This window comes from Bos grunniens, chromosome 5, assembly GCF_055505025.1.
Source record: "Bos grunniens cultivar Pamir isolate PY7600 chromosome 5, Bosgru_T2T1.0, whole genome shotgun sequence".
NCBI lineage: Eukaryota > Metazoa > Chordata > Mammalia > Artiodactyla > Bovidae > Bos > Bos grunniens.
In genome coordinates, this window is record NC_141169.1 from 92,002,167 (window position 1) to 92,266,916 (window position 264,750).

Sequence of the window (264,750 nt, forward strand, 5' to 3'; positions counted from 1 at the left end):
TCTCTATTCAGGATCACCCTAAGAAACAATGAAAAGTGGCCTTGTGGCCAGGGAGAATAATAATCCAAGGAAACTTGATATTTACTCTGTTTTTTGATTAATTATTACTCTAAAATAAAACATGCAGTGATGGTTTCCATCTAAGTTTTGTTTTCCTCCCCACCCTGCCTTGAACATTTCCCTGTCTGGTGCTGCTGGTATCATTTTATGGGAGGCTTCTCTCAGTATCAGTTTTTCCTGTGAGCTGAAATTTAAGTCTTTATTTACAGAGAAGAAAGCAATCAACTTAATGCAACACCCTGTAAATGGAAATTTTACTGGATGTAAGTGAAGTTGGTAAATAGTTTCATGCCCCTTTTATTGTTAGATACTTAAAAAAATGTTTTGGTTCAGACTTTGGAAATCTTTTCTTTCTTCTACTCAAAGGGAGACTCAATAGGTGGAGAAACAAAAGCCTTGCAGGTGGCTCCGTGAGAGCCAAGCCAAATGGAGATCAACAGGCAGAAATCAGACAAAAGCAGTGGAAATGACAGTGATCTGAGAGCAAGGGGGTGTCCTGGAAGGTCAGGTGAAAGGAGGCAGGTGTTTCCTAGTCAGGTATTTGGTTCCCTTCTATCTTATTCTTCTAAAAAAAAAAAAAAAAAGAGGAGAGAGACTGCAACATGTATATGTAAGATGAAAAGTTCATGCATATTACAAAAATTCATTACTTTCCCTCAGAATCAGAACAATGTCACCATGTAGAATAAATTTTTCCTTTCACTCTTGTAAAAGAAAATAATTATTACCATCAAATGCGTATGTACTGCATGCCTGGTGCAATGCTGGGCATAGTGTGTGCATTGTCTGATTTAATCACCATCATTAATATTAGTCCAATTTTCTTTTTATTTTTTCCAATCTAGTACTTTGATTTTTGTGTACTTTGATTTTTGTCCATGCTAAGTTGCGTCCAACTTTTTGCATTCTGTGGACTGTAGCCCACCAGGCTTCTCTATCCATGGGATTCTCCAGGCAAGAATATTGGAGTGGGTTGCCATGCCCTCCTCCAGATACCTCGAATGCAGCTCTGTGTTGCCATTATTACACATGCTTCCTCTTTCCCAGACACTAAAGTCAGGTACATGGTAAATGCCTTGTACACAAAATAAAAAGTTCTGAACTAAAGAGACTTCATCAGTGTTATGGGCTTCCCTGGTGGCTCAGTGGTAAAGAATCTGCCTAACAATGCAAGAGACTCAGGTTCAATCCCTGAGTTGGGAAGATTCCCTGAAGTAGGATATGGCAACCCACTGAAGTATATTTGCCTGAAAAATCCCATGGACAGAGAAGTGTGACAGGCTACAGTTCATGGGATCACAAAAGAGTTGGACAGGACTTAGCAACTCAACAACAACATCAGTGTTATATATAATCTGCAGGCCTGAGAGAATAATTTTCACCAGGTAAAGGAGATAAAGCAACACTGGACTTAACTGAAGATGACCATGTTCCTGCACTTATTTGGAGATGACCCTATTCTTCATAGCAGAGGATCTCATGCCCTGTGTGTACATTGAAAATAGAGTAAAGACATGTTGTGCGTCGTGGATCCTGCTTAAACTGCTGGACGTTATTGACCTGATGCATAGGGTACCAAAGCAACGGTCCCAGCAATGGTCCCAACCTTTTTGGCAGCAGGGACGGATCTCCTGGAAGACAATTTTTTCAGGGACCTGAGGTGAAGGAAATGGTTTACAAGATGACTCAAGTGCATTTCATTTATTGTGCACTTTACTTTATTTCTTCTCTAATGCTGCCCCTGATCTGGTAGGAGGTACTGAGATGCAGCTCCGAGAGTGGGGATCCCTGCAGTAGAGAATTCCTAGCATACATTTTACATCAGAGATTCAACTCAAGTGATCATGGATCTTGGCCTTCTGACCATCACCGCATGTTTTAGTGGCATTGAGACCTGTGGCCTGACTTTGATTCAGCAGCAGCGTTCCTTGACAATTGTGTAATAGTCATCCAATTTATCCCACAGGGTTTCATGATCAGGTCTCCGAATGTTAAAGCTTTCAAGAGGTTCATAGAATGCATCATGTGAGCTGGCCACTTCAAATTGTTGACTCTAATCATGTGTCGCAGGCTAAACTAGAGAAATTTTCAAAACTGAACGTTTGGTTAAGGCTCTTCACCCCAAGACTTTCCAACTCACTTCAGCTAGGAGCCTCGCCTTGGCGCTATCAATTCCATCAGGCAAGCTCCAACCCTGGCCTTCCCTGGTGGCTCTAGTTTTAAAGAATCTGCGGACGCTAGAGATGCGGGTTCTCTCCCTGGGTCAGGAAGATCCCCTAGAGGAGGAGATGGCAACCCACTCTAGTATTCTTAGCTGGAGAATCACATGGACAGAGGAGACTGACGGGCTACAGTCCTCTGACCACAGAGTCTGCAGGCCAGAGCGCGCACGCACACACAAGCTCCGCCCTGGCCAGCCCACCTCTGCCAACCCCGCCCTCTGCAGGCCCCACCCCCAAGCGGCAGTGCTGAGAGACGCCCCTACCGGAAATTATCGTGAGGGCTAGCTGCGGCCTGCTGAGCATCCGGGAAGACAGTGATTCTGAGAGGTAAGAAAACTTGTCCAATGGTTGCAGATGATTAGAAGTGTTCACATCCCACTGACGTATTTGTAGGGACTCAGTAATTTAAAAATCAATTTTGTATCCACTTTTTTTTGGAGAATCAGTTGTTTAAAAGAGCAGGTATTTTAAACCAAGGAATATATGCAAGCTTTGTTACAGGTCAACCATCCTTTCAATTCAGTAATTGTTCGTTGAGTATCTACTACGTCATGTTCTCTTAGACAACTGCCGGAGAAAATACTGTTTAACAGTAGCCGAACAATTGTACAGTTTTGTCACATAGACTCACAAAATTATTATTTTTTGAACAACACATACAGAGGAACTTCCAACTGTCCTCGACTCAGTTGCATGTCTTATTACATACCGAATCCACAGTATTTAAGAAAGGACCTGGAACATCTGAGAAAAACGTTGGAATATGTCTAACTCAGGTTATGTCATTTCCACAAGATTTCTTCTTGTGGACTTTAGCATTATCCCCTCAAAGTAAGAACATGGGAAATCGGTTTGTTTTAAAAAGTAAAAGCATGTATCAGTATAATAATTACCTTGTAGGAACTGCTTTTGTTAATCTTCTTTGTAAAGGATTTTCAAAAGCAGAAGAGTACTTATTTATCAGCAAATTTAGTCTAATGACAGGTACATTTCTGTTTTGCTTTGTAATGATAGGTAAGGTTTTAAGCTTAAACGAAAAAGAAAAAAGTTGCAGTGAATTCTTTAGGGCTTAGTGCTCTTCTTCTCCTTTGTTGGTACTACTATACAAAAAAGATGACCTTTTATCTTTTCTTGCATCAGCGAGAAACACCAAGGCTTCTGAAAGTGAGATTGTTTTTAATATGTAAAAAATTGTTGAATTACTTCAAAGTTAAAGGCCCGGAGCAGAGAGAAGTTCTTAATTGATAATGTCCCCAGTGGGGAGCTTATGCATTTAAGTAGAACTTTTCAGAAGCCACTAGGGAAGAGGTGATTTGGGAGAGGAAAGAATGCTTTTGAAACTCTGAGTACTTAGGTGAAAAATGATAACATAAATTTGGCTGTATGTCTCATGTCTCTTCTTGGACCTTTTTAAAAAGGGAAAGAATGGACAGTAAAGATTTGGAATAATTTCACAATGTATTAAGATTGCACACAAAATACAGAGGAGATGCAGGAAATTAAAACCATAAAGGCTCATTTTTCGCTAGGATAGGTAACTTCTCCAAAATGTATTTGGAAATCATTAAGAACTCAACTGAGACAGTGAATTCAATGATCCAGTGAATCAAAGAGCTTGCAGTGATTATTCTTAACCAGTTCTTTATTTAGATTAAGTTGAACAAACAACCTTCCTAGGCAGTTTTGATGTTGGACTACTCTTTCACTAGAGGAACCTAGACTAATCAATAACTCTTATTTATGTTATTAAGCCTGTTTGAGAAATTTAAATAAGAAAGGAAAGACCTTTGGAATTTGAGGAGCTGTTCCACTAACAGCAGGCATACATGTAATTGTTCAGTTAGCAAGGCATATCACGTGTCTGCTCCCTTTGGGAACAACCTTTAACAGGTACCTTACTATGTCTGACATAGAGTAGTATATGGTTAATCGTGATTAGTTTGTTCTTTTAAACACTCTTGGTCAAACTTCGGTATCTTCCCACGTCTACATTTCCAATAAAGGAGTGTATTACTGACTTAAAGGCCATTTGAATCAAATGGTAGAACATTATGTCATTTTAAGCTGCTTTCAAAAAGCCCCACAATACCACAAAAACTCATATTGACATATATTATTTAGTCCAAAATAAGTGTGTCTTTTGTAATGTTCCATTGCTATGTGAATGGAAAGTTTTTTTGTTCATTTCAGGAACTGAAACAGAATTCTTTTCCTGTATGACATAGAAAAAGAAGAGTAAAATTGAGCATTTGATGCTTCTGGCGTTCATAGATTAATGAGAATATGAATACTGGCAAGGGAGCTCTGTGTTTAATATTAACTCTCATATTTGAAGATGATGCTTACAGGGTGCCTGTGATGTCAAAAACACAAAAATTTCTTGTTTGCAGGGATTGTTTTTATTCATGAGAGTACTGGCAAAGTGGCTGTAAGTAGGAGACTTGAAAATAAAACATGGCAAACTAGAAGGAAGCTTATTTCTCTCTTTCTTGGTAGTCTAAAAGTAGGTGAGCTGACCAGGGCAAGTCGACAGCTTTGTTCCATAAAACCATGCAGGCACCCAGGTTCCTCCCATCTCAGGTTATACCCTCCCTGAGGGTGACTCGTCACCACCAAATTGCAGCTCCAACCCCTAACAGGCCAAAGAGGAAGTACAGATTCCTCTTAAGATTATGACCGTGCCAAACTTTACCAGAGCCCTGGGATTCTGGAAACCAGTGATGGTTAAATAAATCCCTCCTTCTCTTTCTGTTCTGAGAAACAGCTTACTGCAAAGAACCCCCCTTACCCATGGTTTAGGTAAGGACTCAAGGAGGCCCCTCTTGTTTGTGTATTACAGGACCAGACACTGACTCTCCACATTCCCATTCTTTGCTTCCTAACTGATTCACTGAACTGTTTTGTCTCCACTGATCACTAGGAGCAAAATATTTATTAACCAAGCTTTGGTTAAGATTTTCTCTTTCCCTTGTGCCCCTTGAAATTTGATCTGCCTTCAATCTGAACTCGGGTACAGTCCCTCCTTAAATGTCTCCCAAAAAACAAGCTGGACTCAGAGTGAAACATTCTTTGATCTACTCTCTGACTTTGCCACCGTTCCATCCACTATCCTATGCCTGGTTCTTTTTAGCCTAGATTTCCTCCTCTTGGTGGAAGAAACCTGTTTTGCCTGACACGTGCAGTTCGTGCAGTCAGAATGCTCTCCCTGTTGTAGTAGTTCTCTTTCCTCCCATTGCGGTCATCCCTCCCCAGCACTTTCATAATAATCCTTTTGACTAAAATCCAGATTTGTTTTTAATTTGACAGATGTCAACTGAAAATTCAACCGAAAATTCCATTGTTTGGAAGCTAGCTGTCAAGGAGGCTGGGAAAGTATCTAGCCAAACAGCCAAACCTAGCTAAAACTAGGGGGAGTTTGAGTTTGAGTGTCAGTTGCTCAGTCGTGTCTGACTCTTTGCGACCCCATGGACTGTAGCCCGCCAGGCTTCTCTGTCCATGGGATTGTACTGGCACAAATTCTGGAGTGTGTAGCCATTCCCTTCTCCAGGGGATCTACCCAACCCAGAGATTAAACCTGGGTCTCCTGCATTGCAGGCAGATTCTTTACTGTCTGAGTCAACAAGGAAGTCCCTAAACTATGGGGTTCTGTTGCTAAAAGAAAGAAGTCCCTGAGCTATGGGGTTCTGTTCCTAAGAGAAAGAAGTGATGGATATTAGAGGACCATTGATGGCATCTGGCACACTCTTCATAAAGCCAGCCACCATGTGTAGTTCTGCAGCCTCTTCTCTTTGTCTGGTCCTTTTGCTCAAAATAGATCACCCAAGGCTTCCCTCGTGGCTCAGTGGTATATAATCTCTTTGACAATGTAGGAGACACGGGTTCAGTCCCTGATCCAGGAAGATCCCACATGTGGCAAAGCAACTAAACTCATGTGCCTGAGCCATAACTATTGAGCCTGTCCTCTACAGCCCAGGAACCACAACTGCTGAGCCCATGTGCCCTAGAGCCCGTGCTCCACAAGAGAAGCCGCAGCAGTGAGAAACCCACTACAACTACCTCACAACTATGTTGCAGAAACACTGCCACTACGTAGCAGCCCCCCATTCACCGCAAATAGAGAAAAGTCTGAACAGCAATGAAGACCCAGCACAGCCAAAATACATAAGTAAATAAAAATTAAAAAAATATATATATATCACCCAGAATTTAGAATATTTATATATATATATTTAAATCTATATTTTAAAAATATTTAAAAAATAAATATATTTAAATATATTTTAAATTCCAGGGAGTCACCTTGGTCTCCCTGTCAAGGTTTCCCTGAACTACTCTGCCATATTTCTGAAAATGTGTCAGTATGGTTTTCCTTCCATGAAAATGCTTGCTTCTTGTCAAATTCACCTTAGGACTACAGCTTTGAGCTTAGGGCTCAGTGTTTAAAATTTAATCAAAGTCTTACCTGGTGGCTCAGTGATAAAAGAGTCCACCTGCCGGTGTAGGAGACACAGGTTCGATCCCTGATCCAGGAAGATCCCATATGCCATGGAGCAACTGACCTGTGCTCCACCACTGCTGAGCCTGTGCTCTAGAGCCAGGGAGCTGCACTGAAGGTGGTGTGCCCTACAGCTTGCGTTCCACCACAAGAGAAGCCACCAGAACGGGAGCCTGAGCACTGCAATGGAGAGTAGCCCCTACTTGCCGTAAGTAGATAAATGCCTTCACAGCACCGAAGACCCAGCACAGCCAAAAATAAAAAAATAAAATTATTAAGAAAAACTTAAACTTTTTGCAGAAAGAGTTGGGCTTTAACCAGGCCATTGTATACAGCTGTGTAGGTTGAACAACCCTATCAGGCAGCCAGAGGGATAGGTGTAATATCAAATCCTAGCACTGCAGGATTGTTAAGTAAAAGTGTTAGTTCCTGAGTTAAGTTAGTCCCTTAACTCCCTGGGATTTAAAAAATATTTAAATATATTAAAAGAAGCATTCTCCAGGCAAGAATACTGGAGTGGGTAGCCATTCTCTTCTCTGGGGGATCTTTCCAACCCAGGGATTCTTTACTATCGGAGCCACCAGGGAAACCCTTATAGGAATGTTAAGCCTGGTGTATAACCTTCTGAAGATTTGATTCCTTATCAAAAATGGGAGACCTGCTTTGTAGCATTACTGCAAGAATTAGAGATAAGATTATGAAGTGTCTAGTTCAGTGCCTGGCCCTTGGCATGTGCTCGATAACTGGTGGATGCCATTTTAATTATTAGATAAAACTTTTTCTCTGGAATTCTGGAATTCTCCCATTCCATCTTCTCTTCAAATGCTTCATCATTCTGTGTTGCTGCCCTTAGTCTGGTTCCACACCCACATCTCATCTTTCCAGACAACACACTGTGCTTTCTTCAGTGTTTTTATTTTCTCTTCTCTGCTATCAAAATTGCCTAATCTGGGTTGAATTACTTTAAGGCTCAGTTTTCTGATTTTAGATATAAAAATTTTTTTAAAAAGATAATTCTGGGACTAAAACAGATAGTATGAATTGTCTCTTTGGTTGTTCCAAACTGCAACCTGCTGAGCTACGGGACAGTGAAATGACCCTGTGATATTTTCTCAAGTATCCTCCTATTAAGGGCTTTCCAGATGGCACCAATGGTAAAGAATCCACCTACCAATGCAGGAGATGCAAGAGATGCGGGTTTGATCCCTGGGTTGGAAAGATCCCTGTTTGGGAAAGATCCCTGGAGAAGGAAATTGCAACCCACTCTAGTGTTCTTGCCTGGAAAATTCCAAGGACAGAGGAGCCTGGTGGGCTACACTCCATTGTGCGGCAAAAAGTTGGGTATGACTGAGTACGCACAGAGCACATCCTTCTGTTCACTGTTTTCTGGACATAGTAGGAGGAGTAGAATTGCCTTGCTCCCACTTGTTGAGAAAAATCTCATTCAATTCAGTTTAGTTCAGTCTCTCAGTCATGTCCGACTCTTTGTGACCCCATGGACTGCAGCACACCAGGCCTCCCTGTCCATGGCCAACTCCCGGAGTTTACTCCAACTCATGTCCATTGAGTCAGTGATACCATCCAACCATCTCATCCTCTGTCGTCCCCTTCTTATCCTGCCTTCAATATTTCCCAATGTCAGGGTCTTTTCAAATGAGTCAGCTCTTTGCATCAGGTGGCTAAAGTATTGGAGTTTCCAGCTTCAGCATCAGTCCTTCCAATGAATATTCAGGACTGATTTCCTTTAGGATGGACTAGGTGGATCTCCTTGCAGTCCAAGAGACTCAAGAGTCTTCTCCAGCACCACAGTTCAAAAGCATCACCACAGTTAAAAATCCCATTAGGATATTTAAATAGCCAGAACATGTTACATAACTTGTCGGCCTGCATTTTGATGGAATATACATCAAATGGTGATTGAAATTAGTTTCATAATCGAATCCCTGACAGGCAGAAGGATGAAGTCACTCACCTCTTTTATGGCGTCAAGATAGTATTTGTGGGTGAGCGTACACGGGTTCTTATTTCAGGTGTATATGGTTTTAAACTCAGATCTGCAAGTCACTTGGGGTGCTTCCTTAGGTGTTCTTTTGATATAAATTATTAAATGCTTTACAGTCCTGGCAGTGGATTGCTTGTTTTGCTAAGAATAACTTTAATCTTTGAGTTCTCACCAAATTCAGGCTTAATTATTCTGCAACCAAATATTCCATACCATCTGTTGGTGTTGTTTACAAGGGAATGAAAGTAGGCATGTATAAATTTGAAGCAAATTAAGTCATGTAGAGAATCCTTAAAGCTTCCAGGTAAAGGAAAAAACAAATTTCATATAAGGGAGGCTCAGTAATTTTTCTTGCATTAGATGATATGAAAACAAGACTTCACGGATTACTAGCATCTGAGCTTGGTGCTGTAAAGTTTTCATGATGATGAAGCATTTTTACTCTTTCCTAGTTTTACTGCAGGATTTGGGGAGTACTGATGTAAATGGGAAAATGTGTTGAGTAGTCTTTTGACGAGATTGTTAGAGAATAACCGAATAATTATAAGAAAATATTTAATGTGAACATCTAAAATTATTATTCTGCAGCCCCTTCTTTTGGGAGCCTAAAGCCTGGCTGGTGATAGTTACAGGACTAAAACAAGAAGAAATTAAAGTCAGCCACAACACTTCCCTCCTCCACTCAATATCATGGTGAGATTTGATTTTACTGGCACCTTGGTGCCTTAGGCACCTAAGCCTAAGTCACCATCATCTCCTTCCTGGACTATTCCAACAGCTTCCTAACTTGTCCCCATCCACTTCTTTTGCGTTTTTCCATATGATCACATGATAACCAGAGTAATTTCCTAAAAGCAGAAATCAGATCATGCCACTCTCCTCCTTAAAACTTCTCAGTGGTTGTTCACTTGCCAACTCTTGGCAACCCCATGAACTGTAGCTCGCCAGGCTCCTCTCTCTGTAGGATTTCCCAGGTAAGAATACTGGAGTGGATTGCCATTTCCTTCTCCAGGGCATCTTCCCAACCCAGAGACTGAGCCTGTGTCTCCTGCATTGGCAGGCGGATTTCTTACAGCTTAGCCACCCAGAAAGCCCTGTGGTTCAGTGGTTAAAAATCTGTCTTGCAATGGAGGGGATGTTATTTTGATCCCTGGTCAGGGAACTAAGATCCCACATGCCACAGAGCAACTAAGCCTGCTTGCACAACTACTGAGCCCATGGGCAGCAGCTAGAGAGTCCGTGTGCTGTTACAAACAATCCTGAGTGACCCAGTGAAGATCTCACGTGCTACAACTAAGATCCAGTGCAGCTAAATAAATAATAAAAATAAAATTAAACTTTCTGTATTAAGTTAAAAAAAAAAACCCTTCTCAATGTTCCCACTGAACTTAGAGTAAAAGCCAAATTTCTTCTCATGTCCTACAAGATTCTGCATTTTCTGGCGTCTGAAAATCTTTCAGTCTGGTCAGCACTTCTTAATAAAGCTTGAGACCCACAGTCTACTTAATAATGCCTTCCCACTCAGCCTCTGTCTTCTGCCTTTTCCCACTCTTCACTGGGTATTTTCCTCATCTTTCAGGTCACAGTTTAATGATAACGTTACCCAGGAAGCCCTTCCCGATTACCCCCTCCTTCTTTCTCTGGTGTCCTCTATTACAGCACCTGTTTTCCTCTCAGGCCTTTGTTGTTTGTATTGAATAATTAGATACTTATTTGTTTATTGTGCTTCTCTCCCACTAAGGTGTAAGCTGCATAGGGTACAAAGACCATGTCTCTTTTATTCACCACTCATTACTTAACCTTTGGAGGATGCCACGAACATAGTAAGTGCTCAGAAAATAGTTGATGAGTGAATGAAATGAACAGTGATTACAAAAACAAACATCTCTTAGACCCTTCTTTCGTGTTAGATAGCTGTCCTGCCATGAGCCTAACAAGAAACATTTAAGATAGATACTAACATCTATGGTTTATGGATGAAGAACACAAGGTTTAGAGAGTCTAAATAGCTTGTCCAAAGTTTGACAGCTAATAGATCTTGAAGCTAGGACTCTGACTTAATTCAAACTTAAAGATCATGCTGTTAACCACTGTGCTATATTGATGTCTATCCATTTATCCTGCACATGTTCAGTAAGGATGTACAGTGAATAGAACTACTAGGAAGCAAGGAGCAATAGCAGTAGTGGTGCTTCGTTTTGAATTTATAAACGACTGGCATTTGAAGCATATTTATGGGTGAAATTACCAGATGATATTTGTAAGGCAGACTGGAATCTGCCTTACAATATTGAAGTTTCCTGTCCAGAGGGATTACAGGGCAGAGATAATTGAGAGTGAGCAGTGATTGATGGGAGTTGGCTCTGCCGTGAGGAACGTGATGGGCGAGACTGGGAGAAGCCTCTGGTTGAGCTTGTTCTGCTACTAGAGAGGAGACCATGGAGATGGTAACAAATGACGAGGCTGTGTCTAGGGTGATAGGAGCAGAGCCAAAATCAGGTTTTCAGTCATCTTTTGAGGAAACAAACGGTAGTGTTTACTTTATAAATGTTTGTTGCCTCCATGGAGAAAATGCCCCTTCAAGCCATTTGAAAATGTTCCATAGTTTTGTGTTGTTATGGTGATGTGATAGAGCTGCTGTAGAATGAGATTTGTAAAGGAAAAAAAGAACCTTAAGCCTCAATGCTTACAGCCTGTCTTATCAGTCGACTTTATTTCTCTTTGAAAACATGGAGGGGCTCTTGGGGCATTAGAAAGTGTGCAGCCATCGAGAGATTGTTCCAGCTTTTGGATATCCAGCAGGTTGAGTGTTCTAATACACAATTACATTAAAGCACAAAAGTCCCTTCTAGGTTTATCGGTATTAAAGTAGCAACTTTAGAGGTTGTCTTTAAAAAGGAATCATGAACTAATTAAACAGGAGGAAGTTTTATTTGAGCAAAAGGTCAAGATGCTTAAAATTATACTTTCCCATATATCTTGAAAAATCTCAGAAAAAAATTATTATTGTTTTGTCAATCATTTGGTTATTTGCTTTTAAATTCCAGTTATTACATTTAGGCTGAGAAGTACTTTGTACAAAAGCGCATTTCAATGAAATATTTTAATACCTCCAGTTAGGTGTTTATTTGTAGACAGAAATATGACATTTCAGACACTGATTGGACTGATTAATGGTGCTCATCAGGAAGAACCAAGGGATCATAATTAAACACCAAACCTGCATGGTCTGTTGGTTTTATGTTATATAAATTATGTATGAGTTTGGCATTTATATTTCATGGAAAAATTACAGTGCTGTTTCCTCAATGCATTTTCTACATAAAGAATATTATATGTGTGTGAATGTGAATACGAATTTTCAGAACCTGATGTATTACCTTTTTTTTAATAAGCAAAAATTTCAAACAAAGATTCATGAGTTTCTGCTTGAGGATGCAGGAGGCTCTACTTCTGGTTGTTCTATACTATTGCCTCTTACAAAATAGTCAATTGTTTAAGGTAAAAAGCAATTTAGATACTGCTGCCTTTTAAGTCAGTTGTTCCTAGACTTGTATATTTCACAGACCACAAGAAGATACCCCAAAGTCAGATGAAAGTAGTTTTTGGGGTGCAATAGAGTTGCTCCCTTTTGATTTTTCTGGGTAAAGACATTGAAAATAAAATTGACTATCATCACTATTATTTCACAAAAAACTAATAAGGACACAATTATAAAATTCAAAATCGAATGAATTTATTAAAGTTCTCTACATTGTCCTGTTTTTCTTGCCGCATCTCCAGGCACTAAAATTTATTATTCATGGCATGGCACAAACCTGTGGACCACATTTTGGAAATTATTTGCTTCATATGTCATTAATTTCTATTTCCTAGGTAGTATTTGTACATTGTTGGCAATTGGTAACAGCATGGCTATAGTAATGTATGCCTAGCCTCTCAGGATAGGTGTTCTATGCTAGCTATTATGAAAAAGGCATATATCTTAATCTCTTATTATATGCCACACCTGCTTGCTGAGTAGACCACAGCAGCCTTCTTTCAGCTCTAAGAATGTACAAGTCTTCTCCTCCTTCAGTCTCATATTGCTTTTCCTCCATCCATAACAATCTGTTGAGCATTCTTCACCTGCCTAATACCTCCTTATTATCTTTTTTGGACTCACTTTAAATGTTTATTAGGGAAACTCTCCCTGACTATGCATTTCAATGAGGTTTCCTTGATAGACCTGCATATTAAACTTGTGGGCTTCTCTAGTGGCTTAGATGGTAAAGAATCTGCCTGCAATGCAGGAGACCCAGGTTCTCTATCTGGGTGGAGAAGATCCCCTGGAGAAGGGAATGGCAACCGACTCCAGTATTCTTGCCTGGAGAATCCCATGAACAGAGGATCCTGGCTGGTTACAGTCCATGGGATTGCAAAGAGTCAGACACGACTGAGCAACTAACACTTTCACTAAACTTGTGGCTTTCCTCTGATGAATTTAATGCAGTTAATAGACTATAAGATCTCAGAAAGTACAGAGTAGGGATATGCTTATCTTTGTATCCTTGCCACCCATCATATGCTTGTCACATAGTTGATGCTCCAAAAACAGTTGAATGATTACTAATTATACAAAATGGTAACAACAGTATTACCATTTGTTTGTTGAGTGCAGACTTTGTTTCCAGTACTTTATGTGTAGTAGTTGTCTTCACAATAAACTTGGGAGGTAGTTCTTTTAATGCTTGCTGTGTGAAAGAAGAAACTTAAGTTCACAGATTGGTTTTTTGGTCTATGATTATCTAGTTAGTAAATGACAGAGTCAGAGTTTTAACACAAATGTGGCCTGTTTCAGAGCTTGTGATCTTGGCTCTGTAATGCTTAGGTTTTTTTTTTGTTTTTGTTTTTTTTTTTTACTAAAGAACATGGAAATTACTAATACACAAAATAATTTCTTACTTTTAATTTTTCAGCTACCTCCCATACAAAAGCATTTATTGTTTCAATTATCACTCCAAATCCTTAGTGTCTTAAAACAACAAGAGTCATTTTGTTTGCTTATAACTCTGAAATATGAACAGGACCTGATGGGACAGTTCCTTTCTGTTTCACATGACATCAGTTCTGGCAGCTTAATTATGGCTAAAAGACCCAGTTCCAAGAATCCTCATTCGTATGCTGGCAAATTGATGCTTGCTAGGAACTCACTTGGAGCTATCAGCCAAGGTCTTGATGGCCCTCCACATGGCCTCTCTACAAGGCTAGGTTGGGCTTCTCACCACATGGTCACTGGGTTATGTGAGAGAGTCTCCTGAGGGCAAACACTCCACATGGACAGACTCCATGTGCCAACATCTGTTTTCATCATGCCCATTAGTGTGCATGCGTGCTCAGTCATATCCAACTCTTTGCGACCCCATGGACTGTAGCCTGCAGGCGCCTCTGTCCATGGGATTTCCCAGGCAAGAATACTGGAGTGGGTTGCCATTTTCTACTCCAGGGGTCTTCCCAAGCCAGGCATCAAACCCGCGCTCTTGCGTCTCCTGCATTGGCAGGCAGATTTTTTAACATTAAGGCACCTGGAAGCCATCTGTTAGTGTACTGTTGGCCAAAGCCAGTCAAACAGTGAATTCCCAAAGTCAGGGTTGAAGTGGTCTACGCCAGGTCTACCCAAGGGGGCATGGTTCTTTGGAGGCCACCAAAGATATCATCTGCTGACTTGCTGTTCAATGCAGAGTCGTAGGAGTAAGATTCTTGGTTTCATTTGCTTTTAGCCTTTTTTTCCTTAAAACTGTGAAGTGATGGCTGACTCATAGGTACTTATTTTTCTGATCACTACTCTTCTGAGAAAAAGTACAGTCATCTCTGTATTGGTCAGGATAAGCTAGGTTTCTAGCAGGAATAACAGACAACCCCCACATTTAATGAACTCAGTGCAATAAAGCTTCCTTTTTTTTTTTTTTGCCTTTTTAAAAATTTATTTTTTATTGGAGGATAATTGCTTTATGATGTTGTTTACAACAAAGTGAATCAGCCATAAATATACATATGTTGCCTCACTCTTGAACCTCCCTCTCACCGCCCCCAACCCCACCCCTAGGTTGTAAAGAGCTTTCTCCCGAGGGCAAAAACTTACTTCTTGTTCTTGCTTCATTCCCAATGCCAGTCAGAAGGGAGGTTCTGCTTGTCACAGTTCTTCAGTGACATTGACTGATGGAGGATTGATCTTGACATGTACCTTGACATGACCTGAGCAGAGGGGAGAGAATGCCCTGAATCACACACTGGCCTTTAAAACTTCACCTGGAAATGGTACACATCACTTTCATTCACATTTTATTGGCCAAACACGGCATATGGCCACACATAACTTCACAGAGGCTGAAGAAATACAATTCTACGTGGACTCAGAAGGGAAATGACTGGAAGTATTTGGTGAGCAGCACTCTTATGAGTTGAATTATTCACGTGTCAAAGTCTTAACTCCTGCTATCTCAGAAAATGACCTTATTTGGAAGCAGGGTCATTACCAAGATAATTAGTTTAGATGAGGCCATAGGGTGAACCCCCTCCTCCCACTTGACTGGTTTTCTTATGAAAATGGAGAATGTGGACATAGCCATGCACAGAGGGAGAACTCCATATGAAGATAAAGACAGAGATTGGCATGATGCAGCAGAAGCCAAAAGGAACACTGAAGGTTGCTGGTAAACCACTAGAAGCTGAGACAGAGGCATGGAACAGATGGCCGCTTACAGCCTGCAAGGAACCAACCCTGTGGACACTTTGAACTCAAACTGGTAGCCTTCATATCTGTGAGACGAAGCTTCTGTGTTGTTCTAAGCCCCCCCCCCCCCCCCCGCCCTTTTCTGATACTTATGACCGCTTTAGCAAACTAATACAAGCACTAACGACCACCACCATCTCTAACCCTCTCCTATTTTCCCTTTAAAATACTAACTTTCTCTTCTTAGATTTCCTTTCTGTTCTCCTTCTTCACATATTGTGCACTTGGGTGTTAGTATTAAAGAATAACCCATTTTTCCAATTTAAGACTTTGAAGTTATGTGCAACTCTTTTTGTTGTTGTTGTTTGTTTTTTGTATCTAATTGGAGTCAGTTTCTGATCCACAATACTTCTTGTATGTTCTTATCTTTTAGCCTAAACCTTATTGCCTCTTGCATGTCAAGGTGATAGGTTTCTCCCTCACTTCTTTGTCTCAAGTCATGCACTACTTCTATCCACTTCATGTATAGTTTTCAAAATTGCCTACTTTCAGCACTAAATCTCTGTATGATTTCTCTAGTTGGTGTAATGTGTCCTGTTGTTTCCTAGTTGAGTTTTTACATCTCTGGACTTATTACATCTCACTCTTTCTTCCTCCATAGCTTCTTTCTCAATTTTCATTATGAATAGGTATCGCCTGTCTAACCCAGCAGAATATACCTGATGGTTACCCATTACTATATTCATCTTGGTAATTTTACCTCAGTGCTTTTGTCTGACATTTTTCTGTATGGAATGTTCCTCCCAATAACTCATGTCTTTCTTTAATGGTTTTCTCAGAAATCACCTCCCCAGGGAAACTTAATGGATAATACCATCGATACTACTCTTAACCTTCTCAGCAGTTATTTAGGGTACATTATTATTATTACTTTGATCTGGGCATTGTGCTAAATGGTCTGTATGAATTATTTAATATAATTTTCTTGCCAGTACAGTAGATAGTATCATTCATATCTTCTAGACAAAGTTTCAATGAGGTTGAAACCCACTGAATCTTTCATAATAGTGAAAATGGTCATGATGAAAAAAAATTACTTCAGGTCTAGTTTATATAAAATAAAATGCACAGATTTTAACAGTACAATTTGATGAGCTTCAACATGTATATGCATATATTCTCTATAATCATCACTCCAGAGAAGATATGAAATATTTTCATACCCCAAATGCTTTTCTCATGCTGCTTAGCAGCCAGTTCTCCATCTCCAGGCTCAGGTCTGATTTCTATCACTATTGGTTAGTTTTGCTTTTTCTGGAACAGCGTGTAAATGGAAGCATACTGTGTATTCACTTTGGTTTTTGGCTTTTTTTGCTCAGCATTATGATGTTAAGATTCATCCATGTTGTATGTGTATTAGTAGTTCTTTTCTTTTAATGCTGAGTAACATTCCATTATGGGCTTCACTGGTGGCTCAGTGATAAAGAATCCACTTGCCAATGCAGAAAGCATGGGTTTGACCCTTGGGTCGGGAAGATACCCTGGAGAAAGAAATGGTAACCCACTCTAGTATTCTTTTCTGGGAAATCCCATGGACAGAGGAGCCTGGTGGGCTGTAGTCCATGGACTCGCTACGACTAAACAATAACATTCCATTATACCACATGCCACAATTTCTTTACCCATTCATCAGTTGATAGGCTTTGGTTTCCATTTTTGACTATTTTGAACATAGTTGCTATGAAAATTTTTGTTGAAGGTTTTGTGTTCACATATATTTTTCTTTTGGGGAAATATCTTTGAGTAGAAATGCTGGATCGTATGATCAGTATACATTTAACTTGAGAAACTACCAAAGTCCTTTCAAAGTGGTTATAGCATTTCACATTCCCTCCAGTATCAGAGTTGTAGTTGTTTTACATCCTGGTCAACACTTGGTATTGCCAGTCTTTTAAATGTTCACCTTCATGTAGTGAGTAGGTAGTCATATCTCATTATAGTTTTATTTCTCATTTCTCTGCTGTCTAATGATGTAGGGAATATCTTTATATGCTTCTTGACCATTTATCTTGTTTTGAGAAATTCCTGTTTAAATATTTGGCCTGTTAAAAACTAAGTTATTTGACTTCAAATAGTTGGGAGAGTTCTTTATATATTGTGGGTACAAGTGCTTTGTAAGCCATATCAATTATGAATATTTTCTCCCAGCCTGTGACTTACCTTTTCATATTCTCAATATTTTTGAAAGAGCAAAAGCTTTAGTTTTGTTCAAGTCTAATTTAATTATTGTCCTCTTATAGGTGGTATTTTCAGTGTCCTGCCTAAGAAAAATTTGCCTTCCCCAGTGTCATGAAGAGGTCTGGTAAGTTGTGTCTTTCAAGAAATTTGTTGATTTCATCCAAGTTTATTGGCATAAGTTTGCTGAAAATACATCCTTAATATTTTTAAGAACTGTGAAAAGCTAAGATTTTACTCTATCTGTAAGTTATTGAGTTGCCAGCTGCAGTTTCATGGATGCTGGTAGAAGACACAAGAGTCTTGGGTCAGAGTTGAAGGATAGTTTATTACTCATAGCAATAACAGTAATTAGAGTGTTACTGTTTTTTAAATCAGTTCCCAAAATCTAGTTCCCATAGGGTGGCATAAGGAAGGCCAGATGACACTTGCACATGCAGTGGGTTGTATTATAGGGATTGCACACAAAGTTTAGGAAATCCAAAAACTTTTTCTTGAGTGGTAATCATACCTGCCCTTTGTTATAGAGGGAATCACTCTGTCTTCCAAAGCTATAAGCAAGTCCTAACCCTTAAGCTAACCCTTCATTAGAAAGTTCATTAATTAACCTAAAGATGCCAATTTAATATATTTAACAAGTATTCATCTGACTCTTATTATTTGACAGTCATTGATCTTAGCACTTTGGAAACATCAACACATTTAATTCTCTTAATGACCCTACAAGGTAGGCATAATTAGCACTCCTATTTTACAGACAAAGGATAAGAGGTACAGAGAACTTAAATAACTTGCTCAAGGTTATGTGGCTAGTAAGTGGCAGAGCCAGATTTGAAACCAGGCAGTCTGTCTCCAGAGCCTGCATCCTCTAAGATTATACTGTGCTACCTGTTGGAAATAATTTTTTCTTGGTGAAATAAGTGGTATTTTAAGATATCATTTGTTGACCAGAAGTAATATTCAGATACCTCTGTAAATGTTACATAATGATAATATATCATAATATGCATTAATTAGAATTAGGGAGCCCATCAGCCTAAAACTCTTTGAAAAAGGACTCAGTACATTTAGTTCAGCACTCCACCACTTAATGGAAAATTCTGTTGTCTGCTCTAAGTAGAGGATTCGTTGATTCTGTTGCTAAAATATTTTTATGTCTGCCATGCTTGTGAGATACATGTTTGAGTGTCTAAAGGACTTCCCCCAGGCCCTGAGATTGTGTGGCATTTTTAGTGCCTGCCTGCTAATATGTATTGTACGTGTCACAGTATTTGGCCTAGGGTTTGCTTTCTTGATGGCTCAGACGGTTACGTATCTGCCTGCAATGCAGGACACCTGGGTTTGATCCCTGAATCAGAAAGATCCCCTGGAGTAGGAAATGGCAACCCAATCCAGTATTCTTGCCTGGACAATCCCATGGACAGAGGACCCTGCTGGGCTACAATCCATGGGTTCACAAAGAGTCAGACACAACTGAGAGACTAACACTTGCTTTCATTATAATATCCTACTTGTTCATAAGACTGTAGGTAGAGTTCTCTATTCGAAAAAGACCTTGACACTGGGAAAGATTGAGGGCAGGGGAAGGGGGTGACAGAGGATGAGATGGTTGGATGGCATCAGTGATTCAATGGACATGAGTTTGGGCAAACTCTGGGAGTTGGTGATGGACAGGGAGGCCTGGCGTGCTGCAGTCCATGGGGTCTCAAAGAGTCGGACATGACTGAGCAACTGAACTGACCTAAACTGGAGATAGTGAAGGACAGGGAAGCCTGGCATGCTGTAGCCATGGGGGCCATGAAGAGTTGGACATGGCTTAGTGACTGAACAGCAATAACAGGATTCTCATCTACTATTAATTTCTAGAGATTGTAGACATCTACCAAGAAGAACCAGATAATTTGGCAAGTCTTTTTGGCTTAGATCTGTTAGCAATGCCAGGTTTGTCTGAGTCCAAAATGTTTTTGTACAGATTATAGCTAGCTTATAACCCTTCATTCTGTACTGCCTTTAGAAAAAGACAACTCATTTATTTTGTTTTTGAAAGGGTAATACAAACACATGGCAAAAAAAGTCAAAGTGTATAAATAACTGAGAGTGAAGTGAAGCTGTCCCCTCGTGGCTATCTTTCATTCCTCTTCTGTAGAGGAGACCACTGTGTGTGTGTATTGTCCAGAAGTATTCTATGTGCATGTTAGAATATATTCTTGATTGCTTCTTAATTGTTCTTTATGTGTCATTTCATACCCCCACATATCTTTCGTGTTCATTAATGGAAGACTATTTGTTAAAAAATTTTTTTCCACACTGCTCAATGTAGTTTCTTAAAAGAAAAAAAAAAAAAAAACAACTCTCAATAAATACATATTTTTGTTTTCTATTTGGGTAAAATGAATAATCAAGAGAAAGGAGAGTTGGATTAAGTTAAGGGGTATATTCTGGTGTCCAAATAGCTTGAAAACTTCAGACTCATAAGTGAACTAATACACACACACACACACACATGCGCCTACTAGAATGGTTAACTTTTTCTTTTGGCCTATCAGTTCAGGTAAAGAAAATCCTCTTTCTGTCTTATATTCCTCATACCCGGGAGGGTCCATGGATGCTGTGGGATACCACTTTCTGTCCTTCTATAAACAAGCACAAAATGGTTAACTTTGAATAAGAAGAATATCAATTTACTCATTATGACTGTAGACCTCATATCCCCAAACTTCAGTGGTTTTGGTTCCAAATGAGGCTGTGTTTGCTTGTGTATTTATTTTGTTAGCCAGTTGACTCCCACCTGTAAAACCTCTGAAACTCCCCAGTCGTTCTCATATTCCCATGTGTGCCTAGCACCCCTCTGGTGCTCTTCCATCTAACTCTTCGTGTTGAGAGCTGCTGGCTGCAGGCTGCTTTGCAGCAGCCTCTGGGAAGGCTGCTTCTCTACCCACCATACTTTCCCACAGAGCTCCCAAAGCTGCAGCTTCTCTAAACTGCCAAATGCGACTGAATTCCTCTCCAATTTCAGGGCCACATCAGAGCCATGCTGTGTTATTTACAAGAATGATAAAATGTCCTTTGCTCAGCTCTGCCTGGGACATTGTTAACCTGGCACCAAGCTCATGACATGCCCTCTGCAGACAGCCACTTTAACTTTTCTCTTCAGCCCTGTTCTCTAGGATAGCTCAGACTGAGTCTTGGGGGACAGGCTGTCAAAAGGACTAGATGTTATCCCTTGTCTTTGTTCCTCTCTGGACCCAAGAATCCACATATAAAACCATTCTTCTCTATCCCCATATTCCATCTGGCTCCCGCAAATGGAAGCTGAAGCTGGGAGGCGTAGGGATGGGTGTTGCCAACCAGACACATCCGATCTCAGCTATGTTAACATTTATTCTAGTTATTCAGTGGAAATATGGAACATGGTTTACCAAAATGTCTGTTGGCTTCACGTCCTATTTAATGACATTTAGAATTCTCTATTTTGGGGTATCTCTCTAACATCAGTGTTTTTTCTTATTTTTAAGTGAAGGATCTTTGCACACTGGATTGTAAATAATGTGTTTGTATAGTTCACATTTTAACTGTTGTGCTGAAATCAGTGGAGACATACTCTGAATACTGATTTGATAGAAATGCTTCACTGATTTTACTAGCACTGGGCCAAATTCATTAACAGCCTGGATTCATTAGGAAGGCACCATTAATTCAAGGAAAATTAAGAAAAAAGGATTACATTCTTCATTATATTTTATAAAGCATTACACATTAATCAGAATTTAGTATGTTTGGTTTTAAGACTACTTCCATTTCATCTATGAATCTTTACAGAGAACACATTTATTAGTTTGCTTACCAAATATTTATTTGTGCTGGTCTCTATGTTGAGTTTTGTTGAGCTATCTGAATTGCAGGATAGGGTTTTAAAATCCTCATTCTTTCATAGGTTAAGGTCTTAATGTCCCCTCCTGGGGGTTCTGGCTTATGCTAAATGAGAATAATATGACTTGGTAAAAATGGGAAAAAAGACAGAAATTCTTTAGAATCAGAGCTATGCAGTGAGATGAAGATGCTTCCTCTGGTTCTTAGAGAGAGGTAGTTTCCCTTTGTTCCTTGTCTCTGCACATAAGACCAGGCTCAGGGGATGGAGTGAAGTTAGAAAAGAGGTGGGTAAGTAATCATGGGAGAAAGAAAGGAGGGGAGAAGGAGGCAAGTAAGAGAGACTTTCTGACATTCTTCTGAGCTGAACTCAGTAGGGACTGGCTCTTACTCCAGGGAAATGCAGATGTCTCATTTCTCCATCTCTATTAGCTGGGTTTATTCCTCCTCTTTCCTTATTATAGGGCTTCCCTTGTGGCTCAGCTGGTAAGGAATCTGCCTGCATTGTGGGTGACCTGGGTTTGATCCTAGAGTTGGGAAGATCCCCTGGAGAAGGGAAAGGCTACCCACTCCAGTATTCTGGCCTGGAGAATTCCATGGACTGTGTAGTCCGTGGGGTCGCAAAGAGTCGGACGCGACTGCCCAGCTTGCACTGCACTGCACTATACTTCCTTAGTACGGTTTATCTGGGGGCAATGTGCTTATCAGCTGAGGCAGTGCAAAGGGATTTTAGGGGTCTTTAGAGCCATCAACATCTCCATCAGAATCCCAAAGCCTGCTAAGCAGCCCCTAGTTTGCTAACCAAGCAAATGCCTGTTTCAGCCAAGTCTCCCATGTCCTCCCTGCCTCCACAGCCAGATTTCTAAACTCCTTCTTGATAGGAATTCTGGAGCCTACTGATTCTTGTCCTTCCAACATTTAATGGCACAGCTAAAGGATTCTTTTGTGTGAATAAAGCACAGCCCCTTCCTTTCGAGAACAATTTAGACAAATAAAGTAATGACGTTATATCAACAGCTGAAGTAAAATCAGAGAATAACCAGTGCTAACTTCTGTTATGTCCTTCCCAGGTGGCACAGTGGTAGAGAGTCCGCCTGCCAGTGCAGGAGACACAGAGACACGGGTTTGACCCCTGGGTCAGGAAGATCCCTTGGAGAAGGAAATGGCATCCCATTCCAGTATTCTTACCTGGAAAATTCTGTGGACAGAGGAGCCTGGCAGGCAGCAGTCCATGGGGTCGCAGAGAGTTGGACATGACTAAGCACAGTGCATGTGCCTAACTTTTGTTACATGCTAGGAAGGGTGTTGAAAAAAAGGTAGAGGTTTGAAAGATTTGAGCGTGACTGATTTGAAGTATGGATCAAGGGGAAGCAAGGATGAAAGCAACTTTAAAGTTTTGTGTCAGGTTGATCTGAATGTTACTGATGTTGTTCACAGTGAGTTGTCTCAGGGGGGGATAAGAGGATCTCCAGTAGAGAAATGTTGAATTGAAGGAATGAAGGGATAGATTGGAGGAGATATAGGAGGTCATCTAATGTTTGATTCTGGAGACCAAAAGAGTGTTCTGAACTAGAGGCATGGATTTGGTCACTGAATGTGGTGAAACCTGAACTCCAAATAGGATAAAGTGGATGCTGTTCCTGCAGAGAAGGGGCTGACCATTAAAGCGCATGTTTAGTAGCTGTTAGAGGAGGAAGACAGAGAAGGCAGTGGCACCCCACTCCAGTACTCTTGCCTAGAAAATCCCATGGATGGAGGAGCCTGGTAGGCTGCATTCCATGGGGTTGCTAAGAGTCAGACACGACTGAGCGACTTCACTTTCACTTTTTACTTTTGTGCATTGGAGAAGGAAATGGCAACCCACTCCAGTGTTCTTGCATTGAGAATCCCAGGGATCGGGGAGCCTGGTGGGCTGCTGTCTGTGGGGTCGCACAGAGTCGGACTCGACTGAAGTGACTTAGCAGCAGCAGCAGAGGAGGAAGAAAAGACAGAAATGAAACACAAAAGAACAAGTAACATTTTCCCAAATGCAAATGAGAAAAGAGAAAGAAGAGGGGGAAGAATCCATTGTGTGAACAGATGAGAAATTAAAAGGGATGAGGGTTGAGGAAACTCCAGTAGACTTGATGACAGAGAGGTTATTGGTTTGGAAGAGTTGGTGGGAGAATGGAACCAGACTGGATTGGAATAAGGAATGATGAGTAGAGAGGAAATAGGAGTGAGTGCAGATTTCACCACCACTGCCACCTCTGATGAGTACATGCAGAATATTTTTTAAAAAATGAGGCAGTGGTGTCTTGATTCTGTATGTGCCTTATCTGAATTGCTCTGAGATCTCAAATGTATGTATTATATTTTTAGGGGAAAGCAATCTTATATTATTTTATAACAGGAATAAAAAGGTAGTTTTGATCTCCAGTTCCTTAATCCCAAATCAGCTAACTAAATTATTCATTTTCCAGTATCATATTATAGAGAGTAGGTTTCCAAGGTCTTAACACTTATTAAGAAATAGATTTTGGTATAAATGAGATTTTTTTTTTCCAGCTACCTTAGATTTCTAGAAACAATTAGAAGACTAATGTAAAAGAAACTTAATTAGGAAAAAAGTCCTAAATGTTTAGCTGCTCTTCTGGGTCTTCCAGTTGAATTGCAAATATAACTTGATGAGAAGAATCTAATTTTTCATAATTAGTTATAGGACACTTAACATAGCTTTAGGAAGAATATAAACTAATTTAAAAAGTAAGAAAACCTATCAGCCTCATGTATAGGGAATCTTGATTTTAGTGAACTAGTTTTGGTGTCTTTAAAATCCTCCTTGTGAGTTCTGATACTTCAGTTAGGAACATGTCAAGAGTTGCAGGGACAAGACTCCTTTTTTTTTAGACTGACATCACATGGAGTGAGAACCTAGCTGGAAACAGTCTGAGAATTCTTTAAGAACAAATTTAAAGCAAAAATAGTATCACCCTTGAACTTTGTTTAGCATGAAAGAAAGCTATAGTACTCATCTTAATCTTTTCTTATCTCTAAGGAGTAATTCAGAGTACTAAACAGATATGAAAAGTGTCATTCTCCATGAATTTACAGTCTAAAATCTACAGGATTTCTGAGTATACTGAATTCAGAAACATTTGCATTGCTCTGTCACACATAGATGACAGATACCTTGAAATATCAATCAATCACTTACTTATTTTTACAGGGAGGCAAGGATTGGGTTTCTCCTCCAGTATACTACTCAGGGGCAGGAAATTGTCTGTGAAGTCACCAGGTGCCCTCTTTACTACTGTGTGACCTGGCAAGATTCTTCTTCGACCATGAGTTTCTACCTGTAAAAAAAATGAGAAAGTATGCTGAGAAAGTATGCCTCTCACAGGATTGTTGTGAAGAGTAAATGAGACAACAGATGTGTGAGTCGTTACTCAAAGCACACCATTTTGGTGCTTTTCCATGCATTTATTTCCTTTTTAAGTGCGTAACTGAAAACGGAAATGCTATATATAACTTCACTTAGATGAAGCTTTAATTAAACAGTGTACTTGTTCATGGATTTCCGTTCCACATGTGCCCCATTGCTACAGAGTCCAAACTTTCTTTTTCACATAAAAAAAGAGACCTCCCAGCTATTAGGTTGAACAATATAAAATTGCTAATATTGAACCCTTTTGACTTACAAAAACCCGACGGCTTCATGTGATTCAATCTAATAATTTTACTCAGCTATAAAGCCCAGCTCAGATCCCAGCATCCAATTTGAGACTGGAGATGGAAATCCTCTGAAACAGCATCTTTTCCTGCCACATTTCCTGTACCATTTATTGGGACACTTCTTGTGTACTATTTTGTATTGTTGGCAATACTTTCATATGAATGAGTCTTGCTTTCACAGCTGTTCTATATATTCCTCAAAGGTGTTCACTGTCTTTTCTCTATTACGGGAAAATTTTTTTATGATGTTAATAATAATGTTTCATAACTATTGACATGACTGCTCTGAGGATAAAAAATTTATCCTGCACTTTCTCCCAACATTTAACCTTTTCCTCAATGTGTCTCACATCCAAGAAGGAAAATTCTTTGGTTTGGAGATGTCTTCTAGTGATAATGTAGGTAATATAATGATAATGCTATCCCTGATACACAAAGATAACTGCTGCTGATCAGTTCAGTACGAGTCTTAGACTGTTTTCCCACTAAAGGTCTTGGAGTCCTGTTAATCATTATGGTTTCCCTGTAGGTTCCACTTGGTTGGAGAGCTTGGAGAAGTAAGATGTCAGCTAAGGTGATGAGGAGCCAAGTTAAATTAACTGGTCCACATGGGGACTGATCCCTTGTTCTGGGTGTGAGTTACGTTGTACTTTAATCAACAACCCATTCCAACATTCTTGCCTGGAGAATTCCATGAATAGGGGAGCTTGGTGGATTACAGTCTGTTGGGGTCACAAAGAGTCAGACACAGCTGAAGCAACTAACACTTTAATCAATAAAGGTGAGCACCAAATAAAGCTTATTTTAGAAGCAAAAATGATGTATTTTTGGGGGGGGATTCTAATCTTGTATTTCCAGCAAGAAATAGGGAGGGAGAATTACGGTCGTTGTATGTCCTGTAGGACAGGAGCTGGCAGAAAGATTCTCTCATATGTAGAGTTGGGTTTGATAAAAGTGAGGAAGAAGGCTCAAAGCAAGAGCTGAGCTTCAAAGTTAAAGGAAAAGGTCTAAGTGAGTCACCAACATGAGGAGGAGGGCTTAAGCCAGGACATTGTTGAAGTTTGATTGGGTCAGTGAATGACACACCTTTCTACTCTGGGTTTAGTTTTACTAGGAAATATGAACTTGAACAGCGCCTGTGCTCAAGGTCTAAGTAGCTTCCTGCTCTTTCTTCCAATGAATCAGACTGGTTTGGCTTAGGGTGGACAGAGCAGCCGAGCACCAACCTGCCGGGCAACCCCTGCACTTCATGCCACCTGGGAACAGGCTGATTTATATGAGAGAACAAGAAGCACGGAGGAGGGTAGGCCGCCTGCCTTCCTAGAACACTTCCTCTCGCAATCTGAGCCCCTAGTTATGTCGCTTTTCTTCCTATGTGGAGAAGCTAGTGAGAGCTAGAGAGAAGGAAGAAGTTTCTTCTTAAAATTCAGGCAATGTAACAGCTCCCAGTTTCAAGGCTGGCAAAAGTTTTCAACTAGCAGGGAGAAACTGCCTTCCCCTCCTCCTAACCCAGTAAGAATGAACTTGAAGGATTGAGGAGAGAGGTTAAATGTCAAACTGGCAGGCAGTCCGGACAAATGCCAGAGTGAGGGGCTCAGCTGAAGCCAGCACTTATGGGCCTCCTGAGGAATGAATATGGGTAGCTGGCCTCATAATAAGGGTCTGAGACAAAGCAGATGTCAGAAGTGGATTGAATTTTCACTTTGTTGTTTCAGTATCCCCTTATGGTTAATGTCTTTAGTTTTCTGCTTCTGGCTGTGATGAAGTTATTGGTACAAGGATAGCTTCATGCCACACACTGTAATGAAACTGGAGAAGATGTATGTGGCAATGCTTTTTAGGCTTTGGACAGCAGGTTAGTGCAAGACTGTAATCCCTGAAAGAGGGGATACTCACAAGATGAGTCCCATGCTTGACCTGAATGTCAACCTGGGAAACATTTCCCAGTCACAACAGAAGATGCTAAAGAGATAAAGATTAGAGTTCAAGATAGCATAGCAGGTAGAATATTTGGGTACTGGAGAGGAAAATGTGAACCTCAGAAATACGTATGGAAGTTCCCCATACCTCCCTTGCTGAGGACTGGGCTTCATATGTCCCAGGTGAGACTACTCGAGCTTACCAGAGAGCTCAGACTTGCACCCGTAGGGGATGAGGGTGGAACAGAGATGCTGGAGGTTGAAATGTGCTGGGGACATTGGTGTTCTAGCTCAGTTATAGGGAGAAACCTATTAATAGTTAACATCTCATGAATATTTATGATAATAAAATCCAGTTAAGACATCAGAAAGACCACTAAGAACCACATCCTATAGTAAAACCTGGAGGAGAAAAAGTTTGGAAGGTGAATTTTGCCAACTTAGAGAAGCTTGGAAAACACCTTATGCTTTCCACCAATCCTTTCTAATGAAGCATAAACCCAGGAACACCAGCTTTTCATACAAGTTTCAAGATAATCATTAAGTAATTGAGCTGCCTAAGAAAACAAGTCAGCTCTTCAAGGGAAAGATAATAGAATTCAGAGCCTTCATAGTGATTTGTCCACAATATTGAGTGAAGGAAACCCTCTATTATTATAAATTAAAAAAAACACCCAGGAAAATATGGTCCATAACCAGGAAAAAAGTTTAATGAAAGCCAACTCCAAGATAACTCATGTATTGAATTTAATAGACAAAGACTTTGAATTGACTATTATGAATATATTCAAAGAAAGAAGGGGAAATATTACCTTATTAAGGGCAGAGGGAAAATCTTAGGAGAGAATTTTAAACTTTAAAGAAGAACCAAATGGAAATTCTTAAACGGAAAATGAAATGTTCAGTGCAAAATTCATTGGGTGGTTTTAACAGTAGATTGGAGATGGAAGAAAAAAGTTTATAGTCTTCAAAATGAAAATTCACCCAAACCAGCCTTGGTATAAATTTCCTCAGTGATCTCTGCTGAAAGATTTGGAATCATTTTGGAGGTAATTTACTTGTTTTATTTGTTGTACTCAGTCAATTTCTAGGGCCTGTTGATGTTGTCTTTAAAATATTTTTCATAATAGGAAATTTTTATTTCTATTTGTACTTCCCTAGTTCCAAGATGTCATTCTCCTGTGCTTAGATTACTGCTATAGCCAACATTCTGGTCTCTAATTCTTTTAGTCCAATTTTAAGTCCATTTAGTCTTACTGCTTTAATTATTTATTCATTGAACAGATATTTATAAATCACCTAATCTGTTTCTGATATGCATGTCTATTCTGTTTTGAAATCTTCAGTAGTTCCGATTTTCCTTCAGTAGGAAGCTGAATTCTTTTGTCTAAATTTCAAGTCCTCTGTATTCACTTCTTCATCCTCCTTTAATTATTCCAGTCATATTTCTGCTTGTCATAAACACTGTGGTAGACTTACGGCCAGCCACTAATGGAGCCACTTAACTATGGGAATCCCCTGCCTTATGAAGCAGAACTACACCCCTGTTGTAGAAACCGAAGATACCAGTAATCACCTTTCCTGCCTCCCTTGCCGTGTCATCATCTGTCATAGCATGTAATTTAGGTTCTCTCTTTTGGACATACTTCTCCTAGACTCTGAATCATAAGATAGAGATACAGAGCGATATGGCCCTCACAGAATGCGCTGTATATGTGGTGGCAGTGGCAACACCCATCCAGTTTCCAGAGGCATCAGTGATGGTATCTGGGGTCAACAGTGCGTCCTAAGGTGTCTGTGTCCATCAGTGGCTACATTAGAATCTTCTAGGCCGGTCTTGCATTACATTTTTAGTCATTGACTCTGGCTGCTTAACCTCTAAACCTAGTTCTATGTTTCTCCTGTGAGTTTTGTGATCTCTCTGAATCCTTAAATTAGCCAAACTTGTTTTCTCATTGGATGTGGCTAAGAATTTTGACTGAACACATGCACACACATCCTACCCTAGACAGGTTAATCATCTCATCCCAGGAGCATGCAGAACTCATCCTGGTCTGCGTGCTTGGCTGAGGTCATTGTAAACACTCGGAATTCCTCCATTTTCTGTGTCTCTGTTTATTTATTTGCTATTTTATTTATTTTTTAAAAATTTATTTATTTTAATTGGAGGCTAATTACTTTACAATATTGTAGTGGTTTTGCCATACCTTGACATGAATCAGCCATGGGTGTACATGTGTTCCCCATCCTGAACCCCCCTCCTCCCTCCCTCCCCATCCCATCCCTCAGGGTCATCCCAGTGCACCAGCCCTGAGTACCCTGTCTCATGCGTCGAACCTGGACTGGTGATCTGTTTCATAAATACTGCATACCTTCAAGCTTCAGTGCTTCAGAGAGATCTTTTCCCCTGGAACTTCCCTGGTGGCTCAGATGGTAAAGCATCTGCCTACTATGGGGGAGACCCAGGTTCAGTCCCTGGGTTGGGAAGATATCCTGGAGAAGGGAGTGGCAACCCACTCTAGTATTCTTGCCTGGAAAATCCCATGGAAGGAGGAGCCTGGTAGGTTACAGTCCACGGGGCCGCAAAGAGTCGGACACGACTAAGCATCTTCACTTTCTTTCTTTCATTTTCCTAAACCTGAATAATCACTGTCTTCTCTGTCATTCACATCTTAACCCTAGGTTACATACAATTTTATGTTCTTCATGAATTTTAAGTATATAATAATTTTCATTGTTTATAAAAGAGACTATAGTACATGCCCTGGATGCTCATATCCCTCATCTTGCTTGGCACTCTGTTCAGAACATTATAGTCATTCACTGTACCTTAAGAGGAGGATGAATTTTATGAAGGATTTTGCTTTTAGTAGTATTTCGTAAGTACCAATAATATCCAGGATAATGCTAAAACATGACAGCCTTTGTGTAGGAAGACGGCACTGTTGACTGGTTGAAACCATCTGACATGAGTGCATTCAGTTTCTCACATTCCCATCACAATATTTCCCAAAGGCTGTAATCTTTCTTCTTCTTCTTGCCTCAGAGGAAGAAGTGTGACTCTATACCTTGATCCTCTTCCAACTCTTTTGAAATCTTATTCTGTTAATCTTTTCCCCATCCATATTCTTTATTCCTTGGGACTGCTTCCCTGTACTAAAACAATAACAAAAGGTCTCATAATCTAGTTCTCTTTGCTGTTAACCTTTCAAGTTGCTGAATCCTTTCCATCTTTTCATGACCAGATTTACTGACACAATGGTCTTGCTGAATATGTCACTTTTTCCCATCCTATCACTTCTTGGCACCTCACAAGACAGATTTTTTTTCCTCACCACTTTGTGAAACTGCTTTCTTGAGGGTTCCCCCAAATCCTGTTCTGTCAGTCACTGAAAACCACAAAAATTAGCTTCTCAACGTGTGTTACACAGACAACCACTGCAATGTTGGGAGTGGCCTGGGGATGCTGCACCAGGACAGCGTCACTCTCAGATCCAGGCTGATGAAGTAGCCCATATCTGGAACATTGCAGGTTGCTTTGGCAAAGGAAAAGAGAATTCCACAGGGTTTTGTACTCGCAAGTTACATTTTCTCACCTGGAAATGAGACATGGCACTTTTGATGAAACTCATTGGCCAGAACTAGTCACATGGCCCCAACTAATTAAAGGGATCTGTTGAGGAAGTACCAGCTCTCTGTGTTCAGAAGGAAGAAAAGTGGAAATATGTTCAGTGAACTACCAGGTCTCATTATCAGACAGATTTTTCTCTTCATTCTCCTTTATCTTCTGCAGCATTCGATATTATTGACTTACCCCTTCTTACAACTACAGATCTGCCTCGACTTATGAAGGGATTACCTCCCGATAAGTTCCTTGTAAATTGAAATTATCTTATGTTGAAGATGCTTTTTAATACTCTTAATCTACTGAGCATTATAATGTAGCCAGCCTGCCTGAAATGTGCTCAGCACTTACATTAGCCTACAGTTGGGCAGAATCATCTAACACAAAGTCCATTTGATAATCAAGTGTTGGATATTTCATGTAATTTATTGAATACTGTACTAGAAGTGAAAAGCAGATTGACCAGGTGCAGAAGGGTTATAAGTGCATTGAGTGTTCACCCTTGTAGTCATGTGACTAACTGGGAACTGTGGATTGCTGCCGCTGCCCAACAACAGGAGAGGGTATCACACTGCCTGTCGCTAGCCTGCGTAAAGATCAATATTGAAAATTCAAATACTGTCTTTACTGATACAAACTGCTTCTGCACCATCATAAAGTAGAAAAAAAATCGTAAGTTTGGGAGCATCTTTAAAGCCTATTTATGAATCCAGTTGAGTATTTAGCCAGTACTTCAAACTCACTGTATATAAACACAAATTCATCATCATCATTTACCTTTCTGACTCCTCCTGGCTCATTCCATCCCATTTATTTCTAGTCTTTATTTCTGCTTATGGTACTACCATTACCCCATCACTGGATTTTGAATCCTCATATATTTTTCATTTCCCTTCCTTCAATAATTTCTTCCATCTGATCCACTGCCAAATCCTGGCAATTTCCATTTTCCCAGTATTTTCTGAATCTGTTTCTGTTTGCACTAAGATCTTGGATGTAGCTATTGGGAAAGCCTCATTTTCTCTGCTTTTGTCCCGAGCTCCTGTCTCCATGGTTTGCCACGCCACAATCGGTGTAGTCACTGAACTTTATTCAGGTTATTGCTGTATTAAAAATTTCTACAAATTCTGTTTCCTTTTTTTTTTTTTTTAGGATTTTTTTTTTTTTGATGTGGACCATTTAAAAAATCTTTTTTGTATTTGTTGCATTATTGCCTCTGTTTTATGTTTCAATATTCTGGCCGTAAGGCATGTGGGATCTTAGCTCTCTAACCAGGAATTGAAGCTGCACCTCCTGCATTCGAAGGTGAAGTTTTAACTCTGGGCACCAGGGAAGTTCTTACTAATTCTCTGTTTCTTAAAAGATGAAGTTTATTTATTTAGTATTCAAGGCCTTCTGTTATTTAGTTTTTACCTATTTTCTAGACTTTTCTCTCAGTTTTTCCCATAAGCCCCGGACCAAAATTCCTTTTTTCCATTAAGTCACTTTTGATCACACTAGCTGAATATGAATTCTCTGTCCTTTGTAAGACTATGGAGCTTTTAAAATTTCATGGTTTATCATAAACCCTATTTTAGGGCTTCCCTGGTGGTTCAGATGGTAAAGAATCCACCTGCAATGCAAGAAACTTGGTTTGATTCCTGAGTTGGGAAGATCCCCTGGAGAAGTGAATGGCTACCCACTCTTCTTACAGTCTGCTTGCCTGGAGAATTCCATGGACAGAGGAGCCTGGTGGGCTGCAGTCCATGGGATTGAAGAGAGTCGGACACAACTAAAAAACTTAACACTTTCACTTTCGCTTTTCATTATGCCTATTAATTACTTCTTGCTTGTATTGTAGTTTCTTTTTTATATGTCTCAGCCTTAATATTTGACTTTAATTCTTTGTTGGCTAAGACTGCTCCTGAAGTCGAATGGCAGATTGAAACTGCTCTGCTCACCTTAGTTTTCTTCCAATCTACCACTGACCTGACATATTACATTGCACGGAGCAGATGTGGGATATTAATTGCTGAGTGAATAACCCCCTAATTTCCCTCCATTCTCTAAACAATGATGGTGACCTTCCTTGAGCTACCCACACTCTTTCTCTAAATATTCTCTTGAGCTCACTGGCATGTTTTTATACATGGCTGACTGGGTTTAGAATTTTAATCTGCATCTGTGGAATGGTGGTTTTGTGTAAGTGAAGTTAATTGGTTCATGTGGAGATTGAATCCACAGCCTTGGCCTCATTAGCACCTTGTTCTAATCAGTTGAGCTTTCTGGCCCAGTGCTATAAAATATCCACAAAAGACATAAATATAGGTAAGTTTTAACCGGGCTCCTGCTTTTCCCTGTGTACTGTGGCAGGGGTGAAAATTAGTTGCCTATGAAGCTTAGACAATTGGTTTAAATTGAATCGTGGAATTCAATTTTGAATGAATGAATGAATTTATTGAGTCAGAATAGGCTAATTAAAAGCGATGGAGCAGATTGAGCCTTTGAAATACATAAGAAAGAGACTTTTGTGTGATGTTTTGCACTTTGCGTACTTCAAAAATGCTAGACAACTACTCAGTGGGACTTGAAAATTTTTGAAGAAACTGCCTAAATGCCCCAGAGTGGTCCGGCGCCACAAGAAACTTTATCTAAAGCCCAAACTTGCAAGCTTTTTTGGAGCAAAACTTGAAAGCTGCTGCAGGTTGGTCATGTTGACTTGGGCGGGGTGGGGGTGGGGGCGCAGTCTTGAGCCACTGCTGTGAAGAGCGGCTTTGATGAGGGGCTTTGGAACAGTGTTAACATGGCATCGCTTTAAAGTTAACAGGCTCATGCTCTGGGCTAGGAAGGTACCTGATGGGGACGGAGAGCCATGGCTGACTTGTCTATAATCTATTGCTTTGTCTAGTCATGGCAGACAGTCTAGGGCAGTCAAAGGGCCAGATCATAACTTACCTCCAAAAATCAGAGAATAGAAACTGACATGAGGGACCCGGCACCTGGTCTGAGTTAAATGGATTTTAAAAAAGCCTACTGTTATTTATTTGCCTGCTGTGTATATTTCAAACTATATTTATTTCATTGTCTTGAAAGAGCTCATTAACTTACATCCTAAGTTGAAATTTTAAATATTTATCATGGATACATTAGTTGGTTTGTTTATATGCCACCTCGTTACTGATTTAATATGGAGCTGGAAATACATGTCTAAATTTGATATAGTTGTAATTTTGCTCCAGGATAATAATTGCCAATTTTTTCCCCCTCACATACTTGAAATATTGAGAATTGATGTATTTGAAGTAATTGTGTTCTGAATGTGGTGCTCCGAGGGCATCATCACTGTCTCTGAAAGGTGCACTTGTGTATTTGAGGGCCTTCTGAACAGGTCTGAGAAGTTTGTGATATGAAAATGTTCATTAAGCTCAGGCCTTGGGGAAAAAGGTCAGTCTAGGCTTTTGAGAGAAAACATTTGAAAGGGTTGGGGGTTGGGTAATCTCCATGAAATAAACATAATTGGCAGAAAGTATTCTTGAAAAGAAGTTCTGGTGAATATTTTGAGACACAGCAAGGAAGATGAATGTCTGTCTTTGTTTCCTGTAAGGAAGAGTTTAACTGAGAAGAGTTTGATAACCACACTGCCTCAAATATAATTTCTTTGTTATTAGTTTATTTTTCCTGGTTATAAAAGTAATCAATGTTCATTGTAGAAAAATGAGAAGTTGCTAACCTAATTTCAAACAAAAGGCTGAAATAAGCTTAAGAGGAAAATGAAATCAGATAAAACTTAATAGCTTTTAATACTGTATCCTTTATACTAAGTGCATCAAAAGAGTATTAGGAAGAAAGCTTATGTTGATCAAAATTTGACCACAACAGACCTGAAATCTCTACTGGCTGGTATTCTGTTTCTAAATTGGGGATGACAGCCACAGGTAGGTGGGCTTGGGAACTAATTTGTGAACAGCAGCTTTCGGTCTGCATGTGATTCTGACAAGAACCTCTTCTTGCCTCCTTCAATGTCACTGGACTGTTCCTTCTAGGCAGAAACCAGCAGAACTCTGTCTTCACAGCAGAGCTCCCTGTTAAGAGACTGCAGAGTCATCCACTCAGTGGGCACTTCAGTATTCTCTCTCAAAAGGACCAAGCAGTCATTACATTCACAGCCGGGCCTGTTGCTCTATGGGCACAAAACAGGATGCTTTTCTTCTGAGCTGTGCTGTTTGAGTCACCAATTTTATTTTAAAATCTACCCAGTGGACTAGATGCTACAAAGAAGACACAAAGTATTTTCTATCCAAGAAACATATATAAGTACATAGCAACAGATGAACAAAATTTACTTTCATTGAACTATATGTATTTATATATACACACACATACACACACATATATATGTATATATAGTAGTAAGTCTTGTAAAGGACTAGGACTAGGTGGAGGGTTTTATTTTTATTTTATTTTGATTGATTTTTTATTGGAGTATAATTGGTTTCCAATGTTGTTTTAGTTTCCACTGTACAATAAAGTGAATCAGCTACATATATACATATATTCCCTCCGTTTTGGATCTCCCTCTCACCTTACCCCCATCTCACCTGTCTAGGTCATCACAGAGCACTGAGCTGAGCACCCTGTGATATCCAGCAGCTTTTCACTGCTGCTGCTGCTGCTGCTAAGTCGCTTCAGTCGTGTCGGACTCTGTACAACCCCATAGACAGCAGCCCATCAGGCTCCTCTGTCCCTGGGATTCTCCAGGCAAGAACACTGGAGTGGGTTGCCATTTCCTTCTCCAATGCATGAAAGTAAAAAGTGAAAGTGAAGTCGCTCAGTCGTGTGCGACTCTTAGCGACCCCATGGACTGCAGCCTACCAGGCTCCTCCGTCCGTGGATTTTCCAGGCAAGAGGACTGGAGTGGGGCGCCGTTGCCTTTTCACTAGCTATCTGATTTACACGTGGTAGTAAATATATGTTAGCACTACTCTTCCAATTCGTCCCACCCTCCCCTTAGCTCTCTGTGTTCCATGTCCATTCTTTACATCCGTGTCTCTATTCCTGCCCTGCAAATAGGTTCATCAGTACCATTTTTCTAGATGGTGGAGGGTTTTTAAATGCTGTGTATTTAGGACTGGTAGATATTTTGTTGAAGTCTTTCTCTCTGACCCTTAATCTTATTATGAGTTAATTGAAACAAACCATTTTCCGTCTAAAAGAGCTTGGAATAAAAGGCTTTGAACAAACAGTAGTTTTCACTGAAAATAGTGAGGTCTTTGCCTTTCCTTTCCTTAGAACTCATTTCTCAATTGCAGTGAAACACTGCAATATACCTGTATTTGCAGTGAGATGTTATAGCTCAGTGTCAGAAGCGTAAGATAAAAAAAGAGAATAGCTCTTTGGGTAACGAGTGCAAATGAACGAGTTTATTACCTAATGAATGTTTTTTAAGAGAATGTCAGAAGCGGATTGTTTTTGTGACTAATGGTCATTCATCTTTGAGGTGCTTTCAAGTAGTGAAACTATGACTTCTTTGTTTTGTGATCAAAATAAAACCAAAACTTGCAGGTGCAATAGGGTACGTCATTAGACTTTGCTACTGAGCATTTTCTCTTTTCCTTAAGGTAGCTTTTATATTGAAAGTTTAGAATAAAACAGTCTTGTGATGAAGTAGGAGCGATTAATACGAGGAAAATGTTGGTTCCGGAGTTGTTCTATTAGCAAGACTTTCCCATAGTGAGAAACTCTTAAACTGGAGCCTGGGTCCTGCTGTGGTCTAAATGTGATTAAAACTATCCCAGAATACACCTTAAGAGGCTGGGTCAGTTGTGGTTGATGATATGCCTTTTAAATAAATGTTGAGCAAATATTATTTGATCTGAAAACCAAGACTGGTTAGATTCCCATCATATAGCCAGATTGTAAATTTCCAGCTCTTGTGTTAAGGAAGAAGCTTTGATATTTTTGTTTACCTATGTAGCTGCTTCCTGTTTATAGAAGTCTGTTTTTTTTTTAAGCCATAAATTGTATGTGGCTAAAATCTATTTGGGTGAAAAACAACGTGTGTACATAATGAGTTATCTGTATGGCACAAACAAGATAATTGGTGTCAGATGATTAACCCCCAAATTGATTTTTATAAATGCAGTAACAGAGTAACTTTAGACCGCTGAGCATGAACAGGCGCACAAAACAACAAAGATTAAAAACAATTAAGTGCCTATAAAACAGAGAGCAAGCAGGTCCTGAGTGTAATAAGCTGCAGAGCAATGGCTTACGACATAATTATCTGATGGTCATATTTGTTAAGTTTCTAATGAGAAATATCTCCCTCTGAAAAGCTTATACAATTTGGCTGAAATGTATAGGAATTTCAGAAAAGGTTCAGTTCAGTTCAGCTCAGTTGCTCAGTCATGTCTGATTCTTTGCAACCCCATGGACTGCAGCACGCCAGGCTTCCCTGTCCATCACCAACTCCCAGAGCTTATTCAAACTCATGTTCATTGTGTCGGTTTTGCCATCCAACCACCTCATCCTCTGTTGTCCCCTTCTTATTGCCTTCAATCTTTCCCAGCATCAGGGTCTTTTCCAATGAGTCAGTTCTTTACATCAGGTGGCCGAAGTATTGGAGCTTCAGCTTCAGCATCAGTTCTTCCAATGAATATTCAGGACTGATTTCCTTTAGGTTGGACTGGTTGGATCTCCTTGCATGCCAAGGGACTCTCAAGAGTCTTCTCCAGCACCACAGTTCAAAAGCATCAATTCTTTAGCATTCAGCTTTCTTTATAGTCCAATTCTCACATCCATACATGACTACTGGAAAAACTATAGCTTTGACTAGACAGACCTTTGTTGGCAAAGTAATGTCTCAGCTTTATAATATGCTGTCTAGGTTGGTCATAGCTTTTCTTCCAAGGAGCAAGCATCTTGATTTCATGGCTGCAGTCACCATCTGCAGTGATTTTGGAGCACCCCAAAATAAAGTCTCTTGCTGTTTCCATTGTTTGCCCATCTATTTGCCATGAAGTGATGGGACCAGATGCCATGATCTATGTTTTCTGAATGTTGAGTTTTAAGCCAACTTTTTCACTCTCCACTTTCACTTTCAACAAGAGGCTTTTTAGTTCTTCTTCACTTTCTGCCTTGAGGGTGGTGTCATCTGCATATCTGAGGTTATTGATATTTCTCCTGGCAATCTTGATTCCAGCTTGTGCTTCTTCCAGTCCAGCGTTTCTCATGATGTACTCTGCATATAAGTTAAATAAGCAGGGTGACAATATACAGCCTTGACGAACTCCTTTTCCTATTTGGAACCAGTCTGTTGTTCCATGTCCAGTTCTAACTGTTACTTCTTGACCTGTGTATAGATTTCTCAGGAGGCAGGTAAGGTGGTCTGGTATTCCCATTTCCTTAAGAATTTCCCACAGTTTGTTTGATCCACATAGTCGAAGGCTTTGGCGTAGTCAGTAAAGCAGAAAAGGTGATGCTATGCAATTAGCTCATTGTCCACCCTGGTGATAAACTCTTAAAAATGGTCCCATGAGGTCTACTCTGCTAGGATGAGGTTTTAAACTATTCTGCACAACCAAAAAGGCTCTTCATGACTTGGCCTCTGCCTTTTGATTCTGGCTTTGTTTTTCCAAGGGGCTTCCCCTAAGCTTGTTTCTTGGTCTAGGTAAGTCCTACATTTTGCTTAAGAATCATTTCAGGAACCTACTTCACTGGGAAACTTCTCTTGTCTTTTTTTGCCAACATGGCACCATTCAGCCACAGTGGTTATTACTGAAATTTCTATATAGTAGGTACATTACATTGGGGTAATAAACTGCGTATTTATTCCTTCCAGAGTGTGCATGTCAGCTAGAGAGTTAAAGTTACAACTCTATACTCATAGTTTTCTGGTATTTTATTCTCAGAAGAAAGATATTCGAGAGAGGGTAAGTGGAAACAACATCTCAGAAGCAGTCTTATTGGCTGTGGAGCCCAAAGAAGGAGATTTTGGGGGAAGAATAAAGACAAACTAACCTTCATTTTAGAGTTTCTTTTAGAGTGGTATTGTGGACACTTTGTTGATCCAGCTTTTTCCCTTAGTAATATCAACACCATTTAATGAAAACTTGACTAAGTGGTGAAAAACTGCTAGATTATGGTGTTTTTCCCCTAGGTACAGAGCATTTAACTTTGTGATCTCATTTTCTCCTTTCATTTCTTTGGAGAATTCATAGATTTCTGTAGATCTTCTTAATGTTAAGTCATTTTTCTAATACCATAGAATTCCTCTTGAGTACAGTTGCTTGCACTGTACCTGCTTGGCCATTACAAACTCATGTAGGAAAAGGCCTCTGGATTACTGCTTGAATATTCAGTTCACGAGATAATTATGTCCATATCCTTCTCTTCTGCATTTAGCTATTTAGCTGTAGCCTTGGCAGCATCAAAAAATGAAACACTGATTTCGCCCTCCCCCATATTTTGGAAGGAGTTGGAGGTTGAAGGAGGGAGGAAGCAAGTGAAATTTTGGCACAGGTTCAATCAGTGAAGTCTTTCAGGGAGCAAGTCTTTTCCTACATGCTTGTAAGGCTTCTCGTATAATGTCCTAGTACTCCCTCTGAGAGGGGAGGAAAGAGATGATTTGAAATTCTGTTAAATTCTGCATGGAAGCTAGTGGATGGGGCCAAAAAGAAAAGATGCAGACTTCTTTTCTTTATGGTCTTTAACACTATAAAAAAATGACAACAATATCATATACTGTGTTTACAGGGCTGGTTTTTTACAAAGCACTTTGTCTCACCTTATCTCATCTGACAGGAAAGAGACATCAGGTCTAAAAGTGAATCTCTCAAAATGTTTATTTGTTTTTCATAAGAATTTAAAAACTATTATATAGTTTGCCTCCCTGATGGTTCTGCAGATAAAGAATCTGCCTGCCAGTGCAGGAGATGCAGGAGATGCTGGTTCCTGGGTCAGGAAGATCCCTTGGAAGACGAAACGGCAACCCATTCCAGTATTCTTTCCTGGGAAATCCCATGGACAGAGGAGCCTGGTGGGCTACAGTCGAAAGGGTCACGAAGAATCAGGCATGACTGAGCAACTGAGCATATAGTTTGCGGTTATAAGAAAACATAGGTCACTTGTCCCAAAGTATGCATTCACTGGAAATAAGAAATATCCCCCTGAGAGTTTCCCCCCTCCTTTTTTTTTTCTGTCTTCAAAGAACTTAAAATTCTAACAAATAATGACTTATATTCAAAGACTATTTTAGAAAGAAACTGAAGCAGTTGCTTTGTAGGGAAATTTGTAGGAAAGATCAGCCACATAGGGTTGGATCTCTAGGTCGTAGGATCCCCTGGAGGAGGGCATAGCAACCCACTACAGTATTCTTGCCTGGAGAGTCCTGTGGAGAGAAGAACCTTGTAGGCTGTTTAGTCTGTAGGGTCATAAGCGTTGGACACGACTGACGCGACTTAGCAAACACACACGCACATGGTGGGAACTAGACATCTTACTTTACTTCATTTATTCATTAGGTGCATGTGAAGGCGCTAGTGCTTACTAAGGGGTTTCTTTGGAAGGACTGATGCTAAAGCTGAAACTCCAGGACTTTGGTCACCTCATGCGAAGAGTCGACTCATTGGAAAAGACTTGATGCTGGGAGGGATTGGGGGCAAGAGGAGAAGGGGACGACAGAGGATGAGATGGCTGGATGGCATCACTGACTCGATGAATGTGAGTCTGAATGAACTCCGGGAGATGGTGATGGACAGGGAGGCCTGGCGTGCTGTGATTCATGGGGTCGCAAAGAGTGGGACGCGTCTGAGAGACTGAACTGAACTGAACTGAACTGAACTGAAGCACTGTGTCACTAAGGCTTGATACCCAGTTTTTGCTGTTAGGGATCTTAGAGGCTAACACGGAGAAATCAACAGACATCTGTGATGATGTTATTTTGAAATGTTTCATTACTGTTCTTTGCTGTGCATTATAAGGAGAAATTGTGAAAAACCTTTAAATGGGCAAATATTGTGTGTCTACTTGCTACAAAATGTGCTGTTATCTTCACATAGTCAGTTTATTTAGAATTTGACAGTTTGCTCTTTAGAACTTCAGAATTTTCCATCCATCCATCCATCCATCCATTTAATTTGCAAATATTTATTCAGTACCTTCCATGTACTAAATAATGTTCTGGGCCCTGATGATACAAGTAGTGAATAAAATAGAAAAAGCCCTACTCCAGTGGTGCTCACATTCTGGTGACTAAGTCCTTAAAAAAATGTGCATATGTAAAATATATAAGATATTAGATAGTGATGTGTGTAAGGAGAAAAAAACTTACAAGGAATGAGGTTAGGAAACTGTGTGTGTGTGTGTGTGTGTGTGTGCGTGAGTGTGTGTGTGTGTAGGTGGAGAGTGGTGGTTGAGATGTTTTGATAATGTGACTAAAAAAAGCCTCACCTAGAAGGTGATCTTGAATTACCTTTAGGTTTTAGAGTCCTTCTGGTCCTCCCTCCCCTATTTGTCACTTCTGCACCTGACACATATTCCTTTGGAGATAGTTCTTCTGTAGGTACCCATTTCATCAAATATGGGCTTAGCTCAGAGTTCTGCTGGAAATGACTTTCACATCTTTTAGAAAGATTTTGCTGTTTCACAATTCTTGTTGCGTGTTGAAATGTTGTTTTGACACCTTGGAAAGGGTACTAGTCATCTCTTAATAAAACCAGATCACTGTAGCTGGACCTCAACCTCAACTTTTTTTTTTTTCTTGAGCTAAAAAAACCCTGCCAAACTCAAAGGCTCAGAGCTTTCTAGGGGCAATCTGAATTCAGCTTTGAGGGTAAACTGCTCTTTGGTTTTAAGAAAATGTCTTGACTAAGGCTTTGGCACCCCACTCCAGTACTCTTGCCTGGAAAAATCCCATGGGCGGAGGAGCCTGGTAGGCTGCAGTCCATGGGGTCGCGAAGAGTTGGACACAACTAAGCGATTTCACTTTCACTTTTCACTTTCATGCATTGGAGAAGGAAATGGCAACCCACTCCAGTGTTCTTGCCTGGAGAATCCCAGGAATGGGGGAGCCTGGTGGGCTGATGTCTATGGGGGTCGCACAGAATCGGACACGACTGAAGTGACTTAGCAGCAGCAAGGCTTTTAGATATGCAAATGAAAGGCTTCTTTCAAGAACCTTTCTTTTTTCTCCCCCCACTCCAGTACTCTTGCCTGGAAAATCCCATGGATGGAGGAGCCTGGTAGGCTGCAGTCCATGAGGTTGCTAAGAGTCAGACATGACTGAGCGACTTCACTTTCACTTTTCACTTTCATGCATTGGAGAAGGAAATGGCAACCCACTCCAGTGTTCTTGCCTGGAGAATCCCAGGGACGGGGAATCTTGGTGGGCTGCCGTCTGTGGGGTTGCACAGAGTCGGACACGACTGAAGTGACTTAGCAGCAGCAGCAGCAGAGTTGGGGAAGGCCTGAAGGTGGTGCAGTAACTGGAAGCAGGTGTTTCAGAGGGAGATGCTGAGAGTTCTGTGTAGTCATAAAATTCAAGAGTATCCTTTATGTTTTCTTTGGAGAATTTCCACCCCCCCCTACATATAGACCCTTTAGTTTCTGAAAATTATTGTTTTTTCTTATGGGGAGTGAGTATATATTATTACTCATGGCTTTGTCTAAGCACTTGCTAAAGATTGTGTGCTAAGTTGCTTCACTTGTGTCTGACTCTTTGTGACCCTATGAACTGTAGCCCTCCAGGCTGCTCTGTCTGTGGGATTTTCCAGATAAGAATACTGGAGTGCGTTGTTATACCCTCCTCCAGGGGATCTTCCTGAGCCAGAGATTGAACCCAGGTATCTTGCATCTCTTGAGTTGGCAGGCAGGTTCTTTTACCACTAGCGCCACCTGCCAAAGATTAGAGGAAAGATATTATTACAAGAAAAAGGATGCAAATAGACACCACAAACTTGGGGGAGGGGTACCTTAAAAATGAATTGATTGAAGTTGTTGAAGCTTACTATTCTGGATTGTTCCATTGAAGCCCCACAAAGGATGTTATCAAAAAATTGAACAGCTTTAGGGCTTCCCTGGTGACTCAGTGGTAAAGAATCCACCTGTCAATGCAGGAGACACGGGTTCCATCCCTGATCTGGGAAGATCCCACCCACATGCCTCGGAGCAACTCAGCCCATGCACCACAACTATTGAGCCTGTGCTCTGGAGCCCGGAAACCGTGACTGCTGACACATGTGCACCCTAGAACCTGTGTTCTGAAACAAGAGAAGCCACGACAATGAAAAGCCTGCACACCACGACTAGAGTAGCCCCCCACCCCCTCGCGGAAGTTAGAGAAAAGCCAGTACAGCAACAAGGGCCCAGCACAGTCAAAACTTAATAACATAAATTTAAAAATACATATTGAACAGCTTTAGACTTTAGAAACTATGCAATTACTGAGTTGTCGTGGATTGTTGTGTTACAACTCTTAGGCCAAGAATAACCCCCAGTGAGTTGAAAATGGTTGTGTGTGTGTGCTGTGTGTGTGCTTGGTTGTATATGACTCTCTGTGGTCCCATGGACTATAGCCCAGCAGGCTCCTCTGCCCCATGGAATTTTCCAGGCAAGAATACTGGAGTGGGGTGCCATTCCCTTCTCCAGGGGATCTTCTTGACCCAGGGATTGAACCTGCGTCTCTTAATGTCTACCTGCTTTAGGCGTAAGTAGGTAGGTAGATTCTTTACAACTAGCACCACCTGGGAAGCCCTGGAGATGGTATACCCCTTGTAATTTACTGTGGGAAGAGGCCAATTCTAGGGCAGAGAAATCAAAATTCTTGGAGGTAAATTTTAGATGATTCTTCTCTCTGAGTCAACTAACAGTTTTGCTAGGACTGTGGGTTATCGGCAGAGTTCTTAAACCTCCCCCATGGTGGAAGGGGTGAACTGACATCCGTTACCTGGAGAAATAGGAGACTAGGCAAGAGGTTCTGAAAATGAGTTTGTATTTTTCGTTTCAGAAGAAGAGTGGTTACTTCTGGTAGCATTTAAACCACTCTTTGTTTTCTTGGTCCCTTAATTATTCTTTGTCTCCATTAAATATGTTCGGCTGGTTCTGAGTTGTGGAGAACTGGGGACTGGACGGACTCTCCTGTGCTTAAGAAGCAGGGACAGCAGTGTCATGGCGGTCAAAATGGGGTCAGGTATGTCCAGCAGAGCAGCCTTGTTAGGAAGGAATTGGCACCTACAGTTGAAACAAATGTGGTGAGGATTTAATTTCTGAACCTGAAACTGGTGGGAGCTTGAGCTATTATTAGTTGACATTGAAAAACATGACCTGCTTTTGGTGTTCTGTGTCTCTGAGGCCTATGACATATTTACCTGTTCAACAAACGTTTATTGAACTCCTGATCTGTGCCAGGTGCTGTTTATGTGCTTGAGATATACCCATGAACAAAGCAGGCACAGTGACTGAGCTCAGGGAGACAGACAGTAAATAAGCAAATTATGTAGTAGAGTTGGAAGGTAATGGATGCTACAAGAAAAAGGTAGAGTAGGTGAGGTAAAGTGGAGGTAAAGGAATCAGGAATGCAGGGGTGAGGAGTTGTTGACTGTTTTATTGTTATTTTATTTATCTTATTTTATTTTTTGGCCAGGCCGTGCAGCTTGTGGGCTCTTAGTTCCTTGCCAAGGGATCGAACCCAGGCCCTGGCAGTGAAAGTGTCAGTTTCTAACCAATGATGCATTCATGATAAGTCGCTTTAGTCGTGTCTGACTCTTTGTGATGTTGTGGACTGTACCCCTTTGTCCATGGGATTCTCTAGGCAAGAATACTGGAGTGGGTTGCCATTTCCTTCTTCAGGGGATCTTCCTGACCCAGGGATCGAACCCATGTCTCTTAGTCTCCTGCATTGGCAGGCGAGTTCTTTACCAGTAGTGGCACCTGGGAAGTTCTCTAACACTGGACCTCCAGGGAATTCCCTGTTGTATTTTAAGTAGGGTACTTTTTGTTGGTTTTTAAAAGGTGTCACCTGAGAAGAAATACGAAGGGGATAATGGAATCAGCCAAGTAATTATCTAGAAGAAGAGTGTTCCATGCAGGGACAGTAGCCAGAGCAAAAGCCCTGAGGTCAGTATGGTAGGCTGAATTATGTATGTTCATGTCATAATGCCCAGAATCTGTGAATGTTATTTTACATGGCAAAAGGGACTTTGCGGATGTGATGAAATTAAGGATCATAAAATGGGGGAACTTATCCAGATTATTAAAATGGGCCCAGTATAATCACAACCCTTCTTACAAGAAGCACACTGAGAGGTCTGGGTCAGAGGCAACGTGATGATGGGAATAGAGGTTGGAGTGATGCATCTTAAAGTTGGAGGAAGGGGCCACGAGCTAAGAAGCTCAAGTGGCCACTTAGCAACTGAAAAAGGCAATAAAATGGGCTTTTCCCTGAAAGCTTCTGGAAGGAACCAGGACTACTGACCACTTGGCTATAGCCCAGTGAAACTGATTGTGAACTTTTGACCTCTAGACTGTCAGAGAATGAATTTGTGTTGTTTTAAGCCATTGTGTTTGTGGTAATTTGTTGTAGTGGCAAAGTGAAAGTGAAAGTGAAGTCGCTCAGTCATGTCTGACTCTTTGTGAGCCCATGGACTGTAGCCCACCAGGCTCCTCCATCCATGGGATTCTCCAGACAAGAATACTGGAGTGGGTTGCCATTTCCTTCTCCACATACAGTCTGAGTGTGTCAAAGATTGTTCAAGCAACAGATAGGCCAGTATGGAGGGAGAGAGGAAAGGCAAGAGAGATAGCAGTGGTGGGGCTGCTCTCATGAGTTCCATTGAGGTTTTGAGCAGAGGAGTGAAGTGATATGACTTTTACAATAGACTCTGTGTGTCCGTGTGTTTTGGAAGAAGGTTGGGGAGCCTAAGGTAGTAGAAGCTTTCCTTGTGGTACAGTGGTAAAGAATTCACCTGCCAATGCAGGAGATGCAAGAGATGTGGATTTGATTCCTGAGTCAGAAAGATCCCCTGGAGAAGAAAATGGCAACCCACTCCAGTATTGTTGCCTGGAGAATCCCATGAATAGAGGACCCTGTCAGGCTACAGACCATGGGGTCAAAGAGTTGGACACGACTTAGTGACTGACATGCAAGGTGGTAGGTAGTTCAATAATCAAACATTGAGATGATGCTGGATCAGATCAGGGAGGTAGCAGTGGAAGTGGTGAGATTTGCTTTAAAGATAAATCCTACAATGTGTCCTGACAGATTGGATATGGGATATGAGTGAGAGGTGGGCAGGGCAGGTCAGTGATGGCTCCAAGAGATCTGGCCTAAGAAATTGGGATAGAATTACCAGTCAGTATGCAGAGGAAGCTACAGGTAGAATATGGATCTAAAGTTTGAAAGTTTAAGACATCCAAGTGGAAATATTGAGTGGACACTCAGTTGTACAAGTTTGGAGTTCAGAGGAAGATCTGGGATGGAGTTACAAATTTGGGAGTTGTTGACAATATAAATACTATTTAAGTGATGGGATTAGATCACTGATGGGGTCACTGCAGACAGGGAAGAGAAGTGTTGAGGCCTGAAGAATGCCAGTGTTCACAGAAGAAGAGGGACAGGGAAGAAAAAGAAGAGCAGTGGGTGAGATAGGAAAAGAAAACATTTTCTTATCCAAAACACAATAAACTCATATTTATTAGTTTTTTTTTTGTGGCTCTGCTGGGTCTTCATTGCTGTCTACTTTCTCTAGTTGTGGCAAGTTGGGGGTACTCTCTACTTGTGGCACATGGACTTCTCATTGTGGTGGCTTCTCTCGTTGTGGTTGGTGCATGCAGGTTGGTAGTTGTGGTGCATGGGCTTATTTGCCCCATGGTTGTGGAATCTTCCTGGACCAGAGATTGAATGCATGTCCCCTGCATTGGCCAGAAGATTCTTAATCACTGAACCACCAGGGAAGTCCACCATAAAGTCTTGTATTTAAAAGGAAAACACACATCACTCCAGAACCCAAGAAGAGAGGCTACTGTTGGAGATGTTTCTCCATAAGACTTTTGTTTCTACACAGTGTGTCTTTAGTCCAGGCTGTCTTTGTAAAGATATTTGTATAGTGAACAGCTTTGGAAGATAGAGATAGTATCTCCCTCTAGAGCAGAGAACAGTTTTATTTTCTGTCCAGTATAATAAGGACAGGGCTGTGTTCCTTCCCTGTTGTTTGGCCTGAGGCTAAACTACGGTAGAGGTAATGAAGATAATGGGTTTCCTTGGGTTTCCTTGGTGGTACAGAAGGTAAAGCGTCTACCTGCAATGCAGGAGACCTGGATTTGATCCCTGGGTAGGGAAGATCCCCTGGAGAAGGAAATGGCAACCCATTCCAGTCCTCTTGCCTGGAAAATTCCATTGACGGAGGAGCCTGGTAGGCTATACAGTCCATGGGATAGCAAAGAGTCGCACACGACTGAGCAACTTCACTTCCTTCAAAAGGTCTCATGCATGCACTTCGGCACTCAGTGCCCCCGACCCTGCACCAGGCCACTGCCTACCCACGCCTCCACCGGAGACTCCTGGACACTTATGGGCAAGTCTGGGTCAGTCTCTTGTGGGGTCACTGGTCCTTTCTCCTGGGTCCTGGTGTGTACAAGGTTTTGCTTGTGCCCTCCAAGAGTCTGTTTCCCCAGTCCTGTGTAAGTTCTGGTGGCTCTGTGGTGGGGTTAATGGCGCCCTCCTCCAAGAGAGCTTAGGCCATACCCAGGTTTGCTGCACCCAGAACCCCTGAGGCAGGCCACTCCTGACCCGCACCTTCACAGGAGACACTCAAACACAGTTCTGACTCAGTCTCTGTGAGTCTCTGTGTCCTGTTGTGCACAAGGCTTTGTTTGTGCCCTGCAAGAGTCTGTTTCCCCACACTCATGGTCATGGTGGATACTTCTGACAAAACGTGGACCACTGGAGAGGGAATGGCAAACCACTTCAGTATTCTTGCCTTGAGAACCCCATAAACAGTATGAAAAGGCAAAAAGATAGGACACTGAAGGATGAACTCCCCAGGTCTGTAGGTGCCCAATATGCTACTGGAGAACAGTGGAGAAATAACTCCAGAAAGAATGAAGAGATGGAGCCAAAGCAAAAACAACACCCAGTTATGGATGTGACTGGTGATGAAAGTAAAGTCTGATGCTGTAAAGAGCAATATTGCATAGGAACCTGGAATGTTAGGTCCATGAATCAAGGCAAATTAGAAGTGATCAAACAAAAGATGGCAAGAGTGAACATTTTAGGAATCAGCGAACTAAGATGGACTGGAATGGGTGTATGTAACTCAGATGACCATTATATCTACTACTGTGGGCAAGAATCCCTTAGAAGAAATGGAGTAGCCCTCATGGTCAACAAAAGAGTTCAAAATGCAGTTCTTGGGTGCAATCTCAAAAACAACAAAATGATCTCTGTTCGTTTCCAAGGCAAACCATTCAATATCACAGTAATCCAAGTCTATGTCCCAACCATTAATGCTGAAAAAGCTGAAGTTGAGTGGTTCTATGAAGACCTACAAGACCTTCTAGAACTAACACCCAAAAAAGATGTCTTTTTCATTATAGGGGACTGGAATGCAAAAGTAGGAAGTCAGGAGATACCTGGAGTAACAGGCAAATTTGGCCTTGGAGTACAGAATGAAGTAGAGCAAAGGCTAACAGAGTTTGGCCAAGAGAATGCACTGCTCATAGCAAACACCCTCTTCTAACAACACAAGAGAAGACTCCACACATGGACATTACCAGATGATCAATACTGAAATCGGATTGATTATATTCTTTGCAGCCAAACATCAAGAAGCTGTATACAGTCAACAAAAATAAGACCAGGAACTGACTGTGGCTCAGATTATGAACTCCTTATTGCTAAATTCAGACTGAAATTGGAGAAAGTAGGGAAAACCACTAGACCATTCAGGTATGACTTAAGTCCCTTATGATTATACAGTGGAAGTGACAAATAGATTCAAGGGATTAGAACTGATAGAGTGCCTGAAGAACTATGGACGGAGGTTCGTGATATTGTACACAAAGCAGTGATCAAGACCATCCCTAAGAAAAAGAAATTGAAAAAGGCAAAATGGTTGTCTGAGGAGGCCTTACAAATAGATGAGAAAAGAAGAGAAGCTAAAGGCAAAGGAGAAAAGGAAAGATATACCCATTTGAATGCAGAGTTCCAAAGAATAGCAAGGGGAGATAAGAAAGCCTTCCTCAGCGATCAGTGCAAGAAATAGAGGAAAACAATAGAATGGGAAAAACTAGAGATCTCTTCAAGAAAATGAGAGATACCAAGGGAACATTTCATGCAAAGATGGACACATTAAGGGACAGAAGCAGAATGGACTTAACAGAAGCAGAAGATATTAAGAAGAGGTGGCAAGAATACACAGAAGAACTATACAAAAAAGATGTTTATGATCCAGATAATCATGATGGTGTGATCACTCACCTAGAGCCAGACATCCTGGAATGTGAAATCAAGTGGCCCTTAGGAAGTATCACTATGAACAAAGCTAGTGGAGGTGATGGAATTCCAGTTGAGCTATTTCAATTTTGAAAAGATGATGCTATGAAAGTGCTGGACTCAATATGTCAGCAAATTTGGAAAACTCAGCAGTGGCCACAGGACTGGAAAAGATCAGTTTTCATTCCAATCCCAAAGAAAGACAATGCCAAAGAATGCTCAAACTACTGCACAATTGCACTCATCTCACACGCTAGTCAAGTAATGGTCAAAATTCTCCAAGCCAGGCTTTAGCAATACATGAACTGTAAGCTTCCAGATGTTCAAGCTGGTTTTAGAAAAGGCAGAGGAACCAGAGATCAAATTGCCAACATCCATTGGATCATTGAAAAAGCAAGAGAGTTCCAGAAAAACATCTGCTTTATTGACTATGCCAAAGCCTTTGACTGTGTGAATCACAACAAACTGTGGAAAATTCTGAAAGAGATGGGAATACCAGACCACCTGACCTGCCTCCTGAGAAATCTGTATGCAGGTCAAGAAGCAATTGTTAGAACTGGACATGGAACAACAGACTGGTTCTAAATCGGAAAGGAGTATGTCAGGTTGTATATTGTCACCTTGCTAATTTAACTTATATGCAGAGTATGTCATGCGAAATGCTGGCTGGAAGAAGCACAAGCTGGAATCAAAATTGCCGGGAGAAATATTAGTAACCTCAGATATGCAGATGACACCACAGTTATGGCAGAAAGTGAGGAAGAACTAAAGAGCCTCTTGATGAAAGTGAAAGAGTAGAGTGAAAAAGTTGGCTTAAAACTCAATATTCGAAATGTTAAGATCATGATATCTGGTCCCCTTACTTCATGGCAGATAGATGGGGAAACAATGGAAACAGTGTCAGACTTTATTTTTCTGGACTCCAAAATCACTGCAGATAGTGACTGCAGCCATTAAATTAAAAGACACTTGCTCCTTGAAAGAAAAGTTATGACCAACGTAAACAGCATATTAAAAAGCAGAGGCTTTACTTTACCAACAAAGGTCCATCGAGTGAAAGCTGTGGTTTTTCCAGTAGTTATGTATGGATGTGAGAGTTGGACTATAAAGAAAGCTGAGTGCCAAAGAATTGATGCTTTTGAACTGTGGTGTTGGAGAAGACTCTTGAGAGTCCCTTGGACTGCAAGGAGATACCTCCAGTGCATTGTAAAGGAAATCAGTCCTGAATATTCATTGGAAGGATTGATGCTGAAGCTGAAGCTCCAATACTTTGGCCACCTGATGTGAAGTACTGACTCATTGGAAAAGTCCCTGATGCTGGGAAAGATTGAAGGCAGGAGGAGAAGTGGCAACAGAGGGTGAAAATGGTTGTATGGCATCACCGACTTGATGGACATGAGTTTCAGTACGCTCCGGAAGTTGGTGAAGGACAGGGAAGCCTGGTGTTCTGCAGTCTATTGGGTCACAAAGAGTCAGACGTGACTGAGTGACTGAACTGAACTGTAACATGAACAGTGTCTAAGTTCCAGAGCTAAGTTCAGTTTGCTAACTCTCCTTATAAAAGATTGGGGGTTCCTAGCCTTAACCTTGCTCAGTAATGGCACAGACTCATCTTGGCTCCTCTGCCCAGCCCTTGAGGTAGTTGGGATGGAAGGAACTTGCGCAGATAAGAAGCTCATGCTTCCTGCTGTGCTGTGACTAACAGATTCTTTGTCCCTGGCCCAGAAATCTCTGCTCTTCTGCCAGCATGAAACTGTAGCAGTTGCAGCTAGGCTGAAACCTCAGGCCCTCCACAGTTTGTGACAGTCACAGTTCTTCCATTACCTGGATGTCTTGATAGTTATCCTGTTGCACATGAAGATAACAAATAATAAAAAAATCTTTGTATATTAACAGTTTTCAAGGATAACCATTCTCAAATTGGTCACATCCTTTCCCACTTTCTAGGAGGAAGGTTCTGAAACCATCTTTGCCTTTTGGGGGCTTGGTGTGTGGTTTGGCCCTGAAGGCCTACGGAGTTATGTAGGGCTGTCTGTGTCTACACCTGTGATTCTCAAACTGCCCTTTAGGAAAGAATCACCCTGTATGCTTGTGAACATTAGACTTTCCCACACCCCAAGGACAGGGCTCAGTACCTTACGAGTTTAACAAATCCCCAGATGATTTTGATGTGCATGCTTCACACTTTAAGAAACTCGTGAAATGACTCTGGATCAGCCAGGGTTTGACCTCTTAGGACAGCATTTTATAGTTGTGTATCTTTTCCCCTTACTGTCATTGCAAATTATTGTTGTTGACAATGTGACTGCTTCTAGCAGCGTTTCACTCCTGCTTCATATCTTCTTTGCCCCAAGGAATGTGTTAACCAAATTTGTTAGCATTGTGTCTAAATGAATTAAAGCAAGCTTTAAGTGAAGGGCAGAGTCATTCTTCTGGTGCAACTTGTGTGGTCTTTGTTGCAGAGCTTTTGTAATGTTTAGAGTTTTCTTTTTTTAAATTTTATATTTTTGATGATCAGAACTGTGTTTTACAGCAGCGTTCCCCAATCTTTTCGGCACCAGAAACTGGTTTCATGGAAACCAGTTTTTCCATGGACCTGGACAGGGGATGGTTTTGGGATGATTCAAGTGCATTACATTTATTCTGCTCTTTATTTATAATCTAATGCAGCCACTGATCTGACAGGAGGTGCCCATCCCTGGCCTGGAGGTTGGGAACCCCTGTTTGAGAGAGTCAGTGTTGCCATGTATATACTCTCTGGATAATTTAATTTACTGATTCCAGTCTTTCCTCCCAAAGAATTTGAAGTGGCTTTTGCAGTGTTAATAAAAAAATAATTAAATAGAAATTCAGAACTATGGAAAAATGGAGAATTCAAAATGATGCCCTATGGGAGTCTGGGATAGAGCACAGTGCTCTATCTTAAATGGATAACCAGCAAGGACCTACTGTATAACAGAGGGAACTTTGCTCAATGTTATGTGGCAGCCTGGATGAGAGGAGAGTTTGAGGAGAATGGATAATGTATATGTATGGCTGTGTCCCTTCTCTGTTCACCTGAGACTATCACAGCATTGTGAATCGAGTAGACCCCAATACAAAATAAAAAGCTTAAGAAAACCCCGAACAACAGAAAAACCGAAATGATGCCCTATGGATTAACTTATTGCCATATTGAACTTCAAACTTACTTGTGGGATTCCTGGCAGTCAGTGTGAAAGGAGAAATAAAAGAAACTACCTATTTCTTCTTATTTAAAAGGACGAAGCCCAGGTCTTAGAAAAGATAAAGTTTTTCTGGCAACATTTTCTGGAATAAATTTTGTCCAGGGGCTTTTCTTTATAGAAGACATTGTGATAGGTTCTATAACCTACACAATTATTATTTTTTTTTAAACAGCAGATGCAAAGACAGATTTCTTTTGAATGTTTCTTATAACAACATTTCATAGATGCTTAAGGCAGCATCAAAGCATATCTCAGTCAAAGCAGTGCTGGGAGGTGCTGAATTGCTGTGGCCCAAATATATATCTTTTTTTGTAATGTAATAACATAAGGTATAACTAAGTTTAATTTTTCAGGAAAAAATGTTTGCAGAGAAAATGTGCACATTCATCTTCTGGAATGAATGGCTGATGTGATATCTCTCAATGAGATCAGGGTTAAATTATCCCTGATCTATAACTGCCCTGACCCACCCATTCAGTTTATAGATCCCATATTTTGTTGCCTTTCTTACCTAAAGCTCTGTAAAGGCTGTATATGGATCCTGGCTGGTTGTTGCTTTTGATTTCTAGATTATTGTTCTGCTCACCACATGGATTAAATAGCCACCTACTTTTATCTCACACCTTTAAAACTTTCAGGTGCTCTTGCACTATGATCATTTGTGCTTGTGCTGTACGCTTTGAACACGTCATTCATCACAGAGTTCTCTGGGGCACTGCATAAAAAGTACCACCTTGACTCTAAGACATTATGTTACCCAACTGTGACTAAAAAAGATGTTTAGATACCAGCTGTCAGCATGGTTGGAAACTCCCACCTAAAGATGGAAATTGTTGCAACAGCAAAACATTCAACATACCTCTGAACAGTGGCTGTCAATAATAGTCAGAATGATTTGAGAAGGGGAAGGACAAGTGAACAGAAATTTGCAGTAAGTGAGACAAAAAGGTAGGCATTTGTCTTTGTAAGTATCCTGTTTAAGTTGGAAATAGACAACTTGTTGCATGGACTTTCATGACATGTCACAGCAAGATCAAATTTCTGCTGTGGGTAGAGCTCAGTGCTTCTGTACATAGTAAACACTTTTGCTTTTGTTGTTCAATGCAGTATTCTTTGTACTTTCCTATGATTCTCTCAGTTCGCACCAGTCAACGTCCTTAGGATGTGGTGGTGGTGGTTTATTTGCTAAGTTGTGTCCGAATCTTGTGACTCCACGAACTATAGCTCACCAGGCTCCTCTGTCCATAGGATTTTCCAGGCAAGGATACGAGTGGGAAACCATTTCCTTCTCCAGGGGATCTTCACCACCTAGGGATCGAACTCGGGTCTCCTGCACTGCAGGCAGATTCTTGACTGAGCTACCAGAGAAGCCTTCTTAGGATATGGGGGATTTTTTCCCCAGCTAGAATAATATTTGTGTTTTTAATTGGAGGACTGGCATAAAATATCTAGCATTTCTGCTCGAGCAAGGTTTTGATGTCATCTTGAGATGCTCTGTGTCATTCTCCAGCAAGAAGCATAGCAACGAAGATAATTACATAAACATTCCATGTGAAAATATTCTATCTAAATCCGTGTAATTATATAATAACATAATATAGTAAGCTATATATTCAGATCACCTTGCAGGGAGAATTGCAAAGCTCTCATACAGATGTGCTCTGGGATATATAGGAGTCTGCAGGCAAGGAGGGACTTTAAAATGGGAAGCAAAGTGGAAAACAATTTATGTTTCCAGGTTTCACAGTTGGTGCCTCAAATCTTAAAATGTTATAGCAATAAAAAAATTATTTTCTACATCGCAAGAAAATTTTATCTGCTCTCCTTTAATGATAATGTGAATCAAATGGTTCGACATTCTGGTCATAAATTCTTACCCTCTGAGTGAGCAGGTTAGATATTTTTCAGAATGCTTGATGGGGCGTTGAAGAACCTTTCAGAGCTGTCATGGTGAGCAAATGGGGAGTCTACAGTGGTGGGGAGCTTGGATTCCAGTAATTTAATGCATCTACTCTCCCTCCCGCCCGAGGTCTCCCTGCTACTTCTTGCAAGCCACGGCATTTGGGAAAGAGTCCAAGCAGGCCAGAGAAAACAGAAGGATGTGTGTGTTAGTCGCTCAGTTGTATCTGACTCTTTGCCACTCGATGGGCTGTAGCCTGCCATGCTCCTCTGTCCATGGAATTTTCTAGGCAAGAATACTAGAGCGGGTTGCCATTCCCTTCTTTAGGGGATCTTCCTGACCCAGGGATCGAACCTGAGTCTCCCTTATTGCAGGCAGATTCTTTACCATCTGAGCCACCAGGGAAGCCCACAGAAGGCAGTGAACATGTGCTGGCTAAGTCGCTCTGTCCTGTCCAACTGTTTGCAACCCTATGAACTATAGCCCGCCAGGCTCCCCTGTCCATAGGATTCTTCAGGCAAGAATACTGGAGTGGGTTGCCATGGCCTCCTCCAGGGAATCTTCCTGACCCAGTCATCAAACCCCGAGTCTCTTATGTCTCCTGCATTGGCAGGTGAGTTCTTTACCACTGGTGCCACCTGGGAAGCCCCAGAGAAGGCAGAGAATCAAAGTAATTAGTAAGATAAGCAAAATGGCTTTTAGGTGACTATGACTGAGTGATAAAAAGCAATATGTAAAAAGCCATCCGTTTTTCTCTCTCTAGTTTTGGGAATTTGTTGATCCTGTCACTAGTTTGTGATTTATGGACTAAGAAAAGAAGGAAATTGGTGGGGGGGGGGGCGGCGGGGAAAGCCCGTATTATTTAAACAGGAGGTTAAATTAAGAAGAGTAATGACTCAGTTTGATTTTCCTTTCTTTGACCGCTTGGTGTTAACTTTCTTTTTCCCTGTTGGTTTTGTATGAAAGTAAATAGGGTTCTTTAAAGCCAAATTGTATTTTAAAATAAGTAAAACTACTACTTATGAAGCATTACCGTATCTTTTTTTTTTTTTCAAGACTAAGACCTCTTTTTTTAAAAAAAATCTTTATTGAATTTGTTACAATATTGCCTGTGTTTTATTTTTTGGCTTTGGTCACAGGCATGTGGGATCTTAGCTTCCAGACCAGGTGTCGAACCTGCACCCCCTGCACTGGAAGGCGAAGTCCCAGCCACTGAACCACTAAGGAAGCCCCTACTCTATTTTTTAATGGGAGCAATGTCACAAATTGTCTTGAAATTCCACTTGAGCGATTTTTTTCTGTGTAACCTGGATATGTTTTTCATCATTCATAAAAAGTAAAAATATTTTTAAAATATCATATGAAAGTAAAGTACTAAACAAAAGCATTCATTCTGCTCTGTATTCCATTATCAATCATTGTAGGGTGGGCATTATACTCTATGTCCTGTTACAGCTTTACAGGTTAACAAAATTGAGGGTAAGTGGGTTTAAGGAATTCACTCAAGGTTATGTGGATATTAAATGTATTGTGGGGATTATACCCATTTGTCTAAACGCGAATTTAAACCCAGGTTTATGTAATTCCAAGGCTGGCATTCTTTCCGTGAACTTCCTAAATAATAAGCTCACACAGCTTTAGCTTGATTGATTATATTGGTATCAGCTAAGCTGAATGACTTTTGCTACAGAGCACTTATAAAAAGAAAAGTAATCCTAGAGACTTGCTTCATCAGAGGTGTTCAGAAGAAAGCAGGTTTACTCCAGGGAAAAGTTCAAAGGGTTCAAAAGTTCAAAGACCCATAGCTCGGAGGCTATCCTTCAAAAGGAAGGATTTACTTCGAGGACAAATGTTGCTGTAGGGCAATGTGGTCTAAATTTCCCTTATTAGAAGGCTCACTTGTGATGCTTGTTAAAAAGCAGACTGTTAGCCCTCCCCTTTAGAGACTCTGATTCAGGAGGGTTTATGTGCTGGAACCCAGCAATCTGTATTTTAACAAGGACCCCTCCTCCCAAGAGTTTATGATCAGGGAAGTTTAGAAAACATTGCTTAAAAACGATGGGTCAGTATTCTGAACTCCCAGAATCTAACAGAGACATGTATTTTAAATAGATGTTAGAAAAAGTATTACAAAAAAATCAAGGAGATTTTGTCTAAAGATAGCTGTAAATAGACTGTGTGAAAAAAATAAATCAGAGTAAATAATCAGAAGTAAATAAATCAGAAGTTCAAATAAAATACAGTAAGGTCCCCTACATACCAACCTTCAAGTTTTGAACTTTGCAAGACGCACAGTGTGTTCACACGTCCAGTCTTCCCAAGGCTGGTGTACGCGGTCATGTGCGTGCCTCCTCTGCAGGTGGTTGCGCAGCATGCCCTCTGTTTCCTGCTGCTCATGGCCCTTTAGCTTTACCACCTCCACCCCCTCTCCCTCCTCCAGTCATAATTCTTGCCTGTTTACTCAGTGGCAGCCCCTGTATGCCGGCTGTTGTACTGTATTATTGTACTGTACCTAAAGGTACTGCACTGTAAGATTTTGGTGCTGGAGAAGACTTTTGAGAATCCCTTGGACTGAAAGATCAAACCAGTCAATCTTAAAGGAAATCAACTCTGAATACTTAGTGGAAGGTGATGCTAAAGCTGAAGCTCTAATAGTTTGGGCACCTGATGCAATCCGCCAACTCATTGGAAAAGATCCTGGTGCTGGGAAGGACTGAAGGCAGAAGGAGAAGGGTGACAGAGGACGAGATAGTTGGATGGCATCACTGACTCAATGGACGTGAACTTGGGCAAACTCCGGGAGATGGGGAAGGACAGGGAAGCCTGGCATGCTGCAGTCTGCAGAGTTGCAAAGAGTCAGACATGATTTGGCAATTGAACAACAACACTGTAAGATTGAAAATGTTTTCTGTATTTTTTTTTAACGTATTATTTGTGTGGAAGGTTTTATAAGCCTATTACAGTACAGTACTACATAACCAATTATGTTAGGTGGGTAGGTGGGTCATAGGCTAACTTTGTTGGACTTACCAACAAATTGGACCTTTGACCGTGCTTTTGGAACAGAACTTGTTCGTAAGTAGGGGACTTACTATTAAGGATAGTACACATACTATTTAGAACTCGTTCAGGTACATGTGACCAGCTTATAGTAGTTTAAGCAAAACAGTTTGGGCCTGGGATCTACTGGTTTACAAATAGTGGAAAGATCCAAGGGTTTAAATACTGTTTGGGTTCTGCTTCCCTGATGCCGCTTCATTCTCAGGGAAGGCTGTGACTGGCCATGTGAGTCGCGTGCCTGCCCCTGTGGTGATGGTTTATGGCCAGTGATTGACAGTCACGTGTACCTCCTGAAGAGGAGAGGCAGGGTTCTCCAAAGAAAAGCATGGTGGTGTAAGAGAAGGGCACAGGGAGAGAGATCTAGGGTCGGGGAGAAAGTGAGGTAGGTCAGTCACCATTGTACCGTCACACACTGTCGTTATTAATTCCCCATTATTTTGTGCCATATTTAAGAATTCCCTTAAATCATATAAGCTGCTTAAAGTATTACAAATAAAATGGAGTATTGTAATTAAAAATGTATACACAATCCTGGGGGTGAAGGTGGCATTTTCCTGAAAATTTCCTATAAACCAGCACCTTGAAATCAAAGCTCTAATTGATCATGCTGCTTATTTTTCACTGCAATTGAACAGAAAAAGGACATGGCTTCCAGGGCAACTAACAGACCTCTTTTTTTTAAAAATGTGAAGTATAGTTGACTAATAATATATTAGTTTCAGATGTACAATATAATGATTCAATATTTTATAGATTGTGCACCATACAAAGTTATAATATTATTGACTACATTCCCTGTTGTACAGTTGCTGCTGCTGCTGCTAAGTTGCTTCAGTCGTGTCCGACCCTGTGCGACCCCATAGACGGCAGCCCACCAGGCTCCCCCCGTCCCTGGGATTCTCCAGGCAAAAACACTGGAGTGGATTGCCATTTCCTTCTGCAGTGCGTGAAAGTGAAAAGTGAAAGTGAAGTCGCTCAGTTGTGTCTGACTCTTGGTGACCCTGTGGACCGCAGCCTACCAGGCTCCTCTGTCCATGGGATTTTCCAGGCAAGAGTACTGGAGTGGGGTGCCATTGCTATATTCCCTGTTGTACAGTACATCCCTGTAAATTCTTTATTTTATATCTGGTAGTCTAATGTGCCTTTTTAGGGCTTGCTCCACTCCCAAATAATGAGTACATCATTGTTTCATTTACTTTTATATCTAGTATTTTCTTAAAGTACCTGTTTGAACTCATAAATTTTCTTTGGAAATTGATTTTTTTTTCCCAAAATTAAACGCATCAATTTTGCTAGAGTTTTCCAGAAATATTTCCAGTAAAAATTCTGAGACTTTGTTGACTATGCGTTAACCTTACGAAAAAAGGCTTTGTCCTCAGTAGTTGCAAAGATAGAGTGATAAGATAATATTTGAGTACTTTTTACTGAAAAGTTGTGAAGCTTTTAAAATATTTTTAGCAGACTAAAAATATTGGTTATATTAGCAACTTTTTAAAGCAGGATGTCCTTTGAGACCAAAAACAAAGTGACAATGAAAGAGAAGCTCTTTGTTCGTTGAACAAATCTTAAATACAAAAGCTTACTGTGTCACGTCACAGTAAATAGTTTAGGAGTTTTGGTGTGTGTTATTTGTTATCCGGATAAGTGTTTCTAGGATATCAGTTCTCTAAGTCTCTCAGAAATCTGTTGTATAACAGCTTTTGCTCAATAAAAATTGGAGATTTGGGGCTTCCCTGATACTTTCCCTCAGTGGCAAAGTATCCGCCTGCCAGTGTGGGAGATGTGGATTTGATCTTTGGTCCAGGAGGATCCCACGTGCCTTGGGGCAACTAAGCCCGTGTGCCACAACTATTGAGCCTGTGCTCTGGAGCCCACATGTCCTAGAGGCTATGCTCCATAACAAGAGAAGCCGCCTCAGTGAGAAACCCATGCACTGCAACTGGAGAGTAGCCCCCACTCACCCCAGCTAGAGAAAAGCCAGCACAGCAGTGAAGACTCAGTACAGCCAAAAATAATAATAAAAAAAAAAATTGAAGAGTCATGGTTGTCACCACACCAGAAACACAGGGAGGCAGAGCCTGTCCTCACTACCTGCTTGGTTCCCTTTTGGGACTCCTTGCTTTCCTTCTGGTCCTTCTCCCTCTGGTCAAGTTTCTGTACAGCCCATTCCTGAGTGCTGACTCTCTGGGGCTCCAAAGGGTCTCATTACTGCCTCCCTGCCTAGCTCTCCTCTCTCACAGTGTGCCATCTTTCCAGAATTACCCCTTGTACCACCAGTTATGATAAGTATTAGTTGGTTTTAAGATGATGTTATGGTTGTTGGTATTTAGTCGTGTCTGACTCTTTTATGACCCCATGGACTGTAGCCCGCCAGACTCCTCTGCCCATGGGATTTCCTGGGCAAGAATACTGGAGTGGGCTGCCATTTCCTCCTCCAGGGGATCTTCCTGACGCAGGGATTGAGCCTGTGTCTTTTGCATTGTCAGGCAGATTCTTTACTGCTGAGCCACTAGGGAAGCCCAGTATTATGGTTCTTAGGAACACAGTAATACTTGAATCCTGCCAGTCTCTCAGGTACCCGCTTTCTCCAAGTTTCCGAGAGGGATGCAGGCATCTCAAAGTGAATGAAGAAAATGCTTTTCCCCTGTATTGGGAGAGAAAACCTTGAATCTTCCTGCTATATCCTCAAAGGCCCATCTAACACACTCACTTCTATGAGAGGATTAAGCCAGAGAGACAGAGCGCCTCCTAGGAGACTCTGGCCCTGCTGCCTTAGCAAATCCTTCAATATGTCTTTAAGATCTGTCTTCCTTCCTGTTTTAGAGATGGTTTTGAACAGTGAGCTTTTCCTAATGTTGAGTTGGTTTATTTTTTTCCCTCAGTTCTTGTCTCATCATAACAAATATTTGGAATGATGGTCTAATTACAACTCAAGCGGGTAGGATTTCTCAGCTCCTGTCTTGTCGTAGCAAGGATACAAAACTGGTTACAGCTCCATTACAGCTCAAGCAGACAGATCTTTTTATTAAACAGACAGCAGTTAGTACACTCCTAACACAAGGGAGTGAGCCAACCCTGAAGGAGTGGCAATGATCTCTCTTGGCTTCCCTTTTTATATTCCACCTCCGCTTCTTGGTTCTGCCCTGTGCAAAATAGGGCTTGTACCCACCACCAATCAGGAAAGGGAGTATATGCTCAAGTCTGATTGATAGTTGCAAGTTATATAACAATAGGCTCTATTGTGCATCTCTTTCCCATAATTCAGTCTGGTATGTATGTATGGATAGAAAATTTATGAACCCTAATGAATTCCTGAGAGTCCCTTGGCTAGGACTAAGTCCCTAGGCTAAGGAGATCAAACCAGTCAATCCTAAAGGAAAACAACCCAGAATATTCATTGGAAGGACTGATGCTGAAGATCCAATACTTTGGCCACCTGATGTGAACAGCCAACTCATTGGAAAAAGACCCTGATGCTTGGAAGGATTGAAGGCAGAAGGAGAAGAGGGAGACAGAGGATGAGATGGTTGGAGGGCATCACTGAGTCAATGGACATGATGAACTTGGGGCAAACTCCATTAGATGGTGAGGGACAGGGAAGCCTGGCATGCTGCAGCCCTTGGGGTCACAAAGAGTTGGACACTATGTGGACACTGAACAACAGCAACAACAGTGGGCTCCCGGCTGTCTAAGTTTACTTGAGGACACAGCTGAGCATCAAGGGCACATGTACTGGAGTTGGAGAAGCCCCTGTGGTTAGTTTGTATCCACTGTGTACCTAGGGCACATATGCAAAAGTTGAAAAGGTCTCTGTTTTTTTTAGAGACTTAAATAAGTCTCTAAATAAGTTAACTTAAATAAGTTAGCATATCTGTGAGCTCTGCTGGGTGTGTTTGGGAAGGGGTTTAGAGATCAGCTTGCATCCTTTTCGGCTATATCACCCCTCCTTGCTCATGGCTAACTTCCTGCTTAACACCATGAATTGTTGTATACCAAATCCCATGGACGGAGGAGCCTGGTGGGCTGCAGTCCATGGGGTTGCTGAGTTGGATACAACTGAGTGACTTCTCTTTCGCTTTTCACTTTCATGCATTGGAGAAGGAAATGGCAACCCACTCCAGTGTTCTCGCCTTGAGAATCCCAGGGACGGGGGAGCCTGTTGGGCTGCCGTCTATGGGGTCGCACAGAGTTGGACACGACTAAAGCGACTTAGCAGCAGCAGCAGCTTTTCCCTTGCGCTCTGCACAAAGCGGTATTAGTGGATTAGTCCTTACTTCTGAAATGCTGGCTGTCGGTATTTATGTGACCTTCTTATCTAAGGCCCTAGGGTGACTGCAGAGAGAATGAAGCTGAAAGGCAGGCAACTCATTCCCCTTCTGCTGCTTGCTGCCCCTCGACTTTAGGCAATTCACTCGACTTCTCTGAACCTCAGTTGCCTGATCTGTAATCTAAGATAATGACTGCCTTTGATATTTTCCTGAAGGCAAGATAAGCTCTTGACATATCTGCCACCTCCCAATTCCTAAACCTCTTATTTAGGCTTTGGAGGAGCCCCAAAGTGTGAGGATTTTCTTTTTTTCATATTCATTTATTTACTTAAAAGGGAATGAAAATGAAGGTGGGAAGCCTCAGCTGCTTCTATGATGTCAGAATAGGTCATCCAAATGGCTTGCTTGCATCCAAGTCTCCAGGCCTCCTGGGAGAACAGATGCAGAGAGCTGGGGGGCCTGGGCCTGGTCTTGGGAATTGCAGGGTGGAGATGTTCTAGGAGAAGGGACTTCTCGTAGCCCCAGCATCTGGCAGTGCCTCCAGTGGCAGCGTGCTGCAAGAAGGAACCAGGTGCTTGGTGGCAGCCTCCAGTTCGTGATTGGCAAGAGTAGAGTTTCTGAGAACCATGAAGCGTTTCTCAGGAGATGAAAGGCAAACACATGAACGGCAGTAGAATCAATTCCTTCCTGATTGAAAAGCCCACCTGACATAAAATTCTAAAATATGTAAACCTATTTCTGAATACCTTTCTGATAACCTTGGGGACTTGTTGGGAGCATGGAGAGTTGAAAACCCTAGCTCATAATAATCATCTAATATTTGGAGAAAAGGAGTTTGCAGAAGAAAAAGTATGATCTAAAAATGAACTCTGGGTTTTTGTGTTTTTTTTTTTTTTGGCTGTGCCACTTGGCATGGGGGATCTTAGTTCCTCAACCAGGAATTGAACCCACACCCCCTGCAGTAGAAGCACAGAGTCTTAACCACTGGACCACCAGGGAAGCCCTGAGAATGAACTCTTACTGAGAGTCTTATTAGTTTCTTGGTTTTCTTTTTATATCTATTTTTATGATGATAATTTATATCCTTTTCCTCTTAAGCCGCCCTCCCCCCCTCCCATTCCATCATTCGTCACAGAGTGCCAGGCTGGGCTCCCTGTGTTATACAGCAGGTTTCTACTAATTATCTATTTTATACACGGTAGTGTATATTTGTCCTACCCTCTCCTTCTCCTGCTGTGTTCACAAGAGCAGGGGGCAGCCCTGTCTTTACAGATGGACTAGACTTGTGTTCCATGGGCCTCTCCATCTGTGCACACGCATGGGCTCAGGCTGGTGGTCATGTCTGTGATTCTCGGACTCTTTCCTTCACCTGGCCACAGCCAGTTCTCTGATGCTCCTCAACTTTTTGTCCACTTATATCTAGCCGTATCTGGTGTGTATCTCTTGTGCTTAGGAGCAATTCTGTTGGCTAAAGATGCTGCTAAGTTTACCATGTTCTTCTTTCTCCCTTTGGTCCTTTTGCTCTTTGTGACCACTCGGGGGTGGTCACTGCTGCCTGCTGCTGTGGCTAGGATCAGCGGGCGTGCTCCAGGTGAGGTCAGTGAGGAGCATTAGGACCACCTCTGAAGTCTCCAAGCAGCAAGGTGAGAAGTAGGGGGGAGGCTTCTTTCACCTCCCCTGAGTCACATTGTTACGCAGTGTTACCTGTTACTTGGATAGAAATGCAGCGTCACCTCTACTGGGTGATTTGTAGAATCCCTCATTCAGCCTGAGGCCTGTAGTCAGTCTCTGTAAAACGGCTCAGCATGCGTCTCTGGGCCCAGGCCTGGGAATCCCACAGGTGACAGATGCTTTCTCCCTTCCTCCTTCTCCTTTCCCTATCTTCTTCTCCCTCCCAGCATGTGTCTTTCCCCCTCATGTAAATCAATTCTTGCAAATAGATCCTTGCTGACCACTTGCCTTTTTGTTTCATGTTTACATCTTGACCAGTAAAATTTTAGCATTTGGGATCCTTACTATACTAACAATGTGTGTCATTGGTATATTCATTCAAGTATGCTGTCTCTATATAGAATTCCAGATAAAATACAGGATGTCCAGTTAAATTAAAATGAAAATGAATAAAATTTAACGTGTAGGAGCTTCCTGGTGGTTCAGTGGTTAAGACTTTGCCGTTTCCAGTGCAGGGCATGTAGGTTTGATCCCTGGTCAGGGAGGTAAGATCCCACATGTGTTGCTGCCAAAAAAACCAAAACGTATAACAGAAGCAGTGTTGTAACAAATTCAATGAAGACTTTAAAAATAGCCTACGTTAAAAAAAAAAAACAAAAACCTTGAAAAAATTTAAACTGTAAGTATGTTCCCTGATGTCGCATGGGACATTCGTATACCTTATACTATAAAAAGCATTTGTTGTTCATTTGAAATTCAGACTGAACTAGGTGTTCTGTATTTTTATTTGCTAAATCTGGCAACTCTAGTCTGTTACTTTATTTTTGTGATTATAAAATATTTAAAAAGCTTTTTATGATCATTCTAGATGTTAGTCCAGTTTTTTCCTTTGTAAGGTTTTCTTCAGCCAAAATCTCTCTACAGAAGTCTTTGAGAAACCCAAGCTCAAAAGTTGGAAGGTTGACTCTCATAATCAATTTCTTCCCCAAAGCTGAGAACCCAGCATTGGAAAGCAGAGGTGAAGGAGACAGTAGGCTAGGGCTGGGAGACCTGACTTCAGCAGAAGGAGGGTGGTCTGGGGAGTTTGGAGATCTTGAACATTTTCAATAGAGCTTTGGGAACAGAGATCCCTGGGATATTGCTCATGACCTTGGTTATTGCTCAAAACATGTGTGACATGTTTAAGGAAGATTTACCCAAAGTTAGCACAAACAAAACAGGAAATGTATGAGAGGAGCATCCAAGCGGTTCTGATGTTAACAGTCATGTGTCCTGAGTTCTCATATTCCATGTTTAAAAATACCAAGCTAAGACTCTGTGGATTTATATAAAATGACAGAAAATACTTTTCCCGTAGAGAGATATGAAAATAGAAATAGTGCCTTGAAAACTTTAGCCTTAGAAATATAATCTCTATCGATCTGAATTGCTAATGCAAAAATATTGTGTTTTTATTTTTAAATCTATATGCCTCTGCCTTAAATTTTTCATAAATATTGTAGCAGAATATTAGCTTTCATTATTTATGAATCTGTTGAACTTTGCAAGGATTTGCTGACAGTTAAAAGATTACGGTTTTAAGGATAGTTCATTTTACATCATAAATAACCTAAAAGGTCATTCAGTATTTTACAGTAACATGCAAAGAGCAGATATTGAGAGTATTAGAAGTAGAAGCATTGACAATTACTTTTACAGAGATCCATTGATTAAAAGAACTTGGAAATAAAAAAAATAGAAGTTCAGTGAGGGTTAATATATGTACTTGAAAAGTGATTGTTTTTATGTTTTTTTCTGAAAGTCCTGTTATTTTATTAGTATTTTCCTATATTTGAGCTTGTTGTTTTCTGGTTTGTGGGCATTAATTATGGTATAGGCTAGTCTGTGGGGTCGCACAGAGTACGACACTATGGAAGCGACTTAGCAGCAGCAGGCTGCTCTAACGAATGGACACAAAATGAATGTGGCTTAAGCAAAATAGAAGTTTCTCTTTCTCTCTCACAGACATAGACACTGCAGACACACATAGACAGTCACACGTACTGACACGCGTTTGCTCGCCATGCGTCCTGTCGCTTCAGGTGTGTCCGACTTTGTGCGACCGTATGGACTGTAGCCCAGCGGGCTCCTCTGGCCATGGGATTCTCCAGGCAAGAATACTGGAGTGGGTTGCCAGGCCCTCCTCCAGGGGATCTTCCCAACCCAGGGATCGAACCCATGGCTTCTCCTGTGTCTTCTGCATCACAGGCAATTCTTCACTGAAGAGCCGCCCAGGAACACAGGCCTAAATGTTCTGGGACCAGCAAGCACCCTTCCTTTTCTCAACCCATAGCCTCCCTGTTTGGGTCCAAATTGGCTCTCTCAATAATGGAAGGGTGCAAAGGAACCAGGGGATTTATGTTCAAATGTGTTCAGACCAAGACTCAGAAGTGACACAAATTATTTTTGCTGACATTCCACTGAACAAAACAAGTAGCCACATGAAACAATGGGAAGTATCTGGGGCCCTCTCAGAGTGCTATTTTCTGATTTATTTCACTAACAGATGTTGACAAAATAAGTAGTGAAATTTTTGTTAAGCAGAAACTCTTTTTTAAATATGTCTTTTAGTTTCTAATGAAATAATCTTAGTTAACTTCAATTTAAGATAATAATAAATTAATTCTTATTATATAACTTTATAATAGTATCTGTTCATCATGATATTTTGTGATAATTAATAACTCCATGTAGGATGTGATTGTGTGTGTGTGTGTTAGTCACTCAGTCGTGTCCGACACTGTTTTGTTCTATTTTCTTCCTCATGTCTATGTATATTTTTTAGAAACTAATAATCCTTTTAAAAGTTAATACTGTGTGGGTAGTGAGATATAGAACATTCAAAATGTAATTATATTTCCAAACTTGAAATGGAGTCAAACCTCTTTAATAAAAAATTTGTTGCTTATACTTCTATTTTTAATTCTCTAAGACTACTGTTGTTGTTGTTAGTCACTCAGTTGTGTCTCAACTCTTTGTGAACCCATGGACTGTAGCCCTCCAGGTGCCTCTGTCCACGGAACTCTCCAGGCAAGAATACTGGAGTGGGTTGCCATGCCCTCCTTCAGGGGATCTTCCTGATCCAGGATCCAACCTACATCTCCTGCATAGCAGGCAGATTCTTTACTGTCTGAGCCACGAGGGAAGCCTAGGATGTGATTAACAAAATATAATTGTTACTCTAAATGAAAAATAAGCTAATATCTAGATTTAATCCTAGATGGGGGTTTTACATGCTTATGTTTCTGTTGGATTTACAATTCAGTGTAGGATTTTCTGTTTTCAGAAGTCTAGTATACTGAAACTGGTTTTCAAACATTATGCCAACTGAAGCATTTGTTTTGACTTTCTACTCCAAAAACACTTTTGGAGACTTAATGGAAACAACTTCTCTAATGGAACACTGTTTCCTTCTGTGCTGCTTAATTGTATAATTTAGTTTAAATTATAGATGTTCTGTTACTTGGTGACATGTAAGTTGTGCTGCTGAGAGTGGTGATGATATGAAGGGCTCTCAATGCTTTTGGAAGCTTGGTGACAAGGTACCACTCAGGCCAGTGCGTAGGACCTGCCACCCCATTGGTTAGAGCCCAAGAGATTTGGAGAATTACGAAAAAGGACCTAAACTGTACTGTTTCCCTAGGCTCTTGAAAAATAAAACTCTCCTGAGGGCACTTATTCAATATTTAACTTTCCAGGTCCCTCACCTGGAGATTCTGATTCAGTGGTTCAAGGTGGGGCTTGGGTGTGTGTGTGTCTGTCAACCGCTTCTTATCATCTACTGTGCTGAAGGGCAAGGCAGCATCTTCCTTCAGGGGGTCCTGTGCTCCAAGTGCTAGGTGGGTGGCTGCCAATCACTACCCAGTAGCTTCTTAGGCTCTTTCTCTGCCGTGGAAAAGCTGAGATGACTGTGGCCACTGTCCACTGTCGGCACCTTGAGGTGCACACCTTTGTTATTTGACAGGGAGTAGAAAGATAGCATAAAATATTATCTCTCTGGTCCCAGACTCACTATCTGATGGCAACTACTTTTGTTACCGACCAGGATTCCCCACATCAATAGAAATTGACTTGAGACCAGACAAGAAATTCAGGCAAAGGCTTTATTGGGGCCCCTGCTGCAGTATGGGGGAGTGAGAACAAGCAACAGGTTCCCTTCCTCACTTGCTTCCCGAGGTCGGGCAAGCTTGGTCCTTACATGGGGTGAGGGTTGGGCTGGAGGGGTGGCTTAGATGTTTTGCTCACCCTTTAGGTGGTGGTGTGTACAAGGGGGCATGTACAGTACCCGGCTTTTGTTCTAGGCTCTTCAGATGTGGCAGTTGGGTTTTTGGTCTCTTTGTATCTTTTATCCAGAATTTGCCCCTAGTGCAAATGCATGCAGTTATTTTTAGTCCCACTGTTGCTCAAGGACAGGTGTGTCCAGGTGCAGGCATTGTAGCACTGCAGCAAGGGGCCCGGGGGCCCAAACTGTCTCACTTTCTACAGAGAGGAAATCTTTTTATGACTATGGACACTGCCCCAGGTGTCCATCCTCACGCCCCAGTTCCGAAGCTGAGTTGACAGTGTATGTGCTTAGTTACTCAGTCGTGTCCACCTCTGCGACCCCATGGAGTATAACCTATAGACTCCTCTGTCCATGGAGATTCTCCAGGCAAGAATACTGGAGTGGGTTGTCATGCTCTCTTCCAGGGGATCTTCCTGACTCAGGGATCGAACCCGTGTCTCCTGCATCTCTCGCAGTTTCGGCAGATTCTTTACCCAATGAGCCATTGGGGAATCTCACACTACCTCAGAATTGTGGATTCCTCAGTCTACCAACAATGGCTGTTTTACTTTTTACAATCCTTTCATCTCTAGATTCTTGGTGCCAGAACATTTTCCTCTTCTTTCTTTTTCACTTGTGGGAGCAGGAAAAGTAATGGTCTATGTACTGAAGCCCTCTAACCTTTCTCTGGCTTCGACTAGTTCAGGTTATGGCCAGAGTCCACAATAGGATAAAAATAGCCAGGGCCTACGCTTAGCAGACATGTGGAGACTTTCTTTATCAAACATCTGAACTGAAAACCTCTTCTTCTAAGACTCTGTATCCTTGGTCCTCCAAATGGGGCACTATTTAGAATCTGATTCTAAGCAGGGGTTTTTACACAAGTGTTCTTTGCTCTCCAAGATCCAGTGCATCTGTGCTCCACAGAGTGGGGTGACCATTGACTTTGAGTTAATTCTAAGTGGAAGTGTGCTGCTGTACCATAAATAAAGAGCCTTGAGTCAATAGCGAGATTTTTTTTTTTTTTTTAAAGCAGCATCCTTTAGTGCAGTATGCAGTTGCTTTGAATAGTTAGTAGGCAAGAACTTTCTTTTCTGATGCAGGATGACAAGTGGCTCTAAAAACACACCTCTATTTCTTAGAGTGTCTCCTTGAGGGAAACCACATTGGGGCAGTTTCCGTTCCGTGTGGGGTTAGTACCGTTTTGATGAGACGGCTCACTAAATTTTAGAAGGCACAGAAAGAATCATTTTGAAACCCTCTTACGGTCCTGAGCAGGCACTCATATATAGTAAAATAGGGGGCAGGAGGAGAAGGGGACGACGGAGGATGAGATGGCTGGATGGCATCACCGACTCAATGCACATGGGTTTGGGTGAACTCTGGGAGCTGGGGATGGACAGGGAGGCCTGGCGTGCTGCGATTCATGGGGTTGCAAAGAGTCGGACATGACTGAGCGACTGAACTGAACTGAACTGAGGGATGCAGCAAGTATGTTACGTAATGAACAACCATAAGACCCACCTTCTGGAACACTGAAAATTATCATCATTTGTGGTGATGCGGATGGTATCTTTCTTTCTGGAGACATAGTGGCCATTCAGTAAGCATGGAGCGGCAGTCTTTCTTCTTTTATTTTTCTTCTCCTCTTTGCCATTCTTCAAATGCGACTGTTTTCTCATTTTTATTGTAACAAAGAGAAAGTGTTAGCAGAGAGGAGTCTGGAGGCCCCCTCCTCCCGTGGGCCTTGATTCTTTGTAAGGACACCAAGAAGAATCTAAGGTCTTACCCACGGTGAGAAAGTTTATTGATGATAAGGAAAGAAAGAATACAGAGAACACTTCAAAAGAGAGGTGGGTCACACCAAGGGAGGCAATGGCCCGGGAGGGCTGGAGTGCAGAATTTTTAAGGCAAGGTCATAAGCTAGGAGGTCATTGATTGATAGTCTTGATTGACAGCTGCAGGTTATATAACAAGATGTTCTGCTGTGCATGTCCTTCTCATAATTCAGTCTGTTATAATCAGATGTATGTATGGTCTTCCCAGGCTTTCCTGGTGGCTCAGATGGTAAAGAATCCACCTGCAGTGCAGGAGACCTGGGTTTGATTCCTGGGTTGAAGACTCAAAGAATCTTCGAATTGTGGTGCTAGAGAAGACTCCTCCTGAAAGTCCCCTGGGTAGCAAGGAGATCAAACCAGTCAATCTTAAGGGAAATCAACCCTGAATACGCATTGGAAGGATGAATGCTAAAGCTGAAGCTCCAATATTTTTGGTCATCTAATTTGAACAACGACTCACTGGAAAAGTCCGTGATACTGGGAAAGATTGCAGACAGAAGGAGGAGAGGGCATCTCAGGATGAGATGGCTGGATGGCATCACTGATGCAGTGGACATGAACTGGGGCAGACTTTGGGGGATGGTGAAGGATAGGGAGGCCTGGCATGCTGCAGTCCATAGGATCGCAAAGAGTCAGACAAGACTGGGCGACTGAACAACAACAGCAACAACAAAAACATGGGCTTCCCAGGTGGCGCTGGTGATAAAGAATGGCCTGCCAGTGCCAATCAGAAGGCCAGTGCAGGAGGTGCCAAAGACGCAGGTTTGATCCCTGGGTGGGGAAGAGACCCTGGAAGAGGGCATGGCAGCCCACTCCAGTATTCTTGCTTGGAGAATCCCATGGACAGAGGAGCCTGGTGGGCTATAGTCCATAGGGTTGCAAAGAGTCAGACATGACTGAGTGACTAAGCACACACAATGAGTCTGATGACCACCAAAGGTTACTTTAGTACATGTAGTGTGAGATCTGTGCATGTGCCAGAGTAGGGAAAGTCCCACCAGTCAGCCGGTGGGGGATTTTTCTTACTGCCTGACTATTTTGGAGTACTGATAAGGGCATATTTGGGGCAGGGCTGGTAAATTGCTTGGTGGGATTAGGTGGCCATTGGATGGTTAGCTTTAAAGAAGGGGCCACCTCTTTAAAGTTAGCCACCTCTCAGCTAACTTCCTGCCTAACAAAAGAAATAATAGAATCTAGGCTTTCATGGGCTTGAAAGAATATTAATGATTGTTTAGTTGTCCGACCATCTCTTTAATGCTGGGGAAGCTCTTGCATCTCACCAAACTTCCCTGCTCATATTTATCTTACTCCAAGGAACTAGAAGCAGCTTCCCATTCTTGAGACGAATCATTCTTCTTGTGAATGACTCAGACTGTTGATAGCTTTTCTCTCAACTGAGCTGAAAACTGTTTCTAAGTTCTACCTATTCTTTCTCTTTCCCACATGGCCACTCTTCACATGTTTGCTGCCACCATTGATAACTTCACATGAATCTTTTAATAATAACAATAATAACAACTGCCAGTTAGGGCCTTCCCTGGAGGCTCAGTGGTAAAGAATCTTCCTGCCAATGCAGGAGACGTGGGTTCGATCTCTGGGTCAGGAAGATCCCCCAGGAAATGGCAGTCCACTCAAGAATTTGTGTCTGGGAAATCCCATGGACAGAGGAACCTGGTGGGCTACAGTCCATGGTGTCGCAAAAGTGTCGGACATAACTTAGCAACTAAACAACAACAACAAGACTTTGTGGTTAGCACTTTATAGGCATCATCTTGCTTAATTATCACAATAAACCTGCGTGTCAGGTGCTGGTGTGATCTTCATGTCATAGATAAAACCCTGAGGCTTAAAGTGTTTAAGTGATTAGCCTAAAGTCACAGAGTTAAGAAGCCACAGAACTGAGAATTGAACATGGCTATATTGGGGTTTGAATTTGGGTCAGCTTTACAGTGAATTTCCCATTGTTTGTTTAAGAAGCTCAAGTTGCTCTTGAGCTGGTGGCTACAATTGACCTAACAATGTACTTGCTAGTCTGTACTTTGCAGTATCCAGCTTAGATTTAGAAAAAATGTCAATTTTTGGTTTTCTGTCTCCAGTCTTACAGCCTTTCCTCCTCCTTCCTGGACTCTTCAGGATCACTGGATGTGCTTTGAACTGCTTCTAATAGGAATGAACTGTGTCTACAGAGCATGCCTGCCTGTTAAGTTGCTTCAGTTGTGTCTGACTCTGTGCGACCCTATGGACCGTAGCCCGCCAGGTTCCTCTGTCCATGGGTTCTCCGGGCAGGAATACTGGAGTGGTTTGCTGTGCCCTCCTCCAGGGGATCTTTCCAACCTAGGGATCGAACCTGCATCTCCTTACATTGGCAGGCAGGTTCTTTACCACTAGTTCCACCTGGGAAGCCCTGTCTACAGAGCAGGACAGGTAGGTTTCCACTGTGCCGGGCTGCTGGGCCGTGTTCATGGGTGGCGCATGTCTGCTGCTCTACCTGCTCCTCCTTTCACTAGGTGCAGAACCGGTATGTCACCCAGCAGGGCAAGGGAGAGTGGTTGGAAAGCTGAGAAAAAGAATACGTTTCTGTCTTGTTTTGTCCTCTTATTTGAATACATTCCCTGTGGCTTATAAACAGAATAAGACTTATGAGATACTCAGTTTTCTGAGCAATTTTTGATATTTATAAAGCCATTGTTTGAGTATTTTACATCTCTGGGTTGACTTAATCTAGACAGTTCACCCCAGCCTTTTATCAGAGACAGCATAGAACCCCACCTGACTACTGATACATGAAGAGATTTCCCACAAACATGGGAAGCGTAAGTGACCCTAGAGGTAGGAAAGGGGCTTCCCTGGTGGCTCAGTCGTAAAGAATCCGCCTGCCAATGCAGGAGACAAGGGTTCAGTCCCTGGGTTGGGAAGTTCTCCTGAAGGAGGGGATGGCAACCCACTTCAGTATTCTTGCCTGGAGAATCCCAGGGACCGAGGAGTCTGGTGGGCTGGGTCTGTAGAGCCTCAGTCAGACATGACTGTGCACTAGAGGAAGGAAAAGAGGAAACACATTTGGCCATGAGAGTAAAAACGCCAAGCGCATAGGTACACAATATCCGTAATTCCTCTTTCATATGATTTCTTGGAAGTAATATCTTTGAGTGATCTTAAGAGTAATTAATATTCCTGTGCTTCGTACCCACTCAGATCTGCTGCTGGTATGGCTCCTGCATACTCTGGTTCATGTCCTCTATGCTTTAATGTGCTGTGTCATGTGTTTCCTTATTTTCTGCATTGGCTGCTCTCAGTAATGTCGGATGCAGAAGTCCTGGCTGCCCGCCACGTTGGACGACGAGGTGCACTGGCCATCGCTACCAGTGCCTGACGTCCAGAGAGCTAATACTGCTCTGGGCTCCCAGGGCGGCTCTGCCACCCCCAGGCCGGCCAAATGTTTGAGTCCTATCGTAAAACGGCTTAGACTCAAGTTTGGAAAACGCCCTTCCCCACTGCAGAGCATTATTTTTTTTGTAAGTGCTAGTGAGATTTAGCCAGTTCTTGTTACCACAGTGGAGAACAGTCATTGGTAACATGTTGATTTTGATCCCCTGCTGCTGCTGCTGCTGCTGCTGCTGCTGCTAAGTTGCTTCAGTCGTGTCCGACTCTTAGCAACCCCATGGACTGCAGCCTACCAGGCTCCTCTGTCCGTGGGATTTTCCAGGCAAGAGTACTGGAGTGGGATGCCATTGCCTTCTCCGTTGATCCTCTAGTTACTGCCATTTTATCATTTATCTACTTACTATTTTATCATGTTCACCAACGAGTTAGCATGGTCAGGAGGGGAAATCAGAAGTCCAGTTAATTTTAGCAAATTTTGTGGAATGTTCGGTGAAGTTCTGAAAAGGTAGTGCTAGCTACAAAGAGATTTGAGGATTATTCATGGGCTTTGCTTATCTGTGCCCTTCTGGTCATGCACCACTGCAGATAATTGGAAAAGTGCCATGTGTGCGTTACCATGTCAGGACACTGCTCGACTACACAGTGTGAAATGGCAGATTTGGGTGATGACAATAGCTTGGTCTAAAGCAGTATGATAAAATCAGCGAAAAACACATTTAGAAACAAAAAGACAAAGTTACTGAACAAAACAGAATGCAAAATTAGTTTGAAACTGTAACAGAAGAAAATCCACGTGTTTAATATTCAGTGTATGGACCCATAAAAAGTCAATTAAAGGTTTAAAATTTCAGTGCCGATCCATATGTTACCGCATGTTTCCTTAAGCCCTGGTGCAGAAATGAATGTTTCCAAGAATAATCCTTTCCTCATGAGGTCCCTTAGGCCTGCCCTGCTCACGAGTTGGAGTCTGTTGGTCTAGTGAGAAGAACTGTTTGAAAAATTATAATAGTCCTTCAGATCTGAGAAATGCAACAGGAAAATGTATTGTAGCCAGCACTGTTGATATAATTTTCAGCTTTAAACAATTACGGATTTTCTTTTTACCATCCTTTGTTTGTAGCCTCCTGAGATCGTAACCTGTAGTTTTATTCATTAGTTTTTCACCCCTCTCAAAGGGGAAAAAAAAGAAGTTAACTGCCGGGGAACTGATATGATAAAGATGGCAGGGAGGTAAGAAAGTTCTGAATTCAGAAAGTCTCTACAGGAAGCAGTACTTCATTAAGAAGGTGCACACAAAATTATTTCAACTCTAATTTCAGATTCTGTCTAAAAAAATAAAGGAATTTGATTTTATTATTGCTTCCCTTCCCTTGGGGCTAGAGGTCTGATGACTTTAACACAGTGAAATCCATGTGATGAAAGTGGAGCTCAAAGGCTGTATACTCTCCCCGCCCCGCCACCCCTGCCACAGGGATGTGCCCAGGTAGGCAGGAACTGTCCCAAGAGCTGACACCCTTGAAAACTCACTTCTGCTGTCCCATTTTGTGCCTCTCCTGGCTGTGTGCCAGGACAGAAGAGCAAGCAGGAGTGACTGTGCTATTACTTGATTCCTCAAAAATTCAAACGTGATTTCCAAGACACACAGGCCCCTATCTTGACCCTGGTCCTTTGCCTTCTCAGCATGATAGAGGAGAAAGAAGAGAGGCAGCAATGCCACTTGAAGTCATCCCATGACACTGGAATGTGGACAGGACGGAGAGAGGCTTCCGAGCATCAGTGATGGAGTCATCTCTTAGGAGATCTGCAGTCATTATTTTAAAGAGGAGAGAAGGGTGGTAGGACTTAGAGGGAGACCTGCATGGGAGGCTGAGGGATGGAGGAAGCCAGCTGAGGTCAGCTCGAAGGATTATAGAATGATGGGGCTGGAAAGACAGGGGGGAAACATCTTTATGATCTGTTTTTGGCAGAAGGAAGAACTGGGATGCATAGAGGCTGTGAATTTTCCAAGGTTTCAAAAAAGTAAGATTGACTTTTTTATGGGTAGGTTTTGATGTTATGATAACAGGTTCCAGCACTTCTGTTTGTAGTCTGTGTTGCAGACAGGTGTGAGTGCTGACAGGTGAGGAGGGGAGCGGGTGTGTTGAGGGTCTTCATAAAAGACTCCATTCTTTCATTGTGTCTCCGGTCAGGGCACTGAACTGAGGCTAGATCTTATCCAGATAATAAGCTCTCTTCTATTTTGAGCTTTAATTTCAGAACGGAGTAACAGGAAGCTATTTGAGCTTCAGTTTCAGTTTGCATTAGTGCTACTGTAGATGCAAGTGACACGCATACCATGGAGAGCAGAGACCGCCACCTCCCATACAGTAAGAAAACCCTCCTTCCCCAGGCAGGACTGAGAGTGGGGTGGTACTAAAGGTGTTAAGGATCCATCTTTTCAAAATGCCAGTTTTCTCTTGGTCCCATGATTCTTCGTATAATTGGAAGAGTTCCTGGAGCAAACCAAAGCCGTGGTGGTAACTCAGTCATCCCTGAATTGGATTAGTCAGACCATTACTGATGTCTGTCATGCTGAGATTACAAACCTCCAGGGCATGGGCTAGGTCTTCTCTCCTGTTTTATATTATTTCAAACTTAATATTGGCTCTTGAGAAACACTGATTGGTGATTTAGTATATGATTTAATATACAATATGATTTAATCTAGTATATGATTTAGTGTTTCACCTCAACCACTGTATATAAAAAATGAAAAATTTAAAAAGAATTCTAGTTAACTCTATAAGTGAATGTCAAATTGAAATAGAAAACTAAAACCTCCTGTGAACTTCCCATTTTAAATTAGTGTGACATTCCAGTAGGCTACTGCTTAGCTCAGTATAAAATGTGACAGTAGCTTCTAGAATTGGACCAACACCTATCATTTGACACCTGTGTCCAATTAGTTTTCAACACCTGTGGCTTCCTACATAGTATTGCTGGCATCTACTTCTTATCTGTATGGGGTGATAAATGTTCACTAAATTTCTTGTTATCATTCCATGATATATGGAAGTTAAGCCATTATGCTGTTCACCGTAAACCTATACAGAGCTGTATGTCAATTATATTTCAATAAAACTGCAAGGAAAAAAATAAGCAGTCATAATTACCTAGTTCTAGATTCTAGTATCTGGCAGTTGCAGACCTTTATAACATCATTTAAAATTATACAATAATTTAAGAGTTTTAATATTATATTGATTATGCTTAATAGAACTGACAACTGTCTTTATCATTCATCCACTTTTTTTTTTTTTTAAGTTGCTGCATGCAAACTCTTAGTTGTGGCATGTGGGATCTAGTTCCCTGACCAGGGATGAAACCTGGCCTTCCTCTGCATTGAGAGTGTAGACTGTTAGCCATGGGACCATCAGGGAAGTCCTGAACATAACACTTTTAATTATACGTAGAGGCAGTCTTATCCTTCATGCTTGCTTTTCAGGTTGTATTGGAAGCTCTGAAGTTTCTTGCGACTTTAGGGAGATCCACTGGGCTCCAAAGCAACCAGATAGGAATGCTTGTGCATCACCATCCTTTGATCCTCACATTTCATTGTCTCCTTGTTCTTGGTCCTCCATAAAGACAATTAACCACCCCTCCCCTACTGTCCTTAGTACTTCCTCTTTATTTGGCTTGACCCCGTTTCTTCCTGTGTCCAACTGGAGCCGTTCATTAACTCTTTTGTAAATGCTTCATTAACGACCGTGATTAATCACAGCAGTTTCCCTCTATGATGCTAAACTTCCTCTGTCCTTGGTCAGTGTGTGTGTCTTGACCCAGTTCTTGATGAGCTTGGAACTCTATTCATCTTTGAAGGTCTTGAGTAGTTAATTCCAGTGTGTGCCCCTGGTTTGGGCAAAGTCAGAGCTGTCACAGTGTATATTTGTACAGGGCTGCAACCAGCATCTGGTGGATAGTAAGTGCCATGTAGTTCTTAAATGCATAAATAAATAAATTGTGCCCTATATGGACTTGGTTTCCCAGCCCAGACGTTGGTTTGCTTCCATTCCATTTTGCCCTCATTAAGTCCCTTGTTGGGAGCTGTAGTCAGCGATGTGCTGAAGCGGGCTTGCACTGGGTTACCAGTAACTTGTTAAATTTTCAATTTTGTGAACTGGTGGTTAAACAAGGCCATAATTAAAAATTAACTTAAAATTAAATAATTTATTTTTAAAACAGAGGTAATACTCAAGACCCATCCCTTCCTAGTGATATTTCTGCAATTTAATATCATCTATATGTTGAGACTGGGTTTTCCTGGTGACTCAGTCAGTAAAGAATCCAGCTGCCAATGCAGGAGACCTGGATTTGATCCCTGGGTCAGGAAGATCCCCTGGAGGAGGGCACAGCAACCCACTCCAGTATTCTTGCCTGGAAAATCCCATGGACAGAGGAGCCTGGTGGGCTATAGTCTGTGGGGTTACAAGAGTGGGGCATGACTTACTCACTAAACCACCACCACTGCTGCCATGTGTTGAGCTTATTTATGTCCGTCGTGTCTACCATAGGTAGCTCCCAGCCACTCGACAGCACATAGCCATGGTTGGTGTTCTTCAGTGGCTGCTCTTCATCAATGGATAGAAGGGCACCTCTTATACTCTTTCATACATCACTCTATACCAGCAATTGGCTTCCAGCCAATTCCAGTGAAATCTTTTTTTCTCAAAGGAAATATTTAATGTGATATCCATTCAAGCAAGTATGTAAACATAAATGTGTCATTTAATAATGAATTTGCAGGAAATATCCATGAAACCACTACCCAGGTCAAGAAATGGGATACTATCAGCACCTTAGAAACCTCTAGATGTCTCTCCACAGATCAAGGACACCTCTCACCTGACTTAATAATTGTTACTCACCTTTCTATAGAGTTTCACCATTTAATTCCACATCACTGTTTGTGTCTGACTTAGAATTTTATATCACCGAAATCATGCAGGAAGTATCAGTTCAGTTCAGTCACTCACTCGTGTCCAGCTCTTTGCGATTCCATGAACCACAGCACGCCAGGCCTCTCTGTCCATCACCAACTGCCAAAGTCTACCCAAACTCATGTCCATTGAGTCAGTGATGGCATCCAGCCATCTCATCCTCTGTCGTCCCCTTCTCCTCCTGCCCTCAATCTTCCCCAGCATCAGGGTCTTTTCAAATGAGTCAGCTCTTTGCATCAGGTGGCCAAAGTATTGGAGTTTCAGCTTCAACATCAGTCCTTTCAATGAACACCCAGGACTGTTCTCCTTTAGGATGGACCGGTTGGATTTCCTTGCAGTCCAAGGGACTTTGAAGAGTCTAGAATGGCACTGAAATACGTATAATATCATATATGAAACGAGTCGCCAGTCCAGGTTCGATGCACAATACTGGATGCTTGGAGCTGGTGCACTGGGACGACCCAAAGGGATGGTATGGGGAGGGAGGAGGGAGGAGGGTTCAGGATGGGGAACACATGTACACCTGTGGCGGATTCATTTCGATATTTGGCAAAACCAATACAATATTGTAAAAGTTAAAAAAAAAGAGTCTTCTCCAACACCACAGTTTAAAAGCATCAATTCTTTGGTACTAAGCTTTCTTTATAGTCCAACTCTCACATCCATACACGACTACTGGAAAAACCATAGCCTTGACTATGGGCCTTTGTGGACAAAGTAATGTCTCTGCTTTTTAATATGCTGTCTAGGTTGGTCATAACTTTCCTTCCAAGGAGTAAGTGTCTTTTAATTTCATGGCTTCAGTCACCATCTGCAGTGATTTTGGAGACCCCCAAAATAAAATCTGACACTGTTTCTCCATCTATTTGCCATGAAGTGATGGGACCGGATGCCATGATCTAAGTTTTCTGAATGTTGAGCTTTAAGCCAACTCTTTCACTCTCTTTCACTTTAATCAAGAGGTTCTTTAGTTCCTCTTCACTTTCTGCCATAAGGGTGGTATCATCTGCATATCTGAGGTTATTGATATTTCTCCTGGCAATCTTGATTCTAGCTTGTGCTTCCTCCAGACCAGCATTTCTCATGATGTACTCTGCATATAAGTTAAATAAGCAGGGTGCCAATATACAGCCTTGACGTACTCCTTTTCCTATTTGGAACCCGTCAGTTGTTCCATGTCCAGTTCTAATTGTTGCTTCCTGACCTGCATACAGATTTGTCAGGAGGCAGATCAGGTGGTTCCCGTCTCTTTCACAGTTTTCCACAGTTTATTGTGATCTACACAGTCAAAGGCCAGATGTATGTGTTTGGCTTTTTCTTTTCAATATTACTGTTATGTGCTTCAGACATGCTGTCATTTTTGTTCAAAAAGTTTTAATGCTTATACCTCTTGTGACAAGCGGGCATTTAGTCCATTTTAATGGACTTATCCCACTAAATAAATAGATAGGGAAACAGTGAAAACAGTGACAGACTATTTTTTTGGGCTCCAAAGTCACTGCAGATGGTGACTGCAGTCATGAAATTAAAAGACACTTGCTCCTTGGAAGAAAAGTTATGACCAACCTAGACAGCATATTAAAAAGCAGAGACATTACTTTGCCAACAAAGGCCCATCTAGTCAAAACTATGGCTTTTCTAGTAGTCATGTATGGATGTGAGAATTAGATTATAAAGAAAGCTGAGTGCCAAAAAAATGATGCTTTTAAACTGTGGTGTTGGAGAAGACTCTTGAGAGTCCCTTTGACTGCATAGAGATCCAAATAGTCCATCCTAAATGAAATCAGTCCTCAATATTCATTGGAAAGACTGATGTTGAAGCTGAAACTCCAATACTTTGGCTACCTGAAGCAAAGAACTGACTCATTTGAAAAGACCCTGGTGCTGGGAAAGATTGAAGGTGGGAGGAGAAGGGGACAACAGAGGATGAGATGGTTGGATGGCATCACTGACTCAATGGGCATGAGCTTGAGTAAACTCTGGAGTTGGTGATGGACAGGGAGGCATGGTGTGCTGCAGTACATGGGGTCGCAAAGAGTCATACACGATTGTGCAACTGAACTGAACTGATCACCCTAAATGAAGGTGAAATTTAACTGAGGTGCTGAAAAGGGGCACCTTTATGCATTCCAAGTGTTTCCAAGCTGCCCTTGGGCTCCTTCCATTTAGGCCAGGCCATTGGAACCAAAGCACCTAGCCATGTTGTGCAAAATGGCCTCATTACCTACATTTTTCTCTCTCCTCCTCTCCCTGTGCTCTCAGAACCAAAGTCCTATAGAGGTGTAGACCCCATGGCAGTCATCTAAGGGCAACACCTGGCTGGTGACAGTTGGTCATAACCTTGAGGGCCCAGGTGGGCACTTGTCATTTAACTAAAGGATGCCAGTGTTGCTACCAAGGAAGCCTCCTTCCCACCCCATTTTGGGGGTGTGGGTCAGGCCTGCACCGGTTGGAGCAAGTCAGAACCATAGTGAGTGGTGGCAGGTCAGCATGCTGGTCATTGCCAAAGTGCCTTCCTTGTGGTGCCAAACTTAAACTCCTTGGGGCTGGGGAGAGGGCATGGTACAACAAAAGTCAGGCTTCTGCAGTCCTTGGAAAGAATCTGTGTGCAGAAAGTGGAAATGTGGGGTGCCAATGTGCACAGGCACTCAGTAATCAAAAAGAAATTCTCTTTTAGGATTAGAATAGAGTTCTGGAGTCCCTCTGGAGTTCCAGAAATAACTCTTTTGCTTCTGAATTGAGACATGTTATGAAATTCTGGGGCAGGCTCAGGAATGCTGACATAGTATGTAACCCTCAAAGGAGTTGTGGCAGTGGTCTTTACAAGTGATTAAGGAGGTAACTCAGTCTTTTAATCACTACAACCTTATTGGAGTGCAGTGGTCATACCAGCCCTGGGTATATGTATGGTAGGGGAGAGAGTCTGTTCTCCAAGGACCATTAATTCTTCCTGCTGGCTTTCAAAAAAATACATCTCTCCAGTTATGAAGCCAAAAATTCAAAACAAAACAAATTCACTTGACTCTATGACAGTCTCTAGCTACCATTTTTTTTTGTTTTTTCTTTTTTTAAAAAAATAATTAATTTATTATACTTTACAATATTGTATTGGTTTTGCCATACATTGACTTGTATCCGCCATGAGTGTACATGTGTTCCCCATCCTGAACCCCCCTCCCACCTCCCTCCCCATCCCATCCCTCTGGGTCATCCCAGTGCACCAGCCCCGAATATCCTGTATCATTTTTTTTTTCCAACCAAGATTCACAGCATAAGTCTCCAGTGAAGGATGTGTACAACAGCCTTAGCTTTCTTACCACTCTTCTTCAGTTCAGTTCAGTTCAGTCGCTCAGTCGTGTCCAACTCTTTGCGACCCCATGAATTGCAGCATGCCAGGCCTCCCTGTCCATCACCAACTCCTGGAGTTCACTCAAACTCACATCCATCGAGTTGGTGATGCCATCCAGCCATCTCATCCTCTGTTGTCCCCTTCTCCTGCCCCCAATCCCTCCCAGCACCAGAGTCTTTTCCAATGAGTCAACTCTTTGCATGAGGTGGCCAAAGTACTGGAGTTTCAGCTTTAGCATCATTCCAAAGAACACCCAGGGCTGATCTCCTTTAGAATGGACTGGTTGGATCTCCTTGCAGTCCAAGGGTCTCTCAAGAGTCTTCTCCAACACCACAGTTCAAAAGCATCAATTCTTCAGCGCTCAGCTTTCTCCACAGTCCAACTCTCACATCCATACATGACCACTGGAAAAACCATAGCCTTGACTAGACGGACCTTTGTTGGCAAAGTAATGTCTGCTTTTGAATATGCTATCTAGGTTGGTCATAACTTGCCTTCAAAGGAGTAAGCGTCTAAATTTCATGGGTGCAGTCACAATCTGCAGTGATTTTGGAGCACAAACAAATAAAGTCTCTCACCGTTTCCACTGTTTCCCCATCTATTTCCCATGAAGTGATGGGACCAGATGCCATGATCTTCGTTTTCTGAATATTGAGCTTTAAGCCAACTTTTTCACTCTCCTCTTTAACTTTCAAGAGGCCTTTTAGTTCCTCTTCACTTTCTGCCATAAGGGTGGTGTCATCTGCATATCTGAGATTATTGATATTTCTCCTGGAAATCTTGATTCCAGCTTGTACTTCTTCCAGCCCAGCATTTCTTATGATGTACTCTGCATATAAGTTAAATAAGCAGGGTGCCAGTATACAGCCTTGACGTACTCCTTTTCCTATTTGGAACCAGTCAGTTGTTCCATGTCCAGTTCTAATTGTTGCTTCCTGACCTGCATATAGGCTTCTCAAGAGGCCAGTCAGGTGGTCTGGTATTCCCGTCTCTTTCAGAATTTTCCACAGTTTATTGTGATCCACACAGTCGGTAAAGCGTCTGTCTACAGTGCGGGAGACCTGGGTTTGATCCCTGGGTTGGGAAGATCCCCTGGAGAAGGAAATGGCAATCCACTCCAGTACTATTGCCTGGAAAATACCATGGACAGAGGAACCTGGTAGGCTACAGTTCATGGAGTCGCAAAGAGTTGGACATGACTAAGAAACTTCACTTTCACTTTACACAGTCAAAGGCTTTGGCATAGTCAATAAAACAGAAACAGATGATTTTCTGGAACTCTCTTGCTTTTTCCATGATCCAGCGGATGTTGTCAATTTAATCTCTGCTTCCTCTGCCTTTTCTAAAACCAGCTTGAACATCAGGAAGTTCAGGGTTCACGTACTGCTGAAGCCTGGCTTGGAGAATTTGGGGCATTACTTGACTAGCATGTGAGATGAGAGCAATTGTCCGGTAGTTTGAGCATTCTTTGGCATTTCCTTTCTTTGGGATTGGAATGAAAACTGACCTTTTGCAGTCCTGTGGCCCCTGCTGAGTTTTCCAATTTGCTGGCATATTGAGTGCAGCACTTTGACAGCATCATCTTTGAGGATTTGAAATAGCTTAACTGGAATTCCATCACCTCCACTAGCTTTGTTCATAGTGATACTTTCTAAGGCCCACTTGACTTCACATTCCAGGATGTCTGGCTCTAGGTGAGTGATCATACCATCGTGATTATCTTGGTCGTGAAGATCTTTTTTATACAGTTCTTTTTGCCACCTCTTCTTAATATCTTCTGCTTCTGTTAGGTCCATACCATTTTTGTCCTTTATTGAGCCCATCTTTGTATGAAATGGTATCTCTAATTTTCCCTAATTTCCCCTGGCATCTCTAATTTTCTTGAAGAGATATCTAGTTTTTCCCATTCTGTTGTTTTCCTCTATATCTTTGCATTGGTCACTGAGGAAGGCTTTCTTATCTCTTCTTGCTATTCTTTGGAACTCTGCATTCAGATGTTTTTATCTTTCCTTTTCTCCTTTGCTTTTCTCTTCTCTTCTTTTCACAGCTATTTGTAAGGCCTCCCCAGACAGCCATTTTGCTTTTTTGCATTTCTTTTCCATGGAGATGGTCTTGATCCCTGTCTCCTGTACAATATCACGAACCTCCATTCATAGTTCATCAGGTACTCTATCTATCAGTTCTAGTCCCTTAAATCTATTTCTCACTTCCACTGTATTATAAATGTTTTGATTTAGGTCATACCTGAATGGTCTAGTGTTTTTCCCTACTTTCTTCAATTTAAGTCTGAATTTGGCAATAAGGAGTTCATGATCTGAGCCACAGTCAGCTCCAGGTCTTGTTTTTGCTGACTGTATAGAGCTTCTCCATCTTTGGCTGCAAAGAATATAATCAGTCTGATTTTGGTGTTGACCATCTGGTGGTGTCCATGTGTAGAGTCTTCTCTTGTGTTGTTGGAAGAGGGTGTTTGCTGTGACCAGTGCGTTCTCTTGGCAAAACTCTATTAGCCTTTGCCCTGCTTCATTCCGTATCCCAAGGCCAAATTTGCCTGTTACTCCAGGTGTTTCTTGACGTCCTACTTTTGCATTCCAGTCCCCTATAATGAAAAGGACATCTTTTTCTGGGTGTTAGTTCTAATTGTAGGTCTTCATAAAACCATTCAACTTCAGCTTCTTCAGCATTACTGGTTGCGGCATAGACTTGGATTACTGTGATATTGAATGGTTTGCCTCAGAAACGAACAGAGATCATTCTGTCGTTTTTGAGATCACATCCAAGTACTGCATTTTGGACTCTTTTGTTTGCCACGATGGCTACTCCATTTCTTCTAAGGGATTCCTGCCTGCAGTAGTAGATATAATGGTCATCTGAGTTAAATTCACCCATTCCAGTCCATTTCAGTTCACTGATTCCTAGAATGTCAATGTTCAGTCTTAACATCTCCTGTTTGACCACTTCCAATTTGCCTTGATTCATGGACCTAACATTCCAGGTTCCTATGCAATATTGCTCTTTACAGCATTGGACCTTGTTTCTGTCACCAGTCACATCCAGAACTGGATGTTGTTTTTGCTTTGGCTCCATCCCTTCATTCCTTCTGGAGTTATTTCTCCACTGATCTCTAGTAGCATATTGGGCACCTACCGACCTGGGGAGTTCCTCTTTCAGTATCCTGTCATTTTGCCTTTTCATACTGTTCATGGGGTTCTCAAGGCAAGAATACTGAAGTGGTTTGCCATTCCCTTCTCCAGTGGACCACATTCTGTCAGACCTCTCCTCCATGACCCTCCCGTTTTGGGTTGCCCCACAGGGGATGGCTTAGTTTCATTGAGTTAGATGAGGCTGTGGTCCATGTGATTAGATTAACTAGTTTCTGTGATTATGGTTTCAGCCCTCCCTTCAGAGGGCGCAGGATGGCCAAGAGGAGCCACTCCACGTTCAAGGTCAGGAGGGGCGGTGGTGAGGAGATACCCCTTGTCCAAGGTAAGGAGCAGCGGCTGCGCTTTGCTGGAGCAGCCATGAAGAAATACCCCACGTCCAAGGTAAGAGAGACCAATCTTCGTAGTCCCCTTTAATCTGATTACTTTCCCAGAGACAATAAGACTCTGAAACTAAGAATAGGCTACCTTAGGGAAGGAACTGTTAAAGAAGGGAGTTTTTGGTATATAAAAATATGGTTCTTGATTAGCAACAATTTAAGACAAATGAAGAATCTACCCATGAGCTCCAACAAACATCTAATGAAAGTTCCTAAAATAGAAAATTGAGGGAAAAAAGAAAGAAATACAAAATAAATATTTCTCAGGATAAATGAAATATATGAGTGATCAAATTGAAAGGCCTATGAAATGCCATACTGAAGAATACTTTTTAACATCTTATGTGAAGTATATCCCTGATAAATTTCAGAAGACTAAATTTATTCAGATGAATAAAATGAAGACTGAAAATTGTTCAGAGGAAAAGCTACTTACCTACAAAGGAAAGGGAATTACATTGGCCTCAGACTTTTTATCAATAGCACTAGATGCAGGAAGATAACAAGTCAATACTTTAAGTCTGAAGGGAGAGATTTTTTTCTAGAATTCTCAGTTCAGTTCAGTCGCTCAGTCGTGTCCAATTCTTTGCAACTGCATGAACTGCAGCATGCCAGGACTCCCTGTCCATCACCAATGCCCGAAGTTTACCCAAACTCATGTCCATTGAGTCAATGATGCCATCCAACCATCTCATTCTCTGTCATCCCCTTCTCCTCCCACCCTCAATCTTTCCCAGCATCAGGGTCTTTTCCAATGAGTCGGCTCTTTGCATCAGGTGGCCAACATCAGTCCTTCCAATGAACACCCAGGACTGATCTCCTTTAGGATGGACTGGTTGGATCTCCTTGCAGTCCAGAGGACTCTCAAGAGTCTTCTCCAACACCACAGCCTAAAAGCATCAATTCTTTGGCACTCAGATGTCTTTATAGTCCAACTCTCATATCCATACATAACTACTGGAAAAACCATAGCCTTGAATAGACGGACTGCCGGGAGCCAGCATGAGGGACTCCACCCATGGCAAAGGTCATGAGGAAGGAGGCTCGGCATACTCAAAGGCGGGATGGAGTCTCAGGAATCCCCCTGGAAATTCTCAAGCATCTGCCCCCAAAACCAGAGTCTGCCTACTTTACTGTTTTGTGCTCTCACCTACACCTCTGACTTTATGGGGGGCTGTCTCCCACCACCTCTCTCTGAAAAAGAGTTAACTTACAGCTTCAGTTAATAATAATCCCTGGGCGTGACAAGAGTGTTTCCACCTACAAACTCCTCTGAAGGTTCTCTAGCCTGCCTGACAGGTTTGTCCGGCCACATGTGATTATTCACAGCCTCCCAACTGTGAGAGGCACGAGATGCTTTAAACCTTCTAAAAACAGATTCTTTTGAGAAGTTAGGAAATTATTAATGTAGTATAGTGGGCTGATTAGAAATTGTATTGGTGAAGGGTTTTTCATTTGTTAAGTCAATGTTTGCTGCTACATCTCCATATCCCTTGCCCCTTGTACACATTAATGAATATATAGAAGAAATAAGTATTAACCTTTAATATTAATCACATTAGACCTTAGGCTAAGCAAATTCTTTCCTTAATTAAAACCCACTGCACCCTCACCCTTTAGGAATGTAACTTTATCTAGTACCTTCAGAAGGTGGCATCTGTTTTAAGAATAATCACCCCTGGAGAAATAAGTGTTCTGGTTGACTGACCGCTGTCACAAGGAGAGGGTCATAAATTGTTAGCAGGCCCCCTGGCCAGAAGATGATGTAACACCCCTAAGACCTTTGTATACATTTGTATGAAGCACCTGATTTTGATAAAAGTCAGGACTGCTGACCCCACATGACTTTTGTATTACATCTATGTGTATAAAAGCGGACCCTGGACAATAAAGAAGGGGATCAGTTCCTAGAAAGACTGGTCTCCCCATGTCGTTCTTTTTCTCACCTTCTGGCTGAATTCCCATCTGGAGCATGGAGGCTCGTCAAGCCTACTAATTATGCCTGGGCTTCTAAGATCTGACAAGGGAGGCCTTAGTGTCTCCTCTCCTTTGGGAGAACGGAAGGACGCCTTTGGCCTATGTAGGTGATGCAAATTTCTTGTCTTGAAATTTTATTGGCTTTCCACATAAACCAAGTTATTCAGCCTCTTTTCTCCACTGAATTTTCCTACTGAGCTATCCCCATTTAACCACTCTTTATATCTTTAATTAACGCTTAATTGATCTATTGTTTCCTGATCGCCGAAGCCGTCTCCCCTTCGAATTCCCTGGATTCACCGGGGCTGGACCCCGGCAATGGACCTTTGTTGACAAAGTAATGTCTCTGCTTTTTAATATGCTATCTCTATCAGAGAAATGCAAATCAAAACCACTATGAGGTACAATTTCATGCCAGTCAGAATGGCTGCGATCCAAAGGTCTACAAGCAATAAATGCTGGAGAGGGTGTGGGGAAAAGGGAACCCTCTTACACTGTTGGTGGGAATGCAAACTAGTACAGCCACTATGGAGAACAGTGTAGAGATTCCTTAAAAAACTGGAAATAGAACTGCCTTATGATCCAGCAATCCCACTGCTGGGCATACACACTGAGGAAACCAGAATTGAAAGAGACACATGTACCCCAGTGTTCATCGCAGCACTGTTTATAATAGCCAGGACATGGAAGCAACCTAGATGCCCATCAGCAGATGAATGGATAAGAAAGCAGTGGTACATATACACAATGGAGTATTACTCAGCCATTAAAAAGAATACATTTGAATCCGTTCTAATGAGGTGGATGAAACTGGAGCCTATTAAACAGAGTGAAGTAAGCCAGAAAGAAAAACACCAATACAGTATACTAACGCATATATATATATGGAATTTAGAAAGATGGTAACAATAACCCTGTATACGAGACAGCAAAAGAGACACAGATGTATAGAACAGTCTTTTGGACTCTGTGGGAGAGGAAGAGGGTGGGATGATTTGGGAGAATGGCATTGAAACATGTATAATATCATATATGAAATGAGTCGCCAGTCCAGGTTCGATGCAAGATACAGGATGCTTGGGGCTGGTGCAATGGGACAACCCAGAGGGATGGTACGGGGAGAGAGGAGGGAGGAGGGTTCAGGATGGGGAACACGTGTATACCTGTGGCGGATTCATGTTGATATTTGGCAAAACCAATACAATATTGTAAAGTTAAAAAAAAATAGATTGGTCATAACTTTCCTTCCAACGAGTAAGCACCTTTTAATTTCATGGCTGCAATCACCATCTGCAGTGATTTTGGAGCCCCCCAAAATAAAGTCAGCCACTGTTTCCCATCTATTTGCCATGAAGTGATGGGACTGGATGCCATGGTCTTAGTCTTCTGAATGTTGACCTGACCAAAAAGAGACCTCCAGAAATTCTAGCAAGAAGTCCAGAAATTTTGTTTCTCATTCATTTTTTCTGAAGAGCATATTTGAAGATATGTGAAGAGAAATAAAAATGAATCCAAAAGAAAAGAGGATACAGAACCCAAGAAACAGTAGAACTAACCAAGTAGTATGATAAAATCCTTGGGTGATCCAAATTGTAAGATTAAGTCCAAGGTATGCAGAAAGAATGTCTTCAAGAAGAAAGCAAATTTTATTACAAAATTTTTTTTAATCAAGAAATTATATCATTTTGTTGATAAGATATTGATTTGTTTTACCAACCACAAGAAGGAAAGACAGGACAATTAGGAACTCTGGGCAAAGGAAGATTTTTTTTTTTTTTAAATCATAATCTAAATGTTGAGCAAACTAAAATGTGTCATAGCTTTGAGTAATTGATAAATTGTAAAAAAGAAAATCGTTACTTTATTTGACCCTAAGTGTTTGGGATATTTTCCTTCCACACAGGCTTAGCTGAGATTTGGGGTTTGTTGAGAAATTTAAATGTGATAACATTGGAATGTAACCATCATACAGTAATATACCCACTATACCACATCTATTGTATAGTAATTTCACAAATATTACTTCCTTCATTATTCTTACCCCAACTCCTAGTACTTCTACCTGTGTGTGCTCAGTTGCTCACTTGTGTCTGACTCTTTGTGGCCCCATGGACTGTAGCCCACCAGGCTCCTCTGCCTATGGAATTTTCCAGGCAAGAATACTGGAGTGGGATATCATTTCCTACTCCAGGGGATCTTCCTGACCCAGGGACTGAACTCTTGTCTCTTGCATCTCTTGTATTGGCAGGTGGATTCTTTATTACTCTCATACAACACTTCCCAGTTGTATAGATGAAATTTCAATCATTTAAAAAAATTGTTAAATTTCCCTTTGGGAAGAAATGAAAGCAGCTTGACCAAATATGTAATGAAATGATTGCATTGGGTTGACTAGAAGGTTCTAAAGCAGAAATAATATTTAGAGAGATGATTATTATCTTTTTTTATGTGGATTGTTAATGCTCTGAATACCTTAAAGGAATAATGTAGTAACTGAAAAGACAGTATTAGAACACAAGTACCTGTTCTCTCTAAAGGAAAAGCAGTATATCATGACAGACCAAAGTGATACATTTCTGATCACTTTACTCTTTTTCTTTCTTTATAGCAAAGCATATATTCCCACTGCTCTATTGCTGTAGACCTTTCAAGGAGATTGGTGTGTTTCAATAGGTTTCCTGTCCTTCGTTCAAAAGAAACAGAGTGTATGAAAAATCCTAGGCAGATCATTAAAATTGTAATAATACCCCAGTGTGGAAGATGAAAGGGAAGAACTCTCTCTCATGCTGGATTTATTTTTAGTACTCAGTGGTGTGTTTTTTGTATGGTCCTTGGATCAGGTCATCCAGAAGGAAAGGATCATATTAACATTGGTGTTTGCAGTGAGATGGAATATTATTTAGTAGAACTGCAGCCTTTGAAACCTAGATGAAAATGAATGGAGATGATGCTGCATCCAGTCCCATTTATTGAAATTGGTTATTCTGGCCAGTGACATGCCTGACAATTCAATGTAAATTCATCTCTCTCTCTCTCTTTGACAATTTATTACCCAATTTCAGAAAGCAATCTATTGCCTGATAAATGCCAGACCACATTCAAAGTATCAGTCACGTTCGCCCGAGAGTCTTAGAGTCATAATGTATTTGCTTCCACATCAATAGAACCCTAATCACTCCTCAAAATTTTCTGAAAATGCATAGTCAATAGGGTTGGATATCCTATCCGCTGAGAAGAGTTGGCTCAGTTATTAATGGCTACTTGAGTTCAAGTGAATCCCGTAGCAACTGCCTTTCCTCTTTGTTTCTGCCTGACTTTTCTAGCTCTGCCCTTGCAGAAGGGCCTCAGTAGAGTGAGATCCGAGGAATACGAATCTGCCTGCAATGCAGAAGACCCGGGTTCGACCTCTGGGTTGGCAAGATTCCACCGGAGGAGGAAATGGCTACCCACTCCAGTATTTTTTCCCGGAGAATCTCATGGACAAAGGAGCCTGGTGGGCTACAGTCCATGGGGTCACAAAGAGTTGGACAAGACTGAGTGACTAACACTTTCACTTTCATAGGTGGCCAAAGAAAGGCAGGGTAATTTTATTATATGGGGAGTTTTGGAAAAGGTTGATGAAGAGGAGGTTTTAGAAATGATCTGAAAACTAGAAATTTACTTTTGATTTGTCTACCATTATCATTGCAGGATTAGTTTTGAATGTTCACTCAAGAGCAGTATTTTTCACAATGACACATTTTAAAAATCACATTACTCAAAAATGTTAATAGACAATGTTCTTTTTGCTAACTTTGTGATTCTGGCAAGATACTTAACTCACTCGGTTTTGTTGTTTAGTTGCTAAGTTGTGTCAGACTCTTTTGCAACCCCCATGGATTGTAGCCTGCCAGGGTCTTCTGTCCATGGGATTTCACAGGCAAGAATACTGAAGGGAGTTTCCATTTCCTACTCCAGGGGATCTTCCCAACACAGGGATAGAACCTGGTTCTCCTGTAATGGCAGATGAATTCTTTACCACTCTTCACTTATAAATATAGCAAAAAGAGCACATACTTCATAGGATGGTGGGGAAGATGAACTGGGTTATAAAACATGCTTCTGGTGCTACTTGTGCATATTAAATATAATTACATGATTTAAATATTTACAGGGTTAGAGTAACAAAATATGACCTTTAAAATAAACAAACACGTGCTGAATTTTTCTGCTGTTAGATTTTAATTTACGGATTTGTTAAATGCTCCCAACTTTCAGGTCTATGTAATTTAAAATTTTAGTAGGATACAGGGTTTCACCAGATTTCTTTCTAGGTGTAAAAAAGTGCTAATTATGCTTCAATTTAATTTACTTTCCTTTTTCTTTCCTATAACCATAATAACCAATCTGCTCTCTTCTTCCTTTATTGATGGGGATTGCCTGTAGATTTTGACTGAGAACCTGAAATCAGTCACAAATTTATACAACTAAGTTCTGCCCTCAGGAATGCAAATTTTACTTAATCTAAAAATACTAGAATTCTATTAGAACAGCAGAAACTAAACATTATAAAGCAGCTATACTCCAATTAAAAAATAGAATTAGATAATTTTTATATTCAACCTTGTGAATCATAGTAAATGATATCTGAAAAAATGTAAAATGTTTCTCAGCTGAAGTATTGCATTTTAAAGCTTTAAAGTATGTGACTGTGTATCAATATTAACACATTTTTTTCAGACTTTTTTATTTTTAGAGCCCATTTCACTAGGTTGTTTTCTAGATCAGTCACAGTTTTTATTTTTTGTTTTTTTCATTTTCTAGTCTCTTTTTCTGTAATTTTAATTAGAATAATGTTACTCATTATTTGGTTTTCCATATGTCTAATATCTGCATTTTTTGAATCCTTCTGTCTTCTCTGCTTCATTCTGGGTAATTTCTTTGTGTGTATGCGTGCATGTGTCTGTGTATGTATTAGTCATTAATTCTCTCTTCAGCTGTGTTTTATTTTTAGTTTAACCCATTGATTGAGATTTTTTATTTCAACAGTGTATGTTTCTGTACATTTTAATGCAAATCTATCTGGTCAGGGAACTAGATCCTTGTTCTACATCTAGAGCAACTAGATTCTTGTTGTTCAGATCCAGGGTTGTTCTTAATAATCTCATTTTGGCAGTCGATCTCTGATTTTATCCTATATTTCATTAATCATTTTGTATGTCATTCTTCTGTATTCTGTAGCAACAGCCCCTGGACCTGTTGTTTACCCTTTCTCTGAATGGTGGCTTTCTTTCAAGTATGTTTCACATCAAATATTATGAGTTTGTTGCTTAATCCTTTATGCCTTAATTGAAAATTTGAGAAATTGCTTTGTAGCGAATTATTTTTTTTTCCTGCTATTTTTGTTCAGTTTCTCAGTCATGTCTGACTCTTTGAGACCCCAAGGACTACAGCATGCCAGGCTACTCTGTCCTTCACCATCTCCTGAAGTTTGCTCAAATTCTCACATCCACTGAGTTGGTGGTGCCATTCAACAATCTCATCCTTTGCCGCCCCCTTCTCCTCCTGCCTTCAGTCTTTCCCAGCATCAGGATCTTTTCCAATAAGTTGGCTCTTCGCATCAGGTGGACAAAGTATTGGGGCTTCAGCTTCAGCATCAGTCCTTCCAATGAATATTCAGGGTTGATTTCCTTTAGGATGGACTAGTTTGATTATACTGTCCAAGGGACTCTCAAGAGTCTTCTCCAGCACCACAGATTGGAAGCTTCAGTTCTGAAACTACCTAAGCTCTGCATGTGAGATCCAGGTCCTTGTTCTGAGACTCATCTTGGCCCAAGGCTGGCTTGAGGCTGAATTTCCTGACAGTAGCTACTACAGTAGCTGCCGTCTGGGAACTCTGCTCCTCCTGGATGTCTACTACCAGTCTGGCCCCAGTGATGTCTTAAGAAAAAGAGTATGTCTTTAGGAAGGACTTCTCTGGTGGCTCAGTGGTAAAGAACCTGCCTGCCAGTGGAGGAGATTCAGGTTTGATCCCTGAATCTGGAAGATCCCTTGGAGAAGGAAATGGTAACCCACTCCAGTATTCCTGCTTGGGAAATCCCATGGATAGAGAAGCCTGGCAGGCTACAGTCCATGGGGTTGAAAAGAGTTGGATACAACTTAGCAACTAAACCACCATCACCATGTCTTTGGAAAGTGTTCCTGTTCTTTGAGGTCAGCAATAATTTTCATATATTTACGTTGTTTACAAACTTCAGTTGTTCAGTAGAGGGATATTTCCTTGAATCTTCTAGTCAGGCGTATTTTTGGAAATAGAAATCTATTGTGTGTCATATATACACACACCTCACAAGCAACCTGAGCATGTTTTGCCTTATCATTCCTATTTACAGGTGTTTGAATGAGTATATGTTAAATAGATGACATCTCTGTCTGTCATCTCTCTCACTGTTTTATTAAGCTTTTAAAAATCTTTTATTTGAATTTATTTATATATTTGACTGCATGTGGTCTTAGTTGCAGCATGTGGAGTCTTTTCTTTTTAATTGCTTGTGACATGAGGGATCTAGTTCCCTGACCAGTTATCCAACCTGAGCCCCCTGCACTGGGAGCAGAGTCTTAGCCACTGAACCACCAGGGAAGTCCCTAACCTTTTCAGTAATATTATCTGTTAAATTTGAAATAGTCAGGTTTTAAAAGTAAATATTCAATGTTTGTTTTTATTATTTTGTTTTATAACTTATTTATATTCTTTGGTATATAACAGATATTTCATTTATCTAAAAAAATTGGGTATATAGAATTGAAAGTAGATGTAGAAAGAATTATCAGTCACCTCACAGAAAATTTTGACATGCTCAGCCTGATCACAACTATTTTATGGTCATTTGGGTGAGCACATAAAATGACAGCAAGGCGGAAGAGAACATTTGGAAATAGGATGATAAGATTATTTGATAAAACTAAGAATTACACAAAGGCTTGGGTTACATCTATAAAAAGAAGCAAAAAAAAAAAAAAAGAAAACCAGGTATGTTTCCAAGGTTTTGAGCCACCCAACAAGTTCAAGAATACAGATTAGCTTTGAGGCCAACTTGAGTGAATGGGCAGTGTCTTCAGAGATGGTCCAGGGCTCACTTGACTGAATAAATACACAATAGACTTCTTTCCGGGAATTAAGCCAGCTCACATCAAATGGCAGACTGCAAACTTCAGTAAAACTACTAAAGTATTTTGTATTTGAATATTTACAGTATCATCAGTTCTTATAAAAGAATCATCTCCATAAGGCTTTAAAATAAAATTTTTCTTTCTACCGAAATTGACGTTCCTATTTTACTCCACAATTACTGTGCTTTGCTTCAGGGTGGCATAAGCTCATACTCGGAGAAACCTGACTTTTATTTTTCATTATGTAAAAATCCCAATGAAATAATGCATTTGTATGAAAAGAGAAGGCTCATGATCTAGGAGTCTCTCTTTCACCAAAAACAAATTCTCAAACTATATTGAGGTCTTAGTTCATGGGAAGGATTATGGCACAGTTTGCCAGAAGTAGCCTTCCAAAGTGCTGATGATCATTCTGCAACTGGTTTTTAAATTTTAATGGAACTGATTTTTATTTGACAATAACAGTTATGTATAACAACCCTGTTACAAGGTATTAAGGAATCCCAAGGCAAATAAGACCCAGGTTGCCTTTGGTTTGTTTCAGTTCAATTCAGTTGCTCAGTCGTGTCCCATTCTTTGGGACCCCATGAATCGCAGCACGCCAGGCCTCCCTGTCCATCACCAACTCCTGGAGTTCACTCAAACTCATGTCCATCAAATCGGTGATGCCATCCAGCCATTTCATCCTCTGTCGTCCCCTTCTCCTGTCCCCAATCCCTCCCAGCATCAGTCTTTTCCAATGAGTCAACTCTTCGCATGAGGTAGCCAAAGTATTGAAATTTCAGCTTCAGCATCAGTGCTTCCAATGAACACCCAGGACTGATCTTCAGGATGGACTGGTTGGATCTTGCAATCCAAGGGACTCTCAAGAGTCTTCTCCAGCACCACAGTTCAAAAGCATCAATTCATGTTGATGTATGGCAAAACCAATACAATATTGTAAAGTAATTAACCTCCAATTAAAATAAATAAATTTATATTAAAATAGCATCAACTCTTTGGCACTCAGCTTTCTTCACAGTCCAACTCTCACATCCATACATGACCACTGGAAAAATCATAGCCTTGACTAGACGGACCTTTGTTGGCAAAGTAATGTCTCTGCTTTTCAATATGCTATCTAGGTTGGTCATAACTTTCCTTCCAAGGAGTAAGCGTCTTTTAATGTCATGGCTACAGTCACCATCTGCAGTGATTTTGGAGCCCCAAAAAGTAAAGTCTGACACTGTTTCCCCATCTATTTGCCATGAAGTGATGGGACCAGATGCCATGATCTTCGTTTTCTGAATGTTGAGCTTTAAGCCAAAATTTTCACTCTCCACTTTCACTTTCATCAAGAGGCTTTTTAGTTTCTCTTTACTTTCTTCCATAAGGGTGGTGTCATCTGCATATCTGAGGTTATTGATATTTCTCCTGGCAATCTTGATTCCAGCTTGTGCTTCTTCCAGCCCAGCATTTCTCATGATGTACTCTGCATATAAGTTAAATAAGCAGGGTGACAATATATAGCCTTGACATACTCCTTTTCCTATTTGGAACCAGTCTGTTGTTCCATGTCCAGTTCTAACTGTTGCTTCCTGACCTGCATACAGGTTTCTCAAGAGGCAGGTCAGGTAGTCTGATATTCCCATTGCTTTCAGAACATTCCACAGTTTATTGTGATCCACACAGTCAAAGGCTTTGGCATAGTCAATAGAGCAGAAATAGACGTTTTTCTGGAACTCTCTTGCCTTTTCCATGATCCAGTGGATGTTGGCAGTTCGATCTCTGGTTCCTCTGCCTTTTCTAAAACCAGCTTGAACATCTGGAATTTCATTGTTCGCGTGTTGCTGAAGCCTGAATTTTGAGTATTACTTTACTAGCGTGTGAGATGAGTGCAATTGTGCGGTAGTTTGAGCATTCTTTGGCATTGCCTTTCTTTGGGATTGGAATGAAAACTGACCTTTTCCAGTGCTGTGGCCACTGCTGAGTTTTCCAAATTTGCTGGAAAATTGCAAAGAAACATGTAAGCTGCAAATTTTATGACACATTAGTGGCAAAGATGGTGATTTGTGATTTGCATTTGTGAATTTGAGATGGTATGACCCAGTTAATAAACATGTGTGTAGTATTATAAAGCCTCATTTTAATAAAGTTTGAAAGAATTTTTAAAAATGTGAACTGAGTGATTATTTTTGGGTGGTGGAATTATCATGCATGAATTTTACTTTCTTTTGTCTCTTTAAAACATGTTTTCTGTAATGAACATAAATTACCTGTTAATAATCATTGAAATGGATTATTATTATTAGCTGACTCATTGGAAAAGACCCTGATGCTGGGAAAGATTGAGGGCAAGAGGAAAAGGGGGCGACAGAGGATGAGATGGTTGAATGGCATCACCGACTCAATGGACAAAAGTTTGAGCAAACTCTGGTAGATACTGAAGGATAGGGAAGCCTGATGTGCTTCAGTTCATGGGGTCACAAAGAGTTGGACAGGACTTAGCGACTGAACAACAACAACACCAACACCAACACCAACAAAGTATTCCACAAGCAGTGACAGTGGCCTTTTTAGGTAGGGTTATCTATAATCTTTAAATTGTGGCCGTAAAACAGATCACATGCTTCTTGCTGTGGATACAAAGCTAGGTTCTACCTTCATGGGGGTCTAAGAGTCCAGTGGACAAGGCAGTTAAATGGACAGCTCCAAATGTGGGAAGTACTGGACTGTAATAGGAAAGGTACAGATTTTATGGAGTTAATGACAATGATAACAGCTATATGCCAAGTATTTAAAGATGTAACCTAATAAGTAACTCTATTAAGAGTGTCTAATTATCACTCCTTTCCCAGGTTTCACTTATGCAGGAACCAAAGCTTATGGAGGTTGAAGTAAGTCGCTCAGCATTACATAGTTTATGTGCCAAAGTGTCATGCGGGTGCAGCCTCTTTTCAGATGGTTTGGCCACAGGGCAGTGTGTGTCTGTTTGTGTGCGTGTATCTATATCCCTCTTTCTATATAGTAATAATATGGCAGGCTCTTAACTGTGCTGCTCATTGTACTTTTCTTTCAAAAGTACTATGGGAATAAAAAATTTCAAAATTAAAAGGAAGATCACACAACTGAAAAGAGCTAGGAATCAAATACAACCCAAACTCATATCCTTAAGCACTCAGCTACCGCCATCTTGTTGTATGTAATCTCTCCATTCTCGGGCTTATGTGTCATTTTGTATGAGGAATCGGGAATGACGTGATAATATGTAAACTGACTGAAAAGTCTTGATTCTCTTAGAGTCTCAATTGAGTATTTTTAAAGATTATATTCAATCTGGACGTTGGAAGAGCTGATTTGTAAACCTGTTTTGTACATGCTTTCCAATATGTGCTCAGTTTGACTGATTTGTAATTCAGTGAGTATTTGTTAATCACCTAGTATATACTCAGCCCTGTGGTAGAGGTAGCTGATACGGAAAAGCTCAAGAGTTCCAATTATCTATCTTTTAAAGAGTTTAGAGTCTGTTTAGGGCTTCCCAGGTGGTAGTAGTGGTAAAGAACCCATCCACCAGTGCAGGAGATGCAAGAGACATGCGCTCAATCCCTGGGTTAGGAAGATCTCCTGAAGGAGGGCATGGCAATCCAGTCCAGTATTCTTGCCTGGAGAATCCCATGGCAGAGGAGCCCATGAGCAGAGGTGGGCTATGGTCCATAGAGTCATACAGAATTTTGGACACAACTGAAGTGGCTTTGCATGAACACATGCAGAGTTTGGTTAAGTAGGTATGATAATACATGCCAAACAGTAGTGACTGACACCAACACAAATATATGAGCAGGATTTCGATGCAGTGCTCTGTGCTCTGAAAAGTAAAAAGACAAAAATCAGTGTGATCTGGGATCATTCAGTTCAGTTCAGTTGCTCAGTCGTGTCCGACTCTTTGCAACCCCATGAATCGCAGCACACTAGGCCTCCCTGTCCATCAACAACTCCCAGAGTTCACTCAAACTCACGTCCATCAAGCCATCCAGCCATCTCATCCTCTGTCGTCCCCTCTTCCTCTCGCCCCCAATCCCTCTCAGCATCAGAGTCTTTTCCAATGAGTCAACTCTTCGCCTGAGGTGGCCAAAGTACTGGAGTTTCAGCTTTAGCATCATTCCTTCCAAAGAACATCCAGGACTGATCTCCTTTAGAATGGACTGGTTGGATCTCCTTGCAGTCCAAGGGACTCTCAAGAGTCTTCTCCAACATCACAGTTCAAAAGCATCAATTCTTTGGCGCTCAGCTTTCTTCACAGTCCAACTCTCACATCCATACATTACCACTGGAAAAACCATAGCCCTGGCTAGACGGGCCTTTGTTGGCAAAGTAATGTCTCTGCTTTTGAATATGCTATCTAGGTTGGTCATAACTTTCCTTCCAAGGAGTAAGTGTCTTTTAATTTCATGGCTGCAATCACCATCTGCAGTGATTTTGGAGCCCCAAAAAATAAAGTCTGACACTGTTTCCCCACCTATTTCCCATGAAGTGATGGGATCAGATACCATGATCTTAGTTTTCTGAATGTTGAGCTTTAAGCCAAAATTTTTACTCTTTTTCACCTTCATCAAGAGGCTCTTCAGTTCTTCGCTTTCTGCCATAAGGGTGGTATCATCTGTATATCTGAGGTTATTGATATTTCTCCTGGCAATCTTGATTCCAGCTTGTGCTTCATCCAGCCCAGCGTTTCTCATGATGTACTCTGCATATAAATTAAGTAAGCAGGGTGGCCATATACAGCCTTGACATAGTCCTTTTCCTATTTGGAACCAGTCTGTTGTTCCATGTCCAGTTCTAACTGTTGCTTCCTGACCTGCATACAGATTTCTCAAGAGGCAGGTCAGGTGGTCTGGTATTCCCATCGCTTTCAGAATTTTCCACATTTTGTTGTGATCCACGCAGTCAAAGGCTTTGGCATAGTCAGTAAAGCAGAAATAGATGTTTTTCTGGAACTCTCTTGCTTTTTCGATGATTAGGAAATGCTTAATGAAGAAGACAATCTCACAATCTCTTTGAAAGATGGCTAGTATTAGAAGGTTTGGAAAAGAACATTCCAGATGGAAATAATACAAGTATTGTACACAGGTATTTTGTGTTGATGGAGCAATGATGCTGAGTGATAGAAAGGATTAATTAGTACAGAGCGGGTATGTAATGGGGAAGTTGGATTGGAAGATACGCTTTCTAAGGTGAGTAGTTTATTCTTGTTATCACCAGAAAAAATAAACTCTTGACTAAGGTTGTATTTATCAGAGGTGCTCCTGATGAAGCTTAATTTTTGAAAGTCTTTATGCTCTGCTTCTTTTGTTGTTGAGGCCTCTGTCAGAACAGCTTCATTGAACTGGGTTTTCTGTGTCACCATCACAGGTTCCAGTAAGACATACTATATACACATCAGTCTTAGAAAATGCTGTATGTATATTTTTAAACTTTTTTTTGTACTGTATTCACTGCAGGCAAGTTGTCAAATATCTTGTCTGCCACATCCCTCAGCGACCCTGATTTTGGGGAAAAAGGAACTTTTCTGCAATGTTCTTGATTCCAAGAGGAGGAAGCTGCAAACTATGTATGTCTTTGCCTCTCATTCGCTCCTCCTTTGGGGAGGTGTGAACTAATGGGCGATTTTGGAAGAACTGGGTAAGGGTAGCTCATCCCTTCTCTCTGTTCTTCTTTTTTGGGAGTGAGTCTATACACAGAGTGTGCCCTCGACTGCCCTCTGCTCTTCTGAAAGCTGCATGGTAAAGTGGGGGGAGGGGGCCCTGCCTCCACTGGGCCATGGGCAGGGACTGGCAGAGGGAGTTGACCTGATCCTGGCTTCAGTGTGTAAGTCCATTCGCCTGCAGATGTAAGCTGTATTCTCAAATTGCAACTTTATCAGTGATAATCTTGTTATTTCACTGGTGTATTCCCTTCTTCTAATTTCTCAGTTAAAAGAAAACCTGGGTAAGAGAGAGGGTTTCTATTTGTCAGGCTTTTTCCACACCCCAATATCTTACGAATCGAGAACAATGAATGGATAATAATTCTTCATCAAATTGTTGAAAACTAGCTTTTTACTAACTTAGAACTCTTGTAAATGCCTTTATAATCTACATATCTATGCTTCATTGCCCTCTGATATTGTATTTGTATTCTAATTTATTTCTATAGTTCTGGTTTTTAAAATTTATGATGAATAATTTTATGTGCTTTCTATATGCCACTTCAAATATTTTTGTGGAATTAGGCCAAGTTTAAATCATATAATACTTCCGTGATATATTGACAGACTTGAAAGATGGCTAACTGTAGAAAATTAAGGAGAGAAATTAATTAGAAGTGTGTCAAAGTCTCATCTAAATGACTGTAAGAAGGTGGCATCACTGTGAGACGTCAGTATCTTCAATCTCACAGGTCGAAGGTGATGGTTTTCAGGTGAACAAGGGACATCTGAGTGAAATAACAAGAAGATGGGGCATTAGAGAGGAGCTCAGGTAAATGAAAGAATGAGAATAAATTGATAAAAGAGTGTGAATGGAGGTGGGGAGAGAGAAAATAACGATATGCTTTGGAGGAATGTCCATAGTTGATGTAAATAAAGAGGAAGCATGACTAGAGAAAAGTGAGGAGGAATCAGAGAAAGTTACATTTCTGAAACCTTGGCAATGATCAGTTCAGTTCAGTTGCTCAGTCGTGTCCGACTCTTTGAGACCCCATGAATTGCAGCACACCAGGCCTCCCTGTCCATCACCAACACCCGGAGTTCACTCAGACTCACGTCCATTGAGTCAGTGATGCCATCCAGCCATCTCATCCTCTGTTGTCCCCTTCTCCTCCTGCCCCCAATCCCTTCCAGCATCAGAGTTTTTTCCAATGAGTCAACTCTTCGCATCAGGTGGCCAAAGTACTGGAGTTTCAGCTTCAGCATCATTCCCTCCAAAGAAATCCCAGGGCTGATCTCCAGAATGGACTGGTTGGATCTCCTTGCAGTCCAAGGGACTCTCAAGAGTCTTCAACACCACAGTTCAAATGCATCAGTTCTTCGGCGCTCAGCCTTCTTCACAGTCCAACTCTCACATCCATAAATGACCACTGGAGAAACCATAGCCTTGACTAGACGGAACTTTGTTGGCAAAGTAATGTCTCTGCTTTTGAATAAGCTGTCTAGGTTGGTCATAATTTTCCTTCCAAGGAGTAAGTGTCTTTTAATTTCATGGCTGCAATCACCATCTGTAGTGATTTTGGAGCCCCCCAAAATAAAGTCTGACACTGTTTCCAATGTTTCCCCGTCTATTTCCCATGAAGTGATGGGACTGGATGCCATGATCTTCGTTTTCTGAATGTTGAGCTTTAAGCCAACTTTTTCACTCTCCACTTTCACTTTCATCAAGAGGCTGTTTAGTTCCTCTTCACTTTCTGCCATAAGGGTGGTGTCATCTGCATATCTGAGCTTATTGATATTTCTCCCGGCAATCTTGATTCCAGCTTGTTTCTTCCAGTCTAGCATTTCTCATGATGTACTCTGAATATAAGTTAAACAAACAGGGTGACAATATACAGCCTTGACGTACTCCTTTTCCTATTTGGAACCAGTCTGTTGTTCCATGTCCAGTTCTAACTGTTGCTTCCTGACCTGCATACAGGTTTCTCAAGAGGCAGATCAGATGGTCTGGCATTCCCATCTCTTTCAAAATTTCCCACAGTTTATTGTGATCCACACAGTCAAAGGCTTTGGCATAGTCAACAAAGCAGAAATAGATGTTTTTCTGGAACTCTTTTGCTTTTTCCATGATCCAGCGGATGTTAGCAATTTGATCTCTGATTCCTCTGCCTTTCTAAAACCAGCTTGAACATCAGGAAGTTCAGGGTTCACGTATTGCTGAAGCCTGGCTTGGAGAATTTTGAGCATTACTTTACTAGCATATGAGATGAGTGCAATTGTGTGGTAGTTTGAGCATTCTTTGGCAGTGCCTTTCTTTGGGATTGGAATGAAAACTGACCTTTTCCAGTCCTGTGGCCACTGCTGAGTTTTCCAAATTTGCTGGCATGTTGAGTGCAGCACTTTCAGGATTTGAAATAGCTCAACTGGAATTCCATCACCTCCACTAGCTTTGTTCATCGTGATGCTTTCTAAGGCCCACTTGACTTCACATTCCAGGATGTCTGGCTCTAGGTCCGTGATCACACCATCGTGATTATCTGGGTCCTGAAGATCTTTTTTGGACAGTTCTTCTGTGTATTCTTGCCACCTCTTCTTAATATCTTCTGCTTCTGTTAGGTCCATACCATTTCTGTCCTTTATCGAGCCCATCTTTGCATGAAATGTTCCCTTGGTATCTCTAATTTTCTTGAAGAGATCTCTAGTCTTTCACATTCTGTTGTTTTCCTTTATTTCTCTGCATTGATCGCTAAGGAAGGCTTTCTTATCTATTCTTGCTGTTGTTTGGAACTCTGCATTCAGATGCTTATATTTTTCCTTTTCTCCTTTGCTTTTCTCTTCTCTTCTTTTCACATTTATTTGTAAGGCCTCCCCAGACAGCCATTTTGCTTTTCTGCATTTCTTTTCCATGGGGATGGTCTTGATCCCTGTCTCCTGTACAATGTCACAAACCTCATTCCATAGCTCATCAGGCACTATATCTATCAGATCTAGGCCCTTGAATCTATTTCTCACTTCCACTGTATAATCATAAGGGATTTGATTTAGGTCATACCTGAATGGTCTAGTGATTTTCCCGACTTTCTTCAATTTAAGTGTGAATTTGGTAGTAAGGAGTTCATGATCTGAGCCTCAGTCATCTCCTGGTCTTGTTTTTATTGACTTTATAGAGCTTCTCCATCTTTGGCTGCAAAGAACATAAGCAATCTGATTTCAGTGTTGACCATCTGGTGATGTCCATGTGTAGAGTCTTCTCTTGTGTTGTTGGAAGAGGGTGTTTGCTATGACCAGTGCATTTTCTTGGCAAAACTCTATTAGTCTTTGCCCTGCTTCATTTTGTATTCCAAGGCCAAATTTGCCTGTTACTCCAGGTGTTTCTTGACTTCCTACTTTTGCATTCCAGTCCTCTATAATGAAAAGGACATCTTTTTTGGGTATTAGTTCTAAAAGGTCTTGTAGGTCTTCATAGAACCGTTCAACTCCAGTTTCTTCAGCATTACTGATTGGGGCATAGACTTGGATTACTGTGATATTGAATGGTTTGCTTTGGAAACGAACAGAGATCATTCTGTCATTTTTGAGATCACATCCAAGTACTGCATTTTGGACTCTTTTGTTGACCATGATGGCCACTCCATTTCTTCTGAGGGGTTCCTCCCCATAGTACTAGATATAATGGTCATCTGAGTTAAATTCACCCATTCCAGTCCATTTGAGTTTGCTGATTCCCTAGAATGTCGACATTCACTCTTGCCATCTCTTGTTTGACCACTTCCAATTTCCCTTGATTCATGGACCTGACATTCCAGGTTCCTATGCAATATTGCTCTTTACAGCATCGGACCTTGCTTCTTTCACCAGTCATATCCACAGCTGGTTATTCTTTTTGCTTTGGCTCCATCCCTTCATTCTTTCTGGAGTTATTTCTCCACTGATCTCCAGTAGCATATTGGGCACCTACTGACCTGGGGAGTTCTTTTTTCAGTATCCTATCATTTTGCTTTTTCATAGGTAATGTCAACTGCAAAGGGAAGTTTTAGGAGAATGATGCTTGTAAGCCCATTGCTAGGCAACAATCTCTTTGAGGGTTTTATCTTTCATTAGTTTGTTTACCCCACTCCAGCAATGTTTATATAGTGCCCAGCATAATGCTATATCATTTATGCTTGGACTGGATAAGAACTAACCATAGGATTCGATGAAGGAATCCAGCTAGCTGCTGTGTTCTGTGGGGTTCAGTTCAGTTCATTTCAGTCGCTCAGTCATGTCCGACTCTTTGCAACCCCATGAATCGCAGCACGCCAGGCCTCCCTGTCTATCACCAACTCCTGGAGTTCACTGAGACTCACATCCATCGAGTTGGTGATGCCATCCAGCCATCTCAACCTCTGTTGTCCCCTTCTCCTCCCACCCCCAATCCCTCCCAGCATCAGAATCTTTTCCAGTGAGTCAACTCTTAGCATGAGGTGGCCAAAGTACTGGAGTTTCAGTTCTGTGGGGTGGTTCTTCCTATATGACACTTCTCTTACGCTGGATGAATGGCTGTGTGTGAATACAGTACGTGGGTACATACCACTGGAGTGTATGTATATAGCCAAGGAAGGAAGTATATAGCTAAGTTGACCCCTCTCCTGGATGATTAAATAAGAAGCACCTCATTCTGTGGTATCTCATCCACACTAGGAACCCTGCCCTTTCCAGGCATATTGTGCAATTTGTTTAGAGAGTGTTTATTTGATTTTAGTCTACAGCAAAATATTTATGCCACCAGTAACTTTGCACTTGTGGAAGTGGTGGTGGGTGGTGGAGGATGGGCTGCTGGTATAGCTGTTCTACACACTGTACTTTGATCACCTGACTTCTGCCCTCTTCCCACTCTAATTCAAGCTTGGGGCTTCTCTGGAGCTAATCTGGAAAGAATATCTTCTCCATGTTTTTTTTTTTTTTAATTTTATTATTGGAGTATAATTGCTTTACAATGTTGTTGGATTCTGCTGTACAACAAAGTGAATCAGCCGTATGTATACATATCCTCTATTCTTTTCATTTTGTTTTGTTTCCTCTGTATATTCTGGACCATAGTCTGTCCCCCACAGCTCCTTCTTTCCATCTACATAATTCCACCTGCTTTCTGTTTTTCAGAAATCATTTAAATCCATTAATGTCACTCTTCCTTTTAGAGCTGCTATGAATTTGTTCTCTTTTTGGCATAAATTGTCATTTCAATTAGATCTTTGCAGGAAGGGCTGGTAAATATATCATGTGTTCAGTCTGCCATCTTTTTTTTTTTTTTTAAGTTTTACCAACTATATTTTCTTTTCATTTTTTTAGCATCATTTTTTAAATTTAATTTAATTTTTTAACTTTACAATATTGTATTAGTTTTGCCAAATATCAAAATGAATCCGCCACAGGTATACATGTGTTCCCCATCCTGAACCCTCCTCCCTCCTCCCTCCCCATACCATCCCTCTGGGTCATCCCAGTGCATCAGCTCCAAGCATCCAGTATCATGCATCAAACCTGGACTGGCAACTCGTTTCATACATGATATTATACATGTTTCAATGCCATTCTCCCATATCTTCCCACCCTCTCCCTCTCCAACAGAGTCCATAAGGCTGTTCTATACATCAGTGTCTCTTTTGCTGTCTCGTACACAGGGTTATTGTTAGCATCTTTCTAAATTCCATATATATGCGTTAGTATACTGTATTGGTGTTTTTCTTTCTGGCTTACTTCACTCTGTACAATAGGCTCCAGTTTCATCCACCTCATTAGAACTGATTCAAATGTGTTCTTTTTAATGGCTGAGTAATACTCCATTGTGTATATGTACCACAGCTTTCTTATCCATTCATCTGCTGATGGACATCTAGGTTGCTTCCATGTCCTGGCTATTATAAACAGTGCTGTGATGAACATTGGGGTACACGTGTCTCTTTCAATTCTGGTTTTCTCAGAGTGTATGCCCAGCAGTGGGATTGCTGGGTCATAAGGCAGTTCTATTTCCAGTTTTTTAAGGAATCTCCACACTGTTCTCCATAGTGGCTGTACTAGTTTGCATTCCCACCAACAGTGTAAGAGGGTTCCCTTTTCTCCACACCCTCTCCAGCATTTATTATTTGTAGACTTTTGGATCGCAGCCATTCTGACTGGTGTGAAATGGTACCTCATAGTGGTTTTGATTTGCATTTCTCTGATAATGAGTGATGTTGAGCATCTTTTCATGTGTTTGTTAGCCATCTGTATGTCTTCTTTGGAGAAATGTGTATTTAGTTCTTTGGCCCATTTTTTGATTGGGTCATTTATTTTTCTGGAGTTGAGCTGTAGGAGTTGCTTGTATATTTTTGAGATTAGTTGTTTGTCAGTTGCTTCATTTGCTGTTATTTTCTCCCATTTTTAAGGCTGTCTTTTCACCTTGCTAATAGTTTCCTTTGATGTGCAGAAGGTTTTAAGTTTAATTAGATCCCATTTGTTTATTTTTGCTTTTATTTCCAATATTCTGGGAGGTGGGTCATAGAGGATCCTGCTGTGATGTATGTCGGAGAGTGTTTTGCCTATGTTCTCCTCTAGGAGTTTTATAGTTTCTGGTCTTACATTGAGATCTTTAATCCATTTTGAGTTTACTTTTGTGTATGGTGTTAGAAAGTGTTCTAGTTTCATTCTTTTACAAGTGGTTGACCAGATTTCCCAGCACCACTTGTTAAAGACATTGTCTTTAATCTATTGTATATTCTTGCCTCCTTTGTCAAAGATAAGGTGTCCATAGGTGCATGGATTTATCTCTGGGCTTTCTATTTTGTTCCATTGATCTATATTTCTGTCTTTGTGCCAGTACCATACTGTCTTGATGACTGTGGCTTTGTAGTACAGCCTGAAGTCAGGTAGGTTGATTCCTCCAGTTCCATTCTTCTTTCTCAAGATAGCTTTGGCTATTCGAGGTTTTTTGTATTTCCATACAAATTGTGAAATTATTTGTTCTAGCTCTGTGAAGAATACCGTTGGTAGCTTGATAGGGATTGCATTGAATCTATAAATTGCTTTGGGTAGTATACTCATTTTCACTATATTGATTCTTCCAATCCATGAACATGGTATATTTCTCCATCTGTTAGTGTCCTCTTTGATTTCTTTCCAGTGTTTTATAGTTTTCTATATATAGGTCTTTAGTTTCTTTAGGTAGATATATTCCTAAGTATTTTATTCTTTCCGTTGCAATGGTGAATGGAATTGTTTCCTTAATTTCTCTTTCTGTTTTCTCATTATTAGTGTATAGGAATGCAAGGGATTTCTGTGTGTTGATTTTATATCCTGCAACTTTACTATAATCATTGATTAGTTCTAGTAATTTTCTGGTGGAGTCTTTAGGGTTTTCTATGTAGAGGATCATGTCATCTGCAAATAGTGAGAGTTTTACTTCTTCTTTTCCAATTTGGATTCCTTTTATTTCTTTTTCTGCTCTGATTGCTGTGGCCAAAACTTCCAAAACTATATTGAATAGTGATGGTGAAAGTGGGCACCCTTCTCTTGTTCCTGACTTTAGAGGAAATGCTTTCAATTTTTCACCATTGAGGATAATGTTTGCTGTGGGCTTGTCATATATAGCTTTTATTATGTTGAGGTATGTTCCTTCTATTCTTGCTTTCTGGAGAGTTTTTATCATAAATGGATGTTGAATTTTGTCAAAGGCTTTCTCTGCATCTATTGAGATAATCATATGGTTTTTATTTTTCAATTTGTTAATGTGGTGTATTACATTGATTGATTTGCAGATATTGAAGAATCCTTGCATCCCTGGGATAAAGCCCACTTGGTCATGGTGTATGATCTTAATGTGTTGTTGGATTCTGATTGCTAGAATTCTGTTAAGGATTTTTGCATCTATGTTCATCAGTGATATTGGCCTGTAGTTTTCTTTTTTTGTGGGATCTTTGTCAGGTTTTGGTATTAGGGTGATGGTGGCCTCATAGAATGAGTTTGGAAGTTTACCTTCCTCTGCAATTTTCTGAAAGAGTTTGAGCAGGATAGGTGTTAGTTCTTCTCTAAATTTTTGGTAGAATTCAGCTGTGAAGCCGTCTGGACCTGGGCTTTTGTTTACTGGAAGATTTTTGATTACAGTTTCAATTTCCGTGCTTGTGATGGGTCTGTTAAGGTTTTCTATTTCTTCCTGGTTGAGTTTTGGAAAGTTGTACTTTTTAAAGAATTTGTCCATTTCTTCCACATTGTCCATTTTATTGGCGTATAATTATTGATAGTAGTCTCTTATGATCCTTTGTATTCTGTGTTGTCTTTTATGATCTCTCCATTTTTCGTTTCTAATTTTATTGATTTGATTTTTCTCCCTTTGTTTCTTGATGAGTCTGGCTAATGGTTTGTCAATTTTATTTATCCTTTCAAAGAACCAGCTTTTGGCTTTGTTGATTTTTGCTATGGTCTCTTTTGTTTCTTTTGCATTTATTTCTGCCCTAATTTTTAAGATTTCTTTCCTTCTACTAACCCTGGGGTTCTCCATTTCTTCCTTTTCTAGTTGCTTTAGGTGTAGGGTTAGGTTATTTATTTGACTTTTTTCTTGTTTCTTTAGGAATGCCTGTATTGCTATGAACTTTCCCCTTAGGACTGCTTTTAAAGTGTCCCACAGGTTTTGAGTTGTTGTGTTTTCATTTTCATTAGTTTCTATGCAAATTTTGATTTCTTTTTTGATTTCTTCTGTGATTTGTTGGTTATTCAGCAGGGTGTTGTTCAACCTCCATATGTTGGAATTTTTAATAGTTTTTCTCCTGTAATTGAGATCTAATCTTACTGCATTGTGGTCAGAAAAGATGCTTGGAATGATTTCTATTTTTTTGAATTTACCAAGGCTAGATTTATGGCCCAGGATGTGATCTATCCTGGAGAAGGTTCCATGTGCGCTTGCGAAAAAGGTGTAATTCATTGTTTTGGGATGAAATGTCCTATAGATATCAATTAGGTCTAACTGGTCTATTGTATCGTTTAACGTTTGTGTTTCCTTGTTAGTTTTCTGTTTAGTTGATCTATCCATAGGTGTGAGTGGGGTATTAAAGTCTCCCACTATTATTGTGTTATTGTTAATTTCTCCTTTTATACTTGTTAGCATTTGTCTTACATATTGCGGCGCTCCCGTGTTGGGTGCATATATATTTATAATTGTTATATCTTCTTCTTGGATTGATCCTTTGATCATTAGGTAGTGACCACCTTTGTCTCTTTTCACAGCCTTTGTTTTAAAGTCTATTTTATCTGATATAAGTATTGCTACTCCTGCTTTCTTTTGGTCCCTATTTGCATGGAAAATCTTTTTCCAGCCCTTCACTTTCAGTCTGTATGTGTCCCCTGTTTTGAGGTGGGTCTCTTGTAGACAGCATATGTAGGGGTCTTGTTTTTGTATCCATTCAGCCAATCTTTGTCTTTTGGTTGGGGCATTCAACCCATTTACATTTAAGGTAATTACTGATAAGTATGATCCCGTTGCCATTTACTTTATTGTTTTGGGTTCGAGTTTATACACTGTTTTTGTGTTTCCTGTCTAGAGAATATCCTTTAGTATTTATTGGAGAGCTGGTTTGGTGGTGTTGAATTCTCTCAACTTTTGCTTGTCTGAGAAGCTTTTGATTTCTCCTTCATATTTGAATGAGATCCTTGCTGGGTACAATAATCTGGGCTGTAGGTTATTTTCTTTCATCACTTTAAGTATGTCTTGCCATTCCCTCCTGGCTTGAAGAGTTTCTATTGAAAGATCAGCTGTTATCCTAATGGGAATTCCCTTGTGTGTTATTTGTTATTTTTCCCTTGCTGCTTTTAATATTTGTTCTTTGTGTTTGATCTTTGTTAATTTGATTAATATGTGTCTTTGGGTGTTTCTCCTTGGGTTTATCCTGTTTGGGACTCTCTGGGTTTCTTGGACTTGGGTGATTATTTCCTTCCCCATTTTAGGGAAGTTTTCAACTATTATCTCCTCAAGTATTTTCTCATGGTCTTTCTTTTTGTCTTCTTCTTCTGGGACCCCTATGATTCGAATTTTGTAGCATTTAATATTGTCCTGGAAGTCTCTGAGATTGTCCTCATTTCTTCTAATTCGTTTTTCTTTTATCCTCTCTGATTCATTTATTTCTACCATTCTATCTTCTAATTCATTAATCCTATCTTCTGCCTCTGTTATTCTACTATTTGTTGCCTCCAGAGTGTTTTTAATTTCATTTATTGCATTATTCATTTTATATTGACTCTCTTTTATTTCTTCTAGGTCCTTGTTAAACCTTTCTTGCATCTTCTCGATCTTAGTCTCCAAGCTATTTATCTGTGATTCCATTTTGATTTCAAGATTTTGGATCAATTTCACTATCATTATTCGGAATTCTTTATCAGGTAGATTCCCTATCTCTTCCTCTTTAGTTTGGTTTGGTGGGCATTTATCCTGTTCCTTTATCTGCTGGGTATTCCTCTGTCTCTTCATCTTGTTTAAATTGCTGAGTTTGGGGTGTCCTTTCTGTATTCTGGCAGTTTGTGGAGTTCTCTTTATTGTGGTGTTTCCTCGCTCTGTGTGGGTTTGTACAGGTGGCTTGTCAAGGTTTCTTGGTTAGGGACGCTTGTGTCGGTGTTCTGGTGAGTGGAGCTGTATTTCTTCTCTCTGGAGTGCAATGAAATGTCCAGTAATGAGTTATGGGATGTCTATTGTTTTGGGGTGACTTTGGGCTGCCTGTATCTTGGAGCTCAGGGCTGTGTTCCTTTGTTGCTGGAGAATTTGCTTGGTATGTCTAGCCCTGAAACTTGTTTCGCCCAGAGAGGTTTACAGCATTATATGGAGAAGAGAAGAGTGAGGAGGGAGTTAGAGGTGACCCAAATGAGATGAGGTGGAGTCAATAGAGGAGAGAGTGGGCTATTCAGTAATCTCTTCCTTATGTGCACTCCACAACTGGACCGCTCAGAGTTGTTGACAGAGTTAAACAGAGAAGAGAAGAAGAAAGAAGGTGGCATAGGTGGCCAGGAGGATAAATGGAGGGAATGAAAAGGAGGGAGACAGATCCAGCCAATAATCAGTTCCCTAAGTGTTCTCCACCGTCTGGAACACACAGAAATTCACAGAGTTGGGTAGTGTAGAGAGGGGTTAGGGAGGAGACACAGGCGACCTAGTGGAGAAAAAGGAGAGTCCAAAGGGAGAGAGAGCAGTCAAGCCAGTAATCTCGCTCCCTAGTGAAAAATGGGTACTGAAGATTGGGTTCTTAAAGGTACAAAATTGGTAACAAATACATAAAAGCAAAAATTTAAAATCTAGAGTAGAGTTTGGAATTTCAAGAATACGATGTTAAAGAAAAGAAGAAGGAAAAGAAAGAGAGAAAAAACGAACAAACAAAAACAAACAAGGTCGCAAAAATTATAAAGAAAATATAGGTACAAAATTGATAACTAATATCAAAAAGCAAAAGTTAAATCTAGAGTAGAGTTTGGAATTTCAAAAATACAGTGTTAAAAAAAGAAGAAGAAAAAGAAAGAAAAAAAAAAAAAAAACAAACAAGAACAAACAAGGTCACATAAATTATTAAAAAAAAAAAATACAGGTACAAAATTGATAACAAATACCAAAAAGCATAAATTAAAAATCTAGAATAGAGTTTGGAATTTCAGATATACAATGTTATTTAAAAGAAGAAGAGAAAGAAACAGAGAAAAAGAAAAAATAAAAAAGGGTCACAGAAATTATATAAAAACAAAAACAAAAAAAAACTATAGGTACAAAATTGATAACAAATACTATAAAGCTAAAATTAAAAATCTAGAGTAGAGTTTGGAATTTCAAAAATACAATGTTAAAGAAAAGAAGGAAAAAGAAAAAAAAAGGTCAAAAAATTATTAAAAAAATATATATGAAGTTTGCTTTAAAAAAATAGGGTCTTCTTTTTTTTTTTTTTTGCAAAGTAATCGGTTATAAAAGTGGAAATTGAAGGAATAATAGAGGACTTAATTTTTTTTTTTTTTTTATAGGCTCACTTGTTCAGTCACACTGAGGGGAGGTAGGGAGGGATGCTGCAAACAAATAACACTGGCGTGTGCTCGCAGTGCCTCAGTCACACTGGGTCTGCCCCCCGTTCATGGCGCGTGTAGCCTCCCTGCCCACGCTGCTCAGACTCTAGGTTGCTCCGCCGCGAACCATCCGCGGCCCGCCCTGGGCTGCCTGTACCTCCCAGGTCCAAGCCACTCAGGTTCAGGCACTCGGGTAGTCCTCAGAGGCACAGACTCTCAGTTGGGCCTGCGTTTTGTGCCCTTCCCAGATCCGAGCAGCTCAGGTGATGAGGTGTTTTGCACACGGGATTGCTGCGACTTATCGCCTCCCCGCTGCTTGGTTATCTAGTTGTGTACCGGCACACCTTCTCAGGCAGATGTTGCCCGTCCAGACCCCCAAGAAGTTTTAGTTAGCAAAGAAGCCTCTTTACAGTTTTATAGATAATGTCTCTCTGGGGCTGCGATTGTCCCCTTCCGGCTCTGGCTGCCTATCACCGGAGGGGGATGGTCTGCCGCCGGCTCTCTCTGTTCAGTCCTTTATTCCGTGCGCGGGCCTGGCGGTGTCATAAGTTAGGGCTGGCTTTTCGCGTGGTAGATATCCCACAGTCTGGTTTGCTAGCCCAAATTATTTCGCTCAGATAGCGCTCGGGCTATTCAGGCCAGATTCTTGCGATGCAGCCCACGCCGCACCTCCCTGCCCAGCCCCCGCTTGCTAATGGCGTGTGCAGGCGTCTGCGCTGCTTCTCCGCTGGGGGGAGTTACCGTAGGGCTCGCAATGTGCGGGTTTTAATTATTTATTTTTCCTCCCTGTTATGTTGCCCTCTGTGCTTCCAAGGCTCGGTGCAGATTCGGCAGTGAGAAGGTTTCCTGGTGTTTGGAAACTTCTCTCTTTTTAAGACTCCCTTCCCGGGATGGAACTCCGTCCCTCCCTCTTTTGTCCCTTTTTTTGTCTTTTATATTTTCTCCTACCTCCTTTCGAAGACTTGGGTTGCTTTTCTGGGTGCCTGATGTCCTCTGCTGGCTTTCAGAAGTTGTTTTGTGGAATTTACTCAGCGTTTAAATGTTCTTTTGATGAATTTGTGGGGGAGAAAGTGTTCTCCCCGTCCTACTCCTCCGCCATCTTAGCTCCTCTCCTTGCTGCTTTTATTTTTTTATTTTTATTTTTTTTGTTTAATTTTTTTCTTACTTTATTTTAAAAAAAAAAATCACATGCTCCCCATCCTGAACCCTCCTCCCTCCCAACCTCCCCATACCATCCCCCTGGGCCTTCCCAGCGCACCAGCCCCAAGCATCCAGCATCGTGCACTGAACCTGGACTGGCATCTCGTTTCATACATGACATTTCACATGTTTCAATGACATTCTCCCAAATCTTCCCACCCTCTCCCACAGAGTCCATAAGACTGTTCTATACATCAGTGTCTCTTTTGCTGTCTCGTACACAGGGTTATCGTTACCATCCTTGCTGCTTTTAATATTTGTTCTTTGTGTTTGATCTTTGTTAATTTGATTAATATATGTCTTGGGGTGTTTCGCCTTGGGTTTATCCTGTTTGGGACTCTCTGGGTTTCTTGGACTTGGGTGATTATTTCCTTCCCCATTTTAGGGAATTTTTCAACTATTATCTCCTCAAGTATTTTCTCATGGTCTTTCTTTTTGTCTTCTTCTTCTGGGACCCCTATGATTTGAATGTTGTAGCGTTTAATATTGTCCTGGAAGTCTCTGAGATTGTCCTCATTTCTTCTAATTTGTTTTTCTTTTATCCTCTCTGATTCATTTATTTCTACCATTCTATCTTCTAATTCACTAATCCTATCTTCTGCCTCTGTTATTCTACTATTTGTTGCCTCCAGAGTGTTTTTAATTTCATTTATTGCATTATTCATTATATATTGACTCTTTTTTATTTCTTCTAGGTCCTTGTTAAACCTTTCTTGCATCTTCTCAATCCTTGTCTCCAGGCTATTTGTCTGTGATTCCATTTTGATTTCAAGATTTTGGATCAACTTCACTATCATTATTTGGAATTCTTTATCAGGTAGATTCCCTATCTCTTCCTCTTTAGTTTGGTTTGGTGGGCATTTATCCTGTTCCTTTATCTGCTGGGTATTCCTTTGTCTCTTCATCTTGTTTAAATTGCTGATTTTTGGGGTGTCCTTTCTGTATTCTGGCAGTTTGTGGAGTTCTCTTTATTGTGGTGTTTCCTCGCTCTGTGTGGGTTTGTACAGGTGGCTTGTCAAGGTTTCTTGGTTAGGGACGCTTGTGTCGGTGTTCTGGTGAGTGGAGCTGTATTTCTTCTCTCTGGAGTGCAATGAAGTGTCCAGTAATGAGTTATGAGATGTCTATGGTTTTGGGGTGACTTTGGGCAGCCTGTATCTTGGAGCTCAGGGCTGTGTTCCTTTGTTGCTGGAGAATTTGCTTGGTATGTCTTGCCCTGGAACTTGTTGACCCTTGTGTGGTGGTTGGTTTCAGTGTAGGTATGGAGGCATTTGATGAGCTCCTGTCAATTAATGATCCCTGGAGTCAGAAGTTCCCTGGAGTCAGGGTTTGGATTTAAGCCTCCTGCTTCCAGTTATTGGTCTTATTTTTACAGTAGTTTCAAAACTTCTCCTTCTATACAGCACCATTGATAGAACATCTACGTTAAAGATGAAAAGTTTCTCTACCGTGAGGGTCACCCAGAGAGGTTCACAGCGTTACATGGAGAAGAGAAGAGGGAGGAGGGAGTTAGAGGTGACCCAAATGAGATGAGGTGGAATCAATAGAGGAGACAGTGGGCTAACCAGTAATCACTTCCTTATGTGCACTCCACAACTGGACTGCTCAGAGATGTTCACGGAGTTATACAGAGAAGAGAAGAAGGAGGAACAGAGGTGGCCAGGAGGATAAAAGGGGGGAATGAAAAGGAGGGAGACAGATCCAGCCAGTAATCAGTTCCCTAAGTGTTCTCCACCGTCTGGAACACACAGAAATTCACAGAGTTGGGTAGAGTAGAGAGGGGTTAGGGAGGAGACACAGGCGACCTGGTGGAGAAAAAGGAGAGTCCAAAGGGAGAGAGAGCAGTCAAGCCAGTAATCTCGCTCCCTAGTGAAAAATGGGTACTGAAGATTGGGTTCTTAAAGGTACAAAATTGGTAACAAATACATAAAAGCAAAAATTTAAAATCTAGAGTAGACTTTGGAATTTCAAAAATACCATGTTAAAGGAAAGAAGATGGAAAAGAAAGAGAGAAAAAATGAACAAAAACAAACAAGGTCGCAAAAATTATAAAGAAAATATAGGTACAAAATCGATAACTAATACCAAAAAGCAAAAGTTAAAAATCTAGAGTAGAGTTTGGAATTTCAAAAATACAATGTTAAAAAAAAGAAGAAGAAAAAGAAAGAGAGTGAAAAACAAAAACAAAAACAAAAACAAACAAGTTCATGAAAATTATAAAGAGAATATAGGTACAAAATTGATATCAAATACCAAAAAGCATAAATTAAAAATCTAGAGTAGAGTTTGAAATTTCAGATATACAATGTTGTATAAAAGAAGAAGAGAAAGAAACAGAGAAAAAAAAAGTCACAGAAGTTATAAAAAAAACTATAGGTACAAAATTGATAACAAATACCAAAAAGCTAAAATTAAAAATCTAGAGTAGAGTTTGGAATTTCAAAAATACAATGTTAAAGAAAAGAAGGAAAAAAAAAGTCAAAAAATTATAAAAAATATATATATGAAGTTTGCTGTAAAAAAAAAAAAAAGGTCTTTTTTTTTTTTTTTGCAAACTAATAGGTTATAAAAGTGAAAATTAAAGGAATAATAGAGGACAAATTTTTTTTTAAAAATTAAAAGAAAGAAAGAAAGAATGATCATAAAAATAGTAAAAATATATCTAGGACTTTCTCTGGTTTTGTTGTGAGTATTGTGGGTTCAGTTCATTTTTGGCTAGTTCCTTGGTCCAACTTATATTTCTAAAAATCTATAGGCCCCTTCCTATGTAGTCGGTAGTAACCACAGGGTTTTAATCTATTGCCTGTAGCTTCCAAGGCGGTTCCCTCTGTTATAGCCCCTTCTGTTTGCTGGTCTCTTCAGTGTCTGGTTTCCGCCCTGACACAAAGAGGACGGTGGAGGACACTTTTTTTTTTTTTTTTTAGGCTCACTTGTTCAGTCGTGCTGTGGGGAGGGAGGGAGGGATGCTGCAAACAAATAACACTGGTATGTGCTCGCAGTGCCTCAGCCACACTGGGCCTGCCTCCGCTCATGGCGTGTGTAGCCTCCCTGCCCACACTGCTCAGGCTCTAGGTTGCTCCGCTGGGAACCATCCGTGGCCGGCCCTGGGCTGCCTGCACCTCCCAGGTCCAAGCCACTCAGGTTCAGGCACTCAGGTAGTCCTCAGAGGCGCAGACTTGGTTGGGCCTGCGTTTTGTGCCCTTCCCAGGTCCTAGCAGCTCAGGTGATGAGGTGTTTGGCGAGCGCAATTGCTGCGATGTATCGCCTCCCCGCTGCTTGGTTATCTAGGTGTACAACTGGTGCACCTTCTCAGGCAGATGTTGACCATCCAGACCCCCAAGAAGTTTTAGTTAGCAAAGAAGCCTGCTTAAAGTTTTTTAGATAATGTCTCTCTGGGGCTGTGATTGTCCCCTTCCGGTTCTGGCTACCTGTCACCAGAGGGGGAAGGTCTGCAGCCGGCTATCTCTGTTCAGTCCTTTGTACCATGCGTGGGCCTGGCGGTGTCTTAGGTTAGGGCTGGCTTTTCACGTGGTAGATATCCCACAGTCTGGTTTGCTAGCCCAAATTATTTCGCTCGGATAGCGCTCAGGGTACTCAGGCCAGGTCCTTACTCTAAGCGATGCAGCCTGCGCTGCACCTCCCTGCCCAGCCCCCGCTTGCTAATGGCGTGTGCAGGCATCTGTGCTGCTTCTCCGCTGGGGGAGTTACCGTAGGGCTCGAAATCTGCAGGTTTTAATTGTTTATTTATTTTTCCTCCCTGTTATGTTGCCCTCTGTGCTTCCAAAGCACAGCACAGATTCAGCAGTGAGAAGGTTTCCTGGTGTTTGGAAACTTCTCTCTTTTTAAGACTCCCTTCCCAGGACAGAACTCCATCCCTCCCTCTTTTGTCTCTTTTTTTGTCTTTTATATTTTTTCCTACCTCCTTTCGAAGACTTGGGTTGCTTTTCTGGGTGCCTGATGTCCTCTGCCGGCATTCAGAAGTTGTTTTGTGGAATTTATTCGGTGTTTAAATGTTCTTTTGATGAATTTGTTGGGGGAGAAAGTGTTCTCCCTGTCCTACTCCTCCGCCATCTTGGCTCCTCCCTACCCCCCACTCTGCCATCTTGATCTGGCAGTCAGTTATCGAATTAAAAATATATTGCCAAGACTCTCACTTTTTAAAAATTATTTTCCTTATGGACATTTGAAAGATCTTTATTTCTCAACTTTTACTTATGATAATGAATTAATTGTGATGATAAAAACATATTTTTTTTCTTTAAAAATCATTACTAAGGTCCAAACAGACCTTACAATCAGCGAACATAAACTGTGACATCAGACTGAATTGATGCAATTTCAGGCAAGAACAAGAAGTTTGATATTTCTGTTTTCTAACATAGCTATTGTGATGGAAAATAAATTATTAATATCAAGAGCTGATTCAGATGTTCCAAACATTTATCAAAAAATAGTAACATGTTAAGCCCTTTGTTAGACCCTGGGTGTATTGGTGAATAAAATAGACATCTGCCCCAAGGCATTTGTGGACTAGTGATATAGGAAGACATTAAATACACACAAGTAGAAAAAAAATTGTGGAAAGTCTTTTAAAGGATAAATGTAGGTTACTGTGAGGAAGCATGTTGCTGCTAAGTCACTTCAGTTGTGTCCGACTCTGTGTGACCCCATAGACGGCAGCCCACCAGGCTCCCCCATCCCTGGGATTTTCCAGGCAAGAACACTAGAGTGCATCGCCATTTCCTTCTCCAGTGCGTGAAAGTGGAAAGTGAAAGTGAAGTTGCTCAGTTGTGTCCGACTTTTAGCGACCCCATGGACTGCAGCCCACCAGGCTCCTCCATCCATGGGAGTTTCCAGGCAAGAGTACTGGAGTGGGGTGCCATTGCCTTCTCCGAGGAAGCATGTTAGGAGGAACCTAACTTAGTTTGGAGGCTCAGGAAAAACCCTCTTTGAAAAGTGGCGTTTAAGGAGAAGCCTAAGACTAGCATTTAAGCAGAATAGCATGGGGAATACTGAAGGTGATGGGACAGCAGATCAGATCCCCAGTGGGCTGGGAATGGGCCAAAATGGGGAAGAGAGGCCCAAGACAAGGCTGGAGACAAGGGGAGAGACCCAATCAAAATCCTGCAAAGTCTTGGATTATTTTCTAAAATCTGTCAAAGGATTCTACCCTTGGGATTGGCTTGTTCTGGTCTGTACTTTTAAAGGTTTATTCTCTTTTAGTTTTGTGAAGAGCAGTTTGGTAAGATGGTACTGTCGTTATAGTACAGATGAGAGATGATGGTGGCATGGCTAAAAAATGGCCAGGGACATTGAAAGAGGTAGCAAATTGGAGACACACACATACACAAATACACACGTGTTGAATTGATAGAACATAGTGATGGTTGTGGTAGTTTTAGGAATGAAAGTTGAATTACTTCTAGGTTTCTGATTTTGGCAATTGGTGAGGTTGAAGTTTACTGTGATGATGGGTATAGAATAAAGATGAAATTGGGGGACAAAAATGAATTTAGTTTTTGATTTTTCCTTGGAAGGGAGACAGATCTAAATAGAAATGCTAAGAAGGCAGTTGGGTGTGTAAATCTGATCTCAGAAAAGAGATCTTGGCTGGAGATATAAATTTGAGAATTATCATCATATCTATAATTATTTAATGCTGCAGGAGTGGAAGATATCACAGAGAAAATTACAATGAGAAACCACATGACTAAACCCCAAGGAGCCTCAACATTCAGAGGTTGGATAGAGAGGAGAAGCTGCTCTGAGAATTTGAAAAGAGCCAGAGAGGTTGAAGAAAAACTAAATGAGTTGATGTCAAAGTTTCCAAGAGAATAGAGTATTTTAAGAAGGAATAAATACGTGATAAACCCTTTAAAATATTGCTAAAAGACCTTCTGTGTTCAAGGATCCATATTGTCTTTCTCCTATAAAAATTTAAGTCTGAGATGAAACCAAATACTTTTTCTTTTTAAACTTAAATTTGTTTATTTATTTAACCAGAGGATGATAGCTTTACAATATTGTGCTGGTTTCTCCCATATAGCAACATGAATCCATGTTCTAAAGTTAGGGAGAGATTCTGGGAGTGGAGCGGGGCAGGTGGTCTTGATGGTGTGTGTCAGTGGTTAATGAGAGACAAAGCAAAGAGATGTGTGTCAGGGATTTAGCTTATCTTGTGTCTTCCTTTCCTCCACCTGGCTTCCAACCTCAAACATCTTTGCATTGCAATCTCAACAACTAGTATCTAACATAAAAACTGTTGTGAAGACAATACTATTGGAGAATTTCTCAAAGAGAGAAATTTCTGCTCCTATTACTGTCTAACATGGTGCTCTGCACCAAGTGGAGAACAACTAAAGTAGTTAATACAGGTGGTTTGGGGGAAAAGAACGCTCATTTTTAACTCAAGTTTTCTGAAAGATTGCACTGTGTGAATCAGGTAAGTCTTTGACCGTGTTCATCTGAACACTGGCCTTCCTTGGTGGCTCAGACAGTAAAGGATCCACCTGCAATGAAAGAGACCTGGGTTCGATCACTGAGTCGGGAAGATCCCCTCTTGCCTGGAGAATACCATGGACAGAGAAGCCTAGTGGGCTGTAGTCCATGGAATCGCAAAGTGTCAGACAGGACTGAGCGACGAACACTTTCACTTTCTTTTCACTTTCATCTGAACATTAGTTGAAAGTTGAATATCAGCTTCTGTTGAGTCCTGCTTCCCCTGGCTAGCTTACCATACTTTATGCAGATAAGATTATAAAGTATTGTCATGGTTTTTTTGCATGTAGTTTTCCAAATCAGAATAATGGACCAAATATTACCTTTCTGAGTGTTTTGTAGTTATGCAAATATAAGAGAAAATACTAGGTGAAATTATATGAAATTGCATTTGATGAAAAAATGGCCAAATATGGGCAGTTTCTTGTAGTTCAACTTAATACTTGACATGTGTCTAGCAGTTTATTCCAGAAATGACTCTTTGTTTTTGTTGTTCAAATAGTTTCTCTTAGTTATGGTGAGCTATGGTAAATTAATTTGTACTAAACTTAATTCTATTTTGTAGTAGTGGACATAATATTTTGAATTTTTATCTCTTTGCATACTTTCTTTCTTAAGTGGTTTCAGGCAGCGCTAAGGAAGGAACTTCATCCAGACTATAGTGAAAAGTTTTCAGGTTTACTTGTTCTTTCCTAGTCCTTTCCTTATGTCTGTGATGTAAATGGATGAGATTTCACAGAAGCTCGTCTTGTGCCTCAGAGCTGTATTCTAGAATGTTCTTGAGGAGTAAAGGCAATGGCTCAGAAAGATTCCTTTGGCTGTGTTGAAGGATAGTAGCTATTTTATTATTCTTCTCCAACAAGATGATCTTTAGTTATGTTATGAGAAATTACACAAGAGAGCAAATTTCCAGTGCCTAATCTTGTTCTACAATAGGTGTTTCATTTTTGACCAGAATCAGCTCTCATACGATTGAATTTATCTTTAAGTTTTTAATTTTTCAGTTTTTAAATCTTTTATTGAAGTATAGTTGATTTACAATATTGTGTTAATTTCTGCTGCACAGCAGACCAAGTCATTTATACATATATATATGTGCTAAGTCACTTCAGTCATGTCCAACTCTTTGCAATGCTATGGACTGTAGAACGTCAGACTCTTCTGTCCATGGGATTTCCCAGGCAAGAATACTGGAGTGGGTTACCATGCCCGCCTCCAAGGGATTTTCCCAATCCAGGGATTGAACCTGTGTCTCTTAGGTCTCCTGCATTGGCAGGCAGGTTCTTTACTGCTAGCACCACCTGGGAAGCCCTATACATGCATATGTAAATATATATATTCTTTTTGTATTGTTTTCCATTATGGTTTATTACAGGATATTGAATATAGTTCCCTGTGCTCTTCAGAAGGACCTTGTTGTCTATTCATTCATTCTGTGTGTAACAGTTTGCATCTGCTAACCCCAAATTCCCAATCTGTCCCTCCCTACTCCCCCAGCAACCACAAGTCTATGTTCTATCTCTGTGAGTCTGCTTTTGTTTCTTATGCTTTGTAGATTGGTTTGTCTTTGTCATGTATTACAGTCCACCTATAAATTTAACTGAAGCTGGAATTGTTTTTTGGCTGCCAGATTAGTAATTTTAAAAATTGTGAGTAGATTTAGTACTTGGTAAGATTACATATTGATTTTATATATGCATGTATACACATAAAAAAGGAATGTCAAGTTTTGTTATAGTTGTAATAGGTAAGTAGTGTTCTAATTCACAGAGTTTGAGTTATATTTACTTGTGTGAACATGTTTTAAATTTGAATAACTGTCATTGGGAAATACATTGAAATTGAAGTTAGCAAGGACTTGTTAGTTCCTTGCTTCTAATATAGACAGATCATTTGAAAAAGCAGAGTCCACAACCTGTGGACTCTAAAATGAAACACACAGTTGCATTTTTTTTTATGATTTGTACATGTAGTATCTTTTAGAAGATTAGGAAAACAGAGAGATTTACTACTAAGAAATAAAACCTATTAATGTGTGGTGTGTTTTGTTTACACACATGTAGCAGAATGTGCAGAGAAGGCAATGGCACCCCACTCCAGTACTCTTGCCTGGAAAATCCCATGGACGGAGGAGCCTGGTAGGCTGTAGTCCATGAGGTCACTAAGAGTCGGACATGACTGAGCAACTTCATTTTCACTTTTCACTTTCATGCATTGGAGAAGGAAATGGCAACCCATTCCAGTGTTCTTGCCTGGAGAATCCCAGGGATGGGGGAGCCTGGTGGGCTGCCGTCTGTGGGGTAGCACAGAGTCAGACACGACTGAAGTGACTTAGCAGCAGCAGCAGCAGAATGTGACCACTTAGACTCTCCTGATGTATTCTTCTATATTGCAAATGAAAAATAGCATACAAATACTTCTTGTCTTTTGGAAGGAGTTAAAGATAAAACTTTCTCTATACTTAAGATAAGGAAAGCTACTATTAAGTATTGTTAAATAATTTTTCGGTGTCCTATCTTTTTGCCTTTTCATACTGTTCATGGGGTTCTCAAGGCAAGAATACTGAAATGGTTTGCCATTCTCTTCTCCAGTGAACCACATTTTGTCATTCTCCACTTCAGTATTCTCGCCTTGAGAACCCCGTGAACAGTGTGAAAAAGCAAAAAGATAGGACACTGAAAGATGAACTCTCCAGGTTGGTAGGTGCCCAGTATGCTACAGGAGATCAGTGTAGAAATAACTCCAGAAAGAATGAAGAGACAGAGCCAAAGCAAAAACAACACCCAGTTGTGGAAGTGACTTGTGATAGAAGCAAGGTCCAATGCTGTAAAGATCAATATTGCGTAGGAACCTGGAATGTTAGGTCCATGAATGAAGGGAAATTGGAAGTAGTCAAACAGGAAATGGCAAGAGTGAACGTCGACATTTTAGGAATCAGCAAACTAAAGTGGACTGGAATGGGTGAATTTAACTCAGATGACCATTATATCTAGTACTATGGGCAAGAATCCCTTAGAAGAAATGGAGTAGCCATCATAGTCAACAAGAGTCTGAAATGCAGTACTTGGATGCAATCTCAAAAATGACAGAATGATCTCTGTTAGTTTCCAAGGCAAACCATTCAATATCATGATAATCCAAGACTATGCCCTGACCAGTAATGCTGAAGAAGCTGAAATTGAATGGTTCTATGATGACCTACAAGACCTTTTAGAACCAACACCCAGAAAAGATGTCCTTTGCATTATAGGGGACTGGAATGCAAAAGTAGGAAGTCAAGAAACACCTGGAGTAACAGGCAAATTTGGCCTTGGAATATGGAATGAAGCAGGGCAAAAGCTAACAGAGTTTTGCCAAGAGAACGCACTGGTCATAGCAAACACCCTCTTCCAACAACACAAGAGAAGACTCTACACAAGGACATCACCAGATGGCCAACACTGAAATCAGATTGATTATATTCTTTGCAGCCAAAGATGGAGAAGCTCTATACAGTCAGCAAAAACAAGACCTGGAGCTGACTGTGGCTCAGATCATGAACTCCTTATTGCCAAATTCAGACTTAAATTGAAGAAAGGGGGAATCACTAGAGCATTCAGGTATGATCTAAGTCAAATCCCTTACAATTATGTAGTGGAAGTGAGAAGTAGATTTAAGGGACTAGATGTGATAGATAGAGTGCCTGATGAGCTATGAATGGAGGTTCGTGATATTGTACAGGAGACAGGGATCAGGGCCATCTTCAAGAAAAAGAAATGCAAAAAAGCAAAATGGCTATCTGAGGAGGCCTTACAAATAGCTGTGAAAAGAAGAGAAGCCAAAAGCAAAGGAGAAAATGAAAGATATAAGCATCTGAATGTAGAGTTCCAAAGAATAGCAAGGAGAGGTAAGAAAGCTTTCCTCAGTGATCAGTGCAAAGAAATAGAGGAAAACAACAGAATGGGGAAGACTAGAGATCTCTTCAAGAAAATTAGAGATACCAAGGGAACATTTCATGCAAATACGGCCTCAATAAAGGACAGAAATGGTATGGACTTAACAGAAGCAGAAGATATTAAGAAGACATGGCAAGAATACACAAAATAACTATACAAAAAAGATCTTCACGACTCAGATAATCATGATGGTATGATCACTCACCTAGAGCCAGACATCCTGGAATGTGAAGTCAAGTGGGCCTTAGGAAGCATCACTATGAACAAAGCTAGCGGAGGTGATGGAATTCCAGTTGAGCTATTTCAAATCCTAAAAGATGATGCTGTGATAATGCTGCACTCAATATGTCAGCAGATTTGGAAAACTCAGCAGTGGCCACAGGACTGGAAAAGGTCAGTTTTCATTCCAATCCCAAAGAAAGGCAAGGCCAAATAATTCTCAAAGTACCGCACAATTGCACTCATCACACACGCTAGTCAAGTAATGGTCAAAATTCTCCAAACCAGGCTTCAGCAATACATGAACTGTGAACTTCTATATGTTCAAGCTGGTTTTAGAAAAGGCAGAGGAACCAGAGATCAAATTGCCAATATCTGCTGGATCATCAAAAAAGCAAGAGAGTTCCAGAAAAACACCTATTTCTGCTTTATTGACTATTCCAAAGCCTCTGACCATGTGGATCACAATAAACTGTGGAAAAGCCTGAAAGAGATGGGAATACCAGACTACCTGACCTGTCTCTTGAGAAACCTGTATGCAGGTCAGGAAGCAACAGTTAGAACTGGACATGGAACAACAGACTGGTTCAAAATAGGAAAAGGAGTATGTCAAGGCTGTATATTGTCACCCTGTTTATTTAACTTATATGCAGAGTACATCATGAGATACTCTGGGCTGGATGAAGCACAAATTGGAATCAAGTTTGCCAGGAGAAATATCAACAACCTCAGATATGCAGATGACACCATCCTTATGGCAGAAAGTGAAGAAGAACTAAAGAGCCTCTTGATGAAGGTGAAAATGGAGAGTGAAAAAGTTGGCTTAATGCTCAGCATTCAGAAAACTAAGATAATGGCATCTGGTCCCATCACTTCATGGGAAATAGATGGGGAAACAGTGGAAACAGTGGCTGATTTTATTTTTTTGGGCTCCCAAATCACTGCAGATGGTGACTGCAGCCATGAAATTAAACAACGCTTACTCCTTGGAAGGAAAGTTATGACCAACTTAGATAGCATATTAAAAAGCAGAGACATTACTTTGCCAACCAAGGTCCGTCTAGTCAAGGCTACAGTTTTTCCAACAGTCATGTATGGATATGAGAGTGTGACTATAAAGAAAGCTGAGTGCCAAAGAATTGATGCTTTTGAACTGTGGTGTTGTAGAAGGCTCTTGAGAGTCTCTTGGACTGCAAGGAGTTCCATCCAGTCCATCCTAAAGGAAATCCATCCTGAGTGTTCATTGGAAGGACTGATGTTGAAGCTGAAACTCCAATACTTGGCCACCTGATGCGAAGAGCTGACTCATTTGAAAAGACCCTGATGTTGGGAAAGATTGAAGGCGAGTGGAGAAGGGGATGACAGGTGATGAGATAGTTGCATGGCATCACTGTCTCAATGGACATGAGTTTGAGTAAACTCCAGGAGTTTGTGCTGGACAGGGAGGCCTGGCATGCTGCAGTCCTTGGGGTCACAAAGAGTCGGACACGACTGAGTGACTGAACTGAACTGAAATAGCTTTTAACTGTTTAAGTTTGTTCAATTTTTTAATAGTTAAAAGTATGAGTTGAAGGCTTAATGGGGCTTCTGGGTCTGTTATAAAAGAGAAGAGGAGTGTAAGTTTTGAGGATGGATGAAGTGTTGTTCAGGGAAGCCTGAAGAAGGAGATGGGCGATAGGAACATGTGGTATTGAATGGCAGTCGAGACATGAGGAGTAATAGAGTGGTACCTGTTAAGGTGGGAAATTTTGTCCCAGGATTGAGAGGCCCTGATTTCTGGGAAGTCTCAGGTGAGTGAACCTGATATAAGAGGTGCTGTAGTTTATTGAACCTTCCAGGACGTACATTGGACCCAAGTCCCTGCCCACTGATAACAGCCTCCGGTGACATCTTGTAGTGTCCCACTGCCCATGGCAGGGACTATTACTCTCTTAGTCTTTCCAGCAGGACCAGAGAAGTATTTGTATTATGTTTGTAGCTAGTATTATCACTCATTGACTGCCCAGCAGAAGTCATCCTGTCCATGACGGAAGACTTTGCTTGGTCCCTGTTTGAGTATCCCATGTGGACATGCCTCCAACATAGGCTTGGGGAGTCTTTCTTAGTTTGGCTTCTTCTAGAAGTAAATCCTGAGATGAAGACTGGACTGCAAGTAATTTATATGAGGATGATTCCAGGAAACCCTGGTAACAGGGTGGGAAGGTAAAGGGCTTCCCTGATAGCTCAGCAGTACAGAATCTGCCTACCAATGCAGGAAACATAGGTTCAATTCCTGGGCCGGGAAGATCCCCCAGAGAAGGAAATGGAAACCCACTCCAATATTCTTGCATGGGAAATCCTGGTGGGCTACAGTCCATGGAATCGCAAAGTGTCAAACACAACTGGGCAACTGAGCACACACACACGACAGCCAATTAAGAGACTGTAGTCAAACAAGTTACCTGTAGATAACTGGAACTCACTGAGGAACTCCGGGAAACTGCAGAACGTGTGCTTGAATTATCCTCCCTTCACATGAAAGGAACTATTGCATTTATACCCCAGTTCCCTCCAGTCACTGGTTGAATGCTGCTCCTGGTGTGTGTTAATTCTCTGACACTTCAGCCTGCCCTGTGTGTGGACAGCAAGGCTTTGACCACCAGACAGAGTCATTGCACAATTGGAAGTCAGCTTTATGCCCTACAGTGGTGCAGTGTGAGGGTGAATGATGGTACACAGATAATCTCTGCTAGTGTCTGCCCCTTGCACTGCTCAGAAACCCTCCTACTCCAGGATGAATTCATTTTGTTCTGTCACTTATTCTTCATGATGGTGGCTAGTTACAAATTCTTAAGAGTTTTCTTTTTCAACAGGTGCCCTCTAAATCCCTTGAGTCCCAAACATACTTAACCTCTTTGTCCATTTTGTAGAAGAAGTTCTAGTTCCTCATGAGAGCTGGTCACTCTTGCTTACTTTGTCTGCTGATCTGTTGTTGTTCAGTCACTTAGTTGTGTCTGACTCTTTGCAACCCCATAGACTGCAGCATGCCAGACTTCCCTGTCCTTCATTATCTCCCAGAGTTTCCTCTTAACTCATGTCCATTGAGTCGATGATGCCATCCAACCACTTCATCCTCTGTCATCCCCTTCTCCTCCTGCCCTCAATCTTTCCCAGCATCAGGGTCTTTTCTAATGAGTCGGCTCTTCACATCAGATGGCTAGGATGGTTAGGATGAACGATGAAAATGACTGTGAGGCAGTCATAGCTTTAGGCTTAATGAACCCTTTTCCTTTACTGTATTTCCACTCACCCGGGAACCAGGATCTTCAGTCCAGTTGACCTTAAAGTTGGAGGAGGGGCAAACTCCTTGAATAATTTACTGGGACTGGTGGTGAGAAGGGCCACCCTTACTTTCACTCCTTGGTACCCATTTCAATCCTAGTTATTGACACAGAGCAGCAGATGATGGCCATTGGTTCAAAATATGTACTGTATCCTAACCTCATGGGGTATCATCCCATAGCTGGCACTTCAGCTGTGCCTTTAAGATGCTGTTCAAACATCCTAAAAGGCCAGTAGCTTTTGGCATGAAAGTGTATGGTGGGAACAAATGTAAGCTGCTGTCTAATCCAAGCAAATGCAAACCATTTAAGATCATCTTTCCTGGAGGGAATTGAAGAGAACTCTTTCAAACCTGTAGCTTCATTCCAGAGTCTGTGCTAATTTCTTCTAGTAAAGATACTACTCTGGCACTGCTGTAGTGACTAAGATTGCCATTTAATTCAGTTTGTATATATGCTCAGTTGTGCCCAACTCTGCAACCCCATGAACTGTAGCTCACCAAGCTCTTCTGTCCCTAGGATTCTTCAGACAAGAATACTTGAGTGGGTAACCATTCCCTTCTCCAGGGGCTCTTCCCTACCCAAGGACTGAACCTGAGTCCCTTGCATTGCAGGCATATTCTTTACCATTTTAGCCACCAAGGAAGGGCAGAAGATGTTCACTATTGGTCATTTCCAGCCCGTCCCAGGTGCAGGCACAGCAGATTCTGAATGCCAGAGAAAACCCTAAGGCAGTTGGAAACCAAGCAGGTCTTACTCTGTCTCGTAAGACCTGAGAAAAAGTGCTGGGGTGCTGACAGTGTCTACTTTGGGACCCAGAGACTCAGCACAGAACCCTGGACACTTTGTGGGCTTGTGGGTCACATACATATTTTGAGGTGTCTGAACTCAACAAGCTTGAGATCCGCAAGTTGGGGCATGGCTAGATGCTGTCATATACATATACATGCTACATGTCCAATTTTATACCTTTTTATCACTTAACCTTGTATAATGAGTATAGTTGGGCTTCCCAGGTGGCATTAGTTTTAAAGAACCCACCTGCCAATGCAGGAGACAGAAGAGATGTCAGTTCGATCCCTGGGTCCTCCCTTAGAGGAGGGCATGGCAACCGACACCAGTATTCTTGCCTGGAGAACCCATTGGCAGCAGAGCCTGGTGAGCTACAGGCTACTCCATGGGGTCGCAAAGAGTCGGACACAACTCAGGTGACTTAGTGCACGTGCGCGTGTGCGTGCACACACACACACACACACACACACACAATGAGTATGCTCATATTACCTGAAATGTTATTAAAAAACCACTTTTAGGTGCCATCAGGAGGAGTTTTGTCTTCAAATGAGAAGGCAAGTTATACTCCTTTGCTGACAATTCTTCAAATTTAAAAAGCATGACAGAATGTCGACAGACATATATTTATGGCTATAGACAGGTGAGTTTTGAATCTGTGAGCTTAAAGTATGTCCCATATTTAAAAAACGCAGCATGCGCACCAAAGTCCAGATGTAGTTTGAATTGTACTTCATCATGGGGAGGGTTCCGTTCCCTCTCTTCCTGGGCTCCCTGCCTGCTCTCTCATGGCTGCAGAAGCGCCATCTGTGTGAGAGCTCCTGAGAGACAAATTGCTTCCTATCCTGGGCCTCCATCGCTTGCCTGGAGTAGTGCTTAAGAAATAATTGCTTCAGGGATCTCAGAGTACTCTGACCTGAGGAGTTCTTCTGGCAGCTTCTCGAGGAGTCACAGGACTTGTGACTGAGGCCCCCAAAGATTGATTTGAAACATAGGAAGCAAAGATGTGATGTCTAGGGTAGAAGGCGTTTTGTGATGCCCATTCCAAAGTACCGAGTTATATATGAATACTCCTCAGGTGTTGGAAGAGGAAATGGCAACCCACTCCACTTTTCTTACCTGAAGAATCCCATGGACAGAGGAGCCTGGCAGGCTATAATCCAAAGGGTTGCAAAGAGTCAGACATGACTGAGTGACTAACAACACACGCACACACACTCCTCGGTGTACAAGGCTAGGAGGTGCTAGTTTCCCGTAAGTGGAGCTGAGATGGGGTAGGGTGGCCAGATAGCTATGAGCAAGGGGAGGGAGGGCTGTAGGGAAAACAGTACATACCAGATGTGACAGGGAAGACCTTTAGAAACTTAATTCCCCTAAAGAGTAGGCCAAGGAAGAGGGCATTCCATAATGCCCTCTTGAGGCAACATTGAGTTTATATAAGTTACCCGAGGGGATGAGCTGGATTCAGAGGAGCTGAAAAGCAGAAATGCCTCTTACATAGGCTGGGTGTCTCTTCCCTCTCCCTAGTTCTCATATGACATTTCAAGCAGGTTTCATAGTTTTAAAACTACTTTGAGATGAATCAGTGATCCCCTTGTTTTAGTGTTAAAAGCCCAGATCAGTCTAATAATCAGATAATTCCTGTCTAGTCCACTGTTGTGTGAAAAGAAAAAATAAGTCCAGTGTAGTTCAAATTCACTTACTCAGCTCCAGCCTGCTTCAGGCTTTTCAGCCCACCGTGGGAGAGTGGCTGTAATCATCTTCAGGCTCTTGATGTATTTCTTTCTCCCTGGAAAGTAACTGCTCGACCCCTTCCACAGCCGGCCCAGCCAGAGAGTAGATAGGGAGCAAAGGGGGCGTTTTATGTGGAAACACAAACAGTTCTTCTTCAGAAAAACCTACCCCTCTGCTACATCAGTAGCAGAACAGTTCACTCCTGATACATCCCCCTTTCTTCAAGCCGCCATCTTTAGTTTTGCCCAGTGTGAATGAGTGTTTATTTTTCGAAGTTGAAGGAACACGTGTCAGGCTTTTCCAGTGTCCTGTGATGTTCCTCTCTTTGGCTTGAGGCAATGGGGACTTGGGCTTCCCTGGTGGTTCAGTGGTAAAAACAAGTCACCTGTAGTGCACGAGACATGAGTTCGATTCCTAGGTCGGGAAGGTTCCCTGGAGAAGGGAATGACTACTCACTACAGTATTCTTTACTGGGAAATCCTATGGACAGAGGAGCCTGGCAGGCTACAGTCCATGGAATCACAAAGAGTCAGATACAACTTAACAACTGAAAAACAGCAACAAAATAGGGGCTCCTCCTCCTCCTCATTCCCAGGGTAGAAAGAGGAGAGGGGCCATGGTAACCCAACGAGTCTCTCTAAAAGAAGCGTTTTCTTTAGTGTCCTCACTCTTTAAACCCTCAAGGTATGAGGTAGGCTAAGGTTGACAGAACTGGTTTTCTACTTTCCCAGCATGCCCCATGCTTATTGGTGCTCTGGAATCTCACTTAAGGGTTGGGGCAGTGCTTGCCACTTGTATTATCCTTGGTCTTTGGAAACTCCACTGAAACAGTTGTTTAGTCACTCAGTTGTGTCCAGCTCTTGTGACCCCATAGACAGTAGCCCACAGTCTCCCCTGTCTATGGGATTTCCCAGGCAAGAATACTGGAGTGGGTAGCCATTTCCTTCTCCAGGGGATCTTCCTGACCCACAGATGAAACCCAAGTCTCTTGCATTGGGAGACGGATTCTTTACTGCTGAGCCACCAGGGAAGCTAGCTGAAACTGAGATATGTATAATTTTACCACCTGTCTCCTGTTCTTTGGTGTCAGATGTGCATAGGTTTGAATGGGGGCTCTCCTACTTGTAACTGAGCGACCTTGGGCAAGTCACTTAATTTCTTTCAGCTTCAGTTCTTCTGTAAAAAGGGGAAGATAATATTTCTCAGCAATAGGTTTGTGATGAGGAATGTACTGTTATGAACTGAGGATGTGGGGCTCCTCAGATGATGAATGTAATGATGGCATTGGCTGGGTTTCCTTAGGTTCTTGACTCTCTTCCCATGACCATCTACTAAAAAGACAGCTGCAGCCAATGATGAGATATCCTGCCTGTGATAATTCCCCCAGCCCTCTACTCTTAGAGTGGCGGAAATGCCTGGGCAGTGGCAGGGTGGCACTCCAGTAGAGTCTTGGAAAGAGATGAAAAGAAGTAAGAGATGGTCACAGTCCATTATTTTGCTCTCATTATTCCTATCATGTACCCATGGGCAGTGTTGGAGGAGTCCCCTCCCTGGACATTCATTCTCTCACCAGCCTCCTTTACCAATCAGGAAGGGGATTTGTGGAAACCCTGGCTGGTGGCAGGATGCCAGGCAGTCTCTGCTTGCTGGAAAATTTGATGTGGCAGCTGTAGCTTATTGTCCTTGCAAATGCCAGAGAAAAGAGCGTTGTAAATAAGTGTGAGGAGCTGATAGCAAAAATTTGAGCCTGCACTGCAGTGCTTCGAACACCATTCCAGGGCACTGATTTAGTGCCGGCTCACAGAAGGGCAGGCTACCTTGAGTACTGAATTAGCATGTCCCCAGGGTGTTCTTTGGCATTCTACCCAGGCTGCTAACCAAGTCCTCCACGCTTCATTTATGGAATCTGACACTATCACAGACTCCAGCAGTATAGCTGCAGGCTCTAGTAAACTCCTAAATTAAAAGTCAGCCTAGTCAAGGATATTTTGATGTCCAGGGCTTTGTGTACAGCTCCTGTGAGGATTAGTGCCCAAGTAACTTCTGACTTATTGAAATAAATGCAGACCCTCCTATCCCAGCTTTACATTTTTGCACAGGAGTTTTTTAGGGCTGAGATGAGATTTTTCATGTAGGTCAGTCACTTTAAGAATTCTTCATTTGGGGACAGGAGGCATATTACATATGTAAGGCACTATTCTGCAGAAAGGATAAAAATACTATTCCTGAAAATAAACTCTTTCGTTTTTGGGTTTTATAGTCCACATTCTAATGAATTCCACCTAACGTAGAGCCATTGAGGAAAAAGGAGAGGGAAAAACCTGTTAATGAAACAGTCTTGAAAAGCATGGAGGTTGCCAGAGAGAAGCTCTCTCAACTTCTTAATTCATGGATCTAGATGGTTTATGGGCTTCTCAGGTGGAACTAGTGGTAAAGAACCCGCCTGCCAATGTGGGAAACATAAGAGATGCCAGTTTGATCCCTGGGTCTGGAAGATCCTTTGAAGCAGGGCATGGCAACCCATTTCAGTATTCTTGCCTGGAGAATCCCACGGACAGAGGAGTCTGTCGGGCTACAGTCCATAGGATCGCAAAGATTCAAACACAACTGAAGTGACTTAGCACACACAGGGGGTTCATAGATCAGGTGGTTCATCAGAAGCCACCAAACACTTAACTTCAGTACAACGTAAATGTCACAGACTGATCCTGTGCCAGCTTGTTGGCAAGATAGAAAAAAAATACTGTATCTTTCAGAGCAATGCAGCCAACTAAAGTTTTTATTGCTTCCTTTTTTCACCCTCGTCCATGACACACAATTTAGAGTAGAGTATTGTCTCGGTTACTCAGTGGTGATGTGTAATCAGTGCACTCAGTGGCCACACAGGCATGTGTGAGAGAACTGCATTTAGAGGCTTTGATCTTGCACAGTCTGGTCAGCTAGCAATTTACAGATACGGTAAAAAGAAAAAGAGAAGCAAAAATGAAAATAGAAGCAGACCTTCTGAAGCTTTTATTGTTTGTTAATACTTTTTGGGTGCCAGAACTTTCACTTATACTGTGTTGGAAGTGGGAGATTTGGGTTTGATCCCTGGATCAGGAAGATCCCCTGGAGGAGGAAGTGGCAACCCACTCCAGTATTCTTGCCTGGAAAATTCCATGGACAAAGGAACTTGGTGGGCTACAGTCCATGGGGTCACAGAGAATCGAACATGACTGAGTCACTGAACACTCTGAGCTTGTTTCTCTCTCGGGGCTTCTACATGTTGCATTTAGAGAAGTTAAATGGCTTAGAAAATAGGACTCCGTGGAAATTCTGTTGTATAAATTTTGATCTGTAGGGGCAATAAGAGACTTCTTTTTGATCTTCTCCCCTACTGCAAATGATGACAAATGATTCCAAAAATTCCATTGACCAGAGAGTTCATTTGATTTTTTATAAGATGGCACTAATATAAGATGGCACTAATAGCATCTAGTTGTCTTTCAACTTCATTTGAAATAATTTTGTTAGATTGTATTTTGACAGCTGTGCTATCAGCATGCATTAAAAAAAAAAAAAAACTTACCAAAATGGGTGAATTTTTGTATAGGTATTGAAGGTGAAATTGAAGGTGAAAAAAAAGCAGCACTTTCGGCATATTATGCTTTATTATTAAAAGAAAAGTAAAATTGCAGCTGAAATGCAAATAAAGATTTGTGCAGTGTACGGAGAAGGTGCTGTGACTGATCAAATGCATCAAAAGTGGCTTGTGAAGTTTTTAGCTGGAGATTTCTCGCTGGATGATGCTCCATGGTTGGTAGACCAGTTGAAGATGATTGCACTTGAATTGAGACATTAATTGAGAACCATCAGTGTTTATAGCACATGAGAGATAGCTGACCTACTCAAAATATCCAAATCAAGTGTTGAAAATCATTTGCACCACCTCAGTTATGTTCATTGCTTTGATGTCTGGGTTCCACATAAATTGAACCAAAAAAATCTTCTTGACCATATTTCTTCCTGCGATTCTTTACTTAAATGTAACAAAATGTTCTCTTTTTAAAACATTGTGACAGGCTATGAAAAGTGGATACTGTACAATCAAGTGAGGCTATGAAAAGTGGATACTGTGCAATCATGTGGAACAGAAGAGATCATAGGGCAGGTGAAATGAACCACTACCAACCACACCAAAGACCGGTCTTCATCCAAAGAAGGTGATGTTGTGTATATGGTGGGATTGGGAGGCCTCTATTATGAGCTCCTTCCAGAAAACTGAACAGTTAATTCCAACAAGTACTGCCCCCAGTTTGACCAACTGAAAGCAGCACTTGATGAAAAGCATCCAGAATTAGTCAATAGAAAACACATAATTTTCCATCAGGATAACATCTTTCTTTGATGACCAGGCAAAAACTGTTACTGCTTGGTTGGGAAGTTCTGATTCATCTGTTGCATTCACCAGACATTGCAACTTTAGATTTCCATTTACAAAATTCTCTCAATGGAAAAAAAATTTCAATTCCCTGGAAGACTGTAAAAGACACATGGAACAGTTCTTTGCTCAAAATGATAAGTTTTGGGATGGTGGAATTACGAAGTTGCCTGAAAAATGGCAAAAGGTAGTGAAACAAAGGGGTGAATATGTTACTTAATAAAATTCTTAGTGAAAATGAAAAATGTGTCTTTTATATTTATTTAAAAGCCGAAGGAACAAAGCAAGCATTTTTATGAAAAATGAGCATACTGCTAATTAAAACACTCAGAAAAAGGTTTGATATTGAACTGAAAATTTTAGAACTGGAAGGTATCTTAGAGAACATCTATGTAAAACTTTTTCTCCTTATCTTTGTCCCCATTCTGTCAGGAGGAAAACTAAAACCCTAAGAGATGTGGTTGCTGTCCCAGTTCACAGCACAAGGTAAGAGACCATTGTCTGAGGCTTGTGGCTTTCTGAGTCATTATATCTAATGGGAGGATTTTAGGACTGTGGTTAGAGAAACCAGTGTGGAAATATTTGGGAGGGGGGCAAGGTGGACAGAAGACTATTTCTAAAGTTCTTATGGCAAAACCAATACAATATTGTAAAGTAAAAAATAATAATAATAATAATAAAAAAATAAAGTTCTTATGCAACACCAAATAGAATTGTCAAGAAAATTCTCTGGAAGAAGAGCAGTGATGGGGGTGGAGAAAGGCAGGGAAGAATTAACCCTGCCAAGATGTTAAAATATGTTATAAAGCTTTATTAATTAAAATATTAGTTGCTCATTTGTGTCCAACTCTTTGCAACCCTATGGACTGTAGCCTGCCAGGCTTCTCTGTTCCTGGAATTCTGCAGGCAAGAATACTGGAGTAGATTGCCATGCTTTCCTCCAGAAGATCTTTCTAATGCGGGGATTGAACCCAGGTCTTCCACATTGCAGGTGGATTCTTTGCCGTCTGAGCCACCAGGGAAGCCCAATTAAAAGATGTGGTACTGGTTCACAGACATATAAACCAATGGAACACACCAAATCCAGGTATATATAGAAATTCAGTATATGACAAAGGCATCTCTGGTAAGTAGGGAAAAAGTAGCATAATTTAATATATGATCTTGTGACAGCTTGTCAGTCATCTGAAAAATAATAGTTAAATATAAAAAAAAAGAACCCTTAAACATTCTATAGAAAAAAAAATAGTGAATGCTTTTAGAACCTTGGTGTGAAGAGGCCTTTTTGAGTATAACACAAAATATGGAGGACATGAAAAGACTGGTAAATCAAAATACGTAAAAATAAATTCTTTATGGTGAGACCATCAAGAAGGCCAAAAGAAAAAAAAATGGTGAAAATATTAGCATTCCTATATTATATATAGAGTAACCTCCTTAATATCTAAGAACTCTTCAATGATACAAAAAGACCAACTTGATCGAAAACTAGTCCAAAGATATACACAGAGCTTATACAGCAAAAGAAATAAAAAGAACCCAAAGATATAGCTCTTGTCTTTGCTACCCTTTGTTATACATTCTCTCCATTGATTATTAAGTTAATACTAAGAAAATATTCTATGTCACTCTGATTAAGAAATACAAATACATATCTGCTGAAGCATACTTTTGTAATTTATTGAATTGGCACAAATGCCAAAGATCAATGACACACTTGTATAGCTGAGGCTATGGAAAAACAAACATTTCCTAAAGAAATACTTTCTTCACCTATAGTGGGACATTTAGGATAATTTAGGAAAGTTTCTCAAAATTGAAAATGCACAAACTCTCTGATATTTTAAGTAATTCCCCTTGTATGTTGTTCTACTCTTGCTCAAAGTATGCAATGATTATACAGACATAAGTTATTATATACAGTTCTTTCTATCTATCTATTTATATTTTTAAATGTTTTAAAGGATATTCCCTTGTGAATAATAGCAAACATGTTGAAATAAGCTGAATGTTCACCAGTAGGTGACTGGTTAAAGAAATCATGGTATGGACATGCAATAGAATATAATACAGCTATGAAAAAAGTATAAAGATGTTCTTTGCATACTAAAATGGAAAAAGCTTTCAGAAATATTAAGAAAAAGAGACAGAGTACAGGACATTGTAAAGAGTAGGCTACCTTTTCTTCTTCTTCTTCTTCTTTTTTTTTTTGGCAAATTGGTGGGGATTGGAGGAGATATATATCTGTATTTCTTTGCTTATATATAAAAATATAGAATTATTCACAAAGAAAAATCATAGTGGTTACATGTGACAGATGGTAGGTTCAGACCTTGGAAGATGGGAAAGGGAGTTGGCATAAATCTTATCACTGTGTACTTTTATATAAATAAAAGGAACAGGGGAATGTATTACCTTCTCAGTTAAGTAAATGTCAAAAAGAGAGAAAATATTAGAAGACAAAAATACCGCTGACCCTCTGTAGCAGTCAGAGTTCCAGCAGAGAAATAGAACTATAGAATATTTATAAAAGATTTTATTGTAAGAAATTGGCTTATGTGACTGAGAGCTGGTTAGGCAACTTCAAAATCCATACATCAGGCTGTCAGGAAGGACCAGCTAGAAACTCTCTGGTAGGATCTGCTGCTGGGGAAGTTCTGCTTCCTCAGGGAAACTGCAGTTCTCCTCTCAAACCTTTCAACTGATTGGATCAGGTCAACCCAGATTATGGAGGATAATCTTAAAATCTTTTGATGGAAGATGTTAACCTCATATCTACAGAATACCTTTACAGCGATACCTGGATTAGTGTTTGAATAACTGGAGACTAGATTCCAGGCAAGTTGACACAGTAAAACTGATTGTTACACTCTCCCTTTTAAATCCAGTTTGGATTTAGAGAATTGCAAGGTTTGAACCTGTGTATTGAACAAGACAGAAAATCAGATTGCTTTTCCTGAATTTTCTGGGATAATCCTGGGGTCAGATTGATTAAATCTAAGATGCTGTTGATTATAAAGCATACTGTTACTTTTTGTACCACAAACCAAGAAAAAAAGTGCTATCAGTTAAACCCACATGTTTCTGATTACAAGACACATTCTTATCCTTATTTCAGTGATGTTAGAATAATAAAACTATGTGTCTAATAGCATTGATAAAAATATTCTGTGTTCTTTTTTTAAAATCTGTATTTTTTTTAACTTTAAACTTTTTATTTTGTATTGGGGTATAGCTGATTAACCACGTTGTGGTAGTTTATTCTGCACTCTTGTTTGACTGTGGACTGCTTGGCCAATGTGTCTGACCAGTATGTTTCCATTTTGATTCAGAAAATCTAATATATTATCCATAACTCATGTTTTTAAATTGTCTGCCCTGCTTTCTGGCTCAAGAACGGAAAATGAGCTGTGTCTAGAGTCTATAGATGTGTCTCCAAAGGTGGAACAGTGTTGGGAAGATTTTTAGATGGAGTGTGGAGGATGGGAGAGAGTCCTTTGCAGGTTCTTTCCTGCCCTCTTTTCTGCAACCCCATCCTAAGCGGGGAGGAGGACCACAGCAGTTTGGGGCACTGTTCGCCACATGCTGAGACTAGTTTTAGCTAATCACTGGTGTTTGGCTTGTCCCACTTTCTTTTCTTCCTCTCTGATAGCCAAAGAGTTCAGAGAGAGGCCAGCCTGAGGTATCTCACATTTGCTGCTGCTGCGTTTAGTTGCTAAGTCATGTCCAACTCTTTGCCACCTCATAGATTGAAGACTGCCAGTGAACTGTTCATGGGATTTCCCAGTCAAGAATACTGGAGTGGGTTGCCATTTCCTCCTCCAGGGAATCTTCCCAACCCAGGGATTGAACTCACATCTTCTACATTACAGGCGGATTCTTTACCACTGAGCCACCAGGAAAGCCCAAATATTGAAACATTGCTCTATATCATCATATAGATATCTGTTGTTATTCAGTTGCTCAGTCCTGTCCAACTCTTTGTGACCCCATGAACTGCAGCATGCCAGGCTTCCCTGTCCTTCACTACTTCCAAGTGTTTGCTCGGAATCATGTCCATTGAGTCAGAGGTGCCCCCCAACCATCTCATCCTCTGTAACCCCCTTTTCTTCTTGCCTTCAGTCTTTCCCAGCATCAAGGTCTTTCCCAGTGAGTTGGCTTTTCGCATCAGGTGGCCGAAATATTGGAGCTTCAACTTCAGCATGAGTGCTTCCAATGAATATTCAGCATTGATTTCCTTTAGGATTGACTGGTTTGATCTCCTTGCTGTCCACAGGACTCTCAAGAGCCTTTCCCAGCACCACAGTTCAAAGGCATCAATTCTTTGGTGCTCAGCCTTCTTTGTGGTCCAGCTCTCAAATTTGTACATGATTAGTGGAAAAACCATAGCTTTGATTAGATGGACCTTTGTTGGCAAAGTGATGTCTCTGCTTTTTAATACACTGTCTAGGTTTGTCATAGCTTTTTTTCTTTTCTTTTTTTTTTAATTTAAATTTTATTTATTTTAATTAGAGGCTTTTTTCAAAGGAGCAAGTGTCTTTTAATTTCGTGGCTGCAGTCACCATCTGCAGTGATTTTGGAGCCCAAGAAAATAAAATCTGTTACTGTTTCCACTTTTTCCTCATCTGTTTTCTGTGAAGTGCTAAGATTGGATGCCATGATCCTAGTTTTATGGATGCTGAGTTTTAAGCTAGCTTTTTCACTCTCTTCTTTTGTCCTAATCAAGAGGTTCTTTAGTTCTTCTTCACTTTCTGCCATTAGAGTGGTATCATCTGCATATTATTGCTATTTCTCCTGGCAATCTAGATTCCAGGTTGTGAGTCTTCCAGTCCAGCACTTCACATGATGTACTCTGCATGTAAGTTAAATAAGCAGGGTGACAATATACAGTCTTGATGTACTCCTTTCCCAATTTGGAACCAGTCTGTTGTTCCATGTCCAGTTCTAATTCTTGCTTGGCCTACATACAGGTTTCTGAGGAGAAAGGTAAGGTGGTCTAGTATTCCTGTCTCTAAGAATTTCCCACAGTTTGTTGTGATCCACATAGTCAAAGACTTTAACATAGTCAATGAAGCAGGGTAGATTTTTTTTTTAAACTCCCTTGCTTTTTCTATGGATCCAGTGAATGTTGGCAATTTGATATCTGGTTCTTCTGCCTTTTCTAAATCCAGGTTGTACATCTGCAATTTCTCAGTTCATGTACAGTTGAAGCTAGCTTGAAGGATTTTGAGTATTACCTTGCTTGCTTGTGAAATGAGTGCAATTATATGGTAGTTTGAACATTCTTTGGCATTGCCTTTCATTGGGATTGAAATGAAAACTTATCTTTTCCAGTCCTGTGGCCACAACTGTGTTTTCCAAATTTGTTGCATATTGAGTGCAGCACTTTTACAGCATCATCTTTTAGGATTTGAAATAGCTCAGCTGAAATTCCTTTATCTCCACTCCGTTTGTAGTTAAACTTCCTAAGGCTCATTTGACTTCACACTCCAGATGTCTGCCTCTGGGTGAGTGATCACTCCTTTGTGGTTATCCAGGTCATTAAGACCTTTTTAATATAATTCTTCTGTGTATTCTTGCCACTTCTTAATCTCTTCTGCTTCTATTAGGTCTTTGGCTTTTCTGTTCTTTATTGTGCCCATATTTGCATGAATGTTCCCCTGATATCTCTAGTTTTCTTGAAGAGATCTCTAGTCTTTCCCATTCTACTGTTTTCCTCTATTTCTTTGCATTGTTCATTTAAGAAGGCTTCTTATCTCTCCTTGATATTCTCTAGAACTCTGCATTCAATTGGGTATATCTTTCCCTTCTCCTTTACCTTTCACTTCTCTTCTTTTCTTACTTATTTGTAGAAAAGGCAGAGGAACCAGAGATCAAATTGCCAACATCCACTGGATCATGGAAAAAGCAAAAGAGTTCCAGAAAAATATCTATTTCTGCTTTATTGACTATGCCAAAGCCTTTGACTGTGTGGATCAGAATAAACTGTGGAAAATTCTGAAAGAGATGAGAATACCAGACCATCTGACCTGCCTCCTGAGAGATCTATATACAGGTCAGGAAGCAACAGTTAGAACTGGACATGGAACAACAGACTGGTTTCAAATAGGGAAAGGAGTTTGTCAAGGCTGTATGTTGTCACCCTGCTTATTTAACTTATATGCAGAGTACATCATGAGAAATGCTGGGCTGGAAGAAGCACAAGCTGGAATCAAAATTTCCAGAAGAAATATCAATAACCTCAGATATGCAGATGACACCGCCCTTATGGCAGAAAGTGAAGTGAAACTAAAAAGCCTCTTGATGAAAGTGACAGAGGAGAGTGAAAAAGTTGGCTTAAAGCTCAACATTCAGAAAACTAAGATCATGGCATCTGGTCCTGTCACTTCATGGGAAATAGATGGGGAAACAGTGGAAACAGTGTCAGACTTTATTTTTGGGGCTCTAAAATCACTGCAGATGGTGATTGCAGCCATGAAATTAAAAGACGCTTAATCCTTGAAAGTTATGACCAACCTAGATAATATATTGAAAAGCAGAGATATTACTTTGACAACAAAGGTCTATCTAGTCAAGGCTTTGGTTTTTCCAGTGGTCATGTATGGATGTGAGAGTTGGACTGTGAAGAAAGCTGAGCGCTGAAGAATTGATGCTTTTGAACTGTGGTGTTGGAGAAGACTCTTGAGAGTCCCTTGGACTGCAAGGAGATCCAACCAGTCCATCCTAAAGGAGATCAGTCCTGGGTGTTCATTGGAAGGACTGATGCTGAAGCTGAAACTCCAATACTTTGGCCACCTCAAGCGAACAGTTGACTCATTGGAAAAGATCCTGATGCTGGGAGGGATTGGGGGCGGGAGGAGAAAGGGACGACAGAGGATGAGATGGCTGGATGGCATCACTGACTCGATGGACATGAGTTTGAGTGAACTCCAGGAGTTGGTGATGGACAGGGAGACCTGGCGTGCTGTGATTCATGGGGTCGCAGAGTTGGACACGACTGAGCAGCTGAACTGAAGGTCTGCTCAGACAACCACTTTGCCTCTTGCATTTGTTTTTCTTGGGAATGCTTTTGGTCACTGCTTCCAGTACAGTGTTATGAACTTCTGTTCATAGTTCTTCAAGCACTCTGTCTACCAGACCTAGTCCCTTGAATTGATTTGTCACCTGTACTATATAATCATAAGGGATACAATTTAGGTCATACCTGAATGGCCTAGTGGTTTTCCCTACTTTCTTCATTTTAAGCCTGAATTTTGAAACAAAGAGCTCATGATCTGAGCCATAGTCAACTCCAGGTCTTGTTTTTGCTGACTGTATAGAGCTTCTCCATCTTTGGCTGCAAAGAATATTATCAATCTGATTTTGGTATTGAATATCTGGTAATGTCCATGTGTTATATAGACATATATATTTATATCTCTTGTATGATATAAATATAGGAATGTGAAAATTTCACTTAATGGTTATGGAGTACACTAGCTCCTACTTGGGGCTGGGCAGAGGAGCCTGGAGGACTATAGTCTATGGGATCACAAAAGTGTTAGTCTCAACTTAGCGACCAAACAGTAACAACAGCAACAACAATAGCAAACTCGCACTTAGTTTAACTTTAGAACAGAAGAGTGGCAAAGCCCCTGTGCAATCCAATTTAGAGTTATAGAAAAAATAAGCTGGGTGCCATGATTCTAGCCAGAGGGGAGAAATGACATTAGAAAGCCAGCTGAGTGCTCATAATCAGTTACGGTGACCTACAAGCCCAAAAGAGTGGATGGCTGGACCTTCTATTTGTCAGGGCCAAATTTATCACGACTGTTATGAATTGGAGCTCCTACATGTTGCAGATGTTTGAATATTATCTCGTCGAGGATAGCGTACTGTTCTTAGAAAACCAGTCCTGATTGCTAACTTCAAAAGGGCCAAAAAGATTGCTAACTTTAAAAGGCATATCAGAATCATGCCTAGTTCAGCTTTACTCACCAACCTTCCTGCACCCCATTTTACTCAGTTTTATGGAGTCCACAAAGGCATCTTGTTTTTAACACAATGGATTCAACAAAGTAAGCCAGATACTGACTACTTTTAATGCTCAATTAATAAGAATATAGAGCTCAAAAAAGATTACCTTGCTTTTATTCAAACTGATAGTAAAAATATAAAGAAAAGATAAAAACACAAAAACAGCTGAGTCACTTATAGACCCTTATTTCTGAAGAGCTCAGTAACAATTTAGGATGGACTTATGCTGTTTAAAAAGGTGGCATCATAAGCTGTCTGTGTTTTGAAATTTGCTTCTTTTCTTTGTTGGTTTTCTTCTTCCAAAAAACAAACTGACAATGATTTGAATGCTGAATTTCTTCCCTAATTTAACAACCACTGGAGGTATTATTGTAGATACAGCGTCAAGAAAACAAAATCCTGTTAAGAAGCAAGAATAAGTACCCCTCAAACAATGAGTGCTTGTGAGAACCACTGTTAATATCTATTGTGTTGAAAATCTACTTAAAATGTACAGGTGTGTATAATAGCATCATAGGAGCCTGAGGAGCTCTTTTGTGTCTAGCACATAAGTCTTCTGAATGCATCAGGAACAGTATTGTGCCTCAGAAGTATATTTTATATTAAAGGTATTTGAAGACAAAAAAAAAAAAAAAAAACAAAACAGCGAAGGGCCAAGTCTGTCCCATGCAAAAGAGGAAGAAGTCATAAGAGGAGAGAACTCAGAAGTTGATGATGACCTTTGGCACTTATTTTTATTGTTTTTGACAATAGCCTCCCATTGTACCTCTGATTCTACTGTGAAATCTAATTTTTACCCATACCTTTGAAAATATGGTTCTGAAATGTGTTCAACATAAGAAATAAAATTTTGAGTAGTCTCGTTAAGTGAATCTGTTACCTGAAAAGGCAGAATGCGTATTCAATGAAAACACTTATTGAGCATCTTCTATGTATAAGATCCTGACTCTGGGATGTGGAAGATGCAAAGATAAATAAGACACAGTTTCTGCCTTTGTGAAGCTTACAGAAGATGAAGGAGAGAAAACTGTAAAAATAATTATGTGTTGTGCTGAAAATAAATTGTACAAATAAATGCAATGGGTATAGTACTTTCTTACAAATTCAGCCTCTGTTTAGACTTGAAAGCTAGTTGCAAATGTTATCTCCTCACCTTCCCTTCTTATACTGTGAATGCAATGTTCTTCATTTTGTTGTTATTTAGTCGCTAGGTTGTGTCCAATTCTTTGCGACCTCAGGACTGTAGCCCTGGCTGCTTTGTCCATAGGATTTTTCCAGGCAAGATTACTGGAGTGGGTAGCCATTTCCTCCTCCAGGGGATTTTCCCAACCCAGGGATTGAATCCATTCTCCTGCATTGGCAGGTGGATTCTTTATCACTGAGCCACCAGGGAAGTCCCATTCTTTGTTTTGGAGTCCTCCATTTGCAGAGTCTGAATTCTAAGTAACACTTGCATGTTTCCCCCAGTTTCCAGCAGTGCTTTGAAAATGAATGCATGAACTTCTAACTAAATGACTGTGTAAGAAAGGATCTTTTTCTTTTCTTTTCTTACAGGCTAGCAGAGCTGTCTTCTTTTCTATGAAGAATTGATGCCAATACATGGCATGAGTTGCAATTTGACTATTTTCTGCACTTGTAGAGGCCACATTAGGCCACATTCTAGGCATCCTTTAAAAATGGCTTCCCAGGTGGCACTAGTGATAAAGAAACTGCCTGCCAGTACAGGAGATGTAAGAGATGAGGGTTCAATCCCTGGGTCGGGAACATCCCCTGGAGGAGGGCACGGCTACCCACTCAAGTATTCTTGCCTGGAGAATCCCATGGACAGAGGAGACTGGTGGGCTACAGACCATTGGGTCACAAAGAGTCATACACGACTAAAGCAACTTATCACACATGCATCCTTTGAAAAAATAAAAATCCTGAAAAAGAGATGGGTAAATGATTTCTCAAAATTGCTAGTTTTCTTTTATTGGTTAATGGAATTAGACCTAAGATGGCTGTGTTGATCTGAAAACCGGATGAATGCTGCTACACTGAGAACAGGAAGGTGCAGGATGGGGGAGAGAGGAGGGTAAGGATGAGGGAGAGGAAGGAGGACAGGACTGGGGAGGGAGGAGGGCCAGAAGGCATGGGGGAGCACGAGGGTTCACTCACCTGCGGGTTGCATCATGGCATCGTGGGGAGAGTACAGATTCTGGATCCAGCACACTGAACTTGAAGCTTGAGTATTCGTTGTGCCTCCTTGAACACTTAGATCCTTTAAGTCTCAGTTCCTTAGTATGTAAAATCGGTATAATACCTCATAGTTGTCTAGAGTGTTGAGACAGCAAGTGATTTAGCATTGGTTACTCGTTTATTTCATGGTGTCTAGTGCATACTGAGTACTCAGTAAATGTTTGTGTCTCTCCCAGGGCAGAGGGAAAGTACTGGAAAGAAAAAGGATGAAGGAAATGCTAGAGAACAAAGGGAAGAAAGGATTGGAAGATGAAGTTCTTAAAGTGACTGGAGGTGGCATTAATTTTGAGTATCAAGTAACTATAGAAACCTGGGACTGTGTAGGAAAATACTTATCCTTTTTCCAGGCTCACAGGTAGATGGGTTGAAAGACCACTGGATTTGAATTTAGGAGCCTTGAGTTTTATGATCGACTCCTTCACTAAGTAGCGTGGCCATGGTCAAATCCCTGAACCCCACTGAGTTTCTGATCCACTGTTTATTAAGTGAAGAGTTCATTTAGATGAACTCTTCTGGTCCTATAATTCTTGATGAAATATTTAAGATGAAAATAACTGAAAATCTACCTATGTACTTCATCTCAATCTAAGTCATGACCTTGTAAAAGTCAGGAATGAGTTTAAGTAGTTTTATTTATAAAGAAACTGTTTGCAACAGTGTAGTGCTCATACTGGGACTTCCCTGCTGGCTCAGGGGTAAAGAATCCACTTGCTAATGCAAGAGACTGGGTTGGGAAGATCCCCTGGAGAAGGAAATGGCAATCCACTTCCATATTCTTGCCTGGGAAATCCCATGGACAGAGGAACCTGGCAGGCTTCAGTCCAAAGGGTCAGACAGGACTGAGCACAAAAGCCCTGAAATGTTGGTAGTATCAAAGAGCTCTGAAACATATACTCATTAGTTTGATCCAAGAACCAACGATACATAAAATCTATCTAGATGTTATATAAAGGATACAGATTCTACCTCTGTTCCACTCAAATTGTCTTAAAAACTAAAAAGGGCAGATATTTTGCCACTGGCAAAGTAAGTTTTTTTCTGATGCTCTGTATCTTCAGGGCATTTTTGGTTACTTTCAGAGAAAATAAATAATTGCCAGTAATTGAGGGCTGTCTATGCACCGGATGTTGTAAGTATACTTCACACATGAAGTGATATAAAAATTATGCCAGTTTCTTCTAGATTCTAAGAGGGGTCTGGAAAAATTGGGCAGATTCTTCTTACTAAGTGAAACATTGGAAATATAAGACCTGTTTGCTGTCTCTGGCTATGGGAGGGAAGATAAAAGAAAAATTTACCGAGGGATCCCAGTGGACTTTCTTGGAAGAAGTGGTATGAGAACTCTTCTTTCAGAGATTTGAAATTTAGGAACTGGGTCTTCAAACTTTGCTATCAAGAAGACTCTATAGGGACTTCCCTGGTGGTACAGTGGGTGTGAGTCTGCCTGCCAATAAAGGAGGGACAGGTTCAATCCTTGGTCCAGGAAGATTCCACATGCTGTGGGGCAGCTGACCCTGGGCACCACAACTACCGAAGCCCATGCTCTAGAGCCCGTGCTCTGTGACAAGAGAAGTCACTGCAATGAGAAGCCTGTGCACCTCAATGAAGAGTAGCCCCCGATCACTGAAACTAGAGAAGGCCTGTGTGCAGCCACAGAGACAGTGCAACTAAAAATAAGCAATTACACAAATTATTTTTAAAAAATGAGAATCTTGTAGTGGATTGAATAGTGTCCCCCCAAATTCATGTCCACTGGAACCCAAGAATGTGATCTTTGAAAGAGAGTCTTTGCAGGTATCTGGATGCTTGAGGTATTAACTCTGAATGAAAAGAGACTTGGCTGTGTGTTTATCCTGAGTTGGTGAAGCTGACTATGCTGTTTATACCTTTATAACTTCTGGGGTAGGTAAGATGTATTTATCATGTTTAGATTGTTTTGGTGACTTGGAGAGATAAGGTAACTGGTTTACTGTCACAGAGTCTAGTTGTGAATTCAGATCTGAATTCAGGGCTTGAGATTTTAGTTACTGTATGTTCCCTCCCCTGAAACCCACTGGGAAGCTACTGGTTCTCATTGTCTCATATAGAAATATATCTAGCCAACCAATGCTGGAATTGGGTGGGAGGGAGTGGTCTACACCTTGAGCTTGAAGCAGGGTCCCGAATGTGGGCCTGAGTATGGTGGAAGCCAAGAGGGGTTAAAGGGAACTGGAAAGCAGACTTGGGCTGGGCAGAATGGACTACTGCCTCAGAGATGGTGACACCATGAGGTTGGATTTCCTGGGTAAATCCAGATGTAGCAGCCAGCTACAAGCATGGCTCCAACAGGACTGGGTTGTCATAGAAACAGAGAAAGATCCAAAGGCCAGAACCTGGAATCCAGCTAGGTCAGAGTGAGATGGTAACTGAAGCCACAGCTGGAGCAGAAAGGGAGCAGACACACAGGCCGGGGCCCACAGATGTCCTCCATGTACCTGCCTGCTGCTCTGATGTCTCTGGTCCCTGCTTACTGTCCTGGAGAGTCCTCTGGCCCTGAGGTGCCTTTAAGGCATGCTCATACTTCTGGTAGTTCAGTAAAGAATCTGGCTTCAATGCAGGAGACCCAGGTTCAATCCCTGTGTTGGGAGGATCCCCTGGAGAAGGCAGTGGCAACCCACTCCAGTACTGCCTGGAGAATTCCATGGACAGAGGAGCCTGATGGGCTACAGTCCATGGGGTCACAAAGAGTCAGACATGGCTGAGTGACTAACACACAATGTTTCTGACAAGCAAAAAACCCTCTGTCACCTCTCTGTAACTGGTTTACTGGTTCTTGCTCAGGCATATTCAGCAACAAGCTTCTGAGTGAATGATTCTATCTTTAAACATTTTGTGGTACAGTTTTGTTATGTGGCACTGATATCTGCTCCTGAATCAATAAAGAGTATTTTCTTTTTTTCTCCTGGGGGCCAGCTCTTAAACTGTTAGTCACAGAGACTGGCTGGAGGAATCTTCAAATTCTCAAGGCTTAAGCAGCAGAAATTTGGATTCACTAAGTCAGAGGCAGGGCCAGAGAGAGTCTGTGTTTTTGAAAAACTCCCAAGATGTCTGCCTTGTGAAACTAGAGTTGGAAACCACTCATATAGTTTCCCTCATTAAAATCCAACCAAGTAGTAAACATTGTGAAAAGGAAGCAGTCTAACACTTGTAGAGAGCTAACCAGTTGGGCAGGGAGGGGCAATTTAGGAGAAGGAGAGAGGAGGTACAAACAATTGGGTGTAAAATATAGGCTCAGGATGTACTGTGCAACACTGGTAATATAGCCAATATTTTGTAATAACTGTAAATGGAAAGTAACCTCTAAAAATTATATAAAAATTAACAAAAATCTTGTTAATTCTACCTGCCAAATATTTCTACAAACAGCTGGCAAGGCTTGCCCTCCTTACTGCACGTGCCATCTTAGTGCCAGTTCTCTTCACTGCTTACCTCTGTTATTACACAGACTTCTCACTGGTCTTCCCATCTCCAGCTTTTCATCCTAACTTTAATCCATCCTTCTCACAGTTGCCAAAGTGATCTCTTAAAACTGCACATATGAGCGTGGCACTTCCAATCCTGTGCTCACTGACCATAGCAATGATAAGGGAAATAAAATGAGGTGGATGAACCTAGAACCTATTATACAGAGTAAAGTGAGTCAGAAAGAGAAAGACAAATATTGCATTCTAATGCATATATATAGAATCTAGAAAAATGGTACTGAAGAACTTATTTACAGGGCAGCAGTGGAGAAACAGACATAGAGAATAGACTTATGGACATGGGGGAGGAGGGAGGAGAAGGTGAGATGTATGGGAAGAGTATCATGGAAACTTACATTACCATATGTAAAATAGATAGCCAATGGGAATTTGCTGTATGGCTAAGAAACTCAAACTGGGGTTCTGTATCAACCTAGAGGGGTGGGATGGGGAGGGAGATGGGAGGGAGGTTCAAAAGGGAGGGGATATATGTAGACCTATGGCTGATGCATGTTGAGGTTTGACAGAAAACAATAAAATTCTGTAACGTAATTTCCTTCAATAAAAAAATAAAAAGAAAAAAAAGTAAAATAAATAGACCATCAATGACTTATTAGGCCTCTGTCTATCTCCGTTCACCTCTGGTGCCCTGGTTATGCCGCATCACTTAAGATTCTCTGATGCTTCCTCCTTTGTCAGGATCATACCTTTGCATTCTTGCTTCAGCCAAGAATGTCCCTTTCCTTGCCTAATTAACTTCCTATTTGTCCTTTTACACTCAGCTTTGGCATGGCCTTCATAAATAGGTTAATCCTGCACTACATGATTTGTTGTGAGAGATTTTGAGTCGGCTATTTTGGTAAATTTTACCCTGAGGACATTTTGATTCCAGGAACATTTTTATACACCATCATTTACTTGAGTTCACTTTGATGGAGCCTAAAAAAGTGAACCACTAAATTCTTGACTTCAAAAAGTCCTGAGGAAAAACAGTTATTCTTACCCTATTACTGACCTTTATAGCAATTCTGACCCTCCACTCGGGGGGTAGGGAGAGTGAGGGGATTTGATTTAGGGATTGTGTGAAGATAAGAGTGAGGACTGGAGTGGAGTCTGAGATGGGGGAAAGGTTCATGATGAAGGGAGGATTGGGGTCAGAGGCCCCTACTAAAAGAGACACAGATGTATAGAACAGTCTTTTGGACTCTGTGGGAGAGGGAGAGGGTGGGATGATTTGGGAGAATGGCATTGAAACATGTATAATATCATATAAGAAACGAATCACCAGTCCAGGTTCGATGCAGGATACAGGAAGCTTGGGGCTGGTGCACTGGGATGACCCAGAGGGATGGTACGGGGAGGGAGGTGGGAGTGGGGTTCAGGATGGGGAACACGTGTACACCCGAGGCAGATGCATATTGATGTATGGCAAAACCAATACAATATTGTAAAGTAATTAGCCTCCAATTAAGATAAATAAATTTAAATTAAAAAAAAAAGAATAAAAAAAAGGTGCCTGCTAATGTGGGAGTATCACTTTTGTTACAGCTTCTGTTTAGATACAAAATAGAAAGAAAAGATATTTTGACATGTTTCTTACAAATTAGCTATGTGTTACGAGTTGAACTCTGTCCCCATCCCCCCAAAAGGTATGGAAGTCCTAGCCCCCAGTACCTGTGAGTGTCACCATATTTGGAAATAGAGTCTTTGCAGATGAGCAAGTCAAGATGGGGCTTCCCTGGTGCTTCAGAAGGTAGAGAATCTGCCTGCAATTCAGGAGACATGGGTTCGATCCCTGGGTTGAGAAGATCCCCTGGAGAAGGGAATGGCTATTCACTTCAGTATTCATGCCTGTACAATCCCGTGGACAGAGGAGCCTGGCAGGCTACAGTCCACGGGATTGCAAAGAGTCAGACATGACTGAGCAACTAACACACATACACACAAGTCAAGATGAGGTCATTAGGGTGAGCCCAAATCCAAAATGACTGTGTCCTTATAAAAAAGGGGAATTTGGCTAAGGAGACACACATAAAGGAGAAACTATGTGTAGAGACACTGGGAGAACACCATGTGAAGATGAAAACAGAGATCAGGGTGATATATTTACAAGCCAAGCAAAACAGAATTGCCAGCAAATTACCAGCAGATAAGAGATTCATGGAACAGATTGTCCCTCTCAGCCTTCAGAGAGAACCAACGCTATGGACACGTTGATCTTGGACATCTAGCTTCCAGAACTGTGAGACAAAAAAATTCCTGTTGTTTTCACTGCCCAGTTTGTGGTCCTTCATTAAAACAGCCCCAGGAAACTTAATATAGCATGAAGAACAACTGTATCGAGAAGACCTGGTCAAAATGTCCTGTTTCAGGGTGAATTGTCTGTCCTTTGAACTCTCAGAGGATCATTACTTTATATGTTAATCGACTGAAAATTGTCTATTTTGGGCACCAGACTGTTAGCTCTCTAAGGTCAAAAGCTTGCTTTTATTCTGTTTTTAGTACCTGACGCATTGAGCCTAGATAATTTAAGAATAAGCAGACTGTATGGGCTGAGGATCCTGGGATGTTGAGATGAAATGGTTGCTCTGATTCTCAGAGTGTTAGGGCTAGGATAGAACTCTGACTTGGTCTCTAGACCGTGTACTTTCCATTATACCATGAGGAGTGCTAGCCAATTTACCTCTAGTGTTTTCCTCCTCAGACTAAATTTCCTCTGTTTCTCTAGCTTTGCCTTATGAAGGTCTTTAAAGCCTTTATTGTACTGGTTACTGTATTCCAGATAGACTTTAAAAGAAATAATTTTAGACATAAAAGACACAGGTTCAATCCCTGGGTTGGGGAGATTCCCTGGAGAAGGATGTGGCAACCCACTCCAGTATTCTTGTCTGGAAAATCCCATGGCCAGAGAGGAACCTGGTGGGTTAGCGGTCCATAGGGTTGCACAGAATTGGACCCAACTGAAGTGACTTAGCACTCACGCATTTATTATTTTTGGCGCTGCTGGGTCTTCATTGCTGTGTGGGCTTTTCTCGAGTTGTGGTGACAGGGCTACTCTCTAGTTATGGTGTGCAGGCTTCTTGCTGAGGTGGCATCCCTTATTGCAGAGCACAGAGCACTGGCTCAGGAGTTATGGTGCTCTGGCTTAGTTGCTCCATAACATTCAGACCAGGGATCAAACCTGTGTCCCCACACTGGCAGGCAGATTCTTTACCACTGAGCCACAAGGGGAGCCCTGGATAGACTTGATTTTAAATAGTGGCATGTAAACGGAACACAATCTTCCATTACCATTACCTCCTTTGATACAGACTCTGGGCTGGTCCTCATTTACTTGTCTGTTTGCACATTCTGGCTTATTATGGGCTGCAACCTACCTTCTGTGCAGTGCTTTTTCACACAGAAGGTTTATCTACGCCTTCTTCGTTCTCTTTTCAACTTCTGCAAGTTTTGAAATCAAATATACAACTTTATAGTTCACTCTGTTAAAGTTTGCTGTTTTTTCCTAGTGTTCTGATTTGTTAACATAATTTTATGCATAAAATTATGTATCACAGTATAGTATCTTAATTATATTAGCTCTCTCATTCAGTTTGGGCCATCTGAAAATACAGTAGGGATCTTATTTATTAATATGTTTTCAGATCACCACTAAACATGTTGGATGGTTGGATGTTTACCCAGTACAGAATAGCTGGTTAATCAACTCTCAGCTTTTTTTTTTTCTGTGTAGTCTGGGCTCAAATCAGCACATAACTGTAAAGCAGAGCAAAGCCTTTTTGATATGATGTGAAGCAGGCAACTCAGAGAAGGCGATGGCACCCCACTCCAGTACTCTTGCCTGGAGAATCCCACGGACGGAGGAGCCTGGTGGGCTGCAGTTCATGGGGTCGCAAAGAGTCGGACATGACTGAGCGACTTCCTTTTCACTTTTCACTTTCATGCATTGGAGAAGGAAATGGCAACCCACTCCAGTGTTCTTGCCTGGAGAATCCCAGGAACGGGGAAGCCTGGTGGGCTGCCATCTATAGGGTCGCACAGAGTCGGACACGACTGAAGTGACTTAGCAAGGCAGGGAACTATATGCGCACACTTGAGTAATGTATAGTGAGATTTTGTGACCTACAGATTTTTTTCTAAGCTGGGATTGTCTGGTTCCAGCAGTCTGGCGAGAGGTCCCTCCATACCCAGCTGTGCCAGTACAACCTAGCAGAAAGACGGCTCTCCATTCTCAACTTTTCCAGTTGTAGAAAATTTTGCCTGAACTTCCCATTTACTTTCTTACCTTCAGTCAAAACTCCTGTTGATGGGATCTTAAGTAGTAAATTGGTCAACTTTTTCCAAACTCTGTTACCAACTCAGGTGCCAACTAATTGGTAGGGTGTTTAGTTAACTTGGGATGTAACATAATCTAATGAAGAGTGGGAATTACAGAATTTATTTCGGGTCCAATTTCAGTTCTGCTAGTGAACTATGTGGCCCTAGCTAAGTTATATAGCCTCTCAGTGCTTCTGTGTTCCCATCTGTGACAAGAGGCTATGAATATCTGTTAGTGTTAATGAGTTTTAAATTGAATTAGGTGGGGTGGGTAAGTGCTTATTGCAGGGGTTGGCACACAGGAGACATTTAATCATCATTATCAACATCATTATTATTTAAGCATAAAGCACTTACATCTTTTAAAAACACTAAGACTGAGGGAACTATACATGAAATACTTAAATTTTCCTTTACCATTACTAACATAAGAGCTTAATGCCCCTGTTAATCTTTGCATAAACATGAGCTTATTGAAACTATTTCACACATTTAAGGAATGCCTTCAAATAAGTGGAATGGTTCACCTAATTACTGAAATCCTTTCATTTTGAGCAGAACTGATTCACTCTTCTAGTATGCCTTGGAGATCTGTGAAATACAAAAAAAAAAAAAAAAAAAGGATGTGGGGTGGCCAATCTCAAAGCAGCCCAAACCTTCTAAGACACAAACTCAAAAAAGCTGTCTAGAGTCCTCAAAAGAATGAAGACTGGCTCTGATGAGATCCATCATGCACTATTAACTAAATAGGAATGTTTCTTTAACATCTGTACTTTGGACCAGTGCACTTAATAAGGACAGTAAGAAAATTGTTCTTCCATGGAACTGACTTTTATAGTCCAGTTTTTTATTGTCTTAACCTGCCTACTTGGTTTTTCTTTTTTCAGAAAAATGTGGGTTTTCTTGTCAGATTAAGAAATAGCAGTATAGGTTAGTAAACTCATATTTGCCCTGTGTTATGAAGATCACTGTAATAATGGCTGAGGTTGGCAGTCAAAATTCAGTTCGATTGAGTGAGCATTTATCGTATGCCTTTTTATATGCAGATGCCACATTAGAGCCTTCTGGGAGTGCAAGGTTGACCAAGAGTTGGTTTCTGTCCTCAAAGCAATTATGAATGAAGAGGGACAATTCCAGGAGAAATTGCATGAGCAAAAGCATAAGGGAGGCAATGAGGATTTGCAAGATGTTCAGAGAATAGAACTGGAGGAAATGATTGGTTTTGGGAAGAATGAAGTTGCAGAAGGAAGGCCAGGGACCTGACTAAGGGCTTTGCTATAATTATTTTGCATGCTATTATCTATTTGATAATTGATCTGATACACCAAGTGTCAGTTTTCATTGAATAAAACACTGAAATAGTGGTGCTCAAATGAGATGAAGTTAGTGTTAAATAGCTTTTGGTATGTGTGTCTGTTAGTTATCTCAGTATTAAATTTACTTGTCTGACATATCATTATTTATTAATTAGTGATGAAAGCATTCTAAAACTTCTAATGAAAAGCTTCACAGATTGACAATTCAAAACTCAGGCCTCTTTGTCTTTAAATTTAAACTGCTTTTCCCCCTTGTAACATTTGTTTCACATCTGTAAATCTTTAACCAACTCAAAGTAGATGGGTTACGTCATTGTATTTCCATTGCATAGGATTTGAAAGAAATGATTTTGACCACAGACAGTTTGTAAGGATAACATGGAGCTCTGATTTTTAGGAATAATATTTAGCCTTTGATAGTTACTAAGAGGGCTTCCCTGGTGGCTCAGTTGTAAAGAAACTGCCTGCCAATGCAGGAGACATGGGTTTGGTCCCTGATGGGGAAGATCCCCTGGAGAAGGAAATGGCAACCCACTCCAGTATTCTTGCCTGGGAAGTCCCATGGACAGAGGAGCCTGGCGAGATACAGTCCATGGGGTCGCAAAAGAGTTGGACACAACTCAGTGACTAAATAGCAACAACAACAAATTACTAAGAATTTCTGAGATGACCAGTCCATAGGCAAAATAAAATCTTTATTAAAAAGATAACATAAATGTTAAACTCCTAGAGAAAATGTGGTAAGTCACATACTGATTCCAGGGCATCCTTTATTATTCAACTGTTTGCTTTCCTATCTTCATTCTCCTTGAGATGGTGATCCCTGTTTTCTGGGCTCTCTAGCGATTTGGATAGAACTCCTGGCAGCTTTGGGGGTAGGTAGCCCTCAGGCTTTAGGTATTTTTTTTAAGACACTTATCCTAAGAACTAACATCATAATATCTATAAGTCCCTGTCCACCATTAACAAAAAAAAAAGAAAGAAATCTCAAGTTGGCAAAACTATATGGAGAGAAGTAGAAAGAGCTCTTATTTGCTAATGGCTTCATAAGTCTGGTACAAGTCATAATCTTTTAGAGGACAGATTTTCAACTATATGCTCTACTGTATAAGAACAGACACATTTTCCCCCCTTTTCTAAAAATATTTTTTATTTATTTTTGGCTGTGCTGTGTCTTCCTTGCAGCATGTGGGCTTTCTCTAGTTGCAGCGAGCAGTGGCTACTCGTTGCCGTGCGTGGGTTTCTCATTGAGGTGGCTTCTCTCGTTGTGTACCACAGGCTCTGGGCGCTTAGGCTTCAGTAGTTGCAGCACTCGGGCTCAGTAGTTGTGGCTCATGGGCTTAGTTGCCCCTTGGCATGTGGAATCTCCCTGGTCTAGGGATCAAGCCCATATCCCCTGCATTGGCAGGTAGATTCTTATCCACTGTATCACCAGTAATATTCTCTTTTACCCTTAAGTCAACTCAGATCTGCCTTTGAGCTCCCATCATGTTGGGACTGGTGGCACATTTGATCTTTAGTGTTGTCTGCCCTCTACTCCACCAGACTGTACACAACTCCGGGGCATTTATGGCTTCACCAGAATGTCAGGGAGGCTCCTCCAGTCTCACTGATAACCCCTCTGATGCCTGTTGTCCATGATCCTTCCAAGATGAACAACTGTGCTACTTTTGTTTCAAACTTGGAGATGTGAAAATCATTACTTTTGACTTAGGGCTCTGTCCTTGACGACTGCATAGCAGTGGCCTGAGTTTAGCTGTCTTCTCCAGTCACTGCTGTAGAGCTGGGCTATCCCTTATCCTCTTAAGACCCTGGTGTGATATCTTCAATGCAGTCACTCCTCTTCTGTCTGCACAACAAAACACTTGAATTGAGAAATCTAAAGTAGGTGTCCCCAGTCCTTGGGCCATGGACTGGTATTGATCCATGACTGGTTAGGAACTGGGCCATATAGCAGGAAGTGAGCAGTGGGCGAACGAGTGAAGTTGCATCTGTATTTACAACTGTTCCCCATCACTTGCATTTCCCCCATCCATGGAAAAATTGTCTTCCACGAAACTCGTCCCTGGTGCCCAAAAGGTTAAGGCCTGATGATCTAAAGGATCTGGCTACCTGCTTGGTAACCTGGAAAGAAAATGGAAGGGAGGGTGTGATATGATTAAATATAGGTAAAATATCTTGCCTCATTGTCATTGAAGGAAGTAGGATTCTTAGAGAGACCCACTTTCTCTTCTAAATTTTTTCTTTACTAGGTTGCCTTACCTTCAGTATTTTTATAGATCCTCAGTGTTTTCTATATCTTAAAGCTACTTCAGATCTCTACTAAAAAACATTTGCCATTTCTTCCCCTAAATGCCTTCTTTTTGAATAATGATAATCACTAATTGCACTATATTAGTTTAACTCTTCTGTTATGTGTATGCAGTGTATTTCTAGAGAGGACACAATTTTACAGTAGTTGGTCATAAACATATGTTTTCCAGAGGAGGCGAATGAGGGTGAGCAACCATTTTACTTGTTTCCTTTTCCTGTTGACTTGCCACTTCTTAGTTAAACTTATTGGGGTTTTGCAAATTCTCTCTCCCTGTTCTCTTCTGTTCTACACAACTCCCAGTTCTGCTGGTGCACAGAAAAACCAAGGTCATGATCACTTTTGTTTTGGACTGGAATGTCTGCTATCAATTCTTATGGTTGCTTGGTAGTCATTAGAGTTGTTTCATCTCAATACTGGCAGGTGGTAGGATTACACTATCTTGATTTTGTAGTTAGGCATGGCCATGACTTGTTTTGACTAATGAAATGTGAACTACAGTGATGTGTGTCCCTTCCAGGGGTAACTTTACCAGCTGGTGCATGATAATTTTTGTGGCCCACATCATTCTGTGGATCATCAAGGAAACCTGTATCAAGATGGACCTCCTTTTCATCTCATCCTTGAGTGATTAGAATGAGCAGAATTCCAATGTCAATTCACACTGGGCACGAAAGAAGGAGTGAGAAACAGATTTGTGCTGTGGTTAGTCACTGTGATTTTAGTGTATTAGTTGCTCAGTCATGTCTGACTCTTTGGACTGACCCTATGGACTGTAGCCCACCAGGCTCCTTTGTCCATGGGATTCTCCAGGCAAGAATACTGGGGTGGGTAGCCATTCCCTTCTCCAGGGGATCTTCCCCACCCACGAATCGAACCCACATCTCTTGTATCTCCTGCTCTGGCAGGCAGTTTCTTTAACATCTGAATCAGTAGACACTGAGATTTTGTGGTTGATTTTTACTGAAGCATAACCTGGCTCATACTGACTGACACAATCTTCTTTAACAGTGGATTATCTGTCCTAGATTGTTTAGAGTAGAACATTTAGAGAATAAATACCTTGTCTTACTAATATCCACCCACTCTTCAGTTTGAAAGAAAACAAAAGAAAAACTTACAGTGTCTTTGCCCCTTTCCTTGATCTTTCAAAGATCCCCTTTCCCTCTGAATGAGTGTGGACGGGATGAAAAAAGATTGAGTGGGGTGGACAGTCCCTTTGTGCCACAATGGGTCTGGGTGCCCCTAGTCTCTGTTTTCCCTAAAGCTTCATATTTCTGAAATGATCAGTAGACTTTAAACACATGTACTTTATTTCTCTCTTTTGATAAGTCTTTTGATGGTTCCAAGATTTCAATCTCAGGAATGCCAGTGATCTGAGATCAAAACCAAGAGCATTTCGAATGTGGGTGCTCTATCTGTGTTAAACAGAAACTTTGGGTATAGAATGGCACACACCGAATGCTCCTCATTCAGTCTTCGGTTCAGTCAGTTCAGTTGCTCAGTCGAGTCCGACTCTTTGTAACCTCATGGACTGCAGCATGCCAGGCCTCCCTGTCCATCACCAACTCTCAGAGCTTACTCAAACTCATGTCCATTGAGTCAGTGATGCCATCCAACCGTCTCATCCTCTGTCGTCCCCTTCTCTTCCCACCTTCAATCTTTCCCAGCATCAAGGTCTTTTCAAATGAGTCAGTTCTTCATATCAGGTGGCCAAACTATTGAAGTTTCAGCTTCAATATAGTCCTTCCAATGAATATTCAAGACTGATTTCCTTTAGGATGGACTGGTTGGATCTCCTTGCTGTCCAAGGGACTCTCAAGAGTCTTCTCCAACACCACAGTTCAAAAGCATCAATTCTTCGGCACCCAACTTTCTTTATCGTCCAACTCTCACATCCATACATGACTACTGGAAAAACCATAGCTTTGACTAAATGGACCTTTGTTGGCAAAGTAATGTCTCTGCTTTTTAATAAGCTGTCTAGGTTGGTCATAACTTTCCTTCCAAGGAGCAAGCATCGTTTAATTTCATGGCTGCAATCACCATCTGCAGTGATTTTAGAGTCCCCCCAAAATAAAGTCTGACACTATTTCCACTGTTTCCCTATGTGTCTGCCTTGAAGTGATGGGACCAGATGCCATGATCTTAGTTTTCTGAATGTTGAGTTTTAAGCCAACTTTTTCACTCTCCTCTTTCACTTTCATCAAGAGGCTCTTGAGTTCTTCTTCACTTTCTGCCATAAGGGTGGTGTCATCTGCATATCTGAGGTTATTGATATTTCTCCCAGCAATCTTGATTCCAGCTTGTACTTCATCCAGTCCAGCATTTCTCATGATGTACTCTGCATATAAGTTAAATAAGCAGAGTGACAATATACAGCCAATATACATTCAATCTTACAAACTTATTAATGGCCTAATATGTACTAGTGTCATGTACGGATGTGAGAGTTGGACGATAAAGAAAGCTGAGCTGTGAAGAATTGATGCTTTTGAACTGTGGTGTTGGAGAAGCCTCTCAAGAGTCCCCTGGACAGCAAGGAGATCCAACCAGTCCATCCTAAAGGAAATCAGTCCTGAATATTCATTGGAAGGACTGATGTTGAAGGTGAAACTCCAATACTTGGGCCATGTGATATGAAGACTTGACTCATTTGAAAAGACCCTGATGCTGGGAAACATTGAAGGCAGGAGGAGAAGGGGACGACAGAGGATGAGATGGTTGGATGGCATCACTGACTCAATGGACATGAGTTTGAGTAAGCTCTGAGAGTTGGTGATGGACAGGGAGGCCTGGCGTGCTGCAGTCCATGAGGTTACAAAGAGTCAGACATGACTGAGCAACTGAACTGAACTGAACTGATGTACTCGTGCCATTGCTAATCGTAATCTGTGGTAAGTGCTCTGAATAAAAATTACACAGGAATATAGAGGCACGTACTGGGGAGAACTGATCTGTTTGAGGGCATCAGAACGTGTCTTGAGGAAGCAACATTGGCGTTGAGAGCTGAAAGATGAGTTGCATTTGGCCAGGAAAATGATGGGAAGGAGTTGGGATCCAAGGCTTTCTGCTGAGTAAGTAGCGCTGTCCTTGTGGAGCTCTGAGGCTGGAGCATGCATGCTTGCTAGCTCAGTCCTGTCTGACTGTGACGCCATGGACTGTAGCCTGCCAGGCTCCTTTGTCCGTGGGATTCTCCAGGCAAGAATATTGGAGTGGGTTTCCATACCCTCCTCCAGGGGATCTTCCCGACCCAGGGATCAAACCTGAGTCTCTTATGTCTCCTGCATTGGCAGGAAGGTTCTTTACCACTAGTGCCACCTGAGAAGTCCATTGACAACATGAGATTTGGGCTTATGACTGGATTTAAGTTTGTTCATTTAGTTATTTATCCATTCAGCTTTACCATGGGAATTACATAGCAAAGTGTTGAATCAGCTGTGTGTGTGTGTGTGTGTGTGTGTGTGAAAGTAGCTCAGTTGTGTCCAACCCTTTACGACTCCATGGACTGTGGCCTGCCAGCCTCTTCTGTCCATGGGATTCTCCAGGCAAGAATACTGGAGTGGGTAGCCTTTCCCTTCTCCAGGAGATCTTCCCAACCCAGGTATCGAACTCAGGCCTCCCACACTGCAGGCAGATTCTTTACCGTCTGAGCCACCCAGGAAGCCCTATAGCTGCTGAGTAAGCTTGGGTTATCTTTATAGAAGCCAGAGAAAGGGCAGGGAAATTGTCTCCAACATGCTTAGTTGTCTGTGGCTTGCTTTGATGTGGCAGCTAAAATGTTGGTCCTGGGATAGGTTTTATATTGTAGGCTAAGACATATAATAGTAAACCTCGTCTTTTTAATATATTCCCCAGGGACAGGCTGTAATCCTAAAATATTGATCCACTAACCAGATTAATCAGGGACTTTACATAGTTGCAAGCAAAAAATAAGTTCAGATGTGGATCGGTAGTACAGTTTCCAGAAGAAGGCCATAAGTTTATTTTTTCCAGTTTTATTGAGCTGTATTTGACACATAATATGATCTAACTTCTAAGGTGTATAATATAAGAATTTTATACCTGTATATATTGTGAAAGGGTCACCACAATAACTTTTATCACCTCATATAGTTAACATATCACCACATATAGTTAGAATTTTTATTTTTGCTTATGATAAGAACTTTAAAGATCTAGTCTTTTAGCAACTTTCAAATATACAATACCATATTGATGACTGAATCAGGCCACTACTTCACATTAAACTGTATTGCCCAGGATGCATACAAGCTCTCCTTGACGTTTTGGTAGCAGCTGAAACTTAGTTTGAAATAGTCTGAACTTAACCTCTGAGCTTTTATGGTAGGAAGCAATTCAGCATTGGCAGGAAGCTGAATTGAATGCCCTATAGATCATTTCCGCATATGAGTTTCCGTTGTTCCAAACAAATCCATATTCATTCCAATGATTTCCCCTTCATTCATTGCAAATTCCTGAGCAGAAAAGATTAGATTCAAGTTTCCTCTCATAAATTACACAGTTTTAACTCAGTAAATTTGCATAAGCCTTGAATACCAAAGTTCCTACTACTGGTTGAAAAAGACATAGCATTTATGTATCGCATTATCTATTCATAGATTTTCAAATTATGAATTATCTGACTTTTGTAGAATATAACTATGAGGAAGGTCAGCTTCAATTCCCACAACAGAGATAGAATCAGAAGGGCTATTCTACTTAATGAGCCTGAGACCCATGAATTAGAGCCCAAGGAAGAACAAGGAGAGTCGAGGAACATAACAGTATCCCAGTGGAGCCAAATTTAAAACAAAATAATCCTTTGGAGGAGTGTCTGGACATGAAGCCTTGTGTTAAGCACAGGATCCAAGCCATCCACTCATGTTCACTTCATACCAAACCTGATACTTGATATCCTGAATTGATGATAAATTCCTCTAAGGGACTCTGGGGAGCCTTGCCTGAAGATGGGCCAGACCCAGGGCATTTGGTTGTGTGTGCCTGGCAGAGTGCTGACAGGTTTATAGTTCCTGTCCTCTTATCTTCACCGTACTGTGCTTCACTCTTGTTGCTTCTGCCCATCACGTGTTCTCATTCCTCTCTTCCTTGTGCCTTTCATTTCCCCCATCAATTGATGGCTTTCTTGTCTTTATTCAGTCAACTTCTGTCTTCTGAAATAATGTCTCTCATCTTCTAATCAGACCGTATCAGTCCTTCTTAGACCTTCCTGAATTCTCTCTCCTTCAAAAAACCTTTTATGACTGCCATTCAGCCTGCCCCTGCTTTCCCCTTTCTCTGAATATCTATTGTTCTTACAATCAAAGCACAAAATTTCCTGCCTAACTGTTCTGAATTTTTTTAAATGAGGTATGTTGTATCTCTTAAATGAGCTATAAGCTTTCTTAAGACAGAGTCCTTGTCCTAGACATTTTTCTCTTGTTGAGCAGGCTTCAGATGGGCATGAAACGGGTACTAAAAACCTATAGACTAGCTGTATTGTTTTCCCTTTTCTTCTTGTCAGGATTGTGTTGTATGATTTGAGGTTTTTAGTTCAGCTGCTTTGGGGAAAGTTTTACTGTTACAGCATGGGTCTTGACAGATGCATTAAAATAAAACACTGTGCAAATGAATTTTAGTAATAATGACAAGTGAATTCTGAGTTTTCTCTGTCACCAGTTTCCTGAGTATTCATTGCACTTATATTAAATCACACCATTTTCTAAAATAGTAACTAATAATTATATATATTTCAGGGTACAGGTGATTTTCATGTCTATTTTAACAGTGCAGCTTAGGGTCACTTATGTAATCTATTCCAAGTGGAGGAATATCTTAGATTTACAAAAAAATTATCTTTAATAAAAAGAAGTTAAAGAAGATAAATCCTTAATTCTGTAACATATTTAGATTTTAATGTATATCCACAGTGATTACTAAATTAGTAATTTCTATTAATCTGTTTCAATTTACTTTTATCCTTTCCAACTTATATTGGTAATTTCTATGAATTATTGATTTGCTAGGCAAAATATTGCTCTGTTGACCATTGAGAGGAAAATTATATTTCTCTAAAATTCCTGATGAAATGAATTTAAGGATATGAAAAATGTGAAATTAATTTGGTCCTTTAAATAGGAAGACAGATGTTTGGTTACTTGGAATGCTCTAAAACTTATTTTCAAAGTAATGTGTGATCATGTAGAAAATTTAAAAATATCCCCCCAAAATTATCAATTAGCCTGATCTCTGAGATAATGATTATTAACATTTTAGTGTCCCTAGTTTTTTTAAACCAGCATTTTACCATAAAGTAAAGTTGATATTTTTGTCCTTAGTATACATGGAAATAAAGATAAATGCAAATATTTATAAAATTTTTTACGCTTGTGAAAATATGAGCATATTTTATTAGCTTTTTAAGTTTATGCTCTGATGAGTTATAATACAAAGCTTAGCTTCTTGGTTGCAGAGTTTTAACTTTTACTATTATGTCTAGATGGAAAGTTGCTGATTCTGACCTTGAGGGTGATTAATTTTTAAAAAATATCTTGAAGCCTTCTGGGTAAATTGGATAGAACATATGCTGCAGTTAGAATTAGAGACACAGTGAATTTTCTCCTTCAAATTTTCAGTGAATTTTAAGTGTTTGAAAAACATGTCAGATTGACAGATTATGTTAACTCAAAGATATCATAAACACTGATAAGTACAGAGAAAACCTCTCTGGTTTGAACACACCCAAAAATCACAGCAAGAACTTTTATAAGGCACAAGACACATATGGGAAAAGTGTATGAGGAAAAGATATTCACAAACAACAAAGAATTAAGTATAAAAATTATGGTATAGCAGACTATCGGTAATTCTTGCTTTTATTCTTGGAATGATCATGTGTACAGTTTTGAGGAATGCTTATTTCTAGAAATCCATGCATATGTTGGAGGTGGTTTAGAAATAAATATTCACATCACCAGGAAAATTAGATGTCAGGATCAAACTACAAATTCATTTAGATTGATGTGTACATGTCTACAGCATTTTGCCATGTAAGGGAACTGCATGAGTAAAGGTGACTCAAAATCCAGCCATAGACTTTCCTGGTGGCACAGTGGATAAGAATCCTCCTGCCAATGCAGGGAACATGGGTTCGATCCTAGGTCTGGGAAGATCCCACGTGCAGCGAAGCAACTAACCCTGTGCACTAGTGCCTGTGTGCTGCAACAAGAGAAGCCACCACAATGAGAAGCCCATACATTGCAACTAGAGAGCAGCTGCCATTTGCTGCAACTAGAGAAAGCCCACACGTAGCAACAAAGACCCAGTGCTACCAGAAATAATTAATGAATTAAAAAATATTAAAAAAAAACAAAAAAATTCAAATCATGTTGCTATTATAAAGTGAGTCTCCAGAATCATCTTTGTAGAATACCTCCTTCAACTATGTGCGACTAATATCTTATAATAAGACATTTTGCAGAAGTACATTTCTAAGGTTTTATTGTTTCCTTGATTATAGTTCTCTGTGGTAGACCCAGTTGATAGATGCATGTTGGTTCCAGAACTACGGGGAGAAATTTACCCTCTCACTCACCCCATATTTCTGAAACAATTTATTCAACAAGTATGACTGAATGAATGGATTAACAAGGAAAGTAAACCCTTTAGATTATGGCAAAATCATGCATGTGAAGAGGAAAGCTGTGTACAACCAGAAATGAAGCTTTGGTTGCGAAAGATATGGATCTCCTCAAGAATTGTCCAAAAGTTATTCTTGAGAAAATTTTAAAGACACCTGGGCAGATTAGTCAGAAACACAATACAGAGAGCAGTTGTGTAGAGGGAAATGAATGGGATAATTTGATAAGCTTTAATTATATCCCAGCACAGAGAAAAAGGTCTTTCACAACACAGATTACAAGAAGAGCAGAGGCGGAGTGTAGAGTCTCATTTTTGCAACCCTGATGCAATTCACCCTTCATTTAGATCAAAATTTGCTTGGCCTCTACATAAAACCCAGCTGTGTCTCCACCCACTGGGGGAAGAGGGGAGTCAAGACAATTATGTTGCTAATCTCTCTAAAATGGACAAAATTGCAGAAATAGTTTTCTCATTTCCCCCTGAATTATCCAGATAGGGGGTCCAGCATGATTAAGTTTCTGAGGGCATCTCTCTCTCCTCTTCATGTTTGCCTCTGTATATGCAGGCTCTTTCCCCCGTCTCTGCAGCTGACATTTGCCAACTGCTAAATCCTTTGAATTCTGTACCTTCACAGTTTGGCCATGAGGTCATTATATACATGAAGATCTGAGAAGTTCCATAGCTCAAACACATGCACACACACACACACTCATGAAATGGAGATCTAGTCCCACCATAATTCTATTTTGATATACTCCCATGTTGTAAAGGTGCCAGATGAAGAGCATAAGCTTATATAAAATAGCCCAAGGTTTAGCAGAAACTTAATGTAATCTTGTTTTTCTAAGTATATTCTCTGCTCTTTGACAGGAAGGACCATGTTGTATATTTCTCATTGTAACCTCCACTAACACTTAACACATGTCTAGTCACATAGCTGTATTTTAATAAAGTATTTTTGAAATTGAAATCTCAGTTTGAGTGCATGCTGAGTCACTTCATTTGTGTCTGACTCTTTGTGATCCTATGGACTATAGCCCACCAGGCTTCTCTGTTCATGGAATTCTCCAGGCAGAAAGCTGGAGTGGGTTGCCATGCTCTCTTCCAGGGGATCTTCCCGACCCAAGGATCAAACCCAGGTCTCCTATGTTGTAGGCAGATTCTTTACCCACTGAGACACCTGGGAAGGCCCAAATCCCAGTTTAGTGCTTATTATTGTGGTGTAAGTCTTTAAGCAGAGTCTTTAACATGTTTTAAGCTCAGGTAGGGATGATTGTATGCTGTCTTAGTTCATTTCAGCTGCTATAATCAAATCTCAGGGCTCCCTGGTGGCTCAAGAAATCTGCCTGCCATTTCAGGAGACGTGGGTTTGATCCCTGGGCTGGGAAGATCCTCTGAAGAAGGAAATGGCAACCCACTCCAGTATTCTTAACCCGGAGAACCCCATAAACAGAGAAGCCTGGTGTGCCACAGTCCATGGAGTAGCAAAGAGTCAGACACAACTCAGTGGCTGAACAACCAACACCACCACCAAATATCACAGCCTGGGTGGCTTATGAACAGCAGAAATCTATTTCTCATAGTTCCGGAGGCTGAAAGTCCAAGGTCAGGGTGTCAGCATGGTAGGTTCTGGTGAGAATCTTCTTCCTGGTTGCAGACTGCCTACTTCTCAGTGTTCTCACATGGTGGAAGGAGCAAGGAAGTTCTCAGGAGTCTCTCTTATAAGGGCACTAATCCCTTTACAAGGGCTGCACCCTCATGACCTCGGTACTGCCCAAAGGCCCTACCTCCTAATGTCATCATTTTAGGGATTAGGCTTTTGACATGTGAATTTTGGGGGAGTGCTCAAACATTGAATCTGTAGCACGTGGTTTTTAGAGAACTACTTAGCCTAGCTTAATCTCTTCATGTTGTGGGGAGGGCAGCAGAAGAGATTGGATGGTTGTAATAATGTAGTGAGTTTTACTCTTCCGTGAATATTCCTTTAACTTTTATTTTGAGAAGTAACTGAATAAGATGTGAGAGGAGGATATAGAAAGAGAACCAGTTGTGGCAGTTCTCAGCTTTTCTAAAATAATCCCCAGAAAATCAGTTTTGGCTTGAAACTCACATTCCCCTCTTAGCAAAAGAAAAAAAAAAAAAACAAAAAACCCAAACCTAAAAAACCCTGAGGTCAATCATACGTAGTCTCTTGGAAGGAAGGCAGGGTTAGCAGACTGTACGATGTCTAACTTCCTCTAACTTCCCACCTTCTGAGTTTATTCTTTCTGTCTATAACCATTTGGCTCTGAGAAGAGTCAAGATAAAAACAAATATCCTCAATTCATTCCTGTCCAGTGACATGTAGTGACTTCATAAGTTGGTACTGTGTACAGTTGCCTGGCCTGGGAACCGGCTTAGGGCAGAATTTGTGATGTGAAAAGTTTGGATCAAGAGTTTGGCTTCAGGACATGGCTGAGCCACACGCTACAGTGTAATTGAAATATCCTGGAATCCATCTCAGTCCCTTCTAACCTTTGCAGATGACTTTTTGAACGCATCCGATTCAGAGATGAAAAAATCGAAACTGCTTGGATTGTAATTATTTTCTTCTTTCTTTCTGAGTTCTGCCTGAGAAAAGACAGACTTATAAAGAGTTTGTATTCTAGACACTTTCCACAATGAACGTGGCTGAAGAAGCTGTGTCCTAGGACTTCTGGAGGTTAACTTCTCAGCAACAGGTAATCAGAAACTACCTGCCAAAAAGCCACAAAGTTGCACTCCCTGATGGCTCAGATAGTAAAGAATCCGCCTGCAATGCAGGAGGCCTGGGTTTGATCCTGAGTTGGGAATATCCCCTGAAGAAGGGAGTGGCTACCCACTCTAGTATTCTTGCCTGGAGAATTCCATGGACAGAGGAGCCTGGTGGGCTACAGTCCATGGAGTGGCAAAGTTGGACATGACTGAGCTACTAACACTTTCTCTTTTCTTTCTTCTTTATAAAATTTTACCTTGTTAATCCTTAATCATAATTCTGCTATTAAAATGTATTGGTCTGAATCTACATTAGCTTCTCCTGGGACTTAGAAGCAATTACATTTAAAAATGGAATTGCGGTCCACACATAAACAGGAATGATCTTTAAAGCAAATTAAACAAAGGCTCTAATTACAAATCCATTTAATTTACAGACAGAATTAACCTTTGGTTCACTGGTGTAAACTAATATTCAGAGAAACAATAATACACAATTTGATAACACGAACAAAGTGTTTTTCATAAGCTGCAGGGCTGATATTTGATCATAGTTTTCTGTATCATTTCACCTTTTGAATTTTAAAAGGGTTGAGGAGAAATTAGTCTGAGGAGAGAAGAGAATGAGTTCTAAGTTAGTTTCTGGTTACTCTTCCTTTTTTATTATATTTGGAGATTATTTATATATAAAAGACCTCTTTATGATAAAGCATGTTTATAATGGGCCACCAGTCCTGACTTGTAACATTCATCCTGTCTGGCTAAACTATGCAGCTGTTCACATAAAATAGGTTCTGTGGCCAAAGATTTTAAGAGTGTATCAATTAGAATGTTGCTGGGAAAACAGAGTGACCAAAAATGGTGTTATGGCCTAATTGTGTTCCCCCCAAATTCATATGTTGAAGCTTGAACCCCCAGTACCTCAGAATGTGACTGTATTTAGAGATGGGATTTTAAACAGCTTGTTATTCAGTCAGTAAGTCATGTCCAACTCTTTTTGATCCCATGGACTACAGCATGCCAGGCTTCCCTGTCCTTTACTATCTCCCAGAGTTTGCTCAAACTCATGTCCATTGAGTCAGTAATGCTATTTAACCATCTCATCCTCTGCTGCCCCCGTTTTGTTGGCCCTCAACCTTTCCCAGCTTCAGGGTCTTTTCCAATGAGTCAGCTCTGCATCAGGTGACCAAAGTGTTGGAATTTCAACTTCAGCATTAGTCCTTGATTTCCTTTAGGTTTAACTGGTTTGATCTCCTTGCTGTCACAGGGACTTTTAAGAATCTTCTCCAGCACCACAGTTTGAAAACATAAATTCTTTGGCACTCAGCCTTCCTTATGGTCCAACTCTCACATCTGAAGGTGTTATGGTGGGTTATGAATCCCATTGGATGAATCCAATATGGCTGGTGTTCTTAAAAAAAGAGAAAATTTGGACATACAGGGGAGACCCCAGAGACATGCATGCACAGAGAGGCAGCAAGAGGGTGGCCGTTTACAGGCTAAGGAGAGAAGGCTCAGGAGAAACGTGTCCTGCTGGCATCTTTTTTTTTTTGACTGCGCTGGGACTTGGCTGCTGTGCACGGGCTTTCTCTAGTTGTGGCAAGTGGGTGCTACCCTGTAGCTGCAGTGCAGGGGCTTCTCATTGTGGTGGCTTCTCTTGTTGCAGAGCACAGGCTCTAGAGTGTGGGCTAAGTAGTTGTGGGGCACAGGCTTAGTTGCTCCACTGTGTGTGGATCTTCCAGGACCAGTGGTTGAGCCTGTGTGCCCTGCATTGGCAGATGGATTCTTAACCACTGAACCACCAGGGAAATCCTACTACGAACATCTTGATCTTGGATTTCCAGCCTCCGAAACTGGGAGAAAATAATTCTATTTAAGCCATCTCATCTGTGATATTTTGTTAAGGCAGCCCTAGCAAATTAGTTAAAGTATTAAGGAAATAAAATTTTGCTGTATAAGTTGGAGCTTACAGAAATGTGAGTCAAGGAGAAGCGTGAAGACCTGAAGAGAATCAAAGGATCAGGAAGTCACTAATCACAATAGCGAAGAACGTGGGTTCTCAGAGTGCTGTCTGGTGACATACTGGCATTCCCAAGACTTCTCAGGGGTCCCAAAGACACCTTTCAAGAAGTGTGTGCATGTGTGCTCAGTCGCTTCAGTCGTGTCTGACTCTTTCTGACCCTATGGACTGTAGCCCACCAGGCTTCTCTCTCCATGGGATTCTCTAGGCCAGAATGCTGGAGTGGGTTGCCATGCCCTTCTCTAGGGGATCTTCTTGACCCAGGAATCGAATCTGCATCTGTCTCCTGTGTTGGCAGGTGAATTCCTTACCACTAGTACCACCTGGGAAGGCTCAGGAAGTCTACAAGATCAAAATATGTTAACGCTGCTGAGATATATTTTCCTTTTTCTCTTTCAAGTCTCTCTTGAGGGTATGGCGGGGAATTTGAGAGGTTACATGACTTGAGATTGTATTGACATGGAGTGTGTGTGTGTGTTGTGTTTTATTAATAAAAATGCCTCTTATTTTTTAATATTTATAGATAAATGATCCATGTATAGTAAAACTCCTTGGGGGTCTGCATTTGTTTTTAAGAGTATAAAAGAACAAAGTTCTGAGACCAGTTTGGAGCCTCAGACATGGAGCTTTGGTGAAAATGTGCAAGTTGGAGTTTGTAGGAGAGTCCCAAAAGCTGTGTGTCACATTGTGCTTAGTCACTCAGTCGTGTCTGACTCTTTGCGACCCCATAGACTGTAGCCCGCCAGGCTCCTTTGTTCATGGGGATTCTCCAGGCAAGAATACTAGAGTGGGTTGCCATGCCCTCCTCCAGGGGAACTTCCCAACCCAGGGATCGAACTCTGGTCTCCCACACTGGAGGCAGATTCTTTACGGTCTGAGCCACCTCAGGTTGCTGGAATGGAATTGCATTACCGGAAGGGGTGTTCATAGAGAAGGGTGTGGAAGCTGCTGTCTCACTGGGAACTACAGTCAAGCACTTGGTGATCAGCTTGGGACCCCCATCAATGGGCAGGTCAGGAGTCAGGAAGACCAGAGAGATCTGGACCTCTCTGTACGTCTCCTTGTCTGTCTGTCACTGTGTCTCACTGCCATTGCTTGTTGAAAGTAATGGCCCCTGTTTCACTTCTGACTACTGAACTTCTTACAAATTTCCCCCTGGTCAACTCTAATCCAGACCATACTTAGTTTCAAGGCATAGACAAGAGATGAATAAACTAATAGACAAAACATAGTTTAGTACAGTCTTTGCCAACAAAGGTCCATGTAGTCAAAGCTATGGTTTTTCCATTAGTCATGTACGGATGTGAGAGTTCGACCATAAAGAAGTCTGAGTGCTGACGAACTGATGTTTTTGAACTGTGGTGTTGGAGAAGACTCTTGAGAGTTCCTTGGACTGCCAAGAGATCAAACCAGTCAATCCTAAAGAAAATCAACCCTGAATATTCATTGGAAGGACTGATGCTGAAGCTGAAACTCAAATACTTTGGTGACCTGATGCAAAGAGCTGACTCATTAGAAAAGACCCTGGTGCTGGGAAAGATTTAAGGCAGAAGGAGAAGGGGATGACAGAGGATGAGATGGTTGTATGGCATCACTGACTCAATGGACATGAGTTTGAGCAAGTTCCAGGAGATGTAAAGGACAATGAAGACTGACATGCTACAGTCCATGGGGTTGCAAAGAGTTGAACATGACTGAGCAACTGAATAAGAGCAAATTCCTTTTTCAATGTAGCATTCTGCATACATATTTAACTTCAAATAAAATAAAGCAAGAGAGTTCCAGAAAAACATCTACTTCTGCGTTATTGACTATGCCAAAGCCTTTGACTGTGTGGATCAGAATAAACTGTGGAAAATTCTGAAAGAGATGGGAATACCAGACCACCTGACCTGCCTCTTGAGAAACCTATATGCAGGTCAGGAAGCAACAGTTAGAACTGGACATGGAACAACAGACTGGTTTCAAATAGGAAAAGGAGTACGTCAAGGCTGTATATTGTCACCCTACTTATTTAACTTATATGAAGAGTACATCATGAGAAACGCTGGGCTGCAAGAAGCACAAGCTGGAATCAAGATTTCCGGGAGAAATATCAATAACCTCAGATATGCAGATGACACCACCCTTATGGCAGAAAGTGAAGAGGAACTAAAAAGCCTCTTGATGAAAGTGAAAGTGGAGAATGAAGAAGTTGGCTTAAAGCTCAGCATTCAGAAAATGAAGATCATGGCATCTGATCCCATCACTTCATGAGAAATAGATGGGGAGACAGTGTCAGACTTTTTTTTTTTGAGCTCCAAAATCACTGCAGATGGTGACTGCAGCCATGAAATTAAAAGATACTTAGTCCTTGGAAGGAAAGTTATGACCAACCTAAATACCATATTGAAAAGCAGACATTACTTTGCCAACAAAGTTCCATCTAGTCAAGGCTATGGTTTTTCCAGGGGTCATGTATAGTTGTGAGAGTTGGACTGTGAAGAAAGCTGAGCGCTGAAAAATTGATGCATTTAAACTGTGGTGTTGGAGAAGACTCTTGAGAGTCCCTTGGACTGCAAGGAGATCCAACCTGTCCATTCTTTTTTTTTGTTGTTTTGTTTTGTTTTTTCTTTTTTTTAAATTTTTTTTTAATTTTATAATTTCAGATATACACATGCTCCCCATCCTGAACCCTCCTCCCTCCCCCCTCCCCATACCATCCCCCTGGGCCTTCCCAGCGCACCAGCCCCAAGCATCCAACATCGTGCACTGAACCTGGACTGGCATCTCGTTTCATACATGACATTTCACATGTTTCAATGCCATTCTCCCAAATCTTCCCACCCTCTCCCACAGAGTCCATAAGACTGCTCCATACACCAGTGTCTCCCCTGCTGTCTCGTACACAGGGTTATCGTTACCATCCCCCTAAATTCCATATATATGCGTTAGTATACTGTATTTATGTTTTTCCTTCTGGCTTACTTCACTCTGTATAATAGGCTCCAGTTTCATCCACCTCATTAGAACTGATTCAAATGTATTCTTTTTAATGGCTGAGTAATACTCCATTGTGTATATGTACCACAGCTTTCTTATCCATTCATCTGCTGATGGACATCTAGGTTGCTTCCATGTCCTGGCTATTATAAACAGTGCTGCGATGAACATTGGGGTACATGTGTCTCTTTCCCTTCTGGTTTCCTCAGTGTGTATGCCCAGCAGTGGGATTGCTAGATCATAAGGCAGTTCTATTTCCAGTTTTTTAAGGAATCTCCACACTGTTCTCCATAGTGGCTGTACTAGTTTGCATTCCCACCAACAGTGTAAGAGGGTTCCCTTTTCTCCACACCCTCTCCAGCATTTATTATTTGTAGACTTTTGGATCGCAGCCATTCTGACTGGTGTGAAATGGTACCTCATAGTGGTTTTGATTTGCATTTCTCTGATAATGAGTGATGTTGAGCATCTTTTCAAGTGTTTGTTAGCCATCTGTATGTCTTCTTTGGAGAAATGTCTATTTAGATCTTTGGCCCATTTTTTGATTGGGTCATTTATTTTTCTGGAGTTGAGCTGTAGGAGTTGCTTGTATATTTTTGAGATTAGTTGTTTGTCGGTTGCTTCATTTGCTATTATTTTCTCCCATTCTGAAGGCTGTCTTTTCACCTTGCTAATAGTTTCCTTTGATGTGCAGAAGCTTTTAAGTTTAATTAGGTCCCATTTGTTTATTTTTGCTTTTATTTCCAATATTCTGGGAGGTGGGTCATAGAGGATCCTGCTGTGATGTATGTCAGAGAGTGTTTTGCCTATGTTCTCCTCTAGGAGTTTTATAGTTTCTGGTCTTACGTTGAGATCTTTAATCCATTTTGAGTTTATTTTTGTATATGGTGTTAGAAAGTGTTCTAGTTTCATTCTTTTACAAGTGGTTGACCAGATTTCCCAGCACCACTTGTTAAAGAGATTGTCTTTAATCCACTGTATATTCTTGCCTCCTTTGTCAAAGATAAGGTGTCCATATGTGCGTGGATTCATCTCTGGGCTTTCTATTTTGTTCCATTGATCTATATTTCTGTCTTTGTGCCAGTACCATACTGTCTTGATAACTGTGGCTTTGTAGTAGAGCCTGAAGTCAGGTAGGTTGATTCCTCCAGTTCCATTTTTCTTTCTCAAGATCGCTTTGGCTATTCGAGGTTTTTTGTATTTCCATACATATTGTGAAATTATTTGTTCTAGCTCTGTGAAGAATACTGTTGGTAGCTTGATAGGGATTGCATTGAATGTATAAATTGCTTTGGGTAGTATACTCATTTTCACTATATTGATTCTTCCAATCCATGAACATGGTATATTTCTCCATCTATTAGTGTCCTCTTTGATTTCTTTCACCAGTGTTTTATAGTTTTCTATATATAGGTCTTTAGTTTCTTTAGGTAGATATATTCCTAAGTATTTTATTCTTTTCGTTGCAATGGTGAATGGAATTGTTTCCTTAATTTCTCTTTCTGTTTTCTCATTATTAGTGTATAGGAATGCAAGGGATTTCTGAGTGTTGATTTTATATCCTGCAACTTTACTATAATCATTGATTAGTTCTAGTAATTTTCTGGTGGAGTCTTTAGGGTTTTCTATGTAGAGGATCATGTCATCTGCAAATAGTGAGAGTTTTACTTCTTCTTTTCCAATTTGGATTCCTTTTATTTCTTTTTCTGCTCTGATTGCTGTAGCCAAAACTTCCAAAACTATGTTGAATAGTAATGGTGAAAGTGGGCACCCTTGTCTTGTTCCTGACTTTAGAGGAAATGCTTTCAATTTTTCACCATTGAGGATAATGTTTGCTGTGGGTTTGTCATATATAGCTTTTATTATGTTGAGGTATGTTCCTTCTATTCCTGCTTTCTGGAGAGTTTTTATCATAAATGGGTGTTGAATTTTGTCAAAGGCTTTCTCTGCATCTATTGAGATAATCATATGGTTTCTGTTTTTCAATTTGTTAATGTGGTGTATTACATTGATTGATTTGCGGATATTGAAGAATCCTTGCATCCCTGGGATAAAGCCCACTTGATCATGGTGTATGATCTTTTTAATGTGTTGTTGGATTCTGATTGCTAGAATTTTGTTTAGGATTTTTGCATCTATGTTCATCAGTGATATTGGCCTATAGTTTTCTTTTTTTGTGGCATCTTTGTCAGGTTTTGGTATTAGGGTGATGGTGGCCTCATAGAATGAGTTTGGAAGTTTACCTTCCTCTGCAATTTTCTGGAAGAGTTTGAGTAGGATAGGTGTTAGCTCTTCTCTAAATTTTTGGTAGAATTCAGCTGTGAAGCCGTCTGGACCTGGGCTTTTGTTTGCTGGAAGATTTTTGATTACAGTTTCAATTTCCGTGCTTGTGATGGGTCTGTTAAGGTTTTCTATTTCTTCCTGGTCGAGTTTTGGAAAGTTGTACTTTTCTAAGAATTTGTCCATTTCTTCCTCGTTGTCCATTTTATTGGCATATAGTTGTTGATAATAGTCTCTTATGATCCTTTGTATTTCTATGTTGTCTGTTGTGATCTCTCCACTGTCATTTCTAATTTTATTGATTTGATTTTTCTCCCTTTGTTTCTTGATGAGTCTGGCTAATGGTTTGTCAATTTTATTTATCCTTTCAAAGAACCAGCTTTTGGCTTTGTTGATTTTTGCTATGGTCTCTTTTGTTTCTTTTGCATTTATTTCTGCTCTAATTTTTAAGATTTCTTTCCTTCTACTAACCCTGGGGTTCTTCATTTCTTCCTTTTCTAGTTGCTTTAGGTGTAGAGTTAGGTTATTTATTTGACTTTTTTCTTGTTTCTTGAGGTGTGCCTGTATTGCTATGAACTTTCCCCTTAGCACTGCTTTTACTGTGTCCCACAGGTTTTGGGTTGTTGTGTTTTCATTTTCATTCGTTTCTATGCAAATTTTGATTTCTTTTTTGATTTCTTCTGTGATTTGTTGGTTATTCAGCAGCGTGTTGTTCAGCCTCCATATGTTGGAATTTTTAATAGTTTTTCTCCTGTAATTGAGATCTAATCTTACTGCATTGTGGTCAGAAAAGATGCTTGGAATGATTTCTATTTTTTTGACTTTACCAAGGCTAGCTTTATGGCCCAGGATGTGATCTATCCTGGAGAAGGTTCCATGTGCGCTTGAGAAAAAGGTGAAATTCATTGTTTTGGGATGAAATGTCCTATAGATATCAATTAGGTCTAACTGGTCTATTGTATCGTTTAAAGTTTGTGTTTCCTTGTTAATTTTCTGTTTAGTTGATCTATCCATAGGTGTGAGTGGGGTATTAAAGTCTCCCACTATTATTGTGTTATTGTTAATTTCTCCTTTCATACTTGTTAGCATTTGTCTTACATACTGCGGTGCTCCCGTGTTGGGTGCATATATATTTATAATTGTTATATCTTCTTCTTGGATTGATCCTTTGATCATTATGTAGTGACCTTCTTTGTCTCTTTTCACAGCCTTTGTTTTAAAGTCTATTTTATCTGATATGAGTATTGCTACTCCTGCTTTCTTTTGGTCCCTATTTGCATGGAAAATCTTTTTCCAGCCCTTCACTTTCAGTCTGTATGTGTCCCCTGTTTTGAGGTGGGTCTCCTGTAGACAACATATGTAGGGGTCTTGTTTTTGTATCCATTCAGCCAGTCTTTGTCTTTTGGTTGGGGCATTCAACCCATTTACGTTTAAGGTAATTACTGATAAGTATGATCCCGTTGCCATTTACTTTATTGTTTGGGGTTTGAATTTATACACCATTTTTGTGTTTCCTGTCTAGAGAATATCCTTTAGTATTTGTTGTAGAGCTGGTTTGGTGGTGCAGAATTCTCTCAGCTTTTGCTTGTCTGAGAAACTTTTGATTTCTCCTTCATACTTGAATGAGATCCTTGCTGGGTACAATAATCTGGGCTGTAGGTTATTTTCTTTCATCATTTTAAGTATGTCTTGCCATTCCCTCCTGGCTTGAAGAGTTTCTATTGAAAGATCAGCTGTTATCCTTATGGGAATTCCCTTGTGTGTTATTTGTTGTTTTTCCCTTGCTGCTTTTAATATTTGTTCTTTGTGTTTGATCTTTGTTAATTTGATTAATATGTGTCTTGGGGTGTTTCGCCTTGGGTTTATCCTGTTTGGGATTCTCTGGGTTTCTTGGACTTGGGTGATTATTTCCTTCCCCAGTTTAGGGAAGTTTTCAACTATTATCTCCTCAAGTATTTTCTCATGGTCTTTCTTTTTGTCTTCTTCTTCTGGAACCCCTATGATTCGGATGTTGTAACGTTTAATATTGTCCTGGAGGTCTCTGAGATTGTCCTCATTTCTTTTAATTCGTTTTTCTTTTATTCTCTCTGATTCATTTATTTCTACCATTCTATCTTCTAATTCACTAATCCTATCTTCTGCCTCTGTTATTCTACTATTTGTTGCCTCCAGAGTGTTTTTAATTTCATTTATTGCATTATTCATTGTATATTGACTCTTTTTTATTTCTTCTAGGTCCTTGTTAAACCTTTCTTGCATCTTCTCAATCCTTGTCTCTAAGCTATTTATCTGTGATTCCATTTTAATTTCAAGATTTTGGATCAATTTCACTATCATTATTCGGAATTCTTTATCAGGTAGATTCCCTATCTCTTCCTCTTTTGTTTGGTTTGGTGGGCATTTATCCTGTTCCTTTATCTGCTGGCTATTCCTCTGTCTCTTCATCTTGTTTAAATTGCTGAGTTTGGGGTGTCCTTTCTGTATTCTGGCAGTTTGTGGAGTTCTCTTTATTGTGGCTATTCCTCGCTGTGTGTGGGTTTGTACAGGTGGCTTGTCAAGGTTTCCTGGTTAGGGAAGCTTGTGTCAGTGTTCTGATGGGTGGAACTGTATTTCTTCTCTTTGTTCAGTAGCGCTGTGGGGAGGGAGGGAGGGATGCTGCAAGCAAATAACACTGGCGTGCGCTCGCAGTGCCTCAGCCACACTGGGTCTGCCCCCGCTCACTGCGCGTGTAGCCTCCCTGCCCACACTGCTCAGGCTCTAGGTTGTTCCGCCGGGAACAATCCGAGGCTGGCCCTGGGTTGCATGTACCTCCCAGGTCCAAGCCGCTCAGGTTCAGGCACTCGGGTAGTCCTCAGAGGCGCAGACTCAGTTGGGCCTGAGTATTGTGCTCTTCCCAGGTCCGAGCAGCTCAGGTGATGAGGTGTTTGGCGAGCACCAATGCTGCGACTTATCGCCTCCCCGCCACTCGGTTATCTGGGCGCAAAACCGGCGCACCTTCTTAGGCAGATGTTAACCGTCCAGACCCCCAAGAAGTTTTAGTTAGCAAAGAAGCCTGCTTACAGTTTTATAGATAATGTCTCTCTGGGGCTGCAATTGCCCCCTTCCGGCTCTGGCTGCCTGTCACCGGAGGGGGAAGGTCTGCAGCCGGCTATCTCTGTTCAATTCTTTGTTCCGTGTGCGGGCCTGGCGGTGTCTTAGGTTGGGGCTGGCTTTTCGCGTGGTAGATATCCCACAGTCTGGTTTGTTAGCCCAAATTATTTCGCTCAGATAGTGCTCAGGGTATTCAGGCCAGATTCTTACTCTAAGCGATGCAGCCCGCGCTGCGCCTCCCTGCCCAGCCCCCGCTTGTTAATGGCACGTGCAGGCGTCTGCGCTGCTTCTCCGCTGGCGGAGTTACCGTAGGACTCGCAATCTTCGAGTTTTAATTGTTTATTTATTTTTTCTTCCTGTTATGTTGCCCTCTGTGCTTCCAAAGCTCGGCACAGATTCGGCAGTGAGAAGGTTTCCTGGTGTTTGGAAACTTCTCTCTTTTTAAGACTCCCTCCCGGGATGGAGCTCCATCCCTCCCTCTTTTGTCTCTTTTTTTGTCTTTTATATTTTTTCCTACCTCCTTTCGAAGAGTTAGATTGCTTTTCTGGGTGCCTGATGTCCTCTGCCGGCATTCAGAAGTTGTTTTGTGGAATTTACTCGACGTTTAAATGCTCTTTTGATGAATTTGTGGGGGAGAAAATGTTCTCCCTGTCCTACTCCTCCGCCATCTTGGCTCCTCTCCCAACCTGTCCATTCTAAAGGAGATCAGCCCTGGGTGTTCTTTGGAAGGAATGATGCTAAAGCTGAAACTCCAATACTTTGGCCACCTCATGCGAGGAATTGACTCATTGGAAAAGACTGATGCTGGGAGGGATTGAGGGAAGGAGGTAAAGGGGACGACAGAGGATGAGATGGCTGGATGGCATCACAGAATCGATGGACGTGAGTTTGAGTGAACTCTGGGAGTTGGTGATGGACAGGGAGGCCTGGTGTGCTGCGATTCATGGGGTCGCAAAGAGTCGGACACGACTGAGTGACTGAACTGAACTGAAAATAATTTTATTTTGTAAGCATAGAAGAATCATGCTTCTGTAATATGTGATCTATCATATATTTCATATCAAAGGATATGAAACTATCCCTTGTACAAACAGAAACATGCTAATCCTGCCCTCAAAAGTGAAAAGTCTCATATACCATTTTATCCACCTTTTGGGAATGTTAATTCCTCTTCTAGCTACTTCGTACTTCCCATTTGAGAGACTGTCGTTAAATCCTGATTCTCTTTGAATTAGCTAGTACGTTAATGAGGGAGGAAAGTCTTGGTTCATATTTACTTGAATATATTCATATGAACTTAAGGAAAAAATATTTACAACCATTGCTAGTTTCTGCCACTAGTAACATGGTGAAGCTGGTCTTTACCTAAAAAAAAAAAAAAAAAAAAATACTTGTTTATTTATTGGGCTGCATTGAGTTTTAGTTGTGCCATATGGGATCTTTTCTTGCAGAGCACTAACTCTTTAGTTTTGGCATGTGGGAATAGTTGCTCGAAAGTATGTGGGATCCTAGCTCCCTAACCAGGTATCCAACCGGCAGTCCCGGCATTGCAAGGTAGATTCTTAAGCACTGTTCCAACAGGGAAGTCCTGAAGCTGATATTTAAAAGTTCCCTCTTCTGCTCCTCATTTCATATTCTCTTTACCTTAGAAAGAACCTGAGCTGCTCATGGTTCTCTATGATCCAATGCATTAATCCCTAACAGTCTCTGATGTCAACAGTCTTGCTTATATTGGGTTGTTGTGGACCTGGAACTTCACAGCATGTGTGATGCTAAATGGCACGACAGAGAATTTTCCAGGTCCCAAACATACTCCTCCTAGTCTACATAGTAGTAGGAGAAATCCAGTTCCTCCTTAATTGTCAGAATCAACCACCCCAACCAGTGTGGTAAACATCCTTCTTTGCCTTTTGTTTCAGTGGAATAAAGAGCCTATGGTATCCAGGCAGTTGTCACAACTTCCTATTCAGGGGAGCTATGGCTGTGTCCCCTGATGGAAGCAGTCCTTCTTTGGGAACTAAGACTTCTAAATCGGCATAGCCCAATGTTGTAGTTCAGTTCAGTCCCTCGGTCATGTCTGACTCTTTGCGACCCCATAGACTGCAGGATGCCAGGCCTCCCTGTCCATCACCAATTCCCAGAGTTTACCCAAACTCATGTCCATTGAGTCGGTGATGCCATCCAACTATCTCATCCTCTGTCGTCCCCTTCTCTTCCTGCTTTCAATCTTTCCCAGCATCAGGGTTTTTTCAAATGAGTCAGTTCTTCACATCAGGTGGCTAAAGTATTGGAGTTTTGGCTTCAACAACAGTCCTTCCAAAGAACACCCAGGACTGATCTCCTTTAGGATGGACTGGTTGGATCTCCTTGCAGTCCAAGGAACTTTCACGAGTCTTCTCCAACAACACAATTCAAAAGCATCAATTCTTCTGCACTCAGCTTTCTTTCTAGTCCAACTCCCACATCTGCACATGACTACTGGAAACCATAGCCTTGACTTGATGGACCTTTGTTGGCAAACTAATTTTTCTGCTTTTTAATATGCTGTCTAGGTTGGTCATAACTTTTCTTCCAAGGAGTAAGCATCTTTTAGTTTCATGGCTGCAGTCACCATCTGCAGTGATTTTAGAGCCCCCCACCCCAATAAAGTCTGCCACTGTTTCCACTGTTTCCCATCTGTTTGCCTTGAAGTGATGGGACCAAATGCCATGATCTTAGTTTTCTGAATGTTGAGTTTTAAGACAACTTTTTCACTCTCCTCTTTCAGTTTCATCAAGAGGCTCTTTAGTTCTTCTTCACTTTCTGCCATGAGGGTGGTGTTATCTGTGTATCTGAGGTTATTGATATTTCTACCGGCAGTCTTGATTCCAGCTTGTGCTTCATCCAGCTCAGCATTTCTCATGATGTACTCTTCATATAATTTAAATAAGCAGGGTGACAATATACAGCCTTGACGTATTCCTTTCCTTATTTGGAACCAGTCTATTGTTCCATGTCCACTTCTAACTGTTGCTTTCTGACCTGCATACAGATTTCTCAAGAGGCAGGTCAGGTGGTCTGGTATCCCCATCTCTTTCAGAATTTTCCAGTGTATTCTGATCCACACAGTCAAAGGCTTTGGCATAATCAATAAAGCAGAAGTAGATGTTTTTCTGGAACTCTCTTGATTTTCCCATGATCCAGCAGATATTGGCAATTTGATCTCTGGTTCCTCTGCCTTTTCTAAAACCAGCTTGAACATCTGGAAGTTCACAGTTCACGTATTATTGAAGCCTGGCTTGGAGGATTTTAAGCATTATTTTAGTAGCGTGTGAGATGAGTGCAACTGTGTGGTAGTTTGAGCATTCCTTGGCAGTGCCTGTCTTAGGGATGAAATGACCTTTGAATGAAAGCTGACCTTTTCCAGTGCTGTGCCCACTGCTGAGTTTTTAAAATTTTCTGGCATATTGAGTGCAGCTCTTTCATAGCATCATCTTTCAGGATTTGAAATAACTCCACTGGAATTCCATCACCTCCACTAGCTCTGTTTTTAGTGATGCTTCCTAAGGCCCACTTGACTTCACATTCCAGGATGTCTGGCTTTAGGTGAGTGATCACACCATCATGATTATCTGGGTCATGAAGATCTTTTTTTGTAGAGTTCTTCTGTGTATTCTTGCCACGTCCTCTTAATATCTTCTGCTTCTGTTTGGGCCATACCATTTCTGTCCTTTATTGAGCCCATCTTTGCATGAAATGTTCCCTTGGTATCTCTCATTTTCTTGAAGAGATCTCTAGTCTTCCTTATTCTATTGTTTTCCTCTATTTCTTTGCATTGATCACAGAGTAAGGCTTTCTTACGTCTCCTTGCTATTCTTTGGAACTCTGCATTCAAATATATATGGATATATCTTTCCTTTTCTCCTTTGTTTTTCACTTCTATTCTTTTCACAGCTATTTGGAGGGCCTCCCCAGACAACCATTTTTCTTTTTTGCATTTCTTTTGCTTGGGGATGGTCTTAATCCCTGTCTCCTGTACAGTGTCACCTCTGTCCATAATTCATCAGGCACTCTATCAGATCTAGTTCCTTAAATCTATTTCTCACTTCCACTGTATAATGTAAGGGATTTGATTTAGGTCATACCTGAATGGTCTAGTGTTTTTCCATACTTTCTTCAATTTAAGTCTGAATTTGGCAATAAGCAGTTCATGATCTGAGCCACAGTCAGTTCCAGGTCTTGTTTTTTTCTGACTGTATAGAAACTTCTCCATCTTTGGCCTCAAAGAATATAATCAATCTGATTTCAGCATTGACCATCTGGTGATGTCCATATGAAGAGTCTTCTCTTGTGTTGTTGGAAGAGGGTATTTGCTATAACCAGTATGTTCTTTTGGCAAAACTCAATTAGCCTTTGCCCTGCTTCATTTTGTACTCCAAGGTCAAATTTTCCTTTTACTCCAGGTGTTTCTTGACGTCCTACTTTTGCATTCCAGTCCCCTATTATGAAAAGGACATCTTTTTTGGGTGTTAGTTCTAGAAGGTCTAGTAGGTCTTCATAGAACCATTCAACTTCAGCTTCTTCAGCATTAGTGGTGGGGGCATAGACTTGGATTACTGTGATATTGAATGATTTGCCATGGAAACAGAGATCATTCCATCGTTTTTGAGATTGCATCCAAGTACTGCATTTAGGACTCTTTTGTTGACTATGATGGCTACTCCACTTCTTCTAAGGGGTTCTTGCCCACAGTAGTAGATATAATGGTCATCTGAGTTAAATTCACCCATTCCAGTCCACTTTAGTTTGCTGATTCCTAAAATTTCGACATTCACTCTTGCCATCTTCTGTTTGACCACTTCCAATTTACCTTGATTATTGGACCTAACATTCCAGGTTCCTATGCAATATTGATCTTTACAACAGTGGACATTGCTTCCATCACCAGTCATATCCACAACCGGATGTTGTTTTTGATTTGGCTCTGTTTCTTCATTCTTTGTGGAGTTATTTCTACACTGATCTCCATGTGACATGAGAAAGTAAAATTTTTGCTAATAGATGATTAAGTTGTGAGGAATTGCTCACATCTATATTTCTTGATTCCCAGGCCATGAATCCTGGCTATGGTAGAAAGAGTATTGTATTTTGTTTGCTGAATCAGGGCATATATTGACTACTAAAAGCAATATCCGAGCTCTAAAAGCTGGCATGATTACTCAGTCTTCAGGCCACTCCTCTATTCTATCAAGCCAACCTCTTCAGAGTGATGTAGAACATGATGAAAGCAGGGAATCCTTTAATCAAGAGCATAATGCCACATTTCATTCACTGGACAGTGAGCCCTTTGTTCACAAGTAATTCGGGTTGGAATACTGTGAGGGTGAATAAAGGATCTATAATAACCTGGAAACTAGTTTTGTCAGAAGTATGTAAGGCAAGGCAGATCCAGATGAAGAAATGAAACAGATTGATGTCTCTTCTGTGATGGATCTCATTCAGTTAAGCAGTGTACCTTCATTTCTTCTTAGTTGCCACACTGGGAGCTCAGTGTTGGTTCCTGCTGATGACCAGTCATGGTTGCAGGTTGACCTTTCTGAGCAAAAGCCTGTGTTGCTGAACTCTTATATACATCTCCGTTCCCATTGCTCTTGTCATTCTGTGCAGGACCCCATATGGCAATGACAGAAGTGACTGGAGAATAAGTGACTGACCTTCCCAAGTGGGTTGTGTTTTCTCTTTGATTCATAAGCGCCTTCTCTCCTCAAATTACAGTGAACATTTACATGAGGCACAGATATTCCCACATGATTTGCCAATTCTGAGAGGTCTGTCCAGATAACTCTTCCCCTGACCTTGTTGTCATCAGTGTTACAGTTGTGCTCTTTCCAAGTTTCCAATCACCTAGAGAAATGGTTAGCCACCACTCGTGAATAAGTGTAGATCTGTACCTCTGGAAATCATTCCCTGCAGTCAAAATGAATGTATCCAGTTCTCTGCCAAAAGATGTGCCTGCTGGGATGGTTTCCTTTTACTACTGTCCATCCCTGAATGGACTACAGTGCTCCAACCAGCCACTTATAGGTTGTATCAATATTTATACAAAACCATCTGCAGAACAGGCTCACATTTTTCATTTATCAGTTAAATGGCCCTTATTTTCACAAACTTGGTGGTTTAGAAAATACTAGTTCATTATTGGTGGCTCAGATAAATTGCTAGTTCATGTTCAAGCATTCAGTTTGTATTAGGTCCTATGAGCAAGCTAGGGAGGATAGTTAAATGGAGAATAGTTGTATGTAGAAGTTGAAGTAAAGATTCATGGCTTCAAAATACCAAAGGCCTATATTGTGATTCACCTTTGATGACCACAGGCTTCCTACTACATCTCTTTAAGCATCACTGGATCTACTGCGTCATATAGACCAAACAGTAGGGTAGCTTGCATGATAAGCTGCATCTGGCGCAGAGCCTTCTCTTCCTGTGACTCTCACTCAAAACAGATAATTTTATAGATTACTTGGCAGATGGATCAGAGCAGCCTGTGGAAGTGATGTGTATATTATTGTATCAGTCTTGTAACAGCTGGTACAAGGTCAGCAGCACATCCATCTTAGGGGGGCTATCTCAACGTGCCCTAGCCTTTGAACCCTTGGAAATAATAGCAAGAATTCAGGTCTGTGTTTATTTGCTCCAGTTAGAAACAAAAAAACAAAAAAACATCTGGACCAGCAGTTGCAATTGAAGCTGAAACCTGAATTATTGTTATTCCTTAAGAGCTATTTATTTTCTCACACACCAGAGAGGTGGATTAAATGGGGATTTGGTAGGAATTGGGCTTCCCTGGTGGCTCAGATATTAAAGAATCTACCTGTGATGCAGGAGACCTGGGTTTGATCCCAGGATTGGGAAGATCCCCTGAAGAAGGCAATGGCTACCCACTCCAGTAATCTCACCGGGAGAATTTCATGGACAGAGGAGCTAGGCAGACTACAGTCCATGGAGTTACAGAGAGTTGGACTTGACTGAGCAACTAATACTTTCACTTTTCTTTTTCACTTGGTAGGACTAATCATAATTCATCCTTCAAGTCCTTGATGGTAGCACTAAGTTTTGCAGTCCTTACAGAAATTTACTTTACTCTTTTTATAGGTAAAAGTTATAGAAGATTTAAAAAAAAAATCCACGTGTGCTTAATTGCTCAGTCATGTCCAACTCTTTGTGACTCACGGAGTGTAGCCCACCAGCCTCCTCTGTCTATGGGATTTCCTGGGCAAGAAAACTAGAGTGGGTTGCCATGTTCTCCTCCATGGGATCTTCCTGACCCAGGGATCAAATGCATCTCTTGTGTTTCCTGCATTGCAGACAGATTCTTTATCCACTGAGCCACTGGGGCATCGCTTTTTAAAAAATAATTTTGTTTATTTATTTTTTATTGTTCCTGGGCTTTCATTGCTGTTCAGCCTTTCTCTAGTTGTGGTGAGGGGGCTATTCTTTGCTGTGGCGTGCAGGCTTCTCATTGTGGTGGCTTCTGTTGTTGTAGAGCATGGGCTTTAGGGCACTCAGGCTTCAGTAGTTGTTCCCATGCTCTGGAGCACAGGCTTAATAGTTGTGACACATGGGCATAGTTGCTCTGAGGCATGTGGGAGTCTTCCCAGATCAGGGATTGAATCCGTGTCTCCTGCATTGGCAGGCGGATTCTTATCCACTGAGCCATTATGGAAAACACGGTATAGAAATTTTCGCTTGCTCTTTCCCTTAATATTCCTTAGGGGATCAGTTTGGTATTAGTCTCTTAGGCATACCACAACCTAACACCACAGACTAGGTGACTTAAACAGTAGGAATTTATTTTCTCAAAGTTCTGGAGGCTGGATGTCCAATATCAAAGTGTTGGCTTTAGTTGGTTTCTCCTGAGGGCTCTCTCCTCTTGACCTGAAGATGACCCCTTTCTTGCTGTGTCCTCACATGGCCTTTCTGTGTGCACATCATCTCTGCTGTCTCTCTTCATGTCCTAATCCCCTCTTCTTATAAAGATATCTATTAGTCAGATTGGAGGAGGGCTGTCTATAATGGCTTCATTTTAATCTAGTTACCTCTTTAGAAGCCTGTCTCCAAATACAGTCACATTTTGAGGTGCAGGGGCTTAGGGCTTCAATCTAGGAATTTTGGGGAGACACAGTTCAGTTCATAAGACTTATTCTGTTAATTACCTTCTGTGGTTGGGGAAGTAGCCATGGAAAATCATTGAGATTCTTTTGAGAGAAATCCAAGCCAAAATTCCCACCTGATTTTCTAATTCTGTGTTCTGACTAGTAGACCGTGTTTGAGTTTGATTCCCTAGGAATTCATGTTGGATGTGAGCTACTGAACAGAAATCTCTGAAAAATGTGGGTAATTACTTTACCCAGTGCACAATACTCCGGAAAATGGTTAATTGCATAAAAGGCTGTTGGTCACGTTGTTGTTGTTTTAGTCTCTAAGGTGTGTCTGACTCTTTGTGACCCCATGGAATGTAACCTGCAAGGCTCCTCTGTTCATGGGATTTCTCAGGCAAGAATACTGGAGGCAGCTTACATTTCCTTCTTCATGGAATCTTTCCAACCCAGGGATCGAACCCATGTCTCTTATATGTCTCTGGCAGTGGCAGGCAAATTCTTTACTACTGAGCCACTAGGGAAACCTGTTGGTGTCTTTAATAAAGTGTGAAAGAAAGATTTATAGTACACATTTTAAAAGGGTAGCAAGGATCTTCTTAATGGGGACCTGGCCTTTTCTTTATCAGTGGACTCTGGGTCTGGGAATACTCTAAAGTCTGGAAATCAGTTGAGGACACACAACTCTATGGAAGTTACTGAAATCACACTTTTGCTCATCAGAACAAGACAAATCAAATTAAACTTTTGTCATCTTCCCATTGGAGAAGGCAATGGCACCCCACTCCAGTACTCTTGCCTGGAAAATCCCATGGACGGAGGAGCCTCGTAGGCTGCAGTCCATGGGTCGCTAGGAGTCGGATACGACTGAGCAACTTCACTTTCACTTTTCACTTCCACGCATTGGAGAAGGAAATGGCAACCCACTCCAGTGTTCTTACCTGGAGAATCCCAGGGATGGGGGAGCCTGGTGGGCTGCCATCTGTGGGGTCGCACAGAGTCGGACATGACTGAAGCGACTTAGCAGCAGCAGCTTCTTCCCATTGGTTCCAGTCCTAGTGACAGCATGATCCATTAGTCGACATGAAAGAACTGGGGGTGGGGGTACTTTCTGATGGCTTAGCTTTGCTGCCATTACAGTAAAATTCATTTCCATACATATTTTTATTCTCCAGGTTTCCATCACTGTAAACTGGGAAAACCTGATATTTTGTCATGTGTGGGACCTCTTATTGGGCCATGCTTTGTCCTCAGTCCCATAGGTCCTACTAGGATCTGAGGCTAGTTATAAGTGTAGAAGCAATGAGAGGTCGTGGAGATGAGTCTTGAAAGAGGATCGTCATTCCCCTGCAAGGTCACTTACATCAGCAAAGATCACTGCAGTATCTTCAGATAAGGGAAAGCTGCTCTCTTTGCTCTCTTTGGAGAGGAGATGAAGAGCTATTTCTGTTAGAATTCAGGTGTCCAAGGCCCACAGTTCCTTTCTATCTGCCCAAGTTTTCAGGACCCCATTATTTTCCTAGTCAATATCTTTAACATAAGAGATCTCTTAAAGTTATGAATTTAACTTGCATTGTAATTCAGTCACCTACAGATTCAGATTTGTGGTTTTATTTTCAGAAATAAAAACGCTGCATGAAGAGGAGAAGAGGATTTCCTGCAGAAACATTATAAATGTTTTTTGCCTTCTTACCTGAGTCAAGATGAGAGAATTTTAAACTCAGAGATGATTATTTTCTTTTTCTGAGCTCCACTGGTAGACAAAGAACTCCATAGTCTTTATTCTCTTTCTTTCCATGATGATGTTTGATGGATGGCAACAATTTGGTCACGCAAGCCTTGACTTTGATAGGCATGCCATTGTGGGTGACTTCAAGTGATAATTTAAGTGACTTTTGCCACTGGATATTATGGAGTACTATTGCCTTGTTTACTAACAGCAACAGGGTCACTCATACATTTCTTTATATCTAATTAAAACAGAGGGGGAAAAATGTCAGATTAGTACAATATCAGTTGTATGTGGAATCTAGAAAAATGGTACAGATGAACTTATTTGCAAAGCAAAAATACAATCACAGATGTAGAGAATGAACTTATGGTTGCCCAGAGAGGAAGGTGGGATAGGATGAATTGAGAGATTGGCATTGATATATATACACTATTATGTATAAAATAGATAACTCATGATAATAGACTGTATGGCACAGGGAGCTCTGCTTCATGCTCTGTGGTGACCTAAATAGAAAGGAAATCCAAAGAAGAGGGAATACATTTATATGTGTAACCGATTCAGTTTGCTGCCCAGCAGAAACTAACACACCACTGTAAAGCAACCATAATCCAATAAATAGCTAATTTAAAAAAAGTCAGAGTCCCCTCCCTATGATCTTGTTCTTCTGAAACCACATTCAGTACTAAACTGGAACCAGCAGTAGTCACTCAGTAAACCAGCCACTAAAATACCATGGGATTTACCATAGAAATTAGTGCTTACATACTTGCAGGAGGAACCAGAAAAGTGATGATCTGGATGAGTGGAACCAGAATCAGAAAAATCGACTAACAAAAGCCAGAAGCTTTAGTGTTAATGTTTGGGTCAAAACTCATGGGAAAAATCCCCCAAGCAGAAAATCCCCCCCAAATGTCTGTTTAAAGCAGCATTGCAAAGATAAATTACACTGAAGGGGACTGTGAAGGGGGAGCTGGTGGAGAGGTTTCTAGAAGCTGCCTCTGTGGGAAATGCAGTCTAGGATTTGGTGGTGGGCTTGGGTTACTCTTGACTGACATAGTCAGAAGCTGGGAAAAGAGCTTAAAGCTGGAGCCCTTCAGGCACTTTTACCACCTCTGTCACTGTGGCTGGCTGGCTTTAACCCTGGAATTTATGGGAAGGATATCCTGGGAGATGTCATTCCCAGCCTCAGGGGAAGTGATAACACCACATCAACAAAACACAAGCCAGCATATAGGCAGACAGTGGAATGTGGGTACTCTGTGTCGTCCTTTCATAAATTAACAAGCAATTTAATATGATAGACACAGTGTAATATTTGTTTTGTTCCCATTCATCAGGGTTGTCAAGAAGGGCGATACTAATTGCCATTTGGACTCCTTTTACAGGATCCTGGAGAAGGCAATGGCACCCCACTCCAGTACTTTTGCCTAGAAAATCCCATGGATGGAGGAGCCTGGTAGGCTGCAGTCCATGGGGTTGTGAAGAGTCGGACACGACTGAGCAACTTCACTTTCACTTTTCACTTTCATGCATTGGAGAAGGAAATGGCAACCCACTCCAGTGTTCTTGCCTGGAGAATCCCAGGGACGGGGGAGCCTGGTGGGCTGCTGTCTATGGGGTCGCACAGAGTCGGACACGACTGAAGCGACTTAGCAGCAGCAGCAGAGATTTTACTCAGTTCTAAAATACTTTACCCTGTTCTCAAAAAAGAGATACCCACTGTGGTCAGTCGTGTGGCTGCTATCAGGGCAGGGTCTAGGTTTTTCAGAGACAGGCACCTCTCAGTGCGAAGTTTTACCATGGGGACATTCATCTTCCTGGTGGCCATATTTAGGAACCTTACACTTTTTTGATGAAAGTGAAAGAGGAGAGTGAAAAAGCTGGCTTAAAGCTCAACATTCAGAAAACTAAGATCATGGCATCCGGTCCCAATACTTCATGGGAAATAGATGGGGAAACAGTGGAAACAGTGGCTGACTTTATTTTTTTGGACTCCAAAATCACTGCAGATGGTGACTGTAGCCATGAAATTAAAAGACGCTTACTCCCTAGAAGGAAAGTTATGACCAACCTAGACAGCATATTAAAAAGCAGAGACATTACTTTGTCAACAAAGTTTCGTCTAGTCAAGGTTATGGTTTTTCCAGTAGTCATGTATGGATGTGAGAATTGGACTATAAAGAAAGCTGGGTGCTGAAGAATTGATGCTTTTGAACTGTATTGTTGGAGAAGACTCTTGAGAGTCCCTTGGACTGCAAGGATATCCAACCAGTCCATCCTAAAGGAGATCAGTCTTGGGTGTTCATAGGAAGGACTGATGCTGAAGCTGAAACTCCAATACTTTGGCCACATCATGCAAAGAGTTGACTCATTGGAAAAGACCCTGATTCGGGAAGGGATTGGGGGCAGGAGGAGAAGGGAATGACAGAGGATGAGATGGCTGGATGGCATCACCGACTCAATGGACATGAGTTTGGGTAAACTCTGAGAGTTGGTGATGGACAGGGAGGCCTGGCGTACTGCAGTTCATGGGGTCTTAAAGAGTCGGACACGACTGAGCAATTGAACTGAACTGAACACTTTTTCCCTACGTGAGTAACTGTATGGGACCATACTAAGGAGGAGTTCTGTGCTCTCTGTTACAGGGAGTCTATACTTCTCTTCCCCAAACTTGTTTATGTCAAGAAGCTTCCTTCTTTAACCATAGAACTCTATAGCATCCAAGATGTCTCCTCTTCGGAGAAATTCAGCCTCATTCTTCGCGAGACTTGAGTTTCCAAAACCAAAGAATATATATAACTGTTTATAGTCATCCCCTCCTTCTGTTAGCAACTCTCCTGATTCCCCCAAATTGGAAGGTTATCTTTCTCATGTTATTTTTTTTTAAATAAAACATAAGTGAATTTCCTAATCACTCTTCTTTTTACTAAATAGTAATAAATATCTTAACTGTTGACTAAAGCGAAAAGGTTATTGTTTCAGCTAGATTTCTTAGAGTTTCTGTATTTGTTTTTTTGCATACTAACCTCAGAAAAATTTGACGGACTTTGATAAAGTTTGGAATACTTTTAAAGGTTATAGGAAAAGCATTTAAGTTTGATGGGGCTTCCCTGATGGCTCAGTGATAAAGAATCTACCTGCTAATGCAGGAGACATGAGTTCAATTCCTGTGTCAGGAAGATCCCCTGGAGAAGGAGATGGCAACTGACCAGTATTCTCACTTGGGAAATCCCATGAACAGGGAAGCCTCATGGGCTACAACCCATGGGCTGTAGCCCATGAGGTCACAAAAGAACTGGACATGACTTAGCGACTAAACAATAAGCAACAAGCAGTGGTTTGATCTTTGAGGATGAATTTTCAAACTAGCCTATATTTTGTAATGTGAAATGGATTTCAAAGATACTTGATATGTAGGCAGATATTATGATATTAAGTGATTGGGTTGTGAAGACTTGTAGTTTGTGATTTGAAATCATACAGACTCTCTCTTTTTTTTTTTTTAAGCTGTGATGAACTCATCTTTTTTTAAAAAGTATTTATTTAATTTTGGCTGTGCTGGTTCTTCCTTGCTGCGTGTGGGCTTTTCTCTAGTTGCAGCAGGCAGGGCTTGCTTCACTGTGGTGAGTGGGCTTCTCATTGCAGCGGCTTCTCTTACTTCTGAGCATGGGCTCTAGGGTGTGCAAACTTGAGTAGTCCTGGTGCTGGGGTTTAGCTGCTCTGTTTATGTGAGATCTTCTTGGACCAGGGATCAAATCCACGTCCTCTGCATTGGCAGGCAGATTCTTAACTCCTGGACAACCAGGGAAATCCAGACTCTTAGGAGATACTATGTATGTAATCGTGTGGGGGGTGTGTGTGTGTGTGTGTGTATGTGTGTGTGTGTATTTACCTTTGTGTTTACTCATATCAGTATAAGGGAAATTACCTGTCATGCAACAGCACTAAATCCACTCCTTACAGTCTGGTTCAGCACAGAGCAATCTTGTATTTTGTTAGTATTACCACAAAAGACTCTCCAGATTTGATGTCACCATTGGGGAGTTTTGTATCCTCAGGCTCTGAACAAAGTGATAAATAAAAGAAGAAAATGACAGATGGAGGACACAGTATTATCTTCAATATTGACAGTGGCTTAGAGGCTGCGGCTCCAGTTCTGATTAGCAAAGTGACCTTACTAGTTCTGAACCCCAGAATTAGACAGGCTGATGCCGACAGACTCGTGCAGTGTTGGATCAAGCCAGACACATTGCCTCCACCCCCAACATAGGGTAGAGACTCTAGACTGTCTCAGGACAAGGTGCCTCCTAAAAAGGAAGAAAGAGAGAGCTGGGCTTAGTATACCCAGATTATTATTCCCAAATTCACCAAGAAGTTGAAGCTTTCCAGCTCCCTTAAGGTGGAGTGATTATGAGTGAAGCTAGCAGGAACACTGAGTTGTCCTATTAGCAAAGAAATTTAAAGACCAGGGAATAAATTTTATCTCCTAATACTGTCAGATTGAGAGGACTATAAAGATAGTGAGAGACTTAATTCTTAGGTAGGTTGATAAGGGGTCTGGAGCCCTCAAAGAGGAAGGGTTCCAGGGACCTCAAGGAGAAGAAAGGAACAGACATTTTTTCTACATTGCTTTGTCTTAGTCATGTAAGACATTTTTCTTAAACTCTGAGTTGTTAGGGCAACAGTCTTTAAGATTAACTTTCTTTAAGCCCAGAGCTAGTGATTACACAACAAAACAACTCATCTTGCTCAAGGGGATGTTTGTCCTTAAGCTCTGTAAAATTAGAGATACCAAGGGAATATTTCATGCAAAGATGGGCTCAATAAAGGACAGAAATGGTATGGACCAAACAGAAGCAGAAGATATTAAGAAGACATGGCAAGAATACACAGAAGAACTCTACAAAAAAGAGTTGTATCTTCATGACCCAGATAATCACAATGGGATGATCACTCACCTAGAGCCAGACATCCTGGAATGTGAAGTCAAGTGGGAAACATCACTATGAACAAGGCTAGTGGAGGTGATGGAATTCCAGTTGAGCTATTTCAAATCCTGAAAGATGATGTTGTGAAAGTGCTGCACTCAATATGCCAGCAAATTTGGAAAACTCAGCAGTGGTCACAGGACTGGAAAAGGTCAGTTTTCATTCTAATCCCTAAGAAAGGCACTGCCTAGGAATGCTCAAACTACCACACAGTTGCACTCATCTCACACGCTACTAAAATAATGCTTAAAATCCTCCAAGCCAGGCTTCAATAATATGCAAACCGTGAAGTTCCAGATGTTCAAGCTGGTTTTAGAAAAGGCAGAGGAACCAGAGATCAAATTGCTAACATCCCCTGGATCATCAAAAAAGCAAGAGAGTTCCAGAAAAAACATCTACTTCTGCTTTATTGACTATGCCAAAGCCTTTGACTGTGTGGATCACAATAAAATGGAAAATTCTGAAAGAGATGGGAATACCAGACCACCTGACCTGCCTCTTGAGAAATCTGCATGCAGGTCAGGAAGCAACAGTTAGAACTGGACATGGAACAACAGACTGGTTCCAAATAGGGAAAGGAGTATGTCAAGACTGTGTATTGTCACCCTGCTTATTTAACTTACATGCAGAGTACATCATGAGAAATGCTGAGCTAGATGAAGCATAAGCTGGATTCAAGATTGCTGAGAGAAGTATCAATAACCTCCGATATGCAGATGACACCACCCTGATGGCAGAAAGTGAAGAAGAACTAAAGAGAAGACCTCCATATTGTTGGTAACTGAGTGAAAAGGTATGTAAGGCCTTGGTAAGACTAGTGAGTGGGGCACTCTCCGTCCCCCTTCTGTCATCTATGTCAGAAGCTTTCTCTCTCCTTTTTAACTGTAATAAAACTTTTGCCATACAAAAGCTCTGAGTGATCAAGCTGGGTCCCCAATCCTGAAGCTAAATCTTCTTCAGAAATCACGAATCGCACATCATTCACTGTGAGCTCTCAGTAGCTGGTTGTTGTTCAGTTGCTAGGTCTTGTCCTACTCTTTGCAACCCCATGGACTGCAGCACGCCAGGCTTCCCTGTCCATCACTATCTCCCAGAGTTTGCTCAAACTCATGTCCATTGGGTCGATGATGCCATCCAACCATCTCATTCTCGGTCACCCCCTTCTCCTGCCCTCAGTCTTTTCCAGCATCAGGATCTTTTCCAATGAGTTGGCTCTTTGCATCAGGTGGCCTAAGTTTTGGAGCTTCAGCTTCAATATCAGTCCTTCCAATGAATATTCAGTGTTGATTTCCTTTAGGATTGACTGATTTGATCTCCTTGTTCTCCAAATATATCTTTGTTGTTGTTCAGTTGCTCAATTGTGTCCGACACTTTGCGACTCCATGGACTGCGACATGCCAGGCTTCCCTGTCCTTCACTATCTCCCAGAGTTTTCTCAAACTCATGTCCATTGAGTCAGTGATGCCATCCAACCATCTCATCCTGGTCCAAAGGTAACCATGACTTATCAGATTGCTTCAGTCTATTCTTTTGTCTGACTCCTTTAGTCCCTGAGACTCTATTGGCTGCTAACCTGTTGTAAAAATTCAGTGGGGGTTGGGTGTAGTAGGCATGTGTGTGTTGGAAAAGGTGTCTGAATCTAAAATATCCCCTCATCTACTTTGTGTTAGAAACTACTGACTTAGATTGCAAATATGCCAATTTATATTCCCCTATGGCTTTCATGAATCTTCAATTTCTGTTGCTCATCTGATTCTGACTCAGCACTTCATGGACCCTGCAGGTTTGCATATGTTCTACTTTTCTGGTCCTGGAGTTTCACCCTGGCCTCAAGCACACTGCTGTCCCTATGACAACCAAGCCTGAGGAGGATGGAAATGAGGCATGGACATGCTATGGGAAACAGTCACTGCCTTCACGGCCGGCACTGATTGGAAACAGAACAGTTGGTGGCTATAACGCTCCAACTTCAGGTCAGCAGCTTGAAGCCCTGAGCTGCCACCAAACCAAGGGATTTATCTGAATGGGGTTGGAGGAAACCAAAGAGGAAAAAATGAGATATCACAGGGCATATGAGAAGGATATCTGTTTAGTGAATGTTTGAATATGTAGCAAAGAATGTCTTGTTCTGGGCTCATGAGCTGGCTGATGCATTGGGAAAAGAATCGAATTTGATGCCTTTTATGACTTAGACTCTCTAGTTTGGTCCTGTCACTCTCCTCCTTTTGCCTTTTCTTTTTAAACTAAGCTGTAGTCCATGTTGATGTTATATTCTGACCAAAAACCATTTGAGTTTGTTGCCCCAGGTCTACTGTGAACTTGAGATTTTTTAAATAATCCAAACTCTTGATCCTCCATCTGTAGCCATCTTTGGCTTCCTTGGGGAAAATCTTTAATTTCTCATTGCTTAGTTCCTCTTTCAGAGAAGGCAGTGGCACCCGACTCCAGTACTCTTGCCTGGAAAATCCCATGGACGGAGGAGCCTGGTGGGCTGCAGTCCATGGGGTCGCTAAGAGTCGGACACGACTGAGTGACTTCACTTTCACTTTTCACTTTCATGCATTGGAGAAGGAAATGGCAACCCACTCCAGTGTTCTTGCCTGGAGAATCCCAGGGACGGGGGAGCCTGGTGGGCTACCATCTATGGGGTCGAACAGAGTCGGACACGACTGAAGCGACTTAGAGGCAGCAGCAACAGTCCCTCTTCAAACCTCAGTGTGATCCTAAAATGCCTTGGCAGTGAAGAGTCAATCAGTTACCAATTAGGATGACACTGCAGTTTTTATTTTATTTTTAAAATCTCCTTTCTTTATTTCTTTGAAAAATATTTGTTTCTTTTTGGCTGTATCAGGGCTTAGTTGTGGTGTGTAGGCTCTGTAGTTGTGGTGCACGGACTTTGTTGCCTGTAGCATGTGGGATCTTAGTTCTTGGACCAGGGATCAAACCTGTGTTGCCTGCATTGGAAGGCAGATTCTTAACCAGTGGACCACCAGGGAAGTCCCTGAAATCATGGTTTTTTAAATTCATAGATCATAGTATGCTTTCATGTTATGGGCTGAACTGTGTGTGTTCCCCACACCACCCCCTGCCCCTCTGCCCAAGTCCCCATCCCCTTGATCTGTCTGCTAAAGTCCTGCTGCTGCTACTGCTGCTAAGTCGCTTCAGTCGTGTCCGACTCTGTGCCACCCCATAGATGGCAGCCCACCAGGCTCCCCCGTCCCTGGGATTCTCCAGGCAAGAACACTGGAGTGGGTTGCTATTTCCTTCTCTAATGCATGAAAGTGAAAAGTGAAAGTGAAGTTGCTCAGTCATGTCTGACTCTTCACGACCCCATGGACTGCAGCCCACCAGGCTCCTCTGTCCATGGGATTCTCCAGAGTACTGGAGTGGGGTGCCTTTGAATGTGAGTATATTTGGAGACTTTAAACAGGTACTAAGTTAAAATGTGGCTGTTAGACTGGGCCCTAATCCAATCTTATGGGTGTCCTTGTAAGAAGAGGAAATTTGGACACGTGAAGGGTGTGTGTGTGGGGGTGTTCCCAGGTGGCTCAGTGGTAAGAATCCACCTACCAATGCAGGAGACACAGGTTTGATTCCTAGGTTGAAAAGATCCCCTGGAGAGAGAAATGGCAACCCACTCCAGTATTCTTGCCTGGAAAATCCCATGAACAGAGGAGCCTAGTGGGCTATACAGTTTATGGGGTTGCAAAGAGTTGTACACGGTAAGAAGGCCACTATCTGCAAGCCAAGGGGAGAGGCCTCAGAAGAAACCAACAGGGCTGGCACTTTGACCTTGAACTTTTAGCACCAAGAATGTGAAAAAATAATTTTCTGTTGTTTAAACCACCCAGTTTGTGATATTTTGTTATAGCAGTCCTGGCAAACTAATACAAACCATTTTATGTAGGAACCTGCCATTCTGCATGTATCCTAGTGGAAGGAGAAGAGGAAGATTCTAGTTTTTTTTTTTTTTTTGCTTTTATCCCCCAAAAGCCTTATGTAACAGTGTCTCCATTTGTGCCAAACATCCTGTCTTCTTTTTTTAGCACATGTCGCTAAGCAGAATGTATTCCAAGTCCCACTCTCCAGAGCCTCTTTTTTTTTTGTTTTTGTTTTAAAAAGACTATTTATTATGATATATAACTGCGAGTTAAAGACAATCTAGTACATTCGTTGGTCTGCTTGTCATTCAAACCAAATGGCCCAGATACAGTGCAAGTCTGAGGGACCCCAAAGATAATCTAGGTAAAAAGTAATCTAGGTCATCCTGCCTCATGATTTTATTTCCTTTTTTACCTATAGGTTCCTCTGCCCATATTGTATCCAAAATGAAGTAGAGGGATAAATATAGTCACATGGAATCTGTGGAAGCTAAGCATGTACAGGGGGATGCAGGGGAAAGCTGAGCAAACAGATAATAACTTTGATCGACTTGATCTGGGCACCTTGGGTAAAACACTCCTGTGTGCTGTTTACAGCATCTGGTAGACTTTTAGTCAAAAATAATGTAATTGTTGATTTCGAAAAGAAAACTGCATCTCCTATTTCACCATAGCATTTGGTTCCTTCATCTTCAGACATTACTGTCATTAAGATTATTAATTTATTCCCTTAGCAAACACTTTGAAAGCCTTATGTGATTCTTGACATTGAAGATTAGAAAAGTGTATGGGACCTATGACCTGCCCTCAAGAAATTACAGCCTGGACAGAGGAGACAAACATATAAACAGATAACTGCAGTGATGTGTGTGAGGTCACTTCAGCATACACAGATGATTCTGCATTGCTGCTGCTAAGTCACTTCAGTCGTGTCCGACTCTGTTCGACCCCATAGACGGCAGCCCACCAGGCTCCCCCATCCCTGGGATTCTCCAGGCAAGAACACTGGAGTGGGTTTCCATTTCCTTCTCCAATGCATGAAAGTGAAAAGTGGAAGTGAAGTCGCTCAGTCATGTCCGACTCTTAGCGACCCCATGGACTGCAGCCTACCAGGCTCCTCCATCCATGGGATTTTCAAGGCAAGAGTACTGGAGTGGGGTGCCATTGCCTTCTCCGGATTCTGCGTTAGCAGCTGCCAAAAAAAAACCGAAGGCATTCTTTATAGAGAATATTGTTGATATCCTCAATATAAAGATCACTCTAGATGAAGGAAATCATCTCTGAATATTCATTGGAAGGACTGATGCTGAAGCTGAAGCTCCATTACTTTGGCCACCTTATCCAAAGAGCCAGCTCATTGGCAAAGACCCTGATGCCGGGGAAGATTGAAGGCAGGAGGAGAATGGAGTGACAGAGGGTGAGATGGTTGGATGGCACCACTGACTCAATGGACATGAGTTTGAGCAAGCTTCAGGAGATGGTGAAGGACAGGAAAGCCTGGAGGGTTATAGTCCATGGAGGTGCAAAGAGTCGGACATGACTGAGTGACTGAACAACAGCTAGATGAAGATCTAAGAAGACCTTCCTCTGAGGAACCATGATGAATTCCACTCCCTCTTTCACTTTGATGGAAAGGAAATCCAGAACAAAATTTATGATGCAATTTTAGTAAATTTACATTGTGGATTGGGAGCTGAGAAACCTCCTCCCCCTTTCATCATCCTCCAAACACACACATACAGGCACTAAGAAGAAAGAACTTGGACTAGGCTTTCCTCATTGTCAGAACTGTGTGAGAGGACGAGATGTGTGGGGTAGGATGGGAGAAGTTAAGTGAGGACCACTGGGTGGAGGAGAGGTTGATGGGAGGGAGAGTTAAAGAGTTGGGACCTTGGAAAATCTGGTTTCTCATGTAGGATGAGAGAACTGGAAGGTTGGGCCAAGGGCTTAATTTCTGACTCAAGGGCTTGTCCCTTGCCTCTCACCCAGATACAGTCTCTAAAGCTTTGGGGTGGGGGTACTTCCTTGATGGCTCAGCAGCGAAAGAATCTACCTGTAATGCAAGAGACACAAGAGACCCGGGCTTGATCCCTGGGTTGAGAAGACCCTTGGAGGAGGAAATGACAACCCATTCCAGTATTCTTCCCTGAAAAAATCTCATGGACAGGGTCGCAAAGAGCCAGGCACTACTGAGTGCCCAAACAGACAGAAAGAGATTTGTGACCTTTGCAGGGACCCCTTCCATAAAGAGCTGTTTACATTGGTGGGGCTAGAGTATTTCCTTTGGGAGAGACAAGGCCTGTGGCTTTCATTCTGGTGGAGAAGGGATATCCTCCCAGTTCAGTGATGAGTGGCAGCTTCCTCTTGGAGATTCCCAGGCTGAGAGGAGCATCTACCCAGAGTCCATGCACAGTTGAGGAAATGAGGTCTGTCCGCCCATAAAAGTAGTTCTCAGCAAACTGTGGGATAGGAGAACCAAAGGTGCTTCTTTCCTGGGCTTCTTTCCTTAGGGCTTGACTGGAAACAGAAGTCTTCCTGTCATGTGCCTTCCAAATCCACCTCTCAGGTACCAATTTCATATTTTTGCCCACTTTACATTGAATATTTACACTGCCTATTTTTTTTTAGAGCAGTGCAAGTATTCAATTTTTACTTACTCTTTCTGTTAATAAGCTCATTTTGAAATTCTAAAAAAAAAATTATCTTTGTTCCAAGTAACTAGTACTTGTGAAACCATGGATTCTATGTGCTGTTTTTTAAAAATTATTGTTTTATTATTATTTACTATTATTATATTGCTACTATTAATATAATACTTAATATTATTATGCACAGGGTTTTCTCTAGCTGCAGCGAGCCGGGGCTGCTCTTGCTTGCGGTGTGCAGGCTTCTCATTGCAGTGGCTTCTCTTGGTGGTGGTGCATGGGCTTCAGTAGTTACAGCTCCCAGGCTCCAGAGCACAGGCTGTAGTTGTGGTGCACAAGCCCAGTTGCCCCAGGGCACGTGGGATCCTCCTGGACCAGGGATTGAACCCACATCCCCAGCATTGACAGGCAGGCTCCTGTCCGCTGCACCACTAGGGAAGTTGTGCTGTATTTTTAAAAATGTACATAAAATACAAGTAAAATTTCAAGAAAAGTGAATTTACATATCACTTGAAATCTCATGTACCAGTTTGAGTAACACTATCATAATGTACATATTTAAAATTTTTTGGTTATAAATTTAAGAAATGTATTTTCCTAAGTTACCTTAGGATGTGTGGTGGCTGATGAGAGTGCATGTAGGAGGGAAATACGGGTACCAGTGTGATGCTGTCAGGATGGAATTGGGCGTCATGGGGTAAGTCTCTTTGGCTTCCCACCAGTGGATGCCCTTTCTGGAGCTGGAGGTCCAGTCTCATTTAATGATGACTCTTGTGCTCCCAATTCTCATGGCTACCTGCCCCCCACCCCGAGTTATTTGGGGGGTTCTGCCACAGTGGAACTTGTACAAAGAGCTCATCCTTGATTTTTCTGACTCTTAAGTGAAAACCCACAAATGTGTCACGTTATCTGGAAGAACATACAGGTTGGCATTTCTAGGTACCAGGCCTGCCAGATTGCCAGGTTTACATTTTCTATATTTTTATGAAATTTTGGCCTACTTTTGACTATATTATTTCAGGCCTGCCTAGCAGAACTCATGCATAAATAGACAGGCTTGTTTTTGCCCAAATCACTATGGTGATTGCAAAACCTTTTCTCAGCTTTGGCTGGAGACTCGAGGTAAGAAGGAGAGGTTTGGAGTCTGCCTGAGTCAAACCCTGCACTTCTTTCCATCCCTCAGGCCCCCTCTGGCAGGACCCTCACCTTTGGTTTCTTTACCTGTGCCAGCCAACTTGCTTACAAAGAGACAGAGCGGTTTCTAGGAGTGAAGTCTTTTTCAAAAAGCTTTCAGAAGCAAAAATAGCCCATTTCTTTTCTGTGAGGACCCAGATTAATCGCTGATCTCTCTCTCTGTCTTTTTTTTTTTTTCCATTTGCAAAGTTCAATTGCACCTTTCCTCACAAATGTGGTCTGAACGTGCACAGCTTGGGGTGGCCTAGAATTGTCACACATGGAAAATAAACTGGAAAGGAAGTTGGCTTAAGAAATTGAGAAGAAGCAACGGGCAGTTCATTTTAGGACCATAATTGGCCAACGTTCCCTCCCAATGTGTGGTGGCGAGTTTTACTGTTGTACAGCAAAACCCACGGATACATTTCCCAGGCGATTTCTTAGAGATATTCCATGACTGCCTTGCCAACTAAATACGATGCACATTGAGAGCTGGCTGTTTAAGAAAGCCCAAGATTTTGTACAGTAAGATTAAGAACCGTAACATTTTCTGTGAGCCAAACAATGGGAGGTTTTCCTTTTAGAGGAAGCACATTTTAATGGCAGAAGAGGAAGAATAACCCTGAATGTTTATTTTTTCAACAGTCAACCTGAACAGATTCAATTCAGCTAAAAAGCATTTGCCTTCTATTTGCATTAAGTCTTTTCTGTTCTCCACTGTGAATTAGCCATACCCCTCTGCATCATTTTCTTAAACCGACTTCATCGGCTGATGCTCTGGGATATTACATGCTTTCAGAGAAGCAGAGAGATGGAGCTTTTAATTCTGTTTACAGCAGAGGCCTAACTCAGGAGGGGATGATGGTCTCCCTCCACACCTTGACCTGCTGATCGCAGTTGAAGTTGGCATCCTCTGTAGTCCTGGGCTGGAATTTTAGCCTCCATCTTGGAGTGCCTCTGCAGCAGCCTAGTGCTTGTTCTGTGGGTTCTGAATCATTGAGTCATGTATCACAGTCCCTAGAACAATCTGAAACAGTGAGCAGTATCATTCTTGTTTGCTTGTTTTTTTTTTTTCAGATTATGGTTAGCATTTTTAGCAATAAAGCATTTGTTAAAAATTCATTCTATTTATTTATTTACTCTCTTCGGGTGCGCTGGGTCTTTGTTGCTGTGTGCGGGCTTTCTCCAGTTGTGACGAGTGAGTGAAGTTGCTGAGTCGTGTCTGACTCTTTGCGACCCCATGGGCTGTAGCCTGCCAGGCTCCTCTGTCCATGGGATTTTCCAGGCAAAATACTGGAGTTGTTTGCCATTTCCTTCTCTAGGGGGTCTTCCTGAGCCAGAGAACAAACCCGGGTCTCCTGCACTGCAGGCAGACTCTTTACCGTCTGAGCAACCAGGGAAACCCAGTGACAAGCAGGACCTGCTCTCTCTGTGGTGCTTCTCATTGCGGTAGCCTCTCTTGCTGCGGAGCGTGGGCTCTGGGGGGCGCAACTTCAGTGGTTGCAGCACATGGGCTCAGTTGCTCTATGGCATGTGGAAGCTTCTCAGACCAGGGATGGAACCCGTATCCCCTGCACTGGCAGGTGGATTCTTAACCACTGCACCACCAGTGAAGTCCTCATCCTTGTTTCTTTTTTAACAAGGAAAGCAAAGTGTAGATAGGATAAGCAACTTGCTCAAAGTATCACAGCTTGGAAATACCTGGCTCTGAAACCCGTTTTCCTTGCACACTGTTGCAAGCATTGATGGAAGTAGATGGTAATTTCAAACATGGTGTTCAAAGTACCCCTGGCCCCCAGATGTCTCTTCCTGTGCAAACTGACCAGAAACTCTCCTTTAATCAAAAGGAAGGCTTTGCCCCCCCCAAAATACATTCATAGATACAGAGAACAAATGAGTGGTTGCCAGAACGGAGTGGTGTGGGGGCCAAGTAGGTGAAAGGATTAAGAAGTACAACTCCAGTTATGAAATAAGTCACCAGGATGTAATATATAGAATAAAGAATATGTAATACAGCATACAATAATATTATAATAACTTTTTGTATGGGGACAGGTGGTTACTAGACTTACCATGATGATCCTTTCATAACGTATGCAGATGTCAAATTGTTGTGTAGTACAATTGCGATGAACATAGTATTGTATACAACTATATTTCAGTAAAAAAATAAAAGAGATTGTGGGAAGGGGAGAGGTATATTGAAACTCTCTGTGCTGTCTGCTCATGTTTTTTGTATAAATCTAAAACTGTTTCAAAAGACAAAGTATTTTTCATTGAAATATAGTTGACTGACAATGTGGTGTTAGTTTCAGGTGTACAGTAAAGTGATTCGGTTATACACACACACACACGCACATTGTGTGTTAGTCACTTAGTCATGTCCACCTGTTTGCGACCACATGGTCTGTAGCCCACCAGCTTCCTCTGTCCATGGGACTATCCAGACAAGAATACTGGAGTGAGTTGGGTTGCCATTCCCTTCTCTAGGGTATCTTCCCAACCCAGGGATCAAACCTGCATCTCCTGCATTGCAGGCAGATTACTTACCGTCTAAGCCACTAGGGAAGCCCATATATATATATATATATATATATATATATATATATATATATTCTTTTTCAGATTCTTTTCCTTTATAGGTTATTACAAAATATTGAATATAGTTCCCTGTGCTGTACAGTAGGTCCTTGCTGGTTATCTATTTTATATAAAGTAGTGAATATATGTTAATCCTAAACTCCTAATATATACCTCCTTCCTTTCCCCTTTGGTAACCATAAATTTGTTTTCTATGTCTGTGAGTCTATTTCTGTTTTGTAGGTAAGTCTATTTGTCCCTTTTTTTCCCTTAGATTTCATGTATAAGTGATATCATATGATGTTTGTCTTTCTCTGTCTGACATACTTCACTTAGTATGATCATCTCTAGGTGCCATCCATGTGGCTGCAATGACATTACTTCATTCTTTCTTAGGACTGAGTAATAGTGCTTTGAATATATATTTATAAAACACATCTGTTAATGGGCATTTAGATTGCTTCCATAGTTTGGCTATTGTAAATAGTATTGCAGAGAGCACTGGGGTGCATGTATCTTTTCAAATTATAGTTTTTTCAGGATGTATGTGCAGGAGTGGGATTGCAGGATCATATGGTAATTCAAATTAAAGTCTACATTTTTTTTTAAGTCTTCATCTTTCTTTATTGATTATGCCAAAACCTTTGACTGTGTGGGTCACAATAAACTGTGGAAAATTCTGAAAGAGATGGGAATACCAGACCACCTGACTTGCCTCCTGACAAATCTGTATGCAGGTCAGGAAGCAACAGTTAGAACTGGACGTGGAACAACAGACTGGTTCCAAATTGGGAAAGGAGTACGTCAAGGCTATATATTGTCACCTTGCTTATTTAACTTAAATGCAGAGTGTATCATGAGAAATGCTGGACTGGATGAAGCACAAGCTGGAATCAAGATTGCTGGGAGAAGTATCAATAACCTCAGATATGCAGATGACACCACCCTTATGGCAGAAAGTGAAGAAGAACTAAAGAGCCTCTTGATGAAAGTGAAAGAGGAGAGTGAAAAAGTTGGCTTAAAACTCAACATTCAGAAAACTAAGATCATGACATCTGGTCCTATCACTTCATGGGAAATAGATGGGGAAACAGTGGAACAGTGTCAGACTTTATTTTGGGAGGCTCCAAAGTAATTGCAGATGGTGACTGCAGCCATGAAATTAAAAGACGCTTACTCCTTGGAAGAAAAAAGTTATAACCAACCTAGACAGCTTTTTAAAAAGCAGAGACATTACTTTGCCAACGAAGGTCTGTCTGGTCAAGGCTATGGTTTTTCCAGTAGTCATGTATGGATGTGAGAGTTGGACTATAGAGAAAGCTGAGCACCAAAGAATTGATGATTTTGAACTGTGTTGTTGGAGAAGACTCGTGAGAGTCCCTTGGACTGCAAGGAGATCCAACCAGTCCATGCTAAAGGAAATCAGTCCTGAATATTCATTGGAAGGACTGATGTTGAAGCTGGAACTCCAATACTTGATGCAAAGAGCTGACTCATTTGAAAAGACCCTGATGCTGGGAAAAATTGAAGGCAGGAGGAGAAGGGGATGACAGAAGATGAGATGGTTGGATGGCATCACCGACTCAATGGACATGAGTTTGAGTAAACTCTGGGAGTTGGTGATAAACAGGGCGACCTGGAATTCTGTAATCCATGGGGTTGCAAAGGGTTGGACACGACTGAGCAACTGAACTGACCTAAACTGAGCTGAAGGCTGTCGAAAACTCTTGTTTATGCCCAATGTTTGTGGTTAGATTTATGATGGTTCTCAAGCTTGTTCTGGATACAGACATCAAAACGTCATGGTGCTTTTCTTGTGTAATACAATGAAATATGGTTACGTTAGTTTTCCAACTCTGAAATAATTGGTTTTTGAGAAATGAGGGAAATAGAAATCAAGTATTAATTACCAGCATGCGAGGGAAGGAACAGTTCAGAAAACAGGGATGAAAATGTGACTTATCTGAATTTATTTTATGATTTGGTCTTTGAAAAAAAATATATATTTACTATTCTTAAGAAGTTATTTTAGTCTATACTTTAAAAAAATGGTTGAAAAGTGAAAGTCACTCAGTTACATCCAACTCTCTGCGACCCCATAGACTATACAGTCCGTGGAAGTCTCCAGGCCAGAATACTGGATTGGGTAACCTTTCCCTTCTCCAGGGGATCTTTCCCACCCAGGAATCAAACCGGGGTCTCCTGCAATACAGGTGGATTCTTTACGAACTGAGCTATTATTATATATTAATTTAATTAATAAAATATAAGCCTAAAAGCTTATAAGCTTTCACTAAAAAATATTCTTGATTTATAGGCAGCTCTAAGTATGTTTCCGCTATCCTCTTGAGATGCACCTCAGTGTAACTGTCTTTGTACATTAAAACCCAGCAAGATTAAAGGTTTAATAATGAAGTCCAGATACTCATTTTTGCCAAGTTTTCAAGTCAAACTGTCTTTGTCCCTTATGGTTTTTAAAAACAGCTTTGTTTAGATATAATTCCTGCAGCATACTTTCTACCCACTTAAAGGGTACAATAGAATGATTTTTAATATATTCACAGGACTGTGCAATCATGACTACACAAATCTGTATTAACTGTGTATAACACTTCTAGGATCATTTTTCTTGTTCACAAAATACATAACTCGAAAGTTCCTTTGGTGAAAGTCTGTTGGTGGTAAGCTCCCTCAGTTTTTGTTCCTTTGAAAATATCTTCATTTCACCCCCATTTTGAAGTGATAATTTTACTAGATTTACTATTCTGGATTGACAGTTATATTCTGTCTGGCTCTGAAGTTAGTAATGCTCAGTCTTTGGCTTCCACTGCTGCCAATGAGGGGTGGGTTATGGGTATAATTATCATTCCTGGTAAATGGCCTGTCTTTTCTCTCCATCTGCTTCGATGTTTCTTTTCTTGTTTTCAGTATTCTGTAGCCTTTTCAAAAGTGCCCCAGTGTGTATCTCATGGTCTGTCCTGTTTGGTTTATGTGCAAACTTCCTGTTCATATGTGTGTGTGTGTGTGTGTGTGTATACACTTTATCAATTCTGAAAATTTTTACACTGATTGTATCTTCAAACCTAGCCCTTCTGTGTTTTTTTCCATTTTGTTTTTAAAAATCATTCAGAAGCATTGTTTAATCATGTTCTTATCAAAACAAAACTTGCAGAAAAGTTCACAAATCAGACATCTTGGCAAATTATCACTTGGTTATCCACTTTATTCATTTATTTATTTAAAATTTATTTTTAATTGGAGGATAATTGCTTTATAATATTGTGTTAGTTTCTGCCATACATTACATGAATCAGCCATAGGTATACATATGTCCTTTCCCTCTTGAACCTCCTTCTCACCTCCCACCCCATCCCATGCCTCCAGATTGTCATAGAGTACCAGTTTTGAGCCCCCTGCATCATGCAGCAGTCTCACTGGCTGGCTGTTTTATGTGTGACGATGTATATGTTTCCATGCTATTCTCAGTCCGTCCCTCCCTCTCCTTCCCTTCCTGTGTCCACAAGTCTGTTCTCTGTGTCTGTGTCTTCATTCCTGCCCTGCAAATAGGTTCATCAGTCCCTTTTACCTTTTAAAATGTTCCCTTCTTCTGGGGCTCAATTGGATGCATGATAGAATCTCTCATTTCTCTGTTCTTTCATACCGTTCTCGTTTTCTTTCTGTGCAGTACTCTAGGTAATGTTTTCATATCTCTTTTCCAGTTTACCAACTTGCTTTGTTCTAATGCCTCACCCATTCACTGAGACTCCATCTTTACCCTATTTGTGTTTTATTTCTAAATGTTGATTCTGCCTTAATTCCTCATGGTGTTTTCTGATCATATTTTCAAAGATTGAAAATACATTTTCAATCATATTTTGGCCCAAATACTTTAAAAGATTGTAACGTTTTATACATGTTTGTTAATGCCGTTGTTGTTTTTCAGTCATCGAGTCTAGTCTGACTCTTTGTGATCCCATGGACTGCAGCACCCCAGGCTTCCCTATCCGTCACCGTCTTCTGGAGCTTGCTCAAACTCATGTCCATTGAGTCTGTGATGCCATCCAGCCATCTCATCCTTTGTTGCTTCCTTCTCCTACTGCCCTCAATCTTCCCAGCATCAGGGCCTTTTCCAATGAGTCAGCTCTTCTCATCTGGTGGCCAAAGTATTGTTTATGCTTTGTATCTAATAATTATAAAAGCCAAGTCTTTGATGTCCTAAAACTGTTGTTTGTCTTTTCTGCTCATACTCACAGTGGGTTGCATGGCCTCTATTTTGGCCGTCTCTGTTTCTGAGGTCTCATTATTTTGAACTTAAATTAGATCCTAAATCAGGGATATATTTCTGAATTTTTTTAAATTTATGTGTCTTATAGCCTGTATTCCTTGACAGGAATATTAGCTCCCCAAGACCAGGAACCCTATCTTATTCACACTGTATTTTCAGTATCTTGAATAAGACCTGATACATAGAAATTACTCCATCTTTGTGTATTTTCTCATCTTGTCTCTGCCCCTACCCAACATACATACACATGCTCATACTTTGTCATGAGCTACCATTGATTCTGCTTCCCCGGTGACTCAGTGGTAAAGAATCCGCATGCCAATGCAGGAGATGCACGTTTGATCCCTGGGTTGGGAAGATCCCCTGGAGAAGGAAATGGCAACCTACTCCAGTATTCATTGTTCATGCCTAGGAAATCCCACGGACAGAGAGGCCTGGCAGGCTCCACTCCATGGGGTAGCAAAAGAGTTGGACACAACTTAGTGACTAAACAACAACAGCAACCATTGATTGTAATTCAACAATGCTGCTTCAAATTCAGTTGTTTGGTCATATACATATAGTGCCCTCAGCTTCTAAGATGGGAAAAAAATGTGCCAAGTATATTCAGGTCGTATTTCCTTATATTTTTCCAATTTATGCCTCTAAGATGTGTGCTTTTAAACACACGTTATCATTGATTTTGGATCAATAAGTGCTTGAAATTACAAGCTAAAAATGTTTTCCCTCATGGCTGAAAGGGCAAATATAGTTGAGAATTCCTTACTTAATCCTGAAAATAATTTCATGTGTTTTCTGGAGAGACTTTTCTAAGTCACAGTAAGTTGTTAAGATTCTCAGCGTAAATGAGGTAAGGAACACACATTGCATTATTAAGCTTGGAATGATGTAAAATGTAAAGATTGACTCCTACAGTCTTGAAAAAATGTTTGTGATTAAGTGGACTGCTTCAGGAGCACAGAGAAAATATGGCCAAATCAATAATGCATTTATAAAATTGATATTTACCCCAGAATTTTTGTATTTAATCTCTAAAACAAGTGATTTGAGACAGCCTTATCAGGCTCACGCTTAACTTGGAATTGAAAATTATAAACTATTTCTCATTCTGAAGTCTGAACTTTGTATGCTACATCTTCTTTAGGCATTTATAAATGCCTATGCAGAGTAGTAAGTTCAGTTCAGTTACTCAGTTGTGTCCAACTCTTTGCGACCCCATGGATTACAGCATGGGAGGCTTCCCTGTCCATCACCAACTCTGGGAGCTTGCTCAAATTTATGTCCATTGAGTTGGTGATGCCATCCAACCATCTCATCCTCTGTTGTCCCCTTCTCCTCCTGTCTTATCTTTCCCAGCATTAGGGTCTTTTCTAATGAGTCAATTATTTGCATCAGGTCGCCAAAGTATTGGAGCTTCAGCTTCAGCATCAGTCCTTCCAATGAATATTCAGGACTGATCACCTTTAGGATGGACTGGTTTGATCTCCTTGCAGTCCAAGGGACTCTCAGTCTTCTCCAACACAGTCAAAAGCAGTAATTCTTTGGCGCTCGGCTTTCCTTATGGTCCAACTCTCATATCCATACATGACTACTGGAAAAACCATAGCTTTGACTAGACGGGCCTTTGTCAGCAAAGTAATAAGTTGAGTCTCAGAAATTAAGCACTTTTCTCGATTTAATTGCTTGCATACATAGGGCACTTGACAATAACCTCCACGCTATAAAGTAGGGACTAACATTCATTAAGGTCATAAAAGATAACGATAATAAGAACACTGGAATGAATCCCTTAAGAAAAATCGTTAGGCCATTAGGGAAGTGGATTTAAGGAAATGATTTTAAGAACTAAGTGCTATGTATGTTATTAATGAATTGTATGGTAGTGGTGGCAGTTTAGTCTCTGAATCGTATCCAGCTCTTGTGACTCCATGGACTGTAGCTCACCAGGTTCCTCTGCCCATGGGATTTCCCAGGCAAGAATACTGGAGTGGGTTGCCATTTGCTCCTGCAGGCGATCTTCCTGAGCCAGGGGTCGAACCTGTGTCTCCTGCATTGGTAGGTGAATTCTTTACCACTGAGCCACCAGGGAAGCCCAATGAATTGCATGTTTACCTTCAAAGTATCACTCGTGAACTTGTAACCTGTTATCAGAAGCAGTGTTTACTTGGAACATAAATAGCTTTATAAAACATTTTGAAGACCCTGTGAAGATCACAAATGACTTAAGTGTTTCTACCTTTTTCTTCCCTGAAAAATGTAAGGCCATTGGAAATTCTACTTCTTCACTAACAATTGTGTGTTCTCTGCATTTCATTCAGTGAGAATGATTTTATGGAACCGCTTTTAAAATAAGAATTTTCAAGCCTTTGGAGAACTTCCAGATCCTTTGGGTACTTAACAGGAAAGGAGTCAGTGACTGAATTATCTGTGTCAGTGCTTCAGTGCTCTTTCATCCTCATTTTGGAGTCTCAGCTTCTAACACCCTTTCTGTTGTTTCTTCTCTTGTGCTTTATTCTTCCTGACACCTAGAATATACAGGTGATGAGGACAGATCGAAAGTTTCTTCAACTCACGCCAGGTGAACAGTGTTTGAAGTAGTCTGCAAGAGGACATTATGCATTTCTGAAAATATCAAGACTCTTGGGAGAAGTTTCAGCCTTGGAATAGTAGAGTAGGGAATCATATTATGTTTGGTTTCATGAGTTATGACATGCTTAAGATACTAGTAAAAATTCAGGAAATGCTTATTGAATGAAAGACTTATTTTTTAACATTTATTTATTTTTAATTGGAGGATGATTGCTTTATAATATTGTGTTTGTTTCTGCCTTATATCAACATGAATCAGCCTGAAAAACATACTGAATGAAGTTATTACATGTGGAAAACATGATGAGGATGTAACTGGCTACCTTGATGCCAGGTATAAAGTAAAGCAAGTGTTTTTTTGCTGTTAAAGTACCTGAATTGTCTTCCAGAATTTTATTCAGAGGTTAAATCTTTAAACCAGAAGTTGTAAATGAATGAAAAAAATTTTGCAAACTGAAACAAGGAGCCAGTGTAGGTTGGCTTAAAAAATAAATATACACCGAGTGAGTATCAAGTTTATAGCTCCACAAATGACTAATGAAATCACTGCCACAATAACACAGAACTGAGCCTGGAGAATATCCAGGTAGACTTGATTACATTACATTTCCTTTATATAATTCTCCAAACCCAGCTTGGCTTCCTTTCTATTCAGATATTTCCCTCTGGATGGGATTCTGGTTGTGCTTTTTTTTGACTTGTCCTCACATTTACCTGTTAGAGTCCCTTCAAGGACCAAGGTCTCTTTCTTCAACACTTTCAGGCAAATGAATCTTTTTCAAGATATTAGGCTGCTGATAAAGTCTCCTCTACCCCTCTTTCTTTGGTGTTCAATGTACTGAGGTTTTTCACTCTCTCCCTCTAAGTTATTTCCCTTCCTTCTAAGGCACATAGAAATATGATACAGGCCTATTACCTTCCAGCCAAATGTACTGGAAGAAATTGTTCAAAGCAAAATGTGCATGAAAGGAAGGATCATTATGAGTACTGACATCTAACTCCCATGCTTGGTGAACAAAGAAATGGAATTCATAAGCAAAAAAAAAAAATTTTTTTTTTTGATGTGGCACTTCAGTGGCAGCTTCATTGGTAATTATGGGACATTAAAGGGTTCAATAATTATCACCATTATTAATAATAATGCCACCTGAACAACCAGTCACTCTAACCCAGTCATCTGGAAAAATCATGGCAGCCTCTTATCTAATTATCACTTTGTGCTTTTATCCACAATACACATTAATCTGAATTTATCGACTTTTTGGTTTTAGGACATGCAAGATGGCAACTGCAGCATCACAAATTTTGTAGAAGATTAAAACTGCTAAACCTTTTTTTCAATAACTAAAATTATTTTGTAACTAATGTTATATCTCCGTCATTAATGAAACATTGCTCAGAATTTGGGATGATAAAATAGTAATGATAACAACAACAACAATAATAGCAGCTCCTGTTTGATGAGTGCTTCATGTGTGTCAAGCACAAGGTTAAATGATTTACATGCATTGTCTCATTTGCTTTTCTACTTACAAGCCCTCAAAGTAGGTATTATCTCCATTTTACAAGTGAAAATTGAAGCTTAGTGAGTTTAACTTGCCCAAGGCCACTTAGCTAATACGTAGGAGAACAGAAACCTCAGTCTGGATCTAATGGCACAGTCTAGTCTTTTGACCACATTGCTGTTCTGTGTGTGTGTGTGTGTGCATGCGCACGTGTGCATGTGTGCACACATGTAGGTATTGTCCATATACCCAGCTCAACTGATCATGATAATAACAATAAACATTTGTTATCATTGGAACACTTGCCATTCCTGCTGCTGCTGCTAAGTCGCTTCAGTCGAGTCCGACTCTATGCGACCCCATAGACGGCAGCCCATCAGGCTCTGCCATACCTGGGATTCTCCAGGCAAGAATACTGGAGTGGGTTGCCATTTCCTCCTCCAATTCATGAAAGTGAACAGGTTTAATTCTAAATGACACAGCTTTGGTTACTGAGTAATTTCTTATGGGCACCATGTCTCTGCCTTGGAAGATGTCATCAACCACTTGATGAAGCCAACTGGGATAACCAGTTATCACTAATTAGGACCTTTCCTCAGGCATCTCTCTTTGAGAATTTTAGAGATACAGACATATAAGTCAGCAATTATGTTATGGAGGTATGAAGAAACTTAAATCTTCCATCCGTATATTTATGATTTGTCATTTTCCGTATGCAGATGTTTCAGTTTCTAAGAACTATTGTTTTCTTTCACTGATGAAAGATCTGATGTACAGGCAGTTTAAGCAAGTTACCCTAAAGTGTAAAGATTATAACTGGCAGAGCTGGGGTTGTAATCAGACCATTATACCACAGAACACATGACCTATTACAGGGGAATCAGTGGTGAGAAGAACTCTCTAATCCTTTGGAATGTAGAAGAGAAAGATATGAATAGCAGTTCTCTGCTTTAGTCAATGAATACCAATGAATTAATTTTCCAAATCAGAGTTTCATTGTGCAATTGAAACTTCCAGTAGATTGTGGGGAAACTTCATTTCTTATGATAATTTGCTTATTGGTAAAGTCTTGGGGCTTCCCAGGTGGCTCAGTGGGTAAAGAATCTGCTTGCAGTGCTGGAGACACAGGTTTGATCCCTGGGTTGGGAAGATCCCCCAGGGAACAGCAACCCATTCTATTATTCTTGCCTGGAGAATCCCATGGACAGAGGAGTCTGGCAAGCTATAGTCTATAGGGTCAAAAAGAGTCAGACATGACTGAAATGACTTCACATACATGAAGAGTCTTGAACTACTAAAGGTGAGGCTGACAGCCGTGCCTGCTGAATTCCTACCCTTAAGCTTAACATGGCTTGAAATATTACACCTGGATAATTCGTGTCAAAACAAGTACTTTCAAGCCAGAATTCCCCAGATATTTAGCTTAGAGTAGTGGCCAGTAAATATTTACTTTGTGCTGCTATTTTTCCAAATTTGTTCTTCACTTATGTGAGTATAGATGGTTTGCATAACCCTGATAAAGCAAAGTTTGTATGTCTTCAAATGATATCTTTCAATCAGATACTCTCGTGAGGTGTCTTAGTGTGTTTGGGCTTCTGTAAAAAAGTACCATAGACAAGGTGCTAATAAACAAGGGAAATTTATTTCTTATGGGTTTGGAAGCTGAGAAGTCCAAGATCAAGGTGTTGACAGATCTGGTGTCTGATGAGAGCCTGCTTCCGGGTTCATGTGTCCTTACTTGGCAGAAGAGGTGAAGGAATTTCTGGACTTTCTTTACCAGGGCACTAACTCCATCATAAAGGCTCCATCCTCATGACCTCGTGACCTCCCAAAGGCCTTGCTTCCAAATACCATTGCATTTGAATTTTTTTTCAGTATATGAATTTTGAGGGGACACAAACATTCAGTTTACAATGTGAGGTCAAATTATAAATAAGGCAGTGAAGATGAAAAACAAACAAACAAACAAAAAAACCAAAAAAACAAAAACCAAGAGCTAAAATCCAGAATAGCGATCAAGACATATTAGTTTTGATAATTGGGTAAAGACAGAGTTTATTACTTCATTTATTTATTTCCAAACTCAAATTATCCCACAAAGGATTTGAAGTGGCTTATACAAAATGCATAAACAAGCATGTTAAAAACAACAAGAATTTTTAAATAAAAATATCAAGTAAATATACATTAGAAGATCAAGGCAAAATTATAGGCAGGATTAAGAGTTTGAGATAATGATGCATCTGAGTCAGTTTTTAAATTGCTATATATGAAAAGGTAAGAATTTATACTCCTGAATTAACTATATTGGGTGTCTCTACCAGCTAATTTGTCTGGGTAGATGCAGGCTTCATTGGGCATTCCAGTATAATTTTTAGTACATGTGTGTGTTACAACATTGCTCTGAAAAGCACAAGCCTACTCATTCACAGAGCAAAAGCTGGACAGACATAAAATCAAGAGATGATGTCACAATCTTAGTTAAAACATCCATTCAGCCTCATTTATTTATTTATTTTTTTACTTTTGTAGACTGGGAATTTTCCATTGGAAACTACATTGTGATTGGGAGTGCAGTAACAAGGCGGACTTAATTAGCTGCTGTGCATTTGCCTGCTTTAGACATTGTCAGAAGGATTGGCAATGGAATGAGTCAAGTGGGTGCTTACTGGGAACCACCCACACTCCCCTACCTACCTCACTATGGCCATCAGTTCCGCCACCAGGCTGGCGGGACTTGAGGAGCCACCAGTGATCACTAACAGAAAGTACTTTGTGTTCCTGCAATACAGTCAGCAGACAACTGTTTATTACTGTTGTTGTTATCTTTATCATTATCATTATTTTTGAATGGAGTCAGGAAGGAGGAGGAGATGAGGAGGAGAATGGGGATAGGATGACGATGGTAGATGTCACACAGGAGAACAAAGAGGAGGAAAATAACAGCTCGAGGGAGGAAGCACTGATCAAAGGAGAATAGAAAGGGACAGAGAAAAACCAAGAATGAGATTGAAACTGATGGGAAAGAGATTTGAGGGGGAGAACCAGAGACAGAATCAGTTTGACATCTCTATTTGTCCCGGTATGATCCTGCTAATTCCTGTGGATGCCAGCTTGTTCATTTCTGGGATAATGGGGGAGGATAAGCAATGAGACCTCAGAGGTCACTGCCTCGGTCACTCTTCGGTAACTCCAGTCTCTAGGAACCTGTAGGCAGCTGTGACTGCTGTGGGAACAAAGTACGGGGGAGGAGGAAAAGTCTCAGTTTATTGGTGACTCATTCTGGCACTGACTTGGCCTTCTGAAAGTAATTTAACTCCACTGGGCTGAACCTCGTCATAATTAATAACAGGATACCTGTTTATAGAGTAGGTCCAGTATTATCAACAAAGTGCTGCCTCAGGCAGAGGCTGGCAAGAAGAAACAATGGCAGCAGAAAAAGAAAAGGGAAACGAGAAGGGAGAGAGGACAGCAGTAGCTTCCAACATTCTTTGGGTTGTAGAGGCCTTGCAGAGGGGGAATTTGTGGGTTCATATGTACAGCGCAATTGAGATTTCATGGAATTAATACTTCACTGCCTATTAGGTACCAGACAGAGTGGTGAATGCTTTTTCTATGTAACTTGTGTAATCTCTTCAACAGTCCTGGGCAGTAGCTGTTATTATACTTCTTCAACTGAGGCTAGGAAAATAGCTTGCTTGATATAACAGGTTTGAACTCAGGTCTACAGGGCTTGATCAATGCTTTGAACTTTAAAATACATGTACAATCTAGACTACTTAAAGAGACATAGTGCATATTTTTTATATATATATATATATATATATATATATATATATATATATATATATAAAAGCAAGCAAATTTTCTGCCAGAGTCATTGCCTCTTTTTTCTAGTGTCTAAATTTGTCTTAAAATCCCAATGTGTCAATCTGTCCTTCAGCCTTAGAAAATACTCAAGGATTCTGGGGTGGGAAGAAGATGGAAGGAAATGAACTTTGAAGTTAGACATCTGGCCTTGGATTTTATTCTCACGGTTGGGTGTCCTTGTGTATGTGTAGGTGTGTACTTAGTTGTGTCCGACTCTGTGGCCCCATGCACTGTAGCCCACCGGGCCCCTCTGTCCATGGAAATTTCCAGGCAAGAATACTGGAGTGGGTTGCCATTTCCTTCTCCAGGGGATTTTCCTAACCCAGGGATCAAACTTGTGTCTCTTGCATTGGCAGGTGGATTCTTAACCACTGCGCCACTTGGGAAGCCCTAGGTGATCTTTGGAATCTGTAAAACAGGATTACTATTAGCTTGTTTTTTTCTAAGGATGAATGAGTTATGGGGACATACCTAGCATGGTGCTTTTCACTTATGGGGCACTAAATTATTGGTTTTCTTTCTTGAAATTTTAGATAGGATTCATTTGTTCCATAATTTCCCAAACTATGCTTTGCAGAATGTTAAGAGTTGTGAGAGATGTTACTAATATTCATCATGAAAACATTTTTAATGGTTTTCTATGTTGGCATTAAGTAAATTATTGTTTTTCCTTTATTCTTACCACCCCTCGCCCCAAATATTCTATCACAGAGGGCTTATTGTATTAAGAAACTAAATGTAAAAACTAAAAAATAAAACCATTTAAAAAAACATATAAAAATATTTATATGATCTTTTGATAGTGAGGATTTCTTTAAAAAGACAAAACCTCAAAACGTGGAGGAAAGAATTTTGACTATATTAAACTTCTGTATGACAAAAGACACTATTAAAATATATACCAGCCATAGACTATAAGAAGATATTCAAATGTATTTTACCCACAAAGGATTAGTATCTGAACACATAAGCATTCTTATGTATTAGTAAGAAAAAGGCAGACAGTGTGGTAGAAAAATAAGCAAGGGGTGTAAATTGACAGTTCACAAAAGGATTTGTTACATGGCCAAGAACATAAAAAGAGAGTAACTTCACTAATAATTGAGCAAGTGCCAACTAATATAAAAATACTTTACACTGATGAAATTCACAAAAATTGAAAAGGTTCACAGTACATGCCTTTTTATTGTTAGTTATTAATATTGTTTCTACTATATTTCTGCATTTTACTAGCAGTATAGTAACATACCTCGACAGCATAGTAACATACCTCGACACACAAACACATACAAATGAGATAGACTGCATAAGGATTGGGAAAGAAGACACGAAACTGTTATTATTTATGAAGAGTGGAATATCTACCAAGAAGATCTAACAGAAACTCCAGACGAACTATTAAAACCAACAAGGTAGTTTAGCAAGTTGATAACGTTTAAGATGAAGTTTTTATTTTTAATTCAATATTGGGAACTTCCCTGGCAGTCCACTGGTTATGACTCCAATGCAGTGGGTATGGGTTTGATCTCTGATTGGGAAACTAAAATCCCATGTGCCCAGTGGCTTGGCCAAAAAAAAAAAGTTCAGTTTGTATAAACTGTACAGTAGTAACTACAAGAGCCTTTAATACTGTTCAGTAAATAATTTTGGTTCTGTCTTAGTACATGGCAGGGTTTTACTTTTTTATCCCTTTAAAGTTAGCTTTGATCAGATGACTGTCTGTGACCAATGAAATGTAATCAGAAGTGATACGTGTCACTTCCAGGTGAAAGCATTGGGAACTAGTATTGATACATGACTTGAAACACTTTTTCATTGTTTCTTAGAACATGGCAATCTGCTGGGTGATAGCTGTTTTGTCAGTTGGGCCCTGGGGTGAGAAAAATAGAGCAGTGGCCCACCCAATACAAGAAATACAAGACAAATAAGAAATAAATACATACAAATAAGAAATACACACAAGACAAACAAGAAATAAACTTTGTTGTTTTCAGTCACTGAGATTTTAGAGTTAAAACTTCTCTGAGTCCATAAGAATGAAATCTGTGAGGGTTGACACAGGAATAGATAAGCCAATGGAATAGAAAAGGAAATTTAGAGACAAATCTATTTATTTGAGGAATGTGGTAATAAAATTTGGCAGAAACAGGAAGGCTTATTAAATAAATGATATTATGACAAAAATTGATATAGAAAAAGTTTATATCTCTTCATATATACAAAGTGAATTCCAGATGAACTAAAAGCCTAAATTTAAAAGGTAAAATAATAAAATATAGAGAAGAAACATGGGAAAATAGTATTTTAGTTATATCAGGTCTAGATTTCTTACATGTGATGTAGAAGCACAGACTAATAAGGAAAATATTAATAAATCCAACTACATAATCACTTCTGTAATATACCATGGACAATGTGAAAAAATAAGATAAAAACTGCCAGAAATTTGTAATGTATACAACCATTAAAGTATTAGTGTCCAGAATATGTAAAGAGCTTCTGCAAATTAATGATAGAAAACCAGCCCAATAGAAAGATAGTCTGATCTTTAGGATGGACTGGTTGGACCTCCTTGCAGTCCAAGGGACTCTCAAGAGTCTTCTCCAACACCACAGTTCAAAAGCATCAATTCTTCGATGCTCAGCTTTCTTCACAGTCCAACTCTCACATTATACATGAAGATAGTCAAAGGCCATGATGGGCAATTCACAGAAGAAAGTGAATGCAAATGAAATTTTGAAAAGATTTCAACATTGTCAGTATTCAATTAAAAGTCATGACATGCTATATCAAACTTATATAATGAATACAATGTAATAATTCTGGTGACACCTGCTGGAGAGATTATGTATTAACAATGGTGTTATAAATGTGAAAAGAGATTGGGACAGCAGAGGATGAGATATTTGGATAGCATCACCAGCTCAAAGGACATGAATCTGAGCAAACTCCAAGAGATAGCAAAGGACAGAGGAGCCTGGCATGCTACAGTCCATGGGGTCCCAGAGAGTAAAACAACTTAGCAACAGAACAACAAATAAATATGAGGGTACTTGTGTGCTGTGATCCAGCACTGATCTTTAGGATGGACTGGTTGGACCTCCTTGCAGTCCAAGGGACTCTCAAGAGTCTTCTCCAACACCACAGTTCAAAAGCATCAATTCTTCGATGCTCAGCTTTCTTCACAGTCCAACTCTCACATTATACATGACTACTGGAAAACCATAGCCTTGACTAGACAGACCTTTGTTGGCAAAGTAATATCTCTGCTTTTGAATATGCTATCTAGGTTGGTCATAACTTTCCTTCCAAGGAGTAAGCATCTTTTCATTTCATGGCTGCAATCACCATCTGCAGTGATTTTGGAGCCCCCCAAAATAAAGTCTGACCCTGTTTCCTCATCTATTTCCCATGAAGTAATGGGACCAGATGCCATGATCTTCGTTTTCTGAATGTTGAGCTTTAAGCCAACTTTTCACTCTCCTCTTTCACTTTCATCAAGAGGCTCTTTAGTTCCTCTTCATTTTCTGCCATAAGGGTATTGTCATCTGCATATCTGAGGTTATTGATATTTCTCCCGGCAATCTTGATTCCAGCTTGTGCTTCTTCCAACACAGCATTTCTCATGATGTACTCTGCATAGAAGTTAAATAAGCAGGGTGACAATATACAGCCTTGACGTACTCCTTTTCCTATTTGGAACCAGTCTGTTGTTCTATGTCCAGTTCTAACTGTTGCTTCCTGACCTGCATATAGGTTTCTCAAGAGGCAGGTCAGTGGTCTGGTATTCCCATCTCTTTCAGAATTTTCCACAGTTTATTGTGATCCACACAGTCAAAGGCTTTGGCATAGTCAATATTAGAGGTATGTTAATAGGTCACTGTTATCGTATTTCTACACTTTTCATGTTTGCAGTATTTCATGACTAAAATTTAAACTTGAAATATCCTTGGATGGTATATTTGTATTGTAAAACAATTGTTCTTAAATCTTACAGCTATGCAAAGGAGGAGGAAATGGCAACCCAATCCTGTATTTTTCCTTAGAGAATCCCATGGACAGAGAAGCCTGGCGGGCTATAGTCCATGGGGTCGCAAAAAGTTGGACACAATTGAGTGACTAATACTTTATAATTGGTCCTTTGTTTATCATAAATAAGACAGTTTTTCCTCAGGTGTGTGTTTTTTTTAATCCATGTTTTAAAACAGATGGTTTAATTATTTCTGGGATCTTTAGCAATAATTATACATATTCTTAAACCCCACCCCCTGAGTTTATATGTCAAAGCCTGTTATCCCCATGTAATGGTCAGTTGGAGATTTGGCCTTTGAGAGAAAATTCAATTTAGATGAGGTTTTAAGGGTGAGAACCTTGTGATGGGTTAGTGTCCTTATAAGAAGAGAAAGAGATACAAGAGTTCTCTTTGTCATACAGGGGCACAAGAACATGGCCATCTACAAGGCAGGAAGAGAACCTGACCATTCTAGCACTCTGTTCTCAGCCTTTTAGCCTCCAGAAATATAAGAAATAAATTTCTGTTGCTTACATAAAAAAAAAAATTATAAGGTCTACAAGCTTAATTTGAAGATGTTCACTTGATTGTCGCACGTTCCTCAGGAAGTAGATGCCTTCTTTTTATTTTAAATATTTTTTTTTTTGATGTGGACCATTTTCAAAGTCTGTATTGAATTTGTTACAATATTGCTTCTGTTTTACATTTTGGTTTTTTGGCCTGGAGGCATGTGGGATCTTAGCTCCCTGACCAGGGATCAAACTCGCAGCCTCTGTATTGGAAGGTGAAGTGTTGGAAGGTTAACCGTTGGACCGCCAGGGAATTCCCCACCAGAATCTTACACGAAGGTCATGGGACTGGGACAGATTGCCTCCAGTCTTCTATTGAAAAGCAGCAAGGCTGTTCCTTGTACTTGGGATTTCACCCCTTAAAACAAATCATTCTTTTCTGCCTTCAACTGTCATCATTTTTTGTTTTCCTTCCATGCACAATGGGGTCCATACTGGGCAAAGGTGACCTAGAAATACAACTCTATGGCCATGGTCTCAGTGATCTCCTTTTTATTAAATATTTTAATTTGCCTTCAATGTATGGGACTGTTAATGATTTTAAGTCCTAGCATGAAAAGGCAGACTAGAAACATTTCAAAGGAAATTTTTGGGGCAAGCATTATAAATTCTGAGGGAATAAGATATCCTTAAGGTAACAGGTATCTACAGGAAGAAGTAAGAGAGGTAAGAGCGAAATGAACCAGGGAGAGGAGGAGAGCAAGATGATGGAAGGAGAGAAAAGAGAGAAGAGGAACAGGATCTATGATGATAAAGTGCTGCTGACAACGGCCTCACGGGCTCCTCAGTGGCCCTCAGGCTCCTTCGCATCTGCTGTCATCCATCCTTTCTGGTCATGCAGGGTTTTCCAGGTGGGAAACTGACATTTAGGAACGAGGCTTGCAACCCAATCTGCTGCGGTCCATGCACTGACTTGCGTGTAATGCTGGCAATTGGCATTGTTGAAAGTGGGAGCAGACAAGATTTAAAGGGTGAGGAAAGGAGAAAAACTTGGACACACGGGAGCTTCAAGAGAAGAATCAATGAAGCGTGTGACATGTAGGTCTTCTGTTTGCCAGGCAGAGTTCATTAAGTGGGCAGTGTCTACCGCTTCCAGCTCACAAACAGAAAGATGGCAATGACAGCTCAGTTGTCACTAATAGATCAGACAACTCTTTCTTGACACTATTCCTCCAATTAAAGAGGGTATCAAATCCGACATTGGAAGGAATATAATTAACATGTAAGATCAGCAAACTTTCTATGTAAATTGCACTTAAAAATATCAGAAGTGAAGACATTTTAGCTAGGTTCTAAGCTGAAATTTGTATAGCAAAAGGCAGAAACAAGCTTAGTGGGGGTATTTTTCATAAACTTGTGTGTATGGATGAAATTTTAAATATAGATAGATTTTGAAATACTGCACTGTTGAGAAATGCAGATTCTAAGAAAAGTAAGGAGAAATAAAATAAATATGAATGAAAGAATCTCTGTGGTATTGTTTACCAAAACACCTATCTTGCTATATGAGAGAGATGAATTTAATAATTGAACATTTTTTTTAATTTGTTAAAATTTATGTATTAAACTCATCTATTGAGGGTCTGTTCTGTGCTCGGCATTGTTTTAGGTGTTTGGGATGTATAAGTAAATCAAAGGCACAAAATCCCTGCTCATGTATGTCCTACATTCTACTAAATGTAATAAATAAGCAAATTATATAATACATTAGAAAGCAGTAAGTAATATAAAAATCAACCTATAGGAGGCCAGGGAGCATGTGTGTTTGGGAGAAGGTCTGTGCAGTACAGTTTTATACTGGGTTAGGCCTCATGAGGAGCTGATACTTGAGCAAAGACATGTAAGGAGGGGGAAAGGCTGTTTGACGCAGAGATAACAGCTGGTACAAAGCTCTCAGGTTGGAGTATGCCTGGTGCGTTCAAAGACCAGCATGGAGGCCAGTGATGACTGGTACAGAGTGAGCAAGATGGCAGATAGAGGGTGATATCATCAAGGTAACAGGGGCTAGAGCACAGGGAACCTAGAGGCTGTGCATGCTATGTTGCTTCAGTCGTGTCTGACTCTAACCCTGTGGTCTGTAGCCCCTAAGGCTCCTCTGTCCATGGAATTCGCCAGGCAAGAATACTGGAGTGGGTTGCAATGCCCTTCTCCAGCGGATCTTCCCAACCCAGGGACTGAACCCGAGGAGTCTCCTACGTCTCCTGCATTAGCAGGTAGGTTCTTTACCAGTAGCGCCACCCGGGAAGCCCCACCTAGAGGTTATTGTAAGGCTTTGTCTGCAGGGGGCCTTTGAGATATTTTGAGCAGAGTGACATGATCAAACTTTGATTTTAGAAGGATCACTGTTGAGAATAGACTGTGGAATGGTGAGTATGAAAGTACATAGATTGATAAGCATTCTAACACAGTAATCCAGGTCGAAGATGATGGTTGGAGCAGGGACAGCAGTGGATCTTGGAGCCAACACGTTTACCTGATAGAATGGGTAGAAAGAATGTGGAGTGAAAGAGAAAGACAGAAATCCAGAATGACTCTTGAGGTTTTTGACAAAAGCACCTGCCAGGGTGGGATTATGGTCAGATGAGTTAGGAATCTACAGGTTTAGGGTGAAAGATTAGGAGTTTGATTTTAGACTTGTTTAAATTTGAGATAGCTATTAAATATATGGGACTTCCATGGTGGCTCAGGGGTAAAGAATCTGCCTACCAATGCAGGGGACATGAGTTTGATCCCTGGGTGGGGAAGATCCCCTGGAGGAGGAAATGGTGACCCACTCCAGTATTCTCGTTTGGGAAATCCCATGAATGGAGAAGCCTGGCAGGCTACAGTCCATGGGGTCACAAAAGAATCAGACATGACCGAGCAACTAAATAGTAACAACATTAGATATACAAATAGAGGTTGTATCACTTCAGTTCAGTGGCTCAGTCATGTCTCACTTTGCAACCCCATGGACTGCAGCACGCCAGGCCTCCCTGTCCATCACCAACTTCTGGAATCTGCTCAAACTCATGTCCATCGAGTCGGTGATGCCATCCAACCATCTCATCCCCTGTCATCCCATTCTCCTCCTGCCTTCAATCTTTCCCAGCATCAGGGTCTTTTCAAATGAGTCAGCTCTTCGCATCAGGTGGCCAAAGTACTGAAGTTTCAGCTTCAACATCAGTTTTTCCAATGAACATTCAGGACTGATTTCCTTTAGGATGGACTGGTTGGATTTGCTTGCTGTCCAAGGGACTCTTAAGAGTCTTCTCCAACACCACAGTTCAAAAGCATTAACTCTTCAGTGCTCAGCTTTCTTTATTGTCCAACTCTCACATCATACATGACTACTGGAAAAATATAGCCTTGACTAGATGGACCTTTGTTGGCAACGTGCTCTCTAGGTTGGTCATAACTTTTCTTCCAACCAGTAAGCGTCTTTTAATTTCATGGCTGCAGTCACCATCTGCAATTACTTTGGAGCCCCCCAAAATAAAGTCTGACACTGTTTCCCAATCTATTTGCCATGAAGTGATGGAACTGGATGCCATGATCTTAGTTTTCTGAATGTTGAACTTTAAGCCAACTTTTTCACTCTCCACTTTCACTTTCATCAAGAGGCTTTTTAGTTCCTCTTCACTTTCTGCCATAAGGGTGGTGTCATCTGCATATCTGAGGTTATTGGTATTTCTCCCTGCAATCTTGATTCCAGCTTGTGCTTCCTCCAGCCCAGCTTTTCTCATGATGTATTCTGCATATAAGTTAAATAAGAAGGATGACAATATACGCCTTGACATACTCCTTTTCCTATTTGGAACCAGTCTGTTGTTCCATGTCCAGTTCTAACTGTTGCTTCCTGACCTGCATACAGATTTCTCAAGAAGTGAGTCAAGTGGTCTGGTATTCCCATCTCTTTCAGAATTTTCCACAGTTTATTGTGATCCACACACTCAAAGGCTTTGGCATAGTCAATAAAGCAGAAGTAGATGTTTTTCTGGAACTGTCTTGCTTTTTTGATGATCCAGCAGATGTTGGACTGCGATCTAATAACATGGACCACAGCCTTGTCTAACTCAATGAAACTATGAGCCATGCCGTGTCGGGCCACCCAAGATGGATGAGTCATGGTGGAAAGTTCTGACAAAATGTGGTCCACTGGATAAGCGGATGGCAAACCACTTCGGTACTCCTGCCTTGAGAACCCCATGAACAGTATGAAAAGGCAAAAAGAGGTTGTATGTTTAGAACCTGAATAGAAGAAGCTGGATTTCAGAAGAGAAGTCTGGGTTGGAAACACAAAAATCATCCCACAACCCAAAGTGATAGGATAAGATAAGATTTCCTGGAAAATAAATGTGGGTGGATAAAGGAAAGAAGCCCAAGGACTAAGCCCCAGGGTTCTCCAGTATTAAAAGGTGGAGAGAAGAGGAGAAACTCACAGTAGAGACCAAGGAGGAAACCTTGGTAAATTGGAGGGAGAGCAAGGGAATATAGTATTGGCAAAAGACATGGGAAGAAAGTGTATTAAAGAGGAATGGGGGATCAGGTATGTTAAGTGCTGATGGAGTTTAGCAATGGGGAGGTCATTGGTGACATCACTGGTGACACTGTGGAGTCATGAGAGCAAAAGGCTTGTGGGAGCAGACTGTTAACAGCTCTTATATTTTGCAAACCATTTTTCAAAGCTGTATTAAAAAATTACAAGCTTGTCATTTAAAGTCATTAGACTTTAAAACATGAACTTTACATTCATTTGTCCAAATCATGCCCTTTTTTTCTTCTTACCACTTTGTTTTATTTTGTTTGTGATGCAACCAGGAATACACAATACCCAGACCATGTCAGAATGATATTGTTTGTGATTGTACTGCATTGTTGAGTTATTTTCTTATTTGTATTTTTCTTCACAGCAATAACTATGGTAATCTGGGGACAATGTGTAATACTCAAAATTTTCCAACATAGAATAATACGTTAATTGAAAAATTGTTGCTTTAACTACACCAAGCACCTTGGCTGGAAGCTTACTCCCAATATGAGAACACACATTGAAATATTTCATCCCAAGATATCGGTTTACTGTGATGAAGCAGTATCTATCTGTAACTTTATTTACTAGGCAAAAGTTCATTGACAGTGATCATTTATTCACCCCTCTGTAAATCTACATCTTTGTAGTGCCCTTCCACCATGGTTGGAGGGATATGTCCCACTCTTTGGCAATGGGTTCAGCCAGTGGCTTGCTTTGGTCAATGGATGTTCACAGATAATAGCATAAGAAGAGGCTTGAAGTGGGCATGTGTGTTGGGATTTGCTCTTCTTGGCCTCTGCCATCACCACGGGAGCTTCCTCAAGTTGTCCTGCTGGGGCATGTTGAACCACACCCCACCCCAGGAGTCATCACTGTCTGGGTGAGCCAACTACCAGGTGACTCCCAGACATGCCAGCGAGAAAAACTCACAAAAGCCACTGAAATTTTGTGGCAATAAACAACTGATGCTCTACCCTTTTCTACCCTTTTCTCAGTATACTCATGTCACTGAAAGTGGCTAATTGACTTAGAGGCAATGCAGCTTAGAAAATTTTATATTTTTCTATATTGATACATTTCCAACTTAAGACCACTTACTTGTCTGTGACCCTAGAGTTAAAACCCTGCTCGCATTCCAAGCAGGTGACTTCTACTTTTCTGAAAAAATTAAATTAATTTACATGAGCTCTTTTAATTTCTTCCCTGACAACGCCTTAATTTGCCTTTCGACTACTTTTTTTTTTTTTTTGGCCTTCTGTCAAGTTTGACAGAAGAAATACATCCTTTTCATGGCTAACCCTACCAAATTATTCTCTTGATCCATCCCTTTACCCTCTCCCTGACTTTGCTCCATCAAGTATTCTTTTTACTTTCTTTTTTTTTGGCAGGGGTTTATTTTTTATGTTTATTTTTTGATATATTTTTAATTAATTTTTATTGAAATATAGTTGCTTTACAATGTTTTGTTAGTTTCTGTTGTATAGCAAAGTGAATCAGCTGTATGTTTACATATAGTCCCTTTTTATACACTATTATTACTATGTATAAAATAGATACATTTTATACATAGGTTTTCATTAGTTTTAATGAAAACCTACTATATAGCCCTGAGAACTCTATTCAATGCTCTCTGGAGACCTAAACGGGAGGGAAGTCCAAGTATTATTTTTATTTTCTGTCCTCATTCTATTTTGCTCCATTTGCTCCTTCCCTTCAGCATATAGATTAACTTTTATTTCTTCTAAGAACAGAACCTCATGTTTTTCCAAGTTATCCATGCCCTGAAGTTACCATTAGAACTCTCTGCATAATTTTACTTTTATCATGTCTACTTTCTCAGTTCTTACTTATTTTTTCACTTGGATCTATGTAAATCCTGCCAACTGAAATTGCGCTCTTAAATACCACCATTGATCCTCTCCAGCCTTGTAATAGGTATCCCCTTAAGAGCATATAATGCTATCGACCACTTTACTTCTTTTATGAAACTCTCTGTTATAGATTCTTGGGATACAGCACTCAGCCATTTCTTTCCCCACCTTCCTTCTGGTTTTCTTTTCCTTTTCTAATCGCTTACATTTAAATACTCCCCAAAGCTCACCTTCTAGCTTTTCTCTTCTCTTCTCCTTCCCCTCCTTTCCTCTTGAGCAGTCTCACAGGCTCCCATGGTTTCAACTACAATCTCTATGCCTAGGACTTGTAAAACTACCTGGTCTGATTCCAGATGTGTTCAGTAAGTCCCCTATAAATGAACGAGTTCTGTTCCAAGAGCATTTCCCTAGCCCAGTTTGTTTGTCAGTCCAACAAAGTTAGCCTAGCTACCCAACTAACACAACTGGCTATGTAGTACTATACTATGATAGGTTTATAATAGTTTTCATGCAAATAATGCATAAAAAAACAAACACACACAAAAAAACATTTTTAATCGTACAGTACGGTACCAGAGTTCCAAAGAATAGCAAGAAGAGATAAGAAAGTCTTCTTCAGCGATCAATGCAAAGAAATAGAGGAAAATGACAGAATGGGTAAGACTAGAGATCTCTTCAAGAAAATCAGAGATACCAAAGGAACATTTCATGCAAAGATGGGCTCGATAAAGGACAGAAATGGTATGGACCTAACAGAAGCAGAAGATATTAAGAAGACATGGCAAGAATACACAGAAGAACTGTACAAAAAAGATCTTCAGGACCCAGATAATCACGATGGTGTGATCACTGACCTAGAGCCAGACATCCTTTAATGTGAAGTCAAGTGGGCCTTAGAAAGCATCACTATGAACAAAGCTAGTGGTGGTGATAGAATTCCAGTTGAACTATGAATTCCAGTTGAACTATTCCAAATCTTGAAAGATGATGCTGTGAAAGTGCTGCACTCAATATGCCAGCAAATTTGGAAAACTCAGCAGTTGCCACAGGACTGGAAAAGGTCAGTTTTCATTCCAATCCCAAAGAAAGGCAATGCCAAAGAATGCTCAAACTACCACACAACTGCACTCATCTCACACGCTAGTAAAGTAATGCTCAAAATTCTCCAAGCCAGGCTTCAGCAATATGTGAACGGTGAACTTCGTGATGTTCAAGCTGGTTTTAGAAAAGGCAGAGGAACCAGAGATCAAACTGCCAGCATCCGCTGGATCATGGAAAAAGCAAGAGAGTTCCAGAAAAACATTTATTTCTGCTTTATTGACTATGCCAAAGCCTTTGACTGTGTGGATCACAATAAACTGTGGAAAATTCTGAAAGAGATGGGAATACCAGACCACCTGATCTGCCTCTTGAGAAACCTGTATGCAGGTCAGGAAGCAACAGTTAGAACTGGACATGGAACAACAGACTGGTTCCAAATAGGAAAAGGAGTACGTCAAGGCTGTATATTGTCACCCTGTTTATTTAACTTATATGCAGAGTACATCATGAGAAATGCTGGACTGGAAGAAACACAAGCTGGAATCAAGGTTGCCAGGAGAAATATCAATAACCTCAGATATGCAGATGACACCACCCTTATGGCAGAAAGTGAAGAGGAACTAAAAAGCCTCTTGATGAAAGTGAAAGTGGAGAGTGAAAAAGTTGGCTTAAAGCTCAACATTCAGAAAACGAAGATCATGGCATCCAGTCCCATCACTTCATGGGAAATAGATGGGGAAATGGTGGAAACAGTGTCAGACTTGCTTTTTGGGGGGCTCCAAAATCACTGCAGATGGTGACTGCAGCCATGAAATTAAAAGACGCTTACTCCTTGGAAGGAAAGTTATGACCAACCTAGATAGCATATTCAAAAGCAGAGACAGTACTTTGCCAACAAATGTTCGTCTAGTCAAGGCTATGGTTTTTCCTGTGGTCATGTATGGATGTGAGAGTTGAACTGTGAAGAAGGCTGAGCGCTGAAGAATTGATGCTTTTGAGCTGTGGTGTTGGAGAAGACTCTTGAGAGTCCCTTGGACTGCAAGGAGATCCAACCAGTCCATTCTGAAGGAGATCAGCCCTGGGATTTCTTTGGAAGGAATGATGCTGAAGCTGAAACTCCAGTACTTTGGCCACCTTATGCGAAGAGTTGACTCATTGGAAAAGACTCTGATGCTGGGAGGGATTGGGGGCAAGAGGAGAAGGGGACGACAGAGGATGAGATGGCTGGATGGCATCACTGACTCAATGGACGTGAGTCTCAGTGAACTCCGGGAGATGGTGGTGGACAGGGAGGCTTGGTGTGCTGCGATTCATGGGGTCACAAAGAGTTGGACATGACTGAGCGACTGATCTGATCTGATATGATCTGACAGTACCTTAAAAATTGCAGTAGTACAGTACAACAGCTGACATACAGGGACTGGCATCAGGTGAACAGGCAAGAACAGTTACTGACTGGAGGAGGGAGAGGAGGAGGAAGATGGTAGAGCTGAAGGATCGATAGCAATAGGAGAGAGAGGGCAAGCTGTAATGTCACTCACCTGACGCTGATGGAATGCATGTGTGCATCTTTGAAAATTAGCAACTTGAAGGTTTGTATGTAGGGGATTTAACTGTATATCCAGTTGCTCACAGGATAACTCTAGTATTTCAAACTCACATGTTGATAATCAAATAAGTTATTTTCTCTATTTTCATGGGTTTGTGCTACAGTATTACAAACAGCATCATTATTCTCTTAAAATGGTAACTTCAGATGCATCTTTAATTCTTCCTTTTAGTTAATATTCAACCTCTAATCTTTCGATGGATACTGTGTGTGTTAGTTGCTCAGTCGTGTCCGACTCTTTTCAACCCGTCAGGCTCCTCTGTCCATGGGATTCTTCAGGCAAGAATACTGGAGTGGGTTGCCATTTCCTTCTCCAGGGGATCTCCCCAACCCAGGGATCGATTCAGCATCTCTCTTCTTTTTCTGACCTCCCACCCATTATCTCATTTTAACTCTTACTGCTTTTCAACTGCATTAGTGCAGTAATTCTTTAGTCTTTTCCTCAACTAATCTGCCGCCTTTAAATTCTAGAATAGTGTTTCTTTTTTTTAAATTTAATTTTATTTTTAAACTTTACAATATTATATTGGTTTTGCCAAATATTGAAATGAATCCACCACAGGTATACATGTGTTCCCCATCCTGAACCCTCCTCCTTCCTCCTCATCTACTTCAAAACCTCTATTGTTTCCTCATCACTTACATGCTAGTGTTTGCACACTGCTGCTGCTGCTGCTAAGTCACTTCAGTCATGTCCGACTCTGTGTGACCCCATAGACGGCAGCCCACCAGGCTCCACTGTCCCTGGGATTCTCCAGGCAAGAACACTGGAGTGGGTTGCCATTTCCTTCTCCAATGCATGAAAGTGAAAAGTGAAAGTGAAGTCGCTGAGTCTTGTCTGACTCTTAGTGACCCCATGGACTGTGGCCCACCAGGCTCCTCCGTCCATGGGATTCTCCAGGCAAGAGTGCTGGAGTGGGGTGCCATTGCCTTCTCCAGTTTACACACTAGGGTTTCTCAAAACATCCTAATACAGATATAGAACAGATTACACTGAAATAATTGTGGAAATGCAGATTTTGGGGCACATCCTCAAGCCCCCTAAATCAGACTTTCTGGGCATGGGGACCTAGAGTGGGCAACAGCCTGCTCTTTGAATGACTGAATATACTAAAGTTTGCAATTCTCTAGCTTAAATTTGCCTGCATGTTAAATTTGATATATGGATTAGTTCCTCAAATCAAGCTTGATTTGTAATTCCACATGGACTTCTTGTTATTCAGATCTACTTGGATTTTTCATATTACTTTGAAAAATAATAAAATTGTTCTTACTTTATATGTCAAATTTCTATTTATGTTTTTATATCTAAGATGATTATATTCAAGGATAAGCACTTTCTGTTATGATTTTACAGAAGATTGTCCTTATTTTTTTTGCATCTGAGGGAGCAAAATGTTCTCCAATGACTGGGACAAGCTGTGTCTTTCCATCCTTTTTGAAGGGATGCTGCTGTTCTTTCAGGCTCTCGGTCATTTCTTTTTCGCTCCCTCTTCAGTCTTCCAGGGAAAAAGAAGGACAGTAGCTATCTTAGACTAATAGCTGGTGGGCTGGCCTGAGTGAATGTCAACATAGTCCAAGATGTTCTTTAAGAGTAGGTGGAAAGGGATGAGATTCATATAAAGCGGTGGAATAAGAGGGCCTGAACCATCTTTCAGTTCCAGGTAGTAAAAATTCTTGATAAAACTTGACACAAAACTGTCTTAAGTACATAACTGAGTTCACAACACAGAGAGAACTTTACAAGTGATAGATATAAAGCTGAAAATGAAAAGGAGGAAAGCACCACGACTGCTGAAAAGTAGTCCAGTGGGGCAAGGACATTACTTACATTTGAATCTGTGTGAGTCTTTGCTTACAGGTTCATTAAAGAAAGTGCCCCCTTCAGCATTTGATGACACAAAAGGAGACGATTTCCAAGTTGTCTGATAGTTAACCACAAAGCTTTACTTTACTTACCAGAGAGTGTGACTTTTATGTGACAAAACCCACCATGAATGAAGCAAAAATATATACCACAAGCAAGTAAAAAATAATTACAATGCGTGTAAAGAACAAAGGGTTAGTGTCTAGAATATACAAAGATCTCAAAGAAATCATCATAATAATAATCAACCTAACAGGACAATGTGCAAGTTATATGGACAGAGGAGATTCACAGAGGAGAAAAGTACTAATAAAAAAAAACTAAATATGCCAACCTGCGTCTCCTGTGTTTCCTACATTTCAGGTGGATTCTTTACCCACTGAGCCACCGGGGAAGCCCTACGCTCCACTTCACTAGTAATCTAAGACATTCAGACTGAATAAGACTCAGATACCACTTCACATCCATCTGCTTGACAAATGTTTGTAAGACTAATGTTAGTGTGTATTTGTGAGAATGTACACAACCAGTCCATTCTAAAGGAGATCAGTCCTGGGTGTTCTTTGGAAGGAATGATGCTAAAGCTGAAACTCCAGTACTTTGGCGACCTCACGTGAAGAGTTGACTCACTGGAAAAGACTCTGATACTGGGAGGGATTGGGGGTAGGAGGAGAAGGGGATGACAGAGGATGAGATGGCCGGATGGCATCACCGACTCAATGGACATGAGTTTGAGTGAACTCCGGGAGATGGTGATGGACAGGGAGGCCTGGCATGCTGCAATTCATGGGGTCAGAAACAGTCGGACACAATTGAGCAACTGAACTGAACCCAGAAATAAATTGCTGTGCGAGAGTAAAATTTGTTCAGGTTCTTTGGAAAGCAGTTTCCAACACGTGATAAAGTTTAAGATGCTTATGCCTTGTGATGTAGCATTTCACTTGTGACTGTTTTAGAAAAACTCTTATGTAAATTTACAAAGAGTTAATTCAGGAGTATTCACTGCAAGGTTCAGGATGGGGAACACATGTATACCTGTGGCTGATTCATTTTGATATATGGCAAAACCAATATACTATTGTAAAGTTAAAAAATAAAATAAAAAAAAAGAATATTCACTACAGAGAAATAATAGTGAAACATTAAAAACAAACTAAATTTTCCTTATTAGTAGAAGGGAGAAATAAACTAGTATTAATTTATTCAATGTAATACTATATAGCCATTGAAAAGGAGTTAACTATATATATATACACACACACACACACATACATATATATACATATATATATATACACACACATATATATATGTATACACACACACACACACACACACACCCCTGTAAGAATAAACCTTAAAACATAATGTTAAAGATATGGTATATTTATGTAAAATTTTAAGTATACACAGTTTATTATCTACTTATCTACCTACCTATTTACCTGTCTATCTCCTCTGCCTAATTACCTTTTTACATTGCATTTGAACTGGAATCTGTTAGAAGCACCTGTCTTACAAAAAATTAAAATGTTTTTTCTGTCATCAGGTAAATCTAAACCCAAGGTGTCTGAATCTTCCTGAGGAGCAAGAGAAACTGCTCTTATATATATGGTACTGGTTTAATAAATACAAAATATGTGAGGACATTTATGGCTTAGATGGCCAAATTTTAATTCTTATTACAAATATATTGTTTGGTTGAACAGTTTCCTAAAACAAAATTTGGAGTTTTCATATGCCTTCACAGTCTTTGAATTTTGTAGTTAAATGTTGGCTAATGTAGGGATCTACTTTCTCCTCCCTGAACACTGAAGAAAGTCATTTACTTTAATGAAAATAATAAGCAAAATTTGCACAGGTTTAGATTTAAGTAATATTATTATCTCACTTAGCCAGTGTCATAGCAATTTCTTCATTTGCTTCCAGGGGTTGTTGGAATATTAATATTTTCTAATCATGTCCTTCTTTTCCTGAAGCAGGTAATGACCAGTACAATGGTTTGACTTTGCAAAGTACCTCTTTCAACAATGTTTGTTCAATCCAAGTTTTCTCTCAAATACCACTGTGATATAGATTTTTCTCTTAATTTTACCCAATGCTGAGTTAACATTTTTAGATTTACTACTAGTCTTCCCACCATTGTTGTTCAGTTGCTCAGTCATGTCTGACTCTTTGCGACCCATGGACTGCATGGGTCAGGGAGTCCGTGGGTCAGGGAAGGACAGGGAAGCCTGTCCTTCACCATTCCACCATAGTACAAGAAAGACAGGTGTGAGATTGAGACACCCTGACCTCAGCAGAGCAATGATCCTGGGGGAGTAGAGTTAAGAGAAAATGTTTGGGGGGTGTCTTTTGCTCATATGTACCAATTTATCTCTTTAAAAAAGATCAGTCATCAGAAGCAATTATAGCAAAATATTAACATCTGCTTAATCTCTGTAGAGGCTACACATGTATTGAATTATTTTCTGTTTGAAAAGTTTTATAATTAGACATTCAAAAGGGAGGGAGTGGAGGAGGAGAAATTGCACTTAGATACGATAATCCTGGAATGTTCTGTCTACCTCAAATTAAGCACATATTAAATCCAAGATCTCTAGGTGATTAAAAAAATTTTTTTTTTTAGTTTTTAATAGATAAACTGATGGAACTTTGTACCCTCTTTAAGCTTGCTTGTCAGTGGGTAGGCTGTATGCTTATTGCCTTAGGACCATGCTCCTGCATTTTGCCAGCACCTGGATCCATACACCTATAGCTCCCAATCTTATTCTTGGCCAAGCCCTTGCTTCAGTTCCTGCATGGGTCCAGGCCCACAGTCAGCTTTACACCCACTTGCTCATGACCCCAGATTGCTTGGCATTAACATTGTCTCCAACTTTTAGGGTTTCTGGGCTGAATCAGTCTACTTAGTTACTAGCTTTATGTTACCTGGGTTGATGTCAGCTAGTTCTCAGCATGGGTCTTATATACACAGTCTTAGGAAGTTTGGTCAACACTTATCCAGAGTTTTTGTGACCAGTTCCACTCACAACCTTTTCTGCAGCTTCTGTCTCAAATTTGCTTAATCCTTACAAGCAGCTCTTTGGTGAGCACTGGAGATTAGTGAGCACAATTTTAGGAAGACTGGGAATGAAAACAAAGACTTCAAAATTATCAATATCTAGCCAATGGAAAATGTAATGGGAATGAATGAAATTATCCCAGAAGAGAGCCTAGAAATGCAAAAGGAGAAAACAAAGGCTGAACTCTGGAATAACTCAAAATGTATGGCCCCAGGCAGTGGGAAAGGATTCAGTGAAGAAAACAAACCAAGTCAAATGAGAAGAAAGAACCTGGAGGGACTGCTACCTTGGAAGCCAAGAAATAGAAAGTTCTAAGAAAGACAGAGTGGTAAAAATGGTCATTGTTTTAGGATAGTAAATTCGAATAATGGCATTGGAGCTGAAAATTAAGATGTTATTGGATATTTCAACAAGAGAAGAACAGATAGGACAATAGAAGCCAGATTGACATGAATCAAGTATGAAGGGAGGAAGTGGAAGTGAGAATAGATCATCAGTTTAGTTCAGTTCAGTCGCTCAGTCGTGTCTGACTCTTTGCGACCCCATGAATTGCAGCATACCAGTCCATCACCAACTCCTGGAGTTCACTCAGTCTCATGTCCATCAAGTCAGTGATGCTATCCAGCCATCTCATCCTCTGTTGTCCCCTTCTCCTCCTGCTCCCAATCCCTCCCAGCATCAGAGTCTTTTCCAATGAGTCAGCTCTTTGCATGAGGTGGCCAAAGTACTGGAGTTTCAGCTTTAGCATCAACTGATGCTCTAATATGCATTGAAATCATTTGGATGGCGTGCTGAAGCTGTTAAAAAAATGGAGATGTCAGGCTCTCACTCTCAGAAGTTTAATTTAGTCTTAGCAAGGGCTAGAAATTTGCCATTTAAAAAACTTCCCAGTTTTAATAAAGACTGGACTATAGTTTTAGAAACTGGCAATGAAACAGAAGGATTATATGGGGGAAAATGCTAGAGGGTGATGAATACCTTATAATTTTAAACTTGTTTCCCCCACCCCAAAAACTTTCCTCCAGGGCAATTATGTGTTGTCCAGCCAAGATAAAGAACATCCAGCTTAACAGTTATGCTTTTCATGGTAAATTATTTAATTGATTTTGGTTTGAATCAATTTGGGCACCATGACCTAATATATCCTAGGGTCTGATGGCCCTTGGATAAACTGAATGTTGGGTTTTTAAGCCTTCAAAAAACATTTATTGTTTGATTTTTAGCTCTGCAGTCCCTAGAAGTCGAGTACTTGAGGATTAAAAAAAATTCTGAATTCTTTCCCGACCATCATTTTTTCAGCCTCCATTCTTGTTTGCCAAGAACAAAGATTACTAGTGATAACCTTCCAGGCAATCTTTGCAAGAAAAGCCTTTTACTGTTTTCAATCTTTCCAAAAAACCTTTTATTATTTTCAGAGTTCTTGAGAGCTTGCTCTTTTCAAACCCTTGCCATCTGAATTCTACCCTTCCTACTCTGCTTAAATTTTACCATTTAAGGTTACTCAGTGATGTCAAAATCCACATTAAATTTTTTTTGTTTTTAGTTTTTGACTATTTTAAAGCATTAGAGATTGTTAATGTCATGTTTCTAAAATTAACCTATTCTTTGGATGTGTCTTATTCTCCATATTGCAGCCTAATTGTGGATGGCCACAAAATATCTGATTTCCAACTTTTATGTAGTAGTCTCATCTACTCCTAAAAATACAGATGTAAATTGTGTGCCATTTATTTAAAGAATTCTAATTTTCAGCCCTGCCTTTCTTTTTTAGTTACTATCTTTCTCACTGCTTTTCAGGCTTTTTAACTTGATTGGCCTGAGCACTGTCATGTGTCTTAAATGTAGTGGTCAATGCTGAAATAAACATTCATATCCTTTTAATTCTTTTCCAGATACTTTGCTGTCAGTGCAACTGATTTCTATATGTTCATTTTGTGTCTTGCAACTTTACTAAATTTGTTTTAATTCTGACTTTTTTGGTGGAGTTATTAGGATTTTTTTGTATGTAAGATCACATCATCTGCAAACAGAGACAATTTTATTTCTTCACTTCCAAGTTGAATGCATTTTTCTTGCCTAATTTCTCTGACTAGGGCTACTATGTTGAATATGAGTCGTGAGAGTGGGCACCTTGTCTTGTCCCTGATCTTAGAGGAAAAGCTTTCCGTCTTTCATCACTGAGTATGATGTTAACTGTAGGCTTGTCATGTATGCATGTGTGCTCAGTCATGTCCGACTCTTTGCGTCCCCATGGACTGTAGCCCACCGGGCTCCTCTGTCCATGGGATTTCCCAGGCAAGAATACTGGAGTGGGTTGCTATTTCCTTCTCCAGGGGATCTTCCTGTCCCAGGGATTGAACCCTTGTCTCCTGCATTGGCAGATGATGCTTTACCACTGCACCATTTGGGAAGCCCAGGCTTGTCATATATGATCTTTATTATGTTGAAGTACATTCTTTTTATATCTACTTTGTGGAGAGTTTTTATCAGGAAAGAATGTTAAACTTTGTCAAATGCTTTTTCGGCATATATTGAGGTTAGGGTTAGGGTCATGGTGTATGACTTAACGTGTTGCTGAATTTTGTTTGCTATACTTTGTTGAGAGATTTTGTATCTATTCTCATCAAGTATGTTGGCCTTTAATTTTCTTTTATTGTAGTGCCTTTATCTGGCTTTGTTATCAGGGTAATGCTGGCCTTAAATGAAGTTACTGCTCTTCAGTTTTTTGACGGAGTTTGAGAAGGATTGGTATAAGTTCTTCTTTACTTGTTTGGTAAAATTTACCAGTGAAACAATCCAGTTCTGGGCTTTTCTTTGTTAGGAGGTTTTCGGTTACTGATTTGATCTCCTTGCTTGTTATTGGTTTGTTCAGATTTTCTGTTTCTTCATAATTCAGTTTAAGTAAATTGCATGCTTCTAGGAGTTCATCCATTTCTTATAGGTTGTCCAATTTGTTGGAGTAACAACTATTTTTAGTAGTCTTTTATGATCTTTTGTATTTCTGTGGTATCTTTTGTAATGTGTCTTTCATTACTGATTTTATTTCAGTCTTGTCTCTTTTCTTAGTCTAGCTAAAGTTTTGTCAATTTTGTCTATCTTTTTAGAAAATGAGCTCTGAATTTTGTTGATCATGTCTATTTTTTCTGGTCTTTATTTCATTAATTTTGTTCTTATCTTTCTTATCTCCTTCCTTCTGATAACCTCAGACTCAGTGTATTTTTCTTATTCTAGTTCCTGAAAAAGAAATAAGGAAAATAATCTAATTTACAATATCATTAAAAATGATACAATATTTGGAAATAAATGTAATCAAGGAGGTGAAAGGTTTGTACACTAAAAGTGATAATATTTTGATGAAAGAAATTGAAGAAGACATAAATAAGTGGAAAGATATCCCATGTTCATGAATCAGAAGAACTGATATTGCTAGAATGCTCATACTATCCAAAGCCATCTGTAGATTCAATGCAGTCTTCATTGAATTCCAATGACAGTTTTCATAAAAAAAAAACAACAAAAAAAAACAACAGAGACCCTGAATAGCCAAGGCAATTTTGACAAAGCTGGAGGCATCACACTTCTTGATTTCAAACTATATTACAAAGCTATGGTAATCAAAATATTATGGTACTTTCATGAATACTCAGTGGGAATAAAGGATAGACTCTTCAATAAATGGTGTTGGCAAAACTGGATGATCATATATAAAAGAATGAAAGTGAAAATAATTTATTACATCATTCACAGAAATTAGCTCAAATGAATTGAAAACTAAAATGTAAGACCTGAGAGGTGGGAATTATAACTAGTGTATCCACTATGGAAACTAGTATGGAAATTTCTTAAAAAATTAAAAATAGAACTACCATGTGCTGTTCTTAGTCGCTCAGTCATGTCCAACTCTTTGCAACCCTATGGACTGCAGCCCACCAGTCTCCTATGTCCATGGATTCTCTAGGGAAGAATACTAGAGTGGGTTGCCATGCCCTCCTCCAGGGGATTTTCCCAACCCAGGGATCAAACCAGGGTCTCCTGCATTGCAGGCCAATTCTTTACCAGCTGAGCTACCAGGGAAGCCTGAAGAACTACCATGTGATCTAGCAGTTTCACTCCTGCATATTTATTCAAAGTAAACAAAATCCTTATCCCAAAGAGACATCTGCACTCTCATATTCATTGCAGTATTATTTATAATAATAAGGCATGAGGACAATCTTAAGTTCATTTACTGTTGGATGAATGGATAAAGAAAGTGTGTAAGTATATACAATGGAATATTATTTAGCCACAAAAAGAAGGAAATTCTATTTGTGACAACATGGGTGGACCTTGAAGATATAGAAAATTACTGTAAAGTCTCACTTATATGTGGAATCTAAATAATAATAATACTCTCACAGATACAGAGAGTAGAATGGTGGTTACCAGAGGCTGAGGGTGTGCGAGAAATGAGATACTTGTCAAAGAGAATAAACTTTCAGGTGTAAGTTGAATAAATTTTGGGAATCTAATGAACAGCACTATAGCTATAGTCAGTAATACCATATTATATATTTGAAAGTTGCTTAGAGAGTATATCTTTTTTTTTTTTTTGAGAGTATATCTTAAATGTTTTCACAATAAAAGCAAAATGGTAATTATATGAGATAATGAAAATGTTCACTAACCCTATGTGACATTTATTTTATAATATATACATATTCAGATCTTCACCCTGCACTTTTAACTTTATGTCAATTACATCTTATTAATTCTGAAGAAAAAAATCCAACTCCCAAACCACTTCCTTTTCTTGGATTATTTATTTATTTATTTATTTTTAGTGATTCCACCATGCTTTCAGAAGAAAGCTACTCCTTTGATTTTATATGCAGTTAGTTGCTGACATCTATCATTTATTCCTTTTTGATGTATTTAGAATCAGTCTCAATGTCTAGTCACACTACCATCAGATTTAATTTGGATATTTTTTATAGGTTTCAGTTCAATTCAGTTCAGTTGCTCAGTCATGTCTGACTCTTTGCAACCTCATGAACTGCAGCATGCCAGTCTTCCCTGTCCATATAGGTTTATCTGGGTATAATTACATATTATAAAATTCACTCTTTTTGAGTGTATATTTTAATAAATTTTGGCAAATGTATATAGTTGTGTAATCACTGCTACAATCAAGACATAGAAAATTTGCATCATCCGAAAATGTGGCAGTCACCATGGACAGTCAGTTCCTTTGCCACCCCCCTGATCTCTAGCCCTTGGCAACTGCTGATCTGTTTTTCTGTCCTTCTGATTTTGCCTTTTTTATAAAGTCACATGAATTAGTCCATTCAGTATGTAAAATTTTTAATGAGGTTAATTGCACTTAGAATGCTTTTGGGATTAATTCATGTTGCATGTATTATTGTAATTCTTTCCTTTTTTATTTCTGAATAATATTCCACATATGGTTGCCCTGAAATTTGTTTATTGACTAGTTGATGGATACTTGGACATTTCAGTTTTTTGGCTATAATGAAAACACCTGTTGCAAATATTTGCATGCAAATCTTTGTTTGGATATATGTGGTCATTGTAATGACACTTTAGGCATTTCCAGCATATAGTTTCTTAAGTTCATAATGCATGCATGCATGTGTGTGTGCTAAGTTGCTTAAGTCACGTCCAACTCTTTGTGACCATTTGGACTCAATTCGGTTCAGTTGCTCAGTCATGTCTGACTCTTTGCGACCCCATGGACTACAGCATGCCAGGACCCCCAGTCTATCACCAACTCCCGGAGTCCACTCAAACTCATGAACATTGAGTCAGTGATGCCATCCAACCATCTCATCCTCTGTCATGCCCTTCTCCTCCTGCCTTCAGTCTTTCCCAGCATCAGGGTCTTTTCCAATGAGTCAGTTCTTTGCATCAAGTGGCCAAAGTATTGGAGTTTGAGCTTCAGCATCAGTCCTTGCAATGAATATTCAGGACTGATTTCCTTTAGGCTGAACTGGTTGGATCTCCTTAAAGTCCAAGGGACTCTCAAGAGTCTTCTCCAACACCACAGTTCAAAAGCATCAATTCTTCAGCTTTCACTTTCATCAATTCTTTATAGTTCAACTTTCACATCCATACATGACTATAGGAAAAACCATAGCTTTGACTAGACCAATCTTTGTTGGCAAAGTAATGTCTCTGCTTTTTAATAATGCTGTTTATGTTGGTCATAACTTTTCTTTCAAGGAGCAAGTGTGTTTTAATTTCACAGCTGCATCACCATCTACAGTGATTTTTGAGCTTCCAAAAATAAAGTCAGCCCCTGTTTCCACTGTGTCCCCATCTATTTTCCATGAAGTGACGGGACTGGATGCCATGATCTTAATTTTCCAAATGTTGAACTTTAAGCCAACTTTTTCACTTTCCTCTTTCATTTTCATCAAGAGGCTCTTTAGTTCTTCTTCGCTTTCTGCCAAAAGGGTGGTGTCATCTGGATATCTGAGGTTACTGATATTTCTCTTGGCAATCTTGATTCTAGCTTGTGCTTCCTCCAGCCTAATGTATACTGGGCTGTACTCATGATGTACTCTGCCTATAAGTTAAATAAACAGGGTGACAATATACAGCCTTGATGTAGTCATTTTCCTATTTGGAACCAGTCTGTTGTTCCATGTCCAGTGCTAACTGTTTCCTCCTGACCTGCATACAGATTTCTCAAGAGGCAGGTCAAATGGTCTGGTATTCCCATCTCTTGAGGAATTTTCCACAGTTTGTTGTGATCCACACAGTCAAAGGCTTTGGCATAGTCAATAAAGCAGAAATAGATGTTTTTCTGGAACTCTCTTGCTTTTTCGATGACCCAGCAGAAGTTGGCAATTTGATCTCTGGTTCCTCTGCCTTTTCTAAATCCAGCTTGAACATCTGGAAGTTCACAGTTCATGTATTGTTGAAGCCTGGCTTGGAGAATTTTGAGGATTACTTTGCTAGTGTGTGAGATGAGTGCAATTGTGCCATAATTTGAGCATTCTTTGGCATTGCCTTTCTTTGGGATTGGAATGAAAACTGACCTTTTCCAGTCCTGTGGCCACTGCTGAGTTTTCCAAATTTGTTGGCATATTGAGTGCAGCACTTTCACAGCATCATCTTTTAGGATTTGAAATAGCTTAACTGGAATCCCATCACCTCCACTAGCTTTGTTCATAGTGATGCTTCCTAAGGTCCACTTGACTTCACATTCCAGGATGTCTGACTCTAGGTCAATGATCTCACCATTGTGATTATATGGGACATGATGACCTTTTTTGTATAGTTCTGCTGTATATTCTTGCCACCTCTTAATATCTTCTGCTTCTGTTAGGTCCATACCATTTCTGTCCTTTATTGAGCCTATCTTTGCATGAAATGTTCCCTTGGTATCTCTAACTTTCTTGAAGAGATCTCCAGTCTTTCCCATTCTATTGTTTTCCTTTATTTCTTTGTATTGATTGCTAAGGAAGGCTTTCTTATCTCTCCTTGCTCTTATTTGGAATTCTGCATTCAAATGGGTATATCTTTCCTTTTCTCCTTTGCCTTTCATTTCTCTTCTTTTCACAGCTATTGGTAAGGCCTCCTCAGATAGCCATTTTGCCTTTTTGAATTTCTTTTTCTTGGGGGTGGTCTTGATCTCTGCCTCCTGTACATTGTCATGAACCTCCATGCATAGTTCTTCAGGCACTCTATCAGATCTAATACCTTGAATCTATTTGTCATTTCCACTGTATAATCATAAGGGATTTGATTTAGGTCATACCTGAGTGGTCTAGTGGTTTTCCCTACTTTCTTCAATTTAAGTCTGAATTTGGCAATAAGGAGTTCATGATCTGAGCCACAGTCAGCTCCCGGTCTTGTTTTTGCTGACTGTATAGAGCTTCTCCATCTTTGGCTGCAAAGAATAGAATCAGTCTGATTTTGGTATTGACCATCTGGTGATGTCCATGTGTAGAGTCTTCTCTTGTGTTGTTGGAAGAGGTTGTTTGCTATGACCAGTGTGTTCTCTTGGCAAAAGTTTATTAGCCTTTGCCCTGCTTCATTCTGTACTCCAAGGCCAAATTTGTCTGTTACTTCAGGTATGTCTTGACTTCCTACTTATGCATTCCAGTCCCCTATAATGAAAAGGACATCTTTTTTGGGTGTTAGTTCTAGAAGGTCTTGTAGGTCTTAATAAAACCAGTCAACTTTAACTTCTTCAGCATGACTTGTTGGGGCATAGACTTGGATTACTGTGATATTGAATGATTTGCCTTGGAAACGAACAGAGATCATTCTGTTGTTTTTGAGACTGCATCCAAGTACCGCATTTCAGACTCTTTTGTTTACTATGGACTATAGGTTACCAACAGAAAAAGAGTAATAGCTATGACAATGCTTTGCACTTACACCAAAACTTTTAGTGGTTTTCCATTCCATTAGATTAGACAAAACTTATTCATTAGATAACATTATTAGATAAACATCAAACCACCTGTTTTTGCATTAAAGACTTCCATAGCCGATCTCAATCCACGTTTTCAGGTATATTACTTACTTTATGCTCATTTGTGCTTCTGGATTATTTATCATTCCCAGAATGAGCTATAATTTAATACTTTCTCGGCTTCCACCATTAATTTAAGTAGAATTTAGCTAAGTAAACATTCATTGATTACTTACTATGTATAAGTTGGAATGTTTTGTAGATACTAGTTTTCCTTGCAGATCATGTCTTATTGGTTCTTAAGTTCTGAGAGCAAATGGTGAGAATTCAGCTATTGAAAGATGCTGGCTCCGTATTAAATGTTTATTTGTGTATTTAAAGAAAAGCTTTTTATTTTGTATTGGGGTATAGCATATTAACAATATTGTGATAGTTTCAGGTGAACGGCAAAGGGATTCAGCCACACATATACATGTATCCATTCTTTACACAACTCCCCTCCCATCCAGACTGCCACATTACGTTTAGCAGAGTTTCATATGTTTTACAGTAGGACTTGTTGGTTATGAGACTCGAGGTTGGAATGTAGAGGATTAGCATATGTGGATTTGGTCAGTAATTCCTGTCTCCAAGATGGCAACAAAAAGCCTACATGTGATATGGATGAGTTCAAAGTCGTATGTTATATGACTTCAGTCATATTTTATACAGTCATATGTTATACAGTAGGACTTGTTGGTTATCCAGTTAAAATATAGCAGTGTGTACATGTCCATCCCAAACTCCCTAACTATCCCTTTCCCCATCCTTCCCCCCTTGATGCCGGCAACCGTAAGTTTGTTCTCTAAGTCTGTGAGTCTCTTTCTGTTTTGTAAGTAAGTTCATTTTTATCATTTCTTTTTAGATTCCACATAAAAGGAATGTCATATGATATTTCTCCTTCTCTGTCTAACTTCACTCAGTTTGACAATCTCTAGGTCCATCTAGTTGAGTACTTTTGAGTTCAGATAGTGGCAGGAGAATCTCTAGCCCATGACAAGTCTCTTGTATACAGTGGATGTTTAGTAACTGCTTGTTGAATTAAATATTATTTATGTCAGTGGTATGAGCTTTGAAGTAGATTTCATGTGAGTAGGGTGAGTTTATTTTTAGACACACTGAGATAGAGGCATCATGAAAACGTGGGATAGTAACTAAAGAGAGATCTCATTTAAAGACATCGCTTGAAGCAGCAGTTACAAAGATGTGGTAGTTGATGCCAAGGGAGAAAGGTCCCTGAGGGAAAAAGTAAAGGAAGAGGAAAGACAGAGCTGAGAAAGCTTTAGGGAATGCAGGCACTTCATGCCTGTTTGCTGGAGTGGGGCTGAGATAATTAAAGAATGGGTGAAACAGAAGCATTGGAGTAGACAAGCATATGCAGGAAATGGGCAAGGTGGTGAAGGGAGGGCCTGGTGAAAGGCTTGAACATTTATGGAATGACTATTATATGTCCGATAAGGATTAATTGGCAATTTACATAACTTGCCTCATTTAACCATAATAATATTTCTCATGAAATAATACTATTCTCCTTTTATAGGTGAGCAAGATTACACCCAGACAATTTAGTAGGTTTTCTCATGCTGATATGGCTGGGAAATGCTATAGCTAGGTTAAATATTAAGCACAGTGAGGGCATGGTGTTTCATGTCTGTCTTTATCATTGATCCCCTAGAACCTAGTTTAGTCCCTGGCACAGACTGTGCATTCTGTAAACACTTATTGATTGCATTAAATCAAATTTAGGTTCATTTGACTTCAAGGCCCATGGTCTTTGCACAGTACCTTGTTGAATGATCACAGAAACCAAAGAAGGTGAAAGTTTGAATATAAAAGCAAACATTAAATCATGTAGAAATGTTGAGTCATCACAAGGACTTAGAAAAGTGCATTGAATTTTTCAGCATGGAAAATCATCGTTGGCAGCTTTTAAAAGAGCATTATTCTATAAAGGAGACCTAGAAACCAGAAGATAATAGGCTGGAAAATGCCTTGCCCCAGTGAGCAGTGGGATTTCACACTGATCCTTACATATAGCAGCAGCACGTCAGTGCTCTTAAGATAACTGCAGTTTACCAGCCTAATTCTATCTCCTCATCTTGGTGGTAGTTAGATTCCAGGCAACTGTGCTCCTCCCAGCTTCAGGGCTCACATGCTGAGTTTCAGGAGCAGACTCACTGATGCTCCCTCATGAGGCCTGAGAGCTTCCCCACCCCCATGGAAGCTGTGATTCCAAGCACAGTCTTGGAAACACTCAGAAAGTCCACCTCCTATCTCCATTTTTCATTTTTAAAAATACTTTTGATGTGGTGGAGGGATTCAGGCATTTTTTCTAATGAACTATTTTAAAGTTATTTTTAAATTAATTAATTTACTTTTAAAACGTTTTATTTTGTATTGGAGTGTAGCCGATTAACCGTGCTGTGATAGTTTCAGGTGGACAGCCAGTGACTCAGCCCTGCATATGCATGTATCCATTCTCCCCCAGACTCCCCTTCCATTCAGGCTGCTACATCACACCGAGCAGAGTTCCCTGTGCTGTATAGTAGGGACCTTGTTGATTATCCATTTTAAATAAATCAGTGTATACATAACGATCTCCAGTGAACTATTTTTAAAATTCTCTAAGTGGTCTGGGCTTCCCCGGTGGCTCTTTGGTAAAGAATTCAGCTGCCATTGCAGGACATCAATCCCTGGGTCAGGAAGATCCCTTGGAGGAAGAAATGGCAACCTACTGCAGTATTCTTGCCTGAGAAGTCCCATGGACAGGGGAGCCTGGCAGACTACCGTCTATGGGGTTGCAAAAGAGTTGGACACAGTTTAACAACTAAACAACAATAACAACAAATAAATGGTCTAGCACCTCCTTTGGAATGTCACATCTATTGTGTTGGTGTCTCCATTGAAATTTACAATTTAACATCCTGTTATATCAGCAAATATTTGCAATACAGTGTAATGTGTATTATATAAGAGGTGTGAAAAGGCATGGGGCAAAGGAAAGAGTGATCAAATCTCCCCTGGCATGGGGATATGATCAGGCAGGACTTCACAGGAAATGTGGCGTTTGACTTGGGTTTTGAAGGATGGCAGCATGTGGGTGGCATAGGGCTTTGACAATGAATGGCAAATAGTGTTCTTCTTGTATCTTTCCCTCACTGGCCTCTTTCCAAACTATTTTGGTTCAGGTGATAAACTACATGTGCATAGCATTGCATTTTTTGAAATAATTTTGTCCTTTTTTTCCCCTTTAAGTTTATATAAGAAATGGTTCTGCTGCTGCTGGCATGCTCACATGCAATAGATGGAAAATAAAAAGGAAAATGACTTAAAACACAGAGGAAGCAAAATTAGATTTTAAAAAAAGGCTGGAGAAGCCAGAGAAGAAGCTTTTTATGAGCCAGTTATGGGAAGGGTAACTATTAAAGAGATGGGGTGACTATCTAGAATGTCATTTTGCCTACTGAATTGCTTTATATAGGCAAGTTGAATCATAGACATAATTTAATGTGTTGAAATAAATTCTCACAGATTGAACCAAATAGATAGCATTAATATTAATGTGGTAGTAGAATAGTATTTTAAGTCAAATTTCAGACCATGCAGATAGAAGGGAAGACCTCCCTGGTGACTCAGTGGTAAAGAATCTACCTGCAATGCAGGAGACTGTCTGCAATGCCAGAGATGCAGGTTCGATCCCTGGACCAGGAAGATCCCCTGGAGAAGGAAATGGCAAGCCACTCCAGTATTCTTGCCTGGGAAATCTTATGGACAAAGGAGCCTGGTGGGCTGCAGTCCACGGGGTCGCAAGAGTCAGACACGACTTAGCGACTGAACCACCAGATAGAAGAAAAAGAGTATTCAGGATACTTGTGATTCAGTGATCAGAAAGTTCTTTCTGAGGTGATTGAGGGTGGGGAGAGAATCAGGGTCATGGAGTGTAGACCTGCATGCAAAGTCCAGTTGTGCTAATTTCTGTGTCTTGACTTCAAGAAAACTTCTCCTTTGAAACTTCAGTTTTCTCATGTCTAAAATGCAAATGATGACATCTTTGATGTTAATTATGTGAATTACATGAGTGCAGGTACCTGCAGTACCTTACATAGTGTCTGGACCGAAGTAGTTGTTCCATTACTCTTGGTTAATTTCTCCCTTCTCTTGTTTTCTTTTCCATCCTTCCCCTGTTTATCTCCTCCTGTTTTCCTTTCCTCTTCTCTTACTATTATAAAATGGGAATGAGAAGTTATGGTATATTTATAGAAAGTCTCAGTAATCATTAAAGAGTCAAGAATTGAGAGTTAAAACTTATATAAAAGAATGATGACATGGTATATGTCATGTTGAAGATTATCACTCTCATCTTACATATAAGGGAACTAAGCTTTGGAGAGATTAAGTAATTTGCCAAGCTTAGCCCACAATACAAGTGAGATCTGGGACTTTATCCTTCCATCTTCTTGACCCTAAAGAGCAAGTCTGTAATCACGGTTCACACTATTGATTGATAATAAGCTTGCCATGAGCTTGACTAAATTCCTCAGTTCTCATTTCACCTGCTGCCTTAAGCCACAACTCCCCCAGCCTGTGCTTAAATAGCAAGCCTCTTTTCTTTTCTTTTTCTTGTTGTTGTTGTATTGACCTTACATTTATCCTTATTAAATTCCATCTTGTCAGGTTTGGCCCATCTCTCTAGCCTGTCAAGATCTCTTTGGCTCACAGTACTGGCACACTGTCATCCAACCTATTCCTATCCTTCCAAGTTTTGTATCCTCTGCAAATATAATACACATATATTTTCTGTCTTCATTCAAGTCATTGATAAAATCATTGAACAAGACAGGGCTGAAGGTAGAGACCACAGACTGTGACATCATTTCATTAATCAGTATCCTCAAGAAATGACTTTCAATTCATTTCAAGTCCATCCAGTTGTATTAGCTTTCAATCACATTGTCTCTTTCACAAGGGTATTAAAAAAAGCTTTCTCAAGCCTTTTGGCCTTGATAACCTAGATACATGATGTCTTCTGAATTTTCCTGATGTATAAGTGAAATAACCCTGTCAAAAGGGGAACTCTTCAGTTTTCAACATAGTGTGCATTACATATTGTTTGCTAAAATATGTCCTTTCAAAAGAGGATCAAATTCTATTTAATATTTTTTTTTACAGCTATCTAGTTAAAATAGAACTTAAATCTGCAGCTCCTGATTGTAACCGTCTTTGTACAAAGGTTCTCACTTATGCCTTTTCTAAATACCATAGGCTCATAGATTATTCTCTTCAGCATGAACTTAAATATAAATATATATCAGATCAGATCAGATCAGTCGCTCAGTTGTGTCTGACTCTTTGCGACCCCATGAATCGCAGCACGCCAGGCCTCCCTATCCATCACCAACTCCCGGAGTTCACTGAGATTCACGTCCATCGAGTCAGTGATGCCATCCAGCCATCTCATCCTCTGTCGTCCCCTTATCTTTCTGCCCCCAATCCCTCCCAGCATCAGAGTCTTTTCCAATGAGTCAACTCTTCGCATTAATTTTTATAATTCACACATTCTCAATAGGGTGTGCTTAAAGCTTCTTATTTTCCCTAGATAAAGAATTTGAAGGTCATTCCCAGGAAGCTGACAAAAGTCACAGAATTCTATGTTAAAAGTAACTGACACAAAGAATGGTGCAAGGCAAAATCAAAAATATTTAAAATCTAAAGTCTATGTGATTGTATCTTCATTATAACAGGAATATTAAGAAGCGATGCTGTGATGATAGAGTAGGAGACTGTCCCACAAAGATCAATGTCCCCCTACAAAGACCAATCATTAGACAGTGATCTGCCAATAAAAACAGCTCTGGGTGATTGCAGGAGTTCACTTATGAAACCTCAGGGGCACAGTAGAACAAAACCCTTGGGAATAAGAACAAACAAAGGGAAGGAAGAGTAGCTTCAGTTTTGCCTTGCACCATCCCATTCCCCAGAGGCCAGTGCTCTGTGCAGAGAGGGAACTTCCAGCTAGAGAGAGTTTCCCTGGCCAGGAAAGAGAGTAGGGTGAGCCACTGGCGTCCCCAGCCTTTCAGGGACCACATGAAAGACCTGCTTCAGTTGCATCTCAGCAGAGACCAGCAGAGCTGAGACGTAGTGACAACTAGGAGCAAGGAAGAAAGGCTGTCAGCCATGCAGCAGGAGTTCCTGGGGTTCCCAGTGACCTTCTCTGCAGAGGGAACCCCAGCAGTTTTAGCCACTAAAGAAACCAGCAACCAGCACAGCCACTGCAGACCTTTGCAGATTTTATTGGGCTTTGTCCCACAGGTTTTGTGTGTGTGTGTGTGTGTGTGTGTTCACAGGTGTTAGCATAAGGTGTCAGCCTAGACCCCTGCAACTGACTGCCACCCCCACCACGAGCTATAACTGACATATAACATTGTGCCATTTTAACGTCTAAAATGTGATGATTTGATAAACATATATATTGCAGAACAATTACCACAATTATGTTAGTTAACACTTCAGCTCAAATGATTGCCATTTTTTTGGTTGTTGTCATGGCCAGAACATTTAAGGTGTATTCTCTTAGCAACTTTTTTTTAAAGTTTTTTTTTTTTTTTTTAATGTGGACCATTTTTTAAGAAGTCTTAATTGAATTTATTACAGTATTGCTTCTGTTTTAAGTTTTGGTTTTTTGGATGTAAGGCATCTGGAATCTTAGCTCCCTGAATAGGGATTGATCTTGCACTCCCCTGCATTGGAAGGCAGTCTTTTTTTTTGTTTTTGACTCCTACAATCTTTATTATTATTAATATTTTTAGCTCTTAATTTTTAAATAGTAGATTGAAAGGAAGTTCAAAGATAGTACAGAGAGGTCCTGAGCACCCTTCTAGGACATTAGTGGATTCTTATAACCATCACTGCAGTCAAGACTCATAACTATTCCAGCACAGCCAGAAGCCCCTCCCCTCCATGTACCCCTTTATAGTCACACCCACTCCTCCCTGTCTCAACATTCTTTTTTTTTTTTTTTAATTTTATTTGGAGGCTAATTACTTTACAATATTATAGTGGTTTTTGCCATACACTGACATGAATCAGCCATGGGTGTACCTGTATTCCCCATCCTGAAACCTCCTCCCACCTCCCTCCCCATCCAGGGAAGTCCCTCTTAGCAACATTTAAATGTACAATGCAGTATTGTTAACTGTAGTTGCCATAGTGCACATTAGATCCCCAGACTTTATCCTAGAGATGGAAGGTTGTATCATTTGACCTGTATCTCAACATTTCCCCAGCCTCTGTCTCGCCCCTGGTAATCACTACTTCTGTTTCTATAAATTCAGATTTTCTGGATTCCACAAATAAGTGAGATTATACGATCTTTGCCTTTCTTTGCTGGTTTATTTCACATGCCATAATGCCCTCAAGGTCCATCATGTTGTCGCAAATAGCAGGACTTCTTCCTTTTTTATGGGTGAATACTGCTTTTAGAGTAATGGGGGCTTCCCTTGTGGCTCAGGTGGTAGAGCATCTGCCTGCAATATGGGAGATCCAGGTTCGATTCCTGTTTTGGGAAGATCCCTTGGAAAAGGAAAGGGAAGTCCATTCCAGTATTCTTGCCTAGAGAATTACATGGACAGAGGAGCCTGGCGGGCTGCAGTCCATGGGGTCACAATGAGTCAGACACGACTGAGTGACAACACTTTCAGTGCTTAGAGGGATACCACCAAATTCAAGTTGTTTTAAGAGGCAAAGGAGATGAAAGAGATGCTTCTGCTGGTTAATCCAGAAAGATAGGCATGGCTTTTAAAAGAATTCTTTTAAAAGAATTTTTATGTGCAATACCTTGCTTGACTTTATCTGTTTCATAAGATATTTTTTATAGCATTTTAAAGCAATATTATTACCCAGGAAGATATGGAATAAGCACTTATAAAATTCTGAAATTTGCAGTAACCTATTGGGACTTCCCGGTGACTTAGTGGTGAAGTATCTGCCTGCCAGTGCCGGAGATGTGGGCTCGATCCCTGGGTCAGGAAGATCACTTGGAGAAGGAAATGGCAGTCCAGTATTCTTGCCTGGGAAATCTTACTGACAGAAGAGCCTGGTGGACTACAATCTATGGGGCCATAAAAAATCATGGACCTGATTTAGCGACTCAAAAACAACAATGTATACATGCACATATGTGTATATGTATCCATCACATTCATTTTATTCATTTATCCCTCAATGGACATTTAGATTGTTTCCATGACTTGGCTGTTACAAATAATACTGCTATGAATATGGGGTTCAGATATCTGGCCAACTTTTACTTTTGTGTGTGTGTGTGTGTTTATTTTATTTATTTATTTTTAAATTTTATTTTATTTAACTTTACAATATTGTATTGGTTTTTCCATATATCAAAATGAATCTGCCACAGGTATACATGTGTTCCCCATCCTGAACCCTAAGGAGTAATGCATGAGGAATCTCTGGCTTATTACATCAGGTAGAATCCTATGAATCTGCCATTTTTAAAGTCAAATAGTTGAATATTGGCAATCTCATATAGTTTGCACTAATAATTATTTGAAATTTGACAGAGAAAATTTACTGAAGCAATTTCTTTGCAACTGGTTAATAGCAGGAAGCAACTAGTTTGTGGACGGGTTTCTGAGGTAACAGGACCGTTACCATCTTGCAGCTTATTCCTCTAATTGACACTGAACAAATCTCCCATATTATGAAGAGGAATGAATGCTCACATGATACCAGAGAAGGAAATACACAGCATTCGAATGCCAAAATAGAATCTTTATAGTGATGAAACAAACAATAAATGAGGTGCTCGCCAAAGTGAATAATCACTGTTGAAAAAAAAGTGAAGACACAGCAGTGTTTCGCTTTCGGAGACAATGAACAGATGGCCTGTTCTCATAATTAGAATGATGCTGGATCACTTATTTGAGTTAGTGACTGTGATTCATTGGTCTTACATCACATGTTGGGAAACAAGATTGGTTATAGGAATGTTTGGATGGCTTTCCTTGTCAGCTTCTTTTGACTACACTTAAAATATTTAAAAACTTGACATAAAACAAGTGAGATGGAAATATTGGATGAATTATGTTGCATTCATTTATAGAACCTGATATTGATCCCAACCATGATTTTGTAGGCAACATAGAGTGAGACAGGCCACATGGTTGTAAACCTTAGCATAAATTTATATTATAAAAAGTTGGTGCCTTTTCCAAAGTAGCACTTTGTCCTTGAAATATCTTTTTGGATTTTCTTTTTCTTTTTTTCTTAACCTATTAAGTGGACCCTTTCTTTAAGTTACATGCATCCTGAAATCTCATCTCTTTCTTCTTGGATCATAATGCTTTACTCCATCTTTCTTCGGTTCTGAAATTCACTGGACATATGCCTTGCTTTTCATGTGTGTCTTACTTAGAACTTTTTATTCTGTTGCTATTCATGGGCCTTTGTCACTTTATCATCCCAACTCTATATGCATAACTATAGCAGCGTACATAAACCAAATGAAATATGGTGTGTGAATCACTTTTTGAATTGTGAAATAACATGTAAATGATTATTGTTAGCCTATGTCTATTGAATTATAAAATCCCACAGGGTGGTGGTAAGCTGTGTTTATGAAATTCTTTATCACTATACAAGGCCAATGATGGTGTTGACATGTGTTAGGATGTATTGATGGTGTTTTGAAAGGAGGAAGAATCAGAACCAGCAAAGCTTTTATGTGTTCTGGGTTCAGTCTCAGCTCAAAAGACAAAAAGTATCAGTTATTGTACAGTTCTAAAAATTGTTCAGTATCATTGTGTTAAGAGCTTTGTGTTCTTTGTCAGGGATCTCCCAGTGCTTAGTGCAATAGAAGTTAATGACTTTGTTAATGAGTGAATGAAATGTAACTTTAGTAGATGAAGGTTATTTTTGAGCATTATCTATTTGTTACTTACTAATAGCTTTTTTCCCTTTCTTTTCTTCCCTGCCCTCCTTCCAAATACATATCTTGTCTATTTAGAGTTTTAGTAGCTATTTAGAACCTTAATTTTTAGTACATTTTATCTTCTGACTTGATTTACTTGAGTTAGTGGTCAATTAACATAGACATATGAAAAGGTAACCATTTACTAATTGAAGAAACATAATGAGTTAACTTACCCCAAATTATAATTAACATCTGTGGCACTGTAAACCTCTCTTCTCTCTCTCTCTCTCTCTCTCTCTATATATATATATATATATGTATACATATGTATATATATACATATATATATATATATACACACACAATGTGTGTGTGCATATACATACACACACACACACACACTTATGTACATGGTGAAGGAAATGGCAACCCACTCCAGTATTCTTGCCTGGGAAATCCCATGGACAGAAGAGCCTGATGGGCTGCAGTCCATGGGTTGCAAAGAGTCAGACACAACTTAGTGACTAAAGTATCATATATAAGAATGCCAGAAAATTTTGTTTCTTTATAGTGTTCAGGTTTTACTCATTATTACCTACTGAACCAAACTTTTTCTACATTTGCACTTCTCCAGTATTTAGCCTTTAAAGGAAGACTGTGTTGATGTAGTTTTCAAGAATTTAGCTGTGAATATTTGAGAAGATAGATTATATATGTAGGTGGCCTTCAGTTATAATATTATACATATTTAAGGTAGTAGCTAATAATAATAGAACCAAAATGGTTTTTTAGCTGTCATACCACTGTAAAATGAGAGGCAGTAACTTCTAAAGCAGTTTGAGACGGCTCAGATTGGCAATTTTTCACAATGGTGCTATCATTTGTATTCTAGGAAGAAATTTAATTTATTTTTATACTAAACTGTAACAGTCACTTTACCCTACATTTTATTTTAAAATGCTTTTCTACTATAAATTCTCACAAATTATAGAAATAAAATGCAAACTGAAGTATAATCACACATCAAACTAAAATAGCGCAACATGTTTTATTTATAACTCGTACTAAGTATAATGCAGAGAACAAAAATAAAAGTAAAACTCATGTGCACCAAGCTCTGTAGCTAATGTGTGCAAAAGCCCTGTGTCTGTGTCCTGGGAGATGAAAGAGACTTTGAATTTAACTACAATAGACTTAGAGCTTAATTCTTCCTTTCTTCTGCCAAAAACAATTTAGAGATCAAATAATGTAATGACAAAACAAATGATTTCTCTTGTATCCAGTCCTGAAAACATTTGACCCTGGCCAGTTAGAAATAGGATCATATTTGCTTTAGCCTTAGGAATAAGACCAATTTATCTACAATTTTGCAACTCTAGTCCCTGTCATTAGGAAACTTATGTAGGACATTTGCACATTCTCTTCTGTCTTTCCTTCTTTTTGTACTTGTGTAACTGCTAGTCATCCTTCTCATTTCAATACAAGAATGAGTTTTTTGGGAAAGCTGTTTCTGAGTATGTCACATTTCCTTATTATAAGCTCTTACATTACCATATCCTCATCTTATAGCAGTTATCATAAGTTGATAACTTCTATAATTTCTTTGTGGTTATTTGATTGTCTTTCCTGCCCCCATTCCAACTGTAATCTTTGAGATTAAGGAGTGCTTTTGTTTTTGCTGATGATTTTTTTTCTGTCCCTGAGTGTAGAGGCCAATTCACTTTGGGGCATTAAATATATAGCAGTTGAATGAATAAATGAATATGATAAATTGTACTCAATAAACTTATAGGAGATAACATAAAAGAAGAAGAGAAAATAAGTGAAATAATGTTCACTTAATAGTAGGGAATGATGGTATGAGTGGTAAAATATTATCCTCAAGTTGAGGGTTAGTGCAAATCTTTATGTCCCAATGCAGTTCACTACATTGCTTAATTTGAAGTAACCTGAATGATAACTGTAATGAGTGTAACCACATTCTAGCCAAAGTTTTTGTTTGTTTGTTTGTTTTTAAATAGCCTTTGCAGGCCTAATTACAGCATAATGTTCTTTGTCATGGTTTTATGGAACCCAATTAAAGGAAGCTATTGGAATGACAATCATTACTAAGTTTTGTCTACTCTTAATTTCTTTAATCTGTTGTTTCTTAGCCAAAGGAACGTACAGGACATGAAGAGAAGAAGAACCTAGTTATTATACACTTCCACTTTACATTCTTAGATAACTTAGGAAGCAATGGTCTATCATTCTAATGACTTACCCAAAGAATTACTTACTTTATTTAAAATATTTTGTTTATTTATTTGGCTGAATCAATTCCTAGTTGCAGCACATGGAATTTTCTTTGTGGCATGCAGAATCTTCCATGCTGGTGCAAGGGTTTCTGTTGTTGTGGCTCGAGTGTTTAGCTGCCCCACAGCCTGTGGGATCTTAGTTCCCTGACCAGGGATCGAACCTGTGTCCCCTATATTGAGGTGATTCTTAACCTCTGGGCCATGAGGTAACTCCCCAAAGAATTCTTTGAAATACTCCAGCTAATATGGCAAGAGACTAGAAATTAGAAAGTTCGAATTTGATATCTTAATTCTACTGCATATAAACGGTCTTTTTTGGCTGTTTTATTAGAAGTCTTTGAAATGGTCAGGCTTGACATAAGGCTGATCCCTGTAACAAGCAAGACCTGTTCCTGACTCACCCTTGCGCTGACTTTCATGTATGTTTTGTGTACAGGTGATTCCAATCCTATTTCCCTCCCTGGAAGTTATTAGGAAAAACATTTGTATTGATAAATGCCAACAGTAATTCTTATGTAATTATGTAATTCATCTATGCTATGAAACACAAAAGTAGCCCCAAATTCTGTTGGTGGTTTGTGCTGTTTGTTTTACTGCCTCCTGTGTTTCCATCTTTAAACACTTTTTTTTTTTTTCTTTCTTCATTAAGCAGGCTCAGAAACCAGCTCCCTGGTGTTTTTACAACTATGGATAATGCAGACAGAATATCTCTCTCTAGAGAACCATCAAAATCTACTAAGGTGCTGTTGACAGTCTCCTTTATCTCCTGCAACATAATAAGCTTTGTCCTTAAAAAAGGTTCTGCTTAGACCTAGTTAGCTCTGTTGTCTAGGTTACTAATGAGGCCAGGATCAAGGAACAGAACCTTAGCAAAGTTAATCAGGTTTGTATCATTCTGTAGTCATCCACTGTTCCTAAACCTTATACAGTAGTTTTATAAATTTGTGTTGTCATTCACAACAGGAACCTGGCAAGAGAGGAAATGGATCAGGAATAATTTACCATTCAATGGAGTAGCCATGATGGTCAACAAAAGAGTCCGAAATGCAGTACTTGGATGCAATCTCAAATATGACAGAATGATCTCTGTTCGTTTCCAAGGCAAACCATTCAATATCACAGTAATCCAAGTCTATGCCCCAACCAGCAACACTGAAGAAGCTGGAGTTGAACGGTTCTATGAAGACCTACAAGACCTTTTAGAACTAACACCCCAAAAAGATGTCCTTTTCATTGTAGGGGACTGGAATGCAAAAGTAGGAAGTCAAGAAACACCTGGAGTAACAGGCAAATTTGGCCTTGGAATATGGAATGAAGCACGGCAAAGGCTAATAGAGCTTTGCCAAGAAAATGCACTGGTCATAACAAGCACCCTCTTCCAACAACACAAGAGAAGACTCTATACATGGACATCACCAGATGGTCAACACCGAAATCAGATTGATTATATTCTTTGCAGTCAAAGATGGAGAAGCTCTATACAGTCAACAAAAACAAGACCAAGAGCTGATTGTGGCTCAGATCGTGAACTCCTTATTGCCAAATTCAGACTTAAATTGAAGAAAGTAGGGAAAACCACTAGACCATTCAAGTATGACCTAAATCAAATCCCTTATGATTATACAGTGGAAGTGAGAAATAGATTTAAGGGCCTAGATCTGATACATAGAGTGCCTGATGAACTATGGAATGAGGTTCATGACATCGTACAGGAGACAGGGAACAAGACCATCCCATGGAAAAGAAATGCAAAAAAGCAAAATGGCTGTCTGGGGAGGCCTTACAAATAGCTGTGAAAAGAAGAGAAGTGAAAAGCAAAGGAGACAAGGAAAGATATAAACATCTGAATGAAGAGTTCCAAAGAATAGCAAGAAGAGATAAGAAAACCTTCCTCAGCGATCAATGCAAAGAAATAGAGGAAAACAATAGAATGGGAAAGACTAGAGATCTCTTCAAGAAAATCAGAGATACCAAAGGAACATTTCATGCAAAGATGGGCTCGATAAAGGACAGAAATGGTATGGACCTAACAGGAGCAGAAGATATTAAGAAGACGTGGCAAGAATACACCTGTACAAAAAAGATCTTCACAACCAAGATAATCACGATGGTGTGATCACTCACCTAGAGCCAGACATCCTGGCTGAATGTGAAGTCAAGTGCGCCTTAGAAAGCATCAGTACAAACAAAGCTAGTGGAGGTAATGGAATTCCAGTGGAGCTATTTCAAATCCTGAAAGATGATGCTGTGAAAATGCTGCACTCAATATGCCAGCAAATTTGGAAAACTCAGCAGTGGCCACAGGACTGGAAAAGTTCAGTTTTCATTCCAATCCCAAAGAAAGGCAATGCCAAAGAATGCTCAAACTACTGCACAATTGCACTAATCTCACACGCTAGTAAAGTAATGCTCAAAGTTCTCCAAGCCAGGCTTCAGCAATATGTGAACCGTGAACTTCCTGATGTTCAAGCTGGTTTTAGAAAAGGCAGAGGAACCAGAGATCAAATTGCCAACATCTTCTGGATCATGGAAAAAGCAAGAGAGTTCCAGAAAAACATTTATTTCTGCTTTATTGACTATGCCAAAGCCTTTGACTGTGTGGATCACAACAAACTGTGGAAAATTCTGAAAGAGATGGGAATACCAACCACCTGATCTGCCTCTTGAGAAATTTGTATGCAGGTCAGGAAGCAACAGTTAGAACTGGACATGGAACAACAGACTGGTTCCAAATAGGAAAAGGAGTACATCAAGGCTGTGTATTTTCACCCTGCTTATTTAACTTCTATGCAGAGTACATCATGAGAAATGCTGGACTGGATGAAGCACAAGCTGGAATCAAGATTGCCTGGAGAAATACCAGTAACCTCAGATATGCAGATGACACTACCCTTATGGCAGAAAGTGAAGAGGAACTCAAAAGCCTCTTGATGAAAGTGAAAGTGGAGAGTGAAAAAGTTGGCTTAAAGCTCACCATTCAGAAAACGAACATCATGGCATCCGGTCCCATCACTTCATGGGAAATAGATGGGGAAACAATGGAAACAGTGTCAGACTTTATTTTTTGGGCTCCAAAATCACTGCAGATGGTGACTGCAGCCATGAAATTAAAAGACGCTTTACTCCTTGGAAGGAAGGTTATGACCAACCTAGACAGCATATTCAAAAGCAGAGATGTTACTTTGTCAACAAATGTTCATCTAGTCAAGGCTATGGTTTTTCCTGTGGTCATGTATGGATGTGAGAGTTGGACTGTGAAGAAGGCTTAGCGCCGAAGAATTGATGCTTTTGAACTGTGGTGTTGGAGAAGACTCTTGAGAGTCCCTTGGACTGCAAGGAGATCCAACCAGTCCATTCTGAAGGAGATCAGCCCTGGGATTTCTTTGGAAGGAATGATGCTGAAGCTGAAACTCCAGTACTTTGGCCACCTGATGCGAAGCGTTGACTCATTGGAAAAGACTCTGATGCTGGGAGGGATTGGGGGCAGGAGGAGAAGGGGACGACAGAAGATGAGATGGCTGGATGGCATCACTGACTCAATGGATGTGAGTCTTGGTGAACTCTGGGAGTTGGTGATGGACAGGGAGGCCTGGTGTGCTGTGATTCATGGGGTCGCAAAGAGTCGGACACGACTGAGCGACTGACCTGAACTGAACTGAGCTGGTAAATAAACAGCCAAAAAAAAAAAAAAAAAAAAACCACCCAGAAAACCAACAAACAGAAGTTAATTAATAATGATTTTATATATGGAGCTCAACATATCATTACTATGGTAAATTATTTTTCCAAAAACTTGTGAGTTTTCTCATGGATCATTTGTTTATTGACTTCTCCCACTCTCTGATTCTCTTTTACACACAGATGCTCAAACTTTACTCTGGAATGATTGCCACATTAATAAATGTAGAAGAGTGCTCCACAGAAAATAGGCTGTTTGTGTTTCTTCAAGTTTTGAGTGCCAGAAATAACCAAAAGAAATTTGCTTGTTTTTAAACTTGCATTGTCTTTGACTTTAAAAGCAAATAGTTTCTGGTCTTACATTGAAGCCTTTAATCCATTTTGAGTATATCTTTGTGTATGGTGTTAGGAGGTATTCTAATTTTATTCTTTTACATGTAGCTGTCCAGTTTTCCTAGCACCATTTATTGAAGAGGCTGTCTTTGCCCCATTTTATATTCTTGCCTCCTTTGTCAAAAATAAGGTACCCATAGGTGCATGGGTTTGTTTCTGGGCTTTCTATCTTGTTCCATTTGTCTATATTTCTGTTTTTGTGCCAGTACCATACTGTCTTGATGACTGTAGCTTTGTAGTATAATCTGAAGTCAGGAAGGTTGATTCCTCCAGCTCCATTCTTCTTTCTCAAGACTGCTTTGGCTATTCTGGCTCTTTTGTGTTCCATATGAACTGTGAAATTTTTGTTCTAAGTTCTGTGAAAAATGCCCTTGGTAATTTGATCAGGATTGCATTGAATCTGTAGACTGTGTTGGTAGTATAGTCATTTTCATAATACTGATTCTTCCTACCCAGGAACATGGAATATTTCTCCATTTGTTTATGTTGTCTTTGATTTTTTCATCAGTGTCTTATAATTTTCTGTGTACAGTTCTTTTGTCTCCTTAGGTAAGTTTATTCCTAGATATTTAATTCTTTTTGTTGCAATGGTGAATGGGATTGATTCCTTAATTGCTCTTTCTGATTTTTCATTGTTAGTATATAGAAATTCAAGTGATTTCTGTGTGTTGATTTTGTATCCTGCAACTTTGCTAAATTCACTGATTAGCTCTAATAATTTTTTGTTACTATCTTTAGGGTTTTCTATGTACAGTATCACGTCATCTGCAAACAGTGAGAGATTTACTTCTTCTTTTCCAATATGGATTCCTTTTATTTCTTTTTCTCCTCTGATTGCTGAGCTAGGACTTCCAGAACTATGTTGAATAATAGCGGTGAAAGTGGACACCCTTGTCTTGTTCCTGATCTTAGGGGGAAAAATGGTACTGAAGAATTTATTTACAGGGCAACAGTGGAGAAACAGACATAGAGAATAGACTTATGGACATGGGGAGAGGGGAGGAGAGGGTGAGATGTGTGAAAAGAGTAACATGGAAACTTACATTACTATAGGTAAAATAGATAGCCAATGGGAATTTGCTGTATGAGTCAGGAAACTCAAACAGGAGCTCTGTATGAACCTATAGGGGTGAGATGGGGAGGGAGATAGGAGGGAGGTTCCAAAAGGGAGGGGATAAATGTATACATATGGCTGATTCATGTCGAGTTTTGACAGAAAACAGCAAAATTCTGTAAAGCAATTATCCTTCAATAAAAAATAAATAAATTAAAAAAAAACAGGTAGTACATGTGTCTCTTTCAATTCTTGTTTCCTCAGTGTGTATGCCCAGCAGTGGGATTGCTGGGTCATAAGGCAGTTCTATTTCCAGTTTTTTAAGGAATCTCCACACTGTTCTCCATAGTGGCTGTACTAGTTTGCATTCCCACCAACAGTGTAAGAGGGTTCCCTTTTCTCCACACCCTCTCCAGCACTGTTTATAATAGCCTGGACATGGAAGCAACCTAGATGTTCATCAGCAGATGAATGGATAAGAAAACTGTGGTACATATACACAATGGAGTATTACTCAGCCATTAAAAAGAATACATTTAGAACTGATTCATTCAAATGAGGTGGATGAAACTGGAGCCTATTATACAGAGTGAAGTAAGCCAGAAAGAAAAACACCAATACAGTATACTAATGCATATATATGGAATTTAGAAAGATGGTAATGATAACTCTGTATGCAAGACAGCAAAAGAGATACTGATGTATAGAACAGTCTTTTGGACTCTGTGGGAGAGGGAGAGGGTGGGATGATTTGGGAGAATGGCACTGAAACATGTATAATATCATTTATGAAATGAGTCACCAGTCCAGGTTCGGTGCACGATACTAGATGCTTGGGGCTGGTGCACTGGGATGACCCAGAGGGATGGCAGGGGGAGGGAGGAGGGAGGAGGGTTCAGGATGGGGAACACGTGTATACCTGTGGTGGATTCATGTTGATATATGGCAAAACCAATACAATATTGTAAAGTTAAAAAATAAAATTAAAAAAAATAAATTAAAAAAAGCAGATAGTAATTCTGTTATTGAATTGCAACAGAATACATGGTTCCAGATATTTTATTAATTGTGGGTAGACACATAAACATTTTTCTTTGACTTTTGACTTGTCCTCTGAGCACCTGTGCTTTATTGTCAACTACCTTCTGGCTATTTCCAACTAGAGGTCCTCATCATCAGTGAGAAGAGTGTTTGAGAAAGATGATGGGCACAGGATCACAATGTATAAAAATCCTATCTGGTCGCTGCAGTATCTTGTAAAGTCAGGATGTCTTTTACTTTTAAAACAGTGGAATTGGCCAAATCCCTTCATCCTGGCCCAAGGTGTGCATTGGTAGGTAGCCAAAAGTCATGTCCCAGATTGTATAGAAATATGGAGCTAAGTGAGTATCATAGAAACTATTCTGAAACCAGTGAAACTTAAAGACTTCATCAGCAGAAATTATAAAGTTGGTCCATATGGGTAAAACTCTCTAACCTAGGACACATGTGACTGTCTATGAAAATCATCATAAATAATGCAAGGAGATAAAGTCAGCAGACTAAACAAATGTGAATATTTATACATGAGGGGAATAAGACCTATCTAAGAAAAGCTCTGAAAGAAGTATGTCTAAAATGTTCAGTTATCTTTTGAGAAATAAGGTAATTGACAAAATAATACTGCATTGAATAACAACAGGAAGGTTGAAAATAACTCTCCAAACATTATAGAAATAGAAAATGAAGTTATTGAAATAAAATATTTATAGATGAATTAACAGTAGACTCAACAAGATTAAAGAGAGAATTATTTAATTGAACAACAGCTCTGAGGAAATCATCCAGAATATAGTATAGTGAGATAAAAATAGGAAATATTTTAGAGAAGTTTAAAGATGTGAAAGATAGATCTAAAAGCTCCAACATGTGTTTGATGGGGAGGGAGGTGGGAGGAGGATTCAGGACGGGGAACACATGTACACCCATGGCTGATTCATGTCAATGTATTTTTTAAATATAATTTTTTAAAAAAGAAAAAATATGCAATGCATAAGAGAAAATAAAGAAGTGAATTAAAAGACACAATAGCCAAAAATTCTTAAAATTGAAGAAAGATTTGAGCAGTCAGATAGTAAAAGCACACAGAGTTGTGAGAAAGATAAAATAAATTCATAGTTAGTTTATTCTTTCATTCATTTAGCAGAAAAAAAATTTTTTTTGGATACCTGTTATGTACCAGATACTGTTTGCAGCCCAGCGAATTGATCACAGCAGGCATACTTTGTGCCCTCATGGAGCTGACATTGTAGCGTGTGGCACTTGTATGCAAATTGCAAGTGAAGAAGAGAGGAGGTATCCAGCATAACTGGGGAACAGCAAGGGTCCATTGTGGCTGGAATGGAGAAATAACCTGAAGTCAGGGATTGATAAATAAAACTATGCTAATATTAAGTTCACTTCCTCAGAAGATGTCATTTGGTGAATGAAAAGGCAAGGTGCAGGGTGGAGAATATATTTGTAATATGTTTTTCCAGTGAAAAGACTGTTGTCCTATATGTGTGTGTGTGTGTGTGTGTGTGTGTGTGTAAGCTGGAGAAGGAAATGGCAATCTACTTCAGTATTTTTTGCCTGGGAAATCCCATGGGCGAAGAGCCTGGTGGGTTTGCAAAGAGTCTGACATGACGAGCGACCAAACAACAATATATATATAAGCACAGTAGTAAGGGAAAGGCAGAAAACAATTGAAAAGGACAAAAATATTTGAAGCAGCTTTCAGAAAGTAAACATTCAAAAGGCTTGTGAGCGTATGAAAAGATGCTCAACTCTATTAATCATTAGGGATTATATTAATCCTTAATTGCATCTACAATTAGAAACCACATTATGGTGCCATAGTACATCTAGAAGATGGCAAAAAAAAAAAAATAATAATAATACCATTTAGTGGTGAGGATATGGAGCAACAAAATTCTCATACATTGCTGGTGGGAATGTACATTGGTAAAAAACCACTTTGCAAAGCTGGGAGTACCTAATAAAGTTGTAATCATATTCCATGGCCCTGTAAGTATAGCTATATAATCAGCTAAAGTCCTTTTTGGCTGCTCTAACACAATATTACAGACTAGGTAGTTTGCAAAACATAGAAATTTGTTTCTTATAGTTCTGGGCATTGAAAGTATGAGATAAGGGTGATAGCATGCCAGCATGAGGGCCCTTTTTGGGTCTCAGACTTGTCATTGGATCCCCACGTGGTGAAAGGGGCAAGGGACCGCTCTGGGTCTTTTATAAAAGCACTAATCCCACTCATGAGAGTTTCACTTTCATTACATAGGCACCACACAAAGGCCCATCTTCTAACATTATCACACTGAGGATTTCAGCATACAGACTGGGGATAGGGGCACAAAAGTTCAGGCCAGAGTAAATGTATACATTTGATTACCATATTAGATGTATAGGAATGTTCATGGTATCATATTTGTAGCAGCCAAAATCAAAAACTAACCAAGATGTGGTAGAATTGATAGAAATGTATACTTTGTTTATACAGTGGAATATTATACAGCAGTGGAAATGACTGAACTACTGCTACATGAAATAACACATGTGTATCTCACAACCATAATATTGAGCACACTAAGCCACATACAAAAGGGTACAATAGTCACTACGTAGAATATGTTCCTAACCATGTGTAGTTCAGCAAAATATTTGTTGTTTAGATCACTCTGTTAGGATCTGTGAAAACTGAAGTATAATACAAGTTCTGGATCTCCTCTATTTATAACCCAATAAGAAAGGGAAAGCTTTTTGTTTTCCATGCTTAGTCTGCTCTAGAGAATTCTCACTTAGCCAAAATAATTTTGAAATTTTAGTTTCTATCAGTACCAAAGCTTGCTTTTTAATCAATTCTTAAATTTTTCTTGGTTTTACTGGTCATCTTCAGAACTTTCAGGGGAAGTCATGATGCTTAATGTATAAATGTGATGGGCTTATTTTGAGAGGAGAGGTTTGTTTCTTTTAGACAGTAGAGATGCTTTAAACTGAAGGGAAGCTAGTTTTCTTTCCATTTCCTTTCCTATATGAGGTATATGCTTCCCTGATGGCTCAGCTGGTAAAGAATCTGTCTGCAATGTGGGAGACCTGGGTTCTATCCCTGAGTTGGGAAGATCCTCTGGAGATGGGAATAGCTACCCACTCCAGTATTCTGGCCTGGAGAATTTCATGGACTACTCCATGGGGTTACGAAGAGTTGGACAAAAGAGTAGTTTTCTTTCTATTTCCTTTCCTATGGTATATAAGTCAGAGTAGCTTGTTGGCAAAACATGCTGTTCAGTGTGGAGATAGGGGATGGAGAGTGAGATTTTCAATTTGGTTATGAAAACACTCCCTTCTGAACAAGTTAGGATGTCTTCCTTTAGAAGGGGAGGTAAAAACATTTTTAATGAGCTGGCAAATTACTTCATACAGAACTGAAAACCAAGAAAATCCTTAGGCCAGTCCCCAAATGCTCATGGTAGAGCAGTTATGGAGATTCTAAGGAGATTTGATGGTACTAATTATTTTTCAAATCATCAGAGACTTGGGGACTCTTTTGATTGGAGGGGTACTTCTTATCTTAATTTTAAAGTGTAATAATTTTATTTTGTAAAAAAATTTAATACCAACCCCCATAAATATAGTCGTGTACTTAAAAGTGCTATAAAAACCAACTGAATGATAATAGTATTTATTCCTTTTTTAAAAAAACTGTTTCCTCACATATTTCTGCTTATTTATGGGAAAGGTCAGGTAGGAGTGAGATTGAAGGGGAGTATGTGTTTAACCTTGTTTGGTGTCTTGTTTTATTCTTTGCTTTTCTACAAGCTGTGATCTGCAAGCTGGAGTTTTTAGCCTCCATAAAAGAAGTGGTAGGCTTGGTAGTAATATGACTGGAATATGAAATGAATTAGTGTATTGGAAGCCACCTTAATTTGGTTTATGGTAATAGGGCATGCACTGGCAAGATAGTTGGTTTTATTTTCAAGCCTTTAATGAGGGAACTTACAAGAGGAGCAAAGAGACATTGCTTTTCCCTAAGTCTTATAATTTTTGGTCTGTGTCTTCATGACAATCAATCTTGAATTATTTCAGCTTATCTGAGTATAGTGCTTATCAGTTCCAGATCATTAATTCAGTTCCCATATGGGCCAGTTTGGCTTTGTTCAGTTCCTTGGCCACACGTTAGCTCTGAACTGTCATCTCTTAAGTGGGTTCTATTGATCACTGAAGACAGAACCAGAGATTATGAATGAATAAGCTCAAATCCATCACCATTGCCAGAAAGGAACTCAAACCACAGGCTCACCATGGCAAATTAGTGTCATCTTCTGTATAAAAAAGGAAATAATGACTTTTGTTGATATTTAAGGTCTACACACCATCTGACCCCATGGGCTGTAGCCTATCAGGCTCCTCTGTACATGGGATTTTTCCAGACAAGAGTACTGGAGTGGGTTGCCATTTCTTTCTCCAGGGATCTTCCCTGCCCAGGGATCAAACCTGGGTCTCCCACATTGTAGGCAGATGCTTTTACCATCTGAGCCACCAGGGAAGCCTATCCTGAAATTAAGCTCACAGCAACTCTTTGAGGTAGACTTTTATCTCACTTACAGGAAAATCAGACTCAATGAGGTTAAATATGGCCAAAGGGGAAGATGGTATGCTTTGAATTCAAATAAAGTTGAGTTTGGGCTTTCCAGGTGGCTCAGTGGTTAATAATCTGCTTGCAATGCAGGAGATGTGGCAGGAGTCATGGCTTTGATCCCTGGGTCAGGAAGATGCTCTGGAGGAGCAAACGGCAACACACTCCACTATTCTTGTCTGGGAAATCCCATGGATAGAAGTGCCTGGTGGGCTACAGTCCATGGAGTCACAAAGAGTCAGACACAACTTAGTGACTGAGCATGCAAAATTGAGTTTGAAATCTAGCTTTGATAACATATAAAATGTGAAGTGGGAAAGCTTATCTATTTTCTTACTAAGATAGGATTAAAAATATGTGCCTTGCATTATCAAGGTTAAAAGAAAATGATGCATATAAATCACTTACTACTAAGCCTGTATGTGTTATTTTTATGAAGGGATCTGCCGGGGATCACACAATTCATGGCAGAACTAGGGCTTGCTTGCACATGGATCCTCTAACTCTAAGTTGAGTGCCCTCCCTTCTGTATGACAGCTGAGATTAGGTGAAATGAAGGGTAGAGGTGGGAAGTCACCATCACTTTCCTCTATATCAGTTCAGTCTCTCAGTCATGTCTGACTCCTTGTGATCCCAAGAACTGCAGCACGCCAGGCCTCCCTGTCTGTCACCAACTCCTGGAGTCCACCCAAACCCATGTCCATCGAGTCGGTGATGCCATACAACCATCTCATCCTCTCTCGTCCCCTTCTCCTCCTACCCTCAATCTTTCCCAGCATCAGGGTCTTTTCAAATGAGTCAGCTCTTTGCATCAGGTGGCCAAAGTATTGCAGTTTCAGCTTCAACATCAGTTTTTCCAATGAACACCCAGGACTGATCTCCTTTAGAATGGACTGGTTGGATCTCCTTGCAGTCCAAGGGACTCTCAGGAGTCTTCTCCAACACCACAGTTCTACAGCATCAATTCTTCAGTGCTCAGCTTTCTTTATAGTCCAACTCTCACATCCATACATGACCACTGGAAAAACCATAGCCTTGACTAGACGGACCTTTGTTGGCAAAGTAATGTCTCTGCTTTTGAATATGCTATTTAGGTTGGTCATAACTTTCCTTCC

The 264,750-nt window shown here is 40.5% G+C and overlaps 1 long non-coding RNA gene across 1 annotated transcript; it reads left to right on the forward strand.

The window, feature by feature from the left end:
• The first annotated feature begins 2,230 nt into the window (after nt 1-2,230).
• Nucleotides 2,231-135,910, forward strand: LOC147372609 (uncharacterized). The gene is made up of 5 exons (XR_015164219.1): nt 2,231-2,609; nt 17,792-17,853; nt 133,409-133,549; nt 134,200-134,253; nt 134,759-135,910. It is a non-coding gene; the product is annotated as an uncharacterized LOC147372609 (long non-coding RNA).
• The last annotated feature ends 128,840 nt before the right edge of the window (nt 135,911-264,750 follow it).